The sequence below is a fragment of the Halichoerus grypus genome, chromosome 11 (genome assembly GCF_964656455.1).
Source record: "Halichoerus grypus chromosome 11, mHalGry1.hap1.1, whole genome shotgun sequence".
Classification (NCBI taxonomy): domain Eukaryota; kingdom Metazoa; phylum Chordata; class Mammalia; order Carnivora; family Phocidae; genus Halichoerus; species Halichoerus grypus.
In genome coordinates this window covers 54,946,273-55,232,723 of record NC_135722.1, presented here as the reverse complement: position 1 = coordinate 55,232,723, position 286,451 = coordinate 54,946,273, and the positions used below count along the sequence as shown (strand labels likewise).

Genomic DNA, 286,451 nt, shown 5'->3' with positions numbered 1-286,451 from the left:
TAATGTTTCACCTTTCCATGAACAACTTATAAGACTATCTTTTATGCATTTCCCTGCCAGAAATGCAGGTAATAGCTAAAGAGTGGTCTGGAGAGTGGTCACCCATTGTTACTTTAAGTCACATTTCCCTGTTGCTGGATCTGAGTAGCTTTTCCTTTGTTTGTTTGCCATTTGGATGGACTCTTCCATGAATCACCCATTTTTGTCCTTTGCCCATTTTTCTGTTATCTTTTCCTTGTCAATGTGTAAACCTCGTTGTACAATGTAGTTATTCAACTTTAGCACTTTTATAACAAATGTTTTCCAAAGTCTCATTTGTCTATTGACTCTGCTTATGTATCTGCCCCCCAATGTTTTGGGGCCTTGCTTTTCCTTTAGAGTTCTTGATTCGATTGTTTCACTCAGATTGCTCGTATAGTCTCCTAGTTTTTTTCCTTCTTTTATTTTTTACATTTAAATCTTTTAAGTAATCTGAAATGTATTTTTGATTATGGAGTTGGGTGGTTGGTCAAATTTTGTTTCCAGGTGAACAGTGATTGTGCCAGCATCATTTATTAAATAATTAAAAGTTCATTCTGTCAAATGTTAAATTCTGATATATGTTTGGTATCTATTTCTGGATTTCCTCCTCTGTATATTTCACTGATCTATGTCTATTCCTATACCAATACTCTAGTGATTGATTTTAGAGTTTGTTCTGATATGTATAAGGTAAGTCCTCTTGCATTGCTATTATCTTCCATAATTTTTTTTACTATTTTCAGGCATTTCTCCTTCCAAATAGACATTTCATGCTGTTTGGAATTGATCTGGGGGGTTTTGACATTTCTGTGATATCAGAGCCTCCCATCCAAGAGTATGGTATGTCTTTCCTTTTGTTCAGAACTTGTTTTCAATCCTTCTACAAGATTGTATAGCTTTCTTCATGTGGGCCCTATGCCTTTCTTGTTAAATTTATTCCTATTTTGTACTTCTTGTCAATATTATAAGTGGAATATTTTTTCCATTTCCGTTTGTATGTGCTTATTTTCAAAACAGAGAAAAGAGATTGGTTTTGTATATTTATCTTGCACCCAATAACCTTATCAATTTTTCTTCACTCAAATAAAGTTTTTTGTTTGTTTCTTTTGGTTTTGCATATGTTTTTGCTTTCTGTTTCTCTGCCAGAGACTCTTGGGTTTTCTAGGTATACAACAATTTAATGACCTCACTGTTCCCACAGCTCCCTTGATTACCCTCCCCACAGCAGCATCTGCCTCAGCCAGGCCTCTCCTTGCCTGGCCTGCAGCCAGGTTGCAGGGACCCCCCCCCCGCCCACCATAGAGCCTCTTCTTCCACATCCTCTCTTCCCAAGACTTGGGGCTCTCAACATCTGTCTCCCTGATTTGCAGGAGCAGAGTGGAGTTGTGGGTGGAGGGAGCTCAGAATCCCTGCTGCTTTGTTCCACCCTAACTGGAATTCTGTCCTCCTCCTAGAGCAAAGGTTGAAAACTGGTGACCTATGGGCCAGATTTAGCCTTTAGGCATGCTTTATTTGGCCCACACCGTGGTTTGTTAAAATCTGGTTTAGGGGCGCCTGGGTGGCTCAGATGGTTAAGCGTCTGCTTTAGGCTCAGGTCATGATCCCGGGGTCCTGGGATTGAGTCCCGCGTCGGGCTCCCTGCTCAGTGGGGAGCCTGCTTCTCCCTCTGCCTCTGCCTTTCTCTCTCTGTCTCTCATGAATAAATAAATAAAATCTTTAAAAAAAAATCTGGTTTAATTGCCAACATTTAAAAATTGGAAGAATTGTCTTATATGAGAACATATCAAATCTGGCTTTCTAATTTTTCTTAAAATCCTGGGAAATCTGAGAACCTGGACCCCAGCCAACATGGCAATGAGTGGCCCAAGCTGTGGAATGGTTTCTCCTACTTAGACTATGAGCTTCTCGAAAACAAGGTGTCATCCTATCCCCTCTATACTCTAGTACCTGACACAAAGCCTGGCTCCGGGGGGGTCATGAAAGTTCGATTTCTTTCATTCTGTATCATGCACACATTTCAAGAACACGTGAAGGTAGAGTCTCTTACAGTAAGCGTTCTGACATTTATTGTGCCATGGACCCCTTGGCAGTCCGTTGAAGCCTACGGACCCCTTCTCAGAATAAGGTGTTTTAATTTGTTAAAACAAAAAATACACATGATTACAAAGGAAATAAATTCTGTTGAATGTAGTTATCAAAATATGAAGAAAATAATTGTGACTGAGTAATACATGTTTTTTATTAACTTCAAATAATGAGATCTAGTGGTAGGTCTAATAACTACTGTAATTTCAAAGCACCAGTGGGTATGAACAATATTTTAAGAGATCTGCAACAACTGTAACAAAGTGTGAAAACATCTGTAATTTTTGTTGGCGAAGGGACTGCTAACGTAACAGGCACTGCTAATATTATGGGGGTTCGTACAAGGTCTGCACTCATGATGGAAAGAACTATTACATTTCAATTCAAGGCTAATGATGAAAATAAAAATGTAGCTTTTTTTCTCATCCAAGTTCCCAGACCTCAAGAATTCCACCCGTGGGTCCCCTGGATCTCAGTTCAAGGACTCTGCTTTGGGGAGAAGGAGCTGATGGCAGCTACAATGGAACCACACCCCACAGAAGCCACCCCAGTCTTGGGTGTTCTCATGCGGGGCGGGGGTGAGGTGTAAATTAGATCACTTTTTCTGGAGGGCTCTTAGGCAACATGTTCCAAGAATCTTAAAAATGTGCATCTGCTTTAACCTAGCAATTCTGCTTCTAGGAGTTTATCCTAAGGAAATAAAGATGTAGCCAAAGGAAAATTGAGTGTGAGGATGTTTATCGGAGCCAAGTACACATCCAGCTTTTGTGGGGCCTGAGTTTCTACAGTTGAGAGGGACCCTGCAGCTGAAGCTTCATCATCTTCACATAAATTGACCCAGTCATAGCATTAGCAGTCATAATCTAAAATTAGAAATAACCTAACACAGCCAACAACTGGAGTTTGATATAGTAAGTTAGAGTATATCTATACAAGGGAATACTGATCAGTCATTTAAAAAGATATGAGGGGCGCGGGCGCCTGGGTGGCTCAGTCGTTAAGCGTCTGCCTTCGGCTCAGGTCATGATCCCAGGGTCCTGGGATCGAGTCCCACATCGGGCTCCCTGCTCAGCAGGAAGCCTGCTTCTCCCTCTCCCACTCCCCCTGCTTGTGTTCCTGCTCTCGCTATCTCTCTCTCTGTCAAATAAATAAAAATAAAATCTTAAAAAAAAAAAAAACATTATTAAAAAAAAAAAAAGATATGAGGGGCGCCTGGGTGGCTCAGTTTGTTAAGCATCCGACTCTTGATTTCAGCTCAGGTCATGATCTCAGGGTTATGAGATCGAGCCCCTTGTTGGGCTCTGTGCTCCATGGGGAGTCTGCTTGAGAATCTCTCTCTCGCCCTCTGCCCTTCCCCCCACCCTGCTCTCTCGCGCTCTCAAATAAATAAATAAATCTTAAAAAAAAAAACAAACCTCTAAAATGATATGAATATAGAGGTGTATTTACTGACATGTAAAGATGCTCAAAACATAGTATGAAGTGAAAAAATAGGTTATAAAATATGTGTAAGATCGTTAAAATAACGTAATAGTTAGGCGTGATAGGATGTTAAATGGGACTTGTCCTGTCTCAGAATCGCTGCTGTCCCCCAGAGCCTCAAAAGTAGCACCAGACACAGCCAGGAGGACTAGAGCGGAGCTGGTGATGTCCTCGCCCCCTTCACGGGCCTCCGGCCTAGCAGCAGACACCGACCCTGGACAGGAGGATGGTTGCGGAGGCTTTCTATGCGGACAGTTGTCCAAGTGCCCGGCATCACCCCACATGGCTCAAGCCACGCAACCGGGGCTCCCTGGGAGCTTAGAGGACACAGAACCTGAGCCCATCTCTTGCATGGAAAGGTTTGAAGATGAGAGGAGGGTGGCAGCCACCCTGGTGGTAGCCTAAGGTGGGGATGGGGTCTGCTGTGCGAGCAGCTTGTGCTTCCAGAGCTTGCCAGCAAAAGAGAGGAATATTTCCTGTGGGATCTACTGGACCCAGTGCACAATGGCTGAGTGTGAGTCATTCTGAGAGACCTCTGCCTGAGATGTCTGCCCTGCCTCTGCGGAGGGATTCTTCAGCAGGTGTGGAGAGAACAGGCTCTGGGGGTCAGCCAGGTGCACGTCCCCTGAGTCCAGGGACTAGGGGGAAGAGGCCACAAAGGAGGTTCCGCACAGCCCAGAAAAGCATTAGTCTCATGAGAGCAAGGGCCAGAATGTGTGCATCTGCCACCCAGAGGGGTCTAACGCCAGTTTACAAAACCCCCTTCTGAGCAGATCTAGCACTTTCCTTTACCCTCCCCTGACCCCCACTCCACTCTGAGCCTTGATTCAAAGATACAGAACAGAAAGAGAGGCAAGAGATCCTTCCTTTCCTTACCGCAGCTGTCTGAACTCTGGCTGAGAGCAGGAGGGGAAGAGAGGAGCATTGAGAAACTCAGGTTGGTTCATTTGTTTGCTTGTGCAATTGAGGTATAATTTACAGATGGTAAAATCCACCCTTTGTGTAGAGTTCTAGGAGTTTTGATGAACACATACAGTTGTGAGGCCACCACCACAGCCAAGATATCAAACTGGCCATTGCCCTGGAAAGTTCCTTTGTGACCCTCTCTAGCCAACCTCCTTCTTCATCTCCAGCCCCTAGTAATCACCGATCTGTTTTCTGCCGTAGTTTTGCCTTTCCCAGAATGTCATATAAATGAAAGCACACAGTATGTAGCCTTTTGAGTCTGGGCTCTTTCACTTTGTACAATGCACTTGAGGTTCATCTACGTTGTTGAAAGGATTGAAGTTCCCTGCTAGTACTGAACGGTGCTCCATTAAACAGAGGTACCACTGGGTGTGTAACCAACCATTCACGTCTCGAAGGACATTTGAGCTGTTTACAGTTTGGGGCTGGAATTATAAATAAACCTGTTGTAAACATTCACATACAGGTTTTGGTTCAGACACACATTCTCATTTCTGTTGGGTAAAACCTGGGAATGAGACGGTTGGGTCCTAAGGCAAGTGTATGTTTAACTTTCAAAGCCAATGCCAGCCTGTTTTCCAAAAGTGATTGTTTAATGTTTAATTCCCGTCAGCATCGTGTAAGACTTCTAGTGGCTCTTCATCCTCACCAACACTTGGTACTGTTGTTTGTTGATCTATTTAACATGATCTATTTAATAGGAGTGTCCTGGGAGAATGAAGTTTCTTCTGTGTGTGTGTGTGTGTATTTAAGGCAGAAATGTTTTTAGAGCGGTCCTTTATCAGATAGGTCTTTAGCAAATACTTTCTCCCAGAGACCGAAGTTTCAGTTAAATTAGACTGGAGCTGTTTTTTTTTTTTTTTTAACTTTCAGTTTTGAAATAATTTCAAACTTGCAGAAGAATTACAGGAATAGTACAAAGAACGCCCATAGAGCTTTCGCCCAGATTCCCCAGCTGTTAGCAATTGTTAACATTTTGCTTTGTCACGTTCTCCGTATATCCGCATTTTCCCCCAAACCATCTGAGAGTAAATTGCATACATCACTACTCCAAATCTTTCAACATGTTATTTCCTAAGGGAAAAAGACACTCTCTTATGTAACTACAGGACAGTGATGGATTCAGGAAATGTAACCTTGCTATGAGACTACCATCTAGTCCTCGGGCCAGATCAAAATTCCACGAATTGCCCTAGTAATGTCCTCTTAACAATTTCCCCTCTGATCCAGGACCTAACCCAGGATCCTGCATTTATTTGGTGGCCACGTCTCTTTCATCTCATTTAGTCTGGAAAGCTCCTCGTCTTCCACAGTGTTTTATGACATTGGCACATTTGATGAGTCTGGGCCGATTATTCTGTAGACTGGTTTTCAATTCGGTTTTGTCTGACGTTTCCTCTGTCAGGTCCTGCCTTCTTGGCAACAAGGCCGCAAAAGCGATGTCTCTCATTCTCAGGTCACCACATCAGGAGGCCCCTCATGCTCCACAGAGTATGGCTTTTAATATGCGTTAGGGGAGAAAAGACTGGAAGGAGGATATTGGCCAAAAAATAAGAGCGGGAGGAGGATTTCAGATGATTTTTACTTTCTTTTTTGACTTACACGTTTATTGGACTTGCACCCAGCAAACACTGAATCCAGCCCCCTGCCCAACCTCCAAACACTAAAGCCAGCCCCCCACCCAACCTCCAAACACTGAATCCAGCCCCCCACCCAACGTCCAAACACTGAATCCAGCCCTCCCGCCCAACCTGCAAACCATGCCCTCTCACCTCCTGCACCTTGGCCTTTGGTGCTCTAGGGAAAAGGAAGTCACAGTCTAGAGGTAAAGAAAATGACACAGTGTCATCTTTGTCTTTCGAATTTCTAATATCTCAGGTCCTTCCACTGAAGGGATTACCCAGGGTCATTTTTACTGAATGCAATATTCACCGTATACTCCTAAGACCCAATGCCATTGTATTTTCAGATTTTTTTTATACAGTGAACTTACCTTACTCAGGAGCGATGAGAAAAAATGATATTTTAAAAAGGTGAAAAATGACTTGCTTCCATGAATTGACATTTTCCATGGGGGACCAGAAACCTTAGCAGCCTGGGCCGGGGGTGGCCCATTCCCTTGCTCCCTCACCAAGACTGCCAATAGTCAGAGTGGGGACCGGGGGTGGGGTGAGTTATATGTCACTGCCGACATCATGGAAAGTCTCAGTGTGGCATCTTCAGAAGAAGGAGGAGCTTGGAGGCAGGCACCTCAAAGGGGAAATATCTCCAAATCAGTCATCAGGCCCACATTGCATCCTCCTTAGTGTCTCTCATCTTCTCTCCGCCTGAGGTTTCAGGCCCTGGGCCGCACTGGGCCACTGCACTGTGGCCCCCCACCCCCCGACCTCCCCGGTCTCCAGTCTTCAGTCTGCTCACTCCTTCCCACATGGCCCTTTCCTGCTGCTCTCCCCTCTGGAATGCCTTCCCCTGCAGCTCTGCCTGCCCAAAGGGACCACGCTTCAAAGGCAAGCATCAAAGTTACCTCTTTCAAGCAGTCTTCAGAAAACTTTACTGGAGGGCTCCTGTGGGCCAGGGTCTGTCCTGGGCCCCTGAGCATACAGCAATGAGAGTGACACAAGCCCTGCCTCCAGGGGGTTCATGGTCCACCCAGAAACCCAGAAACACAGACACAAAGGGATTCGAAGGGAAGGATTGGAAAATGATATTTGTAGCAGAAAAATACGTTGCCCTTTGAGGGGGCATATGAGTTTCTAGGGGCTGCTAGAACAAAGTACCATGAACTGGATGGCTTCAAACAACGGAAACCCATGTTTCCCAGTCCTGGAGGCTGCACGTCCGAGGTCAAGGTGTGGGTGGTACCAGCTCTCTCTGAAGGCGCCAGTGAAGGATGCATTCCAGGCGCCTCTCCTGGCTTCTGGTCCGTTCCCTGGTTTGGGCAGCGCAATTCCAGGCTTCAGAGGGCATTCTTCCCGTGTGCTTGTGTCCGCCCCAAATTCCCAGGGCGTCAGTCAGACTGGGTCAAGGGCCCACCCTACTCCAGCAGGCTCTCTTCTTAATTAATTAACATCTGCAAAGACCCTATTTGCAAATAAGGTCACATTCTGAGGGATGGGGGGTTTCGGGCCTCAACATATGAATTTGGGGGGATGAAATTCAACCCATCACAGGTGAATAGAGGCCAGAGCCCAAAGGGATGAGGTGAGCATAGAGGAATAGAATGGGAGGTGCAAGCTCAGGCTAGAGTTGCCCATGTGAGAAAGGCAGGTGAGAAGAGGGATTTCGAGGAGGACAGAAACAGCTCATGGGGTTTTAAAAAAAAGTAAGTTATTGCTGTGTGGTATGCCCTGTCAACCCTTCTGTGCTTCCACAGAAGCTCCTTCTGCTCTGGACGTGGAGTAGGGGAGGGCATTGCACAGGTCCTGGCTGCAAAGCCGGGACAGGGCCAAACCGGTGCCGCCTCCTGGGGGCCAGGGCTCCTGGGTAAGGTCGGCTAAAGCCATGGCGTGGAGGACACAGGGTGCTCTCGACTGAGGGAGCGGAGTGAGGAAGGGTCCAGGGCGGCAGCCCCGTGAAGGAAGGAAAAACCAGACATTGCTGGTTGCATCTGGCATCAGACTCTGCCATAGACATTCATTTCTGAGGGTACATTTGGTTCGGCAGGTACCAGCTGGAACGGGGCTGGAACCCAGGAGGTTCGGCAGTGAAGCCCAATCTCCTTCCGGAGCTCCTCGGCGGCGCTCTGACCGCAGCCTCCTCTTCGGCGACTCGAGGCACCTCTGGTGCAGCTGAGCTCCGACAAGCCAGACGTATGGGCTGATGAAGCCGCGGCCCTGCTCAGCCGCCTCCGAAGCCGTGCTCACATCCCTTGGCTCACCTCTGATTTCAGCCGAAGCTCGCCTCCTGGCCGGCGTCCTCCCCCAGGCTCTTCACACCACAGGAGCTTGCCTGGGTGGGCGAGCACGGCCAAGAGGACTGAAGGGCCTTGCCCGAATGGGCGGGGGGCAGCAGATAGACTTCCGGCTGCCCATCCTGCAGGCGGCGGGTTCTGGGAGGCATTCTGCAGGTGTCACGGGGCCCTGGTGGAATGCAGCCCCGTCACCCACTGTGGAGGCAGACATAACACCCCCGAGCACGGGCTTTTCTTCCTTCCCTGTTCGCTCTCCCCACTTCCCTCCTCCTGCTTCCTCAATCACCACCCTGGCAAACGACTCACACCGAGACCTTGCGTCATACTCTGCTTTTAGAGGAATCCAAACTAAGACAGTGGTGCTGGCACTGGAGGAGTTGAGGAGGAACCCCTTCCAAGGGGCCATTCCAAGACGGACTCAGAGCCACACAGCAGGAAGCCAGGAAAGGCTGGTGGCTTATGGATCAGCAAATAGGGTTTCGCTTTAGAGGGAAAGTTGGAGAGGGAGGCCTGGCATGCATACAGGTTAAAGGGTCTAGGCTCGGGGCACCTGGGTGGCTCAGTGGGTTAAGTGTCCAACTCTTGGTTTTGGCTCAGGTCATGATCTCAGGGTCATGGGATAGAGCCTCGTGTCGGGCTCTGGGCTCAGAGCAGAGTCTGCTTGAGTTTCTCTCTCCCTCTCTCTCTGATCCTCCCCCTGCTTGCACGCATGTGTTCTTTCTCTGTTTAAAATAAATCTTAAAAAAAAAAAAAAAAAGAAAAAGGGTCTAGGCTCCACATAAGCATGGAAGAGACATGCTTAGATTTGTATTTCTGGACAACTACTTTGGCTGCTCTGTGGAGGACAGATTGGAGGGAGCAAGATGGGTTCAGGGAGACAAGTAAGGAGGCCATTGTGGCACCGAGTGTAGATAACGGGACCCAGATGATGGGACCCAGATCACGGGACCCAGATCACGGGACCCAGACAAGGGAGAGAGGAGGATAGGGTCAAGAGTAGTTGAAAAGATCAAACTTCTGCACTTGGTCAGAACTTGGAGGGGACATGGGACAGGAGTTGGGGAGGAGGAGGATATGTTGGGTGTGGGTTCTCATGGGTTACGAAGGTCTCTGGGGCGTGTGTGTGGCTCCCGGGAGGGAGGTGGGGCTTGAAGTAGGCGGTGTCTACCTAGGGACTTCTGTAGTGCCTGTCACTCCTGGGCCTGTTCCTGCTGCGGAACCAGGAGGGTTTACCTCGATGACTCCTAACGGTCTTGCAGCAACCCTGTCTCTGGTACCTTCCTCACCACCACCCTGAGGATGGACCAACTGGGTCTAGACCTCTACTCTCCCAAGATCCCCCAGCAGGACACTCTGCTTCTTCTCGGCCTAGAGCCGGGGAGATCCAGCCTGTCCCAGAAGGTGGGGGACACAGAGGGACTCGGTCCCAGCCCTTGGAAGCCTCCCTCTCATTGTTTCCCCAGCAGCACCAGCCCAGAAACAATTCAGGAGGCCCAGGGAGAAGCAGACTTTGCCAAGTCACTGCCCTGTCTCAGGTGGGTGTGGATGGGCTGGTGGGGGGCAGCCTAATGGAAACAGGAAGCAAGACGGGAAGGCGGGACAAGGGTCCAGCTCGGTCCTGGCTAGGATTCCAGCAGGTGGGATCCCAGCAGGAAAGGGGGCCACTCAAAGTGAGGGGCTGAGGAGCAATGAGTGAACGGATGGGCAGGGTGAAGGGAACCAACAGGGGGTGAGGGGCACCCGGCCCAGCAGCCTCAGGAAGCGGTTCCCCTCCACAGCCGACAGGGTCAGGAGGCGGCGACGGTGTGGTGGAGCCAGTCGTGCTTGGAGCTCTAGGAGGGGGCGCTGCCAGGGCTGTGGCCAGGCAGGGAGGAGCAGGGAGACGGCGGGCTTGGACCTCTTTGTCCTCTCTCGTGGCTCTCCTCCCACAGCCTCCTGGAGGCCGAACCTAATGGGGAGGTAAATCAGCCGCAGAAGTCAGCCCCCTAGGACACAGAGCAGGGCAGGGGATGGACCGGGGCACATGGAGAATGACCGGCACAGTGTGGACCGGGGTGAAGGTGCCCGCTGCATGGCTTTCCAGATGCTCGGGGAGATTTTCCACCTCATCACTTTCCACATCGGTGGAGCAGGTATGACCGCAGGTGGCTGGGTGCTGGTCACATACAAGCCCTCCCTGCCTCCCTCTGTCATCGGGACCCCCCGCATTGTATTCAGCAGCAAGCATCCTGCCGTGTACCCAGGGGCAGCCCCCAGCGTCTCCAGTCCTGTGAATCCTCAAATGAGATTGGAAGCTCTCTGAAGCATCTTGGGGTGCAAGGCTTAGAGTCTAAAGACCTGGGTCAAGGTCCTAGCTCCGTCCCCTCCTTAGCAACTCCCTTTACATATCTGCGTCTTGCTTTTCTCACCCATGAAAACAAGTCATTCTAAACATTTCATCTTTATTATTTTTACCCACACCCCTTATGACCCCTTCCCCATGTGCCCTGAGAGATTATTTCAGGAAGGAGCTGCATTCACTAATTCACACAAGCAGGTAAATGACTGACAGCCAACTCTGAGCTCTTGCACAGGCCAGGGAGGACAAGCAGACGAGTCAGTCAGCGAGTTTCTAGGGTGCATCTTATTCATGTCTGCATCACCGGGACCTTGTACAACGTCCTACTCCTCATGGGTAGGGGATAAATATTTGTAGAATTGTTCAACTCTCGCCCTTACGTATCTGTGTCCTGGGCATCCAGATGAAGCCTGGCAAGCAGAAGGTGCTCGTGTGTGTGTGATCGGTACGTGAAGGGATTACTGAATTCAGTGGGGCCCCTCCGAGTGTGGGGTTCCTGGCCGGGGGAGGCCAGCCTCTGACCCCGGGGGCCAGGATCTCCTCTTTCTGCAGGCCAGAAGTCAAGGCCTTGGCAACAGCTGCAGCCAGTTGGCACCAGGTCCCGGCAAAAGTCATTGTTTGGCCCAAACAGGAAGCCGCCCGAAGGGCAGTGTCGCCTCGCCTCAGTGAACCCTGAAGGTTGGTGCCCGAGAAACATGGGGACGTGCTGGTGAGCAGGGACGGTGTTGCAGCTGCAGCATCCCCACCCCGGGCTGGTGAGTGGGCCTCAGCCGGTGCTGGGGGCCTGGTGCAGGGAGGACAGGCCTGGGAGCCGGGGGGTCGGGGTTCTAGTCCTATGTGCCCTTACGTGGATTACTGCCCCTCTCTGGGCATATCTCCTCATCCATCAGATGACATCGAACTATGCATTTGTGGTTGAATGGATCCACATCTGGCTGTCTCAGGGGTCTCTCCGGCTGCCTGTCTCTTGGTGTCTTCCAGTGTAGATGACACCCTTGGAAGGACCCTTTTTCACCAGGAGACAGACCTGATGGCACCATAGCACTTTACAGTTAGTCATGTCATCTGACCCAACAGTTATGCCAAGAGGCATAGGTGGGGTTCATGGTCCCACTGCACGGAGGGAGACTCAGAAGTTCAAAGCCAGGATTTGAACCCACGCCCTTGGCCTTGGCTCCCGAAGCTCTTGGGAAGCCTGACGCCATGAGCGAGAGTGTGCATGCTCGGGCTAAAGAGGGAGGCAGCCCCCCGGCGCTGCATGAGCTCTGAGTCAGAGGGTGGCTGGTGGGCAGGCACCGCGGGAGCCTAGAGGAGGCCGCGGGCCCCGGGCTTGAGGGAACGGGGTCAGCAGCTTGACTCAAGGGCTGGCAGTTTGAGGCCTGCTTGGTTTGTCTGCTCTGCCTTTCTTTTTCTCAGTTTGGGCTCTGCCACTTACCCAGGGTGACCCAAGCGAGCCCTTTCACTTGTCTATACCTCAGTGACCCCAGGGCTCATCTGGAGATAAGGCTGTCCTGCCGAGCCCCGGGCTGAGTAGGGATCAGATGAGCTGATGGGTAGTGGAAGCTCGTCACCATGTGGACGTGTTGGTTGCCCATCCAGCACCGATTTCTCTCTTTCTTCCTCATAGGACCCCAATACCGCTCGTTGCCCCCACCCCTGGGTTTAACCCAAGATCCCAATGCATCTAAGCCAGTCCGCACATGGCAGGCCCCCAGAGACCATTACTGATTGCAAACATGACCCAGGTGTCCTATCCAAACCAAGGAGCAGGTCTTCTAGTCCAGGGTTGGGAGAGAAGGCTCTCGCCCTCTCCTGCCAGACACGTACACAGAAGCATGGAGCCCCCAGTGCCACTGGCAGCCACCTCCACCCCGAGGAGAGGGTCGGCTATCATGGGGCCACGGGGGAGCCAGCTAAGGACAAGAGAGAACTAGAAAAGCCTGTGCTCTTCATGAGCCCAGGAGCTGCCTCTGGCGCCAGGGCCTCCCACTCCGGACTTGCGGTGGGAGGAGATCGATGTGTCCGCGGCTTACTGGGATGTTGGACGCAGGCTGTCTCTTACTTGCAGCCAAAGGCATCTCCAGCGTCCCCTCCTCACCTTACAGTTTCTGATGCACAGAGGGGACACACATCGCCCTCCCCACGTTGGCTCACTCTGGATATTTAAGCCGGGAGGACAGTTGCGAAACCTCTGGGCTCCCGGCCAGGGCTGACGACTTGTTCGCGGCTTTTTGGAAGCTCTGCATTCTTTCCTCTCTGTTCCTTGAGCCAGAGACAATTCCTCCCTCTCGGCAGCTGGCCTCTGGCCTCAGCCCAGGCCAGCCCACTGACATTAACGCTGCAAGATTGATGGGGCGGGGAGGCAGAGAGCCTGGACCCCGAGACCCCAGCCCCAGCTTCTCCTTCTGCTCAGCCTCTGGTTTTTTTCCCTCTTCTCCTCTCCAGGGACCATGGCCACTTTGCAGTCTTCAGATCATAGAGTTTCCAGAACACGAGAGCCCTTAGACATGACCCAGTGCAAATTCCTTGGTGTACAAAAGCGGAAACTGAGAACCCAGATACAAGCAAGAAACTGTACATGATTACAGCCCAGGTACTTTGACTCTCAGTCCAGGAGTCTTTCCTATAGGCTATCGGAAGGTTTTAAGCTGACGTAGCTCTTTCTGTTTTGAGTATCAGCTGTATACCTGGTGTCTCTTGTCTCGATCCTCTTTCCATCCCTATGGCCACTGCTCTGGTTCCGGCTTCAGGCTCTCTTGCCTCAGTGTTGGCCTCATTCTAATGGTCTGTCCGGTTCCCACGTGCAATCCTGCTGTTCCCTTCCCCGGCAGCCAGAGGGATTGTCCTTAACACAGACCTGACTCCGTCATCCCCCTGCTTCACTGCCTATCGGACAAGATCCAGGATCTATAACCTAGCTCACAAGCCCCTCGGGATCGGCCACTGCCCAACCTCATCTGTCAGATAAGACCTACATTCCTTACCACTAAACTCAATTGATGCCTCTTCCGGGCAGCTTTCCCAGATCCCTCCATCTCTGAATGGTGCTGTGCTGGAGCCCTTCTCGGGGTGGGAGGGTCTGACTCTAGCTGCCTGCTCCCCCGGATGGTGAGTGCTTCCAAAACAGAGACACGTCCACTCAGCATCACAGGCTGCCTGCACCCTCCACCAGGTTCAACCCATCTGCTGATCTGGCTTGGGTGTGAGTATGTCTCTACTCAAGAGCACAGACACTGAGAACCAAGACAGGCTCAGGGCTCTGGGAAATTACAAGGGCAAATCTTAACAAACAGTCCTCTCTGAGCGCAGCCAAGAAAAGCCCTGAACTTGGAACTCAGTGCTGGGATTCTAGGAGCTCCACTTCCAGGAATTAATCCTAAGGGGGAAAATCTAGAATGTGAACAAAGATGAACACAGCAGAATTTATTCATAATAGGAAAAATCTGGAAACAATCTAGAAGTCTAGCAGTAACAGAAAGGTTAAATGCATTAACATATATTCAGATAGTGAAATATTGTACAGCCATTAAAATTATCTTTGCAAGTTGTTCTTAACACAAAAAAGCATTAAGTGAAAAAGAACAGAATACGAGACCATACATGTAGTATGATCATAACTGAAAAAAATGCACACAGATTGGGAGAAAATAGACTAAAATGCTAAAAATGGTTGACCTGGGGTGGGAAGATTAAAATTTTTCCTAGGTTTTTACTTCCCTGCACTTTCCAAAATTTCTACTATAAACTTGTCTTCATTCCATTGTCTGAAAACCTCTGCTGTAAATGTTTACTCATTTTATAGCTGGAAAAAAATTAACTAGAGGAAGGGGAAAAAAGAGATCAATTCTAGTCCCAACTCTGGTGATAATTGGACACATAACCTTGGGCAAGTCGACCACCTCTTCATGACTTGATTTCCTCATTGATTTGTTCATTCGCTCCTTCCTTCCTTCTAGAAATCTCTCCTAAGAGCCTCATCTGAGCCAGCCAGGCACTAGAGACCCAAAAGTGAATCGGAATCTAAACATATCAAAAAGATACTTAAACTTGTTCATATCAGAGAAATACCAATTAAAACCAAGTTACCAAATCTTATCTCTCAGATTGGCAAAAACACCCAAATTGGACAATGCCCTTTGTTGGCAGGACTGTGGGGAAACAAACATTCTTATAGATTACCTGGTAGGAATACAAAATTAGTGCAAGCCCTATTTGAAGGGAAATTTGGTGACTTCTAGCAAAACTACATGTGTGTTTACTCTTTGACCCAGCAAATATCCTTCTAGAAATCTATCCCAAAGATACACTGGCAAAGTTACACAAGAGTATGCATAAAGCAATTCCCTATTAGCACCATAGTTCTAATAGGAAAACTCTAGGAACCACCAAAATGCCCATCAGTAGGGATTAGCTAACCACACAATGGATGGCTCTGCATCTAAAAAGGGAACGCGGAAGATCTCAAAGAAGCTGTGATGATATCATCTCTAGGGTACAACGTTAAGTGAAAAAGCAAAGTGGAATAAAATGTGTATAGTACATTGTCATTTATCAAAGGAAGAGAAGGGAATAAACAAAAATGCATATTTTCTTTCATTAAAACAAGCAGCTAAAGTGTAAAAAATAAAATGTCAAACTTGTTCTTTAGTGGATGGGAGAGGAAATATGGTAAAGGGAATTGGGGCAGAAGCTAGACCTCTCTGAATATGCCTCATTTTGTAGATTCACTTTAGAACCCGGTATGTGCTTTACACAAAAATAGGACAGGATTAAATCAAAATAAAAGTCAAAACAATCCCCAAAATCAAAAGCCAAATGGAATAAATGACTCTGGGGGTGCCTGGGTGGCTCGGCTCAGTCTGTTAAGCATCTGACTCTGGCTCAGGTCATGGTCCCAGGCTCCTGGGATCGAGCCCTGCGTCAGGCTCCCCACTCAGCGGGGAGTCTGATTCTCCCTCTCCCTCTGCCTGCCGCTCCCCCTGCTTGTGTTGCCTCCACCATCTCAGTAAGCCACAGAGACATCAATCTCCTTCCACCGCAAGTCCAGAGTGGGAGGCCCTGACGCCAGAGGCAGCTCCTGGGCTCATGAAGAGCACAGGCTTTTCTAGTTCTCTCTTGTCCTTAGCTGACTCCCCCGTGGCCCCATGATAGCCGACCTTCTCCTCGGGGTGGAGGTGGCTGCCAGTGGCAATGGGGGCTCCATGCTTCTGTGTACGTGTCTGGCAGGAGAGGGCGAGAGCCTTCTCTCCCAACCCTGGACTAGAAGACCTGCTCCTTGGTTTGGATAGGACAACCTGGAATCCAAATCTAATCAAGTGGTTAGATCTAATTGCTAATTTGTGGGAAAGGGAGGGGATTGAAGAATATGGTAAACAACACCATGGGGGATGCAGTGGGGAAAGTCCAGGATTTGGAAAACAGAAGAGAATAGGGGACAGACAACCTGGTTTATTCAACAAATAAATGTGAGAAGAAATAAGAGAAGAAGGAGAAACCTATACATTAAAAGAGATTTAAGAGACCCGGCACCCAAGTGAAAAGTACGGACCTCGTTTGGATCCTGATTTTGAACAAACCAACTTTAAAAGACCATTTACGAGAAAGACAGGGGAAAATCATTTGATGTTTTGGATTTGCTCTAAATAATCCAGTAGGGGAGGAGCTGGGGGATATCAGAAAAACAAGAGTGGCCTTGAGGTGGTAAGGGTTGAAGCTGACTAAGGAATATGCATTTTTGGTGTGCATTTTTGTGTGTGCTTAGAGTTTTCCACAATAAAATGTCTTTGCTGCTCGTAGGGAAGTGGAGAGGAAGACTTGGGGTGTTCCCTCCAAGGTGGGGATGGGGGCAGAGCCGGAGTGAACTTAGGCAGGAATGTGCGTATAGGGGGAGGAGTGTGAGCGAGGACAGGAAGGCTCCACAATCTGGGCATGGCAAGTAATCTCTGCACTGAAGGAGCAAAGGGGCAGATCAGGGGAAGACGGGGGTGGGGAGGTGCAGGTGATTGAGAGCGCTCACCCCAGACAGACTTGGACCCAGCCTATGCGTGCATCCTTCTTGCCTGCAAGGGGGTCATGAGTTCTCATTTGGCCTCACTGAAAATCCAGTTGTGTGATGTCAATGGCATTTCCTTTCAGAAAAAGGAAATGAGGTTAGCGAGCGTGTTACCAGGAAAGGAAAGTCAGTTGGGCCCCACCCTTTGCAGCCCCACGCTCCTCCCCCACGGCCCCCCACAGCACACTAAGCCCTTCTGCCTGGAGCGGGGGACAGGACCCAGAAATGTCATGGTTCAGACAGTACGCGTGAGTGCTGACTGTTACAGTTTTGACTTCTGAGCAGGGCGAGGCCACCCCCAACAGACTCAGCACCCTCTCCAGCTCCTGGGCCTTGACCCAGGCCACACTGGGAGCTGGAGGTCACAGGGAGCTCCGGGGTCTCATTACATGTCAGCAAGGCCCTAAAGATGAGCTCTTTGAATGTGAGGCGGCTGAGAATCAGAGAGGAGAAGGGACATGGCCAGGATCACAGGGAAGTCAGATGAGAACCCAGGTACAGGTCACATGCATCTGGGGATCAGGGGTCAGTCCATGAGGCCCGCCATGCCACCCAGCTCCCAGAATGCCCTGCTTCAATTATAACAATTAAGTGCCTTTATTAAACCAAACCACTCCCTAAGTCTTAGCTTTTGAACATCCGAACATTCCTTAAAATGCCGTTACAAGACAAAATGAAAACAAATTTCAACGCATCAAATGAAATTGCTGTATATTTGTATACTTCGGAAGAGAAAGAAAAATAATATCAATTAATAGTAAATTGATAATTTGGTGTGTTCAGCAAACCAGTCTTTTGAAAGATTGATCACTTGGCAAATTGGCCATCAAGCGGATACATTTTAAGGGACTTGACCTAGAGCTCCCCCACCCCTCCTCCTGACTGTGAGCCCTGTGAGGAGGGCCCAGGCCCAGCTCTGCCCCAAGTGCTTGGCCCAGGGCCGGGCACACGGTGGGGTCAGTCATCGGTGAGTTCATTGCTGAGTAAACTAAAGATAGGGAATTCTGATGTTGGACCTGAACGGCCTTGAGGGTTGAGGGGATGATGGGAGGTGGGTTAGCCGTGGTGACCCTGGTCACCCCCGACGCAGTGAGGTAACAGGGTGGAAAAAACCCTCACCTTTGCTCTTATTGCAAAAGTCAACTTGGGTCATACTTTCCGTCGTGCCCCCTGCAGGGAGGGCGGTCTGGTTCACCCTCCCACACACCCAGGGGCTGGGGGTTTTCAGGTGAAGTGGAACTAGGTGTTTGTGTCTCTGCATCTTTGCAGGATGGCTCAGCAACAGAGCGTGTGGCACACCTGGCATGCGGCCTTGGGAACTTCCGCCTGTGCACGCAAGGGTGTGTGTGCGTGTGTGTGTGTGCAGGTGCGTGCAGGAGTGCTTGCACATGCGTGTGTGGACGGCTGGGATGTGTTGTTATGTAGATACAGAGCCTTATGTACCTGTGTTGACTGTTATTGTGTCTGAATATGTATAAATGCAGAACGTCTGCGTACTGATATTTGCACGGGCATGGGTGTGATTGTGTGAACTGCTTGTACACTAGTTCTCACGATGCAAGTGTGTTGAATATATGTATCTGTTTATCCATGGAAGTGTATGATGATCGGGTACGTGTGTGTGCATATATATATATGTGCATATTTGTGCTTTTTTGCACAAATACACACTGTGCATTGATGTTGATCCATGTGCGTGGTGTGGGTGCACGAACATGTATGTTCGTGCAGGGTGCGTATTACTCCGGAGGTGCACCTTAATGTGGGAGGATGGATAGGTGTGATGTGGGTGTACGGGTGCCTGTGGGCTAAGTGTTCTGTAGGTGCCTTTGTGAACACGTGCCTGCGTGGAGATCTACAGATGTGTGTGTGCAGGTGGATTTGCGTGTGATGCGCGCACATGCGCACGTGATGAGTGCATATAACTGCAGGTGCGCACAGGCGAACGTTCCCTCATTACCCTGTGCTTTGCTTTCCTCTTGGGCGATGACAGAACTTCTGAGTCTTAACCATGGCCGGTGGCTCTTCCAGGAACGTGGTTTCCTGGGCCTGAGAAATACGATTGTCAGAGGTCCCATGTGAGTGAGGAAGCAGGCTGCTGCGGACCAGGCTGCTGAGGGGGTTGGGACATGTGGGGCCTCAGGGGCCGCTGTGAGCCCGGGGGAGTGCTGCCTCCTTGGCGCCTCAGCCCCCACCCCTTGATGGTTTGCGGAGCCGGTTTCTTTCTTTCTTTTTCTTTCCTTTCCTCCTTTCTTCTTTCTTTCTTTTTCTTTCCTTTCCTCCGTTCTTCTTTCTTTCTTTCTTTCTTTCTTTCTTTCTTTCTTTCTTCTTTCTTTCTTTCTTTTTTTTTCTTTCTCTTTTCTCCTTCCTTCCTTCCTTCCTTCTTTCTTTCGTAGAGCCAACGTAACATCTTAGCAGGCCCCCCTCAGTGGAAGGCAGCTGGGTAAGTAGGAGGCCCGTGGCTGGGGGCTGGGGTTGAGGAGGCCGGGAGAGGCTCCAGGAGCACAGTTCTAGCTCCAAGCCTAGGTTGTCCCTGGGCCTGCTCCGTTTACATTCTGGATTACAGTTTCAAAACCATACCCACATCCATCCTCTCAGCTAGTCCTTGTACACTTCTTTTGGTCCTTTTGGGGAGGCTGGGAGCAGAGTGGTGTAAAGGACCGGCCTGGTTCTACTCCTGCCCCCTCTTCTATCTGGGCCACCTCTGCCTGCCAGCCTCCCTCACAGCGAGAGTCATGAAGTCATCAGAGCTGATGCCAGGAGGTGTCCCATCTGCATCAGGCCCACGGGAAGCAGCCCCCAAAGGCGGGCTCTTGTGGCTACAGTCATCCTCATTTTAGATGAGGAAACAGCCCTGGGGGGCTCTCCCACTTTGTTCGAATCGACCTGGAGATGATGGAAAGAGCCGAGGCCCCCTCCTGACTTCAGAGGCCCACCCTCTGTCATCAGATGTGTTTTCTTGTTCTTCCGGGCTCAACCAGGCCGTGGTAAACCCCACATGTGGTTCTGTGGTTGCCTGCCCAGGGCCACCCGGAGCCGGGGGCTCCCCCTCGGTGAGTGGCAGAATGCCCATCCCCCAGGCAGCCATAGCCCGCTCGGGCCCACAGACACGCAGGTCCTGTGTGAGGAGGGCTGGGTGTTCTGGGCACATGTATGACGTGCCAGAGGCTGCGCTGGGCTGGAAGCAGAGATTACATCATCTCCCTGGTTTATTTTTAAAGTCTGTGATATAGAGGTTATGACCCCACTGGACAGATGTGGAAATCGAGGCTCAGAGACATGACTTGCCTAAGGTCAAAGGTCTTCAGTGAAAACCCAAGTTGTTCTGATCGCAAAGCCCATGCTCTTAGTCCCTCACCCTCTCACCCCTTCCTCATCTGGAGCCTAGGGACAGCCGGTGCAGGGGCAAGAACAGGACATTTGGAGCCGCACAGGGGAGGAGGTCCCCGTGGCAGAGCATACTCTCCAAAACGTGGCCTCAGGAGTCTTTCCCAATTCCACATACTGGAGCCTTGTCATTCTCCAGCAAGAGATGGAGGTTATTGCCCCTCCCCTTCTAACTTTGTGACTGCCTCCGTGAGCAGACTAGGACATTACATAACTTCCCAGGCTAAATCTTAAAAGGTGATACAGCTTCTACCTGTCTGTCTGTCTGTGTCTCTCTCTGGAATCCAGCAGCCATGTTGTGAGGAAGCCCAGGCCACAGGGAGAGGCCTCCTGAGGTGCCCTGGCCAACAGCCTCAGTTAAGGCCTCAGCCAAGGCCAACTTCAGTGCTGGACATAGGCATGGACGACTCTCCAAATGGTTCCTGCTCCTGACTGCAACCATCCCAGGTAATGTCAGGTGCAGCAGAGATGAACTCTCCCCTGTCTGCCCTGCCCACATGCAGATTTGAGAACAAAATCAATGTCATTGTTTCCAGCACTTAAGTTTTGGATACATAGCACTGGGTAAGGAAAACAGCCTTCCCCGTCCCCTGCAGCCCTCTGAGTCACCCCAGCCAGGGGTAGGCAAGCCCCTCCCTTGTCCCACTCCCACCCCTGCAGGCAGAACCTGGAGTCAGTCCTCTGCCCCCTGCCGAGCCCAGCTCTGTCACTTGCACCACCCTCTGTGACGCTCAGTTTCCTCTGTGTCAGATGGGAATTATCACAGTACGTTCCAGGAGTCTGGGGGATGAATAACGAGGGCTCCTTAGGTGGGTGCAGGCCTGTGAGGCTGGGGAGGAAGGATGAGATGTGGCTCCAGTCCCTGACTTGGTCGAGGGAGAGGGGGAGGAGTATGGTTCAGGGAGGCTGAAAAACGGGTCAGTTCTGGTTGCAGTAAGTGTGAGAAGCCCCGCTCCCTGCAGGAATGGGTCCCCCGGAGGCACAGCCCTCAGGTTGCTCACAGATTAATGGAGATCCGGGAGGAAGAGGAGTGGGACTGGGCAGGTTTGGCAGGATCCGGTCAAGGGTGCTTGAGAGAGGGAACGGAGGGCACAGCAGGCAGGATCCAGAAGGATGGACAGGGAAACCCGGCCAGAGGCAAGTGGGCTCAGCCACACCTGTGAGTGGGCTTGGAGGCTGCTCTGAGAAAGGCCGCTCCTCCCCCAAGCCCGACGACCAGCTCTATCTAGGGAGATAAAGTCTCTGCGGAGGCTCCCAGACCAGAGACATCCTTATCAGTGGCTGCTGTCGTCTGGGGTACTTGGGAATGTAAACACGCCTGCCACGCAGCCCTGGATGAGCCAGCCCTGGGAAGACACAAAGCAGAGGCGAAGGGGGGCAGCCCCTGGCCCCCACACCCGTGCCCTGCCCCGGGGGTGGGGGTGGGGGCGTGGGGGGCTGGGATGGGGTGGGGAAGAAGGGAATCCCAGCGTCCCGAAGGGCCTGGGGGTCCTTTACTCTCTTGCTGAGTGATTGACTCCTATCAGCTCCTTGAAATCACACAGGGCTCTTAAAGTAACCTTGTTAACATTTCCTTTTCCAAGAAGAGGAAGCCTGGGGAACTGGGAGATGACAGCATTCGCCCAAGTTCCCAGAGCTGGGATTCAAGCCCCAGAGGCCTGGCTCTGGAGACAGTGTGGTGAGGGCCATGATCAGGGGCTCCGAGCATAAATAGCCCTTGCCGGCTGAGCTGGAGTGAGATGGAAAGGGGTCAGCCCGGAGTGCGTGCCCCACAAGGCTCAGGCCCCTTCCCCACCACCCACTCCCAGGCTCCTGCTGGCCCCATCGAGCTGGGACCTGTGGCCCGGGGCTCCCAGGTCAGTGAGGCCCCTTTGTGATGTGCTCCCAGGACCCAGAGGAGCCAACATCAGGCAGTGGGAGCAGGGAAACGGCATGGGGTTTGGGGTCAGAGAGATGGGAGTTTAAATTCTGGCTCTGCTCCAATCTGGCAGAATGACGCTCAGTGGGGCCTGCTCATGCCTGCGCCTCATTTTCCCCATCTACAGAACGCTCTCCAAGGCCTTGCGCTCTGACCTTCCAGACGGTGTGAACCTGAGTATCTGTGACCACACCAGCAGAACCGCGAGCAAGGGGCCATCTGCCTGTCTTCCTGGGGGAGGAGGCACTGAGCAGGAACCTGAAATAAATCCTTTCCTCTCCCTTCCCTCCCTGCCTGCCTCCCTTGCTTCCCTCTCCTCCCAGCCCAACAACACCTTGTCCCTGGGCTGAGGGGGTCCCAGGCTGGGTAGGGGGCTGTCAGCTTTGTGTCACAGGGGCTCAGATCAAGGTCAATACAGGGTACAATGGGAGAGGGCACAGAGTGAGGGAGGGGCCAAGACTCTTTACAGGGAAATCTCTGGGGACATGTTCCTCGAAGAATGGGTGGGTGTTTGCCAAGCAGACGGGGGAGAAGGAGAAAAAAAGCCTTGGGTGGAGGGAGCTGGGGGCCGAAGCCTGGAGGTGGGAGGCCGGGCGGGAGTCTGTCTCCAGCCAGGATGGATGGCTGGAGCACAGGGCTCAGCAGGTCTGCAGGAGGCAGCCACCAGCAGAACACGGAGAAGGGCCTTGAACACCAGGCTAGGGAGCTTGGGCTTTCCCCTGAGGGTGCTGGGGAGCCATGGAATGGTTTTGAGGAGAGGAGGAGTGTGATCAGAACAGTGTGTCCAAAATGTGTCTCTGGCTACGGTGAGGAGGTTGGACCAGAGTGGGAAGATGGGTGGGATGCTGGGCCGGTGGGGGCTGGGGATGCAGGCAAGAGAGGAGACCAGAACGCAGTCAAGGACGGGCTATTTCAGAGATGAAGGGAAGGTTGGGACTCGGGTGGTTGTCAGGGGAAGGTGGCCCCTGGTGCCTGGCTGGCTTAAGCCCTGCGCGGGTGATGGTGTCCATCACTGACAGAGACTAGAGGGTGGGAGTGGTACTGGGGCCCAGAAACAGGCTCTGTTTGGGACACACACAGCATTGATATATGGTGGCTGGATCCCGGGCTCAGGGCCTGACCCTAGGAACGCACGCTCCACATCAGGCACGGAAATGGACGTGGGGGTGGGGAGGGGGTGGGAAAGGCCGTTGCAGGGGGAGTGTAGGGTGGGGTGACTAGGACAAGGAATGGGCCATTGAGAAGATGCCCAGTGTATCTTCCTCCCCAGGCTCTGGAGAAGAGACCTCAGGGGTCGGGACAACAGGAACCGGTGGGCAGCACGGGTCCCTCGGCGCATCCTTCCATCCACAGGCTGACCTTGCCCTATAATCGTGGGTGAGCTGAGCTTTACGGGCTTCTGTCCTGTGTGTGCAGTGCTGGGCGTTAGACGAGAAGACCTCCACGCTCCTTCCCCTTCTGATTTTCTCCAGCTTCTTTGTTTCCCTCTGCCCCATTACTGACTGTGCGACATTATGCAAGGCGTCCCCGGCTCTGGGCCCCAGCTGCCTCTAATCCAGAGCCTGTATCAGACAGGAATGATCTCGAAGGTTGCACAGAGGGCCTCAGTGTTTGTTCAAAGAGCAAGCCAGCAGATTCCAGCTGCCAAAGCCCCAGACTTTGCTCCTCTCCGGGAGTCCACACTCAGCCCTGCCTCGCAGGACAGTTGGCCTGCCCCCTGCCCTCAATTAGTCAGCTCCTCGGACGTGGACACAGGCCGTCTGCTCCCAGCCCTCCCACTCCCTGCCCCCCGAGTGCTCTGCAGCTGGAAAGGCGCAGCCAGCAGGCCAAGGCTTTCCCTCCAACCTCAGGATTAGAGCCAGCTCCTTAGAAAAGCCCCATCGTCCCCAGAGCGGGGGTGCGGCAGCCCTGCTGACTCTCAGCAGACCCTAGAATTCAGAAAGCAGGCAGCTGACGGCAGATAGACAATGACCTTTGTCTGGATTTTTAAACTTTATTTGCAAAGCACCGGACGCCATCACCTGGACCCCCCTGGCCACAGCCCCCTCCCCAGGAAGATAGAACAGGAGAAGCCATTACTGTACAGATGCAGAAACTGGGGAACTAGCTTGCCCAAAGTCCCACAGCACTCGGAGAGCTGGGACTCAGACCTTGGCTCTGCCACAAAGCCCATCATCCGCAGAGACTTCTGACTCTGATGATCCCCACAGTTCCTCCAGAACTCACATCCTATCCCGGGGTCCCCCAGGCAGATGGGAGAGGTCAGGAAGAGGGAAGTGCAGGACAGCCTGCGCTTGGTGAGCTGCGTGCCGTAATGCCGTCTCCTGCACCACTGTGGGAGCCTCACCCTGCTCACTCTGCCTCCACATGGACCTGCGGCCGTGCCATAGCCCTCAGGGCCCTGGGCAGCCTAGCCCAGCAGGCCCTCTGGCTTCTTCTCTCGCCTCTTCCCCCTTTGCCCCATGAGCTCCTGCCACATGGTTGTCTTTGCTTTCTTAAACATACCAGGCCTCCAGCCACAGGGCCTTTGCACATGCAGTTCCCTTAGTTTAGAAAGCATTCTCCAAGCCCCAGCCCCTTCCATGTCCACAATTAATGCCTCTTCATCCCTTCATCTTTTTAAAATAACAGCTTTATTGATATACAATTCATATATCATACAATTGACCTATTTAAAATGTATAATTCAATGGTTTTTAGCATATCCACAGATCTGGGTAACTGTCACCACAATCAGTTCTAGGACATTTATATCACCTTCCAAAATGTGGTACTCATTAGGAGTCCCTGCCCTCCAATCCCCCCCCCCCACACACATACACCATTTGGCAACTTCTAATCTACTTTCTGTCTCTATAGATTTGCCTATTCTGGACATTTCATATAAATGGAATCTTACAATATGTGGTCTTTAGTGACTGGCTTCTTTCACCTGGCATAATGTTTTCAAGATTCATCCATGTTGTAGTAGATATCAGCCCCCCATCCCTTTTTATGGCTGAATAATATTCCATCACATGGCTGATAACACGTTTTATTTATACATTCATAAATTGAGGGACGTTTGGTTGTTTCCGCATTTTAGCCATTGTGAATAATGCTGCTATGAACATTCACGTGCAAATTTGTGTGTGGACATATGTTTTCGTTTCTCTTGTGGGTATCCCAGGAGTAGTATTGCTAGATCGTATAGCAACTCTATGTTCAATCTTTTGAGGAACAGCCAGATTGTTTTCCACAGAAGCTGCATCATTTTCCATTACAACTAGCAGGGTATTAGGGTTCCAATTTCTCCACATGTTCATCAATGCTTTTTATTATTTGTCTCTTTGTAAATATATATATAGCCATTGTAGTGAGTGTGAAGTGGTATCTCGCTGTGCCTGGCAAACACCCACCCATTCTTCGAGGATCATGTCCCCAGAGATTTCCCTATAAGACATTATCTGGTGGCTAATGATGTCGGAGCATCTTTTCATGTGCTTATTGGCCATGTGGATACCTTCTTCGGGGAAATGTCTATCCAGATCCTCTGCCAATTTTTAAATTTTTCTTCCTATTATTGAGTTATAAGAATTCCATATATATTTCAGATACAAGTCCCTTTTCAGATATATGATTTGCAAAAATGTTTTCCCATTCTTGATGGTGTTCTCCGAAGAATAAAAGTATGTCATTTTTTTAAAAAAATATTTATTTATTTATTTTGAGAGAGAGAGAGCACACAAGTGGGAGGGGCAGAGGGGGAGAGAGAATCTCAAGCAGACTCCACACTCAGTGTGAAGCCCAACACAGGGTTCTCTCTCATGTCCCGGAGATCATGACTTGAGCTGAAACCAAGAGTCAGATGCTTAACCAACTGTGTCACCCAGGCACCCCAAAAGTATTTAATCTTGATGATATCCAAGGTTTCTAATTTTCTTCTTGTTGCTTATGCTTTTGATGTCATATTCCAGAAATGATTGCCTAATCTAAGGTCACAAAGATTTACAACTATGTTTTCGTCTAAGAATTTTGTAGCTTTAGTCTTTACATTGAGGTCATTGATCCATTTTGAGGTAATTTTTGTGTATGGTGTGAGATAGGGGATCGATTTCATTCTTTTGCATGTGGATGTCCACTTGTCCAGGCACTGTTTGTTGAAAAGACCATCCTTTCTTTCATGGAATGGTCTTGGCATCATTGTCCAAAATCAATTGCCTATCAATGTCCTCCTTCCATCTTAACTCAAGCATCACTTCCTCAGGGAAGCTTTTGTTGCTTATGCTCAGCCTCAGCTTAGCCAGGTTCCCCTATATACATAAAACACACAGGTAGCACCGTAGGTTGTACACGACATTTATATACCTGTGTATACGAGCACACACTCTGGAAACAGACAGCTAAGGTTCAAATCCCAGCTCTGCCACTTCCTAGCTGCCTGCTCTATCATTTTGCCTCTCGTACCTCGATTTCCTCATCTGCAAATAGAGGATTTACTTATTTCATAAGGTTGTCATGAGAGTTGATATATTTAAGGTACCTGTAGGGAGTAATAAGGTGGAATGCATGAGCTCTTATTGATCACTCTCATCTCCTTCGACCTCAAACTCCTTGAGGGCAGGAAGCCCATCTGTTGTGGCTTCCACTGAATCTTCATGGTCAACACCATGCCTGGCACAGAGAGGGCATTCTGGCTATGTGACTTTTCTGGAACTCTAAACCAGACCACTAGATACACAGGTGGTTCATTTCCTTCCTCTATGGAGATGCAGAATTTTCCCTTCACTTGAAACAAGAGGAAGCCCACATATAACACAGATAAAGGGAACTGCAGACCCAAGGTCCCCCAGAGCCTACAGGACACACTGTGAAAATCACCATCCAGGATATGCTCCTACGTGCTTCCCAGGCTCAGCTTAGAACAGCCGTGATTCAGAGGCAGCTGATGTCTGAGGCTCTTAATTCAGCCCAAATGCTGGAGGTCTGTGTCTTGTGGCACGGGGGAGGTGGAGGCCCACATTCCAAAGGGGAAAGCTCTGTCTTCCTTCTCCCCACGGGAGGGGAGCCATGCTCCCTGAGGTTGCCCGAGCACCACCGATAAGCACATCCTTGCTCTCCTGCTTTTCTTCCCTCCCTCCTCAGTTTCCTGACCCAGACCTGGCATGACCTGGCCTCCTGGGCTGAGCCTTCTCCTGCCTGCCCCTCCACCCTGATCTCAGACCCAGCTCCCTTCCGGGGAGGCCTGCTATGCTCCTGCCCGAGTCACCTACACACCCTCATTTCACCCAGGAGACAATCCCTGGGAGGCCTAGGGAGGAGAGTTACTCATCCAAGGTCGGGGCAGAGCAAATAGGTGGCAGAGCCAAGACCGGAACCCCAGGTTCCTGACTTTGAGTTCGACTCTCCCTTCGATAGCTGCTTCCAATGCACTAATGGGGAGCCGCCGTCCATGTGACCATGGGGGCCGGACCAGACCGGGAGATGCTGGTGGGTAGCCAAGCTCTGTGGTCTTTGGGAGAAGGAAGAGGCCCAAGAGAAGCCCCTCCAAGGCAGGTCCCCCACCAAGAGGGCTAAGGCTTCTCCCAGGCAAAGGTCCCTGGCCACAGTGGGAGGGAAGGTCCCCACTTGGTAAGCTAGGAACACCAGCTGTGAGGTAGGAAGAGCTATTGGGGTTACCACCAACCTCTCTGGCGCACAGTCCCCCCACCCCATGACACGAGGGTAATGGTGCCCATGCGGCTGGGTTGCCGCGAGGGTGAAATGAGCAAGGACCTCAGCCCTCTGAGCCCCGCCGGAACGCAGCTATCACACTGTCCTTTGTGCGGGGCAGGCTGTCACCTCGGCTCCGCGGGGCTTGCCTAGTCCCTGTGAGGAGCAGATCCAGGCCCATAAGGAGGGGATCGCTGGCTTCCAGATTTCTCTCAGGTCTTTGAGTTCGCTGAGGGTGTTTGGTTTTAGGAATTATATTTCTACCAGAGAAACAAGGTTTATAATGCCAGCAGTTTGGAGGAATGAACTTGGAAGAGTCCCTGGTTAACTGGAGCGTCACTGTGGATTAATTTTTAATTTTGCTCAACTCCGATTTCCATTAGGACATTATCTTCAATTGTCTAGTTAAGACAAGGAGAGGACAGAAATGGGAGCGTGTGGGACGGGGGTGGTGGGAGCGGCCGAGAAAAGCACGGGGGCTTCTGTGTCCGCCTGCTTTGAATCCTAGCGCCGCAAGCTATCCAGGGCAAGTTATTCAACCCTTCTGAGCCTCAGTTTGCTCGTCTGTGAAGTAGAAGACGAGATGCTGCACAGGCAGGGCACTGCTCCCGCCCCGCACATGCGCACATGCGGAGTCTGGAGCCTTTAAGCCCCGCCTACAAGGGGCTGAGGAAAAGCTCCCCTCCAGTGGGGGAGCCTGGAGCACTTCCTGGAGGCAGGGGCTGGGCCCGGAAGGACCAAGAAGACGGAGGCAACGGCCTGACCAACAGCATGGCAGTAGCACAAGGAACAAAAGCAGAAAAAGGTAGGACTACAACCACCTAAAAAGCTTCTGCACAGCAAAGGCAACCACCCACAAAACGAAAGGGAAACCTACTGAATGGGAGAAAATATTTGCAAATCATATATCTGATAAAGGGCTAGCATCCAAAATATATAAAGAACTCCTTACCACTCAAGAGTAAAAAGACAAACAAACAATTCGATTTAAAAAATGGGCAGATATGAAGAGACATCTTCCAAAGAAGACACACAGATGGCAATCAAGTACGTGAAAAGCTGTTCTACATCACTAATCATCGGGGAAATGCAAATCAAAACCACCATGAACTACCACCTCACACCTGTCAGAATGACCAGAATCAAAAAGACAAAAAATAACAAGTGTTGGCGAGGATGTAGAGAAAAGGGAACTCGTGCGCTGTTGACGGGAATGTAAACTGGGGCAGCCACTGCAGAAAACAGTACGGAGATCCCTCAAAAACTTGAAAGGAACATTAAAAATAGAACCACTGCATGATCCAGCAATTCCACCTCTGGGTATTTACCCAAAGAAAATGAACACACTGACTCAAAAAGATACCTGCATCCTCAGGGTCACCGCAGCATTATTCACAATAGCCAAGATATGGAAACAACCAAAGTGCGTATCAATGGATAAAGAAGATGTGATCCGTATAGATATATATTGATATATCTATTTATATACACAATGCAGTATTACTGCGCCATAAAAAAAGAATGAAATCTTGCTATAATGACAACATGGATGGACCTAGAGGGCATTATGCTAAGTGAAATAAGACAGAGAAAGACAAATACTGTAGGATATCTTTCATTTGTGGAATCTTAAAAAAATAATAGAAAAACCCAAGCTCATAGATAAAGGAAACAGATTGCTGGTTGCCAGAGGCAGGGGGTGAGGGGTGGTAAAAATGGGTGAATTCTTTTTGTTTATTTACTTATTTAAAAGATTTTATTTATTTATTTATTTGAGAGAGAGCATGCGCGTGTGTGTGAGAGAGCACGGGGTGGGTGGGGACGCAGAGGGAGAGGGACAAGCAGACTCTGCACTGAGCGAGGAGCCCAGCGCAGGGCTTGATCCCAGGACCCTGAGATCATGACCTGAGCCGAAACCAAGAGTCAGATGCTTAACCGCTTAACCGACTGAGCCGCCCAGGCGCCCCTGAACTCTTTTGTCTAAATAAATTGAACTGAAAAAGAAAAAGAGTATGGCAGCAGGAAACCACAGGGTCTGCAGAGATGGAAGCCTTTGGGGTGGGGAGATTCATGGAGGGGAGTCCAGGAAGAAGGTGGGGGTGAGGATGCAGCTGGGGGTTGGGGAGAGCTCAGGTGACCTGCTCTGAGTCATCTGCAGAGGCAGGATTCTAACTGGGGCCTGTGTGCCTTGCCAGTGCTCTGGGCTGTTTCTGGGAAGGGCTCCTGGATCTATTCTCAGAGTTCCCAGGGGATGGGGAGGGCCTCATGATTCAGGTCTGCACTGCTGTTGACACAGCTTCCTGACGTGTAGAGGGACAGGTTCCTGGAGGGCGTGGCCTCCCACCCGCCACCCCCGCAGCTCCTCAGCCCACAGGAGGATCAAGGGAAGTGGGGTTTGACCCATGCCCAAATTATTCATCAAACAACCCAGAAAGGCCCCCAAGAGACGCCCACGTTAATAATAAAAATAATTCCTTAAATGTGATCAGAAGCCTGGGAGCGAACTCTGCCGTGTCACTTCTTCCTGTGAGGTCACTCTCGCTACCCTCTTCCACAGAGGAGGAAACTGAGACTCAGGGAGGGAAGTGGCTCCCCGGAGGCCAGTCATTTGGAGACTGTGCCCCTAGCAGCATCTGTGTGTGTTTTTGGGGGGTGGGGGCGGAGTTTGGGCACAGCGGGGAGGGGACCACAGCCTGGGGACATTAATCCAGTCTTAGGAGGGGTGGCCGGGCAGAGGGCCTCTCATTGCCTTGATCACAGGCCCTGTGGCAGGAACAGCAAACTGGAACAGTGTGTGCAGTGATGTGGGAGTGAGGCCCAGGTGGCACGGGCAAAGCGCGGTGTGGAGTGGGGGCTTGCAGGGGTCGGATGAGGGCGGGGGGCTCTGAGGGGGTGCTGGGGGCAGGTCTCCTGGGCAGCCTGCGGGCATACTACGGGGAGACTGAGGCCCAGGACAAAGGGGATCGTCTATTCCGGGTGAGACTAGAACGCAGCAGCCGGGATCCGAAGTGAGGAGCCTTCCGGCCGTGGCTCTGCAGCAGTCCCCGCGCAGAGTCCCGCACGCAGGCGGCCCGCTGTGCCCCCGCCGCCCGTGTAAGCGCAGCGCCCTCCCAGGGCGGCTTCGAGGGTGGCACCTATTTGGAGGGGCCTGTCCCAGCCGTTCTGGGCCACCTCTGAGAGAGCATCTCACGTGGCACCCTCGGACCCCTCCCCCACCGAGCGCAGGCCTGATTTGCCGGCTGGCTGAGCGCGGTTTGTGAAGGGCAGTGCACCGGCTTTTGCACCCTGATCCCTGCGGGACCCAGCTCTCCCCTCCGACCAGCTGCCCTTCTCCTGGCCTGGCAGCAAAGGCCGGACGATGGTCAGTCATTGCACCACTCCCAGGGGTGTCCAGGCCAGAGGCGACCTTCCTGTGTGGCTGACTAACAAGGCCCTGGCTCTGGGAAGCATCACAACAGAGTCTGTTGCCAGGGCGACCTCCAGACCCAGTGGCTTGGGACCCAGGGCTTTGGCCGCCCCATACTGGCTGCCGGCCTGAGCCCTTACGGCACAGCCCTCTTTGGCTCCGCCGGGCTGTGCAGGAGAATAAGGCAGGGGGAGGAGGTGTCTGGGCCTTTTGGGGCCGGCTCAGCCTGGAGGGACCCCACATGGCCAGCTCGTCACGCGGACCAGGGTGACGGGTAGCAGCATGGGCACCTCCCAAGCTCTCCGCCACCATCCTGTCACCACAGCCTGTGCTTCTGCCTTGTCCAGAACTTCTGGCCTCCTCTCCTCCCCGCTCCTCCCTGCCCTCAGCCCTGGGCCCAGTTCAGGCCCCCTCCTGAGTCAGTTTGCATCAAAGCTCAGCCTTCCCTCTAGACTCCAGGCCTCCGGACCCCAAAGTGGCCTCGAATGGATCCCATCCCTCCTTCCAGAATCCCTCCCTAGTGCCCCCGGATGAATCTCACCTCTACTACCACCCCCCCACCACACACACACACACATCAGGAAAAGCAACGTTCATGCAATCTAACCAATATAATAAGCATTCACTTATTTATAAATTATATACACATGCCACCATGCAAATATGTGGATAAATTATAAAATACATACCAAAAAATAGAAACTGATAAAAACCGCGAGTGAATAAATATTATTTTATGCTTTGTTTTCATTGTATTTAATGGTATTAAACAGAGCTTCTTGCTCTATGTTATTACCAAAAGTTGTGCTTGTTATTTACTTATTTATTTATTTTAAAATTTCATTTTTTAAAGTAATCTCTACACCCAACATGGGGCTGGAACTCAGAACCCCAAGATCAAGAGTCGCGGGCTCCACTGACTGAGCCAGCCAGGCGCCCCCAGTGTGTTTAATTTCTACATAAAACCTTGGTTTAATGGTGTGGTATACTCATTTGAGAATCTGGTACTGAACTCCACATTTTCCACTTGGCTTAATGCCTGTTGTAGGTGAAAACCACACCTCACGAGAGCAGAAGCGCCACGGGGAAGAAGTGTGTTGCTGGCCGGAATCCTAAGTGTGATTTTCAATTCTGCGCAGAGGTTTTTGCTGAAATTTGGTTTAACTGATATTGGTCGGTTATTGGAAACGAATCCAAAGGTGTTATTTTTTTCAATATTTTTGACAAATAAATTCAAAACCCACTGAAACTCTTTACTTAGAAGATTTTAAAATAGGTTATAAAATCCTATGTCCCTGTTTTTAAATGTACGATAGACAGGAGATACTCCGATAGCCATGTTAGCAACAAAATCATTCCAGAATACCTGTCTGCAGCAGGACGCTTCTTTCCAAAAGGGGTTACCTTCTTAGTCTCAAAACCACGTCTCTACCTGGGGTACTGTCTATTTGTTTTAGGAACTGCTGGATAACGTACCTCTGTTGTCACAGAAAGACCCAGCACATTTGAATCATTTGTCTTTTCGGAAAAGTGGAAGGCACAACTCATCTTTAAGGTGGTGATGATGTGGTTTGCTATGAAACAGCCAGCAGATTTCTATATAGTACAAAAGATTTTCATGGCCCCTGCCTTTGTCAGTAATAATTTTGGTAAAGATTCTACAACTTAAGGACTTTGTTTTTATAAAATTAACCGCCTGGATGACTCCTATGGCAGGTTAACTGGAAGCATCGCTGTTGGGGGGGTGGGGGGCACCGTTGTCAGGCAAGCCCACACGGTGGACCCCACACTGCTTTCCTCAGGACACCTGGGATATGGAACATGTGACCTACCGCAGTGTGGACAACATGAGGGCACCAATGTCAGGCTATTTATTAAATAATCATAGAACTTAAATTTTTCCTCCTTTTTAAAAAAAGGTAAAAATAAGTTTACATAAAAGTTATAGAATGTTCTTTCTACATGAATGGATCACCTTGTGCACCCCATTTTGGACCCCTCTGGCTGCACAATAGGGTCCTTGGCCATGTTCACAGTCCCTCAGGATCTGTGATAGTCTTCCTCACATCCTGGTTCCCATGCAAAGCTAGATCCAGTGTTCCTGAGTACATCACCTATTTTTGTCCTTCCAGTACAAGGTGTTTTGCCTGATATGCCCATTTCCAGGGGACTGGCTCAAAAGTCTATCCTTTCTTCGAGAGCCAGCCCCAGGCCACCGGTCCACAGAGTCCGATTCTCCAGCCAGAGCTGTTTATTCAACTATTCAACATTTGTTGAAATGTTTATTGAGCACCTACTATATGCCCTGCTCTAGAGGTTGCTGGGTCTACAGCAGTGAACCGAACAGACAAAATTCCCTCCTTCTGGGAGCTGGCATTCTAGTGGGGTACATGTTGATGTTCTAGGGTCAGTCCTCCTTCCATTTACCTATAGGTGGTTGGCTATTTACAAGTTTGTTCCTAAGAATAGAGACCTCTGAGCCTGAAATCCAAACCCAGGTCCTAGCCCAGATTAGGGGGCCAATAGATAAGGTTGGAATTAAAGAATAATACAGGGGTAACCCCATGCCATGACCCCAGCCATAGAGGAGGATCGGATGCCAAATCCAGACTGAGGCTCCCCGAGGTACCTGAGCCCGGCCCTGGGCCCGGCTCTCGGAGCTCCGATCCACAAACACCATTCCCAACAGCTTCATCCCTGCCCCTCTGAGAAGGAACTGGACAGCCCCCTGTGGCCAGCAGGAACCACTTCCACCTCCGAGTGTCCCTATATTTAGCGCTCTGCTGTGACCTTGGAGCCCTCTGCTGCCCGTGGCCAGAGGGAATTGCCCAAGCAGCTTTGATGGCCTGTTTTCCCAGGCCCTGCTCCCACTTCCCAGACCCTCGGAATCCCTGCAGGAGATGGGGCCCCAAACCCGGGGCCCCCCTCCACTGGCAGGTTCCGCATCCCAAAATAGCATCAACACTTGGCAAGAAGAGGTGGCCACCTGTAGGGACAGAGCTGCCTGGGGCAGGGGGGTGGGGGATGCCTGGAAAGAAACCTCCCAGCTAGCACACTCCTGTGTTCCCTGATCCTTTCTGAGCACGAAGTCCTCGGCCCCTAATTCTTCCACTGTGCATAAAGCTGACTACCGACTGCCAGAATAAGGCCATGCACCTCATCTCCCACCACGCCACCCCCATTCCAACCTAACACCAGCCACACTGTTCCGCTTTATGTCCTGAACAAGCTGCCCACCTCCCCCCACCCACACCCTAGGAATGTCTTTGTTCTCTGTTGAAATCCAGCTAGTTTGCAAAACATCAGTTCAAATGCTACCTGACCCACAGAGGCCCTCCTATCGTGGGCTCAGGGGACTGGGCTATGCTTCAGTGCTCTGTCCCTGGTCCTCCAGACCTGCCCTCTCTAGAGCTTCTGCTTGGTTCAAAAAGCCCAGACTGATGGTTGGAGGATGGAGGTTCCAGCCTCAGCTTACTGTGTGGCTTTGGGGGTGTTGTCCCCATGTCTGGCCCTCAGTTTCCCTGCCTGTGAAATGGGGAAGTTGTATTCCATGACCTCCATGGGCCCTCCCAGCAGTCTAAACCTGAGATTCACCATCTGGGGGAATAAGGTCATTCTGGAAGGCAGAACTCGCTCCGACCCTCCAGCTCCTGGAGGTGTGGTCCCCTCCTTTCCCTGTCCTGCCCCCACAAAGCCACTTGGCCCTGAGGCAGGTGTGGCCTCCTGAGGGGGAGGTCTCTGGCTGCTGCCCCTGGGATGGGGCACTGTGACGGGGCTGGCTGAGGCAGCCTCCCATGTGAGGAGGCCTCCCCCTCCCCAGCCATCTGGTTCAGGTTTCTCTGCTCTCTCTCAGCTGGGGCGCTCAGCCGACAAGTCTTGTCAACTGGAATGAGACAGCATGCTGTTTACTCCACCAGGGCACCACCGGGATCTATGCAGGATGATAAGAAACCCCAGCAGAGGTGCTCTGGAACTTGGAGAGGGAGCCAGGTCTCGCTGGACCCCAGGGAGGTAACAAAGCTTCCAGAGGATGGTCACGTCTCTCCAGGTCGGTGAAGCCCACCGAATTCTCGGGTGTGCTCCATTCTCCTTGCAGTAGAGGTCGGAGGCAGCTTCCAGGAGCTTTCCCATGTCGACCAGGCTGAATGTTCCATCAGGGCAAGGGCGGTAATCATTCACCGGTAATTTATTCAGGAAATGTCCCCCGTAGGCCAAGCACTGTTCTAGACACTGGGGTACAGCAGTGAGTAAGACTGGCACAGTCCTTGCCCTCCTGGGACTGACATTCTAGTGGAGGGAAGTGGACAAATAAATATATAATATCCCAGGGAGCCGTAAGTGCTCTGGAGGAAAATGAAGCGGGGCCAGGGGACTCCAGGAAGGCTGGGAGGGGCGCCTGTTGTAAGCAGGTCAGTCTGGAAGGTTGACGCCCCTCCGTCTGGGAATTGACATTTGGGTCAAGACCTGGAGACTGAGAGAGGGTGCCGTGGGGATATCGAGAGGAGGAGCGTTCCAGACCAAACAGCCGGTGTAAAGGCCCTGAGGCAGGAGTGCACCAGGAGTGGTGCAGGACCAGAAAGCGAGGCTGCGGCAGAGTGGGCGAGCAGGGGAGGAGGAAAAGTACGGGGGTAACGGAGGCTGGGGAGCAGGCCATGCTGAACAGCGTCTTTTAATTTTTTTTAATTTAAAAAAAAGACTTATTTATTTTGTAGACAGAGAGGGAGAGAGAAAGAGAGAGGGAACACGAAGAGCAAGGGGGAGGGGCAGAAGGAGCCGGAGAGAAGCAGACTCTACGCTGAGCACAGAGCCTGACACGGCCCCATGCAGGGCTTCATCTCATGACCCTGCGGTCATGACCTGAGCCGAAATCAGGAGTCCGACGCTCAACCGACTGAGCCACCCAGGCGCCCCCAGTGTCTTTTAATTTTTATTCATTACAACCCATAGTAAGACATAAATTTTCTATTACAATCCAGTATGAACATGCACATACAAAAATAACACAAAAGTGGGGGCGCTTGGTTGGCTCAGTCGGTTAAGCGTCTGCCTACGGCTCAGGTCATGATCCTGGAGTCCTGGGATTGAGCCCCGCGTCAGGGTCCCTGCTCAACGGGGAGCCTGCTTCTCCCTCTCCCACTCCCCCCTGCTTGTGTGCTGTCTCTCTCTCTCTGTCAAATAAATAAATAAAATCTTAAAAAAAACCCACCAAAGTAAACATTTCATAAAACATACCTTTACTAAATGTATGCCCTTGTATATATTTTATTTTATGTTATGTATTTTATTTTATATCATATTATGTATTTTATTTTATCTTATCTAATCTAAAAATAATGCTGGTTATGATCCTTCAGTTGATTTCCTGACCCACTAAAGGGTCATGGCCCCCAGTTTGAGAAACACTGGCATAGAGCCTTATAGACCATTGTAAAGAATGAGCTAGAAGCCATTGGACAGGTTTGTGCTGAAGAGTGATGTGGTCTCTTTGGCTTTTTGTTCCATTTTTAAAGTTAACATGTAATTTACATACAGTAAAATATACCCTTTCTAGCGTACACTTCTGTGGGTTTTGACAAATGTGTACAGCCATGGAAACCTCATGTTTTGCTTTTGAAAGGGGTCACACAAGCTGCTGAGTCGGGAAAGGCCTGGGAGGGGCAAAAGTGGCCGCAGAGGGACTGGGTAGAGGCTGTTGGAATGGCCCAGGTGACGGGTGGTGGTGGCCTGGAGTGGGGTGATGGCTCAGGCGGCTTCGGAGCGTATTTCTGAAGGCTGAGCGGAGGCATTTGCTGACGTTTGGGATGCGGGGTGTGAGAGGGACTCAAGAATGACGGTGAGATCGTGGGGAGGTGGAGGGACAGAGGAGGAAAAGGGTCTGGGGAGAAGATCGCAAGTTTGGTTTAGACAAGTCAAGTGTGAAGGTCAATGAGACACCAGTCCGGAACGGCCGAGGAGCCAGGGGAGAGGCCCAGCCTGCCGATGACCCCGCCAGCCACTGCCTGCCTGAGATAGCCGAGGGAGTGCGTGTGTGGAAAGAGCCCCGGGTACTGGCCTCGCTAAACGGGTGAACGGTGATGGTCAGGTGTCCCTGGCTGGAGAGGGACAATAAGCTGCCGGTGGGGTGGGCAGAGACCCAGGGCCGGGGAAGGAAATGCCTCTGTGTCTGAGCATCAGACTGCTAAGTTGAGCAAGATGAGGGCAGAAGACTGATGGCTGTGGCTCTCTTGGACTTTATTCCGTAGACACTGGGGGGGTGTGGCAGTTTCCTGAGCAAGCAGCGGCTTGGGTTGAGCTGTGCTTTAGGAAGATTAATCATAATTATTATTTATAATTAGATCATATTGTTTACTTATCATTTGATCGAACTCTCGATCTGACCAAGCCCTGTGCTTGTACTTTACACATCCTAACTCATAAAGCCTCCCTTGGGCCCTTTGCGGCAGGTACTACTGCTCTTTCTCGCTTACAGGAGGAGACACTGAGGGGCTCAGGAAGAGGTGGAGCTGGCCTGGAACTCAAGCAGTCTGGCTCCAGGGTCAGACTCGGCAAAGAGGAAACCATTCACTCCTGGGAGCAGAGCCTGCAAGTTTTTGGCCTATTGCCCAGGTGCTGGTGACCTTGAGAAGGTCACTGAAGGGATCTGGACTCCAACTTCCAGCCTGTGGGTTAGGGGCAGGACTACTTGGTTTCAAGCGGCCCTGCTCCCTTGCCTTCAGCTCCTCGGCCTTCTGGTGCCCATGCCCTGGGAGTCGGGCACTGCCCCCCGTGCCTCCTGGCCCGGCGGCCAGAGCAGCCGAAGAGGCTCCTGGGTGAGATTTGGCAGCCACAGGACTTGGGTCTTTGCTCTTTGGCTGGCTTGGCCTTCCCTGGGGCCCTGCTCCCCTGCCCGAAGTGGTTAGTTTCTTGAGGAGTCTGTCACCATCTGGTCCCCATGTGCTGCCTGTGGGTCTGTCTGGGGCACTGGAGGATTCCATTCCAGCCCAGAGTAATTGTTACCAGAGGTGGGCAAGAGTGGGGTGCAGGGAGAGGGGAAGGGGGGGCACCATCCGGAGCAGCCAGCAGGGCCTTTGGTGAGACAGAGACAGGGACAAAATCAGAGACAGAAGGTGACAGAGAGAGAGACATGGAGACAGAGCAGGGCAAGATGGGGGCTGAGGCTGAAGTGACCGTGGGGGGCAGTCGAATGGAGCGACAGGGACATAGCTCGGCAGGGAGGGAAAGGCATGGAGAGATGGACCCTCAGAGAGGAAGGAGAGGCAGAACAGAGAGGAGAATGGAGAGGAGGTGAAGGAGCAGGGCCGGGAACGCTCCCCAACAGCCGAGCGGGAAGTTTCAGAGCAGCTGGGAGCCCAGAGGTGCTGCCAGGGCAGCCTTGGTCCCTGGGCCGGGGCAGCGACAGTCCTGCTGCTGGCCTCTCAGAGCCCCGCCCACCGAGGATGCCCTCCCTCCTGCCTCCCTGCCAGACCCAGGGCCTTGGAGCCCCTGCGTTTCCTCCTCACCACCAAGGACCTGGCCCCCGGTTGCCTTCCCACTTGGCTCTAGGAAACCATTTCTCCAAGGGTGAGGGCAGTGTCGGGGGGATAGGAAGAGCATTGGGCAGTGAACCTTGGTCCTGTCCCAGCCTCTGTTCAGTGCAACCTCACGTATCGCCCCTCTCCTCCCTGCACCTCGATTTCTTCATCTGTAGAAGGGGCTGGCCTTGGCCTCCAGCTCTACCTTCTGAGGCAGCAGTACCACGGGCTCAGTGGACTGGTCAGGGCACACCTCAGTCACACGCGCCATCAGGAGTCCTCTCCCGCAGTCCCTCTGCTCTCCCTCTACCTTTCTCTCTCCCTTCCCAACTCACGGAGTGCTCCTTAGTGGCGCCCCGGGCTGGGCCCTGATGCCTCAGAGATGGATCCTACAGGGTCCCTGGGTCTGGTGAGCTCAGGAGGGCAGATCAGACTCCAGGCATAAATGCCCTTGCCCCAGGCCAGCTGGCCCCAGCTGATGCCACTCAGCCCAACCCCCACGTCCACACAGCCCTGTTCTGGGCAGTTCGATGCCGGGCACCAACCCAAGATGCACAGAAGCTAACCCTGGCATGTCGAACACTTTCCACGTGAGAGTGAAGAGTGGCCAGAGAAGGGCTCGCCCAAGATAACACAGCCAATCAAACCTGACTCATTTTCCACTTTGCCTTGGTCCATCCTGGGGGGCTGGAGTGTACAAATCCCACACCCAGGGTGAGGGCAGCCTCAAGGCAGACCGCTCCTAGGCCAGGGAAAGTCTAGTGACGGCCACTCAGAGTGAGGTCACTGATGGGATCCGCGTGTTAAGTCTTGTCCTCTACCACAGACCTCCCGGCCCAGCCCCAAGAGGCCCAGGAGATAAGGGGGGGGGGAGGCCTGTGCTCTGTCAGTCCAGGCCCAGAGCCCAGAGATGATGTATGCTGAGGCCAAGGCTGAGAAACAGAAGAGAAAATGATCCCACCCTGCCACCTTACATGGGGGCTGGGGGTGGGGGTGGAGTTCTGGAAGGATCTAGCCTCAGGCTAGAGCGGTGGCAGCTTGATGCCGCTGGATATCTGCAGGCTCCCTGGCCTCAGGAGAGCCCAGGCTGTGGTCCCCAAGGGAGTCCTGCAGGCTTGCCTAGCCAGCCCTCCTGCCTCCTGCTGGTTCTGCTTCCCTGCCAGAGCCCGGAGGATGCACCATCCATGGGGACACTGGGTGCACGTGCCAGTGTTTACCTAACATTCCTCCCCAGATACTTTTCATGTTGCAACTTAGTCTTCATTTGGGGCTACAGGATACTCGATCTTGCCGATGCACCATAATTTACTACGCCAATCCTACCATCATATATATTTTTAAAATTGTCACAAGCATCTCATTGTATAGTTTGGATGTTTTTCTCAAGAGGAATGTGCAGGCATGGGGCGCTCCGGCCACCCCCTGGACGCCGCGCCTCGTGCCAGCCTGACTGTGCTGTTTCCCCGCTCCTCTCTCTTTACCCAAGGGCTTCCTCCAGCACCAAAGGATCTTGTTCAGCCTGTGCAAGGAAGTGCTAGAAATTCCACACCCCCAGGGGCAACCCTCAATCATGAGAGGTGGAAGCAGGACAAACACCCCAGCCTTCAGCTCCTCAGTCTGGAAATTCCGGGGTGTGCTCTTACACCAGCTCACAGGGGGCCCTGCTCATCAAACACACTTTCTGGGGCTCTCTCCCTCCCCATCTCGCTTCTCCTTCCCTGTGTTTCCTGGGGTTACCTCCTGAACGCAGGACCTGCACCCAAGTCCTTGCTCCCAGGGCCTGCTTTGGGGGAACCCAATTTAGGAGCAGAGGGTCCCTTTCTTTCAAAGACTCAATGTCACCAGTGGGAAAGGGGCCATATTAGCTCAAGTTTCTTCTCAAACTATCTTGAGTCCACTTACCCCCCAGACCATGCTCAGACTTCACAGTACACTGGAGAGAGCTCAAGTTTTGGAGACAGGCAGCCCCCACGAGCAGCCCTACTGCCATCCTTGGGCAAGTCACCTCACCTCGATGAGCCTCAATTTCCTCAACTGAAAATGGGCTGGCCAGGCTACGAGTCGGGCTGCATCTAGCCCAAAGTCTAAAGGGAGCTCTAGTCCACTGCCTCCTTCCCACCCCCGGCCCCGCCCCCCTCGAACCTTCCTCCTGTGGCTGGATGAGGGAGGCTGTGGCCAAAAGCCACATCCCTAACTCTTTCCTGTCCCTCTTGCAATTACAGCGTGCTGTGAGCCAGGCACTGTGCCCGAGGCCGTGCATCAGCGGTGTCTCTGAGGCCCCCACAGCGCCACGAGGCAGGTGCAGTGACGATGCCCATGGCAGAAATAAGAAAGCTGAGGTGTAGAGAAGAGGGGACCTGTCCCAGCCACACAGCTGGGTGCACGGCTCTCTCTGGCTCCTGCAGGCATGCTCTCCAGCATCACGCGGTCTCATTATCCTCTTGAGAGGAGAGAGATTCCTTGGAGCCGACTCAGGGCCTGGGGCCAGGCAGCCACATCCCTGGGGTCTGTGGGGGGAGAAAGTGACATGGGGAGATTCCCACACAGCTCCGAGAGTCTGACCAGCTGGACAGCTGGGGTTTGAAGGAGGGGGTTGCAGGCTCTGTCGGCCATGCTTGTCCTGGGGGCACAAATTCATCGTTTGGGTCTCAGCCTCCTGGGAGGCCACGCGACGCTTGGGGAATCGGGGAGAAGTGAGTGAGGCCACCCAGAGTGGGCTCCAGAAGCCACAGTCTGGGAAGCAGACATTCCTCAGTGGCTGAGGTTGAGTGGAATTCAGTGGGAATTCCAAAGGCTGCTTCTTCTGGGAGCCACTAGGAAGATGCCCTGAAAATGGCCTTTCACGTTCTAGAGCAGCGTTATCCCATAAAATGTAAGGCAGGAAAAAAAAAAAAAATGTAAGGCAAGCCATATATTTAATTAAATTTCTCTCGTAGCCACATTATGAAAGTAAAAAGAAACAGGTGAACTTAATTTTAATATATTTTATCTAGCCCAGTATGTCAAAAATATTAATCGTTTCATCATGTAATTACTATTAGTATTGAAATCATTAATCACATTTTTAAAAATATTTTGTTTATTTATTTGAGAGACAGGGAACATGAGCAAGGAGAAGGGCAGGGGGAGAAGCAGGCTTCCCGCGGAGCAGGGAGCCCGATGCGGGGCTCGATCCCAGGACCCCGGGATCATGACCTGAGCCAAAGGCAGACGCTTAACTGACTGAGCCACCCAGTCGCCCCCATTAATTACGTATTTTAATTCCCTTTTTATATTAAGTGTTTGGAATCTGATGTGTATTGTATAGACAGCACACCTGCACTGAGACAAGGCACCACGTGGGGTGCTGAATGGCCACACGAGGCCAGCGGCTACTCACTGGGCGAGCAGTTACAGAGGCCCACGGGGGATCTGAGGACACTGGCTTTCCAAGTGACAGTGAAGAGGGTGAACGAACCACAGTGCCAGGAGCAGGCCAGGCGAGGGACCCAGAGGTGACAACAGGGATTTAGGTACGGGTCATGTATCATTTAATCTCCTCAACAGCCCCATGAGGTGAGTACTATTACCTTGTTAGCTAGATGAGGAAACCAACCCAGAGAAGTCAAGTGGCTCGCACAAGGTCACAAGCAGGACGGGAGTCTAGTCGTCCCCCCAGCACTGACAGGATGTTGCAGCCCACCCCACCCCAGGCGCACAGATGAGCAAAGGAGGACGCCCTGCCCCAGGATCGCTGAACTCACTGATCTCCGGGCCGGCAAGTGAGGGACAGGCAACACCCAGGGAGCCTCCCTCAGTCACCCTCCCTTCGTATGGAAGTGGCGAACGAGGAAGGGGTCAGGGAGCAACAGCTTTTTTCTTCTTCATTTTGCCCTATCAAAGGCTGGTATGGATGGTTGCCAGATGGGTCCAGCTAGGATGTGGCTTTTCTCCTTCCTTCCCCATTTTTCTACACAGGCGTGTGTGTGTGTGTGTGTGTGTGTGTGTGTGTGTATATATACAGCGCACACACAGAGCAGAGCAGGGGATGCCATTCGACTTGGATAGGGGACTAGCAGGCAGCTCTGTTCAGCAGATGGAGAAACTGAGTCACCTGCTAAGGGCATCACTCAAGATCAAAAGTCCCCTGACCACCCCACCTTAGATATAGAGTGTCCTCGTCTTGAGCATGCATTCCGTGTCAAGGCCTGCGGGACACCCAAATGTGGTAATCTGGCCAGAGTCTGCCATTTCTCTCCCATCCCCCGGGACCTGTGCTACTCTGGCCTGGGACTTCTCAGAGGCAAGAGAATAAGAAAGCTCAGTCCAATGTTGCAGTCTGAGGAACAGGTCTGGTTCTCCCTTTCTTCCCCCATAAAGCCGCCAGCATCCCGGGGAAGTCCATGAAAACTTTAAGATCCCAGAGTTCAGTCCATCCCATCCCATCTTATTATTCAGCTGAGGGCCCCCTGAACAGCGTGGCCTCGAGAGGCAGATGTCTGGGCCAGAGCCCTTCTGCAGAGGCCCGTAGAGAAACCAAGAGTAGGAGAGAGCACATTGTGAGGACTGGTTAGCCTGGATCACTCTGGACCTTCTGGCTGGTCCACATGGACACATATGGCATCCCCCCCATCCTCCCCTCCCCCAGCCCATCCACGTGTACCCGCTGTCCAGAGCAATGCCATTCACATCTGTGGACTCAGCCAGGATAACCTGAGAGGCTAGCCCCGCAGGGATTTGTTCCCATTATGCACATGGGGAGACTGAGGCCCAGAAAGGGTAGCGACGTGGTTCTCCTGCTGGCTTTCATTGGACAGGTCACGGAAGGCTGCCTGGAAGGGATACAGCATTTGGTCAGTACAGAAGAGGAGGCAGATTCACAGATCTCAGGGCCCAACTATGGCCTCTGAAGTTGGAGCCACCAATGGTGGCAGGAAGGTCTGGACCGGTGATTAGAATGGCGTTGGGTCCACCATTACAAGAAATACCCCTCCCTCCCAAGTTGGAGTCCTCTGCCCAAGCTGAGAGGGAGCTGAGCCAGCAACCCTAGCAGCTGTGGAGGGAACACTTCTCGCTCCCAGGGTCAGACGGGGTGAAGGGAAAGAGGGGGGGCAGATCTAATGGGCTTCCTGGTTTCTGGTTTAAGCAGCTGAGTGTGGATGGTGGCGCCATTTGCTGGGATGTGCACTGGGTGGGGGAGCACATGAAGGGGAAGGCTGAGTTCAGATTGGGCGGGGTGAGTCCCAGGGGAGATGCACCAAGGCGAGCATGAACGGGGGAGCTCTGGGAGGTGTGTCTCTGGAGGACATGCACCCGCTACCAGGAGCATCACCTCTGGGGGAGCCTTCCCAAACATCCTGTTCAAAATCCCATCCCCTCCACACTTCCTATGCCCCTTCCCTGCCCCAGGTCTCCGCATGGCACTGAGACCATGTAACATGCTATTGACCTGGATTTCATTTACTTTGCATATTATCTGTTCCCCCTTGTGGGGAGGGGCGGGCTGTGTCTGTTGTTTTTCTGCTGGGTCCCTGTGCTCAGAACGTTGTCTGCCTCAAAGGTGTATGGATGGATGAACACCTGGAGAGCCAAGGGCACAGGGTTGGGGGCGGAGGGGGGTGGCAGAGATCTGCATTTAAGAAGTGGCAGAGAAGTAAGCACCGAAGACGGTCACTGCACCCAGGTAACCTTGGGATAGTCACTTCATAATCTTGCCTTTGCTCTTTGTAAAAAGGAGATGGTTGATTTGCTGGGGCTGCTGTAAGAAAGCAGCACGAATTGAGTGGCTTAAAGGGAAGAAATGTATTGTTTCATAGTTTTGAAGGCTGGAAGTCCAAGATCAAGGTGTCAGCAGGGCTGTTCCTTCTGAGTGCCGTCGGGGAGAATCTGTTCCCGGGCTCTCCCCTGGCGTGTGGTGGTTGGCCGGCATCTTTGGCTTTCCTTGGCCTCTAGATGCGTCGCCCCAGTCTCTGCCTTCATCTTCACATGACATTTGCCCCATACGGGTCTATTTCCAAAGTTCCCCTTTATATGGAGATGCCCGTCATGCTGGGCTAAGGCCCACCGGATGACCTAATCCGCTTTGATTACCTCTGTAAAGACCCTATCTCCAAATAAGGTCGCATTCTGAGGGACTGGGAATTAGGACTTCATATGAATTTGAGGGGACAAAATTCACCCTATAACATGAGATCATATAAAACCTGTTGCAGGGGAGGTTTGAGGATCAATGCAAATTAGTGTCCAAGCTGGGCCCCCTGCTATGACCATTAGGACTGCATTATGGCCAACCCAGGCGGACCTGGCTGCACGTGGAATCTTGTAAGGAGCTTTCCTAAAATGCCGATGCCCAGGCCCCACCCAGAGATTCTGGTCTCATTGGTCTGGGGTGGGGGCCCGGCATGGGGATTTTCTGTAAGCTCCCAGGCGATTCTGCTGTGTAGGTGGGGACGAGAGCCCACGGACTAAATCTGTGGATGCGTGGACTCAGCTGCCTCATCGGCAAACTCATGCTTGGTTGGCACCGCTGCCCAGAGCCCTCCCCACATCCATGTGGCTCGGGGAGGGGCCCGGGGCCTGTGGGGGCAGATGAGAGAACAAAGAGGCTTTGTCCTCAGCTCCACACCCCAGGGTGGAGCCTGTGTACCTGGGCGGGACCTGAGCAGGAGGCTGTCCCCAGGCTGGGACTGTGGGCAAATGGGGAATGCGAAGGTCCTGCTTTCCTGAGGAACACAGCCAAGAAGTCCCTGCCTGAGGGTCTGTGACAGGGAAGGGGGAAGCTTTCTGGCCCTGCGGTTTTAAGGTGAAACCTGGAGGATGTCAGAGAATAGGATGATGAAAAGGGAAGGAGGGGAGGGCAGGTACCCACAAAGGGAGAGAGAAAGATTCTTTGACACAAGAGAGTGTGGTGTAGTGGCCTCGGGTGTCACACATACGAGCATTCAACTCCTGACCGTGGCACCTGCCTGCAGTGTGATCTTCAGCAAGTGGATGAGGTTTCTAAGCCTCAACGTCTACATCTGTAGAATGGGAATCCTAGATTTAATACCTAAACGGTATGCATGTGTGGGGTGGGGGTGGGGGGGTGGTATTATGAGAAGAAACATCAGAATTGGCCCCAAACAGTCCTTCACCTCAGTTTTGGTCCTGTCTTCCATCCACGAGTCGAATCAATCCCTCCCCGCAACACCCCACCCCCACCCGCACGGGAGGGGGGCAGGGCTCGGGGTCACACTCCCACCCCGCAAAGGGCAGGCCACGTGAAGTTTCACACCTGTCTCCTCCCCACAAGACCAAGGATCTAGAGGGAGGGGCTTAGGTCTTGCTCTTCTGTGTCCCTAGACCCAAGGTTTATGCTCAACCAACAGTAGATCCCTTCTAAGAACCACAGCTCGGTGCAGATAAGCATCTCTACGGGTTCTCAAGAAGTACCACACAGACCTGAGCAGCGCGCTTACGTGATGTATGCAGCGCAGCACCTGAGAAATGCTTTGTGGCAACAGGTGCCTGGAAGGGTTTGGCTGAGGGATGGACGGACACACACACACGCAGCGTTTCCCTGTGGGGTTCACCCCACCTGTGGGGTGTTCACACGAGCCCGAGTGTTTTCTGAGCAGCTGTGCTCAGTTCTTTACGAGCACCCCCTCGTTTGCTCCTCACGCAGACCTGACGGGGGGCTGCTTTGCCGATGAGGAGATAGAGCCTGAAGGAGCACTTGCCGCAGCCTGTCCACGCCGCAGGCCCCGCCCCGCCTCACCCCTCCTCAGGGCAGCCGACCCTGGGGATGTCATCTCAGCCCTGCAGGCCCGGCCACCCTCGTGCCTGGTTCTGACCTCCCGCCAGACTGGGAGCCCCTGGAGGGCAGGCACCGGGTGATGATACAGCCAGCCCAGCACAGGGCCTATGTGAGTGAATGAATGAGTGAATGTATGAATGAGACCAAGCCAGGACGCCCGTCCCTGAGAGGCTTGTGGCCTGGTGGGCGAGCACAAAAAATGTTCCACAATGGCTCCCCCTCCACGCACACAAGGAGCTGCTCCCCTGGCCTCCTGGCCCCGGCCGGGGTCAGATGAGGACTGAGGGTGAGGACTAAGGGAAAAGAACGGGCTTCGGGCACCGCGCGAGAGAGTGCCCCCTGGTGCCCCTGCTCTGCGTACAAGGACGAAGCTGCGGCCCAGGGGAGGCCGACCGGGCCAAAGCCGCACAGCCAGTGGGCAGCAAGGCAGGTTTGGGGTCCGGGTCTCCCAGCTGCCCGCCCACTGGAGTCTTCCCCTCAGTCCTTCGTCGTCAGGCTTGGGCCACCGTTACCGTTATCATCACGTGCAATCTCGCCCTTTGGGGAGCGCCCTTGCGGGGCTGGTCCATGCCAACGTGGGAACAATGCTAGCCACTCCTGGGTGCAGCCCGCTTGGCCCGGGAAGCACGGCCACATCCATGGGCTTCAGTCCCAGCACAAGGCGAGCGGCGCGGCGCGCTCCCCGGCGTGTGAAGGAGCACACTGAGGCTCGGGCGGGCGCTCACTGGCCTGAGGGCGCACGGGCCACAGACGCAGCCACGAGTTTGGCATGGTGACACAGTTCTGGGGATGGGTGGGGGTGACGGTTGCACAACACTGAATCATACACTCAAAAAGGATGAAAATGGCCAATTTTAAATTACATCTTTTACCACAGTTTGAAAAAAGATGGCCAAGGGTGGGAGCCACACCTGGGACTGTGAGTCACCACGCCGGATAGTCGATGTCCTTTCCCTTCTTCTGCGCTGTGGGGAAGTTTCATCCACTCAGGGCATTCAGGTATCCCGGGCACCCTCCGCCCCTTTCTTCTTTAGCAAGCAGTTTCCTGGTTCCTGTTCCATGCCAAGCCCTGGATGAGGAGGGATGGGCCCAGCCCTCCAGGCGCTCAGCCCAGAAACCACAGAGGGCCCAGCGGGGGGCAGGATGGGGGCCAGCAGGCACCTGCAGGGCTCCAGGCTGGGCTGAAAACAATGAATTGATCAAGGACGAAGAGGATGTTCAAGGCCGCAGCTCACATCCACAGCAGGGAAGACCCACTCATGACCCCAACGCAGGACTGTGAGAAAGGAGGTGAGGGCCAGGAAGCCCCTGACTTACGTGCAAGATAGGGACAGGAGCACAGGGCTCTTGTGCATCTGAATTTGAGCCCAGCTCTGCACTCACCTGTGGCGGCTCACTTCCTCTCCGAGCTTCAGTTTCCTCGGGGTGAGACATGCTCCACCTTAGGCTTGTGAGGATTTTATTCATGCACATGAGCTGCACAACTCAAAACTGAATGAATCTCCCCGTATCCCCCACCCCTGCACTTAATCCTATTGAACTCCAGCCCGTCCGCCTTTCCACCTTGGCCCTGTCTTAGCTTCGAGACCTCCCTGAGAGGAAGAGGACAGGAGGACTTAGAGCGGCTCTGGCCGCAACCCCAAGCTTCAGGGCTCCCCACCTCCCCTGGTCTCAGCTTGAGCCCCTCATATGTGCCAGGGTCCTTCCCTGGTGGGCGTTTATTTCCTCCGTTAGTGAGGTAGGGATTATTAACATCCACGCTGCAGAAAAGGAAAACGGGCTCAGAGAGCAACCTCCTTGGTGTGTCAGGGCTGCCTGACTCCCAGATCATGACCTGCCCACTTCACCATCTGTCTGGGGCATCTGTGGTGGATCCCGGCTGCTGAGGCCCATTGCCTTCCATCCTTCCACCACAGTTCATTCTGCAAGCTGGACTCAGACCTGCAGCTCAGCCTGCTGCCTGGGCTGTTGCCTGCACACGCTTCCCACCGCCCTCCTGTCCCATTACGGTGGGGCTATACCCACCATACGCCTGCAGATGCCCCAGCTCACGTGGACACCATTGGCGACTGGATGCTGCTGGGCCTCTGCTCCCTGCTCTGTGAGTAAGCCTCAAGAGGAAAGGGACCTTATCCGTCTTTGTCATGCTGTATCCCCAGTGCATGACACATACTCTGGGCTCTATGAAAGCTTGAGTAAATAAAGAATAAGGGCCCCAGTGAAATAACCCTGGCACTTCAGCCAACATTGCCCGTGCAGGACCATGCCGCCCCCAGAGCAGAGCCAGGACCCTGTTCCAAAGGAGTGACCAGGACAATGTTTGCACATGTGTGGAAGAAAGTAGAGGCTTGGAGCAGGTTCAGGAAGGGGCAGGAAGCAGAGGGTTCTAGAAACCACAACCAGGGAAGGTGGTTGGGGGAAGAAGGACGGCAGCATGTTATCCCGGAGAAGCTCCAGAAAGGCTGGCTTGTTCATACATTCTTTCTTTCGTTTGTTCAACAAGCTTTCCTGAGCCTTCCCATGTCCCACTCTGCTGGACGCTGGGGCACAGAGATGAATCCAACTTGTCCCTGGAGAACTCGCAGTGAGTGGGGGACAGCTGGGCCAGACAAGAGCCCTTCCCACACTGTTGTGAACTGAGTCTGGGCCAGGGCCGGGAAGCCCAGACCAAGGTGTCTGGCTGATGGGCCAGAGGGATTGGGCAGGGTGCGCAGTGATGCCCTTAGTTCTGATTAGCAGCTGGGTGGATGGTGATAACACCAGAGATGGGGAACAGGAAGAACACCCAGAAGAACACACGTGATGCAAGAGAAGACCCGTGTGGGACATGTGGGATCTGAGGTGCTGGTCAGACATCCAGGGAGACTTCCCAAAGAAATGGGAAGCAGATAGATGGGTCAGGTGATCCACAGAGGGCTCTAGACGGGGGACAGAGCCTTGGATACCATCAGGGTAGAGATGGTTCTGGTGCCACCAAGGAGCACGTGTGGGGGAGAAGAGCTAAGGAAACACCTCCCCCAGGGGAGCCCAGGCCACTTCCTCCCTCTGCTTGGCGCCTGGTGGTGGATACCTGCCGGCCTCAAGCCTTGAGGCGGTGGGGCCTTCCTGCTCAGCAGCAGAGCCTACGAAGGAAATAACTTTATTAGCTCGTGGATGAAAAACAGGAAATGTACGCTGTGACTCGGGCACCGGCCGAGTTTCACTCACATCTGGTTTCTAGGAAACAGTTATGTGGCCTCAGATTAGGCTGGGGTTTTCTCAGCCAAGTCTTTCTGGAAACGCCATGCTTTTCTCAGGAAAACCATGTCCTGTAGGCTCCCCCAACTAAGGGGTAGAGTGAGAAGAGGCCCCACTTCCCTTCCCAGTCCCGACCCCCAACAGCCCTCTAAGAGACCTGGGCTGGCAATGACTGATTTCCTGAGCACCTACTATGTGCTATATGGTCGAAACAAATTGCATACATCAGTAATCACAATAACAAGATGAAGACTGTGAAAGTAAGTAAAAAAAAAAAAAATTAGCTCTAAGAACACAGAAAAGTTGAAACTCAAAGGATGAAACAATATTACCGAAAGAAATCTGGTATAGCCATATTAGTATCAGATAAAACAGACTTGAAGACAGAAACATTACTAGTGATAGAGTGGGCCATCACAAAATGATCAAAGATTCAATTAACCAGGAAGATATAAAACTGTTGAATTCATATACACATAATAATATCACTTCAAAACATATATTCTGTATCTATTACTTTTAAGTAACACACACACACATACACACATATATATGACAAATAGTGGGAGATCTATCAGGATTTGATAGATCATTTAGAAAAAAGAAAAAAGAAATCATTAGGAAGACTTCAGCAACTGAATACATGCATACAGAACCGCACATCTAATGACTGGAGAATGAATCCGATTTTAAAGCATAGAAGACTACCTCTGCATCCTGATAAAAGACTAGGCTATAAAGCAAGCACCAGCAAATTCCAAAGAATCAGTTTCATACAATCCACAATCCATGTTCTCTGACCACAGGGTTCAACATTAGAGAAATCTATAGATAAACTGCTTTTTCTTAACAGATTAAAAGGCAAAAATTCAAATTATTTCAATAATTATATAGATCATCCATTCAATATCCATCCATGGTAAAAAATAAGACTCTTGGCGAATTAGTAATATAAACTTTCTAAACCTGCTATCTACCAAAACCAAAACACATGGGGCGCCTGGGTGGCTCAGTCGTTAAGCGTCTGCCTTCAGCTCAGGTCATGGTCCCAGGGTCCTGGGATCGAGCCCCACATCGGGCTCCCTGCTCCGCAGGAAGCCTGCTTCTCCCTCTCTCACTCCCACTGCTTGTGTTCCCTCTCTCACTGTCTGTCTCTGTCAAATAAATAAATAAAATCTTTAAAAAAAAAAAAAAAAACCAAAACACATTACAAATTCTGAAGCATTCAAAGCCTTCCCTTTAAAAACAGAACTAAGATAAGGTTGCCTATTATTGCTTCCAAAAACACAATAAGATAAAAAAGAAAAAAAAAATTATAAGGATGGAAAAGGAAGAAAGAGAACAAGGCTGTGATTGGTGTTATGGTTTAGTAGGAGTTTCCAAATAAAAAAGCAAACTAATCTATGGTTAAATGATTAGGACTTAATAAGAGAGTTTAGCAATTTGTCTGATGTAAAATCAATATATAAAAACCAGTTATTTTTCTGTTTTTCTTTTCAGTTAGAAATGTACTTTAGAAATACAATTTGTGGGCGCCTGGGTGGCTCAGTTGGTTAAGCGACTGCCTTCGGCTCAGGTCATGATCCTGGAGTCCCGGGATCGAGTCCCGCATCGGGCTCCCTGCTCTGCAGGGAGTCTGCTCCTCCCTCTGACCCTCCCCCCTCTCATGTGCTCTCTCTCTCGTTCTCTCTCTCTCAAATAAATAAATAAAATCTTTAAAAAAAAAAAAAAGAAATACAATTTGTACTAGCAATAAAAATATACACTATCTTGGAATAAATCTAACAAAAGATGTGCAAGATTGTTAATAAAATTTTATTAAAAGACATTAGAAAGAACCTAAACAGAGATGCACCCCACATTCATGACCAGGAAGGCCCACTATCTTGAAACTGTCAATTCTCCCCAAATTGACCTATAGATTCAATGCAATCCCAAACAAAATTCCCAAAATTTCAATGGAAGAAAAGTTGGCTTGGGTTTGTCTCCTATTTCCTCATGATTAGTTTCATCTGGAAGCGTAAAAGTCCAAGACAGGCTACCACTGATCAAAGATAGGATCATATGAACATCAATACCAATAATGAAAATAGATTGAAATGCATCAAAATTAATAAGTTCACAATAATACTTAAAAAAAAACCCTTATTGATCACCTTTGGAAGATGCTAAAAAACTAATTCATGGTTATGAAAACTGCAGTGTAAAAGGAAAGACTCCCAACATTTATCCTGACCGTATCTCAAGGAAATGAATCAGTATAACTGATGAAAAGGAAGTTTTTGTTTTTGTAATAAAAAAAAATTCTAGCTAATAAACAAAGAGAAAAATAGAATATCACCATTTTGCATTTCCTTGGAGAATGCCTGACTACAGGATAGGGACAGGAAAAGAACAAGATACACCTAGAACATCTTATGCCAGAAAGTAAGGAAGTATTCAAAGAATGATGGGGATTTTTCAAAAGGATACAGAAGCCCTCTTGAAGGGACTCCCACCGGCCAAACTGGGAACAATTTGAGCATCAAAATAAATAATGATAGTAACAGATTATAACCCATTGAATAAAACAGAAAACCATAAGTCCACCCTGATATAAACAAGTGAATAAATTAAAAGTTTGATGAGGAATGAGATATTTGCAGAGTTTCAAAGTATCTCTATAAACTCACAAAGGAGAAAAGAGTAACTTCACTGTGGAGAAGACTGGCAGACGTCACCTTAACCACTGTCAGTAATGGAACAGATCAAAATCCCATGCCACCCGAAGATGCAATGTGGAAAACCCAGGGTCATTTCCCTGATTATTATTTTTTTAATTTTTGTTTTATTATAATTACCATACAATACATCTTTATTTTTTGATGTAGTGTTCCATGATTCATTGTTTGCATATAACACCCAGTGCTCTATTCAATACGTGCCCTCCTTAATACCCATCACCAGGCTAACCCATCCCCCCACCCCACTTCCCTGATTATTATGTGAAAGATGCATAATCATGAGGAAACATCAAACAAACTCACACTGAGGGAGATCTACAAAGTAAATTCCAAAATGTCAAGGCCTTTTTTTTTTTTTGAGACATAATCAGAGGCAATGAGCAACATTTGGATCTTAGTTTGGATCCTTATTCAAGCAGACACATTACACACACACACATACACACACGTGTATATATACACACACACGTATGCATGTATGTAAAAAGATAACCAGGAAAATTTGATACATTGAATGCTTGATTATATTAGAAAATCATTAATTTTTAAGGTGTAAAAGTCTTTATTTTTTGGAGCGACTTGCTGAAGTATTAACAGGTGAAACTATACGACGTCTTTAAAATAATTGAGAGTTGGGAGTCTAGACGGAGCACGGTTAGCAACGAATTGATCATTGTTGAAGCTGGGTGAGGAGGTTCATTACGCCATCCACTCTACTTTTGTGTATGTGTGGAATTTCCTTAATTTTTTTTTATTTCCAAAGAAAATGCAAGAAAAAGCTAATGTAATAAATATGTGGCAATGGGGAGCCTGGGTGGCTCAGTTGGTTAAGCATCTGACTCTTGGTTTCAGCTCAGGTCATGATCTCAGGGTCGTGGGATCGAGCCCTGTTTCGGGCTCTGCATTCAGCGCATGGAGTCTGCTTGTCCCTCTCCCTCTGTTCCTCCCCCAGCTCACACACACATTCTCTCTCTCTAAAATAAATAAATCTTTATAAAAAAAATATGTGGCAAATACGAGTGGTGGATACACAGTGCCTACTATGTTCTTTGCTCTACTTTTACTGTATCTGTTTAATTATTTCCTTAAAAACAGTGTTGGTGACTGTGACCCACACCGTGATGCAGTGCTGGTGGGAGTATAAATCACTACAGTCTTCTTGGAGAGTAATTTGTTCATTGAGGTAGAATGATTTTGAAAAATGATCTTTTGGAAATACCAACATCTTTCAATAAGGAATTGGTTGACTATATTAGAGTCCCTATATTCTCTAAAATAGGATACTCTGTAGGTATTTTTTTTTAATGGGGCAGTTCTATTTTTCTGACATGAAAATATATTTGACATATTTCTTAGGTGAAAAGCCAAACGGCCCAACAGTATATGACGAATAATTTTACCATAACGTATACATAAATGTAGATATAATGTATACGTTGTGTGTGTTGGTATCTACACTGAAAACATTTTATAAAAATGTTTTTATACACCAAACCAAAAATGTGGTATATACCAAACTGTCAAACTCTCACTTTCTCTGTTCCACAAATTTTAAAGTAGATCATTCATACTAATATTATGTTAAGAGAAATGTTATATAAATGAACAGTGCTAAGAATTTTTGAATGACCTGTAAAAGACACAAAAAAATATAGCAAAGACATTACAGAAGAATAAGATGAGGATGGGGGAGTTTTGCTCTACCAGATATTAAGACTTAGTATAAAATTCTAGCAATGAATATTGTGAGGTGTTGCGGAGACAGAAGACAGAGGCAGCAAGCAATAAAGATTTATGCTGAGCAGTTGCTTATCTATATTTTAAAAACAAAACTAGCACCCTACTTCACACCCTACACACAAATCAATTCCAGATGAATTAAAGAGGTATGTGAAAAGAAGTATTTTAAATTTTTGGAAAAATATAGGAGCCTTACTCATAACCCGGACATAAAAGTGGGGTTTTTTTTCTTTAATTTTTTTATTATGTTAATCACCGTACATTACATTATTAGTTTTTGATGCAGTGTTCCATGATTCATTGTTTGTGCATAACACCCAGTGCTCCATGCAGTATGTGCCCTCTTTAATACCCACCACCAGGCTAACCCATCCTCCCACCCCCCTCCCCTCTAGAACCCTCAGTTTGTTTTTCAGAGTCCATCATCTCTCATGGTTCATCTCCCCCTAAAGGTGGGGGTTTTTTAAAAGATTTTATTTATTTATTTGACAGAGAGAGCACACAAGCAGGGGGAGTGGCAGGCAGAGGGAGAGGGAGAGGGAGAAGGACCCTAGAATCATGACCCGAGCTGAAGGCAGACATTCAACCGACTGAGCCACCCAGGCACCCCGAGATAAAAGTGTTTTTTAAAGCAGACAACAAAAGCACAGAACATAAAGAGAAAAGATGGGTAACTTTGACAACATTAAAATGAAGACCCTCTGTTCATTACAAGGCATCATATAGAATATGAAAATACAAGTCCCAACCTAGGGAACATAGTCACAAAATACGTAACAAATTTATTATCCAGTAGGCCAATCTATTTTTTGATCTCTATATACATTTATGAATTTCCATACTCAATAAGACATACCTCATGTTTCTATCAAATGGCCACCTGCTCCCTCATGTGTATGCCCAGTGATGTGGCCCTCACTCCCCAGAAGCAGACACCTCCTCCAAGGACTTGCTCTGACTTGGAGAAAGTCCTTCCCCTCTTGAGGCTGAGAATTAAGTTCTGTTCTGCCCCAGGTCTCAGTCTGTCTGTGTCCTGAGGAGGCCAAGGGGACAACCTCAGCTGTATGAGTTTCCCAGGGCTGCTGTAACAGAGGACTACATCTGGATGGCTTAAAACAACAGAAATGTTTTCTCTCACGGTTCTGGAGCCTAGAAGTACAAAATCTAGGAGTTGGTAGTCATGTTCTCTCCGAAGCTTCCAGGGGAGGATCCTTCCTTGACTCTTCCAGCCTCTGGTGCTCCAGGCATTCCTTGGTTAATGACAACATGGCCCCAGTCTCTGCCTTTGTCCTCACATGGCTGTCTTCCCTCATCTTATAAGGGCATCAGCCATCCTGGATTAGCGCCCACCCTAACGGCCGCATCTTAACTTGATCACACCTGTCAAGACCTTATTTCCAAATAAGGTCGCGTTCACAGGTGTGGGGCTAAGGACTTCAACATGTCTTTTGGGGGGACACAGTTCAACCCACAATACCAGCCTCCCTTCTGCCCTCCTGATTGGTTCTTGGTGTCTAAGGACCTGGGGCTACCACAGCCCATGGGAGAGGGGAACTCTGTGCACAAGTGAGTCCAGATCTCATTCAGTCCACCCACCAGCTTCCATGTGGGCCCTATGAGAGCCAATGTGATGCAAAACACAGTCTTGCAGCCAAGTAATATAAAATCCAGTCCTAGGTCTGCCATACACTGGTTGTGAAACCTTGAATGGATCATGCCCTTTCTGAGCCTCAGTTTCTTCATCTGTAAAATGGGAAATGATAATATATACCTCAAAGTCTTACTGGGAGGGTCGAAAAGAATGATGTTTGGTGGAAGTGCCTGATATAACCAGGCACATGGTTGGCTCTCCCTAAATATTAGTGCTCTCTCCCCCAGTTTCAAAGAGCGCTTCAGGGAGAGAGGAAGCCCAGCCCTGCCACCCCGCAGCTTGTAAACCCCTCGAGAACAGGGTTGTGTCATAGATTTCTTAGATCCCTCATGCGTCACCAAGTCTGAGATGAGTGACCCCTGGGAAAGGACAGCCTGACACCAAGAGAAAAGCCAGTTACCACTGGGAAAGCCGTGGGAGTCTCCACACTCATGTCATGAAGCAAAGTCTTGACCCTCAAGAAAGGAACTGAAAGGACAGACGCTGGACTTCTCAGTAGGCGGCAGGGCACGTTTTTTGTCCCCTTTCCCCCCTCTTTGGAGTCTGGCCCCATTGAGATTTGGGAATGTTTATTTTATTTATTTATTTATTTATTTTTGGTGGGAAAACAGAGTAGGATAAAATATTTCCTTGCGTCTGGAGAGTTATTTTGAGCCGGGCCAGGCGGGTGATGCTCCTGGTGATAGACGCTGGCTGACCCGGGCTGGGCCCCGGGCTTCCGGCCTCTCTCCCTCCTGGGCCCACCAGAGCCCTGGCGGCAACGCAGCCTATGGGAGCCTAGGTTCCAACCCCAGCCTTGTGACTCATCCCAGGGTAGGCTTGGGGAAACCTGTAGTGCTCCTGGACCTTGTCTCCCAAAGGGGAGACTGAGGCCTGTGCTGCCCCCTCCTGGGGATCTTGACAGGGAAGCTCAGCTCATGGCTATGACTGTGCTGTAGGAATGTGGAAGCCTGCGACAGGCCTGCCACACAGCTGGCTGAGCTCAAGATCCCAGAAGTGGAAGGGACCTCACTGGGGGCTCCTCAGACCCCCGCCGGCCTCCACACATCTGGCTGTGCCCCCTCCTGTTCATCTCCACTCAGTGGCCACGCTGTACGTCTGGAGAGCCGACCTGATTTGGCCCCAAACTTGCCTAATCCTCCAGCAGCTCCCACTGCTCCCAGACAGAAGTCCAACTCCATCTGACGTCTGCAGGCCCCATCCGAGCCGGACGCCCTCCCCCGCCCACTCCAGCCTCCTCTTTCTGGGCTCTGAAGCCAGGCTGGCCTCTGTGCACTTTTCAAACTGCTGACCAGTCACCCAGGAGGTTCACATGCTTCATCCTATTTCATCCTCACAATGACCTTCGAGGCAAACGGACCTTCCAGGGCCAAGGGGTCGGCGGAAGTGATGTTTGTGAATGTGCCCGCCACACAATAGGACCTTAATAAATGTTGGTTTTCTTCCTTCCTTATGAACACACACCCTCTTTTCTTTACAAAACCCCCCACGGCATCCACATAAATCTCACTGCAGCAGCTGCCGCTGTCGGGCCAATGGGTGTGGAATGGGGGCAGGAAAGGGCAGCGGTGGGAGCCAGGCCTCTGGGATGGGAAGCTCCTAGAAGCCTGCTCTCAGATGCTTCCCCGCCTTCACCGGGGAGCTGGGAAGCTGTGTAACAAGCTCCCCGCATCCCCAGGGCAGAGGGCGCTCTCTGTCCTACAAAAGGCTGGAGGACGGTCTTGGTGAGGCAGTCCCAGCAGGAGGAAGAAACTTGAGATTTTTGATCCTGAAGGGGAAGCAGGAGCAGATAGAGGGGAGAGTCCCCGCGAAGGGAGGACGTGCTCCCAAGGAGGAGTTGAGGTACCCTCTGACCAGCTCGAGGAGCTGGGAGTGCTGGGATGAAGGAAAAGGGGGCATTTCAGAGCCCTAGAAGCTTATAGAAGGCTAGACCTGGAGGCCCTAAGGGCTCCCCCAGACTCCTGCTCTCACAATGTGGTCAAGGGCCAGCAGCAACAACAGATTATGGAAGCTTGTTAGAAATGCAGACTCTCAGGCCCTGTTCCAGAGCTGCTGAATCAGAATCTATTAGCAAGATCCCAGTGATTCATAAGCATGTGCAAGAAGCACTGTTCATGGTGATGCCCTTATTTTACAATAAAGAAATGGAGGCCCCGAGAGGAGAAACCCTCCGTCCAGTTCCCCACAGCAAGTGGGTGGCAGTGCTAAGCCCAGAGCTGAACACTCCTGGCCCCATCCGGCGTCCCAGGACTAACCCCCTCCTCTTGGTTCCCCATGCAGAGGCCGTCTTCTCTCCCTGGGTGCATTCAAAAGGGAAAGGACTGAAACTGGAATGGAAGAGCCCTGGTTAAGGAGGCAGGGGGCCTGAAGTCCCGTCCCAGCTTTGTAACCAATTCGTGGTATAATCTGTGCTGTTGGGGCCTCAGTTTCCTCTGTGGTTCTCTGAGATGGGCTGGAGTAGGCATTACAATCAGGCGGTACATTTACTTTCTCACAGGTGCCTGGTGAGGCAGACAGGCCAAGCAATCTCATCCCTGTTCTACAGATGAGGAGACTGAGGCCTGCCAGGCAGTGGCTTCCCTGGGGCTGCCCGCTCTGGCTGCCTTACACTGCTCTGCACAGCCCAGGCGACTCTGAAATGTGCCCCATGACCAGGCTGTCCTCTGTAATGGCTCTTTCAGCTCCTGTCAGTTACCAGGGGCCCTGGCTCGGCTGACAGCCAGCGTGTCTGCTGCTGATGCTTGGATGCCCACATTCCTGGGCTGTGACGGGAGCACACCCAGAGCCCAGGCGAGGGGCACCCGGAGGGGTTCCACTTGGCTGCAAGCCCTGGGGCCTGGCTGTCTGGGGAGTGTCAGGAAGCAAAGAACTTTCTCTCCTTCTCACTGACAGGGCAACGGGAGATGTCTCTAGAGGTCGATATGGCAGGCGCTAGATAGGGTGCAGCCTCAGCCTGGCCCCGAGGCAAGGCCTAGCCCGGCAAAATGCAGGGCAGCAAGTGTGAGCGGGGTCAGGGGCTGATCGGGGAGAACTATCTGAGCAGCAAGACTGAAAGACCTCAGGCTGGAAGGCCAGACCTGGCTGGATTTTTGTCCAAGTTTTGACATCTTCTAGCTGTGTGACTGGCAGCATGGCATCCATCATCCCTGACCCTCAGTTTCCTCACCTGTAAAGTCCTCAACACAGCCTGGTGCCTACATACTAAGCCTGCAGTGTAACCCTTATGAGGCTAGAGATACTCATGGCTCAGCCTCAGGGTGGCATTGCATTTAAAAAGTGCTCCTAGGGGCTCCTGGGTGGCTCAGTTAAGCGGCAGACTCTTGATTTCGGCTCAGGTCATGACCTCAGGGTCAAGAGACAGCCCTGCATCGGGCTCTCTGCTAGGCGTGGAGGGTGCTTAAGATTTTCTCTCTCTCTCTCTCTCCCTCTGCCCCTCCCTCTCCCCCCTCTCTCTAGAGCTTTCTCTGTAAAAAAAAAAAAAAAAAAAGGCACTCCTAAACAGATAAAGCCTTTAGAATAATCTAAATAATTATACTATTAAGTAATAATCTAAAATAAGTCATTCTTTACTTGATTCGCTTACAGAGAAAATGAATCTAAATACAGTCCGTGCAATGCTCTCAGAATCCACTCTTCTCCTATTCATGTCTAACCTCTGCCTGGTTCAGCTCATCTCGCCTCAAATGCTCTGAAAACTTCAACCCTAAACTATCTAGCCCTTCCCTTTTTTCTCCTCCCTCGCCCCCAATACTTTATTATGTGGATCCCTTATCCAGTAATAGGGAAAATAATGCGGAAAACTGCAGGGTCCCTGGCAGGGCTCCCTTTGGCAGGATGGAGATCCTGCACAGGGACCTGAGGCCCATCCCAATTACTATTTACTTATTATTACTATTATTTAAAGCTGCGGCAGGACAAACATGATTGACACATGAATATCAAGGGCTATTCCTAAACCCTGCCCACTGACAAGCCTCTGCCTTTTCCCTCCGGTTCCTTCCCATCCTTGCCCTGTAAGGAGGGTCTTGCAACGCCAGATAGGGTCTTTTACTTTGGGAATGGAAATGGAGCTGGAGAGCAGCCCGCGAAGAGCCAGATCAGAGGGCAGCAGGGAGGGGGTAGGACTTGGCAAAAGAAATGCGGCCTGTTTACTTTACTAAGAATACAGGAGGGAGATTTCACTACTGCCCAAGATGTAGGAAGCTGGAAAGAGTTTGGCTCCCATTCTCTCTCTCTCTCTCTCTCTCTCTCTCTCTCTCTCTCGCGCGCGCGCGCGCGCGTGCGCGCACACACACACACACACACACGCCAAATAAACTACAAATCAGAACTTTTCTTGAACGCCTCAGAGATCTGAGGTCAGAGGACAATCAAGTAGTCAGACTCTTCTGGAGGGACAGGCCCCTCCAAGGAGAGATGGAACCGGGGACTGGCTCACCTGAGACAAAGCTAGACATTATATGGTCACCATACAGGCAGATAAGCAGAAAATAGCTATAAGTTTCATAACTGCTAATGGCCGAGTGTTAGCTAGCATGACAGTATTGAGCCCCAGACTCAAGGAGGGTTTTAACATATTTGGAGGCTCTTTCCCATGGACCTCTCCCAGGTACTTATAAGAAGTGTTGGAGGAAGCCTGTGAGACTGTAGAGAGCCACCTATGGAGTGCAGATGTGCAAGAGGAATACTAGAGGAAAGTACTGTCCCCTGCCAAAACCCTTCTCGCATATGGAACAAAGCCCTTAAGCTACTTCCACAGGGGCAGCAAATCTTGTTCCCAAGGGCCTGGGCAAAATCCCATTGCTGATGAGAGAAGGATACAGGAAAAATCCTCCACACTAGTAGAATGCAGAAAACTGTTCCACATCCAAAATCCTGAACTGATACCACTAGTCTATTACTGCTGGAACAAGGCAGGAAATCCTATCCAGTGCAAGACTCACCACAGATATAAGGCAGAGAGTGGCTTTCATGGGCACAAGGGGCAAGAATGCTCAGAAAACCCCACCTCTGAGGCCCAGGCACACAGGGCCAGCCTAAGACGGAGGCAGGGGCACAACAAGGAAAACACCTCCCTGGGCCCACAACAAGCTTCCTGTAAGAGTGAGTAACAAGCAAATCAGCCTACTACTGGGGAAGGAGAAAAATGTAGAGTGAGTCCTTTTGTGGTGAAGAAGTGCATGGATGGCTGAAGTCTGAGGAGGAGGGTCACTGAGAAAACTCCCCAGCACCTTAATTCTAATCCTAAACATGAGGCAATTCTAAGGAAATTTGAAAGCTGTGATACACTGAAGATAACCAGTTATAACAAAAACCCAAACCCAGCTGAACTCCCTACCAGATCGACTCAATCCCACACACTAATAGTTTGACAGAATAGGAGGTATAAAGACTTTTATCTCAGTCTCTACTATTCTACAAATAATGTCTGACATTCAATAAAAAATACCAGATACATCCAAAGAGCAAGAAACAAATGACTCATTGTCCAGAGACAAAGTAATCAGTAAAACCAGACTCAGAGATGATCCAGATGGTGGAACTATCCGAGGAGGACTTTAAAATAAGTAAAAGTAGTATGCTATAGAATATAGTGGGAAAAGTAGACACTACACAAGAACAGATGGAGAAGGTTCAGCAAAGAGATGGAAATAATTAGAAGATTGAGTCTAAAGAAAATTCTAGAAATAAAAATCACAGTACTAGGGATGAATTCCTTCAGTGGTTCATAATAGGCTGAAAATAGATGAGGAATGAACCAGCGAGGACAAGCCAATAGAAATTACCCAAACTAAAAACACAGAGGAAACAAAAGTGGCAAGAAACAAACAAAAACAGAGAATTTAAGGGCTGTGAGATAGGGACACCTGGGTGGCTCAGTCAGTTAAGCATCTGCTTTTGGCTCAGGTCATGATCCCAGAGTCCTGGGATCGAGTCCCACATCAGGCTCTTTGCTCAACGGGGAGCCTGCTTCTCTCTCTGCCTGCTGTTACCCCTGCTTGTGCTCTCTCTTTCTGACAAATAAATAAATAAAATCTTAAGGAAAAAAAAAGAGCTGTGAGACAATATCAAACAGTTTAAAGAGGAGGGTAAAGATACAAACTACCTTGGATTTTGGTAAATTCATGATGATTTTTTAACTTCTAAAGAAATCACTAGTAAGATAAAAACAGAATGCATATCTTTCAGACTAGTAGAGGGAAAAATGGAATGGCACCCAATAATCCAAATGAAGGGGAGAAGGGGGAGAGAAGGAAATAAAATGAATGGAATAAATGGAAAGCACAAATAAATGATATAAATCTAACATCAGCACTCAAATTAAATATGAATAGAGTAAATGTTGTAGCTCAATTACAGAGGTTTTCTGTTCATCAAGAGGCATTATAAAGAGTGAAAAGCAAGCCATAAAGTAAGGACAACGTGTACAATATATTTCCCCAGAAAAGAACTTATACCCAGAATACAAAAAGAAATATTAAGAAAAAGATAAGAATCAAATAGAAAAATGGGCAAAAACTTGAATAAGTCCTTCATAAAGAGAAAAATGGCCAATAAATATATGAAAACAAATTCAAGCTTAATAATCCTAAAAATTAAAATTAAAATGTGTGATTACTCTCAATCTCATTTGTCATTAGGGAAATAAAAAGTTAAGACAATGAGATTCTACTACACACTTATTGGGAATCCAAAAACCTGACAATATCAAATGCTGACAAGGATGTGAAGCAACATGAACTCTCATTCATTGCTAGTGGGAATGCAAAATGGTATAGCTACTTTGGAAGACAATCTGATAGGTTCTTATAGTTAAACATAGACTTACCACAGAACCCAGAAATCACACTCCTGGGTATTTACTCAAGCAAATTGAAAACTTAGGTAAATACAAAATCCTGTACATGAATGTTTATAGCAGCTTTATTCATAATTGCCCCAACAGGAAACAACTAAGAGGTCCTTCAAAAGGTGAATGGATAAACAAAACTGCATGTAACAGTCAGGGTTCTCTAGAAAAACAGAACAAATAGGATATATATAGTTATAGTTATATTTATATGACTATAACAAAAATCAGAAGAGTGGTTTTCTCTTGAGAAGAGAGAAGGAATGTGACCAAGAAAGGTCACACAGACTTGTGGTGATATCCTATTTCTTAACTTGTGGAGTGGTTACACGAATATTTGATTTATAGTTATTCTTTAAACTGCATGTATATGTTTTATATACTCTTCCGCATGTGTTTCTAAACTTAAAAATTATTAAAGAGTATAGAAATATCTATTCCTACAGCACTAGCCTCTTCCCAGGCACTTTAGCCTGCTAACCTCCAGAAAGCAGTCCACCTGTCCCCCTCCAGCCACACCACTGCTAGGGGCAAGGTTGGTGTCATTTGGGACACCTGAGTGGCTCGGTCAGTTGAGCATCTGCCTTTGGCTCAGGTCATGATCCCGGGGTCCTGGGATCGAGTCCCACATCAGGCTCCTTGTACAGCAAGGAGCCTGCTTCTCCCTCTGCTGCTGCTCCTCCTGTTTTGCTCACTCTTTCTCTCTCTCTGACAAATGAATAAATACAATCCTTTAAAAAGGGGGGGGGGCGCCTGGGTGGCTCAGTTGTTGAGCGTCTGCCTTCGGCTCGGGTCGTGGTCCCAGGGTCCTGGGATCGAGCCCCGCATGGGGCTCCCTGCTCAGCGGGAAGCCTGCTTCTCCCTCTCCCACTCCCCCTGCTCGTGTTCCCTCTCTCGCTGTGTCTCTCTCTGTCAAATAGGTAAGTAAAATCTTAAAAAAAAAAAAAAAAAGGTTGGTGTCACTTAGGCATAACCTTCACCCACTCTTGCATCCCTTCATGCCTTGCTTCCTAGTGCCACTATTTGCACCACCACTGCAGACTTCTGGCAGTTCTCTCTGGCCTGGATAGCTGATAGCTCTCATTCGGCCAACAAATATGTGCCAGCCATTATTCCATGAACAGTGGATACAGCAAGTAGTAAGACAAGAAACCTTTTCCTCAATGAGTTTACACTACATCCTAGTACAGGAAGCACATATGTCAATAAACAAAAGGTGGTTTCAGGCACTAAGTTCAATGAAATAGGTAAATTAGGGTAATGTGAAATAGGAAGTAGGCTTTTCCCAGGATAATCTGGAAAGACCTCTCTGATATGATACTTGAGACGAAACATAACTCATGAAAAGGAAGCAGTTTTGTTTGAAGAGTTGGTAGAAAAGCCTTCTAGGCCAGCCCTCTAGCCTTCTAAGAGTTGGTAGAAAAGCCAGTAAGTGTAAAGGTCCTGAGACAGGAATCAGCTTGCCATGTCCAAGAGCAGAGAGAAGGACACTGTGGCTGAAACATGGTGAATGAAGAGAATGGAGGAAGATGAGGTTGGAGAGGTGGGCGAGGGTCAATCACACCAGGGATGGGATTGGGCTGTTATGCTAAGTGCAATGAGAAGCCAGCAGCTGTTTGTTTGATACTTAACCCAAGAGGTATTTACAACATTTAGAACTACTTTTTAGTAGCAGCTGAATTGAGATATAACTCACAAACCACAAAATTCATCTAGGTGAAGTGTAAACTTGAATTATTTTCACAATTTAATATATATTCAGTTAGGCAATTACCTCCACAATCAATTTTACAACATTTGCATCACACCGAGAGAGAGAGGAGAGAGAGAGAGAGAGAGAGAAATACCCCCATACTCCTTAGCAGTCACTCCTTCCCACTCCTATCCCCACGCCCTAGGCAACCACTAATCTACTTTCTATATGGATTTGCCTATTCTGGACATTTCATATAAATGAAATTATACATCTTTTGTGACTGGCTTCTTCCATTTAGCATGTTTTCTTTTTGTTTGGGGTTGGGTTTTTTGGCGTTCTTAGTGTGAAAGTTTATTTATTTATTTTGTTTGTTCTATTAATAAGAAAGGAATGTTGAAGACCCTGGGCATAATTGTGAATTTGTCTATTTCTCCTTGCAATTCTATCAGTTTTCTCTAATACAGTTAGAAATTCTGTTACTAGGTGGATATGCTTTTAGGATTATGTCCTCTTGATGAATTGAGCCCTTTCTCATTAGGAACTGGTGTTCTTTATCTCTGACAATATTCTTTGCTCTGAAATCTACTTTATCTATTAATATAATCAATCCAGCTTTTTTGGTATTCTTTCTTTCTTGGCATATATTTTTCAATCCATTTACTTTTAACCTATTTTACTTTAAAAAAAAAAAAGATTTTATTTATTTGACAGAGAGAGACACAACACAGTGAGAGAGGGAACATAAGCAGGGGGAGTGGGAGAGGGAGAAGCAGGCTTCCCTCTGAGCAGGGAGCCCGATGCGGGGCTCTATCCCAGGACCCTGGGATCATGACCTGAGCCGAAGGCAGACGCTTAACGACTGAGCCACCCAGGCGCCCCTGACCTATTTTACTTTTAAAGCGTGTTTCTTGGAGGCAACATATAGTTGGGTCTTGATTTTATATTTAATCTAATGATCTATGCCTTTTAATTGGGGGTAGATCATTTACATTTAATGTGATTATTTATCTGGTTAGGTTTAAATCTATCATCTTGCTATTTGATCTATCTCTTCCTTGTTCCCATGTATACTCACCCAGCTTCACTTAATGACAGCATCCTACATAACCACAGTGTATTGTCAAAATCATCACCTTCATTTTTAAAACTTATTTTCAGCGGGTACAGAATTCTAGGGTGATAGTTATTTTCAGTACGTTAAAGGTGCTGTTCCATTCTCTTGCTTAAATTGTTTCCTGAAAAGGAAAATGTTACCATCCTTATCTTTGTTCCTTTGTATTGTAATGTGTCTTTTCGCCTCTGGTGCTTTTAAGGTTTTCTCTTTATCACTGGTTTTGAGCAACTGACTGTGAGCTGTCTTGGTATACTCTGTCATGCTTCCTGTACTTGGAGTTTTTTGAGCTTCCTGCATATGTGGGTTTATAGTTTTTATTGAATTTGGGAAAATGCTGGCCATTATTTTCAGGTATTTTTTTTGTCTTCCCCTCCTTTTTATTTCTCCAGGATACTAAATTATTCATGTTAGACCATTTGAAGTCATCTCACAGTTAACTGATGCTCTGCTCATTTTTAAAATGTTTCTTCTTTCTCTGTTTCATTTTGGATTATTTCTATCACTGCCATTAAGTACACTTTCTTCTGAAATGCCTAATCTGCTGTTAACCCCGTTCACTATATATATGTATATATATGATACATATATCAGATGTTGTAATTTTCACCTCTAGAAGTTTGACTTGGATTTTTTTATATCTTCTGTGTCTCCATTTAACATTGGAACACATTTATGCAGTTACAACTTTTTTAATGTCCTTGTCTGCTAATTTTTACATCTGTGGTGGTCCTGGGTCTGTTTTGATTGCTTGATTTTTCTCATTGTAGGTTGTATTTTCCTGCTTCTTTGCGTTTCTGATCATTTTTACTTGATGCTAGTAATAGTGAATATTACCTTGTGGAGTGCTGGATATTTTTGTATTTCTGTAAATATTTCATGAACTTTGTCCTGAGATGCAGTTATATTCGTTGGAAATTGTTTGATCCTTGAGAGTATTTCTTTTAAGATGTGTGGGCAGGATTAGAGCAGCATTCAGTCCAGGGCTTCTTATTCCTCCCTATTGAGGTGAGACTTTTCTGCGTGCTCTACGTGAAGCCTTGTGAAATACACAGTTTTTCAGACTGGCTGGTCAATATTATTCCTGGCCCTGTGTGAGTGTCAGCTACTGTTTCCTCTAATCTGTCCAGTTGGTTCTTTCCCTACTCCTGAATTGTTTCTTCACATGCATATACTCATCAGTACTCTGGTGAATACTCAAGTCCCTCCGCAGATGTCAGGAGTTCTCTGTGAAGCTCTCCCTTTTCCAGTACTTTGTCCTGCACATTTGATCTACCTTAGTCTCTCTGGGCTCTTAGTTCAGTCTTCTCGACTCAGGGAGTCCATCAGGCTCTGCCTGGGTTCTCCTCCCTGTGCTGGGGCCTGGAAACTCTCTCTTGTGTTTGTTTCCCACCTCTCAAGAATCACTGTCCTTTGATGCTTGATGTTCAGTGTCTTGAAAACCATTGTTTCATATATTTTGATTGTTATTGTTTCAGGCAGAAGAGAAAAACCTAGTTTTTGTTACTCCATATTGACCAGAAATCAGAAGAATGTGGCCTCAGGGGTCATACGGAGGCATGTTTGCAGGTTGGAATGATCCAGGAGAGAGAAACAGAAAGGGATGGTGCCAAAGAGAAAAGGGATAATTGCAGGAGAGAAATCCTTAAGAAGCAGGAGGGATGTAATCTAGGTCCCTGGTAGAGGGTGTGCGACCTTTTAAGGAACTGAAATACTTTCTCCATTATTACTACAGGAAAATCAGGTATGTGGATCCAGAGCTAAGTGGATCAGTAGGAAGAGTGGTTGAAAGGAGTGTCTTTAAAAAAAAAAAAAAATTATTTGCGAGAGAGAGAGCAAGCAGGGGGAGTGGTAGAGAGAGAGGGAGAAGCAGGCAACCTGCTGAGCAGGGAGCCCAACGTGGGGCTCAATCCCAGGACTCTGGGATCATGACCTGAGCCGAAGGCAGATGCTTAACCGACTGAGCCACCCAGGCGCCCTAAAAGAAGTGTCTTAATTGGGGTTCCCCCAGAAGACCCTGAGATTAGGGTGTCCGTCAGTCACTTAGAAGAGGATCCCAGGAAACACTATTACAGGAGTGGAGAAGCAAGGTGGGGAGAGGAAGGCAGCTGATAAAGGCAACATTATCAAACAAGTTACCACTATAGGTAACCGGGGCTTAATGTGGGGAAAGTGCCTCAGAGTTATCCCAAATTAAAAGGAGACAGAGTTGGCTAGTTTTTACAGCCCCTCCTACCAATCCTTAGCTGACTGAGGGGCATGAATTTCCCAGGACTTCAGTGCCTGCATGGCAGCCCCCACCCCCGTGGCCAGAGAAAGCCCTCAGGCAGAGAGGCCTATCGCTGGCAGAAGGAGTTGGCCAGTCTGTCCTGAAACGGCAAGGCTCAAAGGGGCAAAAAGTGGGGCACTGACAGCATCTCTGCACGTGCTACAGATGGTTACTGGGATTCCAGCATTTAGTCCACACAATACGAGACAAGGTCATCATGTGAAGATGGAGATTTGAGGGGAGAGGAAATGTGACTCTCGGTCTGGGTGCCCCACCTGAGACTGCATGGGTCCCATGTGCTACAGCTGTTGGTCAGTCTTTTAACACTGGCACACGTGTGCATGCACATGCACCGTTTTCCCCACAGCATTCCCACAGTGCTCAGTCCACAAGGCTGGGTAGGGCGCACAGCATAGATGTGGTGGATGCAGCAAGAAGTAGTGAAAAGAGCACTAAACATGGAGCCATGAGCCCTGGTTCTGCCAATTACTGAGCTGTGCAATGTCAGAAACTGCTTTCCCGGTTGGTAAAATGGTGCTAACTTACCCCCCAGGACTGCTGGGAGAATGTGAAGAGAAACAGGGAACATGAGACCACTCTATAAACCTTAGAGCACTGTGCACATGGAGGAATTATTACCACCAGAGGCCACCTGGTACTTGTAAGATGCCCCAGGAAAAGAATTGCTAAAGATAAGCTTCCCAATAAAACCCACTAAAGGTCACAAGAAAATCTCTGGGAGGTCAAATGAAGACTTGATACTGAAAGAGTGGTCTGTGGTCCAGCAGTACTGACATTGCCTGAAATCCTGTTTAAAATGCAGAATTCAGATTCCAGACTAGAACTGAATCCAAATCTACTGAATTAGAAACTGCATTTTATCAAGTTCCTCAGGGGGTTCAAATGCACACTAAGGCAGATTCACTTGTCCTATCATTGGGGTCAAGCTCTGCTTCTTTTCCCTCACTTACCCCTCTGATTTCTGGGGCAGATCAGCTGCCTCCACCTTAGATTTTGGACTCTAGTCTGAGTCTGCTCCAGGGAGAGATGGAACCCAAGTTACCCCTCTTCTTACTCCTTTAGTGAGGCTCTGTATTCTTGTAGCTGAGACGGAAAAATTATAACTATGTTCATGATAATGATTCTGATGAAATAAAGAGTGGGTAGTAGAATCATGTTCAGAAAAGTATGATAATGCATTTCTGAAGTTTACCATCTAAAATGGTTAAAATTAACAACAACAACAACAATGTCCTGTTGCTTAATTTATTTGAACTGTGGCAATCCGGAAAAGTCGTCAGTACAAAATGACTCATTCCCTGAGGGTTCTGAATAAGATTCTAAAATCACCACCCATGGTTTTCCTGCACTTTGAAGTGACAGAACAAATGACAACAGAGATGGGCACTGTACTCTGGGTCCAGAGTGGCTGATACACAAACATTTCACAACAATAACATCCTCATCCCCAAACAACCTGCAATAGGGATGTTATTTCTGGATTTGCTTGTGCATTTTAGTTAATGAGCATTTGTGCACCTGTGGGCAGAGCCCCAGGGCCAGTCTGGGAGTTTTCTATAAGCCAATCAACAAACTTGTGCCTCCTCCACACCGGGTACTTTTTCCTAAGGCCACGAAGATGAATCCAACTCTCAGAGCAAAACTTCCGGGGAACAAACATTAGGAGCCATAAAGGAGATGTAGAGCAGCCATAAAGGAGATACAGATGAGGCGAAGGAGAGAGTCAGGGGAAGCATCCCAGGTGACCTTGGAGACGCAGAGAGAAGGGATCTGGTCAATAATCAGAGGTCAGTGCATTGTGTGTGAGGAGGGGACAGCCTGTGCAAGGTACAGAGTGTGAAAGGACTGGACACGGTTCTTCTTCCAGCAGGACAACAACCTAATGCTAAGGAAGAAAAACTCAAAATAAATAGCTCTTTAAATCATGTTAAGAGCCTCCAGGTGACTGCTCTGAGTTCACTGCCATCTAGTCACCAGAAACCCCATCTTAGAGTCCTCTGCCTAGTTCCTTTTACTCCCTTGCCCATGGAAGAAGTCCACCCTTCTTCCAAGATCCTCAGCTCTGGGGTTGCCTTTTTGTTGAGGCCTCCATCCCAGCCCCAAACCTGACCTTTCCTCTTCTCGGCATGGATTGGGATGCCATGGACAGGTAGTAACACAGCAGGGAGCATGGATCAGATGGGAGTTGATCTACAACTCCTGACAACCTGAAGCTGAAGTGTTTGTAGGAAAACCAGTCAGGGATGTCTCAAGGCAGTGGGCTTTGGCTCAGGGAAGAGATAACAATTGTAGACAGGAATTTGGGACTCATAGAAAATTGAGGCAGGTGTAGCTACCCACCTACCCACTTCTGTCCCTGCATATCTTCTTTCTCTTCTGTTATAATGGATGAACCCAGAACCTCCACAAATCTCATCTCCTACTATTCAAGAAGAGTACACCAGCAATTTGCCTCTCTTCTGCATTATAAACACTTTCTCCTCTCCACTGGATCAATCTCATCAGGAATCCCATTTTCTTAAATTAAAAAACAACAGACCTCTTGGCCCCATTTGCCTTTCCAGCAACTAACTGCTCCATATCGCTGCTCTTTACAGCAACTCATTGAATCATCTGTATTCTGTCTCTAATTCCCTCTTCACATCCTCCTCTAGCCCCCAACTCCACCAAAATTGCTCTTTCCAAGGTCACCTATGACTTCACATGGTTCACTCCATGAGTCCTCATCTTACTTGATTTAACAGCTTTATCTGTTTCCAAGATAAACATCTTATGTTTCTAAGACACTAGAATCTCAATTTCTAGCTTTACCTCCCATCCTTCTGGCCACTCCTTCTCAGTCCTTTTTCTGGTCCTGCTTCATCTTCTTGACCCCTATGTACTGGAACACCCAGGGATCAGCCCTTGGAGCTCTTTCCTTTTCTACCTACCTACTTGACTTCTCCATTTGATGTCTAATAGGTGTCTTGAATTTAATTTATCCCCAACTGAGCATTTGGTATTCTCCTTCACAATTAGATCCTCCCAGAGTCTTTCCTATCAGTAAATGGTTAGTCTCCTCTTCCAAGTTGCTCAGGACAAAACCATAGTGTTGACAGTGATGTCAGCAAAATGGCAGAGTATATAGCTCCAAGCTCCTATACTACCCACACAAACTGAAGCATAAGCAGAAACTACCAGAACCAGTTTTGTCAGAACTCTGGAAAATAGTCAAAGTTTTATATAGCAACACCAAATGCTGAATCAAGAAAAAGGCGACTTTGAAAGTGTAGGGTGGTTAATAAGGGCTGGGGAAGGTGGGAAGGGGAATTATTATATAATGGCTACAGAGTTTCAGTTTGGGATGATGAAAAAGTTCTGGAAACGAACAGTGGTGACGGTTGTACAACAATATGAATGTACACAATGCCACTGAACTGTATGCTTAAAAATGGTTAAAATGGTTAAGTTTTATCTCATGTATATTTTACCACATAAAAAAAATGAGACAGAAACAAAACTATAGGAAAACTTTGTGGCATTTCTACTAGCCCTCACCCTACCCTCTCCCTGGCTCCGCAACGATCTTAAGGATGTCCATGTTGCCAGGGTGAGGCCCTGGTTCCTGCTTTTGAAAGGAACACAGCACGCTTTATTTGCAAATTATTGTGTACATTTATTCTAACCTGCCTCAGGGCTATTTGAAGGACTGAAGCAAGGCAGTCATCTGTTTCACCTAACTCAGAACTCAGTCAGGTTGGAAATGCAGAATACATTGTTTGTAAACACTGTAAGGCTGACAATCTGCAGACAGCTAAGGCAAAAGATTATGGTTGAGACATGAAGCCTGGGAGGAAAAGACAACGACAGTTTGAGAAATTAGGGCATTCAAAAGCACTTTATATAAAAGAGGAATTTAGAAAGCCACATACATGCTTAGAAAAGAACTGAGAAGATCTCAAGCTTTCACCTCAGGCTGGTCCCTAGGCTCAGTAGAAGTCTGGGTAAGTGTTGAAGAAGGACCATAGCACAAGGCCAATCTGCAAAGACCAAGAAGTGTGAGTGTGTTTGTATGTGTGTGTGTGTGTGTGTTTGCTTAGCTCCTGGGGTTCAAGGAAATCTCTGTCAAGACACTAGTTGAACATATGCTGAGGAACAGAGACTTCAGTGACCACACATGAGAAGAATACAGTCTCTGGGAAAAAAAACAGAAGACATCAGTAGACAAATGAACCACCACAGCCTTTAACAACAAAAAAAAAACAGAAAAGAAAACCCAGTAAATCCCGGGGGAAAGGGAAACTGATTTCTAGTTACCACACCATAATATTCAAATGTTCATTTTCAATAAAAAAAAATCACAAAGTATACACATAAACAGAAAAATATTCAAAGAAACAAAATTACTTGACTGACACAGTTCTCAAGAAAACCCAGACGTTGGACTTACTACACAAAGACTTTAAAATAACTGTCTTATATGTGTTCAAAGGGTCAAAGGATAACATGAACGAAGAACTAAAGGAAATACAGAAAGTGATTTGAGAACAAAATGAGAATTATCAATAAAGAGAAATTATAAAAGGAACCAAATGGAAATTCTGGACATTAAATGTACAATTATTGAAATGAAAACTCCACGGAAAACAGTATAGAGGTTCCTCAAAAAAATTATGAACTACCATGTGATCCAAAAATACCAATTCTGGATATATATTCACAGGAAATGAAATCAGTATCTCAAAGAGCTACCTGCACTCCCATGTTCACTGCAGCATTATTCACAATGGCCAAGATATAGAAACAACCTAAGTGTCCATCAGTGGATGAATGGATAAAGTAAATATGGTATGTGCGTGTGTATATATATATATGTGTGTATATATATGTGTGTGTGTGTGTGTGTGTATATATAGATATAGATATAATGGAATATTATTCAGCCTTAAAAAAGAAGAAAATCCTATCATTTGCAACAACATGGATGAACATGGAGGACATGACACTAAGTGAAATAAGTTAGACACAGAAGATAAATACTGCATGCTCTCACTTATATGTGAAATCTTAAAAAGTCAAACTCACAGAAGAGCGTAGATTGGTAGCTGCCAGGGGCTGGAGAAATGGGGAGATGTTGGTAAATTAAAAAAAAAAACTTTACTAGAGGGGTTCAATAGAAAATTTGAGCATGCTCCCTGCTCTGCGGGAAGCCTGCTTCTCCCTCTCCCACTCCCCCTGCTTGTGTTCCCTCTCTCGCTGTGTCTCTCTCTGTCAAATAAATAAAAAAAATCTTAAAAAAAAAAAAGAAAAAAGAAAATTTGAGCATGCAGAAGACAGAATGAGTAAACTTGAAGATAGGACAACTGAAATTATCCTGTTACAGAATTATCCAGGAACAGAAAGGGAAAAAAAGGGAAGAAAAATTAAAAGAACCTATGGGACCTGTGGGACACTATCAAAAGGCTCAATATATGCATTATGGGAGTACCAGGAGGAAAAGTGAGAAATGGGCAGAAAGAATATCTGAAGAAACAACTAAAAATTTACCAAGTTTGATGAAAGAAATGAATCTACACATTCAAGAAGTTCAATGAACTCCAAGTAGGATAAACTTACAGAGCTACACTAAGACATATTATAGTCAAACTGTCAAAAGACAAAAAGAAAATCTAGAAAGAAACAAGAGGGCAGCAACTTGTCAGGTACAAGGTCTCCTCAATAAGGTAAACAGCCTATTTCTCACCAGAAACCATGAAGCCTAGGAAGGCAGTGAGATGACATAAAGTGCCGAAAGGAAAAAAACTGCCAATCAAGAATTCAATATCCAGCAAAACTGTCATTCAAAAATGAGGGAAAAATTAAGACATTCCCAGATGAACAAAAGCTCAGGGAGTTCATTACCACTAGATCTTCCCATAAAGAAATACTAAAAGGAGTCCTTCAGGGGTGCCTGGGTGGCTCAGTCGGTTGAGTGTCTGACTTTTGATCTCAGCTCAGGTCTTGATCTCAGGGTCCTGAGTTCAAGTCCCATGTTTAATAAATAAAATGAGTCCTTCAGATTTAAACAAAAGGCCACTCGACAGTAAGCTGAAGCCATATGAAGAAATAAAGACCTCCAGTAAAGGTACCTACATAGGAAAATATAAGAGCCAATATTATTGCATTTTTATTTTGTAACTCCACTTTTTATTTCCTACATAATTGAAAAGACAAATGCATAAAAGTAATTATAAATCTGTTACTGGACACACAATGTATAAAGATGTAATTTGTGATGACAACAACGTAAAGGGGCAATGAAGCTATATAGGGGCAAAGTTTTGTATGCTATTGAAGTTAAATTAGTATCAATTCAAACTAGGCATAAATTTAAGATGTTAAATGTAATCCCCATCGTAACCACAAAGGAAATATCTAAATATCTAAAAAATGTACACAAAGGAAATGAGAAGGAAATAAAAACAGATCAATTAAAAAAAAATCAATTAAACACAAAAGAAGGCCATAATAGAGGAAATGAGGAATTTTAAAAAGTATTAGACATGGCAAACAAATATCAAATGGTATAAGTAAATCCTTCCTTACTACTAATTACATTAAAAGTAAATGGATTAAACTCTCCAATCAAAAGCTGAGAATGGCAGGTTAGATTAAAAAATGATCCAATATGCTGTCCATAAGAGACTCGTTTTAGATGCAAAGACGTAAATAGGTTGTAAATTAAAGGACAGAAAAATATATTTCATGCAAATGGTAACCAAAAGAGAGCTGAGGTGACTATACTAGTATCAGACAGGACAGACTTTAAGTCAAAAACTGTTACAAGACATAAAGAAGGACTATATACTGATAAAGGGGTTGATTCATCAAGAAATACAATTATAAATATACATGTACCAGAGTTCCAAAATATATGAGCCAAATATTAATAGAACTGAAGGAAAAAATAGCTCACAATAATGGAGACTTCTGGAGACTTCAGTATACCACTTTCAATCAAAGATAGAACATCCATAATGGAATGAAGATAGAAATCAGTAACAGGAAGAAAACTGGACATTTCACAAATATGTGGAAATTAAACAACAAATTCTTACAACCAGTGATTGAAGAAATCATAAGAGAAACTAGAAAATACCTTGAGATGAGTGAAAACAACAACAAAACATACCAAAATTTACAGAATGCAGCAAAAGCAGTGCTCAGAGAGAAATTTACAGCTGTAAATACCTACATCAAAAAAGGAAAGATCTCAAATCAATAACTTAACTTTACACCTTTAGGAACTAGAAAAAGGGGGGAAAACAAAACAAAACAAAAAACTAAGCCCAAAGCTAGCAAAAGGAAGAAAATAATAAAAGAATAGAATGGAGATAAATGAAATAGAGAATAGAAAAACAATAGAGAGAATCAATAAAACCAAAAGTCAGTTCTTGGGAAAGATCATCAAACTGACAACCCTTTAGGTACTGACAAAGAAAAAAGAGAGAAGACACAAATAACTAAAATTAGAAATGAAAATGGGGGACATTATTGCTGTCCTTGCAGAAATAAGAGGATTATAAGAATATTATGAACAATTGTACACCAACAAATGAGTACCTAAATGAAATGGACAAATTCCTGAAAACACACAAATTACCTAAACTGACTTAAGAAGAAAGAAATAGAAAATCTCAACAGATCTATATAACAAGAAAAGAGATTGAATCAATAATCAAAAACTTCTCAACAAAGAAAAGTCAAGGACTAGATGGCTTCACTGAATTCTACCAAACATTTAAAGAATTAAACCTAATCCTTCTCAATCTTTTTCAAAAAATTAGAGGGAACACTTCTTAACTCATTTTATGAGGCATTGCCCTAATACCAAAGGCAGCTAAAGACATCATAAGAAAATTATAGACCAATATTCCTCACGAACATAGATACAAGAATCCTTAACAAAATACTAGCACATTGAATGCAATAGCACATTAAAAGGATTATATATATAACCAAGTAGGATTTATAAAAGGAATGTAAGAGTGGTTCAACATAAGAAAGTCAATCAATTTACAGTTATAGAACAAAGGGAAAAACCCACACAATCACCTCAATTGATGCATAAAAAGCATTTCACAAAATCCAACACCCTTTCATAATAAAAAGACTCAGAAAAGTAGGAATAGCTTCCAGTTCTCTCTCTGACCTTATATCCTACTACTCCCTCTCTCCCCATTCACTCTGACCCTATTTTTTTTTTTTTTTTTTTACTGTTCTTTGAATATGTCAGGCACAGATCTGTATGCTATTGTTCTTGCTGTCCCCTCCATGTTGAACACTCTTTCTGCAGACATCAGCCTGGCTGACTCCCTCACTTCCTGCAGGTTTTTTCCAATTCACCTTTTCAGTGAGAACTTCCCTGTCTATTCCATCTGAGATTTAACACCCACAGATCCTAGAATTTCATATTCTCCTTCCCCACTTTTCTTGTTCTAATTATCATGATACCATTTATTTTTAATTTATATTTATAGTCCATTTAGAATGTAAGCTACATAGCACAGGTTGTTTTATTTTTCCACTATTTTGTTCACTGCTATATCCCTAGTGGCTAGAACAGTGCCTGGATCATAATAACTGCTCAATATTTATTCAATGATTTAACTAATTAATCCATATATGGTAGAGGTCAAAGTGATAGCATAGATGATAGACCCTGGTGAACTCTACCATGCAAGGAAATAGCAGTTGATCCTGTGGAGAACCAAATAGGATGCTACTGACTTGAATATGAGAGTGAATCCTAATCAAGATTATCAATGATGTCACTAAACTCTAACAAACTTGACTACGTTGATATTCAAGGGCATAAGAGAAAAAAAATCCAGAAAGCTCAGCATCTCTTACTTTAGGCTGAAAGAATTTAGAATGACTCCTTAGAATACTGCATTTTAAGGACTCTCCCAGAGGCACACTGTGAGAAATTGCAAATAATTCACAGTAGATAACCAATGGTAAGTGCTAAGTAAACATGTATTTCTCCCCAAATGCTAGAGGAACCCAGCAGGGGGGTGGGTAAGTTCCCCTTGAACACATCCAGGCAGTCTTGGTGAAGGATGTGGTTTTCAAGCTGGGCTTTGAGGAATGAGTGAGCCTTTCAAATGTAGAGCAAAAACTGTATGTGTGATGGGGGAGACAGGGAGTAGGTCGGGGTAGTGAAATAGGTTATGAATCTAGAGACGTAGATTGAAGCTTTGGCTAAGCCCTTGAATGCCACAGACTCATACTACAGTATTGGGGAACCAGCGAAGATGTTTGAGAAAAGGACATAAGGAGATGAGACTGGCATCAAAAAACAAAAGGTCAAATATATTTTTCTAATGAACCAACATTAACTCCAAATATTTTGTACATGTATTAACTCATTTTGCCAGGTTCAATGGCTTAAAACTTTGCAGTGACTTCTTGTTGTTCTAAGAATAAAACCTCAAACCTTTATCATAACCTGCAAGATCCACATAGAGGTCTGTCTCTACCTTCTGCTCCCACGCTTGCTGCCTTCACTCACTGTGTTGCTGCCACACTGGCCTACTCAAAGTTCCCTTCTCCCCAAGACCCTCCTACCACAGGGCTTCCATAGCTGCTATCCTTCTGCCTAGACAGCTGTCCCCTATCCTTTTTGCCTAGTTAAATCCTCTTCCTTCAGATCACTTTATAATTCCTTTCTGAGCAAAACTCCCCAACCTCAGTATTTATATACTTATTTTTCCATCATAGCACTTAGCAATGAATATATTTAGTTGCTATCTTTGACTCATATATCTCCTTTACTAAGCTGAAGTTCCATGAGGGTAGAGGCTTCTTTCCCTGGCTATTATATCCCCAATGTCTGCACAAAGAAAGTGCCCAGTAACTATCTGCTGGAAGGAAAAGAAAAAGGACATTTAAAAGTGGGAATTAGATAACATAGTAGTATAAACCATTCCATCTTGTGCTATCCAAAGCCTCTTAGAGCTTGTCCAAGCTCACATGGTTTGTGAGGATTCAAACCTGGGCTTGCTTTTTTCCTTAAGTAAGCGACATGTTTTCAGTTACAGTCTGTGTGAGCAAGGAAGAGGTAAGAAAGCAGAGCAAGACTTCTCACAAGTACAAATCTGATCATATGGTGTTTCAATCCTTTTTTCAATATATAGGTCATCAAGCCTCACTTACTTAGGCTTATAAATCAGTAAGCAGAGGCAGCAGACTGTTTTCTCACTCTTTTCTTGGAAAGGCCTTGCTTATATGGTGCTTTTTCACTCTACTTCCTCTTACCTGGGATTCGTGACACATAATTGAACTCAAAAAACAAACGTGTGTGAGCACCTCCGTGTAAAGGCACCTAAGACTGACAAAGAGATTACGTTATAGGCCAACATCAAGTTCCCCTGTCTTTCCAAAAGCCAATCCTGTGTTTGGTGGCACACACACACTCCTATATAGAAAGTAGCAACTTGGGGATCAGCAGGATGCCTATTAGCATATAATTTGTGCATTTTGGTACTTCATTTGTCTCTGAGCCCTCATTTTCTATTTATAAAGTGGGAGTGGTATAAATACTAGACTTAAAAAATAGAGCACCTAGCTCTGCGCCTGGCATTTTTACATGCACTATTTCATCCAGTCTTCACAATAATCCCAAGGGGGTCAGAAACACTCAACTTTGTATTAGGGGGACTGGGACTTGCTCAAGCTCATATGGTCCATTAACACAGGAACCTGGGACTCAAATCCAGACCACTTGGCCACTATTTCCTTTGTACTATGTCTCTTATCCTAGCAGGTCATTGAGAGAACCTCACAAAGAAATGTATTTAAAAGTGTTTTCAATTATAAAGCTCTATGCAGTTTTAAGAATGTTAAGCAATTTGTTACATTAGAGAGGAAGAAGTAAAATGTGATTAAGGTTTTAAGGGTGATGAATTAATTACCAGAGAACAGGTTACTTTTCTTTTAAGAGTGGTATTATTGCCTGTACTTCAAAAGTTCTCAATTTAAATAATAAAATAGAAAATCATTTAATTTAAAAATGGGCAAAGGACATTTCTCCAAAGATCTGTGAGTGGCCAATAAGCAGAGGAAAAGATTCTTATCATTAGCCATCAGGGAAATGTCAATCAGAACCACAATGAGGTACCACTTCACACACTAAGATGAATATAATTAAAAAAAAAAATAAAAACAAAAAACGAATAATAGCAAGCATTGGTGAGGATGTAGAAAAAGTGGAATTGTCCTATACTGCTGTAAAATGTGCAGTCACTGTAGAAAAGATTTTGGTAGTTTCTCAAATCATTAACCATAGTTACTGTAGGACCCAGCAATTACACTCCTAGATATATACCAAAGAGAACTGAAAACATATGTAAAAACTGTACACAACTGTTCACAGCAGGATTATTCAGAATAGCCAAAAAGCAGAAACAACCCCAATCTCCATCAACCAATGAATGGATAAATAAAATGTGGTATATCCATGCAATGGAATATTACTGAGCCATAAAAAGGACCTAAGGACTAAAACATGCTACAACCTTGAAAATACTATGCCAAATGAAAGAAGCCAGTCACAGAAGACCACATATTATATGATTCCATTTATATGAAATGTCCAGAATAGGCAAATCCATAGAGACAGAAAGTAGTTTAGTGGTTGCCTAGGGCTGGGTGATGGGGTGTTTCAGGGGTAACAGCTAAGGGGTACAGGGTTTCTTTTTAGGGTTATGCAAATGTTCTAAAACTGGCTGTAGTGATGGCTGCCCAACTCTGTAAATATAGTGAAAATCACTGAACTGTACACTTTAAATGGGTGAATTGTATGGCATGTGAATTAATTTCAATAAAACATTTTTTTTTAAGTTCTCTAAGTTCAGCATAAACTGCATTCTGCAATGCAAAGCATTTATCAAAGTTTAAACCAAATGGATTTTTCTTATCACTGCCTGTAACAGTTGTTGGGACTCTAAAAATTCTGTAGTATTTGCAGCATAATCTCTGAATGTCTTTTACAAGGACTGACTTAAAATTACATTTAATTTATGGACTTAAACATATGAAATACAAATAGATCTAATGCTAAGACTTTCAGTAAAAGGATACCTGGAGATCCATATACGGCATCACCATCCATCCACTTAATCAAGAAACCTAAGAGTCACTTGTGTTTCCTCCTTCCTTCGGCCCTGGCATCCATTCCATCAGCAGGAAGCTCTGTTTGTAAACTCCGTAAGGGTAGGATTTTCTGTTTATTTACTGTGGAATCCCTGGTGCTTAGAACAGTACCTGACACGTAGAAGATGTTTTAAATAATATTTGTTGAATAAACAAAAGAATTCATGCTCTCCTTGAAAGTAATACCTTTGAAAGAAAAAAAAATGTTAAATCCCTCACTTGATAGTTTGTTAATATATACACACTAATTTTTAAAAGTGTAGCTTGTGGAAGTTTCATCTGCCATTCCAGTTGCTGTAAACATATTAAGGCTAAATTCTTAAAGGGACACAGGTATGCTATGCTGCCAGAATATGTAGAAGTAGAACGTAATAACTTTATTCAAGTTTGCTCTTGTTACCTGACCCATGAATATTTAAAAGATATTTTATTTTATAAAAACTTACATCTGTAAGTAATGGACTGACCATAACAGAGGGCTTAACCTTGAATACATGGTTAGGCTTAGGGGTCCACAAACCCCTAAGATTGTATGTAAAATCTAACATGTCAGTTGGTATGCATGTCTTTTTGGGGAGAGTTCATAGTGTGATCAGATTTTCAAAGAAGCCTATGACTGGAGAGGTTAAAAAGTTACTTAACTAGAAACAATCACAAAGTCTTTAAACATGAATTTGTACAATAAAATTAAATCCAACAGCCCCATCTATGGGTAAGTCGTTACCGCTCAGGAGAAATGATGGCAACTACCAGAGGTCAGTGCATCTTATAAATGCTTGTGTTTAAATCTTCAGTGTCACTCTAGTGGGAATTTATTAACTATAGTATCACAGTATTTTTTCTAGATATAGATGCAAAAATTAGGAGACTGTTGATGAAATCTACTTACAGTACTTCAGCACCAAAAAATTGGGCAGTTATGCTGATATATGTATGTACAGTTCAACATTTGTCAGTCTTAAAATGCTTATTTATAGTGAAATCTATATAAAACCGTTAAAAACTTTTCTATTTACATTTTTTTTAAAAATGAAAAGAATTGCTTCCTTTGCCACAACTTGTCAAAACTGACCGTTAACCCTCCCACCCTCTTACCCCTCACTCTACTTGTGACAGACAGTGATCACAAGACCCAAACATATTGCTTAAACAAACTGTGTCCTAAAAAGGCAGAATGCTTAAAAACATTACATTTAGAACTGTAAATGAATTTTTATACATTTCAAATGGAGTTAAACAAAAGTATGTAAAAGTTATCTTCAAAGTCTCAGTCCAACATGAATGTGCAATTTCAATGTTAAGATAGCATCATATGAATAATTTTTCCTGAACATAGCTGAACGTTTCCTTTGGGCCAGAAAATGTTTCTTTTCCTCTCCTTCACAATGAAACATTTTCTCTTAAGTTTTCTTAAAGGAGCGGGGAGGGGTGGGAGGTGGAAAGGGCAGGCAATCCTGGTTTACAGAAAATCTGTCAGAAAGAATATGGCCTGCTTTGAAATGTTTACATTTAAATAAATAGAAGGCAAGTGTGCTGCCTAGAGCACAAAGGAACAACAACACAATAAATTAGCATACAATTGGTGAGAATGTACAAGCCACCCAAAAAGCACTTCCCACTGGTTAGGGATCTGATTTCCACCATCTAACAAGGATTCTTTAATGCCAGTATTTTTCTAGTTATTTCATAAACTATAAACTGAGCAAATGTAAAATGTTAACCAATTCAACACTTCCAGGGATTTTCAAAAACATACAAGGTTTTTTAAAAAACTGTTCCTGACACACCGTTTCAAAATACAAACTATTAACATTCTCCTTTTCTGATGGTGTTTTGCTCAGTAGAAACCAGTTGAGGAACATTCACAGGAAAAGTCTCTTTCCACTGCATGGCATACTTTTCCATCAGCCGTGGTCCAACAGAGAAAGAATATCAGGTCTTCTGTCACTGCAGATGTGCATCTTTTTCTTTTTTTCTTTCTTTCTTTTTTTTTTCTTTTTTTCCTTTTTTTTTTAAAAAAAAAAGTACAGTCCCCTGTGAGTTTTATCTTGTTTTAAAATGCTGCTCCTGCAGCAGTTCTTGTTGAAACACTGCAATTTTGGGGTCCACAGCCTAAGCATGGGCAAAGTGCTCTCTTTAGACATCAAAAATCAAGGGCTTCCCTGGACACTTGGTAACCAAGTAGGTTTTAAAGTGCACTCCTGTTTCCAAAACACTTAGGACCGTTCAGCAGAACTCTGAGAGGGGCTGGGCTCGGTTCCATCCTCTGTGCTACTGTCTATGTCTTGCTCCATTGCCGTCTCATCATCATCCAACTGCTGGCTAGTGAAGTTGTTTAGCTCAAGAAGCCCACTGGGCTCTACAACCACATTGGAGCTGGAGTGACAAGGAATAGCGTACTGGGGAATGGCCTGGAAGAGAAGACACAGGAGAGAGGCTTTATGGTAAGAAAAAGAAACAGGAGGATTTCCCCAACACTAAGGAAGGAAACAAGGAAACTGACATTTATTGGACAACTACTGCACGCCAGGCACTGTGCTAGGTGCTTTCACACATGATATTCTACTAAATCCCCATAGTAACACTATAAGAAAAATATTACTCCCATTTTACAAATGAGGAAACCAAGAGGGTAAGTGACTTAATCAAGGTCACACAGTTGGTCAAAGTTAAAGTGCCAGGATTAAAGTTCAAGTCTTCTAACAACTTAAAGTGATCTTTCCACTTCCTGATGGCACCTCTTCTAGTAAAGGAGGCTGAAGTCTGTGCCTAATTCAAGAGAGAGACTTTAAAGGACATTTTCATTTGATCATTAAGCAAATTTTAAATGTAAATGTAGTCAGATTTCACTCATTATTATCTGCAAGATATAGGATTAATTTGCTGACACCACAATATATTTTAAACCCTTCAGGAACCTTCAGTAACCCTTTGGTAGTTCAAAGGGGAAGTTATTTATTTGGGTCACATACTAATACTCTTTCTAAAGAGGACAAAACTGTCTTTTAAACAATAAAAATACCAGTAGACAAACACATATTATGGCCATATTGCCTTGTCAGGTTCTTCTTTCTCATCTTTATCAGATACCTTTTTAAAAGGTCTATCAGTTCACATTATACCCCTGCTTAAAGTTCTACAACTGTTTCCTATCATAATTGCTATAAAATCAAACTTCTTATCACGGTTCCAGGCTCATGCCAAACACACTCGTACTAGTTCTTCCCCTCTTCCTAGAATACTTTTTCTCCAAATCTCTGCATGGCTGGTTCCATCCTGTCATCTGCATCTTAGCTCAAATGCTTAGAATAAAACGCTTTGAGAAGTCTTCCTTCTATGACCATGAAACCAGATCACTGGGTAGGTCCCACCCCCATCACTATTACATTGTTACTTTTTCTTCGTTTGTTAAATTTTTTTCTCACCCTTAGAATGGAAGCTCCAGGAGAGTACAGATCTTGACTATCTTTTTTCATTGCCAGATGCCCAGAGCTCGGAAGAGGGCCTGTCACACACTGGATGCGCAATAAACACTTGCCAAATGAATTGACCTATCTTTAACATTAAAAGTCCCAGGGCAAAATTGAGTATCAGGAAATACACCTGACCAAAAGAATCTTCTACTGCCGGCGGGGGCGGGGAGGGGGGGGCGTAGGATGGGGAGAGGGATGTAAAAATAATTTTAACACTATAAAGAAAATATTGTAAGATGCCAAGGCACTGAATCTAGAGTAGTGGAGTTTTCTGTTATTTGTTTTCTCCCACTCTGTTCCATATAGCTGATCTGTGAAGAAGTCTTAGGTGGGGTCAGGAGGCCTGGACTGTAGTTCAACTCTGGCTCAGACTTGCTGTGGACCTCTGAACAAGTCACTTCACCCCATTGAGCTTTAACCTCGTGTAAAATAAGATAGAGAAGATATACTCTAAAGATCCTCAAGGTTCTAAAATTCTATGAGTTCCACATATATAGATTCCTTCAGAACAGAAGATATATTTGTCTTGTTTACTCCTCTAGTCTGCACCTAGCACAGCACCTAGAACATAGAGGTTAAATAATACATGTGGTATGAATGAATGAATGAATGAACAAATGAATGAAATACAGATTATCTGTCTACAAAGAACAATGCTTTTCATTCAAAGCACTTATTATTAAACACGTTGGATTCTTATAAAACATTTTTCAAGAATCAAAGCACTTCTGCAGACTGCTTTCATTCATCCCCATACTATTTTACTGAATCTGTAAAATCAGTACTTCCGGTCAAAGCTAAGTGTAACTAGTAAGATCTGAAAATATCCTAACAATATATTCATGATGATTATAGTAACAGGAGCTATAGTTATTGAGTGTTCCTCTGTGTCAGACACTTAACTAGCTGCATTCCATACAGTTTTCCATGAAATCCTCAAAACAACCCTGTGAGGCAACGGTTATGGTCTCCATTTCACAGGGAATGAAATGGAGGTACAGAGGTGAGCTCTGCTGCTCCAAACCACAATGCTGGGAAGCAGCAGTACAGGTGAGACTCAAATCCAGGTGTTTCTGACTCCAAAAGCTCGGTTCCTAACCAACACACTGTCCTTCCCTCTGACATGACCACCTAGCACATGGTATACACTGAAAGTTAGCTGTGTGTTCTGTAGAGAGCAGACTCATTTGATACTATCCTTGATAGACAAAGCAATTTTCAGCCCTGTTCATAAAGTGCAGAAAATAATTTCCAAATAAGCTGTCCCAAATTATTTCCAGTTTAGGGAGTATACCAATTTAAACTCTCCCATCCAAGTACTAACCAGGCCCGACCCTGCTTAGCTTCCGAGATCAGACGAGATCGGGCGTATTCAGGGTGGTATGGCCGCAGACTCTCAGGAGCCACAGTAAATTTTAGTAAAATAGTTAACAGCTACCATTTATTGGGCAATCACCAAGAGCCAGGTACTGTGCTAGGTGCTTCATCTCAATTTTGTGTAATCCTCCCATCAATCATGTAAAGTAGGCATTCCTTATTCCCATTTTTACCGATGAGGAAACTAAGGCAGAGTGAGGTTAAATAGCCCTGCCTAAAGTCACATAGTGAGTGGCAAAGCCAGGAACTCATTCCTTTTCTACCTCTTGGGGGGGGGGGGGGGGGCAAACGAATCCCTCCGTCAAGAATTACTTAATTTGCTAACAATTGTTTTTACAGAGGAACAAATCATTTAATTCAATGGCCAGTTCTATCTGCCTTTAGGCATTTTCCCCATACTTATTTATATCATATTGGGTGAATACTGGTCAATTTGCATTCTCTTATATAGCCTGGCATCATGGAAAAGGGAAAGTTTACCACAGAAACTCCAAGTCACACAACAGTGACTCTATGGTAAATCCTAGATTATCCACATTTCAATGAATCCAAATTCTCCATTAACTAAAATGTGCTGTTCTGATAAGTTCCAAGCCATCTATCAGCATAGCCAAAAAAATGACAAATGTCAAGAAAACAACCTGAAACCCTGCAAGGACAAAGGGAAGTAAAACACAACTTCTAAAGGCTAGTCTGAACTCAGTAATTCTTTAGTCTTGATCTATTATGCATGATGACAGATGAGTTTTAGAATGAAGGGAATGTGAGGCATAGAAGATCTACTGCCAATGAATAATTCATTATGTTCACTAGCCTGTACTTACCAAGGCAGGACAGTAACCATTAACAAGATTTTTCAACAATGATTAAAATAAAAAGCAAAGCTTTACGGTTAATCCCAAATTAAATATAAAATTAAATTATGTAGAAACATTTTCTTACAACATGTTTCTCCAGACACTGCAGTTAATTAAGGTTTAATTGTCCTGAAAACCATAAATTTAGATCAAGATAAAGAACTATGTTTTTCCAAGGAAAGGGTCCCTGAAATTAACTTGAAATAAAAGTGCAATCCAGTTATACCCCTTTTTTGAGCAAAGACCGGGGAGGAGTTTGACCCCATCAAGTTGCTGATTTTCTGGGCTGACTTACTGAGTTAACACTGGCAAGCATGTTTTTTATCTATAAATCAAGTTGACATACGGGCTCAGGGCCCTTGATTGCCTCTGAGGGGTGCTGTGTGATAACATCCACCAATTTTCTAGGATTCTCTTCCAGAAAATATAAATTTGTATATTTGCAACAGGTATTAAAGAAAATTTTTCAAATGCCATCTCAAAAATAATCACTATGTCTCTTGCCATCTTGGCTTGACTCTTCCTGCAACATCCCAATCACACCAAACCCACAACCCCCAAGATGCCCAATACTTCTCATGTTCCTTCCAGTTCTTACCTGGATGATAATTTCTGCTGGGCTCTCTTCAGCTTTCTTTTGGCCTACATTCTGAATACGCATGAACTGGCCTGTCGCAGGCACTCCTGGTGCATCGATTTTCCTTGTCGTTAAGGGAGGGCCAACAGCAGATGGACTTGAACAGGACTCTCTACATTTCTGTTGCTGGGGAGTGGAATTCGCCATCCCTGCCACCACCACGTGGGTGGAGGGTAATGATCCTGCTTCACCAGTGAGCATACTAGTGGCAAGAGCCTTCTTTGGGGGATCCACTACCATATGCTCTACATTTGTATCAATCTGAGCTTCCATCAAAGACATTTTCAAAATGTCTGACACTGCTGTCTTCTCAGAGGCCTGAATGGGAGATATGCTTGTAACTGGTGATGTCAGCTTAGGCACAGAACTGCCACCAGTTATCTTTGTAACTGTGGGAGGCTGGCGCCCCTCAAAAGTTATCTTTGTAACAGAGGATCCTTGGGTTATAATTGGCTGCTCCACCTGAAAACAAATTGGGGTTGTGTGTGTTACAGCTACATCTCTTTGAGAAAAACCTATCCAACACCCCAGATAATATGGCAAAAGAAACATTCGTGCGGTATACTAGGAAGACATTCTGAATGAAGCTTGGTGTTTTAAAAGAGGGCTGGATGGGAAAGTATCTGGTTACTTTTAAGAAACCTAGGGAAAGAGGAGGGGTAAAAAGAACCTTCGTCTAGCCAGCCAAGGTTCATAGCAGTAAACGAAAAAAAAGTCACAGCAGCCTTGTTTTTCTTTGGGATTTATATCCCCACACAGTATACCTTCAACCCATTCTCATATTATTTACATCATCTTCCGTTTTTAAAAATAAAAAGTAGGATTTTCAATTTTTTGCTTCAAAATACAGCTATACAAATATATTTTCTATATATGTATTTATAATACACATATATACATCACTCCAAAGCCACTGGTTTTCCCCTAATATAATTTTTCTTTTGAATATCCAGATAATTCCTCTGCAATCTAGAAGATAAATCTAGAAAGTAAATTTATTAACTAGATGATGATGATGTAAACTACAAAGGAAGATGGTTCAATGAAGCTCCTTAAAAGATTGTAGTTTACTTAGCATTACTATCACAGATATGAGAGTTTACAAGCGTGGGAAAAAAATATTTTATATCTAAAAAATACAAATAATTTAGGGATCTTGCTTCTATGCACCGCTGATCAATGCTGAAGTGATTTCGTTAAAAACTGCCTGGAAAATCAAGTTCTGCGTGCTATGCTTTTTTTTTTTTTTCCTTCCTATATTAATGCGTGCATTTCTTCCCTAATGTCAACCTTCTGATGGGGTAAAGTAATACCAGCATAAATGAGGCTTTTGAGTTTCCTCTTGCCAGGAGAAAGCACTGCTAATCACGATAGGGTCGTGATGTTCTCATTTTTTCCGTGAACAGAGAGGTTTAACTTTGCATGCTACCAATATTCCGTTACCTGGCTTGCCGGCTGTTTCTCTGATGCGGCTGGGAGCGGCATTTGGCTCTGGGGGGTTTGGGGTTGCACGTAGATTTTTGGTTGGTTCGGAGCCTGCTGCAGTTTAGGGAGCTGCTGCGTGGTTTTCACTGCGAGCACCTGTACTACAGTTTGTGGGGGCTGTGCCATTAAGGTAGGAAGCTGCCTGTCTTTGGCCACCATGGGATGCTGTGTGTGCTGTACATCTGGCTTGGGCTGTGCTTGTTCTTGCTGAAGAGGGGTGAGTTTTTGATGCCTGATGGAAAGCTGGGGCATTTGCGGGAGTTTGTGCTGGAGCTGGTCTGCCTGCAGGTGGATGGTCTGCTTCTGTTTAGTCTGGAAGCACTGCAGAGTTTTCACTTGCAGCTGAGTCTGTTCCAGCTGGGGCTGGCTAAGTTTCTGCTGCTTAGCTGACTGTGACTGAGTCAGGGCAGATCGGTAAAACAGACCTGTCTGAGGGTCTAAAGTGTCCATCTCTTCAACCTCGCCCTCCTCAGTTCCAAGTTCCTCGCTGTGTTTGGTAAAAGCAGTGTGACTGCTTAATGCCTAAGTAAAAAAGGCACAAAGTAAGAATGAAATAAGAAAAACACCTACATTGCTACATTTTCCTCAAACTGGAAAAGACTTGGTTATGAGATTCATTCAAAAATTTTCAGAAGAGCCTAAAAAGAAAACTGCAAAAACTGGTCTACTCACTTCTGTAAGAAAAGTCCTCGAGGGCCCAGAATCTATAGGTAGGAGGAATAAGGTTGCCCTGCAAGCACAGCTCAACACAGAAAAGGAAGAGGCTCCCTGGCTCAGGACACAGCTCTCTCGCCTGGTCATCAGAGATACCGACCCATCCAAAGAAAAGAACACTGCAACCCAGGAATGAGGTGTTCAGAGAAAAGCCAAGGTTCAGAGAAGCCCACGTGTGTATGTCCAATGCTGTCCAGAAGGGAAGAGTTACTGTCTGAGGATGCCCATTGGGTACCCACAGAGGGCCTCTCTGCTCAGAGTGGAAATGGTTCATCAGGCTTCACCAAGGCCTGTGAGAACAACCCTCTACACTAGTCATCCTCGTCCCTTTGGTCATATTCTGGGCCCACTGGGCAACAGTTTCCCAGAGACTTGGCTGCCAGGAGGGAAGGAGACTGGGGGAGGGGACGAGAGCACTCCTGTCTGTGGAAAGGGAGATTGTTCCGTGTCGGATATAACAGTGATGGGAGGAGGCATCGATCTTGAGGGACATGGTTAGGGTCAGCCTGTTCGACCTCTCTGGGGGTCCTGAGAAAGCTCAATGTCAGGACCGGCCAGCATCCAGGCTGAGATCTGATACTTAGCTAAACCTCTGGCCACCTGGCTTTCCTCAGTGACACAAAATCCACCCCAACCCCATCCTTCCCACTTCCTTATCATGCTATTCCTTCATTCTAAACTTTAAAACTCTGAGATTCAATTGAAACTCTCCCCTATCTCATAATGACCTTACACATATAGGTTTTTAATGCACCAATTTCTTTATTGCCATTCAGGTTAGTTTGCTTAAAATTAGGATCAACTACTACCAGCCAAATGATGGTGGATTTATGTGACAACTGATGATAAGTCACGCTTAAATCTGGCATCTATGACATCACTTTGTATAGAGGCAGGATGCTCTGAGTTTAAATCCTGGCTCTGCCACCCAGAATAAGTTACTTAACTTCTGTAAGCATGAGTTTCCTCATTTGTAAGAGGGATAATACACCCACCTTGCAGGATCATAGTTGAGAATTAAACAAATTAACGTATTTAAAGCTCAAAGCACAGTATCTGACACAAAATCAGCTGATCAGCATATTCTTTTCTTTTCCCCGTTACCCCTGGTACCCGATTTTCTGTTGTGTATTAACTCATTCTCCTTCCTCATTGAGTCTCCTCCTCCTTAACTGGTCACATATAGTGAAAGAAGTCAGATATTTATACCTACTTATAAATAACGTTTCCTATGAGAATTCATTTGAAAAGCAAAACACCTAGCAACAAACAGCTAAACAAGCCAACTTCTATTTCATTTAAAAATCTCACCTCAGTGATAAATGCTTCCATAACAATGGATATAGAAAGAGTGACCAATTCTGAAGTCATAGATTCATCTAGATAGTCCCACCCTTTTGAAATGTTCCAATTTTACAGAAGATCCATGAATACTGTTTCTTAATTACATTCCAAGTATTAAGACTCTCAATTCATTTCCTCTACTCAGTCCTCACAGATGAAAGAACTACACAAATGCTCTTCAATTCAGTTATTTCCTCTCCCATAATCGATGAGACTAAGCCTTATTTCAGGAAGGAGGCAGTTACAGAAGGCAGGAAGAGAAAGAAGAGATACAACCTGCTGCATAATGTGGGTGATTGCTCCAGGGGAAGATGCTGGGATGGACTTCACCACCACCGAAGTCTGTGTTGCGGTCTGTGACTGAGCCACATGCTGGAGCAGGGTCCGCTGGGGCTGGGAGGGCTGTTGGGGCTGGGAGCGATGGCTGACTGAAAATAGAGGAGGTGATGATATTTCTCCAGAAATCACCACAGCATCTGTAACCAGTAGTCATTTTAAACAAATGTCTGTGAGATTGCATCAGAGAATGTGTGGTACTGTGAACTAGGAGCAGAAGACCAGAGTCTGCCCATCTATGAGCTGTGTGACTCTGAGAAAGTCACTTATCTTCTCTGAGACTCTGTGTTCTCATCTGTAAAATGGGAATAACAGAGCTATTATAAGGATGAGATGAGAAATGCAGAAGCACTGTGAAAACTATTATCACAAAGGAGGAACAAACCCCTTAAAGTTATATCCTCCTGTGAGCTGTACTTAATGTCTCCAACAACCTTCACCCCATTAAGGTAACAAAACAATAATACATTTCTATAATCAAATCCTAGACTAATATCTTTAAGGATACTAAGATTATACTTAATTTACTAAGATAATAATTTCTTGGTCCCAGTTCCAAATGCAATACAAAACCCAGAAGCATTCATTCTTTTACATGAAGTGACACTGTCTTGCAGCCTTATAGTTGCTAAAGATGTAAGAGGTCAAGATGATACTGCACAAAGAACTGCACCAAGAGTCACACCTGGGTGGATTCTGTCCCACCCTGCCACCAACCAGCTATGTGAATTTGAAGAGGTCATTTAAATTCTATGAGTCTCTAAACTTAGAGGTTTTAGTTTTGTTTATTTTTGTTTTTTTAAATAGAATAAAAAATTTTCTCTACCTAGAAGAGGATCAAATGAAGTAAAAGATGGAAAATGGTCCTTAAATTGTTAAGTCTTATAAAGCAAACAAAAGAATAGAAAAATCCAAATTTTGTTCATCTGACATAAATGGGTGAGAATACAGTGTAACAGGAAAACAACCCCATTTCCTATTTTCTCGCTACAAAGGTCCAAAGGAATAAACTAGACATTTATATCGATGTAACAGATGTAAACCGATACTTCTACATTGATGCCAAACTATCTCTTACCAGCCTCAACTTCAACTTTTTAAACAGTAAAACATTCACCACTTCTTATTCTATAGAGCCTTAAAAATGCTTATGGTTACTGGGAAACAAGCTTTTTGAATTGAAAACAGAGTAAAACAAATCTGTAAGATTAGCTAAGGATTTTGAGAATATCAAAATTCTCTGAATAACCCATGATTCTAATGCTCAAATATCTTGATTTGCAATTTCAAGTAGTTCCATATTCAAGTGGTTCCATGTTTAGAAAAGTCATAGTGGAATGTCCAAGGAGAAGATGATCGCTACAGAAATCAATGTCAAAGTACTACCTAGGTATTATAAGTACAGAACTAAAACTATCCAGTGAAATATAAACAAGCTTTATTTATTTTTATAACTCATTCTGTCTATATTCACAGTTTTTCTATTGTCGCTTACACATATGCCTACATGTGATATAAGAGATTATAGGCAGCACCACTGGTATAAATGTACTGCAGTATCTTACTGCATTTCACAGTATGCTTTATATGCATATTTTAAATTATATGAGTTAATAAAATCTTCCATATGTGCTCAACCAAACTGAAAAAAAGTGTTGATATTAAAACAACTATGGAAATCATTTATAATGTGACTGAGGAGAAAAAACAAATCATACTAATATTAAAATTACACGAAGTTTTTTACTGATAGAAGCATCATCAGAAATGAATGACATTTGAAAAATAAACAATTTTTCATGAAATTATCAGATTATATGGAACATTTCTGCTGCCCATACTAATCTTAATTATAACATTAAATTTTTTATTAAGAAAGGAAATGGATTTAATAGAAGATCAACTAAAATCATTTAAGAATAATCCTCATTCAAGATACTGTAAATCTGTTCATAGTAATTCCCCAGTGTGCAGGAAAGTCAGAGAAAACTAACACCTACTGTAGGATAATACAAGAGATCAGGTCCAGGAAGCTGGATCTGAAGTCAAAGAAAATGCTTAATGTGGCTTAGGATATGATAGGGAGGAGATACTGGAAGGAAGTCAGAGAGTGAACATTTGGAAAACAGCTGAAGTGACCTTAACTGCGCCATATCAAGAGCACAAAACAGTCACTTATTTCTTTAAAAGCTCTTATTTTTTCCAATGTCAAACTGCTCATTCCTGAGAAAGAATCCCACTATCCTGCGAAAGGAAAGTCTCCTTTTCACTGAGCGGAGCTTACCTTTCCTCTACCAGATCAGAGTAGAGCGCATCCATTTAAGTGGTTCCCCCCCAAGCAATAATATTTAACCTTCAGTTATACTACAAATGGATGCACACCACTTACCTAGAAGGGGAAAAGCAACCTCTGTCCCCTCATCAGTGCGTTCTGAAAAGGATAAGTAAGGGAAGAAATCATAGGTCTTTTCCTCTGTTTACCATTTGACAATCTAGTCTATCCCCAGAGGTTAATACTGATTGCCCCAACATACTGCCCTCTGCTTTCTTTGGCTTTCTGCTAAAGATCTCTAAAGAAAGATGCTAGATGGCTTTCCATAGTCTCTAACTAGATTTTCCCCTCTGGCAATTTTAACCCATTAATCTTTTAAAAATATCTCTTAAAATGATACCAAAGAATTCCTTTTCTGCTTTGGTATTTTCTACATCCTTTAAATATTTGTAACTTCATATTCTCTTTTAATCACTGCTTAAGAAAACTTAAGACAGGTGTTCTTGACATACTGCCTCATAAGTCATTTCTCCTAACCCCTAATTATTCATATTACTATCCTCTGAACTATTTCAAATCTCAAGGTAATGAAGTGTCCAAACCAGAAAGCAGTATTCCAGGTGTGGTCTCACCAGAATATGAGAGGAAGAATCTATTATCCTTCCTGCTCCACTTTTCTATTTATGCCATCCAAAAATCTCATTAGTGTTTTACTGCCAGACCACATTTTAAACAAATACCTAATTTGCTTTCCACCAGAACTCCTAAGTATTTACATGGATTTCAAGTTTTCCACATTTTTTTCTTTATGTTAAAAAAGTATTGGGTTTTATACCTTCTTTCTCCCTTGACCCACCTCCCCTCCCCCAAAACTAAAAAAACTCAGATGCCTCAAAATACTTCTTCTTATATAAAAGGTATTTTATCCTCTCTACAACTGTCACCCTGTATTCACAGACATCATATATGGCCAACTTGCAATTCTTTATTATTTGCAATTTGCAATAACCAATTGATTTTTTCCCCCTCATCATTAAAGATAGGGTAAGTCCCAAGCACAATGTGAATTTGCTCTCAGAGCAAATTGGAAAAGATCTAGAAATATAAAACCTATATTCTCCCCCAAACAACCATCCCATCAAATCCAGAAAGGTAGCTCTCCTACCTTAATACTACTTTTTAAAGGACACCTACCAGTAGTGATGTATTCAGCAACTAGTTCTGACTCTACCACAGCAATGGATGGACTCTCAGGAGAATGTCTCTTTTCCTGGGTCATCTGAATAGGCACTGCCATCTGACTCAAGTCAATAGTGGGTTGTCTTGGTTTAGATTCCAATTTTTCCTTTACTGCATAAAAAAGTCAGGGGAAAAGTTAACTTTTATTACAAACAAGTATCAAAACCAGAGTTGTCCATGGGAATAATGAGCCAGACCTCTGTGGTGCCACACTGGCCATGACTAAGGAGACAGTGAATTGAAGAGAAAAAAGCAGACTGCTATGTATGGTTGTAGAATGCACAATTTGTGCAACCATACCGAGCAGCCTAGCAAGAAGAACTCATATGCATACAGACTAAAATTCCCCCCTACTATGACTAGGCCAAACAATCTGTTTCCCTTGTACACACTCCTCTTAGAACATTTCCTTTACCCTTCTTCAAGGTAGTCCCTGGTATCCTCGAGTTCAACCTGAAAACAAAGGGTGAATAAGCAGTATACACCATGATTTGCTCTAGGGCATATCTACCCAGAATAGTACAATACAATGACCGGTTTAATTTGATCTATTAAAAATTCAAGATAATCTCCAAAGAAATCTACCAAGTCTTCAACAACTCTTGAAGAATAAAAAATTTCAGTGTTAGGAAAAAACAACCTCTCTGTTCTACAAAAATGTTTTATGGAATGGTCTGAAAACAAGAATGGGTTCCATGGATAAATATACTTTCTATCTTATCATTTTTCTAAAAAATCTGCTCATTCGGTTTCCACCCTCTATAGGACATTAATGGAAATGGCTGAGTATGTCAAAGACAAGGAGCTGAGGAAGTGCCTAAGGGCAAAAACAACACCAATAGAAAGATTAACCGAAGATATTAAATGCTAGTATTCTTTGGCTAGAGTAAAGTGGATGTTACAACAAATAGTTACCAGTAATTAAGTCCACCGAAAGATCATTCAGATCATTCCTACGAAGTACAATATGACAAAATCAAGCTAATGATTTAAACAAAGAAAGCAAAACAAAACCAAAATAATATCACAGTCACCCCACAAGTAAAGAGGACACTGATTTAGGAATCAAAAGACATGGAGTCTCACTCTGCCACCAGCCAATTGGGTAAACTCTCTGGATCTCAGTTTATTTATGCATAAAATGAAAGGGCTGGATGAGATCATTGCTAAGGTCCCTTAAGTACCCTAACAATCTTTGACTTATTGTGTAACAGGAAAGTCAGTATAACTGACACAGGTTTTGCCTAGAGTTTACTGAAGATATTTAAGTAACCAGAAATACTGACAGGATCTTGTTAAATGAGGATGGCTTTGCACGGAAGCTCAAGTGGTTAAATTATACAATGAAATATAAAGAAAAAACAAATGAGAATGCTAGCAAGGGCCATTAATGGTGTTTCATGTCCACAAAACCGCCCACCAATATCAAGGAGGATGGCAGGGACCCTGCAATCTGCCTCCTACTATTCTTACATACAATTAGCAGCTATACTGCATCTATCCTTGTGCCTAGAAATGATAGAAACTACTGCCTTCTGGTGACACGAGGCTACAGGATTGCCCTTTTAAGCAGGAGACAGAAAAGAAAGAGTTCTGTCCTTTTTTCTCCCTGACTAGTCTATTCTTCAGTACTCCTGGGCACATCTTATTGAACTGACAAGTAAACAGACTGCGGCAACGATTATAGACCAGTCCAGAGGGGGGAAATGTGCTCAAATAATAACAAAGAAAATATAACAGTGGTAGTATTTTAGCACAACCCATCTCTAGAGAAAACATGCTTCATTCAATTGAGCATGTGAATTCATACCTGTTGTCTGTTGGAGTTCTAATAGAGCTTTGATTGTTGAAGTAGCTGATTGTGATTCACTGGATACATCCTGATAAATTATGGTGGGGCTAGTCTCCATTGCAATCTCATGTTCTGACCAATCCTGACGCCGGGAAGCAATTACATGAACTACAGGCTGGGAATCTGTTTTATATTAGTTAAAAAAAAAAAACCCTATAAACAAAGTTTCTCTTAAAAAAAAAACAATTTGTTTTTTTTTTTTAATCTTTGTATTTACTGTAAACTTCATGCTTTATCTCCCCAAGAAGACCGTAAGCCCCCAGAGGGCATAATATCTTTTGTGTCTGTATTTACTTACTCATTCACTCGTATACACTGATTCAACAAACTAGGCACCTATATGCAAGAGTCTGTATTGGCATTGAGGATATAAAGGAGCTTACGGAATAACAAAGGATGCTCAAGAAGCACACAATCTGGTTGGGGAGACAGACATGTAAAAAGACAAATTACAATTCAATGTGATAACTGCTATAATAAATAGGTGTGCATTTGTGTAAGTAGATGCATGCTTGTGTATAAGAAGAACAAAATGCTGTAGGAAGTCTTTTTTTCCCCAATGCACCTGAAAATGTGTTCTGTATTACAACCTGAGCATCTAGTCAACACTTACTGGATGGCTGAAATACTGAAAAGAAATCCTGTCCACCAACAACAAGAATGGATAGATGATCTAGAAGCAGGATGATAAAACAGGACACATATAACATTTGGAGTTCAAAGTCTTAGGTTGCAGCCCCAGCTCTATCAATTACTTGCAAGTTGAGTCTTTGAGTTTTAGTGTCATTATTTCTAAAATGACAATGATAAAATTACCTCTCTACCTCACAGATTTCTGAGGATATAATGAAATAATATATGTAAGAAAGCTCCAGAAACTATGAAGGACAGTAGAAATGTTATTGTTGTTGTGTCCTAAAAGTTCTTGATTCTGAGACTCTTCATTAGTTTCAAAATGAATTACAGCCCTAAATTAAGGCTAATTATATTTATGCTATGAAGTTAGGCATGTAAATACTAAATGTGCATCAAAACAAGCAACAAATTTTTGAGTTTTCCATCTACAGAATAGGCAGATTGGACTAGACTATTGTTAAGTTCCTAAACTCCTTTGTCAGGATACCACACAGGACAAAAATTATGTTGGATCCCCACTCCCAAGTTTCAATTACAATGGAGGAGACACAAAATAAACATACATATAGCTTTGTGTTCTTGGGTAAAATCAAATGACTAGGGCAAACAAGACAAATACATGGAAATTAAAAGACTGCTTTGATTTGGATTAGTCAGTGAAAGCATTACAGAAGAATCAAAGAATTCATGTAGCCCCCCAAAAAACAAGAATAAATTCAACATAAGTTCAACCTTCTTTGAACCTTATATTTTTGAAAACCACAAAGTTGTCCAAAAAGGTTGGGGAGGTGAAATGACTCTTTAAAACAAACAAACAAACAAACAAAAAAACAGCCTTGCCAAAGAAAACACAACTGATATACAATAGAATTCTACATTATTGTATATTCCATATACAATGGAATTTTTAAATTACCATTAACAAACTGTATCCCCTGTTCCCCAAACACTGGGTAGAATATATGCCACACCAGGGATGTATAATTTCCATTAAACTTCTCCCCAAATTCTAGAAGATTGTGGGACACTATACTGCAATACCAAATGTCATGTGATGCATATTGCAGTTATTCTTTACTTGTTATAAGCAGACAAATAGAACTTACACTTAAGAAAACTAATTTTATTAGGAAATAATTATTTTTATAAAACCTAAGTTCTCACATTTAAGAAATTCTCCCGGTGATGTAAGTACCCTTTTGGGTAGGTGAGAGGACCCATAGGCAAAGAATGACTGCAACCCAATTCTGTAATATTCATTGAATATCCAGAAGAAAACAAGGATTGCATTTGCAGAGAGATGAGGTAGAAAGAGACTAAAAAAAGAAAACAAATTTCCACATGGGAGCACCTATCAGACATCACCCCAAATAACATCATCCTGTAGGGCTAGAGATTCTTCGCTCTTTCTGCCCATACTCAGAGAGTGGCTGCTCATCACACGGTATCACTGCAGCAACCCCAAGAGCTGTGACAAAGAATGAGAATGTGAACCTACACGCAAAAACCAATCCTTGAGTGATTTTCCTCTTTACTTTGGCTTTTATGCTTAGACCAAATAAACCCATTGCCTATTAAGTCTGATACTGAGGTCAGGATGCAACGACTAAGACATCAGGAGCTTGATCTCACAGTACCATTTGATTATGAAGTGTATATGCCTCTAGACTTCCCTCATCTGTCTTGAGAATGGTGGCCTTCTAACCCTCAGATATCTTTCCCCACAGGTCACTTAACAAATATTTACTGGACGTCTACTACACGTTAGGTACCAGAAATACACACTGTACTGTTATAAGCAAAGGCAGATCAGGCATCTCTATGGAAGAATGTCTCCTGTGACTTTACCATAAAAGGCCCATATCACACTTTCATAGTACAGTTAAGACCTCTCAGCTAGCAGGGATCTAAAAGTTCATTTAATGCTATCACCAATCCTATGCTAAAATCTTCACAATATACCCACCAATCCAGGAACTGCAACACCAGAGAACTCACTACTTTGTAAGATAGTTTCCTTCCATTTCTGCAGTTATGACAATTAGAAAATTTTCTTATATGGAATGGAAACAGGGCTTCCTGTGACTTCTACCCAATGGTTCTAGCTTCCATCCACATTTCCACAAAGACTCACTCTTTTCCCTCTTCCATGTCACAGTCCTCAAGAAAACTGACAGCTCCCAATGTCCCCAACCCAATCCTCATCTTCTCTTCTCCATAAAAAATGTCCTGTTTCCACCAACCCTCTCTCACATAAAATGACTCCCAGATGCCTTACTCATCTAAACCACCCCTTCTAAACTAACCCCAAGATGTCTATGTCCCTTCTATGATGTAATATGTACGTTCCCTCTGAACTATTGTCATAAAGCCCAAGGCCTTCATGGTATTTAACTGCCTAGACAGCATCACTCAAAATATTTCAAAGAACATTAGTTCCTCAAGATGTTCTGCAAAAGAAAGGTTCTATGGTCAAAAAAGTTGGGGAGCATTTTACATTACATACTCCACTCTTCACCTTTCACAATATATGTTAACACATAATAGCTCTGAAAAGTTCTGCAATAAGTATGTTTTGCTTAACCTGGGTTCATTCCCCACCCTCACTATGATCTACCAAAATCATAAAGCTTCTGGAAAAATCATCCCAGAAACCAATTTGTGGCCTCCTTAAAGCAATGTCTTTACAGGATGCATTTTTGTATCTGCCTCATACCTTGTTCCATCTTAAATCCCTACCCTTGGTTTTGTCTCCTTGCTCTCTTCCATTTCACTTCACATAATCTTATATTCTACCTAATCCACCTTAAACCTACTGGAAATAAACTAAATATAAATAAAGAAATCCTTAATATTTCTCTCTTTTTTAAAAATCTTGGGGTGCCTGGCTGGCTCAGTTGGTGGAGCATGTGACTCTTGATCTTAGGGTTGTGAGTTTGAGCCCCATGTTGGGTGTAGAGATTACTTAAAAATAAAATCTTAAAAAAAAAATCACAGAGTTCTTTTTAACTCTTCTTGAAAGTTTTTTGTAAGTTTGAAATTACATTAAAAGAAAAAGTTACCAAAGGTGGGGGAGGGGCAAAAACTACAAAAGAAATATAAAGGAAAAATGAACTGCTATGTAGTGCTTACATTCCCAATAGGTATGACCCTCATATACTTTGAAAGCCAGCGTGATCTTAGATTGACCAAAATCTTTATCCCTTTCTCTTTAAATCATAGCATATAAATCACTAGTTATTGTGAGAATGCACTAAGGAGCTATATAAAGATATGGGGGGAGGGGGGAAAATGCAGATTATAGAAACTGGCTTTATAATCTAGATGTACATATTCTGAATTGTTATCTTTTTCTGTATTACAGAATCTTTTTTTTTTTTTAAGATTTTATTTATTTATTTATTTGACAGAGAGAGAGAGAGACACAGCGAGAGAGGGAACACAAGCAGGGGGAGTGGGAGAGGGAGAAGCAGGCTTCCTGCCGAGCAGGGAGCCCGATGCGGGGCTCGATCCCAGGACCCTGGGACCATGACCTGAGCCAAAGGCAGATGCTTAACGACTGAGCCACCCAGGCACCCCTGTATTACAGGATATTTTTAAAATAAATAATATGTAATGATACAGGACAAATAAATGAAAATAGATGAAGCCATGTATAATAAGAGGTTGAAAAGCAGAAAACCTTCCACTCAATCACTTCCAAAAATAGCCAAACTTTTGTCCCATTCTTAGAATGAATACTTAAGATTGCCTAATGAAATGGCATGTTTGGGAAGTAATGATTGGCTTATAGCTCCCTTAGGAAAAGACTAGCAATTTCAAAAGATAACCTGAGATTATGGATATAAAAACATACACTATTCATGTCTCCCTTTTAGCATCAACTCATAAGCTAAACATTTTACCTGTCCTCTATAAAAATATTTCTCAAGGGAAAAAATGGCATGTATTATTCAAGGAACCAGAGACTTAAAAATAAAAGAGGAAAATGCAGTTGATGTGCTGAAGTAAGAATGGAATCTTTAGGTATCAAATCATTAAGAAATAAAGATCATATGAAATAGAGAATAAGCATCACTCCACTATAAAGTACAAAGACTGATTCATAATCAATATAGAATGATAAACTGAATCTTCTCAGTAAACTGATCCAGAAAATATTACTATCATTGATAATATGCTGAAGAAAACTATACATTCTCTAAAATGAGTGTCATATTGTTTGTTAAAATCAACATTTTTGGGACACCTGAGTAGCTCAGTCAGTTGGGCATCTGCCTTCGGCTCGGGTCATGATCCCAGGATCCTGGGATCGAGTCCCGCGTCAGGCTCCTTGCTCAGCGGGGAGCTTGCTTCTCCCTGTGCCTCTGCCTGCCACTCCCCCTGCTTGTGCTTGCTCTCTGTCTCTCTCTGACAAATATATAAATAAAATCTTAAAAAAAAAAAATCAACATTTTTATTTACTTTTAATTGATAAGTTTTCAAAGACCACTTCAAATGCTATCTCCTTCATGAAGCTTTCTTATCCTCTCCTCACTGGAGTGTGAATTTTTAGCCTTTGGCATTTTTGTTTGTTACTAATAAACTTATTATACTCATACTGAAGTTGTACATGTATTTTTTAATCCCCTACTCTAGATTTTTACAAGAACTATATTTTACTCAACATTCATAGGGCCTAGCACAATACTTAATATATAGTATAAATAAGTAACTGTCAAATTCAATTAATGGGCTAATCAGCAATTTGAACCATATAAGCAATCTGAACTTCCCACTAATCTGGAAAGACTCTGTTAAACAATTAGAATAATAAAAGTGCACCAGATGAAGAATCTGTATTAGAAAAGTGAAGATGCTCAGAAAGCACTCCAGAGAAAATAATGGGGAGGTGAGGAGAGGGAATGGAGTGGGTGAGGAATGATTAGGGGAAGATAAACAGCTTTGCTTATTAGATGCATCAGAGCATATAAGCAAGCCTAGGCATAAATATACCTCCCACCTGACGATAAGGGCGGTCAAGGTAACTGACAGACATGAGTACTAGATTTGTAGGTCTCAAAGCTTATGATCAAGAATTTATTTCAAGAGACTTCCTAGATGAACACCATAATCAAAACAGCACTGAGGATAAAGAGCTTCCCTACTGTGGAGTCTGGCTTCAGAGTTCCTTCCTTATAATTAGGACAATCATATAATATCATCTAAATTGGGATACCTTTGAGATGAGAGTGAAAAGGAATGCTATTAATAATTATGCTAGAACAGACACAAACCAGGACTTGTCCTCTGCAAACTGCAATGTTTGGTCACTCTACTTATAGCCCACATATGGCCCACCTCTGGCCACCCTGATTCTTTCTCAAGGTTCAAAAGTAACCATTCAAAAGATACATTCACTCTGTTGCCCACTTCTCCTACTTACCGAAAAGGAAACAAGAAGAACCACAGCACTATTCAAGTTTGGTAATCCCTACCTGCCAAAATCACCATCTATAGTTTACCAATTATTTGATGAACATATGCCATGCAGGAAAGAATGGTAAAGTCTTACTAAAAACAAAACTTCAGCTCACCGATTACATATGAAACAAAGGAAAATAAAATCAAAAGAATTGACAAATCAAAGCATACATGTTTGTTTGAAACCCCTAGGTTCAACTATTTTGGAACTAGGGCACTATGTCAGAAGTAATTACATAAATCAGAAGTAAAATGGATCTTACCTTGGGAACTTTGGGAGGACTCTGTAGAAGAGGAACTACTATCGGTATAACTCTGTGGGTCTTCTTTTCCCTCTTGAATAGATGAATTACCAGCTTCTGCCACCCTAGATGCTTGCTGTAATGTTTCTGTGACCAGCTGCCTTGTTTGTTCACTAACAACTGTGGCTTGAAATGTCACTGGTTTGGGTTTAATAAGAACCTAGAAGAAAATCAGAAATATACCCAGTTTAAATTTTAGAGCACTATTTAAAATGCTAAACTTCTAGTCATGAATATCATCTTCCTGACATGGGAAGCTGCATTCTGCACATTTCTTATGCTTTGTGCACAACATTGTTCATTAAAGACTAATTCAATCTATGAACAAATCAGAATCAAGCAACATACAACATTTTAAGTGGTATGTGCCAGACTGCAACAGCCATAATTTTGACAAGAGGCTCTCCCCATTTTTTCTTGCCTATAATGACTTCAGAAGTCATTTTACAAGCTGTAGGCTATATAGTAGAATGACAGCCACACGCTATGGACTGCAGAACAGAAAGACACAAGAAGCCTGGATTCCCGATGCCACAAGAATAGTCCAGAATTTCCTCCCTCTGAACATTCATTAACATAATAAAATAATTAACTTATTATTATTAACATAATAAAAATAAAACCCTAATTTTTGTAAGCCACTGTTCTTCAGGTTTCTTTTCATTAGCAACCAAATGAAATTCCTAATTGAGACACCTGTACAAAGTAAACATGGTTGGGACCTAAGTCATCTTTGAAAAATCCCCAGAGAAACACTGACTTAGACAACTGTTATTAGAAGCAATATGAAACATGTGGTAGATCAACTCCTGGCAAAGGTCAAAACCACACACATTAAAATAAGTGAAATGGGAGAAAGATTTCAAACTGAACCATTCCACTTCAAGATTTGAACTCTAGGAGTTGACTTCAATTGGGTGCCTAGAATATAAAAATGTTAACTGCCCACATTTAGTTTTTATTTCTCCCATATGTAAGATTCAAAACCTTTTCAGACTCTATTAAGTCACCCATTTCCAAGAATTCAAGAATGAAAACATGGGTTATACTATGATGAAGATGATGGAGCAAAGGAGAATTGTTACCAGTTGAAACTTAAAGGCAATTTGGACTTATTTCTAATCACAAAACTTATTTGTTTGATGTGTAAACTATTTCGCTATGATTCTGTGGGAACTGATTCTAAAGGCAAATTATTAAAGGTAAATTAAAACCTTTTACAAGAATTCTAGGATAACATTTCTGAACCAAAGCTGACATTATTTCCTTTGATATTCTCACAAAAACAGTTAAAGTAGGTACTTTATAAAATAAATAGTAGTCTAGCAACGTAAGATTAAATCCTGGGCCTCAATTTTCTAGGCAAATTTCCAGAAAAATTCCCTTATCTTCTATTGCTTGAAAATGAACAGGTATCTAGCTTCTCCATCATTGAGGTTTCAAGTAAAACAAATTTTTTTAAGTATATAAAGTGCTTTCAAATGCCGTATTAGCTTATAAAAAATACTTTTTTCTGAGAGATTCTAAATAACTACCACTCTCCCTCAAGCATCTACTTCCCAAGTAACAATATATGCCTTCAGCAAATTTTATTCCAAGGGTTTGCTTCCCCAATCTTTGCTCATGACATGGTGCAAATATTTAGGTATCAAAAAAAAAAAAAAAGTACTGAAGAGAGAAACACAGGTTTTGAAAACAGATGATTATGCACATTTGGTCATAACTTTTAACAATCTGATTTTTTAAAGATTATTGATCTTCTCATTCAAATTTCCAACGTGGAATTTTAGGAATTTGAAATATACCAGAGCCAAGAAAAACCACCATATCTTACAGCATACCTGCGTTTTCCCTTGCTGCCCATAAACAATTTTTGTTGGGATGATTTTAGCTGCTGGCTGAACTGTGGAACCTATTCCTTTTGGTTGAGTTACAATCATTTTGGTGATGGGTCTTGTAGCAGTGATAATAGCTGGCTTTGCTCCTGTTGGCACCGTCTGAATAGTCTTTTCTCCCTAAATTAAAGTCAGTGAATATATGAGGTTTATATGTATTTCAATGCCAAAAACTGAAAAATCACAGCGAGGTTTTACAAGGATGATGCGGAAAGGACTGTAAATTAAATAGCAAAGTACAATGTTTCCAGGTGATCAAAAATCCTAGACTTAGTTGAGATAGTCCTAAAAGTCATCTGCCCAACTTTCTGTCCAAAGAAGGCATTATTTCCTGACAAGTGAATTTAAAAAATTATCTCACATAAGAATATTTACTACACCGTCACATTCATAGAATACATACATTAAAATAGTCAGGAAATTGTAAAAGAATATATACTAAAATGTTAACAATAGCTATCTCAAAAGAGTTGGGATTATAGGTCTCCCCCCAACATTACCTTTATTTTCTAATTTACCCAAAATAGAGATTTATGTAATAAAAAATTACTGTGCATTATACCAATAGCTAAATGTATACACATAAACTAAGCTCCCCAAATACAAAATTATAAGGACATACAGCAACGTCTATGCGAAAATGCATGCGCAAGAGATGAAATCAGCAGATATTAACAAACGTTCTGAGGTTATATGGGAAAATACAAAAAACAAACAGGGCATTTCCCACATTTTATTATTAGTATGTTACTAATATCACTTTAGTTTATTAACTAGATAGCTTAAGCTCATTAACTTTTCACCATTTTTATACTTTTGTCTGCTTTATTCTCAAGTACCTTGTCATTTATAGTCAATACTTGAGCTTACTTAAATTCAGAAACTGATTTTACTAAATTATTAATTTTTAAAAGTTAAAATCCATAAAACTGAAAAGAAAAATTTTCACCTTATTAGTTTTTAACTATTAGTCATCATCATCTAAATGTGTGGCTATCCAAACTTAGCAGACAGTAAAAACAAAGCACCCAGGTGAGCTGGGAGAAGGTAATCCCTCTATGAATTTAGAGCTAAACAGGTTACAAAAATCCCAAGTTTAACTATTTGCTGTAAGGGAGATTGTTATCTAAGGGAGATATGAAGTGCCTGTCACTCATGTCATTACTTATTTTAATACAAACACACCCTTCACAGCAGCAGCTTTGGAAGGAGCTCTAGCTCATTTGCCAAGAGCCACTAGTTTGCAAACAGGCATGCCTATCTATCAAATAGCTTAATGGGCCCTGTCCAAGTATAGTGACCCATTCAAAGCCTATCAAAACCAACTAGCAGGCTATTTTTTGAAGAAGCTCTTCTGATGTATGTGTGTAGACATGCCCAGGTAACCAAGCTGTTGAGTACAGATGCATATACATATGTGTAGTCTTACGCTCTGATCTGCTTGTTTTACTAGTACTTCCTGAGTCCAATTATTGCTGTTAGATATACCTAGCAGCTAGGATTCACACACGACTCTTCAATGTATGTGACCACAGGACTCTGGGTACATGGCATCCCCTCTTACATATCAAATTCTATGAAACTATAAACCAGACTATAAAAGCATTCTGAAAAGTGGAATTCTAATCCCAGGCTTTATTTTGGCTTACCATGTGAACTCAGGCTATGTTTTCCTACATGATGAAAAGATCTAATGCCAACATTATGAAGACTGCGATACCTAGGAAGCTACTAGAGATCTACTACAATGAAGTACGGCATTTTTTTTTCTAGCAAAGTAGGGACATTACCAAGCCTAAATAGTTAAGTACCAAGAGTAACAACAATAAGAGAAAAACTACTTATTGAGGACTTCCTATGCGTCAGACGCTGTTTTAAGCACTTTTAAAACAGCTACCAGTTACTGAACAAACTCACTGGTAAAGATCACCATCCCCAACTTATAAATGAGGAAACTAAGGATGACGGAAGTTGAGTAAATTTGCCAAGGTCAAACAACTATGATACTAAGAGACAAAATCCAGGTATGTCTAACTCCAAACTTCTGCACGACTGCCTTTACAACTATCAATGAAGCGGTTGATTTTTTTTTACTAGCTCAAAGAGGTAAAAATGAAAGTAAATCCCCATCAATTAATTTTCTTCATCCCAAATATTTCTCTTTGCCCAGCCTAGTCTCGTGTCTACTGGCCAGAGGCAGGAATAAAACTGTCCTCTAACAGAGGTCCCACTGTAGTTAAGCCAGTGGAATCCTCCATCTGGACTAAGCTAAGCATCTAAACCATGGTCATAAGCAACTTAGCTATGAGCAACATGTTTTAGAAATTACTGTGAAAAATGGCATCAGTTGGTGGTGTTTTAACAGTTATTACATCACAGTAGCGGTAAATCAAACCATACAGGCCATTGTGGGGTTCTGAAGTCCTTAGGCAAATATTTGTATAGCTGGTCTTTAAAATCCTCAGTGGATTCGCTGAATCTGCAGTATAAGCTCTTACTTACTCCAGCATTTAGCAATGTTGTGACAACGTTTTTGCCCGGGAGGCCTTGAATGGTCGTTCCTTTTCCTGTTGTCTTTTGCACAACAATCACATTGGGCTTGGAAGTCATTGGGATTGTAGTGATTTTGGTAGTCGTTCCTTAGAGAAGGGGGGAGAAAAGGAGGCCTGAGTTAAGGACTAGTGATATTTGGTTATTTCTGTTTATGCTGTATATAATTAATACGTGTAGTTAATGTCATCCCGAGATGACATGAAGGTTGTCATAAGGATGAAAATGAAGGCTTGGAACAGTAAGTAGAAGTTGTCCTAGAATGAGAGAATATTAAGAATTGACTTTTACAGCAGTCATCTTCTTGGAATTTGAAAACTTGCACACCAAAATCAGAATCTAAAAATATCACAATCAGTTTCCCCATCAATATTCCTCCCCTGACTAGTTAATTGAAACAAATAAAAATCTGCATTCCACAACAAATGCTTCCCCAAACCCAGTGTTATATTTATTTGACGAGTGTGGTGGGAAAATTCTTCAAAAAAGAACATTAAAAAGAGGTAAATACTTATCAAAATTGACATAACATTAGACTCTAGAGAAAATTTATGAAAATAAGCCATTTATGTTTATGTGATTAAAAAAAACAAACACTCATAGACCAAGGCACAGATTAAACACATGCTCTTGTAATCTGCAGCACTCTGAAGAGTCTGAGGATGAAACTCCAATTTATATATTTATATAAATAAATTTATATTTTCAACAATTAAGATCTACTCGGTAGATCTACATCTGCTGATCCAAACATACTATCGTGTTCTCTTCTCCACATCCTTCCACAACCTGCTTCTCTTATACCTATCAAATTTGTACCCTATATTCTTTTGACTGCCGCAGTTGGAAATCCTAGTGCAAATCTTGCCTTGTGAAAGCCCCTTGAGCTCCAAAGGATCTTTTTGCATCCCTAATTCCTCAGTGCTTAGCACATACTGTACGGCAATTACTCAGTAATAGTTGTTCAATGAATATGTGAACAAACTCCATTTGTCACCAACATATGTCTTCTTTCAAAATGTTATCAATGTCAACTCAATAGATAGACCCTCATCTCTTTTGGCTTCCCATATTTTCTCCCTATTTCAAGTTTCTCTATCATACAAATAGCTCTCATGCTCCCGTTATATCAAACATCTTTTAAAAACCAGTTTGACCCAGAAAGTGAAATTGGTCAAAAACCTTTCCAGGGTAACTGGTTGACTCAGTCGATAGAGCATGTGACTCTTGGGGTTGTAAATTTGAGCCCTATTCTGGATGTAGAGATTACTTTAAAATAAAACCAAAAAAAACCTTCCTAATCCCTATTTTATCTAGATAGTTCTAACTTTCCCTCTTAGGTGTCACAATCCTACATGACCTGACCCTTAATCTACCAATTTGATCTTATTTGTTCCTATTCCATAATATACACAACAAGCTCTAATAATAAGTAATAACTCTAATAATAAGTAATAAGTCTAATAAGTAACTTCTTCTAATAAGTAACTTCTTCACTATGGCTTCCTATTATCTGTCACATAGAGCCCAAATTCCTCTTAGGTTTCCAGGTTCTGCCAGACTTTAATTTTCAGGATTATCCAATATATACCTCTTCTTCAGTGTGTTGGTTTCCACATTGGTCCTTGAGCCTATGAGTCCCAATGCTACTTCTATGCCTGTGATTTCCTCTGCCCATGAAAACAGGCAAGTCATACATTTCTTCTCTAGACTTGCATATCATTTATCAAATTTAGACTAAGCACAGAACAGGTACTCATTTAAAAACATGACCAATTAATATGTTCCCAAGAAGAAAAATTAAACAAAATTTTATTCTTTTCTACTAGAGAAACAGCATTCCCTACTAGAGTTTTAGAAGTAAGGTTACACTAAGAATAAGAATATTCTATGGGCCCCTGGGTGGCTCAGTTGGTTAAGCGACTGCCTTCGGCTCAGGTCATGATCCTGGAGTTCTGGGATCGAGTCCCACATCGGGCTCCCGGCTCAGCGGGGAGCCTGCTTCTCCCTCTGACCCTCTCCCTTCTCATGCTGTTTCTCTCTTGCTCGCTCTCTAATAAATAAATAAAGTCTTTAAAAAAAAAAAAAAGAGTAAGAATATTCTAGTCAATTTTTGGCAATCTTATTACATTATATATCTTTATACTTGCCATCATCTAATGTCTTGTCAGTCCAAGGTAACACAGGTTACATAAAAATGCACTTTTATCCACACACCAGCTTCACAAATGTTTTTCCCTTTATCTGTAGTTTTTGAATAGTAAGCTGTTAAGAGCCACAAAGACCACACTGCCCATTATTCATATGTATCAACTTCAACTATTAATTAACTTTAATCCCTCATACATGATTGATTACGATGACTCCTTCAATAATACAGCCTCACTAAATACTTGGTTAATAAAAGTGTTTTTAGAAAGTAAGCATTAAGGGGCGCCTGGGTGGCTCAGTCGTTAAGCGTCTGCCTTCGGCTCAGGTCATGATCCCGGGGTCCTGGGATCCAGCCCCGCATAGGGCTCCTTGCTCAGCAGGAAGCCTGCTTCTCCCTCTCCCACTCCCCCTGCTTGTGTTCCCTCTCTCGCTGTGTCTCTCTGTCAAATAAATAAATAAAATCTTTAAAAAAAAAAAAGTAAGCATTAAAAAGTATCTCAAGGAAATGTTAACTAAGTTTTAACCAAAGTACAAGGACCACTTTTTTGAAAAACTTGCTTAACAAGTGAATTATATTTGTATCTAAGTCATTGTCTAATCCTTTCCATTACAGGGATCTGTCAATTTATTAAACAGTTGCAAATCAAGTTCACCATTTAACAAAATGAAGGGTGGGTGGGGAGAAGTTAGAAAACAGAAGAAGAAGGCATAACATAAGGAAAAGTACAGTGTCATATTAAAACAGAATAGTTTTTTTTTTTTTAAGATTTTATTTATTTATTTGACAGAGAGAGACACAGCGAGAGAAGGAATACAAGCAGTGGGAGTGGGAGAGGGAGAAGCAGGCCTCCCGCAGAGCAGGGAGCCCGATGCAGGGCTCGATCCCAGGACCTGGAATCATGACCTGAGCCGAAGGCAGACGCTTAACAACTGGGCCACCCAGGCGCCCCTAAAACAGAATAGTTTATGTCTAGAATTATCAAGCTATTAAAGTCTAAAATTCCAGTGAGCATGTTTCTTTCAGTTGATAACTATGTTGTATTGATGAAACAAGTGTTATTCATTTTTTAAAAAAAATCTTCCTCTAGGGGTGCCTAGGTGGCTCAGTTGTTTGAGCATCAGACTATTGGTTTCGGTTAGCTCATGATCTCAGGGTGGTGAGATCAAGCCCCCAGTTGAGCCCCGCCTCATTGGGCTTTGTGCTCTCTGCGGAGTCTGCTAGAGATTCTCTCTCCCTCCCTTTCCTTCTGCCCCACTGCCCACTTATGCGCATGCTCACTCTTTCTCTAAAATAAATGAATCTTTAAAAAAATAAAAATAAAAATAAAGGTCTTCCTCTACACTTTCACAATAGTCAGTCTACAGTTCTCATGCTATAACAGAATGTATAAAAGTTCATTTGTTTAGCATTCTTTAGGGCAGAGAATGCATCCATGTACATCCCTATGTATCACAGCACCCAGCTAAAGATCCGGCTCATAGGCTATCAGAAAACCCACTATATATACAGTCTTCAATTATAAAGAATTGACACAATGGGTGCAAATTAACTGTAAGTCACATTTGGATCATGGCCTATGATACTGGATGCATTCCAGGGATTTTTATTTAAAAATAAGATTCCTGTAAAAATGTGAGCATTATGGTAGGATGGCTTAAAGAAACTAATTTATTGGCCCAGATTTTACTATTCAGAGATTTTTTTACATCACCCTAACAATTTGGTCTCTTGGATAATGTTTTATGCTGCTTTGGTCAAAGAATGAGCAAATGAACGAACGAATGGAAAAGATATATAAACACTAGCTCCTTGCCTGAACATTGTACTAAGGGTCAAGAAAATCAAAATCAAGTCTTGCCACTGTCACAGGTTCTCATAATGTCCTTCGAGTGAAGATAATGAGTTCATCTCTGAAGGATCCAATCTTCTGCATAAAATAGGCATGGTTCCTTAACCAACCCTCAACAAAGTTCACAAAAAAACTTATGTATCTGATAGGCTCTCTATATATACACATATAAGTAAATATCTGATTCTAAGGAGTTAAATAACTGCAAAAATAGTCATGCCTTCCATTTAGTTGCTTATTCTAATGAAAAGAAAAAGCTGACCTTTCTAAAAAGCACTTTGGAAGCATGACTTTGCTTCTAGAGAAAAGGAAGTAAGAACTTCACATAATAATTTATGTATAATGGGATGCCTGAGTGGCTCAGTCAGTTAAGTGGCTGCCTTTGGCTCAGGTCATGATCCTGGAGTCCTGGGATTGAGCCCTGCATCAGGCTCCCTGCTCAGTGGAGAGCCTGCTTCTCCCTCTGCCTGCCGCTCGCCCTGCTTGTGTGCTCTTTCTCTCTCTCTCTCTCACTCTCGCTCTAGCTCAAGTAAATAAATAAAATCTTTAAGAAAATAATTCATGTATAATGATGTTTATCACGGGATTATTTATAATGACAAAAAAAATTGGAAGCAACCTAAAAACATTCAACAATGAGAAAATGGCTAAATTATGGTGCATCATATAAGAAAATATTGTGTAACCATTAACTGGGGGCAGAGGAGGTGTCAAGATACATTTAAAAGAATAGGAAAATAAGGGCGCCTGGGTGGCTCAGTTGGTTAAGCGACTGCCTTCGGCTCAGGTCATGATCCTGGAGTCCCGGGATCGAGTCCCGCATCGGGCTCCCTGCTCAGCGGGGAGTCTGCTTCTCCCTCTGACCCTCCTCCCTCTCATGCTCTCTGTCTCTCATTCTCTCTCAAATAAATAAATAAATAAATCTTTAAAAGAATAGGAAAATAAGATTATTCTGTGAAAAAAGGGGAAAAGCTGATTATATTAGATCTCAATGTAATTAAAAAAATACACACACATACACTTATAACCAAAAAATTGAACAGAAAAAGAAATGAACAGAAATACATACACTTAAATCTTAACATATTTCTCTGGATGGTAAAAATTATATGTTTTTAATTTTCTTTGTATCTTTCTGTATTTTCCAAATTACCCACAATAAGGGGGAAAGTATCATTTTTCTTTTTAAAGCCTTCTATTCTTACAGCTAGACGTCTGGGTATCTTTTAAGAAAAGCATTTCATTTTTGTTCGTGGGATAGGGGAGTCGGGTAGACACAAACTCTAGAATCCAGCATCTAATTATGGATTATCCAAATTCATCCAACTAGGCTTACCAGTTCACTGTGAATAGATAACCAGGGACTGAAAACTGCTAATAAACTAACCTGTAATCCCACTATCACGAAATAAAAAAAAATTATAAAATAAGAAGACTGTCTTTATAAAGAATATTGATATGTAACATAAGGATCAGTTTAGAGCAGTCAGAAATGAGAGATTCCTTAAAATAAAAGTGTCAGTGAAGCAGAAGTAGACACAAAACAAGCTCCATGCAATGAACAGCACTGTTTCAACTTTGTGCCAAGTACATCCTATCGTGCTGGAAAAGTTTAAGAACTCTTCTCATGTATACCCAATATACTTGAAAAAGCAGCTAACCATTGAGTTGTTTTGTATTTACATACAAAAGTGGATAAAATGTATACATGTAGAGGGTATATATCTCTGCTTCTAGGAAAATATGCTTGCTTACTATACTGCTCTAACCCGATACAAAGCAGCTAAATCATAAAGAAGGCCTGAAAACAGTGGCCTCACGACATCTAGACATTCCTTCAAGCTATAAGGTTATTATGAATTCATATATAAGTAAAGAAAAACCATTATGGTGATAAAAAGCTACATACCAATGAAGAATGACCACTTTTTGAAAAATGTTTGAGAATGTGCTCTATACCATTAAGATACTGTCAGGTAATAAATCAAAATTTGAGTTTTCACGGAGTTATTTAAAAAATCCTCTTAAAGCTAGAGTATGATGATTCTTTCCTTACTGGTTTCACCCTCCTCAGTTTGGCAAACATTGGATTTTCTCACTTACACTTAAAAATAGAGCCAATATTAGCAGCTTTAAATACAGTGCTTTATGCCAATACCATGCCCTGCTTTGTTTTTTTTATTCCCTGAGTTATCAGCAACATCATATATTGCCAGGAACTTCAATCCCTTCACTTTAAAATGTCAGAACAACTCACCTGGGGCATACAAAATATGGCTAGTCTACAAAAATGGTACACAGTTAAAGTCCACAGGGCTTGCTTGATGAGAGATTATTTACATAATTTTAATTAAAAACCAATAACGAAAACAGATGCTATGTTAACATTCCACTTCGGAGTCCACAGTCCAAATACTGCAGGAATTAATGAGCTGATAAAAACCAGGTATAAAGTCCCAAAATACCAATAAATATTAGCTTTCACTGAGTAAAATATTTCTTAAAAGTAAACAATCAATATAATGGTGAAAAGAAAATAAAGATACTCAAATTTTTTTTTTTAATAAGCTAAAGTGACATTAATAAATGAAATTATAAGATATGGTCCCTCAAAGATGAATAAATCCTAGTTCTTTCTTCCTCTATCTAGCTTGTGTGATCTTGGATAGGTCAATTTCAACTCTCTAAACTTAAATCTGTCTGTACCTGTCAACTGTGGGTGATACCAACTATTCAGATTTATCCATTCTGAAAGGACTGACAAATGGGAGAATACTCAGTAAATGAAAAATCTCTATACAAATATAAATCATAGTAATTCCATTCTGATTAAAAACAACTAATGTTCTATTTTAAAACTGTCAAAAACTTAATGTGTGAAAATTTAATACTAGAAATAAAAAACTAGACTTAATCACTAAATATCAGGACTAAAAACAAAGCTCCAGATTTCTAAGCAGAAAACAGATCTAACAGAATCCTTCAACAGTGAGATGTTTTTTCCTCTTACTGGCTACCTATAGCTTAAACGTATTTCAGATATACCTACCAGAAACTATATTACTGCTAATTATCTTGCCCCCCAAGGTAGCTAATGACTTGGGTACTACTGTGATGATGCTACCACTGGTAGTTTTCACATAGGTTGCAGCTCCAGGGGTTGCAGCCATTCGACCTATGGACGGGCTCACTGTTGGCCGGGTATAGGTTGCCTGTGTGCCTATAAAAAGGGAAAAGCCAAAAGAAAAACTTGTCATTACTTATAGAAGAATGACAATTTATACAGTTTAGCTATAATTCAATGTAATCTACATTGCTTTAACTTGAAAATGGAATTTCAAGGTGTCAAGACATTAAGTAACAATTTATAGACAGTTTTCAATGCACATAGCAAGAACTACAGCCAAGTCAATTTGGATTAATTTTACACATAAAATTTTGTGATGTGTTGCATCAAATTACCAACCTCAAGAAAAAGTATAACTATGTTCCTTTCTTCCACTACCCTTCTTCCACTAGTTCTATGCCAAAAGAAACTTAAATTTAATCATCTTTCCTGCCAGAGCATTTTAGGTATTTCTGTTACAGATTTTAAGGTCTCTACATCTGTTTTATGCTGTCACAGTGCCAAACCCAATGTCAGCATTCAGCAAATAAGGCAGTATTGTTCGCTTAAAATTTTAGAAACTTACACTATTTTGTACTCTGCTACTCTCTAAATATATTTCTATCTTTTAAAGAATTATTCCATCATTTTACTAGAGATTAAAGTTGAAGCTGCCAAGAGTTGCCAGGAATATTTCTTTGGGCCGAAAAAGTTCACTATTTACATATTTCCTCAACTCTAACTGACCTGTTTGAAAATTTTTCTTCATGTCTCTCAAAGGATTTTGCACTCTTCCCCACTATTCCAAAGACGTTTTTCTTTTCCCAAACAAGAATTAAAAACTAACCAGATGAGCCTGTTATAGTTTCCTACAAGTCCAGTAACTCAGAAATACTATTCCTACACTAAGAACTATTAGTCTGGGGAAGAAAGAAGATGACTAAGATAATACCTTCTTTGACAGGAAAGCATTTTTTCATAATAATTAGAATGGTCATCGTGATAACTGTTTTCAACAACTCCCTCCCTGCAAAAATGCTTTTATCAAGATACTTAAAAATTTTTAAATACAATCACAACCCAAAAAAAGGAGGAGGGGAAGAACATTAAGTAGAATTAATTTAAGTCAGTTACAAACATACATTTGAATCCCCCTCAAAAAATCTAGTGCAAAGGGGGCACCTGGGTGGCTGAGATGATTAAACGTCTGCTTTCGGCTAAGGTCATGATCCCAGGGTCCTGGGATCGAGCCCCACATCGGGCTCCTGACTCAGCGGGGAGCCTGCTTCTCCCTCTCCCACTGCCTCTCCCCCTGCTCATGCTTGCTCTCTCTCTCTCTCTCTCTCTCTCTGTATCTCTGTGTCTCAAATGAATAAATAAAATCTTAAAAAAAAAATCTAGTGCAAAGTAAACATGCTACAAACATAATGTGAACCAGCTAAATTTTAACAAAAAATTTTCCACTTAAGCTTTTGTTTTAAAAATAGAAACACCTTTTCTAACAGAGATACACAGGCACAGACAGACACATTATTATTTTTTACTATCTTTCCCTAAGGTAAAGAATCATATATAAATAACACTATTATCTTTGTACCAAATGGAAAAAAGTTTGGGGCGGGGGGGAGGGGTGGGGAGGGTGGAGTATGATAAATTTAATGCAAGAACAGCGTGTTTTTAAAGCACAGGTTTTGCAGAGACAGCAAGTAGAATGGTGGTTGGCAGGGACTGTGGGAAGGTGGTAATGGAGAGTTATTGTTTAATGTGTAGAGTTTCAGTTTGGGAAGATGAAAAGGTTCTGAAGCCTGATGGTGATGATGGTTATAAAATAACATGAATGCACTGAATGTCAATGAAGTATACACTTAAAATGGTAAATTTCATGTTCTATTTTACCACAATTAAAAAGAAAAAAAGAGAGTCAAACAGATGGGGGTTCAAATCCCAGATCTTCCTTTTATTTGCTGCATGACTTTGGGCAAGTTGCTTAACATCAGTCTCTGTTTTGCTGCGAAAAGTGGAGATATTAAAGCCTAAGGAAGATTAAGTGTAATGTCTGTATAGACCTTTACATCCTGGCCAATAAATGATAGCTTTATAAACTTGAGACAGGTATCATTTTACACTATTTACATTCTATCATCTAAGTACTGGCCCTTCTCAAAAAATCTGGTAAGAGTTATACAAATTTAAAATAGTAGTAATAGCTAATTCTTACATTAATTAATAATAATAGCTATTGAGCACTCTGCTGGGGACTGAACATACCTGATTTCCTCTAATACTTATAATACCCTTATGGTACAGGTATTGTTATCCCATTTAAACAGACAAGGGAAAAGACTTACAGGGATTAGTAACCTGCTCAAGGACACAAAGGGTGGTACTATTTAAAATGTTCTACACTGTCACTTCCTTGGGCATAGCCTGGTTGTTCTCATATATGGGCAAAATGGCATCCTGTGCTTCTCTCAGTCTGAGTAATGCTTACTACACTGCAATGTAATACAGACTTTCAACCTCCTAAGAGTGCAATCCTTCTGGGCTGGGAGAGTGTGTTTTCGGTTCCTCAACAAATCCTGACTAAACACCTACTTGCAGACCAGCTCTACATATATATGGTGAATAAAACAAAGATGGTCCCTTATCATGGAGCTTATGGTCTAGTAAGGTGAACTACATTAAATCAACAAACAAGTAGTGAAGAAATCAGAAACTGTAGTTATGTGCTATAAAGTAAAAGAACAGAAGACCATGACAATAATAAAAGAAAGCTAATTTTAGTTGGGGGGGAAAGGCTCTTAAAGAACTGTCTCATTAATCTCTATATCCCCAGTATCAAGCACTATGTTGATACAAAGAAATTACTCAATGACTATATGATGAATGAATGGACTGATGCTCAAGAAAACTTACCAGTAGGAGTGGTTACCAGTTTAGTTGTCATAATTGCACCATTACTGCTAACCACCATAATAGGGGAATTGCTACTGGTGGGCAGAGTTGCTGTCACTGGTTTGGGTAAGATTTTACTTGGTTGAACTTGTTGTGTGATGATTTTAACACCTTTGAAAGAAGAAAGAGAAATCTCAATACAGATTATTTTGAAAAACATTTTCCTTATACCAACCCAAGAGGGCAGTAGTTACACATATTTGCTCAGTCTTGCCTAAAGAGGAGCTTTTTTCAAAATGATGAAACTCTCAATTTTTATTCCTTAAATTCCTATCTTTCCTGATTCCTCTCATTCAAGAATATAATTAAGATATTACAGAAACTATTAACAATTTCTTTAAAAAAACATTTTTTCCTTTTGTCTATGATCATGTCAAATAAGAGCTTTCAAACCAAATTAGTGTAATGATGTGGATTTTTTTACATTTTTCAAAATTTTTATTTAAATGTTAATTGTTACATTGACTTTCCAAGTGTAAAATATCCATTTAAAAGAAATCTCTCAAAAAAAGTAAAATAAAAAATAAAATGAATCTCTCATGCTAACTATAAATTTAAGTACTAGTAATTGTTAATTGAGGAAGGAAATTTTTGGTAACACTTTTCCCCCTAACTTCACTGAAAAAAATCCGTGGGATGGAGTATATTGTCATAGACAACTAAAAATTATATTACTTTTTAGATAGTGATTTAGGTTGAGATATTAGGAAGCAAATACATCTATTTATTTAACAACCTTAAATAATTTTAAATTTCTTGTAGGCCAACTAAGAAGTTAAAATTATGATCATCACCTAGGCATAACTGGGCAAATTATTATCTCTATAACTCAGTTTTCTCATCCATAAAATATACTATCAGTATATACATTCTTGGGTTGTTATAAAGATTAAATAAATCAAAATTGTAAAGTACCTAATGCATAGCAAGAATTCAATAAAGTATTATTACTGTAGAGATAAAGAAACTCTGATTATAATAAATCATAACCAGTGAAGTTGTAGGGAAAAAATTTTTTCCAGTATTATCTCATTAGTGAATTACAATAATGCTTAAGACACATAAAAAGAAGTACACCTCCCCCAATAACCACAGACAGAAAAAACTTAATGGAATCATAAAAGATTACTTTGCTCAGTCCTATGCAAATAGACTGAAAATTTAGATCAAATAGATTATTATCTAGAAAAATATTAGTTATCCAAATGGACTTCAGAAAAGACAGGTATCTAATTAGACAAATTTCCTTAAGATAAATTTTAAGGAACTCCTCCCCCTTCATCAATAAATAGCAGGCCCAGATAGTTTCACAGAACAATTCTATAGTCTGTAAAAAGAAGATAATTACAATGTATTTAAAACCATTCCTCTTTAAAGTTCTCATTATCAGAAAAAAAAAAAAATTTGTAACTGTGTGGTGATAAATGTTAACTAAACTTGTTGGGGTGATTATTTCATAATATATACATATATCAATCAAATCATTATGTTATACACCTAAAAATAATACAATGTTATATGTCAATTATACCTCAATTAAAAATGAAAACCATTCAGAGACCAATTTCTGACAAGAGAGCATGAGGAGCTCTGCTAATCTGCTAACCCAATGGAACTAGTAAAATGATAACCAATGAGAAGCTCTGGAAATAGTCCCAAGGACAAATGAAGAAACATCTATTCAAGAGTATGTAGAAAAATCCAGTAAGAAAGGAGAGATCTGTGGTATTTAAACTAAGACCTGTCCCTCCTTACCCACTAAGAGGGAGGGAAAGACTCCTCCCCAGACTGCTGTAGTCAAGAACAAAAGGTTTCCTCTTATTCCAGCTCCCTGTTAGAGGGCTTTCTTCTGAGGAGCAGCAGGACTTCAGTTTACCTCATCCTGCCCCCAGGTAGGTATTGCTAAGCCCCAGGCAAGTGATGTCAAGAAGTGTGCATTCCCTTCTTCTGCCAAGCCCCCAACTGATGGAACAAAGGCTATACTTTGGGCACAACGTTACTGAGAAACTGGAGTCCTGATCACCATTACCCTGGCTTGTGAGGTGGTGACTCTACCACCAGAAGCAAGCCAAGAGGATATCAGGCTGTTGCCCACACTCCTACCCTTGCCTTCACTGAGGGCTCAGCTTCTAGAGCAGGAGTGTCATTCAGAGAAGAGCTCCAGAGCTGCCTGAGGGTAAAAACAGATAATAAAATAGATAGTTTGCAATCTCTTCCCAAAGGAACTGGCTTCGTTTGTAATAGAGCATGGAGAAGTTCAAGCTCTCAAGAACAGTTGAGGACGTGATGAAAGGCGACTGGAAGAAGATTTATGGATTTAAGAAAAAACAGTCGGGGCGCCTGGGCAGCTCAGTTGGTTAAGCGTCTGCCTTTGGCTCAGGTCATGATCTCAGGGTCCTGGGGTTGAGCCCTGAGTCGGGCTCCCTGCTCAGAGGGGAATCTGCTTGTCCTTCTCCCTCTGCCCCTCAACCCTGCTCATGCTCTCTCTCAAATAAATAAAATCTTAAAAACAAACAAACAAAAAACCCCAACATTCAAGACAATAGGCCAGACAGCTTGCAGAAGAGAACTGAGGTATAAGGAAGCTAAGAGGAACCCTCTGTGGTCAGAACAAATACACCTCTGAAACTATTCCAACAATTTAGACTAGTTTGTAAAGCAACTTAAGACTCCAAGACACTGCTGAAAACAAAAGAGTAGTTTAACAGTTGGGTGTGGTCAGAGAAAGAGCAGGAGAGAGTCACACTGATTCCACTGTCATCTCAGAACAACTGTGAGCATACCCAGAGCTGTAACTCCCTGAGCAACAGCATCAGAAGCTTACTTCACTAAAATAATTGATCTAGTTACAAAACAACAAATAGTGAGGTAAATAACAAAAAAAATCACAGACTGGGAAGGTACAAGAAGACCAGTATCTAGCTACAATATATAATGCCTAATATCTAAAATATCAAGGGGTGCCTGGCTGGCTTAGTTGTAGAGCATGTGAGTGTCAATCTCAGGGTTCTGAGTTGAAGCCCCACGTTGGGCATGGAGTCTACTTTTTCAAAAATAATTAAGTAAACTAAATAAAATATCAATATAAATATCTAAAATGTCCAGTTCCAACAAAATACAAGGAGGCATACAAAGAAACAGGAAAATATGACCCATACACTGGGAAAAAAAGCAGGCAACAGAAATTCCCTATGAGAGCAAACACATGTCAGATTTAACAACAACAAAAGACTTCAAAGTAGCCATTATAAATATGTTCACAGAAGTACAGGAAAGCATGATTATAGAAGTAAAAGCGGGTATGATAACAAAGTTGCATCAAATAGAGTATTAATAAAGCAACAGGAATTACAAAAAAAGAACCAAAGGGAAAATTTGGGGTTAAAAAGTATAATAACTGAAATAAAAAATTCGCTAGAGGGGCTCAAGAGTAGATTTGAACTGGCAGGAAAAAATAAAAGAGCAAATGTGAAAATAGAGCAATTAGATTATGCAAGCTGAAAAAAATGTCAGAGAAAAAAGAATGAAGAAAAATGAACAGAACCTCAGAGAAATGTAGAACAGCATCAAGTGCCCCAAACATATATGTAACAGAACTACCAAAAGAAAAGAACAGCAAGAAAAGAGAAGAAGAAATATTCAAAGAAATTGCTGAAAATGTCCTAAATTTATTTGAAAAGCAGTAACTTATACATTCAGGAAGCTCCATAAACTCCAAACAGAATAAACACAAAGAGATCTACAAACAGACACATCATACTAAAAATGCTAAAAGTCAAAAGCAACAGAAGAAATCTTGAAAGTAACAAGAAAAAACCAACTTATCACTTATAAAGGAACTGCATTAAGGTTAATAACTGACTTCTCAGCAGAAACTGTGGAGTTTAACAGGCACTAAGACAACTATTCCAAGTGTTCAAAGAAAAAAACTGCCAACCAAGAATCCAATATCCAGCAAAGCTATCTTTCAGAAATGAAGGCAAAATAAAGACTTTACCAGATAAACAAAAATAGAGGGAATCTGTTGCTAGTAACAATGTGTTGCCTTACAACAGACACTAAAGGAAGTTCTATGAAAAGAAGGAACAAGGAACAAAACTTTGATGTTCACTCTTGACAGTTATACTCAACATTTTACTAGAGACTCTAGTCAGGGAAATTAGGCAAGAAAAAGAAATACAAGGCATCCAGACTGTAACAGCAGAAATCATCTCTATTTGTAGATGACATGATCTTTTATATAGGAAATCCTAAGAAATTCACCTGTAACTATTAGAGCTAAAAAATGAGTTCAGCAAAGGTACAGGGTATTAAATCAACACAAAAATCAGTTGCATTTGTATAAATTAGCAATGAATAATCCAAAAAAATGAAATTAACAATTTCATTTACAGTAGCTTCAAAAAAATACTTAGGAATAAATTTAACAAAAGAAGTGTAAAATTTATACTCCAGAAACCATACAACATTGTTGAAATAAATTAAAGAAGATCTAAATAAATGGGAAAACATCTCATGTTCATCGATCAAAAAATTTAACATTATTAAGATGGTAATACTCCTAAACTGACCTACAGATTCAATGCGATCCCTATCGGAATCTCAGTTGACTTCTTTATAGAAATTGATAAGCTGATTCCAAAATTCATATGGAATTGCAAGGGATCCAAATAGTCAAAACGATCCTTAAAAACAGAACAAGATAATAGCAATTACACTTCCTGGTTTCAAAACGTACTACAAATGAGTGGTAACCAAAACAATGCGGCACTGGCATATGGATACACATACACATTAATGGAACAGAATTGAGAGTACAGAAACAAACCCACACATGTGGTTGACTGATTTTCAATAAGTTCAGCAGTGGGGGCGGGAGGGGGGGAGATAGTCTTTTCAATAAATGGTACTGGAACAAATGGATAGCCATATGCAAAAGAATGAAATGGGAGGCTTACTTCACATCATAACAAAATTAACTCAAAATGGCTCAAAGACCTAAATTTAAGAAGTAAAACTATCAAACACTTAGAAAAAGACAAAGAGATAAATCTTTATGATCAGGGATTTGGTAAAAGATTCTTAAATATGATACCAAAAGCATAAGCAACATTAGAAAAAATAAACTGGACATCACCAAAATGAAAAACTTTTGTAATAGGACATCATCAAGAAAGTGAAAAGACAACCAACAGAATGGCAGGAAATATCTGTAAATCACATATCTAATAAGGGTTTAATATCTAAAATATATAAACTAAAAAAAACTACTACAACTCAGTGATAAAAAGACAACCCAATTTAAAAATGGACTAAGGATATAAATAAATATTTCTCCAAGGAGGATATAAAAAGGGCCAATAAGCACAGGAAAAGGTGTTTGACATCATTAGTCATCAGAAAAATGCAAATCAAAACCACAATGAAATACCACTTCACACAAACCAGGAGGGCTAGAATCGAAAAGTCAGAGAATAACAGGTGTTGGAAAGGAGGACGAGAAATTGGAACCCTCATACACTAATGGAGATGTAAAATGGTACAGTCATTTTGGAAAACAGTCCAGTAGTTTCTCAAACAATTATACATAGTTACCATACAGCTGAGCAATTCCACTCCAAGGTATATACACAAGAGAACTGAATACCCAAAAACTTACACACGAATGCTTTCCACAGAATATACTCATAACAGCCAACAGGTGGAAAAAATCCAAATGTATATCAATGGACAAATGGATAAACGAAATGTGAAATAGTATTTGGCCATAAAAAGGAATGAAGTACCAATACATGTATGTACCTTGAAAACACTGTTAGGTGAAAGAAACCAGTCACGAAAGACCACATATTACATGAGTCCATTCATATGAAAATCCAGAGACAGAAAGTAGATTAGTGGTTGCTTAGGGCTGGAGAGGCTGTCATAGGGAGCAGAGAATGATAACTAATGGTTACAGGGTTTTTTTTCGAAGTGATGAAAATGTTCTAAAATCAACGTGGCGATGGTCACACATATCTGTGAATATACTAAATACTACTGAACTGTACACTTTGAATAGTTATTTGAATGGTAAATTATATCTTAATAAAGCTTTTTTTAAAAAAAAATTCCAAGCATTTTTAAAAAGGAAAACATTACAATTCTTTCTTGAAAGCACACATAACATTAAACTAAAGCCTGACAAAGACTGTACACAAAAAGAAAACTACAGACCAACTTCCCAAGACTAGCAATACACAATCAATTTCTCATACTGGGATAAATTGCAAAATATTTAAATGTAAAAAATGTGAACTGTAACTATAAATCTAGAAGCATTAAAGACTACACTGATAAATTCAACTATATAAAAACAAAAAAAGATCTACACAGCAGAAGTCCCCATAAATAAAGTCAACAACAGACAGACAAACGGGGAGGAAAATCTCTGCAAATCATGAAACACACACAAGGCTTGCTAATTATCCTGATATAATAAAATTCCCAGAAATTGAGAGAAAAATACCACAGTAGAAGTATGGACAATGAATACAGACTGCACACAAAAAATAAAATACAAAGGGCTCTCAAACATAAAGAGTGTTCACAAACTCACTCTAGATATGAGAAATGAAAATAAAACAACACAGAGAAAATGAAATACTTAAGTATAAATGTAACAAAACATGTACAGGATTTGTACACTGAGAACTGTGAAACACTGATGAAAGTGAAAGAAGACCTAAATGAATGGAGTGCCACACTCTGTTCATGAACTGGGTAACTCAACACAATGTCAATTCTTCCTAAACTCATCTAGAAGCTTAATGCAATTCCTAGGAAAATCCCAGTAAAGTTTTACTACACACAGATACATTTAATCTTAAATTTATATAGAAAGGCAACAAAACTAGAAAAGCTAAAATAATTTTGAAATAGAAAAATAAAGTGGAAGGAATCACTCTATCTACATTAGAGCTTCCTATATAGCTATTATAATCAAGATAGTATGGTACTAACAGAGAGACAGACACAAAGATCAATGGAACAAATGGAGTACCTAAAAATAAACCCACACAAATATGCCCAACTGATTTCTGACAAAGATGCCAAAGCAATTCAATAGAGTTTGATAGCCTTTTCAACAAAGGGTGCAAAAGCAATTACATCCACAGGCAAAAAAAAATTAACCTTGACCTAAACCTCACACTTAATTATATAAAAATTCACTCAAAATAGATTATGACTTAGATAAAACTATAAAACTTTTAGAGAAAAAAATAGGAGAAAAATGTTAAAACCTAGAGCTATGCAAAGTTCTTTGAATTGATACCAAAGACATGATCCATAAGAGGAAAAACTGATGATAAACTAGACTGAATCAAAATCTAGTATGAGTGAACAATCCAGAGCTACTAGTGGGACTTTACTACTAACATATTCCTCCTATAACTATGATGGTTAGACTTCTTAAGCAGTCATGGCATAAGACTCTATAATTGAGGAACTTAAGACAGATGGGGAAAATAGCGTTAGAAGACTGAGGTTTTTGAGTCAATCTAGAAAAGCTTTTATAAGCATTTTCACATGGAATAAAAGAGAATCCAGACAACATAATAAATATATAATATCATATAGCCACACTAGATTTTGCATAATTAACTATACCTTGTGCTCACTAGAAATTTTTTAGTATCTCCTACCCCTGCTGTTCAAAAGAGATGATTAAAAATTCATTTTTGGAATAAGACAAGCATTACCCTGATACCAAAACCAGATAAAGACACCAGGAAAAAAAAAAAAAAAAAGAACTATAGGCCAATATTTCTGATGAACATAGATGCAAAAATCCTCAACAAAATACTAGCAAACTGCATCCAACAATACATTAAAAAAATCATTCACCACCATCAAGTGGGATTTATTCCTGTTGCAAGAGTGATTCAAGATTTGCAAATCAATCAATGTGATACATCACGTTAATAAGAGAAAGGATAAGAACTATACAATCATTTCAGTAGACGTAGAAAAGGCACTTGACAAAGTATAACATCCATTCATGGTAAAAGCCTTCAACAAAGGTTTAGAGGGAACATACGTCAACATATTAAAGACCATATATGAAAAACCCACAGCAAACATCATACTCAATGGGGAAAAACTGAGAGCTTTCCCCCTAAGGTCAGGAACAAGACAAGGATGTCTACTCTCACCACTTTTATCCAACATAGAACTGGAAATCCTAGCCACAGCAATCAGACAACAAAAAGAAACAAAAGGCACCTAAATCAGTAAGGAAGAAGTCAAACTTTCATTATTTGCAGATGACATGACACTCTATATAGAAAACCTGAAAGACTCCAAAAAAACCTGCTAGAACTAATATATGAAGTCAGTAAATTCACAGGATACAAAAAGAGAAATCTGTTGCATTTCTATACACCAATAATGAAGCTGCAAAAAAGAAATTAAGAAACAATCCCATTTATAATTGCACCCAAAACAACAAGATACCCAGGAATAAAACTAAGCAAAGAGGTAAAAGAGCTATACTCTGAAAACTGTAAAACACTGATGAAATTGAAGATGACACAAAGAAATGGAAAGACATTCCATGTTCATGGATTGAAAGACCAAATATTGTTAAAATGTCTATACTACTCAAAGCAATCTACGCATTTAATCCAATCCCTATCAAAATACCACCAGCATTTTTCACAGAGCTAGAACAATCCTAAAATTTGTATGGAACCACAAAAGACCCTGAATAGCCAAAGCAATCGTGAAAAAGAAAAGCAAAGCTGGAGGCATCACAATTCCAGATTTCAAGTTATATTACAAAGCTGTAGATATCAAAACAGTATGGTACTGGCTCAAAAATAGAAACACAAATCAATGGAACAGAAGAGAAAACTCAGAAATATACCCACAAATCAATTAATCTTTGACAAAGCAGGAAAGAATATCCAATGGGAAAAATAAAGTCTCTTGAACAAATGGTATGGGGAAAACTGGGCAGCAATATGCAAAAGAATGAAACTGGACCACTTTCGGGGTGCCTGGGTGGCTCAGTTGGTTAAACATCTGCCTTCAGCTCAGGTCATGATCCTGGATCCTGGGATTGAGCCCTGCATCAGGTTCCCTGCTCAGTGGGGAGCCTGGTTCTCCCTCTGTTTCCCCACTGGTGCTCTCTCTCTCGCTCTTTATCTCAAATAAATAAATAAAATCTTAAAAAAAAAAAAAAAAGAAAGAAAAAGAAACCGGACCACTTTCTTACACCATACACAAAAATAAATTCAAATGGATTACAGACCTAAATGTGAGACGTGAAACCATAAAAATCCTAGAAGGGAACACAGGTAGTAACTTCTCTGACATTGGTTGTAACAATTTTTTTCTAGATATGTCTCCTGAAGCAAGGGAAACAAAAGCAAAAATAAACTTGGGGACTACATCAAAATAACAGGCTTCTACATAGTGACAGTGAAGGAAACATCAACAAAACTAAAAGCTATGGAATGGGAGAAGATATTTGCAAATGACATATCTGATAAAGGGTTAATATCCAAAATATATAAAGAACTTATAAAACTCAACACCTAAAAAACAAATAATCCAATTAAAAAAAGGACACAAGACACGAACAGACATTTCTCCAAAAAAAGACATTCAGATGGCCAACAGACACATGAAAAGATGCTCATCATCACTTATTCTCAAGGAAATGCAAATCCAAACTACAATGAGGTATCACCTCACACCTGTCAGAATGGCTAAAATCAAAAACAAGAAAGAATTGTTGGCAAGGACCCTCATGCACTGTTGGTTGGGAATGCAAACTGGTGTAGCCACTGTGGAAGACAGTATGGAGGTTTCTCAGAAAGTTAAAAATAGAACTACCCTATGATGTAACAATCGCACTATTGGGTATATTTACCCAGAGAATATAAAAACACTAATTTGAAGGGATACATGCACCTCTATGTTTACTGCAGCATTATTTTCAATAGCTAAACTATGGAAGCAGCCAAAGCGTCCATTGATAGATGAATGGAGAAGGAAGATGTTCTTCCTTGTGTGTGTGTGTGTGTGTGTGTGTTTGTGTGTGTGTATACACACAATGGAATATTATTCAGCCATAAAGAAGAATGAAATCTGGCCATTTACAACAACATGAATGGAGCTAAAGAATATAATGCAAAATAAGTCAGTTGGAGAAAGACAAATAATGTAGGGTTTCACTGAAATGTGGAATTTAAGAAACAAAACAAATGAGCAAAGGGAAAGAGAGAGACAGAGGGGGAGAGAGAGAGAGAAACTTAGAAAGAGACTCTTAACTATAGAGAACTGATGGTTACCAGAAGGGAGGTGGGTGGGGGGGATGGGTTAAATAGGTGATGGGGATTAAGGGGTGCACTTATTGTGATGAGCACCAGGTGATAAGTGGAACTGTAGAACCACTATATTGTACACCTGAAACTAATACAACACTGTTTGTTAACTAACGAATTAAAATAAAAACTAAAAAGAAAGAAAGAAATCCTGTCATTTGCAACAATGTGGATGGACCCTGAGGGTATTATGTTAAGTGAAATAAGACAGAGAAAGACACATACTGAATGATCTCACTTACATGTAGAATCTTAAAAAAAACAAACAAAAAAAGGACTCACAGATACAAAGAATACTGATGTTTGCCAGAGGCAGGTGGTGGAGGGCTGGCCAAAATGGGTAAAGGTGGTCAGAAGGTATAAACTTCCAGTTATAAGATAAATAAATCCTGAGCATGTAACCTACAGTATGGTGACTATAGTTAACAATACTGTACTATATTTGAAAGTTGCTTAGAGAATAAATCTTAAAAGTTCTCATCACAGGAAATGAAATGTTACTATGTGTAATAATGGATGTTAACTAAATTTATTGTAATCATTTTGAAATATATAAAGAAATCATTATGTTGTACACCTATAAGTAATACAATGTTTGAGATATGTCAGTCATATCTCAAAACTAGTAATAAAATGTTCCTATCGAAAAACAAATCTGAAAATGTCAGCATCTTCAAATGCTTCTTTTACCACCAAATAAAGTCCAGACTCATTGGAGGAAGAAAAAAAGCCATTTCCATTTCTTAAAGATATTAAGTATATTGAGAGTCTTTTTAATTTCCCTGTGTTCGAACCCCCATCTTACTTGCTTTTCTATTCAATACTTTTATGATTCAGTAACTTACACTAATTGACTCCTACTTCTGAGTTCCCACTGTGCTAGAGATGCTTTCAATAAACTCCTAAATTATTATTCCACAAACTTCTTCATTGTACACAATGTCTTACAATCTTAGCACCTCTGCTCATACAATTTTATGCCAAATTCATAATATAGCATTCTAACATAAAACTCTCCAGACTAATTTTTCGACTGCCTACTTTCTATAACCCCAATGCATCCAGAGTATAATTTTAAAATCTGGGTTTGCTTCCTCAGCTTCCTTATCTCCCTGGAGAGTTCATTGAAAATAACTGTTCCTGCTGAGCAAATTGCTTTTTTTCTCATTTCTATTCCCAAGCTCCAGTTCTTTATATAAGTATTTCCAACAGGAGACTCTCAAAACGTATTTTGGAATTAAAACTCTGGTGCTTGAGGGAACTGTATATCCATATATACTCACAGTCTTCAGAGAAGTAGTGACTAAGGAAGAATTACATCTTATAAACATTTTCCAGTTACCTGACTCCTGTTTGATTTGAATGGTAGGCTTGATACCAGGTGGCAAAGGAGATTGCTGAGGCTGTTGCTGATGAGATACTGGAGCAGGCTGGGCCACCTGTTGCTGGGTCTGTTGCTGCACTTGATGTAACTGCTGCTTAGGAGACTGTTGATGCTGTTTAGGAAACTGTGCAAGAATCTGAGTTGGGGCACCTACTAAACTTTTGGGGGAAGGAAGTCTGGTTGATGCCATTTTGATCGCTGATGTAGATACGCCTGTAGAAGAGTAGGGGGAAAGAATTTAATAGTAAAGCACAGTTAAAGCTACTTCTTGTAGTAGATGATAAAGACTAGGTAAATCAATAAAAACAATGATTAAGCACCTGTTAAATGTCATACATAATATGTGGTATTTACATATTTGACATACAGTCCTCAAACTTTGAAGGAAGGTATCATTGCTCTCACACTCAAAAAAATTGATTTTCCCTTGGTGAAAGTTAAGAGTGAAAGATAAAATAACAGGAAGGATACTCACTTGTCTCTCAATAAATTTTCTGTTGGAAAAGACAGGTTCTAAATGTGAATAATATAAGAACACAGCAAACTAAGTTTTGAATCTTATTTGTAATACATTTTTGAAATGAATTGAACTTTTCAGGTTCCAATAAGTCAATTTAAATAAGGCAAGAGAAAATATTTCACACTGAAACATTCATCTTTTGAACTATTCAGCATGGCAAAGTAGCTTTTCTAAATCTCATTTCTGATGATCTATAAATTAAAGTCATTTCTTGAGAACTCTAACTGGGTCATTAAGTAACCTGTGAAAAATTACAAGTGGGCATACTCAATACATCCATAGCAAAACAATTCTAATGACATATGGAATTAAGACATTGCTTCTCAGGGCAATGCTAATATTAGCAGCATGCATAGGTAAGGAGTATCAGTAACTTCCACTAAAGATGTACGAGTTTGAGAGAAATTCTTCCCTCTCCCAGATATTTCCTCAGTAATTTTCTTATAATTCTTCAATAACAAAACAGGACTATTATCTATAAATGATTTAATTTTCCTAACCTGGAATATAACTCATCAACTTTTTGAGCACTGCTGAAATGAAATGAAACTCATAAATTAATAGCGCAATTGTCAAATTCTTAGACTATTTCATACCTTCTTCTTCCCTACCCTTCATTATGAACAATTACATTGCATTATAGAAAAAATTTTAAACAATATCACATTCCTATCTAAAATGTTCTGGAGAATGATAAAGATGGAAAAGAAACCTTGAGAAGTCATTCTGATTCCCAGGGGCCTCAGCTCCCCCATCTGTTGAATTTTCCTTGCCCTATAGGTCTCTAAGGGTTGCTGTGTGGATCAGGTAAAATCATAGACTGAGGACTACTTTGAGAGACAAAAGGTGTAATCAGAATCACCGGGAGGGCTTACCCACATTACCTACACATTCTCTCACCTCACCCAAACCCAACCCTCTCCAAATACTAGTATTTGACATGTCTGTGTTATACTGCTTAGTTGTGCTGAACAAGATTATCTCTGGAGCCCCGTTTGGCACCAACATTTTATGACTCAATGAATATAAAGTTTTATACAAGTGAAAGATATTATTTTTAAACTATTTAAAAGCTCTAACCTTTATACTAAATTTATAATGAATTCCTGCATTGAGATAAACTCTGTACATGGTAAACCCCCTCTGTTCTCCAAATAGTTCTTTATAGTAAAAGTATGTGATGTAAAAGCAGTCAGGATAACTTTAGAATCTGAGAAGTATGTCCAAATCATGCCTTCAACATATAAACACATTAACAGCTGTATGATCTGACTGAAGTATTTAATCTGAGTATTTGTTCATTCAGTAAAAATTTACTGAGCACAAACTTTATGCTAGATCCTTGGGAAACTATATTGTATCCATGAAACTGTCCTTACCCTCAGAAAGGTTACAAGAGAATATAATCAAATGATTATACAAATCTATTATTACAAACTGTAATGAAAGCTATTTCTGTTTTAACAAGTGAAAGGTCCTCTTCCTTTTGCCCTTTGTTTCCCAAACAATTCAGCACTAAAGTTGTCAGCTGGTGCAAAGCAAGATGAACAACTAGGCAGCTAAACAGAAGAGTGGCTTAGCATGAAATGTCAGAGCCCACTGCAGAAACAGGGCTAGCATGGAAATCAGAGTAAGATGAGGAGGGTGTCCATGCTGGGAAACTCAGGAGACAGCACGCATGTAGAGTTACAGCCCAAGTAAGACAGAGAGGAGTTCCCTGAGTGTGAGCTACCTAACAAAGAGTCTCAAAGCTTGAGCAGAATGTCCACTGGAAGGGGTGGCTAAGGTAGTATCAGAATCCAAAAGAAAGGAAAAGACCTTCTGGGTGGGAGGGCAGCCTGTCATAGGTGTTAGAGCTGAGAAGGGTGAGACTGGCATCCATGCAGAAGGGTGATGTGGGGAGAGTGTCAGAAACAGGTGGGGTGAATATGATCCAGCAATTGCACTACTGGGTATTTACCCCAAAGATACAAAAGTAGGGACCCGAAAGGGTACGTGCACCCCGATGTTTATAGCAGCAATGTCCACAATAGCCAAACTGTGGAAAGAGCCAAGATGTCCATCAACAGATGAATGGATAAAGAAGATGTGGTATATATATACAATGGAATATTATGCAGCCATCAAAAGGAATGAGATCTTGCCATTTGCAACGACGTGGATGGAACTGGAGGGTATTATGCTGAGCGAAATAAGTCAAACAGAGGAAGACATGTATCATATGACCTCACTGATATGAGGAATTCTTAATCTCAGGAAACAAACTGAGGGTTGCTGGAGTGGGGGGTGGGGTGGGAGGGATGGGGTGACTGGGTGATGGACACTGGGGAGGGTATGTGCTCTGGTAAGCGCTGTGAATTGTGCAAGACTGTTGAATCTCAGATCTGTACCTCTGAAACAAATAATGCAATATATGTTAAGAAAGAAAAAAAGAAGAAGAATGTAGCAGGAGGGGAAGAATGAAGGGGGGGAAATCGGAGGGGGAGAAGAACCATGAGAGACAATGGACTCTGAAAAACAAACTGAGGGTTCTAGAGGGGAGGGGGGTGGGAGGATGGGTTAGCCTGGTGATGGGTATTGAGGAGGGCATGTTCTGCATGGAGCACTGGGTGTTATGCACAAACAATGAATCATGGAACACTATATCTAAAACTAATGATGTAATGTATGGGGATTAACATAACAATAAAAAAATTAAAAAAAAAAAAAAAGAAAGAAACAGGTGGGGTGACGCAGGAGTCCGCAGGATGTCAGAGCTGAGTGGAGTGAGAAAGGCATCTGCATGGAGATGGGGGCACGAGCAACAACAACAGACTGGTTGCATACCGGGGAACTGATAAAATAAGTAAATAAATGAAAGATAATGGAAGTTAGGTTTTTCACTATCAAAGAAGGGAAAGGAGAAAACTAGAGTTGTCTGATTGAAATTAGATATATGAGTATGAACCCACAGTTTTCATTATATAGAAATAAACATAGATATAAATATATGTGCGTATAAATGTACACACATAACATAGCAGTAGCATATCTAGTACCCAGATTCTAGCTAATTATTACTTTCCACTAAAAGGAATCAGGGTTCCTTGGGAAAATGGCTGATCCCAGGGCTAGAGTAGGAAGAGTACAAGATGAGCTTGGTAAATATAAAAGAATTTTTACTCCTCTTTTGTTATGTCTTTAACAGGAAATTGACTGTTTAAAGCAAAAATAATAGCAGTGCAATGTGGGGTTTGTAACGTATCGAATTAAAATGAAGGACAACCATAGCACAGGATGAGAGAGAGAAAACAGAAGAGTACTATTGGAAGATTCTAACACAATATGGGAAGTGGTATATTACTTCAAGACAGACTGTTACAAATTAAAAACGTATAATGTAAGCTCTAGAGCTGAGTTCTCAACCAAGGGCAGCTTGCCCCTCCCTACTTCCAGCGGTGGCAATCACTGGAGACGTTTTTCATTGTCACGACAGGGGCTATGGCTACCAGTATCTAGTAGTAGGCAGAGGTGAGAAATGCTATTAAATGTCCTATAATATGCAGGTTAGCCCCTCATAGCAAATAATTATCTGGCCCAAAATGTCCATATGTGAAGGTTGAGACCCAACTCTAGAACTATTTCAAAAGTATAAAAAAAAAGTATACACACACACACAGACACACACACACACACAGCTAAGAAGCCTGTAAGAAGCCAATGGAAGAGATAAAATGAAATCCCTTTTTTGAAAAAATCAATAAATCCAAGAGATGAGAAAAGAGGGAAAAGGAAACAAAGAACAGAGAGGATGAATAAAAAACAATTATCAAGATAGTAGAACTTGAATTCAATCATACTGATAATTACATTAAATGTAAATAGACTCAGTAATTCAATTAAAAGGCAGAGATGGTCACGGATTTAAAAAAAGTAAGCTTTAACTAGATAATGTTCATAAGAGATACATTTTATTTATTTATTTTTTTAAAGATTTTATTTTTAAGTAACCTCTATACCCAACGTGGGGCTCAAACTTACAACTCCAAGATCGAGTCGCATGCTCTACTGACTGAGCCAGCCAGGTGCCCCAAGAGATGCATCTTAAACACAAAGGACAGATGGGTTAAAAGTAAAAGGATGAAAAAAGATGTATCATGCAAACACTAATTATAAGAAAGCTGGATGGGGCGCCTGGGTGGCTCAGTCATTAAATGTCTGCCTTCGGCTCAGGTCATGATCCCAGGATCCTGGGATCGAGCCCCGCATCGGGCTCCCTGCTCAGCCAGGAGCCTGCTTCTCCCTCTCCCACTCCCCTTGCTTGTGTTCCCTCTCTAGCTGTCTCTCTCTCTCTGTCAAATAAATAAATAAAATTAAATAAAATCTTTAAAAAAAAAGAAAGAAAGTTGGATGGCTACATTAATATCAGAAAAGGTAGACATTAAAACAAGAAGTATTACCAGAGGAAAAAAGTAATGCTTTATAAAAAGGACGTGACTTCATCAAGAAGAAACAAAAGTCAACTATACTTCACTAATAAAAAAATTTTTTTAAAAAGACAACAATCCTAAATGTGCATGCACCCAATAAGAGATCAAAATACATGAGACAAAAACTGACAGTGTTGAAAAGAGAAATGCACAAGGCCGCAGTTATAGTTGAAGATTTTTACACTCCTCTCTCAGTAACTGATATTACAAGTAGACCAAAAAAAAAAGATTAAAAAAAGGTATTTGAACAATTCTATTAACCAATTTAACCTCATTGATAGGTACAAGACCAAATAAAAAAATCAATTCTTCTAAAACCATTTACTAAATAATCTAATGCAGTATATACTCTTAGTTGCTTGGTTAATTTTCTTTCTCCTCTGCCTTTTGTCCTTTCTAACAAAAACCCATTTTCTCCCCTCAAAAGGATCGACCTTCCTGGGTACTGCCATTTATTTTTTGGAGAGCCCCAAATCAGCCCTAGAGGGCAATTTCCAACTGATCTAAGCCAGTCATGATGGCTCCATTCCTCTTACCAGGGACTAATTTAGGTTGGGTTTATGACACAGTTGTGGCCAACAAGACATAAGATCCTTTTCCTGGGAACTTCTGGGAAAGGTATTCTCTTTCCTAAGAGAGACTCACAAAAGGGGACTGTCTCTTCTTCCTGTGCCCGTTGTCATATCTGGATGCAATACATGAAACTGTTGCACTCATCCTGCAACCATGATGTGAGCTACCTCAGAAAAAAGCTGACACACCAAGGAAAGCCTAGAAGAAACTTCTTGATGGCTCCAGTGAGCTACTATTTAACTTAATTGAACTTCTCTGCTTCCGGACTTTTGGTTTTATGAGATAATAAATTTTCTTATTAAAAACAAATTGCTCAGTCAGATTTATGTAAAGTTATTCAATTACTTATTGAATTTGCAATTCAAGTTATATATTAATAACCCAGGGCTAAACATCTGAATGCCAAAAGAATATAGGCTACAGTGAATACCACTGAAGCAAACATAATAGGCCATATTTGGAGAAATTAAATACAGTTCAGGCTACATTGGTAATTCTGAATAAACATGAACTACTTGGAGTTTTAACATGAGCCCCAAGGAAAGAATGAAGCCCAAAACACACTAAAAAAAAAAAAAAGTCATATAAATGAAGGGGAAAGATCTGTAACTGTAAGAATATTACCTGTGTTTTGTCTTATAGAGATTAAAGGAAAAAACCAGGTATTAAACAACTGACTGGTTAAACAGTATGCTATTCAAAAATTTTCTTAATCCTAGAAATTATACTCCCTCCCCCCAATTTTTGTAAACAGGAGGAACAAAGACTTAATAGTGGACACATACTAGTAAAATATTCTAAGATGATATAGTTCAGGGAACTAAAATACAACTTTTAGCAACCTCTACTAAAAAAACTCCATCCCTCGGGGTGCCTGGGTGGCTCAGTTGGTTAAGTGTCTGCCTCTGGCTCAGGTCATGATCCCAGGGGTCTTGGGATCAAGCCCCACATGGGGCTCCCTGCTCAGTGGGGAGTCTGCTTCTCCCTCTCATTCTCCCTCTGTGCTCTCTGTCAAATAAATAAATAAAATCTTAAAAAAAAAAAAAAATTCATGGAGTACTTATAAAAAAAAAAAAATTCCAACCCTCTGATTTGGTAATCCTGCTCCTGAAAGCCAGTCCTAAGAAAAGAGAGGGCTCAATTAAATTCACAAAGATGTTTGCTATAGGTAAATCTATAATATCAAAATTGAGAAATACTCTAAATACCCAACTTTGAGAGAATTTAATAAGCTGCAATAGTAATAGAAATATTAAATAGCATTGCAGATAATTAGGGTAATTTAGAAAAATAGAATGTTTTATGAAAAAGTATGATACCAAACGGAATATGGGTTTTTTATTCCAAATACATAAAAAGGCATTAATACATAAAATGGAAAGTGCTATTGTGATACAGTGGTGGGATTACTGATGGGCTTTTGTTCTCTACAATTATTTAATACTTTAAGGTTTTAAAAAAATTTAGGTGCTAAATGAGGACCACATTTGAATTGACAGGGTTGGGGGATTTAATAAGGGAAGGATTTCATGAAACAGAAATGGAAAATGGGAACTGCATTCAGGGAGAGCCTAAAGAAAATCAATATAGTGAAGAGAACAGGAGTATTTAGTGGATACAATTGAAAGCAATATGTTACTCAGGTTGAAGTAGGGTCAAGGAGGGAAAATAAAAGGTCAGTGGAAGACAGACTCAGTATTGGGTAAATAATTTATGACATCCACAAAAGAATATAAGGAGAAGAATGACATGAAAGATTTCTCTCACCAAAATATGAGAAAAGACAATGGCAACAGGATTTATCTGAGAAATAGGTAGAATAAAAAGTAGAAAGGTCACGGTAATCAACCTCTGTAATGAACAATAGCCTATTATCTGGCTTATGCGGAACAGGAAGAGTCACACAGATTTAAGAGATAACAAAAAAAGCTACGCTATCTACAGGGGGAAAAAGGGGAGGAATCAAATATGAAGCAGTCATCTTTTTTTTTTTTTTTAAGATTTTATTTATTTATTTGACAGAGACAGCGAGAGAGGGAACACAAGCTGGGGGAGCAGCGGAAGCAGGCTTCCCATGGAGCAGGGAGCCTGATGCGGGGGCTCGATCCCAGGACCCTGGGCTCGCTACCCGAGCTGAAGGCAGACACTTAACGACTGAGCCACCCAGGCACCCCATGAAGCAGTCATCTAATAAACAATTTCCTTCTATGCACATAAAGCACATTTCAACTACCAACTTCCTTTTGTATTACCAGCACCAGACCTACAACCACCAAATTAAAAATGATCTCTTCCAAACACTAAAGTGCACAGTGTGTATGTGTATGTTACTTTTCATCAAACAAAAAAAGAAAACATATGTACATATGTACTTACATATTTAAAAAACATAAGGATAAATAAAAAACTAGTTAAAGGAAAAAAAAAGGTTACCAATCAGGGAAAGACAAAAGAGGGTATAAGAATTGCAAATCAAAGATAGACTTCTCAGAACACACCTTGTTTGGTGGATTTGACTTTGGAAAATGAACTTTTATGCAATTATAAATTAAATTAAGTAAAAAAACTTTAAATTGCCATCAGTAAAAACAAAACATAATGACGTAAAGTAACCTAACTGTATACCAAAAGAGCTTAACTACAGGGAAAAAAGTTTATTTCAAGTAACTTTAAAATACAGTAATTTGACTATATATCCTTAGTGAGAATACCCTGAGAGCCAAAAGAACCATAATAAAATCTTAAATTCTGTTCAATAATCATACTGTTAGTCATCATATTGATTCTGTTATTCTGAAACTATTATATGTTACAGGATAAATCAATATATAACTTTATTAATTGTTAGAAACCAGGATTTTCAGCATAAGGAGAATAAAGATACAATTATATAAACAGAAAAACAAAGAAGTAAAAACCCATAATTCTAAATGGGAATTGATAATATAAGTATGAACTGATGATGTATTTCCTCCTCAAAAAAAGGGGGACTCTAGTTCTGTCCAGAGAAAAGATTTAGAAACAATGACCAATCCAATAGCAATGACCATCCCCACAGTGCCCAGACTGTGATATCTAAACACCATTTCTCCCTAAGAAATCAGGGCTCCTTGAAAAAATGTCTAACTCCAAATCTGGGGCAGAAAATGTATGAACCTAGAACATCTTGTCATATCACAAAATAAGGACTATTAAGGACTAATGTGGTTGTGTCAAAAGAATTTAGGAGCCAACTTCAAGAATTTAGGAGTCTCTTCAGAGACTCCCACTGGAATGTACGGGAAAATCTGAGCACCAAAGGAATATCTGCAATAAATTAAACAGATATCAAAAATCTTAATAATATGGAGAATAAAATTTTACTGGTCACTGAACTCATTAACTGAAAACATATAAATAGAGGGAAATACTCAGGCATTTATCCTGCTTTTTCTATATGAACTATACCTCAGAGTAACCAATGGTAATAAGGGAAAATTCTTCTTTAAGAATTCCACCTAATAAATGAAGAAAATAAAGATAAAATTCATTTTGCAACTACCAATGAAATAATGACCTAGGCAAAGACTATCAATAGCTATTAAAACAGTTGGTAATACTTGCACCTATTGATCAATGTTAATATCATTAAAGAGATAAATCAGACATTATGTGCCTCCTAAAGAGATGCAACAGCAAGTACACAATACCACTTAAAAAATATTCAATCCCAGGGAGCCTGGGTGGCTCAGTCAGTTAAGTGTCTGACTTCAGCTCAGGTCATGATCTCAGGGTCCTGGGATCGAGCCCCACTCAGGGGGGAGTCTGCTTGTCCCTCTCCTTCTCCCTCTGCCCCTCCCCCCGACTTGTGCGCGCTCTCTCTCTCTCTCTCAAAAATAAATAAATCTTTGAAGAAAAAAATGTTCAATCCCCCATCTCCAAAAACAATCAGACTTAAATCTGATCAAGCTTCTTGATTTAACTACCAGTTTTATGGAAATACATGGAACAGGATAACTTGTAAAACCACACCATGGGGATAAAAATCAGTAAAAACTAGACTACGGGAAAATCTCATGAAAAATGATGGATTTCTTCAACAAATAAATTGCAAAGGAAAAAAAAAGAAAAGGAAGAGAGACTTCTTAAGTTAAAAAAGACATAACCCTATCAATCAATGTGTGGACTTTGGATCCCAATTAAAAAAAATTTTTTTTATGCATGATCAAGGAAACTTTGATAGGAACTGAATATTTTATTATATCAAGAAATTATTGTTAAAAGTTCTAGGTGATAGTGGCATTGTGAGTTGCGATTTTTTTTTTAGGGATACATACTGAAGTATTTATAGCTGAAATTATGTAATATCTGGGATCTGCTTCCAAACATTCCAGGTCAAAGGTGTGTGGAAGGAAATAGTAGGTATAGATAAAACAAGACTGATCATATATTGCCCATCCCTGAAGCTGGGCAATGGGCTCATGGGGGTTCATTTTACTGGTCTCTCTACTTACATATGACTGGAATTTTCCATAATAAAAAATGTTTTAAATCATCCTTCAAACTTTTATTTTTTAAAGATTTTATTCATTTATTTGAGAGAGAGAGAAGTGCAAGCAAGAGAGCATAAGCAGGGGGAGCAGCAGAGGGAGGAGAAGTAGACTCTCCCCTGAGCAGGAAGCCTGATATGAGGCTCGATCCCAGGACCCCGAGACCACAACCTGAGCTGAAGGCAGCCGTTTAACTGACTGAGCCACCCAGGCGCCCCTAAATCATCTTTTAAACTTTCAGATGACAAACTCAGAATAACCATTCTAATCGGTAGAATTTTAAGAATTCCCATATTCGACATATTAAGGGGTTCCTTTTCCTTCCCACAGCATGAGCCAACCATACACCCCTCCTTTACCTTTGGAACCATCTCTATATTTATAAACATGGAATCACCTACCAAGTTACTGCCATTAAGACTCTTCCCCCTCTAACACCAGCTGCCCCTACAAGAATAACCAGAGACAGATACATCAACTCTTAAATAGCCTGTCTCTAGTCCCAACAAAGCCCACACTGAATGCCCTTCTCCCCCAGTTAGCCACACAGAAGCTGCTACAGGAGCCCTATAGTCAGAATGACAACTCTGGTCTGTATATTACTGCTTCCACTAACATTTATCTTTTTTTAAAAGGAATTGCCTTAATTTTTTTTAGGACTAATATAATAGCTAAATTAAATATCTCAAACAAAGACTCAAAAAGAATCATATAGTTTCCCTGAGTTTCTGCATTCATGAGTTTATTATTATAGCTCTCATGCTCTATTGAATTCCAGTGAATTTCCAAGAAATCTCTGCGATATCTTGTTCAGTGCCCCTATAACTACTTGAAGCTCAAAAAGATACAGGATACTAAGAAGCAAAGGAGAAAATAGGGAAGTCCTAAATTCCCAACAGTTTCAGAGAATACCTAGAAAAAATAGTGTGAAAAACAGAAGAATGGAATATTCATTTTGCCTAAAGATATTTCATTAATAGTGGGGCGCATGGGTGACTCAGTCCGTTAAGCATCTGCCTTAAGCTCAGGTCACTGCATTGGGCTCCCTGCTCAGCGGGGAGTCTGCTTCTCCTTGTGACCCTACCTCTGCTCATGCTCTCTCTCTCTCTCAAATAAATTTAAAAAAAAAAAAAAAAAAGATATTTCATTAGTAGCCAAGAGAAATACCCCTTTTACCTCAAGTAATAACATCTTCCGTTGGAAGAACAGTAATCTTTCTTTCTTTCTTTTTTTTTTTTTTAAGATTTTATTTTATTTATTTGAGAGAGAGAGCACAAGAGGGGGTAGGGTCAGAGGGAGAAGCAGACTCCCCACTGAGCAGGGAGCCCGATGCGGGACTTGATCCTGGTACTCCGGGATCATGACCTGAGCCGAAGGCAGTCGCTTAATCAACTGAGCCACCCAGGTGCCCAGAACAGTAATCGTTCTAATAGTTCAATAAACTTCAACAAACTGTGTGATGGGTACTGAAAGGGAAAAATAATTATCACTGGATGATAGTTTTTTTTTTTTTTTTTTTAAGATTTTATTTATTTGACAGAGACACAGCTAGAGAGGGAACACAAGCAGGGGGAGTGGGAGAGGGAGAGAAGCAGGCTTCCTGCCAAGCAGTGAGCCGGACGCGGGGCTCGATCCCAGGACTCCGGGATCATGACCTGAGCCGAAGGCAGACGCTTAACGACTGAGCCACCCAGGCGCCCCTGGATGATAGTTTTGATACAGGGGTCACTCAGGTAAGGAGAGAGGTGGCCTTTCCTTCTCTCACCTTCAAATTTTAAAATGGTGAATTTGGATCATGTTTGCAACCAACATTTTCAACAGACTTTCTGTATAAAAATTATTTCTATTTTTACTAATACTGTATTAGTTTACTGCTGTGCAAATAGAAAAGTTAGAATGTTTTTTTTAAAAAATTACTTAAAGTAACAAATAAAATTTCAAGCCTGCTATTTTCCTGTCCTTGATTGAGACATTAAATAGGTATTAGAGCCAGAAAATGACAAATGCTTTCACATCCCAGCATTAGGGCTGTAGAGTAAAGGAATACTGACGGCGTCGCATCTACGTAGCCTCTTCTTTGCCTACAGTTACACAGAACACACTAAACATTATTAAAACAATGGTGAAAAATACTTGTGTTTTCCTGTTCTAGTGCTTGTGTTCACTACTAGTTCCTAAACTAGGATACTTTCAAGTTCCACTCTATCTTTAGCTATGTAAAATTCAATGAAAACTAATACTAAGTCATGTTCTATTGTCTCTATGCTCCCTTTGATAGACTACAACCATGAGTATGATTTCTGTACAGTACATACTTCTCTCCCATCCTCATCTTAAGGCTCACCAACACTGGGAAGAAGATTTCTGACAGTGTGCTATCTGCCTTTCACAGGGAGGAACATAAAGATATGGAAGAGAGCTAAACTTATTTAGGCTAACATGGAACTGAGATTTCCACATTTCCTTTCCTCTGGAATTACTAAGCAGTGATTGTTCTTCAGTTCAGCCTTAGTTCTCTTAATATCTCCCATCATCCACCAATACAGAAAAACTTAGGGAGACTGAAGAAAAGGTGAATGACATGTCCTTGAAATCATCCTCTTCCTCCTGCTTATCATTGGGTAACTTACTCTGAAGAGGTTGTATACTTAATGTTTCCCCTAAGAACCTTGAGTAAAATATGGTTGACTCGAACAACACAGCTTTGAACTGCATGGGTCCATTCATACACAGATTTATTCAATAAATACAGTACAGTATGAGAAATGTATTTTCTCTTCCTTACAATTTAGGTAACCTTTTCCGTTCTCTAGCTTACTTGATTATAAGAATATGGTATACGATGGATACAACATACAAAATATATCGATTGTTACTGGTAATGCTTCCGGTCAAAGTAGGCTATTAGTAGTTAAGTTCTGGGGGAGTCAAAAGTTATATGTGGATTTTCAACTGTGCCAGGAGTCAGTGCCCCTAACCCCTATGTTGCTCAAAAGTCAATTGTAATTTCAAGTTCCTCATTTAAGAATTTCATTAGGGGGGCCTGGCTGGCTCAGTCAGTAGAGTATGTGACTCTTGTGACTCTTGATCTCAGGGCTATAAGTTCAAGCACCATGTTTGGTGTAGATTACTTAAAAATTTTTAAATAAATAAATAAATATATTTCATTATATTCAAGATATTTGCATATGCCTTTGAAATCTGTTGCTAACAGGGTTAATGTACATTTTGTAAATATTAATTGCCTACTAGGTGATTAGGTACTATGCATTTGGAAAAGAAAAATCTTGGAGTAAGCCTGTTAAAGTGGGAAAAACTGAGTAACCCACTATCTTGACATTCTCAGACTGGGGGAAAGGGAGTGGTAATTTCTGACATAAAAAGCAGGGATCTTCATACCCAAAGCCGAAAAATACACCCAGATGGTCTTCTTCAAAATCCCCATCTACCACAGGTACAGAATTACATGGCGGATCACCACTCACCTTGTGCTACTGTTGACATGACCACGGATGGTGTGGAAGATACCACAGCTGTCACCGCAACTGTACTGGGAATAGGTGACGGTGCAGAACTGCTGCTGCCACTGCTGCTACTACTGACCAGGGAGGACTGTGAAGCAGTTATAACCACTGGTGGCTTCTGGGTTGTGGAAGCAATGACTGATGTTGGTACAAGCTTAGTGACTGCTGCATAGTTATGGGATTTGGAGAGAATGTTGGGCACGAAGGTTGAACTTGGTGATGTGGTCACTATAATAACCTAAGGAAGGAAAAATAAGTTATTTTCATGAACCCACTACACTACTAATGTATCTAGACTCAGGTACATATAATCCAAAAATAGCTTAAGAAATATGAAGAAACAATTCATCAAAGAGAAATACACAACTAAAAATATGCGTAAGCTTTCCTTTACTAGTAATCATCAGAATTGTTTAAAAGAAACAACTTTTACCAACCAAATATTTTTTAAAAACAATGTTCAATGCTGTATAAGATACACTGAAATAAGCATTTCAATATACTGCTTAGGGAGTATAATGGGCACAATCTTTCTAGAAAGTAATTTGGATAATCATTCATTTATAAATATTTGTTGAGCATCTACTATGTGCCAGGCATGGTTCTAGATGCTGGGGATAGTGGAATGAACAAAGCAGACAAAGTTCATACTTCCATGGAGCTAAATTCTAATAGGTGGGGAGGGAAACAATAAACAAATTAGAAAAGTAAATATATGTCACATAGAGATAAATGGAAGAGACAATAAAGCAGGGTAGGAAATAAAGAATATTGGGAGTACTGTGTTATTTTTTTATATAGTATTCAATGAAAATCTTTCTGATAAGGTAACATTTGAGCAGAAACTAGAAGCAGGGGTGTGAACCATATTGCCACCTTGAGGAAGTGCATCCAATGGCACAGAGAGCAGCAAATAAAAAGGCCCTCAGGCAGAAGCAAGCTTGGTATCTTCAATAAACTTCAAGGACCTAATAAATGGGATCGGAATTTAGGAAATAGTATTAGGAGACAGAATCGGGGAAGTAATGGGGGACTAGATGATATAAGATCATGTTGATACTATATACCCTTGATATGATATGATGAAAATGGCACTTTATCAATGTGGTCTTCCTTTTAAAAACCCCAAACCTAGTTTAATCATGAGAAAAACATCAGACAAATTCCAATAGTGGAGCAGCCTACAAAATATCTGACCAGTATTCTTTAAAACTGCCAAACACAAGAGAAGTCTTGAGAAACTTTCACAGCCAAGAGGAACCTAAGAAAACATGACAAGTAAATGTAATGTGGTATCCCAGAACAGAGAAAGACAATGGGTAAAGAAATCTGAATAAGCCACAGACTTTACTTAATCTTAATGCATCAATACTAGTTCATTAATTACAGCAAAGTACCATAGTAATATAAAATGTTAAGAACAGTGGAAACTGAGTGTAGGGTATATGAGAACTTTCTGTACTATCTTCTCAATTTTTCTGTAAATCTAAAACTATTCTAAAAAGTATTTTTTAAAAAGCATCACTCTGTCTGCTAGATGAAAAGTACAGTAGGGCAGAGGTAGTAAAAACAGGGAGACAAATTAGGATGCTCCTGGAATAAAGCAAGCAGAAATGATCGTGTTCAAAGTGTTTATAGCAGAAGTGGTGAAAAGTAAACAGATTCTGAATATACTTAAAGGTAAAACCAACAGGATTTGCTCATAGCTTGATACAGGGAAGGGAGGGGAAAAAAGAAGCAGGAAAGAGACTTCAAAGTTAGCCTGTATGGCTAGAAAAGTGTAGAAGATATAGGGAGGCAAAGAATTTCAAATGAGAAAGAACAGGACAGAGCAAAGGACCTACAGTTGGAATCAGCCTGATGTATTTAAAAACAGAAAGCAAGCTGGTGTAGCAAAAAGCATATAGAGCAAGGAGGGGCTGGCAAAGTAAGGAGAGGCCAGATCATATTTATAAGCCAGAGTAAAGGATTTAAATTTTATACTAAGTGCAATAGGAAGCCATAGGAGGATTTTAAGTGGGGAAACAACAAAATTTGATTTATATTTTAAAAGATCATTCTAGCTGCTATGTGGTGAGTGGCAAGAATGGGAGCAGTGAGACTAGTAAAGAAACTATTGCAGTAGAGCAGGCAAGAAATGATAGAGGCTGCTTGGACTGGGGTGTTAGTAGTAGAAATAAAGAGAAGTGATCACATGCAGATTCTTTTAAGAGGTAGAGTCAATAGGACTTGTTGATGTAGGGAAATGGTAGGCCTAAGGAAAATAACATAATCAAGATGAACACCTAGAGCTAATGTGCATTGGATAAATTTAGATCTCCCCAAAATTCTATGACATAGACACAATTATTATCCCCATTTTACAGCTGAGAACACAAAAATCATTTACAAACCTATAGTATCAGTTTTATTCCAGGTGGGTATAATGGTGGTATGGTGATACCCAAAACAGAGCAGAATTTCTTTTTCTTCTTTCACCAAAATTACCTCTACCTATCTAGGGCAGAAAATTGTTTTGAAAAATCCAAAGAAATTAAGGGAGAAATTCTCTTTCATTTTCACATTAGTCCTAAAGAAGGCCTGATGTTAAATCAGTTGGTCAAAATTTACTGATTATGTCCAGACTCAGTACCAACATCTCAAGGATGACTATATCATCATTATTTTGACTATATCATCATTATTATATATTTGCAGTGTCATGGAGAATTATAAGATGTAACTACATATCCACTACTTTAAGCAGTTTGTTAATTATTTGACGAGTCAAGAGAGATATCTAAGTCTTGACCAGCAAACATCTATATAGAGTTGACCAGCATACTTCTAGATAGACTCGATCAGCAAATACCTATATAGCATTATTACAAAAACAATCATAAGCCGTCATATAAACTGAGAAGTAGCAGATCAATATGGTAAAAAGACCAGAAGTTTAAGAGTCGAACCTGAGCTTAATTCTGCTTGGGCCACTGACAAATGGCAGGCCCCTGGACAGGTTAAAATCTCTAGACTCCAATTTTCATCTATAAAATAGGGATAATAATACCTACCTTCCAAATCACTACAAGGATTGAATGAGATGATGATGTGAAGCATCTAACATAGTGCTAGGCACATAGCAGGTGGTCAATATTTGGCAGTCAACAAACAGTAGTTATTAGATTACTATTACTATTCAGTAAAGGTGTTATAGATCAATTCAATCTGGAAATATATTTTATGTATTCTTTTTTTGTTTCATTAAAAAATGTTATATATCTTTTTCCCAAATTCTGATACCCCTGAGAATCCAAAGAACTCATAGCTACTACCACAGTCAAACCAATTATAGTGATAATGGCAATTAGGTTTCACATTTGCCAATTTTGAACTCATAGTAGCAGCTTCCTGGAGCAGTATTTATAAGGACTCTGTGACACAGATAAGGATTCACCAAGGCTTGGCAGGAAAGTATGCCACAGTCAATTAACAATGTCTGTCATGGGCAAGAGAAGGGGAAGCATTCACACTTGTGTCAATTATTTCCAATATTAAAACTAGAGTATCCATGTAGGCTTCTAACATTAAGACAAAATTTCAGCAAAATAAATCTAGAAGTCTTTAAGAGCATGTTTTAGGCTATAGATACAAATGATAAGATTTCAGTCTGCACGTTGATTTCTGATCTGAAAAGGGGTTATCCAAAATTAGAGATCCACCTTAAAGAAAATTTACTTGTACTTTAAAGTTATGAATTACAACAGGGGAAATAAAGGTATTTTGAAACCAAGTGAACCAAACAGTGTTTATTCAGGCCATAATTCAAATTACTGACCTTCTAGCACTCACAAAAACTCCTTAAGAGTGCTGGGACTTGCACCCTAAGGATAAAATGAAAAATATCAATCAAGCACGTGAAAGCATAAAGCTGTATTTTGTTGCTTTGTTCATATAAGTGCTGTACCAATGTTATACTTAAAATGAAGGCACCACATTAACATAGGTGGAAATTTGTCTACCCTGAAAATATATGACCTATTTGAATTTGAATCAAGTCCATAAATTCATAAATAATTATACTTAATGTAAATGTAAAAGTCATTTACCTAAAATAATTCCTAAGTTGACTTACATAGGATTTGTGAGAAATCCAAGGTGAATGCAATAAGGAAAACACCCTTACAGAGATTTCAAAGAAGTCCAATTACCCAGCAGAAGGAAAACAAAAAACAAACAAAAAATCCCAAAGAATATCTATTAGTGCTACCATACTCAGCTTGTCCAAGAAGTAACAAAACCAATGGCATTGGGTACACATGAAATAAAGGAGTATAGTTTTGCCTCTGGAACATAGTAGATACTCAGTAAATATTTGTGGAATGAATGAGTCTTATTTCTAATTTAATTTGTTTTAAATGTTAATTTTTTCTGTACAGTAGGACAAATCTAAGGTTCTGAGCTTGGAATCTCCTGGTGTGGTTCATATGACCTTGGAGACAAATATGCCCTCTTATAAGCATCATATGTCTGACAACCTCGACTATCCATTCTCAATTGGCAATTCCGAAGAAAAAATAAAAATAAAGATATGATAAAGTCATTGAATCAAAACAAAACAAAAAATGCCAACTTCACTTACAGGTGAACCTTCGATCTTTTACAAGTATTTTTATATATGTATACCAAAGAAGATTCTAAAGTTAATAATGTTAGGTGACATTTACTAAGCATTCATCATATGCACTATGTTAAGTACTCTCCATGAATCATCTCATGTAATTATCCTGATAACTCTGGGAAGTAAGTACTATGATCTTTGTTTTATAAGGAAACTGAGGCTCAAGAGAAGTGTCAGAGTCAGAACTGGAATCAGATCTATTTATTCATTTTTTTCATTCATTCATTCAACAAACATTAATTAACACCTTCTATGTGTCATGAACTATTCTAAATACTAGGGAATACAGTGATGAATAAGATAAAGTCTTTACCCTCAGCAACATATATACTCTACAGGAGAAACAGGAAATGAATAAATATATAATATGATGTTAACCAGTTATAAGTATAATAAATAAAAATAAAACGAGTAAGGGAAGAAAAAGACATGGATGGGAGATGGGTGCTCTTTTAGCTATAACTTTGCTACACTATTTCTCAAATACCAAATTAAAAGAGTAGATGAGAAGGGGGAAGACAGAAGAATTACAGATAAATAAGTCCCAGCAAAAAAAAAGGCAGTAAAAAATTACAGTAAGTAGACTTATAAACTCAAAGAGTATAGCAGGCTGGTAACACTTAATATAGGGCTAGTCTAGAAAGCAATAACGATATCATAATATTATATGACAAGTGATATTCAGAAGGGTTACCTTGGAGTCATCAAGTACAGATGCAAAAATCATGTTCAGTGTAACATTTAAAAAGTCATCAAAAATAGTTAATTTCTATATATTAAGGAGTAAGCTTCAGTTAACTGATGAATTCATTTTGGAAGAGCTCATTCTCAACAGTGCAAATAAATAAAACACCGTCTTACATAAAATACCAGCAAGGAAAGGGAGCTAACATTTTTTTGAGTATATACCTATTGCTGTACTTTAAAATACCCAGTCTCATTTAATCCTCACAGTAACTTTTTAAGATTCGCATTATTCTCATCTCACTGATGGGAAAACAGATTTAGAGAGACTAATTTATCTCAGGTCATACTGGAAGAGCCAGGGTTCCAACCCAGGCCTCTTTGACTACAAATATTCTTGCTTGATTTTAACACGATACCATAATGCTTCATCCTAAAACTGAAAATAGAATTATATTCCACAGATCACCTCATTATCACTTACGATTTACTAAGAAAATAATTTCTCATGTATTATGTAATGACATCTTTCCAGGAGACTCAAGGAGGTTCTTTAAATGAACGTTATTGTGTATCTGAGGGTTCAAAGGTGGGAAAGATCACCGGCTAAAGATAAGAAGGTACCTCCAATCCTTCCCCCAAATCCCTCTAAAATGACATGAAGGGATTTTTTTTTTAAAGGGGAAGAGGCATGTAAACCCCTAAGGTCAAAATGAAAAGAAGGTAACAGCTGTAAAGTTTTGTAAACTAGAAAACAGATAAGAAGTAATCAATCAAGCATAGCCTCAGAAGTGGAAACCAGAGAACCCCAGAAAGACTCAGGAATTGAGAGCTCGAGATATGTCTTAAGTGGGAGTAAAGGTGGCACTAGAGAGAGGAAAATTAGTTGAAAATCTATTTAAGCAGCATTTATATCTACAGCTATCCTCCCCCACCCTAAAGGAAGACTAGGAATTTATTCTCTTGAGGGAGAGGTTGAATCCAAGGGAATTTGCTAACACTGGGCCGAGGGAGCTGAGTGCTGTGCTACAGAGGGGTTAAGTGAAGTATATACTGAATGGTGAGACTATCCAGCCTGTTCTCTCCATTTATTCCCCAAATACTGGCAGACTGGCTAAATACTCTAAGCAGGAGACTGGAAAATTCTTCTCTGAGGAAATCTGACCAGTCCATGATAAAGCCCTAATGAGATGGTAACTGATAGAGGTAAAGGGGTAGTGGGTTTTTCTCAACGAAACAGCCCAGCTAGGTCAACCTACAATGAAAGTCACCAGCCAACATGCCCCACTCTACACATACAGCTTTCTGTCAGCTTTTAGTGCCCATATTCAAATATAAGCAGCCAGCCAGCCAGCATTCAAGAAAACTAAAATGAAACAGATCAAAACAAATAGATAAAAGGAACTTACAGGTAGGAGAGAAAACATGAAAGAATAAAACATCAAAAAAAGTCATGAATATCATCAGAATATAGTGATTTTATGAAAGAACAGGATGCTGTTTTTTTTTTTTAAAAAAAAAAGGGGAACTTTCAGAGATCAAGAAAGAATTACCCGAAATTTAAAGTATGATAGCAAAAATGACAAATCCAGAAAAGTAGTGAAGGATAACATGAAAGGATAGAGAAAATAATACTTACAGAGCATTTACTATGTGCTAGGCTCTATTCTAACAGTTTTATATTTATTATCTCATTTATTTATACCCCAAAACCTTATAGATTGTTTTCCATTTTTCAAATGAGAAAACTTAATTCCAGAATTTAGGTTCCCCAAAGTCACGAAACTAATAAGTTGCAAAAACTGAGATTCAAATTCAGAAGTCTAGTTCCAAAAACCCAGGCTTTTAACCACTGTATTACAGCAGAAAGAAAAAGCAAACAAATGGAAAATGGGAGTGAGAAAAGACAAGCAAAAGGATCAATCCAGGCGGTTCAACATCCTAAATAGTTGATCCAAAAAGAGAGAACAGAGAAAAATCTAGGAAATAATTCAAGAAATTTCCTAGAACTGAAGGACATGAGTGTCTAGAGTGAAAGGGACCACTGAGTGTGCACCAATGGATAAAATAAAGACCCACACCAAGAAAAATTACCTTGAAATTTCAGAACTCTGAAAGTTACCAAGAGTTTTCAAAGAGAAAAGGAGGAAATTAAAATGGCATTGGGCTTCTCAAAAGCAATACTGAAGGCAACAGCCAATGGAGCAATATCTTCAAAATTCTCAGGGAAAATTACATCCAACCTAAAAAATACTTTACCTAAACCATCAAGAAAGTGGGAGAGTAAAATAAAGGCATTTTCAGTCCACTACACAAGGTATCAAAAAATTCACCTTCCATCCACACCTACATCAAGAAGCTACCAGAGGATGTTCCAGCAAATGAGTAAATAAATGAAAGAGGAATACCAGCATGCTGGTGAAGGGAGACCCCAGAAATACAAGTGTGCAACAAGCCTAGGGTGCCAACAGCATCCATATTAGTGTGGAAAGTTAGAGGGTTCTAATAACATACAACTGACAGAATATTGATGATTTGAACATACTGAGAAAAGTTTAGGAAAGAACTAATGATAGCATACAAAAAATAAAAAAAGAAGGCAACAGTAATTATTCACTTAATCATATCCTTCCTGTCTTCTATAAAACACCCACTTCTGACAACTTTGTTACTCTGGCAAAGTAAAAACTGAGTTCCTAAAGGTAAAGTTATCCATATATAGGTCAAAAAAAATTTTATATTTTAGTTTTTTCCCAAATGGCATTACAATAATAAAATAGAACAAAAGTCTTAGAAGTATGAGATCTGCTGGCTGCGTGACATTAGGCAAGTCATTTGGCATCTCTGAGCCTCATCTACAAAAAGTGAATTAATAATACCTATCCCAAGGGTGACAGGTATTATTCTGTGCAGAATTAAAGTAAGAGACCTGATCATTCCCAGCATAATGCCAAGCACATAGTAAGCACTCAGTGCATGTTTGTTAAATCTGAATCATATTGACTGAAAGAAATGGAAACAGCAATCGGCAGAGACTCCCTCCTTCACATACCTTCTGTGTTGTTGTGTTTGTCGTCTGTGTTGATGGTTTGGTGAAGGTTATTTTCACAGGAGACATGTGGGGTGGTAAGGAGTTGGCAATGCTCTGCATGATGTTGCTCATCTTGGGACTGCCACTCACAGGCACAGTGATCGTCTTTGAGACCGGAACAACAGCCTTTGGAACTTCCTTTAGGACAACGGGGGAGGAGCTAGAAGAATTTGTTCGCCTTCGTTTTCTGGGTTTTTCATCTTCATCTGAACAGCTAACACCTGAAAGGCAATGACAGTTTTGTTGTATTTATCACAATCTAACCCTGCATTTTATACTTCATTTTAAATCTTTGTGTCATCAGCCACCCTTGACCTCTCCCTTTGCCTCATGCCCAATCAAACAGTAAGTCCTATCAATCCTCCCTCAGAAGTTTTCTCTGAATGCCTTTCCTCCTTTCTTTAACCCTGTGGCTATGTCAGGCCTTCTTATCTCCTGCCTGTATTTTAGCAACCTCCTAAAAGATGTCCATGCTTCGAATCACTCCACTTCTACCCTCCATCCTACTGCCAGTTACAGAATCTCATACCTAATTATGTCAATGCCTTGCCTTAAATCCTTAAGTAGTTTTTATCTCCCTACAAGATGAGGCACTTAAATCATTACTACATCATTCAAGGTTCTACAGCTTTCCAAGAACACAATACAGCTGACCTTCAAACACAAGTTTGAACTGCGCAGGTCCACTAATATGTGTATTTTTTTTGATAAATACAGTATATTACTATAAATGTTTCTCTTTCCTCTTATGATTTTCTTAGTAACATTTTCTTTTTTCTAGCTTACTTTATTGTACGAATACAGTATATAATACATATACAAAATATGTGTTAGTCGTCTGCTTATGTTATCAGCAAGACTTCTGGTCCACTATAGACTATTAGTAGTTAAGTTTTTGGGGAGTCAAGTTATATGCAGATTTTCGACTGCACAGGGAGTTAGCAACCCTAAGCCCCACATTGCTCAAGGGTCAACTATACCCTACTCTACCCAACCCTGTGCACCCTTATAATCCCAGTACACTGAAGTGCTCACGATTCCCCAAAGCCAGCTTAACATATTCTATACAACCAGAGTCTCCAAACACTATTGTTCTTTGGGGAATACTACCTACCAACAATGAACTCTTCATCATCCTGCAAACCATCTCCTCAGTGAAGCTCTCCTTACTCCTCTAAGCAAAACTAATCCACATCTCTGAGCTTAAGCACTTTGTATATTCTCTTCTGTATCACTTACCCCATGGCAATGTGGCTGCTGGTCTGCACATCTCCCATTATTAAGGGGCTCCCAGAGGGCGATGACTAAGACTTATTGGTTTGTTTCCCCAGTACAGTGCCTTGCACATATGAAGCTAGATTAATGAATGATTATATCTCAAACTAATGTTGCCTGTGTGACTTCTGAGAATAAAGCAATAAACTTCCTATTATTTTATTTTATTATTTTTTTTTTTTAAAGATTTTATTTATTTATTTGAGACAGAGAGAATGAGAGAGAGAGAGCACATGAGAGGGGAGAGGGTCAGAGGGAGAAGCAGGCTCCTTGCTGAGCGGGGAGCCCGATGTGGGACTCGATCCAGGGACTCCAGGATCATGACCTGAGCCGAAGGCAGTCGCTTAACCAACTGAGCCACCCAGGCGCCCCAAAACAATCTTTTTTTTTTTTTTTAAAGATTTTATTTATGTATTTGACAGAGAGAGAGACAGTGAGAGAGGGAACACAAGAAGGGGGAGTGGGAGAGGGAGAAGCAGGCTTCCCGATGAGCAGGGAGCCCAATGCGGGGCTCGATCCCAGGACCCTGGGATCATGACCTGAGCGGAAGGCAGACGCTTAACGACTGAGCCACCCAGGCGCCCTTAAACTTCCTATTATTTTAAACTACATTTTATGTTTAAAGGTTTCCTCGGGTTTGGGATTCACTTTCAGTGTTTTAAAAAATTATCAAAAAAAAAAAAGGGGGCGCCTGGGTGGCTCAGATGGTTGAGCGTCTGCCTTCGGCTCGGGTCGTGATCCTGGGGTCCTGGGATCGAGCCCCGCATCGGGCTCCCTGCTTGGCGGGGAGCCTGCTTCTCCCTCACTCTCCTATTGTTCCCCCAGCTTGTGCTCTCTTGCTCTCTCTGTCAAATAAATAAATAAGATCTTAAAAAAAAAAAAAAATAGATCGCGGGGCGCCTGACTGGCTCAGACAGAAGAACACACGACTCTCAATCTTAGGGTCATGAGTTCAAGCCCCATGTTGGGTGTTGAGATTACTAAAAGAAAAAAAAAAGAATTTAAAAAAATAGATCTCTTACAGTCACCTTGGCTAAATCTACAGAAATCACTTGATCTTAGCCAAAAGGCCGAGAAGTGATTAAATCTACAGAAATCAGATATGAACTTAATAGTTCCAGATTCTTAGTTTTTTCTTTATGAACTAAAGCCTCAACTATTTTTGTAGACTTTTTTTTTAAATCAAGTGAGAAACATAAATCTTTCCAACATTCATAGGAAATCTCTACAAAGCAGACAAAAAAAAAGTATACAGCATGACTCATGGAATTAATAAAATATAACTCCTTATACCACCTTCAGTTTTTAGACTTTAATTTAAATAAGGCTGACAATGACCTAAAATCATTCCTAAAACAGCAAACTCTACCTCTAAAAGTTACAAAGAAATCAAGTTTATAACTATATTGAGAAAAATGAAAATCAAGTACTAATAATCTCCAGCTGATAACAAAAGCAAAACAATATTGACATAACAGACACTAATACCAAAAAATGACCTGGACATTAAACTGTTTCACAGGATAGAATCAAGGGGCTAAAAACTGCAAATAAACTTCAAAAGCTTATAGTTAACTAGAAATATAAAAGATGGACTCTCTAGATATATCACTGAAAGTAACAGTTGGATGATATACTATATAAATAATTTTTTAAAAAACATTAAAAATTACACTTATAGGAGTAAACACTGCATACATCACATAAGCACATTTCTTCAGTTTCCATTCACATTTCTAGTCCATGACAATCAAAACAAGTGAATACTTGGAAGATAGCACTGTTCAAGGCAGATTTCCCACAGAGAACAAAAAAGAAGTAATTTCTCAACCCCCAGAACTGATTAAAAAGCAATATATACCCAGTCACGTGTAAAGAAAGGAATTTACAACCTTCAAAAACTAACCACTGCTAATAGCCAGTGGACCGATGATTTAATCCAGGAAGGCAGATCTAATCAGAGCCTATGTTGCAGCATTTAGCCAAGATGGCCCTGATAACACTGAGAATATCACTTACTTTTGACATAAACAGTACTTCCACTTGGCAAGACAACTACATTGGAGGCAGGACTGGCAGGTCTTGGAGACTTAACCGTTGCTATGCTGCCACTTGGAACAGGGGTAGAGGTTGGGGTTGACGTGGTACTTGTGTAGGAATAGCAAACCACTACTGAAGGAACGATAAAAAAGTTTGCTGTTAACTTTCACCAAAACTGTCCACGCGTATACATAAAAATAATTTTTTTACTGCAGGCCAATTTTAACATTTTCATGTGATCAGAAGTTAGAGGCCATTACTAGGTCCATTAAGTTAAAAGGTATTAATAACCCTTCCAGAAAATCATCACTTCACTGGGTTTTTCTCAAGTATTTAACAGCTGGTCTACAGGTGACATTGCCAATGGAGAAGAGCACAATTACAAAGAAATCAAGTTTAAAACTACACAAAGAAAAATAAAAATAATTTTTCATTCATGGCAGGAGTTAGACAAAAGGCACGTACTTGTATTCCCTTTTAATACTGATAGCAGCACCAATGATGGAGTGATGCCTAATTTTTCCCTAACCATGGCAATTTCCAACTTGGCTACTGGGGGGGGGAACCACAGCAAGGTTACTTTATTATAAAACAACTTACTAGTCACTTGCCATCCAAGCAGTGCAACAATAACTCAACTAAAGTAATGACAACATTATATGTCAATTTCTTGAATAACAACAAGAAGCAAGAATAGTTCATAATGCACCATTTACTGAGTACCATGCACTATGCTAAATGCTTTCCATATATTAGAACTAACTCTCACAGCACCACATCCTCCTTTTAAAGATGAGGAACCTAGGGTTCACAGAAGCTAAGAGTTGCTGGAGGTCACATAGCTAGGAAATGGCTAACTAGGACTCAAACACAGATTTGGCTATTGGCAATCCTATATTCTTTTCCCTCTACCAGATAGTTGGTGGACAGAAAAGGTAAAAGTGGGAAGAAAAGAAAGATACCTCTCCTACAACAAAGAAAACAGGAACTGAGTGGAGGCCAAATTTGTACATTGGTACCTGTCTCTCTCTAAATATAGCTTCCTTCAGCCTAAAACAGAGCCTGGCATGCATAAAGAGCGTCTCATTCTGCTCCGCGACCCACTGATAATCAAGAAATGACAATTCCCCAAAGTAATCTGACAACTTCATTATTTTCAGGGTTATTTTCAAGCAACACCAAACTAAGCTACTAGAATCAACCCAAATATGCACTCTCAAATTTAACATTACTCTTGGCAGCCTCAAGAGAATTCAAGAATTTTTAAAGCACGTGTCAATTACTAGATTAAATAACAGTAAGAAAGCCTTCTCTTCTGCCAGGTAATCCCTAATGGATTCAGAACACTGACTAGAACAGAGAAGCACCATATACCATAGATTCCAGAAGATAAAACAGAGTTTTATTGTCTAATCAGTTAGGCATCTTTCTCCTGCAGGTAAATGACTTCCATCATTTATTTTCCATGTCACCCATTAAGGCCTTTTATCCACTTCTAACAAGATACACTGATATCAAAAATTCACTCCAAGAAAGCTTTTTCCAATTTTGTGATTAACAGAACTCACACTTTGAAAAGGGAGATTTGGTTTCGGCTGAGACTAAAAACTTGGCAGTTTCTAGTTTCAAAATAAGAGTTGCTCACTGTGTTTTGTAACCTTCATACACTGGGATTAAAACAGATGAAACAGATGAAAACAGGACACCTTTCCTTGAAGAATCTGAGAAAAGTCGTCTCTACACACAGAAGTGGTTTTCTACTCACCTTCCTTGCTTCCTGTTTCTGCAGGCACTGGAAGAGATGCATTGTGCTGGATAGCTGCATTGGCAACAGCGTTAGCTGTTACAGTGAAGGCAGTTTGGGGAACCAACCGGGGCATCAGTGGAACCAAGCGACGACCCTCAATGGACCATTCTGAAGAGCTATTAGGTCCAGACATACTAAACAAAAAAGAAAATGCTGCTACAAGGGTTCTCAATCACTAAAAATGAGTCAACTATTTTCTCAAACAAATAAAACTTTTTAAATTATAAAAAGTATCCTGAGTGAATAGGAGAGGCTTTATTTTAAGCAAGCAAAATGAAAATTATGAGTAATTATCAGAATTTAAGGGATTTCACAAACACTTAAGTTCTTACACATTTTATTCTATAATATAAATCTTATAATTAACACAACTGAAACTATGAAAAATTTTCCTATGCCTTCTAAATATTGACATTATTTTCATTAGTTTAAATCTGGCATTGCTAATGAAAACTAGTACATCTACTAACTTTTAGAACTTAATTTTGTAATTCAACTAAAAAGGTAAAAAGTACTCGTAATTTTTAAATTAGATTTTCTTTAATAATTGAGGATAGAATTCACTGAACCTTTGCAAAAATGATCTAACTGCCTGCATGGCCAGAGGTTCTAAGGCTTTCAAACAAGGGAAACTGAGGCAGTAAACGAGGGAGACTAAGTATGGAGGGAGAGAAGAGGGTTGTATATATCACTGCATGTGTCACTGATGATGTGTTCCATTAGTATCCTTCCTGTTAAAAAATAGACTAGGTCTGAGGTCACTGGAAGAAACCTGCCACTACTACTTTAATTTTACTTATATCACTCTTCATTCTAAGAAATATTTGAGGCCATGGAACTATCCCCCTAAGCAGACACTATTCTGTTTCTCTATCTAAACCTGAGTAAATATTATCCCAGGAATCCAACTGAAATATGGTTGAAATATGAAAAGACAATTTTGTCACTTCTCTTGATTTGGCTCCACAAAAGGCAGTTACATCACTTCTCCTGATGATTAGTGTCAAGGTTTAAAATTTACCCAGAATCAATTAATCAATCTTTTTACTAAATCAGAAATATTTCTGCACCTTTTCCAAACTGAAGATTCTATAACCAAATCTAGGGCTTAAGACTCGAAATGTCCACTGATTCTTCATATTTAGATAGCATACACAAAAGCCCTTGTTAGTGGATAATGGAATAATGATGATGATGATGATGGTGATGGTAGTTAACATCAACTAAACACTTTTTCTATGTCAGGCACTGTTTTAAACATTTTCTATGTATTAACTCATAATTCTCTCAATAATCCTATGAAATTGGTAATATTATTATCTCCATTTTGTGGATAGAGAAACTGAGTCATTGAGAGGTTAAATAACTTCCCTAAGGTCACACAGCCACTAAATGTTTCCTTCAACAAGCATACATCATACTACTGACATGTGCCACACCATAAGTAGAAAGTATAAAACTTTTCAAAAGGGTTTTATGTCTAATATTTGCCTTTGATTTATACTAATTGGGCACCGTTGTCTAATTACTACCAACTTTCACTGAATGGAACAAATAAATTACTTTACAACTTGAGAAGGATTTACATTCAGTTCAGAAAGGAATTTCTAGGAGCTGATGAATCTAGTTGGGTTACTATGAGAAATTTGCAAACTGTTTAACCAGTCCTACCTAAAACAAGGGAAAGAAGAGTTCCTAAAACCCCAATTAACTTCATAAATTTGTTATCACATCATCTCCAATTTGACACTAGTTCTGAAACAGAGAATGGTATAAACAAGAAAAGAGAAACAGAAGTGGGCTACGGCTAATTGTCAAAGGAAAAAATTCTAAAAGCTATTTAGCGTTTTCTTGGCTTACTCCTACTTTGCTATCATTTTATTAGAACATCACCAGTAAATTTGCTAGGTGATTGTTTACACACAAATAAAGTGATGTCTACACTTACCTGGTGCATTGTTTAAATGGTGGCAGAAATTATGGAAGATCAATAATTTGAAACACATGAATATTTGCTATTGAAAAGACAGAATTTGCAGTGCAAAAGATACAACTGCAACTTTTAAAAAGATCTGTAAATCTTCCAAATTTCTACTCATGCAAACATGCTCAAACTTTTTTTAAGTGAGTGAAAAATTATGTTAGAATTAGATCAAAAATTCCTATTTGCTTAGTAATGAAGGTGTAAATATGCATTAGTTGCACAAATCATCTAAACTGAATTTTACAGATTTTTGTAAACATCTTACTCCAGGGCTTCCCTGGAGTACCTAAGTTTCAATGTAAGGATCGCTTCTCTATTTAGATTAAAGATGGCAAGGGAGGGTAGAAACCTTGCTCCAGCCCCTTTCCTGAGAAATCTAACATGATACTAATTAAACTACCTTGGCCCTCACATCCTTTGGTATGCAGGGCACCGGAAAAAAAATCTTTACCCTCACATAGAAACTCACACAGTATCTTATAAATATCTGGCTTATGGGGAAGGAGTTTAAGAGAACAGTAATTCCAGATAGCCACTTTCTTTGAATACTAGAGACAATGCTGGCAAGAGTGGCACAATTAAAAACTCTGAAGCCCCTTGACATTCCAGGCTTTAATATTATAATATTCTGACATGTTTCAAAACTGAATTCGAGTATCAAACTTAATAAATGGTCTGGTGCCAAATAATAAACATGTGTTCTGCTTCAGGCCATAAGCAAGGCTTTTCTTTGATCCCAGACACCCTGCTCCTTTTGTTTCCAGCTCCTTTGTGCTCAATCTTCTCGGCTTTCTCTTCACCTTTCAACCACATTCCTTCAGGCCTAAGCTGCGATTTTGAGTGGGGGAGGGAAGGGAGAGGAGAAAGGGAATGCAGTCAGTTCAGATGCATTCCTCCTTGGCTCCAGTTGCTTTTTTCAGGCTCAGAGTATGAAGCCATCCTATAGATAATCTTTGGATTTAGGTTCTGTTGCTACTTCTGAGGGAAACAGGGCAGAGGAGATGTAGAGAATAAGGGATCTATGCCTTCCTCACCATTCCACACTCACCGACCCCTGGGCTCAACAAGTAAAATACGACACCTAGTCAAACTAAAACCACAGCATAAAATATTAAAACAAGAGTATAGAAAGACCTAAGAAGCTTTTAAAATTATATGCTGAAGTAAACTCTTCAGAAAATTAAACTCATGTATTAAAGAAATCAGAAAGGAGAGAAAAAAGGAAACACAGGCAGATAGAAGCCAACTCTCAATTATCCATGCTAATAGAGAGAGGAGGGAAAGGGAGAGGTCAAACAGATTAAAGAAATCCACATATTATCCAAAAATACTTTGGCAAATACTTGTAAATTCTTCCACCAAGCCATTTCCAGGAAAACTAACAAGCAGTAAAATGACTAATTAAAATTTTCACCTCCTCTCCCTTCCCACCCTCTGACTAGAGGTACTCCCAAGCAGCAAAATGGCTAAAGGGTGGGCAATATTAGGAGGGGGAGGAGGGGAAGAGAAGGAAAAGCAGAGGGCACGGTTAATTCATAAATGGGAATATGTGCCCCTGAATAATTGAGAGCTTCAATTTTGAAATAATACAAGAAAAAGCCTGAAATAATAATAACCTATTTGCATACCTGTAACTTGGTCTTTCACCCAAATATAAGGATAAATTCATTCTTTAAAGGGGAAAAAAGGAAAAGGAGACTAAATAAATGTTATCCTTTAAGTATGAAACTGATGCATCAACTTACAACTAATTGACCCACAATATTTTTCCAATGCTTTTAAGGTACTAACTTTGTCTCTAAGTGCCTCTGAATGTAAGCTATTGTTTACTACTTTATTATCTAGCACATAAGTTTCCTATTACCATCTCAAATTAGAATCTAGGTTCAGTTATTATTTTTAGAGCATCCCAATTCAAAAGTTTAGAGCAAATTAAAGAAGGAACACATTAATATTTGAATGTTTCAACCATGTTGGCCTGACAACTAAATACTTAATGTCTCTAGTGGAAAAATTCCAAACTTCTACAGTGCATACATACCTACCATTGAAAAATCTCAAAATCCAGATACCTAAACTTTCAAACTACGCAGCTAAAAAGGTAGCACCCCATTTTATAAGTTAAGTAAAATGAGGAATAGCAAAGCACAACATGAAGCTAATGGATCTACAAGGTCAATTCAAATACTGCCAGTTGGTTTAAACACACTATTTATCACACTATGGAAATGCACTGAATTTTTTCCTTTAGTTTTATTTCACATTAAAACATAAAAATAAAAAATAAATGAGTAATACTGTAATATATCTTATTTTTAATGAAATGCTCCTGTCATCTTGCATTAACATTTAAGGATAATTTCTGTTCCTTTCTATTCTTCAGGAGGCACTATCTCCATTCGTATTCTACTAATGTTTGATCCCTGCCCTTAGTCCTCCACCACCCTCCACCCCATCTGTCACACAGTTATAATGATCTGAAAACAATTTGATAAGAATCCTTTATAATTTTATTTTGTTGGCTTTTTTAAAGTAAATTAAGATATATTCATATTTCTTAAAAGCAGAATATATATTCTTACAATCTTTTTTCTGAATCTCAAAATACATGAAATATTAGTCAGGTAGAAAGAAAATTTATAATGCCTATTTATAAAGCAATATATATACCACATACCATTACAAAGAACCTCTAAGGGGTGTCAAATTAGGGGAGCATACCACTTTATTACTGAACTTTGCTTTAAGTAAGTGAATCATCTGCTAAACTGTGGTGGCCTTTTATGCAGAGATCACATTGTAACTGGATTTGACCTGAGTACTTAAAGCTTGCCTAACCAAATGCAAAAACATAACCAACTGAATAAACAGTTAATACCTCTATGGTCAGGATCCCTGAGCACAGAAATATTACTATTAAGATAAAAGACTCAGGAATCTGCTATACAATAGGAAGACTGTTTCAAAATTATGTTATACTACGTCATAAAAAAATCAGGGGTTGTATGACTAATGGCTTACTTATGTGCAATTGTTGTTAACCGTTCATCGTTTACTGCTCTCCGAACTTCAGCACGGTGGCGCTCTGTTGAGATGCTATGAAAAAAAATAGCCATTATAGAACTCTGCCAAGCAGGCAGCTCTTTTCTATACTTTTATTCATGTTTAAGTCAACATTTTGCTTGGGGAAGAGAGGGGACAAGATTGATTTGTGAAAAGATATAGACGGGGCCTAAAATATATCTTCAGATGCTTTCATTAAAATCATAGAAAAGGGTTCATAGTGATTCTGTGTAACTGCAGAGAGAATTAGTTGCAAATTAAAAATCACAGGAAGACAAATCAGCTTGATATCAAGTCATTACTTCCAAAACTCAGAAACGTCAGACCATGTTCAAGATTAGCAGAGGTTCCTGTTATCTAAATGTGCAAACAGCCACTGAATGACCCCTAATCGTGGTTACTAAGAGGATTTTGGCACCTAGAAGAAAGTCTTCTAAAGTCTTTTTTTTTTTCTAAAAAAATAAAAAATAAAGTCCTTTCTAAAGCTTAAGAGTCTATAATTTTATGTTCAGTGAATTTAATAAAGAAACAAAAGTGGCAAGATAATCTGTTTCTTGTGGCTATATGCTATGAAATTTGACACCAGGACATTACTCCCTTATTTCTCAACATTTCAGCTATATGTCTTCTACATTACACTATATTACCATTACAGTAAAAATGTGCTTATATTGATCCTGATTAAATACATATAAAGTTAATACTAAACAACTGAAAAAAGGCTACACCCATTCCATTCGTAAATATTCAATAAAATGAGTAACCACTCTTCAGATTGTAATCTTTACTGCTTAAGCTAAATCTATATCATGGACTAAAATACGTAAGGGGCTGGAAAGAAGATTTATGAGGAAATAGAAACAACAAACAAAAAATATATAAGTTGTTAAATATGAAGACAATAAGATTAAGGATTTGACTTAATAATATCCCTGTATTAATGTCAACCAAATACAGGAAAAGACTCTTCCCTATTTTCATTTAAAAAAAAAGAATAGGACAAAATGGTTTTATATATAGAAAGGAAACTTCAGTTAAAACAGAATATTTTCTGAGAAAGCTCAAGATGTCAGAATGGATCAAGACAAGGTATCAAAGAATTCCATTCAGTAGAATTTTTAATGGCTTCAAGGCCACTCTAGCAGGACACTGAGGGGGTAAACTATCCACAGGGCTATGACTATATAAAAACCACTTATTTCTATAAATTAAAACAACAACTTCCTAGTATCTCCTTCTCCCCTCCCAACAAACGCCACGGGCCACTCCAAGTCTTCAGATCTTGTTGCTACCAACTCTTCTTTCCTTCACCCATGTCAAAAATACTTCCCCTTCCCAGGTGCCCCAAACCTAAAATAACCTGCCTTAAACCCTTTCTGATTACAGAATAAATGATAAATTACATAACTTTCTGCAACAAAGCACACAACTGGGATGAGATATCTAAGCACCAACAACTGGAAAACCTCTGTCTTCAACTTGAGAATGAAAAGTATTAAAACTCCTCAAAATGAAATTTCTAGAGTCATATCTCACAAACTTTTATAATTTACCTAAGAACTTTTGAGAGTTCTCCGAGAAGATCTTTCTTTTCCTTGGTGAGATCCCCCTGTGCCCGAAGTGCACTGATAACTCCAGCATATGCCTCCAATTCTAGAAGAAGAAAATTATTTTATCAAGATAGGCCTTCAATATTTTAATACTGTGGCTATATATAGTGAAACTACAGGGCAAAAAAACCTAGAAATCAATAAAAAAAATCAATACACAAAATTTTAGAAGTTCCTCTGAAAAATTTTATCTAAGAGCATTGATTAAAATGTAGCTTTCATAATTGTATATCTTTTTATTATTGCCTCACAGAAGTCATGTGTACAAAGTGTTTAGGTAGAAAAATCTAATGGTAAATATTTTATCTCACACATTATCAATGAAGAACATTTAACTCAGATGCTACCAACAACTGGGAACAGGCTCCAAGTGATACAAGGCTGATAAGAGAAATTTTTAGCTTTACTGACAGGTACCTACCATCACCAATCCTTGAAATAATTCCTTAGCCCTGCCTTGAATCAAACTACATTCTCCTGGGGTTGAGAATACCATGAGTACTGCACAATAGAAAAACTCCTAGAACAAGAGTCAAATGACCAGATTCTGGCTCCAGCACTCCCACTTACTAGTTGTGTGACCTTGGGCAAGTTCTTTCTCACCCTTGAGCCTCAATTTCTTTATCTAGAAGAGACATCTAAGGTATCTTCCAGATCTAAGATCCTCTGCATCTACCATGGAAATGACTGAGACCGGTTAGGAAACATGAGTTGCTCTTATAGCAACCAGGATATAATATACTGAACCCTAGTGCCAGACAGTTTCATTTCACTATCTTTCCACAGCAACAACCATTATGAAATGAAACTGTCAGTCTCCAATACTGGTTAAAATATAAAAGCAAAAAGTCCTCACTGGCTCCCAATGAACCATGCCTGCCTCCCAGCGCACTCCTTGGGAACTGTACTACTTTTGTATAGTCCCTTCCCACACTGACTCTGGGCTTGGCATGTGACTTGCTTTGGCCAGTGGAACATGAACATACATGATACAAACAGAAGCTCACTACCATTTGCCTCCAGGGCCTTGCTCTCTTGGAACCTTGAGATAACCAAGCTGTGAAGAAGCCCAGGATGAAAGGCCACATGGAGAGAGGCCCAGCCATCTGAGCTAAGCCCAGTAAACCAACTAAGCTACTAGCGGAATACAGCCACATGAGAGAGCTCAGGCAAAACCAGCAACCACAGAATCAAAAAAATAAATTAAATAAAATAGTTGTTTTAAGCCATTAACACTATGAGACAGGCATATCTAAACAAAACAGAATGATGGGAAATAAGTGTCCAAACTACAGTTATCTTCTTAGTCAATTCAAGTTGCTACTAGTATTTGGTATATCCCAAGGCCTGACACACAAATAATGAAGGTATACATATCTGCATCCTAGGTACTACACCAATAATAAACTAGTAGCCTTGTTTAGTTCTTGTTATTCACAGTTCTGAGAATATAAAAAAAAAAGAGTGAGCTGACTATATTAAACAGAAATATCTGATCCATGGGGCGCCTGGGTGGCTCAGTCAGTTGGGCGTCTGCCTTCGGCTCAGGTTGTGATCGCAGAGTCCTGGGATCGAGGCCCCATTATCGCATCCCTGCATCGCACAGGGCTCCCTGCTCAATAGGGAGTCTTGCTTCTCCCTTTCCCTCTGCTCCTCCTCCCTGCTCGCTAGAAAGAAATGCCTGATCCAAATGAATTATCCCATGTGTAAACATCTTGCATATTCAATCTATGCTGAATACTATGTAGATGTTTCATGGGGTCTCTCTGGAAGGAGAAAGCTTTCCTGCTCTGAATAGTAAAGGAAATACTTAGTACCATGAAACATATATTTCAGCTTTTATCAGGCCCCAAAGTAGAGTTCAGAAAGGCACTGGGGATAACCAACTAAGAAATCACTATACTAAAAGTTTATGCCTCATTTATGGAATATTTTATTCAATAGATCAGTATTGAGTCCTATTATATATACCAGATAGTATGTTAAATCCTGCCTTCTAGGAGTTTACTCTAGAATAAAGCTACAGTGAAACAAGTCATCAGACAATGATGATACAGTTTATAATACAGTGGTAAAAGCAAAGAGAAGAAACACATCATCCAGTCTAGAAGCATAAGCTTTAATCAGAAAGAGAAGTGTGCTCTAAGCAAGCAGGAGGAAAAAAAACACAAATATGCAAAAGGAATACAGTAAAAGAGCAAATAATGTCTCATATAGACATCAAACTTCCAGTAACAGTCGGTGACTATTTTCGGAGTTTTACTTTAGGGAAAGTAAAAATATGTATTTGGATATGTCACTAACTCAAACCAAACTTAACTGCACATTACTACTACTACTACAAGGTACCATGGAGAATATTTATATGAATAAAACAAAGTCCCTATCCTCAGGTATTTAAATTCCAAGAAGAGACGCATATACAGGAATAAAGAAGGATAAAAATGGAAAAGTAGTTTGGGGCCAGACTAAGCCTCTAATTTCAGGCTAAAAAGTTCTTATTTGATAGAGGACTCAGTAGTTGACTGAATGTGGAAAGAACAGCAGAGGAAAGGAACCAGATTTTGTAGTTTGCAAGATATTTAGAAGGGCAATACCATAAAAAGAAATGGAGAGGTCAGAGAGAGGAAATGGTACGAGGAAAAAGAAAAAGAAGTTCACTTTTGGCCTATGCAATTTATGGTGATCAAGATACTACTTCAAAAAGATTGAAATTAACCAAAGAAATGCGGCAAAGGTTTTTGACATTTCAAGTCTCATTCCAAGTCTAACTAAAAAGTCATGGACAAAAGTAAGAGGTGGTAACCTCACACAAAACTGGGACTCAGACCACAGTTATCATAGTCACACAATCCGAGGCACTTCCTCCATTCTCCAGAAATTCACTCACAGTAAAGAACCTTTACTGGCTTCCCAACCTCCTTGACATTTGATTTCCATTTTGATGGGTATCCTCAGATCCTGACAAATATCAAACTTAGCTGAATTTCTGGTATTTTTGGTGCCGTTCTATTGTAGTGTTCACTCTAATGGCACATAAATATAATAAAAGATACATGCAAACACCACGGAAAACAAAAAGATTTCCCAAACCACTCTATAAAGTCCTCAACATTCCATTTAAACAAATCAGCCATTCAATTATAATATAGTCTGTGAAGCCCCATGTTGGAATGGTTTTTAAAAAATAAGGCAGGGGAAAGGCAGGATAGAAGGAGGGAAGCATTTATCCATCACTGGTATGTTCAGTATATTATTAAAAAAATTCTCGACCCGAGTTTTTATATTTAAGTAAAATTTAAATGTTTAGCATTTTATGTTAAATGATTTATAACTATTTTTAAAAGAACAAAGCTAATTCTTAAAATATTTTAAGTTAATTCTTAAATACAGTACTTTCTCTAAACTTTGGACCTAGAGCTAAGTGTTTGAAGGCAATTCAAAAGTTTCATTGTTATGATAATGAGCCAACGGGTGGGGAGGAAGTCTTTCTGCAAATCACTATCAAGGCTCACCTCCCAAAGTGAAGGGTCATTGAAGATGACATTACCCTGTAGGAAGGCTGTTTCCTTTTGTATAGAAACAGCTCTCTAGCAACATTACCCACACAGCTCTGGCTAAAGCTAAGGATAAATTTAGACTTAAAGGTTACCATTTTTATATTTAAACATAATCTCTTGACTCAAGGCCCCAAAAGCCCAGAAACTCTAATCCAATCTACTGTAGTTGGGATCTGTTCATCTGCAATTATTCTAGCTATGGAGTAAATACCAGTACAACTTTATAAATGGTAGCTAGCAAGCTACAGCAATTGCATGCAAGTGTGTAGAAAATCATCCTCAAATTAGTACTAAAAGTTTGGATATAAGGTTAAAGGAAAAAAATGATAATGGATGATTGCCCAAAAAAGCTCTCTAAACATGCTAAAATACAATGCTAAGAAATAGTTTAAAATCAGAGAATCCTCCCAGCGGCCTGACGGGAAATAAAAAGGGTAAATGTTACTAGCAGACAGGACCAGGGCAGCTATAATTCAGATTTACACAAAAGAATTCCCAACAAAGATTTCCTTTGAAGATTCACCTGCAAATAAGTATGTCTGAAAGCAACCGCTCTAAAACACTATACCCTCAGATGTCAAGCACCGTGGTAGGACGCTTTTATATACAATTAATCCACATAACAAACTTATGAGGCAGATATTATTATGCTTCTTTTACAAAAGTGTCAACAGATTTAAGGAGATTAAATAAACTGTCCTTGATCTTGTGGGTCATTAGTGACAAGACCAAGACCCCAGGTCCCTCTGAATTCAAGGCCCACACTTTCCCCTTCAAAATCATAAACAAATAATTCATATCCACTTCCAAAACATTTAATGTTCCTTTTCAAATTATTTTTTCATTTACTGAGCACCCACTATGTGCTAGCTTGGGACTATAGTGGTAAAGAAGACAACAAGGTCGTTCTTGGACCTTTTGGTCTAAAGCAGTAGTTCTCAACCAAGGATCCTCATTTGAACCACAGAATATAAAAAATGACTTGAGTAACTCTCTCAATTTTCCCAAGAATGGTACAAAACTATTACCATTCGAAATGCATAAAAAGAAGTTAGTTCATTACATCCAATGGATTAGGCTTTGGATTAGTGCTAATTCTCTCCCTAAAATGCTAGTTGAGAAAGGCTGCTCTAAAGGAAAAGAAGCTCAAAATAATGAATTATAAACATAAAGGGTGTTTTATTACTGATAGTAAACATAATTTAGGAAAGTCAGCATAATTAACATTTACTTAGAATTCAGAAACAGTTTATAATTCACACGTACATTCATGAAGGTTAAAAGTATGCTAAAGTAAGACTGGAATCATATTCCCTGGGTTACAGTCCTGACTCCATGACTTACTATCAGCATCACCTTGGGTTCTAAGCTTCAGTTTTGTCATCTGTAATATGGAAACACACACACAAAAATACCTACCTTTCCCATTTGAGTGAGGATTAAATAAGATAGCGAATGTAAATAACTCAGAATAGCCCAGTACCCCTCAAGAACTCTTAGCTACTATTTTTATTATTATGGTCCATAATAATCCTACTAAGTACAAAGCACTATGCTAGGCACTGGGGAAATAACAATGAGTAAGATGAAAAGTACACCTCTAAAGAATTTCTAATGCAACATGAGATATCACATCCAGGCAAACAGTCATGACAAAAACAGAAAGGGAAAAGTATCACAGAAAGGCATAAACATCAAAAATGAAAATCATACCCAATTTTCTAAGAATCCTTTTGCATTCATCCCTGCTGAGATCCAAAAGGGTTGGCCACACAACAGGCATTGCTGCTTCTTTTTGGTAGCCCCAAAGAGCTTGTCTTCCCTACCAAAACAAATGAAACAAAAATCAAATTACCAAAGTACATTCAAAGGCCACTTACCTGGAAATCCACCCACTAAAAAGTAAAACCAGTAAGAACATCTCACAATCCTATTTCACCACCACACTTTTCAACTTCTGATAAATGAAGAACTAAATATTCCGCAGCTCATTATTCCAGCACAGGATAGTGGAAAGAGCACAGGTTTTAGAGTCAGACACCTCTGTTTCTAGTTCCAGCTTTCAACTCACTGGCTGGGTGATCCTGGGTAAAGTGGACTATCTGAGCAAAAGTTTTCTACATCTGTAAAACAGAGGTACTATCATCCAATTTGTCCTAAGGATTAAAGAACAGTATGTGAAATTCTTATGATAGTGGCTGGCATGTTGTTTAATAAATAGGTGCTACGACCTGTGTAACCTTGCGCAAGTTACCTGATTTGTGTCGGCTTTCTCACTTGTGAGTTACAAGAGATAAAATATATAAACCTCCTAGCACGTTACCTGGGCTAATGGAACTTAACAAAAAACTTTCTTCTCAAGTCTTAACAATGAACGATAAATTTACACCCTGTAATCATTAAACAATCATTTACCAAAAGTTTAAATGTCAGGAACTTACTTCATACTGGGAATTGCCTGGTCTAGAGGATAAAAAGACAACAGCGCTGGGCACTTGCACAATACCTGCTTAGCACACAGTAGATCCACTGTAAATATTTGTTAAGTAGATGAATGAAGATAGAGAAGAGTGGGTAAAATGAATGAATGAGTGAGTGAGTGAGTGAGTGAGTGAGTGAGTGAGTGAATGAATGAGCGAGCTCAATGTCTAGTCGAGAAGTCAGGCACCGAACCGTAATAACTGCTATGTCTCGTTCCAGGCACTGGGGCTGCTAACTCCAACTCTGCGCCCGGAGTTGATCCCCCCTCCTCCGACTTCCCATAGTCCTCTCAGCTACGAACCAACACAGAGCAAGGAGAACTGGACTGCGCGCCCCAGCCGGCAGGATGACATAAAGAAAAGGGGTGGGGAGGAGGAAGAAGGGGCAGAGCCAAAGGAATCCGCTCCCTCCACAAGCCAGTCCCCGCCCCCCGACAGGATCTTGGAGGCGGCCGGCGACCGCCCGAATCAAGCACCACGTCACGGCATCCCGACGCGTCCCCGCCAGCGCACCCCACCGCGGGGCCGCAGCGCCCTGGAAATCTGGGCAGCAGTTGCGGGAGCCCGCTCCGGAGCCGGGATCTCGTGTAATCCTTCCCCTCCTCAAGTGTCAAGGAGGCAAGCCCGCCCCGCCCCCTCCCCAAACACGCACTCTCTCGCAGCACCACAACAAGAGCAGCCCGCCCACCCTCCTCACCGGTGCCGCTCAGCGCCAACCCCAATGTCAAGCCCACTACCCAAGCCCTTCAAGACCAGTAGCCGGTGTCAGGGGCCCCGGCCGGCATCAGCGCCTCGCTCCCTCCTCAGCGGAGAAGACAACGGAGAGAGAGTAGGCTCGCGGACAGCCAGGCAGACGACCGAGACTCACCGGAAGGCTCCCAGAGCTGGACCCCCAGGATCCCAGCACCAGGCCTGCCAAAGTCGCCCTCAGCCCATCTCGGGGAGCCCCCACGATCCCGTTAGGAGACAACGGAGGATGGGGCTGGGCGCCCCAAGCCGGGGACCAAATGGTTGGCCCGGCGCTCCTCCAGCCTGGCTAACCTGCCAGCTCTTCCCAGCACCCTGTCTGAGAGTCACCCACCTGCCCGGCCTTTCGGGGCTCATCTAAAAGGCTCCTCCGCCAAGACTAGGGAACACCAGGAATTGGGTTTGTTTGCGGTGCCTCAGAAGGGGCAAGATGGCGACAGGCATCAGGGCGCAGGCGCACTCGCGCGCTGCCAATCGGGAGGTGTAGTTCGCCTTTCCCGCCTTTCGGAGAACCGACTCCAGAAGGCCTCCATTCTCCCAGTCCCTCTTTTCCTCCGCGTTTTGAAAGGAAAGAGGAGACATCGCGGGAGGTGCTGGGAGTTGTGGTCCGGACCCAAGCTCCCTTCTCTTTCGCTCTCGGTATGCTGTCGCAGGCGCAAGGAAGGCCGGGATTGTAGTTTCCTTGGCTTCTCCTCCATACTCCTCTCTGGCTTCGCGCGCCTCTCCTCTGGCTGCCGTCTCCCAACCAATCGGCTGCGCTCTCTGCTACGTGTGGCGTCACACGTAGAGGCCAAAATGGCGTCGGTAGCTGGAGCTGAGGCTTTGCCGCGACCTTTACTTTAGGCGAGGTTAGGGACGATAGGAAAGCAGCTTTGTCCCTGAAGCGCCGTTGAGGATTAGGATCGGATTCCTCAGAGTCATGGGAGCAATTATCAGCGGCCTCCAGCCCCCACCAGGCGCAACTCAAGGAGAGAATCCACGCTACAAGAACCGACGTAGCGGACGTCGCAATTGCCCGAACCAAATCTGGGGGTTGCGGAGTTGCCAGTGGAGAAGGGGAACGTGAGCGTTCTCCGCTTCGAGTTTCTCCACGTGTGAAGTGGGAATGATAGTGATATCTCGTGCTTTAGCTGTCAAGGGAAGAAGGAGAAGGTATTTATTAGAGGCCCTACGACGTGGTAGGTTCATCCTTCAGCCTTTGTTCTTATTTAATCACAGAACAATTGTGTGAAGAAGGTATTGTTGCCCTTATTTTACATATGAGAAAAGGGGCCCAGTGTGTAGTTACTCGCGGCCATAAAATCGAAGCCAGTGCTTGGTATTGTGGAAGAGTCAATCCAAGTTTTGTGATTGTCCTTCCTCTTAAGTTGTGTCCTTTTGGAAATGTAGGATCTGGTAAAAATGCCAAGTCAGAGGGGGCTCTTAATATGCTTTCTGATATTAACAAAGTTTTCATGTAAAATGGGGTTAATCGCACCCTATGGGGATGTTGTGATACACAACGTAGAAAACAGTTATTTGTAAATTGTGGACCACTGTGCAAAAGTGTGAGACTGGTCATATTCTTGAATGGACCTATAGATTAAAAAGAGAAAATAACAGCATTTAAGTTTCTTACTACTATTTACCCATTAGCTAAAAAATACTCTGTGAGGTCCCAGAAAATTGTTATTGTTGAAACCCAAGCCTGCTCCTCCAGAAAGTCATGAAGTGGGACAGATAATACCCAGGCCCTTCTCTCCCTCCTTGATCTTACAATGCATTCTCTTCCATCTATTTCCCACCTGTTTTCAGGTCAATTATTTAACTTTTGGAAAGATGGGAAAAGAAACTTTAATAGGTTTTGTAGTTTAACATACATTCTTTGAGCCTCACAGCATCTCAGAGAGGTAGGTATAATTTAGATCCTCCCCCCACCCCCACAAACACTCCTGAATGAGGAAAACACAGAAGTTGAAGAACTCACCCAGTTTCACAAAGCTAGGAATTGAAGGGAGCTGGACTTTATAACCCTCGGTCTTCTGACTACCAAGTGTCTTCCTCTACAACAAATGTCAAGGTGACAGTAATGGAGTAGAAATGGAAAGACAAGCTGCTTATAAAACTGACTCTGACCATAATAAGTAGCATATAAGTCAAGAATTATAGCTTACTCTTGTGCTTACCTGGTGCCAAGTATTTTTATAAGCATCTCACGTATAATTCATTTAGACCTTAAAATTTTATGAGGTAGAAACTATTATGTCTAATTACAAATGAGAAAACCGAGGCACAGGAAGGAGGTTAAATAGCTTGCCTAGAGTCATACATTATAAGTAAATGGTAAAGCCAGGACTTAAACCCAAGCAGCTTGACTCCAGTGTCTGCTCTAGACCAGTGGTTCTCAAACTTTTCATGTTCAGTAGGAATCACCTGAGGATCTTGTTAAAAATGCAAATTTTGACTGAGTTATGTCTGGGTAGGGCCTAAGATTGTATATTTCTTTTTTTTTTTTTTTTTTTATTTTTTTAAGTTTTCTTTTTTTTTTTTTAAGATTTTATTTATTTATTTGACAGAGAGAGGGATAGCGAGAGCAGGAACACAAGCAGGGGGAGTGGGAGAGGGAGAAGCAGGCTTCCCGCCGAGCAGGGAGCCCGATGTGGGACTCGATCCCAGGACCCTGGGATCATGACCTGAGCCGAAGGCAGACGCTTAACGACTGAGCCACTCAGGCGCCCCAGATTGTATATTTCTAACAAGCTCTCAACCTACCACATATCTTCTCTTTTCTCCTAACTATATATATTTGTATTTGTGGCCAGAATCTGCCTTCTCCATTCTGCCTCTGATTGCTCCATGTTCCCAAATATTCCCAATATTAAATTCTCTTCCTTAAGGGTCAGAGTCAAACTTTACTCTCAAGAAACTTATCCTGCCCCTGACTTTCCCTCTAGGGTAAGACAGGCATTCCTGCCTCTGCTTCTATACATTTTTTTTTTTTTTAAACATTTTATTTATTTATTTGACAGAGAGAGGCACAGCGAGAGAGGGAACACAAGCAAGGGGAGTGGGAGAGGGAGAAGCAGGCTTCCCGCTGAGCAGGGAGCCCGATGTAGCGCTCAATCCCAGGACCCTGAGATCATGACCTGAGCCGAAGGCAGACGCTTAACGACTGAGCCACCCAGGCGCCTCTGCTTCTATACATCTTATTACAGAATTCAGAACACTTAAGTTATGGTCATTTGTTCAAAAATCTTCCTGACTAGACAGTGAGCTCTTCAAGGAGAGGGCTTTTACTCCATTGTCTAGCACATAAAAATAATAGCTAATACTTATCTAGGGCTTTCTCTGTTCCAGATGCTGCTTTATACATTAATGTGTTTAATCTCCACAATAGCCTTATGAGATATACTATTCCCATTTTATGAATGAAGCAACTGAGGCACAGAGAGATTAAGTAGTTTACCTAAGGTAACAAGCTAGTAAGTAGCAGAGCCATGATTTCAAGTTAAGGCACTTTAAGTCCAGGAAATTTGTGATAAATGAGAGCCATCTTCCACTTCCAAAAAGGAATAGCCAAGACTTACTGTCCTATTAGACATGAGTATAACTACCTCTAGCCTGGGAAAATGTATTGGAGTACAATATTTGTCTCAAACTTTATTCCTCTACTGACAACAGGTTAAGCAGTTTTCTTGAAACAGACTTCTTCAAGAGGCCTACCATGCACTATTATAATTTTGTAGTGCTATATTGGAGAAGGTGGATTTCACAGTTATGAAAATATCTGTTAAGTTCCCTGTAATACTGTACAGGTAGGCAAGTCGAAATGGATAAGACTTTAGAGATTCATTTTCAAAATGAAAAAACAAGTTCAAAGACAGCAAATGAGTTGACCAGAGTCATACAGGAACTTCATGGCAGGAGGACTGGAAACCAGCCCTTTTGACTTACAGGCTGCTTGTCTTTTCACTGTACCACACTGCCCTTAGAGTCTTACCTTTGGAAAGATTTATTACCACAATGGTATAGCCAAGGTGTATACTAAAAATGAGAATAGCAAAACCAAAAAAATAAATTAGTAATATTTAAAAATAAATTAGTAATAAATTATATTAGTAGAATATAAAATAGTAGATCAAGATAAGTAGATTTGGGGGACAGAAAAAGAAAAAGTAAATGGGAAATGGCAATTACATACCTCGGTTTCATGGAAGATAAAAATGCTTTGAACAATCTAGAACAGCTTCAGAAACGAGGTGAAAGATCTGGACCCTGCCTTGTCAACTGCCTTAACTCCTCTCCCTTACTGCCCGCTAAATTCTGTAGTCTCTACTTCGTAAATAGCTGGCCCCATTGTTTCAGTGGGCTGATGATGAGGCCTCATCACCTGTGTGGAGTGGGCCTTTTTCCCAACCCTCTTCCTCCAAAAGAACCTCTCTACACTCCTTGCCTACTACATCTACCATACTGCCACTGCTGTCAGGGTGACCTTTCTAAAATTCAAAGCTCACCGTGTCAGTCACTTGTATAAAACTTTCCAGTGGTTTCTAGTTGCCAAAAGAATAAAGCTCCAGCTTTTTTACAAGCAAACCCATGTCAATGCAAAGAAATTTCCTTGCATATCTAACGTTTTCATAGAGCACTGCCATCACTTATTTTATTTTGCCTAAAATCTGATACTGTCCTAAAGTTAACTCCTTCTCTTAAAGCCCTTTCAAATGGAACTCTCCTGGGGCGCCTGGGTGGCTCAGTCGTTAAGTGTCTGCCTTCGGCTCAGGTCATAATCCCAGGGTCCTGGGATCAAGCCCCGCATCGGGCTCCCTGCTCAGCAGGGAGCCTGCTTCTCCCTCTCCCACTCCCCCTGCTTGTGTTCCCTCTCTCGCTGTATCTCTCTCTGTCAAAAAAAAAAAAAAAAAAAATCTCAAATGGAGCTCTCCTGTCCCCATCTTTAGTATCTTGAACAAGAAGTAAATGCTGGCATTCTCACCTTGTAACTACAACTTCCAGACCAGCTACCCCTGCTTTGAGGCTTTTACTGTCAAGCCATGCAAACTCCATCTTCATTCCATCTCTCTAGGGATGATGGGATCTTAGAAACTTTTTAACAGCCTGCTATCATCAGTTTATGTTGCCCGGTTGTCCCCTCTGCCCTTGTCCTCACCAGAAAGATTAAAAAAAAAACAAAAAAACAAAAAAACAACACCTCCCAGCACCACCCTTCAACCACCCATTTCTTTGATCATATCCTGTACTTTGTTCTCTAGAACTGTTCCACCTCTGAAATCAGTAACCAAGGGATTCCACCTTCTAAACAAGACCTTCTTTTATTCCAGATTTTTTTATTCCTTTACCCTCACCAAACCTGTTCTTCAACTTCCGTGAAATCTGTAGTTGACAGTCTACGGGTTCCAAGTTTGTTCCCCTCCTCCAGCTTTACTTTCTTCCCTTTCTAAACTGGGACCTGTGATCATTTATTTCAAACTTGGTCTCATTGGCACTTTCAAGTTCATTCAGCCATTCTGTCCTTCCACATAAACCCTAAAACAGCCCTCAACCTTGGATCAGTTCCTCCCCTACATCCCTTCCCATGTTGATGTAGTTATTAGTTAACTATTGGTGCATAATAAATTATCCCAAACCTTGACTTAAAACAACAATAAGATTTTTTTTGGGTTTTCAGTTTTTTTCATTTCATACAGGTTTTGCAGTTTCTATGGGAATTAAGTTAGCTGAGTGATTCTGGCTTGGAATCTCTAAGTGGTTGCAGTCATGATGTCAGCTGGGGCAGCTGTCATCTGAAGACTGACTCTGGGGCTAAAGAAAGAATCACCTTCCCAGGTAGCTCCTTCACGTGGTTGGCACTTTAACAAGGGAAAAGGTCTGTTTCTCTGTGGACCTCCCTATAAGGCTGCTTGAGCATCCTCACAGTATGGTGGCTGGCTCCCCCTAGAGCAAGTGAGGGGTTAGAGCAGTGTGGAAGCTATAAGGTTGCAATGTGCCTGCCCATCTGTGTGTGGACAAAATCAGATTTTAGGAATTTGTACAAAGCAGCAAATCTAGAACAACTTGATGGAAGTAAATTGAAATAATATTAAGTAGCATTTATTGAGGTCCAATTATAGAAAGAGCACCCATGTGCATTACTTCATTTAAACCTCACAACATTCCCATGACATAGTAATCATTGTCCATTTCATAGCTGAGGAAACCAGGACCTAGAGAGAAAAGTAATTTGTGCAATGTCAGATATCACCAGAAGACTCTTCCCAAGAACACACAAGAATTCTGGTTATCTGTGGTTGCATATCAAACCATTGCTGTAGCTTAAACAATTTATTTCGCTCACAAATCTTCATTTTGGTAGGGCTTAGTGGAGACAGTTCATCTCTCCTCCTCTGGTGTCCACTGAGGCAGCTTGGCACCTAAGATCTAGAATCATCTGAGGTCTCATTCATTCATATGACCAGCAATTGATGTTGCCTGGAATTTTTGTTGGGATTATCAGCAGAGACATCCATATGTAGCATCTCCATGTGGCCTAGGCTTCCTTGCAACATGTGGCAAAATTCCAAGGGGAAGTGACTGGAGAGAAAGAGACAAAACTATGGAAGTTTTTATGGTCAAACTATGGAAGTCATGTCACTATTTGTGCCATACTCTTGATTGGAATAGTCAAGCCCACCCAGGTTCAAGGGGAAGGGAATTAGATTCCATTTCCTAATAGAAGAGTGGTGGAGTTCTGAAAGAACACATGGAACCAGAAATACTGCTGTGGCCATTTTTGAAAAACATCATCTGCCATAGTCAACCCTCTGTTCACAACATATCTTCATATGCAAGACATACTTATTCCTTCGCCCCACCATCCCCAGCCCCCAAGTCTTCCCATTGTGACAGCAGGATTGGACTGTTAAGAGGCTAAGAGGTTGCAGTCATACTGTGAGATTCCATTTATATAAAGTTCAAAAGCAGCAAAAATAATTTTTGTGGAAGAAGCCTGAATAGTAAATAACTTCAGAGGAGCAACTACTTGGATGGAGCACGTAGGAACCATGGAACTATGAATGTTCTAGATCTTGATCTGGGTAAGGGTTATATGAATAGATATGCCTAGGTAAAAGCTTATCAAGCTGTACATGTAAGATTATATCCTTTATGTAGTTTATACTTAAATAAAAAGTCAAATCACTGTAATGGTGGATACATGTCATTACACATCTGTCAAAACCTGTAGAATGTACACCACCAGGAGTGAACACTTAGGTAACCTGTGGACTTTGGGTGGTAATGACACCTCAGTGTAGGTTCATCGATTGTAACAAATGTACTACTCTGGCGTGGGATATTGATAGGGAGAGTATATGGGGGGTGGGCAGGTGGAGGGGCTGGGTAGGACTGGAGGTATGTGGGAACTTTTTACACAGTTTAACTGTGAACCTAAAAGTGCTCTAAAAAATAAAGTTTATTACTTAAAAAAAAAATAAGTAAAAAGGATTTAAAAAAAAAAAAAAAAACCCTGTTCGTACCAGTTAGGAGCGTGGCTGTGTGTCCGATGGATGGATGGATGGATGGATGGATAGGTGAAATGGTTTAAGGAACGATGAAAATTTTTGGTTTACTTTACTTAAAAGTAAGTCCTAGAATAGTTCTGGCGACAGGCATTACTGAATCTAGAGTATCTCCATCCCTCAGCTCTGTCCTACTGTGTTGGCTTCATTCTCAGGTTCCATGTGTTGACCCCCAGCAGTTCCAGGCTTCTAACATCCTCCCTGCTTATAGCCTCAGCAGAAAAGCACATGCCATCTCTTCCAACAATCTTATTAAAAGTCTTGCTCTGTTGTTGTTGGCTCCATCTGGGTCTCATGCCCATCCCTAAACTGTGGCCAGGGGAATGTAATACCCTGATTTGTCAGGCCTTATCCACATGTTACTCTTTGGAAAGGAAGAAGCTGAGTGGCAAAATCAGTTATTCCAAAGTACGTGGAGTAGGGTAGGGGTGGGCTTGGCTCCCTTAGGAAAAATAGGGTACTACACAGCAAAATCCCAGATGCTTATTAAAATAAGGCAGGGCACTGTGTGAGTCATAAAAATGTCCATACCCTTTCATACAGGATTCCCATTTGTGGGAATAATCCAAAATGTGGATTATTATTATCCAAGATTATCCAAAAAGTTATATTTATAGAGATTTTAATTTCAATGCTATCAAAAAATTAGATAACATAATTATCTTGCAATAAGAGTATTTGCATATCCCACGTATCTACTCAGTATGTAGTCATTTAAAATGAAAATTACAAATAGTTAACATCAAGGAATATGCTTAAGATAAGTGGAAAAGCATGTACTTATATGTATACACATATACATATATAAAAGGACACATGTTAAATATGAGAAAAATGGAAGAAAACATGCCAACCTAGGTGGGCTTGACTGTTCCAACCAAGAGTATGGCACAAAACATGCCAAAACAACTTACTAGAGTGGTAGCACTTGGTTTTTTTTCCTAATATTTATTTTTCCTTTATTTTTTAAGTTTCCTCTTAGGTATATATGTCATTATTATGATTTAATAATGCATTTTGTAAAACTCCTTAGCATCTTAATAAGAATAGTCCATTCTCCTAAGTACTATGGTATAGAATCAAAATAAACTGCTAGGTCAGTTTACTAACTTGGATGGAGCACGTAGGAACCATGGAACTATGAATGTTCTAGATCTTGATCTGGGTAAGGGTTATATGAATAGATATGCCTAGGTAAAAGCTTATCAAGCTGTACATAGGTTGACCTGGTTAAGGTCATAGAATCCAGAGTTAGCAGAAACCTCAGAGGTATTCAGTTTAATGCCCCATTTTACAGAAGAGGTATCTGAGACCCCAAGAGAAGAAGTAACTTACACCATCACACAGGAACCAAGGGCAGGTCTCATGATTTTCAGGCTAACATTTCCTACACTGCACCAATCAGTTAAGATTTAGATTTTTCTGCGATTGTCTGTTTTCCTTTGAAAACAAATCCTCAAGTTCAAGTTGATATCCAGCCTTTCATTACTAATTTAAATTAAAGGAGCTATTATCACTTTAGTTGGGAAAGTGATGTTTTTAAAAGGATAGTAAAAACTAATATAGGGGTGCCTGGGTGGCTCAGTCGATAAGCATCTGCCTTCGGCTCAGCTCATGATCCCAGGGTCCTGGGATCAAGCCTCGCATCAGGCTCCCTGCTCAGCCAGGAGCCTGCTTCTCCCTCTCCCGCTCCCCCTGCTTGTGTTCCCTCTCTCACTGTCTGTCTCTCTCTGTCAAATAAATAAATAAAATATTTAAAAGAAAAACTAATATCATGGCCCTTTAAAAGGTCCTTGCCTTGCACATCCTTGCACATCTTTTTTTGTAAGCAACTCAGTCAAGAAATACCGAGGAAGCCCAGATCTGACTAAATGGGCCAATGTACGGTCTACTTTTGGGTATCCACGTCCTCATTCATTCATTGAATGAGAGTTAGGCCCCATGCCATGCCTTGGAGATACGAAGATGAATAAGGTACCACCGTTATTCTGGAGCTCACAGTTGAGTGGGGAGGTTAGACATACACAGATAGCTCTATGTACCATAGGAGAACATGATAACAGAATGTTCATAAAGGTGTTTAAGAAGCGCTATAGGATCAGGGAGAAAAAGATTTTCTTCACAGAAGGCTTCATAGCAGAGGTAGCATTTGGGTTGGGCCTCTTGAGTGAACAGGATTTTACCAGGCAGAGAAGTGGGGGAGGGGGTATCCAGGGTATCACAGCAGAGGAAATAAGAAGCAAAGGTTGGAAATATAAAGGGACACATAGAATGGCAACATCAAGGGTGAAATGAAGGATGTTGGACTCTTAGTGGTCCTCAACTGGGAGTACTTGTTGGACTAACTTAGGGAGCTCTATCAAATTTCAGAAGATTGTAATGTACACCTTTGACTAAAAACCTTAGATGGCTGCTGAGATCTTATGAATACCCTCAAGGTTTTTTGGGTCCGTGATTACCACAATCATGAGAGAGCACCAGACTGAGTAACACAAGTTATTGCCATTTAATCCACATTGAAAGCCAAGTGGCAAAAATACTGTCTGTGCTCTGGATGGTGATTTGACACTGATTAATGACTTGATCATTAGAAAACCAAAGGGAATTGCAAATGAAAATAGAAATAAAGACATAATCTCACACATTGAGTTTTCCCTAATACATATTTTTGAAAAAATATATATATTTTTCAGGTTCACCCAAATGCTAAAGTGCCTCAGGTGAGGAGCTGATGATAATCAGTAATTATCCAAGGTGAGATCCAAGACATTTCATAAAGATGGAAATAATAACCCTGTCGGAAATGGAAATCAGCTATCATGGGGGAGGGGGCTATAAATCCAAACATAATATCCAACTTGTCTTCACCTCAGAGAGTTTCCAGCTGTTTATGATGTTTTGCTGTGATTTACCAGAGATGAAATGCATTTTTTTAAACTGTGCTCCAGCCAGCTGAGCGAAAGCCTTGGGAACCATATTCTCTTTCAAGAAGTGTTGAACACTTGTGAAGTCTGCAGAGAAATGGTACAAGGTGTCTGCTTTCTTGTCAGTTCCAATGAAGATCTTTTCCTTGCAACCCTAGGATTGATCATTATTTTCTAAGTGAGCTCGTGGAAGACCAGATCAGGTCTCTCTTGGATTGAAAGGGCACTTGCTGAGATGCTATGAGCTTTAAACTTACCACGTCAAGGCCAGCAGTTCAAATCCAAGCCTTGCTAAAGGAGGTAATAAAGGAACGCTTGCTTATGGAGAGCCTGGGGAATGTATTTGCTGAGAAATGATTGTGGGAAGGAAATGTCCTAATAATGCTTGTATGAGTATGTGCCCCCCCCCCCCCCACAGACACACACACCCTGAGCTGAAGCGTACAAGGCAGTCTGTGGTAATAGCAGTTAATCTCACCAGACTGATTAGAGACTTTGAAGAACAGAGGTTGAGTTCTGAATGCCCAGCACTGTTGAGTAAATTACTGAATGACATGTAGAACCCGAGAAGACAGTGGTATGGCATGTGGCAGTGTCTTCCCACAGTCACTCCAGACTGCCTAAGCTTCTCGAAACAAACCTTGCACCTTCATGTCATGCCCTGGGGCTGTTCTCCCATCTTTCCTCTGGAATGCTTTTATGCCATCGCTTCTTGCACCCTCTGGCCTTTTGAAGCCTATTAAAATCTTCATTCTTTACAGTCCATCTCAAAGATCTTTTGAAAATAATTCTCCATGCACAAATGGGAACAGGGAATGTTCTTGGAAGTCAAACAGATCTGGGTTTGAATCCCAATTCTACCTCTTTCAAGTTCTTGAGCAAGTTACTTCAGTTCTTTGTGCCTCAGTTTCCTCCAGATGGGTTTTGGAAAAGGTTAATGTGATAACATAAGTACAGTCTTAGCTCAGTGAGCAGCACGAAGTAGATAATCAGTGACTGTTAGCCCTCTCCCCTTGTTCACCTTCCTCCATAAAACCCAGGTCCATGCTTAAAAAATGTTGCCTCCCAGGGCACCAGGGTGGCTCAGTCGGTTGGGCAGCTGACTTGGTTTTGGCTCAAGTCATGATCTCAGGGTCGTGGGATCCAGCACCACATCAGGAGCGCTGAGCATGGAGTCTGCTTATCCTTCTCTCTCCCCCTCTGCCCCTCTCCAAGCTCCCTCTCTCTCACTCTCTCTTTCTCTTTCTAAAATAAATAAAATCTTAAAAAAAAAACGTTGCCTCCCTCTGCCTATACATTCTTTAGCACTTTTTCCCCCTCCCCACTGCCAATTATATCCTCAGATATAATTGCTCCCTCCTCTGTACCATGGTGCTTTGCTTATGCCTCTTTTCTAGCACTTATTATAGGCTGACTTGAGCTATAACTCACCGTGTTTCCCTCCCACTTTGGCTGAAAACACCTCAAGAGCAGTATCTCCAACAAATAGCATAGGGACTAGTTTAGGACAGACATTCCATAAATGGTTGTCTAATTGGAACAACATTTAACCCAGCTTTCCAGGAGGCAACGTGAACGTGTAACATGTCTTCTCCCTACAAGTGCTGAATGGTCTAAGTAGCAAGAAGGAAATTCCTGCAATTAAGTGGTTCAAAGTTGATTGCTGTCTGTCCTCCACTTCCAGATGTCTTTGTTTCTCCCACTTCCAACTCAGCCAGGCCAGAAGAGCATTCCCATGAGGGTAACCTAATATATCTTTTTTGGCTGATTTGATTAGAGTGTGAAATACTTTCTTTGGAGAAAATACACAAGAGTGAGGTTTTTCTCTGTTTTTGCAAGGGACAGAAGGTGAGGGAGAGAGAGGGAAATTGAAGCCAGAGGAAAATCTATTGTACCCCAGGAGATGAAGAACACATGTAGCCAACACAAAAGATACTGTCCTGGGTCAGAATTTCAGAGCCTGAGCCATAAATGACTCCAAACCTTCTCATTGATCTTAGGGAAAGAATTAAAAGAAGGAAAAACAAAATAATTTCAAAAATCTCTTCCCTGTACAATGATTCTGTACAATGATATTTGTACAAATGAACCAGAAGCAAGCTAAAAATTCAATTCAACAAATACTTACTGAACTATGAAGTTCAGGGGCATTGGAGTTATGGAGATATTGGTGAAGCTAGACTTCTAAACTTAGTCTGTTCTTCCCTCTGCTCAATTATTTTCATCTTTGGGGAAAGCACAGTATTTCAGTCAGCATTCAGCTAAGGAAGTAGAATTACTATGAGTTGTGGGATAAGGGATTTGTTAAAGAAATTAGAACTTAAACAATTGCGAGAGGGGCTGGGGCAGTGTGGCTCTGAAAGGGGGGCGATCAGGGGAGTCACCAACCAGTCAATCCCAGAAGTCAAGCACATCCAGCTGACAGGGGTCTGTGAAGGGGGAACTGATAGAGAAGTCTACAGGAGAAGGCTGTGGGTCCATTCCCAGGGGTCTGGTGGTGGGCTTGGAGCTTCTATTGACCAAGAGTCAGCAGTTAGGAAGAGCTGGGTATAGAGTGGAGGAGAGTGAAGACAAGCTGGAACCTTCTGGCACCTCCACATCTGTCCATGACTTCAGTGATCAATGGCTGCTGATTCACTTCTGCTTCCCAAATCTCAAACAACTATCTTTAAAAAAAAAAAAAAAAATTTATTTATTTATTTGAGAGAGCGAGAGAGAGAGCACGAGCAGTGGGGAGAGGCAGAGGGAGAGGCCTACTCCCCACCAAGCAGGGGCTCAATCTCAGGACTGAGATCATGACCTGAGCTGAAGGCAGCCACTTAACCAAGTGAGCCACCCAGGTACCCCTCAAACAACTATTTTTGTAAACCAACTTTAACCTAGAACCATGCAGTTTGCCACTTAACTAAGCCGGCACACATAAATTTCCCCCCATCGCCATAAAGCCATTTGTCTTCTCCCAATTTCTACGATGAAAAAGAGTGGGCTTTTAAGTCTGACAGGCCTGGGTTCTAATCCTGGGTCTGCGCACTCCCCCGCCCCACCCCCAGTTGTATGACCTCAGGTAAATTACCATTTCCAGACCTTAATGGAGCAGGAATCCCTCCTCTGTGCTACTGTAGCCCCCTGGGCTTCTCTCAGTTGTAGCATTTACTTCATTTTCTTGTCATTATCTATTTATGTGTCCACTTCCTGCACCAGACCACAAGCTTGAGCACAGGGATCATATCTGATTCTACTCTATAGTTAAGGTGCCTAACGGTGCCTGACACAGAATGCTCAGTAACTGCTGGCTGAGGCTGAATCCTTGAAATGGAGACGAGAACTCACCAGACTATCAAGCTAACAACAGTGGAGCCCAATACTAAGACATTAAGGCAGTGAGACCCACCTGTGTCCCTATCACATTCAGTACCCTCTGTAAAAATAGGCTCCAGACACCCCTACCTCATCCACAGCTTCTATGTTAAACCATTCCACTCCCCAACCTGTTCTAATCATCCTGATTCCGGGCTCTTGGGCTTGTTTTCTGTTTATCACCTGCTATCACCTCTTGGACCTATTACCTTAAATGTTCAAGCCCCCAGCTCTCTAACTTGCTTGAATTTTTCTTTTCCCCTTTGAGTAAACTATTTTCCCTTTCTTGGCATGTTTCCCACCGTCCTACCCGAGGTTCTCAGGTCAGAGACAATGAAAGTCCCTGCCCTCGGGGAGTTCTCAGTCTGGTGAAAAACAGACAGGGAAATCAGCAATTCCAGGACAGTGTGGTAAGAGGTCTGTTGAGGGATGTTCAGGGTACGATGGGAGCATAGAAAGAATGAAGAGCACCTAATCTTACAAGGAGAAGGAAGTATACATTGATCTGAGTCTTGAGAAATTGTTTAAGAGATTCCCAGGCAGAGAAAGGGAGGACGTGTGTTGCAGACAGAGCCCACATTGCAGTGGTGTGAAGACAGGAGGGACAGGGCCTGGGAGGCTGCAGGTGTACTGGTATGGTGGGAAGAGCATGCAAGCGCAGTTGGGAAGTGGAAGGAAATGAGCCAACATTGTAAAATTGGGAGATATCACATGAAATTCTGGATCTCCAGTTTCTGTTGAAAAATCAGAAGATCTGGCCATACTGGGCTCTCACTCTCATATGAGCTGAGAGTTGTGTATCCTTGTTAGATGCCATACATGCCTTTGTTTTTTGTTGTTGCTGTTTTTTATTTATTTATTTTATTTATTTATTTTTTTAAAGATTTTATTTATTTGACAGAAAGAGACACAGTGAGAGAGGGAGCACAAGCAGGGCGAGTGGGAGAGGGAGAAGCAGGCCTCCCGCTGAGCAGGGAGCCCGATGTGGGGCTCGATCCCAGGACCCGGGGATCATGACCTGAGCCGAAGGCAGACGCTCAACGACTGAGCCACCCAGGTGCCCCGTTGTTCCTGTTTTTTAAAGAGTGGATCTTTTAGGGGCACCTGGTTGGCTCAGTTGGTGGAGCATGTGACTTTTGATCTTGGGGTTGTAGGTTTGAGCCCCATGTTGGGTGTAGAGATTGCTTAAAAAAAATAAAATCTTAAAAAAAGAACGAGTGGATCTTTTATTTTTATTTATTTATTTATTTTTAAGGTAAGCTCTTGGCCCAATGTGGGGCTTGAACTCTCAACATTAAGATCAAGAGTCGCATGCGCTACCAGCTGAGCCAGCTGGGGGGGCCCCACCATATGTGCTTTGTAACTCACTTGTCTCCACCACACTTTTGTCATCATACTTGCACTCTTGTTTTTCTTTAAGGAGAGAAATATTTCTTAATACCTGGCTCTCTGTGAAAAGTGGGGAAGTGGAGTACCCAAGAGCCAGGCATTCCGAAAACTGGGAATGGTGTGTTTCTTGTGGAAGTGAAGAAACAAATGTATCTGCTGGAGGACTGCAATTTTCACCTAAACTCAGTCCTCTTCACTCATTTATGTTACCTGCAGGGTTTGTGACATAGAGTGATGACCTCATGGGGCTGCTTGACTTTTCATAAAACCTTGCAGTGTTCACAGACCATCAAGGAGGAATGTGCCGAGTGTTAGTCTTAAAGGTGTAGGAGACATGTACATGTCTGCCTAGTGCTTGTCAAAGAGACGCCCGTGCTGACTCTCAGAGCCTCAAATGGTGATGAATCGAGTAGAAAGAAATCGAGGGGACTCAGAAAAGGGCTTGTCCGTGGCCCACAAACAGCTAATGGCAGGAATTCTCCACAGCCAGTGACAACACAGAGGAAATGCTGTGCCCTCACTTCCAGATTCAGAGCCAGAAGACCAAGGTGCTCCCAGTAATCATGCAGAACTGGCCCAGCTTCTTAGTAACAGGGTGACTTTAGAACTCCCCCTTGGTCCTCACATCCTATGTAGCTGCAGTGCACTCCCAGGCAGCTAGGGCCTCCAGCCTTCCGAGAGCCTGGAACTCCTGCTCTGAGCTCTGAGCTCCTTGCAGCTGGCTGAGTGAGAAGAGACCGCCTTGGGCTCCTCGGGGGCCTCTTGTTTTCAGTGATGATTCTCTGCAGCTCGGCTCTGGCAGTCTTACCTCCTCTCCCCGTCTAACTGATCCCGGTCCTCTGGCTCTGTCAGCACCTCTGCTGTGTACACCATGACATGTGTGAGTCTTGAGCCAGGCAGGAACCCTCAGAGTGAGGTGTGAGTTTCTTCGCAAGCCATTGAAGCTGCCTTTCCGCGGTATGCCAGACATCTGGGCTCTGCTAATCGGCAAGCAGTGCCTTCGTGAGGTGGTCAGGGGGAAGGGACCCCCAGCGTCTTTAAATTGAACTCCCCACTCCCCACCTTTTCCCACATCAGTTCTGCTTGTACCTGCTGAATTAACGCACATTAAAGCGTAATGCTAAATATGTTACACTTCTGATGAAAAGCTTTCACTGGCGCCTCATTTTCCACCAAATTCAAACCAAGTCACCTGCCCTGGCATTTGGCCCTCTCCCAGGAAGATCCCAAATGCTTTTTCTAGGCCTGTCTCCCACTATAAACACCAAATACTCCAGCCAGAATGATACGCTCCTAGGCCGGCTTTCCCTGTGATCATAAGATGACTGCCACAGTTCCAGGCATCACATCCAAACACTACAATGTGCAACAGAAGAGGGTCATCTCTTTCTTTTGTGTTTGTTTTTTTGTTTTTTAAGTAGGCTCCACGCCTAGTGTGGAGCCCAACGCAGAGCCTGAACTCACAACCCTGAGATCGAGACCTGAGCTGAGATCAAGAGTTGGTCATTTAACCGACTGAGCCACCCAGGCGTCCCTCTTTTGTGTTTTTTAAGACTGAGAAAACATTTCCCTGTCTCTCCCCTCCAAGTCTTTACATATGCTACTTCCTCACTGATGGCCCTCGCCTATCTTTGGCTGGATTTGGGTCTCGAGTGATTTAATCCAATCGCAGACAAAAGGGAATAGATCACAATGACTGGCTTGGGCAGTCATATTGGAGATAGAGTCCCTTTTCCTGAGGGATGGATATCTGAGCAAAATTAGGATTCTGTGAGCGTGAAGATGGGATGATTGTTGGGTGGGTAACCAACAGAGTCTGCTGCAACTTGGAATCTGGCAGATGGTAAGTGTTAAATATACGTTACCTATTGTTATTAACTCTTACTAGCTGTGTGAACTTACTCAAATGACATATCTCCTAGAGCCCCAATTTCCTCATCTGTGAAATGGGAATAGGAGTATCTAATTTGCTGGATGGTTATACAATTAAATGAGATGACATCTGTAAAGTCTTAGGTGCTTAGTAAATGATGACTGTTTATTATAATTGTATATAATTATTGCCAGAGTACTGGGCAGCAGGCTGAGGTCTCCCAACAAAGACCAGAGGTTCCTAGGGTTAACCTCAGCCTGAAAAAGTCAAAAGCATGAGTACTAGAAGCAGTTCATACTCAATGTTCTATAGTTGAGGTTGTGAGTATCAATTTGCCAGACCCTAATCTGTCAGGAATGGTTGCCCCTGCCCAACAGTTCCTTGGTTTCAGGAGACCCAGTAAGACAAGGATTCCTGCTAGAGGGCCCACTCTCCTGGTGCTCTTGCCCCTAGAGGGCACTAGACGCAATCCTGCCTCCCCTCCAGCAGGGATTTGTTGGCCTATGACCAACAACTCATCCTAAAGTAGATGTCACTTCTTGGCCTTCGAGTACTCAACTTAGGATGAGAGATTGATGGGCAAGAACCATCCATAGTCTCCTTCACATCTCCACAGCACCTAGGACTATAGCTTTGTCAGACCCAGGTTCCCATCCCAGCTCTACCATTTACTAGCATTGTGACCTTAGGCAAAGCTCTTTCTCTCTCTTTGAATATCATTTTCCTTACCTATAAAATAGGGATGATAATATCTTATCTGTTTCGTAGAGCTTTGGTAAGGATTACCAAATGCTTACACTTTTACAAATTAAGTTTTCCCAGTAGAGGTAGAAATTAGCTTATCCTAATTTTTACACATGAGGATACTGAGGTTCAGAGAATAAGAACTTGGTCCAATTCACACAGCAAGTTAGTGACAGAGTAGGGATTTGAACCCAGGTATCTCTCCATGCTCTTCTCCTGGCCCATCTTTCTCTCTTAATCTACTCATTAATCTCCTCTCTGAAGTCAGAGGCCCTCACAGATCACACCTCCCACATTCCTTCCCACAGTGGTCTCTCTATCCTCTGAGCTCCTAAAGCACTTGCTTGAACCTCCCATTGGTTCACACTTAGAGGGGTACATCCAGCTAGCCAGGCCATAAACCTGAGCTCACCCTTGACTCTGCCCTCTCCCTCACTCCTCATATCTAATAGGTTAATAAGATCTGTCAATTCTACCTTCTAAATAATCCTGAAATTCCCCTGCTTGTGTTTCTGCTCTCGCTGTCTCTCTCTCAAATAAATGGATAAAATCTTTGAAAAAAAAAAGGGGGGGGTGCCTGGGTGGCTCAGTCGTTGGGCATCTGCCTTCAGCCAGGTCGTTATCCCAGGGTCCTGGGATCGAGCCCCACATTGGGCTCCCTGCTCCGCGGGAAGCCTGCTTCTCCCTCTTCCACTCCCCCTGCTTGTGTTCCTTCTCTCGCTGTCTCTCTGTCTCTCAAATAAATGGATAAAATCTTTGGAAAAAAAAAAACAACCTGAAATTGTTATATACTCCTCTCTTCCTACTACCACAACCCTGTTTTAGAACCCCAACATCTCTTGGAGTAATGCAGCAGCCTCCTGACTAGTCTCTGTGTCCCAAGGTCACCCTCCAGAATGACATTTCTGGTAGAGAAAGCTGACCATGTCACTCGTGCACTTACAACTTTCAGAACAGGTGGCCCTGCTCTCTTATGCAGCCTCGCCTTTCATCACTTTCCCTTCAAATTCTGTTCACTGGTCACTTGGAATGACCTGCTGTTCCTGGAAAGACCACACTGTCTGTCCTCCCCAAGCCTTTGCTCTTGCTACTTCCTCTGCCAGGATCAATACCAGCCCCACTCCCATCCTTGCCTAGAAACCCCTCCTCATCCTTCAGGATGGGGTTCAGGAAAACATCTCCTCTTTCTCTACCTCCTACCCACAGCTCAAATGATCTTGAAACATTTGGTACTTATTTCTTCCATTGCATTTCTATCCCGGCTGGATTGTAACTGTCTTTTACTTTATCTTTACCACTAGATTATAAGACCATGAGTGGAGGGCAGGGTCCCCCAATTTAGTCATTACTCTACCTTCAGATGAGTCGAGTGTTAAAGTGTTATCACTACACTGAAGTCTTATCAATGAAGGGGAGTTCTGCAATTTCCAGTGAAGTTGCCATTGATGTTGTGTGGAGCCCTAACGGCACCACAGAATCATTCACCCTCCCTCCCTCTGCGCCCCCAGAATCCCAATCACAACAAAATAGCATGATGACTTACTTCCTTGGGCGACTTCCAGCAAGTGGAGCATTTCAATAAACAAACAATAAAAGTGTGGGACAAATGGGAGAGGGAAATGTAGGCTCCCAAGAGGAAGATTGGAATTGGGCTTGGCAAGAGGCTATGAATGCTCCTAAAGCTGACAGATTTATTATTGGGAGTTTTGTGTTTACACATGGACCTTCCCTGCCTTTAGTATACTAACAGGGAGGGCTGGACATAGAGTCAAAGTGATTTGGAGGACAGAGGAGCCCTAGATTCATTTGACTTGGAAAGACCTTTGAATTTTTATATTCCATCTTCAAACACAGGGGTGCTGAATGGGCTTAGTGGGGTATAGGTGCCTTTATGCACAAGTGTGCTCTCTGCTATCCCTCTCTTTCTCTCTCACCACACACACACTCATATACACACTCACACACGTACTTCTGTATGTAAGGATTTTTCTAAAAAACTTGATCATACTTCCATGCTTCCCCAAGAAATTAGATAGATAGAAAAAAGACCCATAAACTTCTTTTCTATTTCTCTGGATCTCAAGGATTTAGATATTCAAATTCTCCTATTTGTTTGCATCAAAGCAAATGTCTCCATTCCAAGTCCCAGGGTCCCATTCCTCCCCATTCATGCCTTAACTTTCATCTAAGAAACTTAGGAACTTGTGAATTCTAACATTATAAATCTACAGCCACAGTATCAAAGCTTGGGTGTGATTTTCAATTATATTAATTCTGAAGCTATAATATATAAAAAAATTATCTTAGAGCCATAATAGAAGCTCTTAGGTTCTCAAATTTGCATAGAACTGAGTCCATAACAGTCCATTTCAGCAGCAACTTGATCTACCAAAGACTTGCTTTTCCATAGGCATATCATCCCAGGAATTCACAGGTAGTTTCTAAGTAACTCTTGTGCCATTGCATGCCATCAATTACTAGTTATTGAAGGAGGCAGTCCACCAGGGATCCCAAGTGTCCCTGTACATCCTTGTTGAGTGTGCCAAACTGTAAGACCTAACCATGCTCTGTCCCTGAGTCATTTCTGTAACTACTCTCAAAGGCAATTAAGTAGGTCAAGGTGATCACAACATGACTACTGTACAACTCTTCACTCCGCAGGGGAAGGAGACTGGCTTATTGGCTGCTTGTTATAAAAGGTTCTGAGCCCTTGGCCAAGGGTTCCTCAGCTATGGTGGAACTGCATTGTATGGGTAGCTGCCATCTGGACCCATTGCATTGTCCCATGGGACTCAAGGGCAAGGAGACCAGCCATGCTGTTGTTGCCCCTGCTGTTCGCAGTGCTGGGAAATAAACTTTCTCCAATCTGCTGCATCTTGTTTTCTTACCTTCAGCACCTATAGAGTGTGGCAAGCCAACCTAGAGTTCTGTTACTCCTTGCCATCTTCCATGAGGTGGCGGCTCTTCCCTGACACAGTATCCTGTTTTCTTTTTTTTTTTTTTAAGATTTTATTTATTTATTTGAGAGAGAGAGAGATCACAAGTAGGCAGAGCGGCAGGCAGAGGCAGAGGGAAAAGCAGACTCTCCGCTGAGCAGAGAGCCCTATACAGGGCTTGATCCCAGGACTCTGGGATCATGACCTGAGCCAAAGGCAGATGCTTAACTGACTGAGCCACCCAGGTGCCCCAGTATCCTGTTTTCTACTGCCAATGAGGTCATTGCTGAATTCACGCTCAATCAGGTCATATAACAATCCCAGAGTTCTCTCTTTGAAGGTCAGTTTCCCACAACCACTTTCCGTATCAACTACTATATTAGTTAGTGTCCCATGAAATGAAAAACAAATCATCCTAGATCTGTGCTGTCCAGTATGGTAGCCATTAACCATATGTGGCTATTTACATTAAATTATTAAAATGAAATATAATTAAAAAGTCAGTTCCTCAGTCACACTAGCCACATTTCAAGAGCTCAGTACCCCTATATGGTTAGTAGATACTGTATTGGCCAGCACATTAGGCCATTTCTGTCATCACAGAAATTCCATAGGACAGTACCACTCTAGATTACGTGAAACAGAAAGGGATTTAAAGCAGGCAATTGTTTACAGAGATGTTGGGCACATGGGAATAGTCCAAGGAAGGAAGGGCTTAGAAGAGTTAGAAGAGAAAAAAGGAGATTACGAAGATGCTGCCACCCTGGGTAAAGGCTGGCCCACAGTAGGTACTGTCTGTTAGGGGTGCTGCTCTGAGAAGGAACCCAAGAGCCTGTGCTTGGTGCTGCTGCTGCTGCTGGAGACACCATAAAAAAGCGGGACAAAACAATGGCTTCTTCCTTCTACACACCCTTCAGTCTCCTGCCAACACCTTCCAACTGGCAAGAGAGTCTAAAAAAAAATGTAATTTGCAGTGTCCATATGTCTTAAAATACTACAGAGAGCAAAGAGGGTGGGAATGTATCTTAAGACCGACAAATAACTGCATAGAAGGGATTTTTATCAGTGCTGCTATTATTAAGGGTGGCAGGGCTCCCGCCCTATACTTTACATCCATTCTCTTATCTCTAGCAACTTCCCCCTGCCCTGTATGTCCCAGCCATATGGAACTTTCAATTCTGTTCCGAAACCTTATGTTCTTGCTCCTCCTCCAATCTTGCAGATACTGTTCCCTCTGCCTGGAACATGCCTTTCCTTACTCTTCGCATAGTTGGCTATTCTCATCCTTCAAATATCAGGTCAGATGTGACCTCCTCAGAAAGACTTTCCATGACCTTGCCATTCGGCCTAAAATAGCTTAATCTTCCTGATGTCCCGCCATAGTCGTTCCCCATCAAGCCACCCTGTTTATTTTATAGTCCTTGTTTTTTATTGAAAATTATCTTCTGTGTTTATTATCTGTCTTGTCTCATAGAATGTAAGCTCAACAAAGGCAGGGGCCTTGTCTGTGTTGTTTCGGGCTGTGCTCTCAGCATTTAGAACACATCCTGGCATGTAAGAGAAATTCAGTAAATGTATGCTGTCTGAATGAATAGTTTCCATCCATTTTTCTGCTATGTGTTCCCATAGAACCCATTCTTCTCCCATTGTGACACTTAAAGAAACAAGTATAATTACTTATATCTGATCCCTTGCTAGACTATAAGCTCAGTGAAAGTAGGGACCATGTATGTCTTATTCCCAGTTGAATCCCCAGTGCTTAGCACAGTGCCTGGGATAAAGCTGGAAGCAAGAAATTACTTGATGGATTTGGTCATCATATTATTCTATCAAAAAGTTTGAGAGATGATTTAGTAATGAGTATAGTGAAACTAAGCAAATGAAAACAACGAGGCAATTATTAACTCTAGGAAAAAATAAACAAAAATGGAAATATAATCATAAAGCCCCACATGGCTTGGCTATGAATAATATTTACATAGTCATAATCAGGACCAACAGGACGTATTAGCTTTTTTAGACTTTATGAGTTGACATTTTTCTATACTGGTTAGTAAATAATAACTATCTCAAGCTCCCTGAGTACCCCACTGCTATAGCTCCAATTGCCCTAGCTCCCTGTCTTAGAATTCCCTGAACCTTCCCAGGATCCAGCAACTAAAGAGACAATACCTGGCACAGTCAGGGGCTCCAGAAACCTACTGGAAAGGCCAGCATCTCTTTGGATCAGTCAGTGCTTGTGCCAATAAGTAGCCTCCAGCCCATCCTGGGCACTCCTTTTGTTTCCCCTCAACCCTGCTTGCTATACCTCCCTGGGCCCAGGGAGCCAGTCCTACATGGGAACCATCCAGAGACATCAGGCTGCCAGCCAATGGCTGGCCTGCCCCACCTCCCACACATCAGCCCCTGTCCCCGAGTGTTCTACCTTCCCCCAAGAGGTTCTGCCCTCACTAGGAGAGACAACAGTCCTGGAGGGAATGCTGGCATCTCAGAGGGCAAATATTTTTAATGATACTTCTGGTCATAATATGTAAGCACCATATGATGATTTAACCAAAAATTGTGATACAATTATATCAGAAGATGCGGCAGGGAAGTGGTGTTAAAGAAATCTTCCATTGCTCAAAGTCAGTGGGTAATGTCTGAACTTAAAAATCACAAAGCAGCAGTATAGGTATATTATTTAGAGAATGGAAGTAAATACAAAAAGCTGGAAGAAGTAAAACTGGCTAGTTGACTGTGAGGTGCAGGGCTTGGTGTGGGGATGCATGGGACGGGAATCTACTGTTTTTTATTATAAGCCTTAGAGAAAATTTGAGTTTTGAACCATGTACATATTACTCTTTTTTTTTTTTTTTTTTTTTTAGGAGACTGCTGCAGGAATCCTGATCAGCGGTGATGGCAATGAGAGATAAGTGGATCCAACATTATGATTAGGCGATGAATTGGCATAACTTGGTAATTGCTAGTGAAAAGAGTGAGAGGGGGGGAGTGAGAGGAGAATCACACAGAATTGGCTTTCCTAGATGGCGCAGAGGTATCTGGGAAGGCCCCTCCCCTCAGAAACGTCTCTCCCTCCCGCCCAGCACCGTCCTAGGGTTAGAGAAGGACTGTTTCTTGGTGAGCACTTGGATGCCAAAAGTCTCCCCAGGCACCACATATTGCAAGAGTGACTAACTCTGCTTGGGAGAATTGAAACTAGTTCAGAGAGAAAGGGGTATTTAAGCTGGGTCTTGCAGATAGTATAAAAGCTTCCAGTTCCATAAAGGGTGAGCTCTATGGTGAGAAGGCATGTTAAGGGAAGGATATTCTCGGGCAAGGGTGATGGAGGATAATAGGAAGTACAAAGGCACAAAAGCATGGGAGAATAATTTGGGGGGGGGGGGTGTGAGTCATTCCATGTGGCTGCAATATGGGAGGCATGTTGTGGGAGAAAATAGTGGGAAATAAAGCAGGACCAACAGTTTGTGAAGAGCCCAAGGGCCTATAATGTAGTCCAACTGGTCTTCTCCCTCGAGCTGGTGGCAGAGTAAAAGGCACAAACCTTCTGAACAGTAATGTGGAAATATATATCAGGAGCCATTAAAATGATTCTAATCTCTGTCCTAGTGATCCTGATTCCTGGAGATTGTTCCTAAGGGACTACTTTTTAAAGGATGAAGGATAAAGGATAAAGTGAGCAATATTCATTAAGCTATTTATTGCATCATTATTGGAAATAGTGAAAAATTGGAAAACAACCAATGTTTCCCTCAAAGGAAAATGCTCAAGTAAAAAATGGTGCATTCACCCAATGAATAAGCAATAGGCCGACTTGGTGTGTCTGTCAGAATTTAGATGGGCTAACTCAGGAAGCCTGCTGGGCCCAGGGGAGGGGAAAAGTTCTGTTGTGGGCAAGAGAGGAAGGGTGGAAGCAGAGTGGACCCTAGGTCAGCCCCAGCAAGGGGAAGGGGAGGGGAGCTACCATTCACTGGGCATTTCCCTTTCGGTATCTCATTATATCCTCATAGCAATCCTATGAGGTGGTACTAAATACCATCCCCGTTTTGCAGACAAGGACCGGAGGCTCCCAGAGAGGCAGTGATCTGCTCAGTCCATCTGGCTTTGAGGTAAGAGGCTGAGATTCCAATCTATATCTATGTGATGACAGAGGAGTCAATGTTTTTCCTCTGCCCATGATGCCAGTTGTCAATGATGACAATGTTATCTATGGGGCATTCCTTCTACATGCCCTGGGCATCTTTCTTTAGTCTTGGGGAAACCAGACCAAGCCTGTGTAGACACCAGGGGTTGGCAATAAGTAGCAAAATGGAAAAAGCTGTATGATACAATGCTGAGCAATAAAAATAGAATATGTAATTGTATCAGTGATGAAAGCAGCCAAAAAAAAAAAAAAAAAAAATTACACTACCGACAATGGCAGGAAAGGGCAAGGAGAAATGGAAACAGATAACGTGTGAGTGGGTGCTCTTTCCTCTTTCTCTTAATTTTCTGTTGTTATCATTGTATTATTTGCACAATAAAACCCACTTTACAATGAAAGAAGGAGAGACCGAGAAAATGTGAGCCCCTGGGGTAGGCCCACGGCCATGCCTTTAAGTCCAGCTGCAGCTCCAAGCCTTCCAAGCCATTCTGCCAGCAGCACTCCTAAAAGGAGCTGGCTTCTTCTGGACAAAGGAGGGAAGGAGAGCAACTTCGCGTGTGACTCACGCCAAGGGGCTTCGAGTCTTTGCCATCGCGCTCTAGATGTTGGTGTCACTGCTACATCCCAGGGGGAGCTTTCCCCTTAGCTGGGAAGGGTGGCTGTGACCAGTGCTCTCCAGCCCCAGCCTCTTTGCCTCTGATGGTTGTTGCGGTTCCCGGTTCCTTCGCAGTGGGCTCTCCTGGCTGGGGGTTAGGTTCCGCCTTGCTGGAGGAAGGGCTAGCATGAGATTCTCTCTGATTCAGGGACAGAGGCCAAAGTGACCCTAGCCAGCAAAAAGAGCAGTGAGATAGCAACATCCATGACTGGGTGTCAGAGCTGAGGCCCAGTGATTTTTCTTTTGTTCATGCTCAACACCCCCTACCTCACTTGACTTCACTGTGACCTCTAGACCACCAATCCTTTGACAATTTCATGCATTTGCCTGTGCTGTTCTCTCAGTCTGGAGTGCCCTTGCTTATGCTTCCTGACAGAGCTAAACCCTGCCCATCCTTTCATACCACTTCCTTGATGAAACTCCCCAATTTCCTTTTGGGGAATGAATCATTCCCTCCTCTGGCTCCCACAGCACTTGATTTGTATCTTTCCCGTGGCAATTGTATTTTTCTGTAGCGTGTTATAGTTAATCATGTCCACGTCTGTTTCTCCCACTAAATGGGGAGCCTCTCAAGGTGGCCAAGGAACCTGTCTTATCCAACTCTGACTCCTCACAGAGTGTGGCCAACCTCTGGCATATGGTAGGTGCTCAGTCAATGTGCGGAATGACATTAAATTCAATGGGTGAGTTCTTCTACTTTCTATGTCATAGACTCTGGGAAAGCTGTTGAGATGGTAGACAGATGACCAGTTGGTTTTATATCTATTTCTTTCCTGTGCATTTTGAAAGAGGCAGGAAGAGGAAGAGAGTTAAAGCTATCTATGGATCCATATTCCAGAGATTTCAGCCAGGGATCCTGAGAGGGGGTAATAATATATATAATAGCTAACATGTGCAGAGACTCTTATTTATACTTTCACACCCATTAACTCTGCTGGGTCTCACCAGGACTCTAGGAAATAGGCTGAGTGGCAGCATTTGGCTTGTCCTAATGTTAACGGTCAAGAAAACCAAGGCTCAGAAAAACGAAGTAATTTGCTCATGAATCCATCAACTCAAAGTATTGAGCTGGGACTCAAACCCAGATCTGTTGACTCCAAATCCCATGCTCTTGATATTGTAGAGGTGACAAGGACGAAGGCTCTCCTCCTCCTGATAAACATTTGCAGAAGGAAACCCATAGCTTAAGCCTTGGTAAGGTGCATTGGCATCAGGCCCAGTTGTCCCCCTCGTGCATGTTTATCTGCTGATCTAGGGGTTTAGCTCCTCAAGGGTAAGGACCACACCTGTTCCTTTATTTCTTTTCCCCCAAAGCCTCAGGCCTTTGGCAAACCCCACACTTCTGCTGGGTCTTGGTTTCCCTGTCTGTAAAATGAGGGGGCTGAGCTAGAAGTTTAAATTGGGTCACATTCCCACCAGTGCCCAGCGCAGAGCCTCGCCCCGCAGCGCCCACCGCCTTCCCCCTGGACGACTCCCCAGCTCCAACGCTAGAGGCCTCCCGGACTCCAGCTGACATGATGGAGTGTATACCCTGCACGTTGCAGCCTCTTCCCAGGCTGGCTGCAGAAACCCTGCCTCCTCCAGACAGCTGGGCCGCTCCGCTCACACGGACCAAGTTGGGAGCCTCATTAGTCATGTCAGATGACACAGTTAACACTTGGGGCCGGCACAGCCAGTTCATCAAAAGCTCCTATGTGCCTGGCTCCGTCACTGCAGCTGAGGAACTACTGTATGTGGGGCAGGCAGCACATCAGAGGGGCAGTGCCAGAGGGCCTCCAAATTGGTTTTGATTAATTGCATAGACATGTCTTTAATTGGTGCCAGGGTAGCAGCCAGAGAACTTATGGGAAAGCAGGATGTTATGCTTTCATTCCCTGAAGTCCCATAAAGCAGTGAAAGATGAGGAACAGAATCACTGCTCGTTGAAAATTTATTGACCGTGCAGACCCAGAAAACACAAATAACTATCTGAATTGAAACCTAACCTCATTTTCCCAACTCACTGGAAGCCAGGCATGTTCCTCTCTGCACCCCGGCCTGCCTGCTGAGATGTATAACTGTGCAAAAGGTGTGATTTCTAAGAAATGAGGGCTTGAGTACAGAGACAGCATACTCGGCTTTCCCAGATGGGCGCAGAGGTATCTGGGAAGGGCCCTCCCCTCAGAAATGTCTCTCCCTCCAGCCCAGCACTGTCCTATGAATTGATATTAGAGGCTGATTCACTTTGGGTAAAACCTTCATTCATACTTTCTTTTCTACCTCTTGGAGATTTAAGACCCATGGACTGAGTAGGTACTAAATACGAAACACTGTTCTGGTGTCAGGAGGAATATAGAAGGAAGTGAAGTACAGACCCTTCTGTCAAGGAGATGGTTATCTAGAAGAAAAGAGAGGCCAGGTCCACAGATGAACTAACACATGGTGAGCGCATCACATAGAAGGTGAAGCTTTGGGATCTGGCACCAAGAGGACTTGGGTTTAACTCCTAGCTCTGATTCTTATTACTGAGCCACCTCAGAAGTCACTTTGGGGGGCGCCTGGGTGGCTCCGTCGGTTAAGCGTCTGCCTTTGACTCAGGTCGTGATCTTGGGGTCCTGGGATCGAGCCCTACGCCGGCTCCCTGCTTTGCGGGGAGCCTGCTTCTCCCTCTCCCTCTGCCTGCAGTTCCCCCTGCTTATGCTCGCTCTCTCTCTCAAATAAACAAATAAAATCTTAAAAAAAAAAAAAGAGTCACTTTGATACTCTGAGTTTTAACTACAAAATAGGATAATTACCACTTACTACACATGGCAGTCATGAGGCTTGTAAGAGCAGAGTTGAAAGTCCCCAGCACAGGGCCTGGCACTGATCAATAAGTGGTTGCTAATTCTGATTGTTACCAGAGAGGTTCTGATAGAGGACTGTGTGAGAGCTCATTTATTCGAGGAACAAATAAATGTTTCCTGATCACAGAGTCTGTGCCAGGCTCCGTGCCGGGCATTAGGAGTTTAGGAGTTTAGGTAGGAAGCTCTGCCCTTGATGAGACTGGGGTCCACGGGGGGAGTAGCAACGCTACAGTATGGGAGGAATGGCAAATTGTTACGGGTATGCTGACAGAAGTGTACTCAGTGACAATGGGGAGGAAAGGAGACAGTCACTTCAACCTGGGGAAGGCAGGATACATTTGCCTAAACAGGTGATGCTTGAGCCAAGTCCTAAAAGAAAAAAGATTTTCATTTGCAGATAAAGCAAGAGAAAGCATCTTATACACAATGCCAGTTTCTCTCTTTTTGTTCCTAGAGCAAGCAAAGGTTTTCCCCTTGGATCTTAGAATCAGCTGCTTTCTTTGTACGGAAAGTTCTTCCCTTAGATATTCCCAAAGCTGCCTCCTTGTTGACCTGATATTTTCTTATGTGTTCCTTTGTTTATTATATGTCTCCCCCACTAGAATGACAGGCCCATGAGAACGTGAGATCTTGGCTATCTTTTTCTCCACTCTGTTACAACATCTAGAACATTGCCTGGCACAGTGTAGGTGTTGAATATATGTTAGTTGCATGAATAAACAAACAAAAGGAAACACAGGAGGGAATACTGCAATCAAGGAACTATAAGCTCAGTGTGTGGTGCACAGCGGGTGCGGACTTTCTCTCTCCTAAAGTTGAACAATGAGTTACGCCTGAAGCATAGCCCAGAGGAACTGAGGTGGGAGGTCCTCAGTGGAAGAGGTGGCCTCTGAGCTGTGCCCTGAAGCCAGATAAGGATGACAATGGGATGGGAATGTCGGGAAAGGGATCGGCAAGATTAAATGAGATAATTTACAAATCCTTTCCAACCTTGAGCTTCTAAGGATTTCTCACAAACAAATCATCTCTTGCCACCTTTCCTGGTCCCCTCACCCACATCCCTCCTTTCCACTCCGCCCTGTCTGGAGGCTATAAAGGGCATCTGACACACCATTTCCCGCCCATGTAAGTCACGGGCTGCTGTGTGATGCTCATTCTCGGTTTTTACCATGCCCTAGGTGGAGATGGTCCCATAACTCAGGGTTGAGGCCCCAAGCAAAGCCAGCCTTTCCACAGGGTGGCAAATAAGGGGGAACTGTTTACCCACCAGCACCTTCCTGGCCCTGCTCCCGGATAATTTTATGTCCTCTGGTCCTGGATCTGCTCCTTAGTTGGATGCACCTCAGTTCACTTGCTGGAGCACGGATGTGTGACTGTTTAACTGCTGCTGCTTCCTGTCCCAGGGATCCTGGGCTTCAGGGAGCATGGGAAAGAGACAAGAAAGAGAGCTTTATATGAGGTAAGCTTTGACAGTACTAATAACGGCCAAAAACTAACTTACACTTACACAGTGCTTAACAATTTACAAAGCCCTAGAGAACTCCTATTCATCCTTCAAGACCCTGTACAAATGTTACCTCTTTTCACCAACCTTCAACTTTCCCAGGCAGAGCTAATCCTTCCCTCCACACTTTGTAAAACCTCCATTACATCCCTAACTACCTTGTAATAAGTTTATTTGTGTACATGTCTCATTTCCTCCATTAAACCATCAGCTCCTCAGGGGCAGATCTCTTCTCTCCTAGTAAAACCCATTTCTTTCTTTCTTAAAAAGGAATTTTCATTATACATATTTTTCTGATTATAAAATTAATAGTTAGAGTTACAATGATCAAAAATTGTATATATAAAAGTATAATGAAGAAAATTTAAGGGCACCTGGGTGGCCCAGTTGGTTGGGTGTCCGAACCTGATCTTGGGTCATGAGTTCAAGCCCCATGCTGGGCTCCACAGTGAGTGTGGAACCTACTTTTAAAAAAATGTTATCAGGGCACCTGGGTGGCTCAGCCCGTTGGGAGTCTGCCTTTGGCTCAGGTCATGATCCTGGAGTCTTGGGATCGAGCCCCGCATCAGGGCTCCCTGCTCGGCGGGGAGTCTGCTTCTCCCTCTCATGCTCTCTCTCTCATTCTCTTTCTCTCAAATAAATAAATAAATAAATAATCTTTTAAAAAAAATGTTATCAGTGCTTTTAGCTGGGTGATGAAATTATAGGTGACTTTAAATTTTTTTTTTTAAGATTTTTATTTATTTATTTGACAGAGAGAGACACAGTGAGAAAGGGAACACAAGAAGGGGGAGTGGGAGAGGGAGAAGCAGGCTTCCCGCTGAGCAGGGAGCCCGATGCGGGGTTTGATCCCAGGACCCTGGGGTCATGACCTGAGCTGAAGGCAGACGCTTAACAACTGAGCCACCCAGGCACCCCTCTTTTTTTTTTTTTTAAAGGAGGCTCCACACCCAGAGTGGACCCCAATGTGGGGCTTGAGCTCACAATCCTGAGATCAAGACCTGAGCTGAGATTAAGAGTCGGACACCCAACAGACTGAGCCACGCAGGTGCTCCAGCCCTGATAACATTTTGAGTATAACTTGAGTCTATCTTGAGCCCTTTTTTAGCATATAAAAAGTAAAAATGGGTCTATATAATGCATGTAGTTTTAGTCTTATCATCTATTCTATTGTGAACATCTTTAAACATCATTGATGATTCTTCAAAATCATCATTTTAAATGACTGCATTAGGGGCGCCTGAGTGGCTCAGTCGTTGGGCGTCTGCCTTCGGCTCAGGTCATGATCCCAGAGTCCTGGGATCGAGCCCCGCATTGGGCTCCCTGCTCGGCCAGGAGCCTGCTTCTCCCTCTGCCTGCTGCTCTGCCTGCTTGTGCATGCTCTCTCTGTGTCAAATAAATAAAATCTTAAAAAATAAATAAATAAATGACTGCATTATTTCATTTAATGAATATACCACAATTTACCTGACAATTTCCCTGTTGTGGGACATTTGGGTTAGTTGTTTCTTTTTACTATTTTGCAAATAAAATGAATAGCTATATACATAAACCTTTGTCTGCATCTTTGACTTATTTCCCTAAGAAAGATTCCTAGAAAGGGAATTTCTAGGTCAGCTGGTTTCAACTCTTTAAAGGTTCTCGATGCTTCATGCCAAATTGCTCTGAGAAAGTGATGCCATTTACAGTTTCACCAATACATGAGTGGGCCCACGTCCCAGTGCCGCGACCTGCATTAAGTATTATCCCACTGGTATCTTTACAAAGTCCAGTGGTCTTCTCACAATGCCTTTCAAAGTGAGTACTTTTTCTTAAACACAACAGAAATTATACAGCGAAACTCAGAGTTGTCTTCTTCCAAGATATCAACCTGGAAGGGTATATTTATTGCAACAGTGCTTCAGCTACTTTAAACATTTCTGTAATTCGATTTGAAAATTGCCTGGGAAGCAGACAACCTGGGCTTTTGTATCTAAATTGTACAATGCTGTCTTTGGAGAATGATTTCCTTTTTGGCAATGGTCATAAGTCATTTGGAACTCCTGGTAAATGAGACGAGGAGCTGCAGCTGGAGTCAGGGTCGGAAATGAGGTATAATTGGCCAGTAACGATTGAGGGCTTGTCATGACTTGCAAAGGGGCGTCCCACTGGAGCACTGGGCATCATCGGCACAGTGCTGAGCCTCCCAGTGTGACTGTTCCGAAGTGGCTGCACTTGGGCGGAGGCTTGGGGCTAGCACGTAGACTTAGGGAACCTCTTCTCGTGACTTCATGGTTACTCCGTGTGCAGCCCCAGAGTTAGGCGCCAACTCATTTTAGAGCTGATCCCTTTCCACCTTCTCTCTTCGTCAGGCCCACTTGGGCCTGATATGTCTCCAAGACCAAGAGCTTCAGGGCCAGGTTAGTGGAGAGGGAGCGCAGGGCGTGGCAATGGACTGAGCCCTCAGAATGCGGTCAGAAAGAACTGGGTCTGAGGCCTGGCTCTGCCTATTACCGGCCGTGTTAGGTCTCATTTGTAAAAGAGCTTACTTCACAGGATTGTTAGGAGAAATGGAGAACACATACAACCACACACAGACACAGACACAGACAGGCAGACAGACAGATGGACAGACAGACATACACACACCCACACAGAGGCGTGTAAAACATGTATTGAGCACGTCTCCTCTGCCAAGTCCTGCCAAGTACCGTGTTTTATTTTTTAAAGATTTTATTTTATTTATTTGAGAGAGAGAGAAGGAGCAGGGGGAGGGGCAGAAAGAGAGGGTGAAACGGACTCCCCACTGAGCAGGAAGCCTGATGGCGGAGTTAGATCCCAGGACTCCAGAATCATGACCCGAGTGGAAGGCAGAAGTTTGCTTAAGCCACCCAGGCACCCAAGTACCGTGTTTTATACGCATGCAGCTCACCCTGTCGTTGACCATCCAGAAACCATTTCTCCTATACTACCTCCTACCACCTCTCCCTTGTTGTTAGGGGTGGTCGTGCGGCCCAGTTCTGGCCAATGAGATTTAGGTAGCACTCCGCTGGGAATCACTGGGGGAGCTTTTGTTTTCCTGATGAAACAGGACGGCTGAGTCTGAACTGTCCTCTCACCCCCACCGCTTCCTGCCTTGAACTTGGAGGTGAAGGCTGAGCACTGCAGCGATCTTGTATTCAAGATGGAAAGGACAAAGGAACACCTCTCTGGAATTCTTGGTATGTACCTATTTGTTGAAATCATTGCTCATCATCATGACTTGCAACTGGAAATATTCCAATGCACATCCACAAAAAGTGTCCATACATAATAGATGCTCAATAAAGGGTTCCTATTTACACTCTTATTTACATACAATTCCTCCCCCTAAAGAACTAATGATATTAATGATGGTTATCTCATATTTATGCAGTACTTGGCAATGTTCGTAAGATTTTCACATCCATTTTTTTCATTTGATCCTCACAACTCTGCAAGGAAGGCAACTTTTTATCCTAAAGATTCTTTTCAATTACAAGAGGATATATAAAAAGTATTCTAGTATGCTTATATGTTACATATCGACTTGTTTTCTCTCCTCTTCTTTTCTTCTTCCTTCCTTCCTTCTTTCCCTCCCTCCCTCCTTCATGCCAGTCTCGGGTCTGTTTTTCTCAGACCTACTTCCTAGCCCTCTGCGCTCTGTTCTGTTCTGTAACACAGGGAGGTAGATCCATTTAGCCTGTGAATCCAGGCTCCAAGACATCTGGCTTCCAGCTGTTTGGCCAAAGGGAGGTACTAGCCAGAGACTGGGAGTAGGTGTATGGGAGTGTTTCTTCTCCTCGCCATCTGCCCTAGGTAGCATCTCTGGCTACTCATCATCCATGGCTCCTGCTGTCACAAACAGGCCTGCTAGCGTTAAAGTTTCTTATCACCTGGCTCCTGGGCCCTGGTGACACTGGCCCCCCACTCTGCCCCTTTGCCTTATGGGTGGCAGTGGTTTCCTGCTCTTGCTAAGTTCCGGGATGCCTCTCTGTCTCCTATCCCATCACCTGTGTAACCAGTCAATCTCTTTAAGGCCCCTCTACTCTACAAACTCAAAGTATCTTCTTTGTCCTCAGACCTGAACTGATCTCCATCAATCTACCACACCTTTGCAGGGCACCCACTCCAAGGCCTCCGTGCAAGATTCACAGGGAAGGAGCTGCTCCCAGGTTAGGGGGCTAAGTGAAAAGCCTCACAGTATGCCGGCCTCTGCTGGGACATCCCCAAACCCAGCAGAACTTACAGGGAAGTCCTGCCATGACCTGGGCTTCCTCCTGCTTCCAGAGGCAAGCCAAAAACAATGTGCAGGATCCTTGCATGTCCCCTTCACTGTCTACTGCACAAGTATGCTTGAGGATGCTTCTGGACGGTAGGGGAGATGCCTCTTGGCTTTCACATCCTCCCAGCCAAATGCTCCTACCAGTGGCTCTCAGGTTTAAGACAGTCTAGCTTCCACGGCTTGCTTTCTACTTCCTCCTCTTCTCTCCCAAACAGCCTTACCTAGGAAGCAGGAGGAATCTTATCCAGAGTGTTTGCTTCAGCAAAATGCCATGGCAGAATTGCCCAGAAAGGCTAACAGCGGAGAGACGGCAGAGGTACCAAGCGACCTTTGAGATGCCTGGATGTCTTGCACGGGATTTGTGGGCAGACTGGACACACAACCTATTTCCCCACTTAAAATTTTATGGCTTTGGCAATTTAGACAATCATTCTGAGCTTCACTTTTCTTATCTATACAATGGAAACAATGTCTTCCTCACAGAATTATTGTTTCTGATCTGGCAACTTCCAGAAACATCCCACCCCCTGCTACAGACACAGAGAAATTCTGGGTGAACTATAACAGAAATGTTTTATTTTGGGGCCCCTGAGTGGCTCAGTCGTTAAGTGTCTGCCTTCGGCTCAGGTCATGATCCCCGGGTCCTGGGATCGAGCCCCACATCGGGCTCCCTGCTCGGCGGGAGGCCTGCTTCTCCCTCTCCCACTCCCCCTGCTTGTGTTCCTTCCCTTGCTCTGTCTCTCTCTGTCAAATAAATGAATAAAATCTTTAAAAAAATGTTTTATTTTTACCACCAAATTTGAAAAACGTTGAGAGAAATCCTCAGATGTCAGAAATGAAAAAGAAATGAAAATGCACAGCCAGAACAGGGTCCAGGTGACGTGCCTTAGCAGCACACAGGGATTTCACACTTAGCTATCGATTCTGAGAGCTGCAGGCTAGGGTTCCATTGCACACCAAGGAGTAGGAGATGGGGCTTCAGTCCCAGCCAGGTGAGAAAGCTGGAACGGAGCCCCCTGCATAGAGCCCTGATATGGGAAGCTCCGCCCCTGTCCACGAAAAGGAGACTGGGAAAACTACCCCAGCATTAGTGAAGTTGCAAGGAAGCTTGATATCTGAAGAGGCCTTAGGTGGGGAAAAATGACACTCATGAGAAATTAAAACCCTAACCTCTGCGAAAAGCATATGGGGTCTAAATTTACTTTGCCTATATGCACAGGCACCTACTGAGATAAATTAACATAAAAATTGGTCCAGACCATTAAAATTCTTAGGTTAGGGCTGAAGTAAGACCTATTAAAATTCTTAGGTCACAGCTGACGGTGTATTCAAAAGAGCCCTGTAGGGATGCTTAACAATCCAGGGCTTGAGGAATCCACTAGGAAAAACAACTCCTGTTGAAGATGCTCACAAAATGTAACAAACCACATGTGGAAAGAAATTACCAAAATGGAGCGCCAACACACACAACTAACTAGGTGGAAAAAGGGTAAAAACAGAACCATCTGAAAGAGACTATGAATTTGGATGATTAAAATAGAGATAAGAGAAGGAATAGAGGCATAATAAAAAACCAGGATAGTGTGAGAGAAAGAGTTGGGAGATATGAAAAAGATGCATACAGAACTTCCAGAAATGAAAAACAGCCCCTGAAATTAAAAACTCAAAGGATGAGTTAAACTACATATTAGATCTAGCTGAAGAGGGAATTAGAAGAGAGATTTGAGGACATCACCCAAAATGGAGTAAAGACAGAAAGGGATAGAAGACCTGAATAAGAGTTTAAGAGATATGAAGGATAAAAAGAGAAAGTCAAGCATATGCCTCACAGGAGTTCCAGAAAGATTTAATAGAGGGAATGGTAGAAAATCATTATTAAAAATATTATAGCTGTGGGGCGCCTGGGTAGCTCAGTTGTTAAGCGTCTTGTCTTCGGCTCAGGTCATGATCCCAGGGTCCTGGGATCGAGCCCCACATCGGGCTCCCTGCTCAGCGGGAGGCCTGCTTCTCCCTCTGCCTGAGACTCCCTCTGCTTGTGCTCACTCTCTCTCTGTCAAATAAATAATAAAATCTTAAAAGAAAAAAATATTATAGCTATATTAGTTAAGGGTTCTCCAGAGAAACGGAATATATGTGTGTGTATGGATACATATACGGATATGTGTATATGCGCAACGCACACACGCATACACACACAAAGAAATTCATTCTAAGGAATTGGCTTACACAACTATGGCAGCTGACAAGTCCCAAGCCTTGCAGTCGGCAAGCTGGAGACCCATGAGACCCAATGGTATAGTTCCAGTCTAGGAGTTTGAAGGCCCAGAACCAGGAGAGCCAGTGATCTAAGTGCCAGTCTGGAAGCCAGCAGGCTTAAGACCCAAGAGAAGCTGATGTTTCAGTTTGAATCTGGAGGCCAGAAAGGGCCAATGTCTCAACACAAACAGCTAGGCAGGAAGAGTTTTTTCCTACCTCTTCAGGGCAGGGGTGGGGATGTCAGCCTTTTTGTTCTAGTCAGACTTGATTGGATGAGGGCCACCCACTTAGGAGGAGGCATTCTGCTATGTGTCATCCCCAAACACCCTCAGAGACACACCCAGGAAAAGGTCTGACCAAATATCTGGGTGCCCCCTAGCCCATTCATACCTCAGTGAAATTGCAAAACCACAAGAAAAAAAATAATGAAAGCTCTCAGTGAAAAGGGACCGATTACCAAAAGGGGTGTTAACTGCAATGACGGCAGCCTTCTCATCAGCAACAATGGAAACCAAAAGACAGGAGGATAATATTTTCAAAGTGTAGAAAGAGAATAAATCTCAACACAGAATTCTATACACAGTGAAATGCATAAATGAGAGCCAGATTTTCAGACATTTTCAGACAAGCAAAGCCAATGAGTTTACCTCACACAAACTCTTGCTGAAAAGAGCGCTAGTGGATATACTTCAGTAAGAAAATTCAGTCCAGAAAGAAGTTACAAGGAGCGTGATACAAGTGAGGTCGGGGCCACAGCCAGCTCCCATCAGCCCAAAGAGCTGACTGCTAGAATTTCAGCAATTCCGAAAACTGGTTGTTAAACAGGGTCATTATTCAGCATTAAATTATATAAACTTACAATTAAATGAATTATTTTCTTTAAAAAAAGGTAAAAAAAAAATCCTCACAATCCATCACTTCTTAATTATTTTACTACAGTGTTGCTATTATCTGTGCTCTTGAGGTAATTCATATCTCCTATATCTATATGGTAGAAGTAATACAGAATGGTGTGCCACTGTGCATTTCTTCCCATCTTCAGTGATGTCACATCGGCAATTTGAGCATTTACACCCCAGAGATCAACAAATGCTACAGATCAGGGCTCCCCTTACCCCCTACCAAATAAGAGCTGGCTGTTAAATATCAGCACACCACTGAATACAAGAAATAACAGTTTCCACTCCTACCTATATATCCAAGGGAACTGAAAACATATCCACAAAAATACTTTACACAAAAGTTCACGGTGGCATTATACATAATAGCTTAAGCGTAGAAACAATTTAAATGTCCATCAACTAATGACTAGTAAATAAAATGTGGTTTATCCATACAATGGAATAGTATTCAGGCATAAAAGAGAATGAAGTACTGATACATGCCCCAATACGGATGAACTTTGAAAACATCATGCTACTTGAAAGATACCAGACATGAAAAGCCATATATTACATGATTCAATTTATAAGAAATTTCTATAGAATAGGCAAATCCATAGAGACAGAAAGTAGTTTAATGGTTGCTAGGGGCTAGGGATAGGAGGGAATGGGAAGTGACTGGTAATGGATATGGGATTGCTTTTGGGAATGATGAAAATGTTCTAAAATCAGGGATGCCTGGGCGGCTCAGTAGGTTAAGTGTCTGCCTTTGGCTCGGGTCATGATCCCAGGGTCCTGGGACTGAGTCCTGCATCGGGTGCCTTGCTCAGTGGGGAATCTGCTTCTCCCTCTGCCTGCCGCTCCCCTTGCTTGTGCTCTCTCTCTCTCTCTGACAAATAAATAAATAAAACCTTTAAGAAAGAAAATGTTCTAAAATCAGATAATGGTGATGGTTGCACAGTTTTGTGAATATACTAAAAACTATAGAATTGTACACTTAAAGAGGGGGAATTTCATTGTATGTGAATTATATATACATATATTTTAAGATTTATTTTTTAAAAACTTTTTTTTTTTTAAAGATTTGATTTATTTGAGAGAGAGACATCCTAGGACCCTGGGATCACGACCTGAACCAAAGGTAGATGCTTAATCAACCGAGCCACCTAGGCACCCCTAAGATTTATTTATTTTAGAGAGATGGGGGGCAGGGTAGGGACAGAGGGAGAAGAGAGAAACTCAAGCAGACTGTGCTGAGCATGGAGCTGGACGTGGAGCTCGATCTCAGATGCTTAACCGACTGCACCACTCAGGCGCCCCACGAATTATATTTCAATAAAGAAAAGGGACTGAAGAAAGGTAGGCAAATAAATTAATATGCAGGCTTGTAAATCTAAAATACTGGCTGTTAAATTATCTAATGGGGGGCGGTTAAAAGTTGGAACCAAAAAACTAAAACCCAAATTACTTGGAAGATAGAAGGGGGTGGAGATCAGAACTGAAGAATTCTAAGGATCCTGAAATCTTCACAATGAGCTAGAGATAGTTATTAACTTAACAATGTTAAGTCAAGTATGCACATTAATAATGTAAGAATATCCACCGAAGGAACAGAATTAGAATGTATAACTTCCAAACCACTCCTAAGAATAAAAAGGGAGTAAAGAAAACAACTAAACCAAAGACAGGACAAAAGAATAAAGCAAACACATGGTAAACAGACAAAACAAAACAATGGAAAAATTCCCAATATATCATCATAATAAGAAACAGAAACATGACTAAGAAAAGATTCTCATATTTTTTTAAAACCTAGCTGTATGTTGATTACAAGAATACATTCACGAGGTAATGACCCAGAAATGTTAAAAGGCTGGGGGAAAATACACTGGGTAAACACTAAGTGAAGTAATGCAATAATAATAAATTTTAAGATAAAAAGCATTATTAGAGATATAGTCATATACTTTTTTTTTTTTTTAGATTTTATTTATTTGACAGAGAGAGACACAGCAAGAGAGGGAACATAAGCAGGGCGAGTGGGAGAGGAAGAAGCAGGCTTCCCGTGGAGCAGGGAGCCCGATGCGGGGCTTGATCCCAGGACCCTGGGATCATGACCTGAACCAAAGGCAGATGCTTAACGACTGAGCCACCCAGGCGCCCCATAGTCATACGCTTTTTAAAAATTTACTATTATTATTTTTTAAGATTTTGTTTATTTATTTGAGAAAGAGAGAGAGAGAGAGCACACAGAGGAAGAGGGAGAAGCATACATCCCGCTGAGCAGGGAGCCGGATGCGGCGCTTGATCCCAGGACCCTGAGATCATGACCTGAGCCGAAGGCAGATGCCTAACTGACTGAGCCACCCAGGCGCCCCACAGTCATATACTTTAGTGACAAAAGGGACAGTTCATCAGGAAGATATGACCCAGAACCTCTCTGTACCAACTGGAAATACTGCCTCCAAATATATAAGATATGACGAGAAATGGACAAATCCACATAGTGAGAATTTTTAACACATCTCCCTCAGTAGCTGATTTGAGTAAGCTGATGAAATATTTGTAAGGTTATAGAAGATTTGAAGAACACAACAGTCAAGCTTTTTCTTTCCATCTTTCCATACATACACTCTTGGCCTCAAAAGTTCTTCCTCCCTATTGCTACACACTGAGTCAATTGCCAAAATTTGTGGATTCTCACAGTACAGTGGGTTGGTTCTGTGCCAACCCCTTTCATCTTTAGCTAGTTCTTGGCTCAGGCTTTACTTGCCTCTTCCCTTAACCACTGTAACTGTCTCCTAATTGACCCCCCCATATTTATGGAGAATCGCCCAAATGACATGTGGTTCAGTAGTTTCATTTTGATGCTATAAATTTTATTTTTGGATTAAGCCAGACTAAAGGTATTGCGATATTTCAGTCACAGTGGAAGTACTTTTACTATACTGAGCTCTAGTGTGAAGTTATTGGCTATTTGGAGGGATGGTAAAGACAAAATCCTAGGAAACTCTCTCTGGCTGGTATATTATTCCAGGTACATACAGTATTCTCTTTATGAGGAATCTTGGGGGGTAATATTCAGAAATATGTACTTCTCCTGTCCAACCAATTTGCATATATTTTATGGGCACTGAATCATGTATCTGATATTTCCACTTTGCTAAGGTTACTAGGAAACTCACAGTCAAATTTGCTGGCCACTTTTAACAGGTATATAAATAACTAATATTTATTGAATACTTGTTTTGAACCAAGCACTGCTCCAAACGCTTCATATGTTTTAATCTATTTAACCCCCATCTCAGGCCAATGAAATATGACCATTATGGGCCCCATTTTAAGATGAGAAGATTGAGGCCCAGAAAGGTTATATAATTGGCCCAGGATATACAGGTAGTAAGATGCTGAGCCAGAATTTGTACCCAGGCAGTCTGGTTCCAGAGTCTATACTCTTAACCACAATATAACATTTTTTTTTTTTAAGATTTTTTAAAGAATTTATTTATTTGACAGAGAGAGAGACAGCGAGAGAGGGAACACAAGCAGGGGGAGTGGGAGAGGGAGAAGCAGGCTTCCAGCGGAGCAGGGAGCCTGATGCGGGGCTCGATCCCAGGACCCTGGGATCATGACCTGAGCCGAAGGCAGACGCTTAACGACTGAGCCACCCAGGTTGCCCCATGACATTACCTTTTTAAGTCTTATGATATGCATGCCTGTGTGCCAATCATAGCCCCTGGCTCTATTAATTTCCTATGCATATACTGTGACTTCTGGCCAAGGTACAGTAATAGGGACTATCCTTACCTCCCTACTCGAAGCAGCTACAAATCTGGACAAAACATATGAAACAGTGATTTTTAAGACATTGGATATCAAGCAACTAAAACCAGTAATCCCTGGGAAACAGAAAACAAGTGAGGTGAACCCTATGATTGCCCCTGCTTACCTCCCAGAAAGGGTTTCTAGGCCATAGTGCTGACAGAATAAACCCAAGTGGAACTCAGTGGTTTTTCTGAGTTGAAGAGATGGAGCTACAAGTCTGGGGAGGTCAAGGTAGCAAGAGTTCACAGGGAAGAGTGCCAAAGAGAAGAAATCTGCACCAAAAGAAAGTTCTGGCTATCTGGTAAGGTTCCCCCTTGAGTCTTCAGCATACATGTGCGGAAAATACTTGAGACCCGAGAAAACCATCCAAAGGAACTAGAAGGAACAATTCCCAAAGAACACACAGGTCCAGTTTCTGTTCCCAACATTCAGAGTGGCAGGCATATTTCACAAGGCATCAGGTGGGCTTCGCCACAATAGTGGGGTAAAATTAGCCCTACACTAATTCTGCTCTGGTCCCATCTAACAACGTTTAAAGGTAATAGCCAAAAGCTATTTCTGATAATTCAAAATCCCTCAATTGAAACTGACCAAGATAGGTAGAATGGATAAAAACATGGATAAAATGAATAAAAAACAGTTACAACTGTATTTCATGTGATCAAGAAACCAGAAAAAACCCTAAGCTTGTTAGAGACATAGAAGATGCCAAAAAGGTCCAAGTCACAGTAGCAACAAACACACTCAATGCCCATCTCTTGGTTTCTAAATACCATTCTCCAATAAAAGGAACCAGAGTTCTTTAGAGAAATGTTTGATTGCAGATCTAGAACAGGGAAAATACAAGATGATTCTGGAGCATGCTGTAGTACTAGAACGTAAGGAAGTGTTCAAAAACAAAAGAATGAGAAGATGTTGAAGAGACACAGAAGCGAACCTGAAAGAGCATCCAATGGCCCAAACTGGAACAATCTGAGCAATAAAATAAATAACATAGCACTGGATTATAATGTAAAATATCAAATAAATATACATGAGTCCAAAATGATATAAATAAGTGACTGAATAAACTGGGAAGAAAGATAATTATTCTTTTTTTTTTTTAATTTATTTGACAGAGAGAGACACAGCGAGAGAAGGAACACAAGTGAGGGAGAGGGAGAAGCAGGCTTCCCGCTGAGCAGGGAGCCCGATGTGGGGCTCGATCCCAGGACCCCGGGATCATGACCTTAGCCGAAGGCAGACGCTTAACGACTGAGCCACCCAGGCGCCCCAGAAAGATAATTATTCTATACAGAATTCCAAATAACAGATGCATATACTCCCCCTTTGCAGGAGGTGGAACTTAATCATTCCCCTTCCCTTGAGTGTGGGCTGAACTGGGTGACTTGCTTCCAAAGAACAGAGTATGGAAAGGAGAAAACAGTGTCTTCACAGTAGGAAAATCTATCAAAACTACCTTAATCAAGTGATTAAAGTGAAGGTCACCAGTGATGTCATGTGGCTATCATGTGCCCTCTAATTTGATGTAATAAAAGAACACTTTACCTGCTATTCTTTCTCAAAACCCAAAACCCAGCTAATCATGAGAAAAACATCAGACAAACCCAAATTAAGGGATATTCTATAACATACATGACCAGGTGTTCTTTAAAACATTCCAGGTCATGAAAAACAAGATAAGACTGAGAAACTGTCATGGGTCAGGAGAGACTAACAAGACATAACAAGTAAATGAGATCTGATATCTTATTGATTCCTGGGACAGAAAAAAAGACATTATTGGAAAAGCTGTTGAAACCTGTATAAAGTGTGGGGTTTCGTTAATAGTCATGCACAAACGTTGGTATCTTAGTTTGGGGATAAGTGCACCACAGTAAGATAATAACATTGGGAGAAACTAAAACTGGATGAGGGGCATTTGGGAACACCCCGTACCATCTTTGCAAATTTTCTGTAAATCTAAAATTATTCCAAGATAAAAAATATATTCAAAAAACCCAAGTCAAATTTCTTGAGATGGAAACCACTGTATTTGAGATGAAGAATCCACAAAATAACATTAAAATAGAGTAGACATTTCAGAAGAAAGCATTAATAAATTTGGGGACACAGCAGTAGAAACTAAAAGAGGAAAAAATTGAACAGAGTATCAGTGAGCTGTGGGACAACTTCAAGTGGCCTACTATATATGTAATCGGAGCCCCTAAAGGAGGGAGGGGCAGAGAAAATGTTTGAAGAAATAATGTCCATAATTTTCCAAATTTGGTGAGAAGAAATCTAAGAAGCTCAATGAACCCCAAGCATAAGAAACACGAAAAATACTATACCAGTGCATATAAAATCAAATTGCTAAAGTCAGTAATACAGAAGAGGTCTTAAGAGCAACAAGAGGAAACAGTACATATAGAGGAACAAAGATAAGAATTACAACAGAAATAATGTAAGCCAGAAGACACTGGAGCAAAACCTTCAAGGTACAGAAAAAAACTGTCAACTTATAATTTGAAAGTATCTTTCAATAACAGATGTGACAATGGGAACAGAAGAGTCTTTTCAATAAATGGTGCAGGAATAACTAACTGGAGATTAACATGTAAAAGAATGAAGTTGGACACTTACTTCACGCCATATACAAAAACAAACTCAAAATGGATCAAAGACCTAAATATAATAGCTAAAACTATAAAATTCTTGGGAGAAAACATAGGGATAAATCTTCATGATTCTGGATTTGGCAATGGTTTCTTAGCACAAAGCAACCAAAAAAACATATAATAAATTGGACTTCCTCAAAATTAAAACTCTTCTCTACCAAAGGACACTATCAAGAAAGTGAAAAGACAATCCATAGAATGGCAGAAGATATTTATAAATCATATATCAGATAATGGTCTAGTAACCAGAATATATAAAGAACTCTTTCAACTCGACAACAAAAAGACAACTCAAATAAAAAGCTTATATAATAGACATTTCTCCAGAGATACACACATGGCCAGAAAGCTCACCAAAATGCTTGACATCATTAGTTATTAGGGAAATGCAAATCAAAACCACAATGAGATTCCACTTCACATTCACTAGGATGGAGATATATAGACATATATCTCTCTACATATATAGGGAAAATAATAATTGTTGACGAAAACATGGGGAAATTGGAACCCTCAGTTCTTACACTGCTGCTGAGAATGTAAAATGGGCGACTGCTATGGAAAACAGTCTGGTGGTTCCTCAATAAGTTAAACATAGACTTACCATATAACCAAACATTTCCATTCTTAGGTATGTACCCAGAATTAAAAATAGGTGTTCAAACAAAAATCTGTACATACACACATTCATAGCACCACTATTCACAACAGTCAAAAGGGAGAAACACAAATGTATATCAGTGGATGAATGGATAAAGAAAATGTGGTATATCAATGCAATAGAATATTATTCAGCCATAAAAATGTATGAAATACTGATACATGCTACAGCATGGATGAGTCTTGAAAACATTATGCTAAATGAAAGAAGCCAGACACAAAAGGCCACATATTGCATGATTACATTTATATGAAAATTTCAGACTAAGCAAATCCACAGAGACAGGAAGTTGATCAGTGGTTGGTTACAAGGGGCTTGGGGTAGTGGGTGAATGGGGAGTGTCTGCTTAATGGATACAAGATTTCCTTTTGGAGTGGTGAAAATGTTCTGGAACTAGATAGTGGTAGTGATTGTACAACACTGTGAATATACTAAATGTCACTGAAATGTGCACTTTAAAATGGTTAAAATGGTGAATTTTGTTATATGAACTTTGCCACAATAAAAAAAAGCAATTCCCATAAAAGTCTATTCTTTTATTCATCTATCAAACATTTATTGAACAATTCCAGACAAGCTTTATTCTGGATGCAGGGAATACAGAGAACATTCAGATGTGGTCTTGGCTTTTGAGGAGGTCATGGGCTGGTAAGGGAGGAAAAACATTCTGCAAACAATTAAGTTCAATTAAGTGTTAACGTTTCTTTGACATGAGAGTGTGTATGTACACTGGGGGTGGCTGCTTTACCACTGCAGAGAACAGCAATGGTAAGGTTAAGGCTCGAGTGCTGAGTAGGAGCTTGCTGGGTGGATGGCACCAGCAAGGGAGTCCAGGCAGAGGGCGTGACTTGTGGAAGCTCAAAAAACTGGGGTCCAAAAGCCACCGGTTTTCAATAAACTCTAAACCATACAGCACATGTGCAGCAGTGGGGACAATGGGCTTCAGGACAGTGAGGTGACAGGTGGGTAACCACCTCAGTCTGGTCACAGTAGGTGATACTAAGAAATGTTAGGGTAATGACATGGACCTCACTGAATGTGAGGGTCTAAGAAAGTGTGATGCCACAATTAGGCCACTTGGTGGGTGGTGGACATTGCCTGTCCCTAAGGTGGGTCTGCAGAACACTCTGTTCTCAGGGCACATCAAACCAGAATTTACACCCTTCTTCCCCATCTTATGTATTCTACTTTTAATGATTTTTTTTTTCATTTGAAGCCTACTTCCCTTTTCCTTGGGCTTCCTCTGTTTTCCTGTTTGAAATATGTGTTACTATGGAAATGTCATGGCACAGTATATAGTGGCATTTACAAGTGAAGTGTAAAGAATTTTCAGAACATCTAGAAACACAAGTCTATGGTTTAGGAATATAAACCCTAATGATGTGATAGCATTTACGCCTTTAGACCCTGTGTCATAAATATAAACACACCCGGAAATTTGAGATAGCATGGAGGAGATAGTTAAGAACTTTATTAGGATTTATGTGCCCAGATTTTAAAAATATATATGAGAAATATTAAAAACATAAAGCCTAACACACTCGGGAAGGACATGTGGAAAAAATGAATGACAGAATACCAGCATTTACTTATGAATACACACCTCTGGAAGGACCAGAGGGCCTGGACACCCCAAGGAAACTTGGAAAAACCTCTGTCCTACTTTGATGCTATAAATATGTTCCCTAAAAATTGCATGTAAATCAACTGTTGGTAAATCATATCAAATGTGAGGCTGACTGCTATTTTAAAGACATCTTAACAATGTACACATTAGTAAAGGCAATTATTACCAGTGGAGTAATGGAAAAAAACTCACTTGGCTGAGTGAAATTCAAGGTCCTTCATTATTATCCTGGCTCAGCCACCAGCTAGATGTGTGATTCAAGAAAAGTGACTCAACCTCCCTGGGCCAATTTCCTCATCTAAGCTGAGTTGTAATTCTGAATTTTCACTTATTTGGTTCTTAAGGCAAGGTACAGGGGGACTGGCCCACAGCCCGACATCCAGTTTCCTCTGAGAGGTACAACTTCACACCGAATCCTGGGGATAGCCAGCAGGCCAGTTAACCATTGTTCTGTGTGTTTTCTCATTCCCACCATCACCCTATGTGTGATCCTTCTAACTTTCTGTCCCAAATTCTTTATAAAAGCTTGTTCCTTACAACTGTCCTCCGGACAGTCTAAGGTGGGAGCTCATTCTCAGTGGTCTCTCCACCTCTGGCCCCTTCCCCATGCCACGAGGCTGGGCAGCCTGAGGGAAAGGGCCCAACCCCTGTGCCTCACGCAGGCCCAGACCTGAAGGAATTCACTAAATGAATGCTCACTGGATGTTCCCGGAGGAAGATGAGACAGTGAAATGGGTCTGGTGAAATACCTGAACCCTAGGGGTGAACTTTTGGCTGCTGTTTTCTAGCATTCCTAAACCTTCCAAAATTTCCACAATGGGGCAGAAAGATAAACATACCAGAAGCATTAAACCCTCCTTTTCCTGGCTGTCAATGCCCTGGCCTCCCACAAATAATGCAAGCTTTGCCCAGTTCACCAGCATTGGGAATAGGACATGAGCACACATCTTGAACAGAAAGAGCCATTACAGTCTCTGCATCTGTTCTGCTTAAACAGCAATGACACCATGCATTTGTCTTTGTGGACCTAACACCTGCCATCTAGCCCCAGGCTGAGACCCCTGCCAACTGGCTTCAGAAAAGGCCATCTATCAACAGTGTTTAGTCGCCACCTTGATAAATCTGCCATACAGGAAGGACAAAACACAACTGTAATTTGTCTTCTTAAGCAAAAACAGGTTTAGGCTTTATTAACTGGCAAGAGCCAGAAGGCAATGGGTCAGGCTTTTTGCCGATTATTGCCATTTTGTAGAGTAATTCAACAGCCGTTGGGAAGACTAAAGAAGCAAAGGAAATAGCTATCTATTGAGTCCTTTACTGCATGCCAGGTCTTGCGCTGGGTGCCACTGACGTTATTTAAAGTAAGCCTCATATCTAATAATCACTATCTAACATGCTATATTCTTGCTCTTGCCTGTCTCCTCCACTTAAATGTATGCTCAGGAGGAGGAACACTCTCTTGTCTCATTTATTGCTCTATCTTCAGTGTTTAGAACAGTGTCAGATACACATAAGCAGTCAATAAATATTTGCTGAACCAGCAAAACGAGATAAGTGTTACTATTCTCCTTTTACAGATGAGTAAACTGGAGTGCCCCAAGGGTGCAAAGTGGACGGCCCCAAGGCACATGATTTGTTAAGGAGCCAGTACTAACACCTGTTCTTCCTACAGACCAATCAGCTTGACAAATCTATGTACGCCTATAAAAGATGTACATATTCATTTGGAAGTTTGAAATTTTACCAAAGAGGTATATTTGGCATTTTAATAATAAACATTTTGCTAAAGCAACAACAAAGGACATATTTTCCCAAGATAACAACCATTTCATCTATGGATAGGCATTATCTACACCATTTCTCACTTTAAAATCCCATAACATGATTACTCTTCAGACATAAACAAAAAGCACAGCAATTCCAGATTCCATCAAAATAACATTTGCAAACTTTAGTTTTGTAAGTTACAATATTAAGATGACTAATGATATGTTGCAGAATTCTCAGTGTGGGATACCAAATATTCCCATGTACATCCATGTTGCTTGAGTGTTCCAGTATGGGAGGAGGTAGGCTTGGCACATCACAAGCCCTTCCTATCCTAACAAAATTATATGGAAGGCTCAAGGATTCTTCAGAGAATCAGCTGTAATAAAATCCATCTTGAGAATACTCACTTGGTATGAAAGAATGCAAGAATGAGATTAATTTTGCTTGGGAGAGTATTTCCACATTCTTTCCCATTGTCAGAACATACTTGATCCATACGTGCTCTTTTATTTACCTAGGATTACATGCCACTCACTGTAACTTCTCATATCACTTTGGCTTTTTTTGTAGGGATTCTGGTCCCTTGCCTTCTCCTCTGTGGCAGGCCCTTTTCCCTTCTGTCCCACACTCTTGCTACCAACACAGTATCACACAGCCTCCATGTCCACCAGCCAGTTAATTGTTCACGGACCAAATGAGCAGTTTGGCCTTTCTCCATTGCCACCTTTTGGTGCTACTGTTTTATTCCGATGATAAAAGTAGTAACATTTTGGAGAAATTTTTAAAAGAGAAGAAACAGAGAAATTAAGAAAACACTTATAACCGAACCACCTAGACTTAGCACACCCGTTCCAGTCATTTAAAAAAACATTTTTGGATTTATATATATTATTTTGTGTACCAGTCTTTTCACTTAACATTATAAGCATTTTGCCATGCTGTTTTAACAGTTCATAAACATTAATTATAATGACTGTATAATAAGTCTATTGTACGGTCATACAGTAATTTATTTAACCAACTTTCTACTGTTGGACTTCTGGATTGTTAAGTATAAATTCTGCCCACATTTTAGACTATTTCTTTAGGACAGAGTCCCAGAAGCGGAATTAGAGGATCAGAAGATATAAACATTTTTAAAGCTCCTGATAGATACTGCCAAATTGCTTTTCAGAAAGCAGTTGCCAATTTACACTTTCAACATTGCCAGAGTGTTTTTCTACCAATACAGATCTGTCTAAAGGATAGTAAAATTTAAGTGGAACACACAGTCCTCAAGTTATTCATGCAGTTGGAGAGGCTTTATGACCACAGCACAGAGGCCAATGGCAGAGGTCATACCTATTGCCGGGTATGCAAATAACAATGAGTTAGTGTGAGCACATGGAAGAGGAGTTCTACCAAAGTGAAGAGTAATATAATTAGATTTCAGACTGTCAGATGGAAGGCCTGTGTCGGTTTCGTCCACTGCTGCACCCCAGCACACAGGACAGTGCCTAGAACATACAGTCGCCCGACAGAAATGTATTCAATTAACACAGACTCGTCTTTCAGATGCATTTTTTTTTTCAGCAGCTGTAGGAGTTAGTCACTCCTGGATTCAAGGGAAACTTGACTGGCTGGATTAGAAATACCCTCGTAAACATCTGTCCAATCCTGAGATTCTATTTCAATTTCAGAAAATCAGTTTAACTGAAGGTGACACGATACGGCTCTCTTGAGGGGAAGAACAAGTAAACACATGTGAAAGGGTACACCCTGGGCACCAGCATGCAAAGAAGTGTATGATTCAGGGAGTGTTGTCACCTCCATAGTAGTCACTTCCACAGGTAAAAACGTAAACTCATTCAAGTGCTGCCCGTAGCCATGGAAACTTTGGACCCACCTTCAGTTCATTCTGTTACCCCACTGGCTGCAACTTTGAACTGTCTGCAGTATTGCCCAAACTGTTTCTGAGATATTATAAGGGCATGATACAAGTAGTAGTTTGTGTAATATTATTCTTAGTCAATATGCTTGAGATGAACTAGTCACTCATTCAGTTCTAGTTCACTCTCCTGGCACTGTAAAGATTCCCTCCAATAGTCCACAATTTCTGTATAATAAACTATCAGACACTGCTGAATCAATACAGCATTAACAACGTTACTGATGGAAAAGGATCAATCATCTGTCATCTTACATACACACTTCATATACCTTAGACCAGGGGTAGGCAAACTATGGTCCATGGGCCAAACCTGGCCCACCATCCGTTTTTCTCTGGTGTATAAACTAAGAAGTCTAAGAATGGCTTTTTTACATTTTTAAACAGTTGAACAAAATCAAAATAGTATTTTGTAACATGTGAAAATTATATGAAATTCAAATTCTAGTATCCATAGATAAAAGTTTTATTAGGACACAGCCATGTTCATCTGTTTCTGTATGAGCTAGGTCTGCTTTTGCAATAAAATGCTGAGCAGTTACTACATAGACTGTATGGCCCACAAATCCCAAGACATTTCCCTTATAGAGAAAATGTGTTGACCCCTTCACTAGATCCAAGGGTCCTTGGAGGTATTGAAGTTTCCCACTACAGATTTTTTATTTCTCGATATTCATACTGGGAGAAGGGTGATGCAACTGGGACAGTATTTGCAAGGATCTGAAAAGGCAGCCACTAGAGAAGATAAATACATGGAGGTTGCCTTGGATAGTGTAAAGGCCGGTAAAATCTGAGGGGTCTGATCCAACCAGGAAGCAGCTGGAGAACGCAGGGTTGCATATACAGTTCCAGCAGCAAATTGAGCCACATGGGACCCTGGTGAGACCCAATCCCGAGAAGCCTAGTGAGCCTTGCTGACAAGGTGTTCTGCAAATAGCAGGCTGGCTGAGCAGCTGTATGTGATGCAGAAACAGAGAGTTCCCCAATAGTAGCCCCCTCCTTTACTAGATGTCCTCAAGTCAGTTGGTACCCAGATTGATCCAGGCATCTCCACTGGCAAATCTGAACTCTAAGAAATGGATCTGAAAGGAAGGCTCTGGAAAGCAGGTCCCAGGTACACATTCTTCCCAAACAACATTTCAATGAGGATTCAGAGCCAGGGGCAGAATTCAGAAGACTGAAGAACTATCCATGTTTTTTGAAATCAAACATTGGTGAATATTTTATTCTCTCTGTTTTTGCTCATTACCGTGGGGCAGGTGGAAATAAGGTAGGGAGGAGTGATGGGTGGAGGAAGAATTAGATAAAATCACTGATGGGATGACCTTCCCCAGAAGGTGTCTATTCTCCTGGACTTCCAGCTGTGGAATATAACGTTCCATGTGGATTTTGAACCAGAATGGGATAGAAAGGGAGATCAGTCTGAAAGCCAAAGAGATTCATTAACTGACTGTGTGCTGAGCTTGAGAATTACAGTCAAGGTTTGCAGATGGCCATTTCTCCTCCTGATGTCCTACAGAGAGCCAGGCTTCACCTTCTACCTTTAGGTGGAGCTTACCCTGAGAGAATGGGATTTGGATGTTCTATTTCTGAAAAACTTTCATGACTCCTGAATACCAGAGATAACCAAATTGCCTCCTTAAGAAACTTGTAACACTGGTTGCCTCTGGGGAGTGGAACCACTGGTGGCTAAGGGTGGGAGGGAGCTTCTTCTTCTTCCCAGTATGTCTCTTAGATAAAACAAAAACAAGAACACATCCGTTCACGTTGTCCCACCCTGCTTCTTGAGGATAGGAAAGCAACTTGGGGCCAATTTCCCTACTCAAGACTATAGGGCTGAAGTGGGGAGTTGGAAAAGGGATCAAAAGTTAGAGAGTTGTAAGTTGAATAGAAAAGCCTCACCAAAAGGGAGGGAGGTATGATCCTGAACCAGAAAACAAAGCACCAGTATAACAGAGGAGAAAGAGCAAACTGATAGAGAATAAACAGAGGTGTGTAAGAAAAGCCAAGGACAAAAGCCTGGGGCATGACGATAGGTGGATTCTTGAGACTCAAGAAACCTGTGGGGCAGGTGGAAGTCCAAGATGTAGTTCAGGGTAAATTTTGTATCAGCGATAAAACAGACTTGGTGGGTGGGCACATAAGGGGTACTGTTTTGAGAACTCTCCTGTCTGGGGATAGTCCTAGATCATGCTCTGGCCTGGGGCTTAGTGATTCTGAGCACATATGGATAGTTTGCTGTGGGATAAGTGTTAGGGCAGAAATTTTACTTCCCCAAATCTGAGCCATCTTAGGGTCTATTATCATTTTTTTTTCTTTTAAGATTTTATTTATTTTTTGGGGAGAGACAGAGAGAAAGCGAGAGAGAGAGAGAGCCCAGAGCTGGGGGGAGGGGCAGAAGGAGAGGGACAAGCAGACTCCCCACTGAGCAGGGAGCCCGATGCAGGGGCTTGATCCCACTGAGCCACCCAGGTGCCCCGGGTCTATTATCATTTCATTGAATATTTTCTGTGAAGCCTTGCAAATGGGCAATTGGTTTAGGTAGAGCCATAGTTCGACCCAACTAGTACTCAGCACATGATCTAAAGTAAAAAATTAAGTCCTTTTCATTATAGCTACTAGTAACAATTTGAATTCACATTCTTGATTACCTGCTTCCGGTTGCTGTGTCCAAACCCTGTCTGGGCCAACAATGCTTCTGGTACCCTATGCTCCAGCATGGTCTTAGTCCAGCATCTTTGGAAGGCTCACTCCAGCCCTGTTCACAGGACAGGAATAAGTCCAGAAATGTTCTCTCAGGTTGGAGATAAGGCCTAGAGATCCTGTTGTAGAATCCTGGCCCTGGCCAAGGAGCATACAGTTTTCCACCAATTACCACTGAGCCTAGCAAGGATTAATATGAGGTTCAGCCACAAAGTTGCAATAGCCAGCTATGGGGGCTTTGTTCCAGAAGTGCAGTGTCTCTGAAGGCAAGTGCTTGTGGGGAACCAGGGCCTCATCTGATGTAGATGTAATGGTCCTGAAACGGAATGTCTACAAATGTCTAAGTAGGTAGAAGTCTATAAGCTGTTGTTTGGTTTATGAGTTCTTTTGCACAAGATCTTTTATTCGTGGGATAAGGTCTAGGTTTCAGTGCACTTCAAAACTAACAGCTATTAGTAGGGAACTTGTCATTTTTTGAAGGGGATAGAGACAGTGAAAGAACAGAACTAAACATAACTGTGTTGAACAGTGTTGGGCTTCTATCAACCAAAATGGTTTACTAACTTACTAGTTAAATAATAGGGACTGTTACATGTAAAAATCCTTGGGTAAAACACAGACATTGGCTAATCCTGTGAAATGCTGTTTCTAACCATTCCTCCACTGCACCTCCATCAGGCATTTCTGAGATGTTTCCAGTCTATGTGGTATTACTTGGAATCCACCTGGGAAAAGTTCCATTCCATAAATCCTGGCGGAGAGGCAGAAAGAGATAAAGGAGTCTAAACTTGCAGAACTTTTTTTTGGGGGGGGTTGATGGGAAAACTAGATCATCAAATAAGTGAGTTATTATAAACCTATCCACAGATTCGGGGAAAGCAATTTATAAACTAATGGCAAAGTTAGGGCAGAGAAGAGGAAGCAAATTATCCCAAATTGTTCATCTTCTGCAACAAACACCATTATCTTCCTCCCAACTTTGCTATTTCAGCCAACAGTGCCATCACTTTCATACCGATGCAGGTTCAAAGCCTCATGCTATTCCACCTGCTTGGGAAGCTTTCTCTAATTTCCTAGCCTCCTGTCTCACCTTTCTTTATGGATCCAGCCAGGAATCATCTCATCTGGATGTCCACCCAGCCAGCCCTTGGTGATCTTGTTTTATACCTTCACACGGTCAATGCCCAGCAGTGTTCTAAAAACTGCAGGTGCTCAAAAACCACCTGACGGGGTTGGCATTAGTTACTAAAAACAGGCCGCTGTATGGGAATCAGCACATAAGCAGCAGACTCCCTCAATTCAAGGTCTAGAGTATCACCTCGTCTTCCTCCTCACACATCGTGGCCTGGGCCTGAGTCCCCTGGCTTATATTTTCTAGGACCAAATCCTCCTCTTCCAGCAGAGGGGATACCCAAATGAGTGGGGGTCCAGAGCACAGGACTCATGAAACAAATCCAGCTCCTCTGTAAAAGACAGGTCTGTGAGAAGGTGAGTATAGGTGGCCAACCCCTGTGTACTGAGGGGTTCCCACTGAGTCATTTGGGCTGGATACGCCCTTAGCAATGCTCACTAGGTCAGCACGCCACTGCCTTCTGTACCATACCTCAGGTCCTGCCTGTGAAGCAGGCTGAACTGTAGGCCTTCTTTTGGGGTCCTCCCAGAATATGCCTTCATGGGCACAGAAGGACTCCGGGAGGTCCTGTTCCCACCTTTCAGCGGTATGATCCCCTGAGGCAGAATGTTGAGAACACAAGAACAGGACAGCCACAACAAGCTAAGGTTTGGGCAGCAAGGAGATCCAAACTTTAACAAGCAAAAGAAATCAAGAAACAAGTAAGTACCAGAAGTCAACAGGCAAAAGTTCCTCAAAATTGGAAGACGGCCCAGGAGTCCAGCAAGGGTAACTAGGAGGGTGGTAAGGTGGGAAGGAGCGGGTGAAGACCGACAATGGATGAGCAGCAAATGAAGGTGCCTGTGAGGCAGCTTTCTAACTCAGGCTCAGCTACCTCACATTCCTTTCACCACGGGGTGAACCAATCCTGAGCTGCCCTGGAGGGAAGGCTTGTTGATGATGAAGCCTGCAGAAGCTGGCTGGCAGGGTAGTGGTTTTGGGGATGGGATACAGGCAGAGGTATTTCCCCACCAGCTTCACACTGGAGATGAGTCCATGTTTCAGAACTTGTTATCTTTTTCCTTACACACGAGCTATTTTTCCTAGTTTCCTTTGAAAGATCAGACTGAAAGTCAAATCTCCGAGGTTTAGGTTCATCCTTCAAAATACCTGATAGAACTTTTGCAGAAACTTTCCTCATATTCAAGTTTTCTTTCAAAATGAGTCTAACCGTTTCTTTATCTAAATTTAACTCTTCGGCCATCATCCTCACAGTCAACCGCCTGTTTGAACAAACCAAGTCCTTGACCTTCTGGATATTTTCATCTGTCCGGTGGGTGACTGGACGACCACTTCGGGCGTCATCTCGAACGTCTTCCCGCCCCTCTTTAAATCTTTTGTGCCAGTCGAAAACTCGGGCCCTTGACATGACTTCATTCCCATAAGCTTCTTTCAAAAGGTGGTGGGTCTCACTTGCAGACTTGTTCAATTTCACGCAAAACTTGATACTAATCCTTTGTTCTAGATAGCGGTCACTCATTCTGGCACTTAAACAGCATAGGAAAGTGAAAAGACAACTGTTAAGGGCAAGAGAGTGGAACCAATCTCTATAGGGCTGCAAGTGGAATCATGTCGCTATTAATGATCCTCCAGAAGCCTCACCAGGGAAGAGTAATTGCTTTTCTGAGTTTTCGCCCGACCTTCCGGTCGAGGCTGGGGAAGCCCGTCCCGAGAAGCTAACAGGGCCGAAGAGTAGCTGCAAAACTGGGGAAAATGAAATCTCCTACACGTCTCCGTTCAACTGTGCACGCAGGTCTGCGGAGAGTGTGTAAATCAGTCAGCAAGGTCTTCCCGATTCCGCGGCCCTTCAGAGTCTATGGCGATTTCTGCAATAGAGGCCTAAGTGGTGGCAACGTAAGCAAGCAAGGAGCGATACACCGGTGATATAATGTGCAAGCTCGCCCCAGATCTGCGGAATCCCGCGCACGCCAAACCTACCGAAGGTGCCGGGGGCTCCCTGCTCTAGAGTCCCGGGAGACACGCCCGCATGCGCAATGGCCTCTCTTCGCGGGGTAGGTTATGCGCAGGCGCACTGCGGCAGCTCGCGCCAGGCCTCGCTTACACTTCGCCACGCCCGGGCCGGCGCGCTTCTTTGCGCGTGCCCGCTTGGGGAGAAGTCGGCGGAAAGGAGGGGGCGGGGAAGGAAGGCTGAGGGAAGAGAGGGCACCCCCGGGCGCCAGGGTGCATTGTGGGAAGGAGGCGGCAGCGTCCCGGGCGGGCGGGAGGTGCACCAGCGGCAGCGGCGGCGGCGGCGGTAAATCCTCCCGGCCGCTCACAGCACTGTGGAGCCGCGTCCCCAGCCCGGCCTCGGACCGCGGCGCCCCTCCTGCCCCTCGCGGCTTCTCGCCCGCCGCCCCTCCCCCCGGCGCGCCGGCCTTGCCGAGCCGGCCGGCCGGCCTGGCTCCCCTCCCCGGCCCCGACGGGCGGGCGGGCTGCCCTGAGGAGGCGGGGAGGGGAGGGCTGGGCCGGCCGGCGGGTGGGCGACGATGCCGAACTTCTGCGCTGCCCCCAACTGCACGAGGAAGAGTACGCAGTCGGACCTGGCCTTCTTCAGGTTCCCGCGGGATCCGGCCAGGTAAGCGGCGGGCGCGGAGCCGGCAGCCCGGGCCCGTCTCCGCGGTGCGCGCTGCCAACCGCCGGCTCCGGGGCTGCGTGGGGAGTGGGTCACGGTCTTCGACCCCAGCCTCGGCCGCAGGTGGGGAACGGGCCTTGAGCAGCGGGCCGGCGGGCGCCCGGGGACCTCGGAGCACGTGCGCCAGCGGGGGCTCGGCGCGGCGGGCACCACCCGAAGGAAGAGGCAACTGGGGCGGCGCGCAGGCGGGATGAGCTGGGTTCTCGCCTTGGTTAGCTTGCTGGGTGACCTCGGGCAGGTCGCTTTCCCCTCTAGGCTTTAGTTTCCTTAGCTGTCAAAAGAGGGACTTGGATTCTATGGTTGGGGTCACCAGGGCCCTTCCCTCTCCTTGCCACCACCCCCGGGGCAGTGTTTCTTTTTGGAGTCCGGTCACCTTCTTTGATCTCGTCGAGTCACAGTTAATTCCTCCAGCGGATTTGTTCATGGTTCAAATTCTGGCTCTGACCGTTACTCATTGTCTCACTTGGTTATCGTGGGGATAACGGAGGGTAAGGTGGCGGGGGTATACGCCTGTGGGCGTGGGAATTGGTATTGAAATCTCTTCCTTGAGGTAACCCACACGCTCTGACTTATATTTAAAGAGTGACAGAGTAGGGACTGTGAAAGTCTGAGGAATTTTCCTTGGCTTCTCTTGTTGATGCGTTCATTTCAAACCAACACTCACTGTGTGCCGAGCGCTAGTGTTTGGTGCTGGAAATTCAGATGTGAGTGAGACAGTGTTGCTGCCTGCAGAAAGCTCACAGTCTGTTAAGAAGACAGATACAGAAGAAGGCGAATATAATATAGCGTCCTATTTATTAGGTCCACAAATATTTATTGAAGGCCTACTATGTGCTAGGCATTGCTCTGAGCACTGGGAGTGTACAGGTGACCAAATCAAAGCCCCTGCTCTCTTGAAGTTTACATTCTAGTGGAGGAAAATAGACAAGTATGTATATACAGTATGTCACATGGTGATAAATACTATGGAGAAAAGGCAAATGTTGGGGGGTATAATTAGGAGTAGCAGGGGAGGCACAATTGCTATTTTAAATAGGGTGATCAGAGAAGGTCTCACTGAGAAAGTGAATTTGAGCAAAGACCAGAAGTAGGTGAGTGGGCCAACCATGGAGATATCTAGAGGAAGAGCATTCTGGTCTGTGGAAACAGTAAATGCAGTCAGGGCACGCATGTTACAGGTACAGCCAGAAGTCCATGGACAGTAGAGCTGGTTTAAGGAAGGAGAGAGAGGGGAAAAATGAGAAAAGTGTGTGTGTTTGTATGCTAGGGGCGAATTGTGTAGGACATTTTAGCCCATGTAAAGCATTATGGCCTTTATTCTGAGCGAGACAGGAAGTCATCCAAGGGTTTAGAGAAGAGAGACTATAGTTTAAACAGGATCACTGGCTGCTTGTTAGATTGTAGGGAAGCAAAGGTGAGAGCAGGAAGACCAGTTAAAGGCTTAATTGCAGTAATCCAGGTTAGTAGAGGAGGAGGTGGTAAACTGTTGGCATTTGAGAAACGTTTTGAAGGTGGAGCCAACAGAATCTGTTAATGGTTTAGATGTAGGATGGTAAGAGAAAAAGGGAAGTCAAGAATAACTCTTAAGGTTTTTTTAACCTGAGTATTTACTGAGCTATGGAAGACTGGGAGGAGCAGGTTTGGTGGAGACATAGTAAAAGTTTGGTTTGGGACATGTGAAGTTTGAAGAGTTTAATAAATGTTCAGGAATATCCAGAAATGAACTCAAAATGGCCCATATTTAGATCAGTAACCTAAATATTTTAGAGCTAAAACCATAAAGAGATAGTCTGGAATTTAGAGACTTTCAGACTAGAGATTTTAAATATGGGTGTTCTCAGTTTATAGAGGGTATTTAAAGTCATGCTCTGGGGTAAGTAAAGTGGAGTAGATCTGAGGATTGAGCCCTGGGTCATTCCTGGTGTTTAAAGTTCAGGGAGGTGAGGATGAACTAGCTCGGAAGAGTGAGGAGTAGCTGTTGGGTTCTATGGGAGCAGGGAAGGGGAACATCTGAATCTGACTGGGCCTTATCCCATTACGCCTTATCTTCCTTTTACCCAAATTTTAGCCCAAGGGCAATCTTGAGAGTATATTTCACTTGCATAATAAGGGCAACATTAGTTGATTCTGGACCACAAGTCATTTGTGTCTGTATACTGTAGTGAATGCTCTTTTCGTTACACTCCTTAGAGGGGAGGAAGTATGACCTATAGGGGTGTACAGTCTCAAATTTGGAAGAAATTTTTAGATCTAGTGCAATCTGTCCCCTTTGAGAATCTAACACAAGGACCTTACTTGAGAAAAGACAGACAAAATTTTGCATTCCATTTTCAAGGTATTTATGGACCCTTTAGGGCCCTGTGCATTCCTGACAGGTGGGCCTTTGCTAAAGACTGTTCTCTGCTTTGTGAAGGGACACTTCAAGATTTTGGACAGCTTTGGCTGTTGTTTCTTTCTTGTATTGAGTGGGAATATGCCTCCCTATAATTTATGCTTTGGAGGTCCTAGTTATGTTCTTACAGTCACACCGAGCAAATCTGTGCCATTTTCTATGTCAGAATCCTTTGAATATTTCAAGACCAAATTATGAACTTTCGTTTTAAACATTTTTATTGAGATATAATTCACACACCATACAATTCACCCATTTAAAATGTGTATTAAGTGCACTTTAATATACATTATACAGTATTAATGTATATTCAGTATATATTACATTATTAATTTTTAAACATTTTGGTTAAGATATAAAATTTGCCATTTTAACCATTTTTAAGTGTATAATTCAGTGGCATTAATTACATTCACAGTGTTGTGCAGCCAGTCCCTTTCAAAAGCTTTTTCATTACCCCGAGCAAAAACTGTTAACCATTAAGCAGTAACTCCTTCCCTCCCCCCTACTCCGCCCCACCTGCTTTCAGTCTCCATGAATTTGTGTGTTCTGTATACTTGATGTAAATGGAATCATACAGTTGTTTTATATCTGGTTTATTTTAGTTAACATAATATCTTCAAGTTCCTAACTTTTTATCCAAACCAAATCTCCTCATACTAAGGATTTCAAATTCTTCTGTATTTGACAGTTTCTTCTTTACCGTGCCGAGAATTAATTATAATAAAGAAGTAGTTTTCAGAAGTATGTATTGAATTAATAACAGTATTTTTAGGGTTATTAATTATAATATTTTTTTTCTGTAAATGAGTTGTAGGGAAGGTTGATAAAAGGTGACATTGCCAACCTATCCTTGAAAAGTTAACTAATACTGTTAACTAAAAATAAAGATAGTATATTTAATGCTATTAAATAGTACATTTCCTTTTTGTTATATTTGTAAATTCCATGGACACTTTTATAAACAGCTATTTGAAGTAATTTAAAATTCAAAAGTGTAGTTAATAAAGGGCACAGTGCAGAATTTCAAAATATAGTACCTTTTATTGGTTCAGAAAAAGTGGCATTAATGTGCTTTTTATTTCATTTATTAATTTTAATTTTAGTTTTTTTAATTGAAATATAGTTGACAAAGTTCAACATTAGTTTCAGGTGTACAACGTAGTGATTCAATAAGTCTATACATTATGCCATGCTCACCACAAGTGTAGCTACCATCTTTCACCATATAGTGCTGTTATAATACCATCAACTATATTCCCTATGCTGTGCCTTTTATCCCATTACTTATTCTTTCTTTTTTTTAACTATAAAATAATTGAATCAACTCACTTTAGGGCAGTGGTAGGGAGGTCATAGATTACCTAAAATTAAAGTTTAAAGAAAAAAAAAACCTGCCTAAATCTGGATCGCCCCAGGATGGCTTGACTAATGCCAAGGCTTGGCAGGAACCTGGGGGCAGCTCATCCCCAGATGAGGTGAAGGTACAAGTAGAGCTAATGAATTGCTCCTATTAGAGTGAGGTGGGCAATTGAAGCCCTCTTCTTCCTTCTCAGGCAGTTAGTTCTAACTCACCCCTCAGGTGGTGAGGTCTTCCAAGGTTCTTTTGGCAATTTAATCAAAGTTAATTGAGAATTGATGTACTCTGCCTTGTAAAATGTAAAACAATGTTTTTTGGGGCACTCATGAAGGTCCCCCAAGACCCTTTCAAGGAGTCCACAAGGTAAAAACTATTTCCTAATAACACTGACGTTATTTGCCTTTTTCACACTCGTTCTTTCAGGAGTGTGCACTGGAGTTTCTGAGGAGCTCCATAACATGGTAACATCATTGCTCTGATAAGTTGTCTGTTAATATTTTCTCAAATTTTCTAAGTATGATTATACAGATGGCGGTGTTTGGTAGACATTTTCTCAGAAATGAACGAAAGCCTGCCACTTCAAGGGAAACAATTGACGTTCAAGCAAAAGTTAGAATTTTGGAAAATTTATATGCACCACTTCAAGCTTGACAACTCTGTAAGACTTTTCTGTTGAGATTGATGGTGATATTGATAAATGTGACTTTTTAAATAAATTGTATAATGGTGGTTTGCATAACTGACTGAACTGATATTTTCCAGATTGACCAATTCCTGATTTTACAAAGACATGCACAGATAAAAGCCCTATTCAAAGTATAGGATACACCAGCAGATTTCAATGTAATAGAGTGAAAAAGCTCATTGATCTGGTTTCAGATTCCACATCGCAACTCATCTTTAAGAAACCACCACTTGTGGAGTTTTGGTGTAGTATTAAAGAATATCCATAGTAATGTGGGTAAGGGAGGAATATTTTAATTACCTTTTTTAACTGCATAGCAGTGTGAGGCCGGATTTTCTTCATATACTTTAACCAAAACCACATATGGCAGCAGATTAAATACAAAAACAGATGTGAGAATCTAGCATTAAAGAGATTTGCAAAGATGGAAAACAGTGCCATTCTTTTCACTAAATGTTTTTTGTTTTGGAAAATGCAGTTATTTTTCATTAAAATATTACCTATATTAACATAATGGGATTGTGAGTTTTAATGAATTAGTAAATATGTTTTAAATGTATTTGGTTTTAATTTCTATAATTATAAATATTGATAAACAAAAGCTCTTTGGGTCCTCACTAAGAGTGTAAAAAGACTGTGAAGTTTGAGAATCACATCTATAAAATATTATCTTAAAGTGCTTTCATATCTTATTTAATCCTCCAACCAATGCTGTGAGTTGTAATGATAATACTTTTTATAGAATACTTCATATTCTCTGTGCCAGGCAGTGGTCTATGTGTTTTATGTACATTATTTCATTTAACCCTCGCAGTAGGTTTTGAGATAGTCCCTGCTTTCAGATGAACAAAGCAGGCACAGAGAAATTAACTCATGTCCTCAAAGTCCCATAGAAACATGATATAGGATAAAATATATAATATTACCAAAACTTATTTGACCATGAAACTTTTTTTATTTTAATGGAACAGTTGATTAGTGTGCCTTGAAATATGTTTTTGAAAATGCTGCAAGTAGGAGACCATCAAAGGGAAAAATAAATAAAAAGGCTAAATAATACTGAAAGGGTGATTAAAATGATAGAAAATGACAACTGGATTTGGCAGGATTGAAATCATTCATAATCTTGAGCAGTTTCATTGGAAAAGAGATAAAGCAGAAGCCTCCTTGGAATTGATGGAGGAAAGAATGTGAGATAAAGTGGAGACAGGGAAAATGGACTCTAGTTTTGCTATGCAGAGGGTCCAGGTAAATGGAATTTTTTAGAAGGGAGATACTAGGGCATGTTTATACTAATGGTAATAATACAGTAGGATAAATAAGGGGTGTTGAGAGACCATATACAGAGAGGAAGGGGAGTCTTTCCTATGTGTGTGTGTGTATACATAGTCATACACATATGTATACACATCTGAATCAGGAAAAGTTTCCTTCAAGAAATGACGTTTGAGGGGCAACTGGGTGACTCAGTCTGTTAAGTGTCTGCCTTCGGCTCAGGTCATCGATCCCAGGGTCCTGGGATCGAGCCCCATGAGCCCCATGTCAGGCTCCCTGCTCACTGGGGAGTCTGCTTCTCCCTCTCCCCGCACTGTGCTCTCTCATGTGTGCTGTCTCTCTCGAATAAATAAATAAAATCGTAAAAAACAAAAAAACAAAAACATTTACTCTGCAGCATGGAGAAGGGGTTAGGGAAAGGCAAAAGACCAGTTGAACCTGGATGGATTCGGAGAATCATTTCACTCTGCTAAGGGAAAAGGCTACAGAGTCTGGAGTACAGGGCACAGAACAATGACAGGGAGAGCTAGGAAAGGGGAGACAGTGGTCAATTTGAGAGATAATTATGTATATCCTTAAAAGCATTTAAGTATATATACATATATATATATACACATGTACATGTACACACATGTATGTAAAAAGCTTGTAGTCATATATAACTTTTATGACTTTATTGATATAAAATGTATATACACAGGCAATCACAACTCATTAAGTGTTGTGTGGCTTGTTGGATTTTTAGGGTGACCTGTCCATGAAACTTTTGCCCAGATTTAAAAAAAAAAAAAAAGAATATTACTAAGATCCCAAACTCCCTCCCCTTGAGGCCCTCCCAGTCATTATGCCACTATCCCTAGTGAGAGCCACTGTCCTACTTGATACAATTAGATTAGTTGGTTATTGAGAATGAGGGACACAGTGAGGGAATCTTTTATTGATATATGACATACATAGAAAAGAGTGTAAAATTAGTAGTCTAGACTTGATGAATTTTTATGAAATGAATACCCAGGTAACGTTTGAGGTATAGAACATCTTTCTACCCAGAGAAGCCCATTAGAGATCCAGTGCCCAAAGTGTTTATTGCGATGTAGTCACATAGACACTCTCTGCCAAGCGTATGTTAAAATTCTAGACTCCCAGAAGGAAGGCAGATGTTCAGTATAAATCATATTGTTAAAAAAAATAAATCATGTTGTTTGCACAGTCTAAGTACAATGAGCCACCTTATCAGGGAAAGTTTTATGTCAATATAGGGAACTGTTAACCAAGTTTCTTCCAGGCACCAGGCAAAAGGCCATCCTTAGAAGCAGGCCTTTCTAACAATAGCAGTCTCAGGCCTCCTGTATTAACTTTTTTTCTGCATAATCACCGTAGATTAGTTTTGCCTATTTTTTTAATGGCATCTGATTTCTTTTTTTTTTAAAGTTTATTTATTTAAGTAATCTCTACACCCAACATGGGGTTCGAACTCATAACCCCGAAATCAAGAGTTGCATGCTCTTCCAGGTGAGCCAGCCGGGTGCCCCAAGTTTTGTCTATTCTTGAACTTCTTATAAAAGGAATCATAGATGTACTCCTGGCTGATTTTACTCAGCATTATGTTTGTGGGATCTAGCTAGTTCATTCATTCCCATTGCCAAAGAGTGCCACTTTCTCCTCAGCATTTGGTATTATCTCTTTTACATTGTGGTCATTCTTGAAGGTATGTAGTAATATTTTATTATGGTTTTAATGAGTATGTCCCTGATGATTAATGAGATTGAGCCCTTTTTTTTCCATGAACGTTTTTTTCATGTGTATTGGCCATCTGGATAACCTTTTCATTGTAAGTTACTTGTTCAGATCTCTGGCCCATTTTTATATTGGGTTGTCTGGTTTATCTGTGGGAGTTCTAAATACATATTTTGGATAGAATCTATTGTTGGATATATGTATTGCAAATACCTTCTTCCATTTTATACGTTGTCTTTTCACACTTCAGTGGGTTCTTTTAATGAAGAAAAGTTATTAACTTTAAAGTAGCCAAATTAATTCATCTTTTGCTCTAGAGCTTGTGCTTTCTTTTGCCTTCTTTAAGATATCTTTGTCTATGCCAAGGTAATGGAGATAGTCTCCTGTGTTACCTTTTAGAAGCTTATTGTTTTACCTTCCATATTTAGCTCTATAGTGCACTTGGTACTTATTTTTGTGCACATGGTGTGAAAGTAGGAGTCAAGATTAATTTTTTTCATATGGCCATCGAATTGACTCAGCACCATGTATTGAAAAAAACTTTGTCCATAGCTCTCCGTTTTGTTTCATTGTTTTATCCTGTGCCAGTACCACACACTCTTACTAAGCTTTATAATAAGTTTTAATATCTGATAGTGTAAGTCAACTTATTTTTTTCAAGATTATTTTGATATTGGTCCTTTGAATTTCTATATAAAAAGTTTTAGAATTATCTTGTCATTTCTCCCTTTCTCTCTCTCCTTTTCACACATACACACAAAGAGACACGCACAAAAGAACTTTTTGGGATTTTGATTATATTGAATCAGTAAATCAATTTGAGGAGAATTAATATCATGAACTTGTATATCCCTCCATTTATTAAAGTTATTTTAAATCTTTTTCAATTAGAGGGTCTTGCACATCTTTCACTAGATTTACTTCTAGGTATTGATATGGTAGACATAGATGTAGTTATTTGGGCTATCTGCCCAATCTATTCTTGATTGAATCTGAATGCTTGTGGTATCAGAAAGCTGTCTCAACTTAGTTCAGAGATAATACAGGTAGTAGTATTCTGTACGGAAGGTCTGAGATCTAAGAATTAAAAAACAAACAGCTGTAGCAGTATGGCAAATTATTTTTTAGTGAGACAGTTTCTGTACTAAATATTTGGATGTTGAAACATGAAATGTTTATGAAATCATAGTGCACAACTGTGTAAAAATATTAAAATATGGACATCTTAGGTATCATTACTGTGCAGTAATACTTCTTGGTTGAATGAAATGCTGTACAATTTAGGTGTGGTTTTAGTTTCAGTTAGATAATCAACATTTCACCATGGTTTTACATATTGAGAGTAGAGAGAATTAAGTGTCAGCGTGTGTGTGTGTGTGTGTGTGTGTGGAGGGGTGAACTGTAATATTAAGACAGAATATACTATGATGCGATTGTAGAGTGAATTATGTTTTCAAATTTGTGGCTGTGACAGCATTTTTATTCCTAGAAACTTGAGGAATGAAGGAAAGAAAGATCTAGTTGTAGGCTTTAGCAAATTACTTAACATTTCTGTGCCTTCATTTCTTCATCTGCATACGGGGGATAACGTACCCTTTTGTAAAGGACTTAGAACAGTGTCTGGCTCATAGTAAGTGATTAGTATGCATCATCATCATTGTTGTCATTATTATTATTTATTTTCTGCAGATTTGTAAACACCAAGAGGGCATGGACTTTGTCTTGTTCATTATCTTCCACACCTTCTGTGTACTAGATTGTGTAGGTACAATCCCTGCAGTCATGGAGCTTGCAGTCTAGTCTGTACATATTGTAGATAATAAATAATGTTTATAATAAGGCAAATGAACACAGGCATCATGCTCCTGTAAGAAACTCTAATGATTTATAGAACATCTGTTTACTGATTTTTTGCAATGTTGTTTTATATCCTTGTTTAAGTTGAAATCCTGAGGGGAATGTTAGGCCGTGGTCTCATGGTTGTGCAACTTTTTGCTTGAACTACTGATAATTAAGTCCTCTCTGGTGCTAGGATGTCCTGGGAATTGAAAGACTCAGATTTAAATTCTAGTTTTACTGCAGATTTTGTGCATGACTCTGAGCGAGTTACTTCTTAACCTTGTCTGTAATTGAATGTACTAAATGATATATAAGATTTCTTCTAGCTCTCATTTTGTTATCAGTCAGCTTTTCCGAATTACATTCTGCAGGGAGAGGAGAGCAGGAATCCATTGTCTATAATATATATTTGCCTTATAGCTGAATGCTGAAATAAAAATGTTGAGCTCATATTTCATAATTGTATTTTGGTTTTATTTATAGATGCCAGAAGTGGGTGGAGAATTGTAGGAGAGCGGACTTAGAAGATAAAACACCTGATCAACTAAATAAACATTATCGATTATGTGCCAAACACTTTGAGACCTCTATGATCTGTAGAACTGTAAGTAATAGAAGGGCTTGAGTTGTTGTTTTCTCTCTCACTCAGTATCTGGTTGGAAATGTAAATATTTAATAATGCTGGAGCGTATCCTTGGACCCCACCACTTTTTTCAAAGTTGAAGACAAATTCGGAGCTAATTGGTATCTCTTTTGTTCTTAAAAACCCTGGATTTTTTTTAACCCCCCCTGTTTCTGATGCCCCAGTCCTATTCACCAGAGGTTGCCACTTTTACGTTGCTTAATGCAGCCTTCAGAAAATTTTGGATATTAAAGTGTTTGTTTAAGGTAGAGGTTGTGTTTTTATTTGGAGCAACTTCTCCAGTGCTTTTTTTATGAGTGAAATCTTCATTGGGAAATGGAGCTCTTTGTTTTCATATTTCCATATGTACTGTTAGAACCAACCCTTAATTTTTATGTGCAAGTTACAAGAAGCAAATCATATATTTAATGTGAAAAAAAATTTCCATCAGTAATTTTCAATTTCATATCAAGACCTGGGTCTCTCACCCTTACTACTGTTAACTGTGTGAATTTGGCCATGTCACTTTCCCTTTCTGGGCCCCAAATTCTAATAAGGAGATTAAACCACATAATTCCTGAGATCTTAAGATTTTTAACCCTCTGTGATTCTGTTGTTGCTGTGACTTATAAGAGACACAAATAGGGCAGATTTGATCGAAATGAAGCAGACTTGAAACACTTTAAAAATTAGTTAGGAAGACAGTTTTGTAAATAATATATTCTTGTTTAGGTATAACTAATGTATCATCTCAGATATTGGGATAGACATAAACTTGATTTGAAGATACACTATATATTGTTATGCAGCAATTTATTTTGATATTTTTTTCAGATACATTTTGCAGAGGCATCAGAAAACTAAAGAATGATTGGGTTATTTTATTTCTCAAAATTAATTGAAGCAGATACTTGTGAAGTCATTGGGAGGTGAGCCAATTCCGGTTCAACAGTTTAATCACAAATATTTGAGGGATATTTTTGCCTTGCTTTGTTAAGAGGGTAATAATGATCAACCAAAATAAGGGATTTCATATGTTTAAAAGGCAAACTATTTTTATGTTCTTGACATTAAGTAAAAATATCCCAAATTATTTTAAATATACAAGCCATATGCATTTTTATTTTAGTAATAAATATGGTCTATTTATTAGACAATTCCAGTAAGATTAATATGAGAAATGTAAAATTATAGTTCACTCATATTCTTGTTTAGTCAGAGCATAGGACAGAAAGATGAGCTATTTTTGCTTTTTAAATTTCCACATGATTCTTCAGTCTTGAATAAGTTAATGCAAATACGAGAAGATGTTCTTTCTACACATGTAGAAGAAGATACTGCTATTAAAAACCGGCTTATATGATATCTATATCCAAATGTTTGAGAGTTTTGACTTTATTAGTTTGGCATTGAAGGTTTCATCAGTAAACATTCATGGCTACTTCAACCAAAGCCAAATATTATCTTTGATGCTAGAGTAAAATCACTGCTTTATGCTCAAACCTTAGTTCAGCAGTTAAAGATTAAATCTTGATACTGAGTTAAAACTGTCATGCACGTAAATTGAATATAGCTCTTTCTTGCATGTGAACTTATAAATCAGTATTTATAAAAAGTAACATGTTTTTAATTCATGTTGTGTTTTTTGGTCTATAATATCTTTATAGCAAATTAATTTGATTCGAATTTAAGAAATGCATTAAGAATGTTTTATCCCTCCTCTCCTTATTTAATGATTGGTAAGATATCAAGAGTTGACTGTGTATGTTGTGACATGTTTGTTTGCTAAGCAGGAAAGATGCGGTGTTTGGGGTACAGTATCGTTTTTGCTCCCTTCAGTGATTGTGTCCCTAATCAATCTCTGATTGAAAATTCCTAGTAGACTCAGGATAATTGGCCCAGCACTAGAAGCTGAATGTCATTAAGAAATAGATTAAAAAAAAAAAAGTTTTCTTCTTTGTGTTTTCTATGAGGCATGGGGTTGAACTGGAAAATATTGAATCTGAATAGAAATACTTCCCAAATGTGTTTAACAACTCTTGAGATAAAACCCAAGATAGTGTGTTCCCTTTAGTTACATATTGTTTTCTTCATATCATCCTAACCTTCCTTCCCTGGGTGAAAAAAATATAGTTGTTATTTTTGTTTGGCATATACTTTGAACATGCTTTAATAGTCAGCTTTGAAACAATCACTGCTCCCGAGAAAGCTTTTTAAAAAGAAGAGTGTTTGTCTTAATCAGTGCAGACCTGTGAAGAAATTAAAGGCACTGTTTCTTTGGACTAGCTGAGGGGAATGTATGCAGTTATTCATCTGTTACTCTTCCTGTTAATAAACTTCTTGTCCCTACTTGACCTCTGGGTTGGCTATTGAAGACTGTCAACATCTAAGTATGCATCCAGCTTCTAGCCAGGTTGGATTAGGTTAACAGGAATTAGAATAGAGAATAGTCATCCTTCAGTGATAAGAACATTAGAATTAGAAATTTAGAAATACCTAGTTCAGTGTTTGCAGAAGTCCAATTAGGTATATCACGGTTATGAATGAATTCAAGTGGCACATGAGTCAATTTTTATTTTAGGAGTTTCAACAGTATGTGTTAAAAAATATAACTAGCTAGGGGCGCCTGGGTTGCCCAGTCATTAAGCATCTGCCTTCGGCTCAGGTCGTGATCCCGGGGTCCTGGGATCGAGCCCCACATTGGGCTCCCTGCTCCGCGGGAAGCCTGCTTCTCCCTCTCCCACTCCCCCTGCTTGTGCTCCCTCTCTCACTGTCACTCTGTCAAATAAATAAGTAAAATCTTTAAAAAGATACACATATATATATATATATATATATATATATATATATAACTAGCTCATCAAAATCATTATTTTATAGTTTGTATTGCCTAAGACAATTCTAACTCATTAAAAATGAGTGGATTATATAAAAGTGCAGATAATGGTATACAAGCATTATCATTAGTATATGAATAATTTCATTTTGGGAAATATTGGTCTAGTTCAATACTTGAATTTTATTCAGAAGAGGAAACTGAGGTCCAAAGAGGGAAAATATTTGGCTAGGATCTCATAGTGAGTAACTGGTAGAGTTTGGACTAGTTCCTAGGTCTCCTGGGTCCCACGCAGTCCAATATTATTTCACTATACCTGATGCTTCTCAGTAATAGTAGTGAAAGTGGAGTGAACAACAGGTAAAGAAGGGAAGAATTATTAAGAACATACAAAGCGATAGATGGAGAAACTTTTGTGCCTACTGTAGATTTGGTGGGCTCATGGAAGGGCAGAACAGACAAAGTCGCTGGGAGGATGAATTAGAAGTATATATGCAAGATGCAAATACATTTTATTTTTTATGCCTACCATCAGTTCTGTTCCTTTTTGAAAATAGATTGCCAGAAGGGCAAAGACAAAAATTGAGTTGGAAATAATAAGCTAATCTGGATTGACATCATCATTCTGCAAGTCTCTACACTTTAGAGCTGGAGTTGAAGGAGTACTGGGGAAGTCATTAACATAGCATTTTCTTTATGTGTAATAATACATTCTTACAGACTGTCTGAATTAACACATTTTTCTTTTTCAGAGTCCTTATAGGACAGTTCTTCGAGATAATGCAATACCAACAATATTTGATCTTACCAGTCATTTGAACAATCCACATAGTAGACACAGAAAACGAATAAAAGAATTGGTATGTCAGTGTGCTTTTGGCTTTCCCACCCCCCCGTAATACTGTGACATCAAATATAGATGCATTCATGTTAAAATTGAGCCCAAGTTACTCTCTATTTCAAAGGTAGCATGGGAAGTGAATGCTGTGGTTATTGAAGTAGCATGGATGTGAGATGATTAGTACTTAAATTGGAAAGTCTTTCTCAAATTTAGCCCGTTGATACTCATTGACTTGGGGCAAAATATGCTGTCAGTTATAGACCACTAGCACATTCCCTTCCTGGGAAGAAAAAAAAACAAAAAACACTACCTTTTCTTTTATAGTAAGGAAAGTGGAGCTGAGGGATATTTCCAGAATTCAGCACAAAGGGATAAAGAAAGGGAAAGTATAAAAGTTAAGACATGGATACTTTTACTTAGAAGTAATGGTTCTATCACTATTAAGTACTGACAGGGTTAGAAAAAACTTTTAAATCTCTGTATATGGCATCATTTATACATGTTTTTATATTCCTTTGATACCCTTTAGTTCTAATGATTGAAACCTACCTGTTTTTTTGTTGACATTAGGTGAACAGCATTAAATTGCTGAGACTCCTCAGTCCATGACTTTCTGTCATTGTTGCCACCAGCAAGACCTTTATTTTATTTTTCTTCCTCCTTCCACTATTACCATTCCCATTTCCTCTCCTCCTTTTGGTATCCATGCTAGTGTATTTAATATTTCTCATTTCATTCTGCCTACTGTGTGCTTTTTAAAGCAACATTTATCTAATTTTCTTCATTTTTTCTGTTTCTGTGTTTACCTTTCATATTTACATCTTTGATCAGTTTGGAGTTTGTATGTCTTTATTACCATAGCTTTATAATATATCTTACTTTCAAATACAGGGATTTCTTAACTCTTCTTTTTCAAAATTGTCTTAGCTATTTGTGGACCTTTATCCCACCAGATGAATTTGAGAATTCTTTTGTCTTATATAAATTGTATGGGGATTTTCATCATGAATGTTTTGAATTACCATCTTTGCAATATTAATTAGACCTATCCATAAACAGAAAAAAACGGCTATCAAGTAATAGCAATCATTGACAAAACTAAATACTAGTTCTTTGAAAACACTATTAAAATACTTTTAGGGGCACCTGGGTGGTTCAGTTGGTTAAGCGTCTGCCTTTGGCTCAGGTCATGATCTCAGGGTCCTGGGATCGAGCCCCTAGTCAGGCTCCCTGCTCAGTGGGGAGTCTGCTTCTCCCTCTGCCCCCGCCCCGGCTCGTGCTCTCTCAGATAAATAAATAGAATCTTTAAAATAAATTAAAAATTAAAAAAAATACTTTTAGGAATGCATAAAGTAAAAAATTTGAAATAACTTCAGGGTTTTTGCTGCAGTTCTTTAAAAGAGAACAGTATGTATACTCTTCCTTAAATTACTTCCTAAATACACTGTGGTTATTGTTGGTATAGATTATGTATTCTGGTTGGGATTGTTTCTAGCAATTTTGAAGACCCCTTTTTATTAATCCTAATAGTCCACCAAGTTTTCTATGTAGTTGATTGTATCATCCTCCAAATTTGCCTCTTCTTCCAATCCTTATAATTTAAAATTTTTCTGTTGCCTGTGTTACTGGTTAGTAACTACAGTTACTACACCCCTAAGAGTGCTGTGTTGAACAGTCTCAGGAATGTCACAGCTGGTACATTTGTCTTGTTGCATTAAGTGTGACATTTGTTGTTGATATTGTTAGATAATTTTTATCAAGTTAAGGAAATTCCTTTTATTCTCTTTTAGTCCTCATATTCAAAATTTTTATCATAACTTGTTGAACTTATCAGAAGATTTCACTGCATCTGTTGAGTAGAAAAGTTCACGATTTTTTTTAAGGCAGTGAATGACATTGATGGGTTTTCTGATGTTGAACCGTCTTTGCATTCCTGTGATGAACCCTAATTGATTGCAGTATATCTTCATTTGTTTGATTTAGTTGGTTAATATTTTATTTACGATTGTGCATTTATCATTTTAAGTGTTGTCCTGTAATTTTCTTTTTTCGTGTACTCCTATTATCCAGTTACGGTATCAAGGTTCTATTAGCCTTATAAAATTAGTTGGATAGCTTTCCTTTTTTTCTCTCTTAATTTTTCTAGAGAAACTTGTATAAGGTGTATACTATCTGCCCTTGAAAGTTAAACCATGAAACAATCAGAGGGCTTGGGGTGGGTGAGGGAATATTTTAATTGCCATTTTGATTTATTTATTGGTTTCCTCTTCTTGTGTTTCATTTGTTTTCAAGAGTTCATGAACTGCATCTAGGATTTTGGAATGCTTGTTTTTTTCTGAACCTAAGATTATTTTAATAGTCTTTGCAAAGAAATAGTAGTTACTTTTATTAACGATTGCTGTACTTGTGAGCTATTTTACTGGTTTCTTCTTGATTTGAGGGATTTACTTTTTAGCTCTTTTTCTGGCTTCTTGAATGTTTAGCTCATATTTATGTATATTCGAAGCTGTAAATGTCTTAAGTGTGTTTTAGCTGTATCCCACAATTTTAGACATGTAATGCTTTCATTGATTAGCTAGAAGTGTTTTGTAATCCCCTATTTCTTTAACATAGGATTATTTTTGTTTTTAGTTTCCAGGCATGGGTTTATTTTTTACAACGATATTGTAGTTTTTATTTGGAGTGTTATTATTAAGTGATACATAGAGGGTATATACAGTCTGTGTGATACTGATTCTGTCTAGTTTTTGCATCTGTTATTGCTATTGAAGTATGCTAGCCTGATTCTTGCTTCTTTTTAGATGATCTGCTTTTCTCACTCAAAGTCTTTAGTTTTTTTCCTTTATATTTGACATTTTAAATTTTGCTAAACTGGGTCTAGATGGTTTTTTTAATTATCTGGATTTACATCTTTAAGTTCTGCGAAATCGTCAGTTTTTATTTCTTCATGCATTTCTTTCCCTCTATTTATTTATTTGTTTTTCTGGGACTTCTCATAGATGAATGCTGACACTCCACAACAGTCCTCCACATCAGCGTTCTTCTTAGTAATATGTACCAGGGCTGAGGCGCTCGGCCACTTCCCACCCTGTAGCTTATCATTTCCCTGTATTCCACCCCTTGGGAACCTCAGATACCTTACTGCAGACATACTCTTCCAGATCTGCCATCCTTGCAACTGCAGCTCACAGGATAAGGAGGGAATGTTCCAGATTGGCCAGCCTGTTGACATTTCTTGTTAGCAGTATCATGTTCCCATGCTGCCTAGTGGGTACCCTGCTAACTCCAGCTGTCACTGGTACTGCCGCTTGCCTGCCCCAGAATAGTGATGGGGTGGCTTGTGATTTAAGCATTGTGGGGGGTTAGAGGGAGAGAAAAGGATACAACTGGGAAGTCCTTCCTCGGTCTAACCCTGTATGTGTGTGCCACTTGGCCCTCTATGCTGTGTGCATCCATTTCTCTCTTTTCCATACTGGTACTGCGTTACTCTCTGCTTCCCAGGGATTTTTTCATAGCTTTTATGTTAGGTTCTGGGATCCAACAACTCTCTCTTACATGGCATCCCCCAGGATTGGATTGAGGGGGACATGATTTGTGACCCCTTGGAATGCCCATCCTATACTTTCATGCCTTTTATTAGCCAGCAAACACTTGTAACCCGAAGTTATGATGATTTAAGTATAAAGTAAGTTAAACAATGTATTCTTTCCTCTCCAGTATTTTATTATGAGCTTGGAGTCATTAGTAAATTATACTTCTGGTTTTTCTGGTCATCTCTATGTTTGAAGAATGTTTTCCTTATAAGGAATTTATGCTCTTGAAGGAATTAAATTTGAGTCAAGATATGCTTTTTACTTATGAGTCTACAGTGATGTGCTAGAGTTCAGTTTTCTTAAAGATGTTTTTTTCTTTTTTGTCATTTAGAGTGAAGATGAAATCAGGACACTGAAACAGAAAAAAAGTAAGTGATAGTATTAATGACTCAACTTCTGAATGCCTTTTTAAAAGGCCTTGACCTGGTAAGGACAAGTAATTATGTTTTATGTCCAAAACCTGCCGTGAGAATGATGTAAGCATGTGGTAGGCATTGTCCCGTGGTCTGGAATTGTCTGTGAGACTAAAGTGTTAGTTTAGGTTCTTGATTGAGTGCTACTGTGCCATACACTTTGCCTTCTCCCCACTAGGGCTGTGCTCTTGGTGTGGTAGGAGTGGCAGGCACACAGACAGTGTCCCAGGGTAGGGAAGGAGAGGCAGCGGGAAGGACAAGAGCAGAATCTTCGTCCACCCAATGTGTGGTGCATAATAAGTTCTTGATACATTTTTAAGGAATAAATGCTGTGGGAACCTTAGCCTAATAGAGAGTAGGAGTCAGAAGCCTTTCTGCAGGTACTGATAGCTGACCTCTGTCACCAAAGAATGAGGACGAGAAGTTGTTTTGTTTTGTTTTGTTTTGTTTTTGGCAAAACATTCATTTAACCGTGAAATGTAGACAATCAGAAATAGATGGATGTAATGGTATGAAGGAAAAGAGCATATCAAGACTCTTCCACTTTTATTAAAGGTTTTGGCGATGAGAACTTCATAAAATCTCATGAAATTCTATTTGCTATATAATAAACATCTACTTCTGAGCAGGAGACATATGCCATATTATAGCAACCATTTTAACGTGTAAAATAATTCTGAATTCTTACTATAAAAATATTTGGCTAAAATATGAAACATCTTTGCAGTAAAACTGACAATGCAACCTAAGTTCAGGTTTCAGAAATGTCTCCTGGAAAAAATGGGCATGTTTTCTTTTGCCAGATAAACTCTCAACAGTGAAAGTTAAGGGGCCATAAATTAGACAGAGCTGGAAAGCAACATCATCTTCTTAGAACAGTATGCAACATGGACTTCCTCCTTGTCAAACAGACAACCACTTAACGACAATGACTTACTAAGTTGTTTTTGTTCTTGACAGTGATTGCTGTTATTCCTCCTTTCTCTGTCCCTTCCTACTACTGTGTTGCTATTATTGTTAATATAAGTCTTTATGTCTGCTCTGTGCCAAGTCTTTATTCTAAGTGCTTTTCTTAATTGATTTAATTCTCACAGTAGTCCTGAGGTAAGTACTATTATTTTCCCTCTCTGTAGATGAGGAGACCTGGAGTCAGGCAAAGGAGGAAAGAGTATTCTGTACAGAAGTAGAGTGGCTTGAAGCAGGGTGCTGGATTTGGGAAATTATACTCATTTTGTTGTTGGAGCTTCTACTGTTCCATGATGATTAGAAAATGAGCCTAGAGGGGACCACAGGGTCCAGGACTTGCAACATTGTGTGTATGACAGCGGGCAGGGCACCAACCTCAGAGCCTCGGTTTTCCTATCCAAATACAAAGAGATCAGGCTGATATGTCTAGTAGTCTACTATTAGCCTTAAAAATTGCCTGAATATACTCTACATTTTATTGGCTTGTAGAACTCTCCTCTTCCATATAAAAGTGTAGCTTAATTTCACAGAAACTGCATCAGCATGGACCTTGGAGCCAGGCAGGCTTGGATTTGAATTTTAGGTCCATCCTTCTAACCACATCTATGACCTTGGGCAATTATTTACTTTTCCTCAATTTGTCAAATGGGGTTGATAGCACCTGCCTGTAGAGGGAGTAATGTGATACATATAAAATGCCAACACAGTGATTCAATAAATATTAGTTCTCTTCCTTTTCTTTTTTCTGAGGGCACAGACTGTTACTGCTCTATGTATGTTTTATGTGACGTGCCTTGTTAAGTTTATAAGAAATCATTTGTCTCTTACAACATTTACGTGTAGGATTAAAATATATCTGTATATGGTTTTTGTCTCCTCCTCTAGAGTGTGTCTTATTGTAATCTCTGTATCCTAGTCTGTGGTCCAGTAGGTGCCTGGTGAATGTTGAATGGATGAGTTTGTGAATTTTAAATATTTAACCAGTCAAAAATATAAATTTTTGTTGTTTGTATGGTTCCTCATGAGCCTGTTTATAAAATTAATTCTTTGTTTTCCAGTTGATGAAACTTCTGAACAGGAACCAAAACATAAAGAAATAAATAACAGCAATGCTCAGAATCCCAGTGCAGAAGAAGGGGGTGAAGAACAGGATGAAGACATTTTACCTTTAACCCTTGAAGAGAAAGAAAACAAAGAATACTTAAAATCTTTATTTGAAATTTTGATTCTTATGGGAAAACAAAACATACCTCTGGATGGGCATGAAACTGATGAAATCCCAGAGGGTCTGTTTACTCCGGATAACTTCCAAGCACTGCTGGAGTGCCGGATAAATTCTGGCGAAGAGGTTCTGAGAAAGCGCTTTGAGACAACAGCAGTTAACACATTGTTCTGCTCAAAAACACAGCAGAAACAGATGCTAGACATCTGTGAGAGCTGCATTCGGGAGGAGACCCTCAGGGAAGTGAGAGACTCCCACTTCTTTTCCATCATCACTGATGACGTAGTGGACATAGCAGGGGAAGAACACTTGCCTGTGTTGGTGAGGTTTGTTGATGAATCTCATAACCTGAGAGAGGAATTTGTGGGCTTCTTGCCTTATGAAGCTGATGCAGAAATTTTGGCTGTAAAATTTCACACTACGATAACTGAGAAGTGGGGGTTAAACATGGAGTATTGTCGTGGCCAGGCTTACATTGTGTCCAGTGGATTTTCTTCCAAAATGAAAGTCGTTGCTTCTAGACTTTTAGAGAAATATCCCCAAGCTGTCTACACACTTTGCTCTTCCTGTGCCTTAAATATGTGGTTGGCAAAATCAGTGCCTGTTGTGGGAGTATCTGTTGCGTTAGGAACAATTGAGGAAGTTTGTTCTTTCTTCCATCGATCTCCACAGTTGCTTTTGGAGCTTGACAATGTAATTTCTGTCCTCTTTCAGAACAATGAGGAAAAGGGTAAAGAACTGAAGGAAATCTGCCATTCTCAGTGGACAGGCAGGCATGATGCTTTTGAAATTTTAGTGGACCTCCTACAAGCACTTGTTTTATGTTTAGATGGTATAAATAGTGATACAAATATTAGATGGAATAACTATATAGCTGGTCGAGCTTTTGTACTCTGTAGTGCAGTAACAGATTTTGATTTCATCGTTACCATTGTTGTTCTTAAAAATGTTCTATCTTTTACAAGAGCCTTTGGGAAGAACCTTCAAGGGCAAACCTCTGATGTCTTCTTTGCAGCCAGTAGCTTGACTGCAGTGCTGCATTCACTAAATGAAGTGATGGAAAATATTGAAGTTTATCATGAATTTTGGTTCGAAGAAGCCACAAATTTGGCAACTAAGCTTGATGTTCAGATGAAACTCCCTGGGAAATTCCGCAGAGCCCAGCAAGGTAACCTGGAATCTCAGCTCACTTCTGAGAGTTACTATAAAGAAACTCTAAGTGTTCCAACAGTGGAACACATTATTCAGGAACTGAAAGATATATTCTCAGAACAGCACCTCAAAGCTCTTAAATGCTTATCTCTTGTACCCTCTGTCATGGGACAGCTCAAATTTAATACATCGGAGGAGCACCATGCTGACATGTACAGAAGTGACTTGCCCAATCCCGACACACTCTCAGCTGAGCTGCATTGCTGGAGAATCAAGTGGAAACACAGAGGGAAAGATATAGAGCTTCCATCCACCATTTATGAAGCCCTGCATCTACCAGACATCAAGTTTTTTCCTAATGTTTATGCATTGCTAAAAGTCCTATGTATTCTTCCTGTGATGAAGGTTGAGAATGAACGCTATGAAAATGGGCGAAAGCGTCTCAAAGCATACCTGAGGAACACTTTGACAGACCAAAGGTCAAGTAACTTGGCTTTGCTTAACATAAATTTTGATATAAAACATGATCTGGATTTAATGGTGGACACGTATATCAAACTCTATACAACTAAGTCAGAGCTTCCTACAGATAACTCAGAAACCATTGAAAATACCTAAAAGACTTTTAAAGTAGGCTTTCTCTTATGTTTGATATTTGGAAAAATCTGTAAGAAATTTGAAAACATCTTACAGAAAAGCTGTCAGGTGTATGTAGGCCACTTAATCACTGAATATCTTGACCTGTCGACCTCTCATTGAGTACATTAGCCATTGATAATCTGCCAATTTAAATGGCCCCTGTTTAAACTCTCATGGTTTGGAGACATACCTGTTCCAGAAGATAGCATTGAAAGTGCCACATTACACTTCTGTGGGATCTCTACTAATGGCACTTGGGAATTGTTTTGGTTAAGTCATTTTAGATAAAACATTTATTGTCACTGGATCCAATTGTCTGGTATTGAGTTATCAGTTCTTAGAAGATAAAGATTTTGAAGAGGTATGGGAGGAAGGAGTACATTTTATAAAATGTTACAATGAAGCTCAGAGTGACCTTTGAATAGTAGGAGTGTTAGTATGTTAAAAATCTGTAATGGACAGTTAAAGGAGTTACCAGACAGAGAGAGAAGCACGTGAGCTTGCCAGGCAAGGATTGCAGTAGAGATTTTGTCTTTATCAAATAAACTTAAAGGAACAAGTTACAATTAAAGTTTGAATGGGAGAGCCTGCCATTGTTGTTCCACATTGGATTGTTGCTGTTTACATTCCTTTGTTGAGCCTACATCTTCATAAGCTCTTTAGCAAGTGTATGTAGAACACCTACGTCTTCATAAGCTTTTTAGCAGGTATATGTTGAACACCTCTGTTCATGGTCAAGACAGGATCAGAGGCCATGGATACTGACAACTGATTTGTCTGTTTTCCTCTTTTTCCATGACTATATCTACTGCCTCGTCTTGATTTATAAACAAAACCTGGAAAACCTACAAAAATAAGTGTTTTGTGGTTTATCTAGGAATAATACAGAAAATATTGCTGTTATTTTTGGTGAAGAAAATCAATTTTGTATAGTTTATTTCAACCTAAATAAAATGTGAATTTTGTTTAAAGTTCAGGTACATTATTTTTGGTGGGGGACAAAATGGATTCTTGTGGTAAATTCTTTTTTCAAAAATATCACCTTCACAATTGAAGATGGCTTTTTGGGGTTTTTTTTTTGGGGGGGGTGGTGGCATATGTTTTACTACTTGGGGTATATAAAAGACATTTTAATTAAGAAATTTCTAAATAAGGTTTATCTAACTGATGTGTTTTAATATTATGTGCTGTATGACCCCGTTACAAATTTTCAAGGTTTGTGTAATTGTTGATAGCTAAAATGTAAACGAATTAATATAATTGCCGAGATGTCATTGAATTATTTTATGTTGGGATATGTTAGTGTTACTTGAGTTTCAGAAAACAGGATGGGGTGCATTTATAGAGTGCAGGTCTTAATGATAGCTGGCAGTGCATTTCCCTGTCAGGGACAAGGCTGGCCGATGTGTCAAATCAGGACACATTACTCATTCATGTTATGAAAAAGATAACAGAGTTTATCTTATAGCCAGAGCTCTAAGAGGTTCCTCTGTCTTTGGCAGAAAGAACTGATCAGGTTCATGGTGACAGGATGACAATAAAGGAGACAGGGCTGGCCTTTTAATACCTGCTTCTAGTTTTTAGGACACTTAAGAGTGGTGTGATCTTGGGCCCCTGGGTGGGGCTCAGTCGGCTGGGCGATCTGAATTGGGCATCGGACTCTTGATCTCAGCTCAGGTCTTGATCTCAGGGGCATGAATTCAAGGCCTGCATTGAGGCGGGGTGGGGAAGTGGTGTGATGTTGGTAGAATATTTGACCTGGGTGTGTTTCCTCAGCTATTAAAAAAAACAGGTTGCGCTATGAAGAGTAGATACTTTATCATCAATTACCTATGACTGCTTAACAACATCCCAGAACTTAGTGGCTTAAAAAAACAGTTTATCATTTCTCAGTTTTTTGGCTTGGTTGAATGGTTCTTTTGCTAGTGTCATGTGGGCACTCTGCATTCAGCTGGCCGACTGGCTGGGGGCGGAGTGGAACAGCTGGGCCTCTCCATGTGGTCTTTTTGTCTTGGGCTTAGGGCATAATGCTCTCGGAGTACCAAGAAGGCAGAGGCAGTAGCTTCAAAGCCTGAGCTCAAGAACTCACAGACCATCACTTTCACCACATTGTTTTGGTCAAAGCAAGTCATAAGGCTGGCCCAGATACAAGGGATGAGGAAACAGAATCCTCGTCTTGATGAGAGGAGCTGCAGAATACAGCCCTGTTTGCTGTTCACCATAATGTATGCAAAACAGTCCTGCAACTAGCATTGGGTAAGCTTTTAAGATGCCCATCATTTGTTTTTATAATCTGTGTATGTTCTCTAAATTGGTAATTTATTGAAAACCCCCAAACCTTAACTTATTAAGGCATTTTCACAAACTGATGTTTGAAGATAGATTGAGTCGTTGGTGGTCTCCCCACACATAAAACAAATTGTCGCTTTTGCAAGATTAGATAGAAAGTAGTAGGCGTTGTGACTGTTTATTCCACAAATATTAGATGAACGCCTACTGTGTGCCAGGTTTAAGTGCTGGCACTAGCAGATGCACTTTCTTACTAGAGCTTAAAGTCTTGAGTTGGCCCTTGGACTACAATTGTACTTACTTGTAACTACACATACACACACTTGGTAGAGTTAAGTGAATCAAATTTACTAAAATTAAAAAGACATATAGGGTATCTATAAAAGCCTGTGCAGTTTAAAAAAAAATTCTATATTAAATCTAAACAGTTTGTGAAATATACTAGAAAATAGATTTAAGACTTAGCATTTCTTAACTGGAGAAAGGTTTGCTTTTGACATATCCACTCTCATTTTTGGGAAAGGAAAGTTACACAGTTGAAGCCTAACATAGGATTTGTTACCTGAAAAATAAATGAGAACAAATGCTTATAAGTAATTTTGTGTAATTTTTATTTAATTCCTAACAAAAACCCTGAGGTAAATAGTAATTGATTGAGTTGAAAGAGACCCCTCTTGAGGCGAGTTCTTCTGCAGTAACTTAATTGGATCTGGTTTTTATTTCATTTTAGGGACAGCGACTTTTAAAGTGCTATTTAAAGTGAGTGATTCAGGGTGGGAGGATGGGTTAGCCTGGTGATGGGTATTAAAGAGGGCACGTTCTGCATGGAGCACTGGGTGTTATACGCAAACAACGAATCATGGAACACTACATCAAAAACTAGTGATGTAATGTATGGTGATTAACATAACATAAAAAAAATAAAGTGAGTGATTCATAAAACAGGAAAATTGTACTTGCAGTGTTTATTAATATTTATATGTTACTTTAGAGTTTACAGAGCACTTTGAATATATCATTCAAGTTCTCTGAAAAACTCAAGCCACTATTATCCCCATTTTTCAGTTGAGAATCGAGCTCACAGAGGTAAATGAATTGCTCCAAATTATATAGCTAGTAAGTGCCAGAGCCAGGTACTTCAGTCCTTCGATCTTAAAATTGATTATGAAAGCCACTTCATTCTTATGGTTTGTAAAAGAAATATTTGCTTTAAGAATAGGCTCCTTTTATGTTCCTGCTTTATCCATTGCCAGCTTTCAGCACAGCATCTCTAGAATGTGCTCATTATAGTCGACGTGGATTCTTTGGGAAAAAAAAAAAAAAAGCCTGAAACTTCTGAGACTTCACAAACTGGGTGTAGAAATGCTGCCACCTTGTTTGGCTGCCAAGACACTACCACAAAGGACTGTAGATCCAGGTCCATTTATTTCACGAGAGTGGGTGCAGCTGTCTTCTTGCTGTAATCAAATGCTTCCTCTGTAGCCAGCTTTTTGTGGCCAGAAAAAGCAAAGTAATTTTTAGTACAGATTAGCATAAAAATCTCTACTAGATCGGTTTCAGGAAACAATTACTAGCTTAGAAACAATAAGTGTGATCTATAGGTTGGTTAAAATGGCAGTTAATTTCCAGAGTTTAAAATGCCCTTTATTTCTAGCTGTGAATACTATATAAATAGAATACACTACCTGCCACTGTATTTGGGTTCATAAATTATTTGGACAGGGTGAACAACAGACTTCAAAACTAAGTAGAGGTAGTAAATCTGCCCTTTTTAATGAGTTTGAATTTATAGTAGTAGTTTAAACATCTGGAAGTTTAAAGTCCTAATTCATTCCAAATGTTCAACAAGGATATATTGCAAAGAGGATATTGTAATTGGAGGATCAAGAAAACTATTGACTCAATCTGAAGCCTTCCTGATTTTCTGTATATACATTAATCACTTAAAACTTGAGAGGCTGACAGTTCAAAAACAGTAGAGATGGACCCAGATATCTAAGTTGGCATGCTTATAGAAGAGTAACTTTTTAAAAGAGGGCATAGTTAAAACAAGGGTAAGGTTTAAGTGCTGTTAACATAGCTAAGATACAGCCAGATAGGGCTGCTATGTTCTGTGCTTATGGGTATGTGGTGGGTTTTTTATAATTGTTCTTAAAACTGGACTGAGGGGAGTCAAACCTTGTGACTTAGAAACTGTAATTTTGATTAATGGATCTTGTAGTCCAAGAATCTGGTCTGCAGCCAGCACCCAGCATGAGACCAAGCATTCATTTAGTGCACACTTACTGAGTCCCTACTGGATGTTTGTTAGGTGTTGGTTTGATTTTCCTACAGCAAAAACAGTTGTGGTAGCAGGAGGAGTGCTCATCACTGTTTGTGGTAGCTGCTGCAAATAATGCTCACTGCATGCGAGGTGCTGTGCTAAAGCACTTTACCTGGATTGTCTTGTTTAAAATTACCCACCCTGTGAAAAAGATAATATCTCCCCTTTTTTTCAAGTGAAAACCTAAGAATTAGAAGGTCATCAGCTAGTGAAAGTTGGAACCAGGATTTTAGCATGAGGTAAAGATGTATGAATCTAATTTGTTGTCCCTTGTATTTGCTTTTCATGCTAATTTCAAATACCGTCTTGAATGCCTGTAGTGGTCAATCTGTTTAGCCCCAGGCATGAGGCTAGGTGTCATGGATTTAAAGATGAATGAGGTGGAGCCCATGCCATGGATGCCAGGGTAAATAATGTTGAGCCCATACTTTAGTGAGCTGAGTCACATGGGGAAGCCAGACCTGCAAGTCGGGATCTGCCAGGAACTGGGCTAGAGGTAGAGTATCGGTATAAGATCCTCCCAACCAGGGCACTTTTGAGAGTATAAGGAAGTCCTTTTAATAGTTATGCCAGAATGGGGCACCTGGGTGGCTCAGTAGGTTAAGCGTCTGTCTTTGGCTCAGGTCATGATCCCTGGGTCCTGGGATCGAGTACCGCATCGGACTCCCTGCTCAGCGGGAGCCTGCTTCTCCCTCTGCCTCTCTCTCTCTGTCTCTTATGAATAAATAAAATCTTAAAAAAAAAATAGTTACGCCAGAGTAACATAAACCGGGACTATCCAGAGCAAACCAGGACTTTTGGTCACCCTCGCTAGAGGAAAACCCATGGTGTGAATGGGGCAGACTCAAGGAGGTGACGCCCCAGGTACACTTGTCTCCGATCACCCTTCCACCCTCGTCGCTGTTTGCCTTCCAGACCTCAGCTTGGTTGTCACTTTTCTGGAGGTTCTCCGTCCTTGAAATCTGAGTCAAGTGGCCCTTACAAATGTGCTCCTTGCCTGGCTCTTCATTAGATGTAAGCCCTGTGAGAATCTGTGTGGTTTCTACATGTCTCCCTGTTTGTAGCTAAGAATAGAGAGTAGGCAACAAACAGCCTTTGCAGAAACCTATAAAAACAATATTTCTTTTCCCATGTATTGCCTCATTTAATTGATAATGGTATATAGAACTAAGCCAGATTCACCAACAATTGCCAGTAAGTCCAATTGGAATAGGTTTGAAGCCACTGAGAAATTGACATTTGCTAAGAGTAGATTCACCTTTGAAAATTGTGTGTATGTGGGACTTCATGACCCTAAATGTTTTTAAGCTAGTCTCTTGCTTCTCAGTGAAAATATTAGAAATGTATCTATGTACAGTTGGCCCATAAACAATGCAGGGTTTAGGGGCACTGACTCCCCTGCACAATTGAAAATTGTGTGTAACTTTTGACTTTTCAAAAACTTAACCAGTGGCCTCCTGTTGACCGGAAGCCTTACTGATAGCATAAAGAGTCGATTAACACATATTTTATATATGTTATTATATACTTTATTCTTACAATAATACCTGTTTATCTTAATTTTTTGGTATTTCTAGGTTATGCAGTTCATCTATGAATTTTTTCAAATTGTCACAAATCTTCAAAAAATTTTCCAACATATTTATTGAAAAAAATTCACATGTAGGTGGACCCATGCAGTTCAAACCTGTGTTGTTCAAGGGTCAACCGTAATGTTACTCATTTCCCTCCAAAACAGTAGATCATTGTGATATTCAGTATCCTATTTAAAGTTTTCAAGATAAGCTAAGATAGGATATTTCTTCCTCTAACCACTATTACACATATTAAACTGTAAAATCTACATGACAGGAGAGTTTTAGAGTCGGAAGAAGTTTTGGAAACTCTGTAGACAACCCCTCATTTCACAGAGGACTGGACAGGACATCTTGCTCAGGATGATGCCACTTGGTGCTGCCAGAGGCCAAGGGAGAACGGAAGGGTCCCGACACTGTTGTGCTCTGTTGTACTACAGAGACATAACCGAAGATGGAAAGCCCGAAGGAATCATTTCTTGGCAGGTGAGCAGTGTCCACCCTTTAAACTGTTACTGATGTAAACGGTAATCCCATAAGTATGTCAGCCTTATAGGAGAGATTTATTAAGCAGACCAAGCCTTGGGTTAGTTCTTGGTGCATTTCTGTTTTGTGTTACTGTAAAATTTTGGTTTTAGAAATGTTTGGTATTGCTTACATCTTATTTGGCAAATTCCTATTCTTGGTATAATTATTTATCTTTAGAAGAGGACATGTGGTTAGATTATGGATTTGCAAAGCCTTTTTCCTAAAAATATGAAATGTTCAAAGCTTTCCTTATAATTGCATCTTGTGGGGTTTGGACTTCCTTTTAGTAATAGCAGCTGCTGTATGTTGAGCACTTACTATATACTATGTCCTATTAGGTACTTCGTATGCATCAGTTACTTAGGTTCACCATAACCTGGTGCAGTAGCTCTTGCTATCCTTGTTTCATGGATCCAAAAGTGACTTGTCCAGGGCCATTCAGTGGTGGAGTGGGATTCAAACCTGGACCAACTGATTTGGGTCGACCAGTTTGCTCTTCAGAGTAGAAATATCCATCTTTTTAAAAATATGTATGAAAAGACTTGGAGGAAAGTACATCAAAATACTAATGATTAGCTCCAGGTGGTGGGAGTATGAGGATTTATAAATTTTTCTTCTTTGACATTTCTATTTTCCATGTTTTCTATAATATGTATATTTTTCCTATCTTGGAAGAGATTAAATAGCATTCTGAAATAGAAAATTCAAATTTCAAGATCAGTTACATGAGAACGTTTTTCTTCCGGAAGATTTGTTACTACTTTTCCAGTTCCATTTAACACACATCATGCCAGACATTACGCCACGTGTTTTTGCTACAGAGATAAGATGTTGACACTGGTGGCAAGTGGTTAGGCTGGGAATTCTTAAGACCTAGGTTGTGTCTGTCACTAGTGCACCCCCACCTCTTGCCCCCAGTTCCTTTTTAACCACCTCTGCTGTTACCACTGCAGTTCAAACCACTGCCATATCTCTTTATCTTTCCCTCCGAGTTTATTTTCCAACTAATAGCCAGAGTGATCATGGACCTCCTCTTCTCAGACCTTTCCAGTCGTCTTAGACCAGAATCCAGCTCTGACTATGACTTTACGGACCTCCATGATCTGGTCCATGCCAGCCTCTGGCATCTCCTAGTCTGATTCCTGTTCACCCTGCCCAGCTTTTATGGTTTCCTTCTGGTTTCTCCCACTCACCAAGCTGATTCAGAGAAGCTTGTTCAAGATCTTCATACTTGCTAACCCAGTTAGCTGCTAATTCACTTTTACATCATTTCGATCTTTGCTTAAATATTATCTCCACAGAAAAGCTTTCTCTGCCTCCCCTTTTAAAACTAGCCTTCCTTTACTAGAAATGATTGGTCTTTGCATACTCATATGTAAGTTCTCTAAGGGCTGAGACCTTGTGTTCACTGACGTTGTATCCCACTGCCTGAAACAGTGCCTGGCATGTAATAGGTGCTTCGCCTTTATTGAGGGAATGTCCAAATGATGTGTTTTAGGACCATTGGGAAATTCAGAGGGGCTGCAGTGTTGAGGGGAGGGGAAAGCAACTGGAGATGAGGATGGAAAGGCATTTGGAGCCGTCCCATCTCTGAAAACTGTTGAAATTCCTGCTCAGGAATTAACCCTCACCCCCTGGTCAGGGCATACTCCAAGAGACGCTAAGCCTAGACCTCTTGCCTGTGTGAACTGCCATAGGAGCAGAGTCCTTCATAGGCGCATAGATGTGTATGGTAGACTCCAGCCTGCAGTTTCTGGGCATGTTTAGAAAATGAGAGAACACATTTGAACTAAAAAGCAACTCCACATTGGTCACTGTTAATCATAATTAATAACGTCTGTGATTTGTATAGTCTTCCGAAGCGTTCCAAGTCTTGAGACATGATCCTTTGGTCCCCCCAGGCCCTGCCACAATAATGACCTTGGCATGTGACTCACCACCCTCCCCTGCCATATAATACTCTCTTATTTATCACCCGTCTTACCCTTTCCTTTCCAAGTCAAGTAATTTCTGCCTTGTTTTTTCTTCTCTTCCTTCCCTTCTCAAACCACAACCCGTATAATTTTCATTGCCCTCTTTAGAACCTGTTTGCGTCTCGGCTCCAGCCTTTTCGTAGAGAAGGGGTAGCAGACCTGGAACAGTATGGAGGGAGAGATGTGCACTTTTAAATTACCTCCATTATATAGTGGCATTTTCCTCCGGGCTGCAATTCCTTGTCCAGCTTTGCAGTCTCCCTGGGTGATAGATGGCTAAACACAAAGGTGGCTGCTGGTACTTTAAAATCATTAACGATCTCAGTGCTCATTCAAGGTTTAAGTCTCTACGCATAGTATGAGATTGATCAGCTTGCTTAAATAATAGAATTAAGGTACCGGTTTCTGCTATGCTTCATATAATGACACTGAGGAAGGAATTTAATACTTACAGAGTGCCTCCTGTACGCCAGGCACCGCGTGAGATCCTTTATGTGTATAATCTCATTTAAGACCCACATTTGATGAGGTTGATACGTTATCCCCATGAGAGAACTGAATTTCAAGGAAATTATTTGCCCGCAGTCACATGGTCCATGTCTGTCCAGAGCCAGAGCCCGTGTCTTTGCAAAACACTATGCAGCTAGCCTCAACTCCACCACAGCACTTGAGAGTGTACCAAAGGTCTTCACAGACATTATGTCATTTCAGTCTTCATGACAACCTGTGAGAATGGTGGTGTCATCCCCAACTGACTTGCCAAAATGCAGCACCACTGGAACTCAACATGTCTCCTCTAGCTCTGTGGCTTTCTGACTTGGAGTCTGGTATTTGGGGAAGAGTCCCATGCACATCACTCTGCTAAATGAGGGATTTGAGGCCAGCTCTAGAAGAGTTCAAGCATTGGTGGGCTATGCCAGGGGGACCAGACCACAACCCCTGTGACATCACATCAATGAGAGCAGGGATGTAGGTGTTCATTGGGGAGGTCTGGATGAGACTGCCGTCCCTTTCCTGCTGGTGAGAGTGGAGGCAGGCCTGTCTGGGACCTGAAAGCGTCAGAATGAGAGAAGGGGGCAGGGCTGGACAGACCAGAATTTAGAAGCAGATGTTTGGTGTGAGGACAACCAGTCAGTGCTGCTGCTTGGGAACTGTGTGGCATTGGGTGAACCATTTCACCTCCCTGACTTCAGATGTCACTCTGTTGGCTGTGCAGTCACAGGCAAACCTCAACACAGCCTGGAATGCCACTTTGTCCAAGGGAAGGCTTGGCTAACCTGACTGCTGGTTATGGGAAACTATCCCAGAGCAAGCAGGAAGGACTGATGACGTGAAGAACCTGGAGACTCACTTCTCTTCCATGCCCTTAAGAGAGAGGTTAGGCAAGTTGCTGCCCCTCTCTGGGCCTCAGTCTTGTCATCTGTAAAGCAAGGATGCTAATATCTCCATAATTAAGGAGAAAATGTTTAGTCAGTTATATATGCTTATCCTGTCACTGAAATGCTCTGATAGGAAAAAGCTCTTTGATGAAATTAGGAAAGGATGAGCTTCACGCCAAAGGACCTAGAAAGACTTCTTGGAGGAGTGTGGTATGAGGTTATTTGAATCTGAGTGTTGACTCATTTTAGAAAGAGGTCTGTAGAATATATTTTGTCTAAAATTAGGGGTTGCCATAGTTTAAAAAAAAAAAACCCTATATATTGTCATGTTAGGATAGTATAACACAAAGCAGCGGTTCTCAACTGGGGGGAATTTTAACCCTCAAGTGACATTTGGCAACATTTGGAGGCATTTTGGTTGTCACAACTGTGGGGGGCAAGCTACTGGCATCTAGCGTGTAGAGGCTGGGGGTGCTGCTGAACGTCCTTCAGGCGTAGGACGACCAGAACAAGGGGCTTTCTGGCCCCGAATGTCCATAGCATGAGGTCAAGAAACCCTGACATAGAAATTCAGAATGTTGATTGTGGAGCCCAACTATCTGGATTGGAACCCTGGCTCTGCCACCTACCAGCTATGTATCCTTGGGTCAGTTACTTGATCTCTGTCATCTGGGGGAGAAGAAGAACAGTTGGTGCCACATGGGGTGGTTGTGAGGATTTCTAGGACTGACTGTGGGTAGAGAACTTCCAGCGGAGACTGGCTTCTAGGAGACACCCAGTGAGCGTCAGATGTTAAGGAACTGAATCAGCATTCGACGGTGAGTATACCTGGTGACCAGTACTAGGACCTCAGATAAGCGAGTTAACTCCTTGTGCCGCAGTTTCTCCATCTGTTAAAAAAAATGTGGAGATCAAATGAAATCAAGACTATGAGAGCACACTGGGAACAGTGGAAAATTTTACAAATACATTTGTGTCATTATTATTACCTCAAACTCCAGTAAGACAATGTCCTGGGGTGAAGCGGTGAGCTCTCCTGGGCCAGGCTGTAACAAGAAAGGAGAGGAGGTGCCCAGAGCAGTACGTTGCAGGCCCAGCAATGGACTGCACCTTAAGTACATCCTCAGCTATGAGTCCAGGAAGTTGCCTTTATGGCATAGTTACGTGCAAACTGAGCCCCGGCCCCACATACCACTTTCCCCGGAGGAGTGCTTGGCGAATCAGCATGCATGCCTGCCCGGCAGGCCCCAAACTCAGGGAAAACAACAGCTCAGATGGAAAGAAAGTCCTGCAAACCCTTGGCCAGGGATCTGTTCCTGCTCTGCCTGTGTCTTCTCTGGCACTTAGATGAAGGAACTGGATTGCTGACCTGGACTCCAAGGTCTGCCGGCACTCTAACTCCAACCATACAGGACTGAGTGAGGATTACTGTCTTTAACAATTATATCAGCAAATGATTATTTAGCAGAATTGTGTCAAGCAATTTGTATAAATAAACTCATGTAATTCTCAAAACAACCTTGTGAAACATTGAGTATAATGTCCATATTACTGATGATACATCACTGAGGCTCAGAGACATGAAGTAACTTGCCCAAGAATGCATAGAGCCAGGTCCGCACCACTGTTAACTAACATACTGCAGTACCCCAAGCCAGAACGTGCAAAGGGCCTGGAAAACATGAGGCACTTAATTCATTGAGTTTAATGAATGAGTGCCCAAAGGCAAATCACAAAGTGGCTTGTCCTTTCTCCAGCTCTATCCATCCCTGCCTCTTGTCACCTCATCCCCTCTCCTTGCCCTGCTCACTCTGGCTAAGAGCTTGGCACCCTCTGGGCAGTAAGTAAAATTGTTCTTTCAGGGAACTTCACTGGCAGCGGCAGAAACTAGCCTTTCCCACTATTCCATCTGGTGAGCCCACTCTGTGCCAAGCCTGGAGGGCTTGGAAACAGAGCTGAGTCATCTTTAGCACCTGATCTGAGGGGGGGCCCACATGTGTGGGAGGTCAGTGGGGCCAGAGGGAGACCAATGAGAATACCAGCTAGTTACAAGCAGAAAGATAAAAGCAACCCTTGAAGGGGAAAGGCTCAGGGAAGCCTTCCCTGGAGGTGAGGCTGCTTTGAAATTTGCATTCCTATATTTGGCATAGATTGGGCCACAGCTGCCTTGCCATCCATCCCAGTTTATCCTCCGTTCAGTGTCCCGGCACCATACAATTGAAAACTAAGTAATAGTCTCTCTAGCAGTTCAGAATCCGCACTGGGGAAGGAGGGAGAAAGAAACTGCTGCTAAGTACCTCCTCTGCCAGTGGCCTTCATCTACTCTACTTTATACTCTTAAGTAGCCACTGAGGTAGACGCACCTATTGTAGAGGTGGGGAAAACGAACTTCAAAGAGGTTAGGTAATTTGCTGAAGGTTCCAGAGGAAATTGCTTATAGGGATAAACAAGTCAACTGGCCTCTTCCCATTTTGGGATCCCTGTGCAGGTCCACCCTCATATAGCCTCTGAGAGGGGCAGCATTGAGGTGTCCAGTGGGCTGCAGAGTCTGGGTGGGGAGGGAGGATAGCTCAATTTATGCAGACCCCCACAAGGTTCTTTGGTCAAAACAACTCAAGGGAGTGCCCACCTTCCCTGGAGTGCCTGTGGGGACAGTCTAAAAGGCAAGGGCACACAATGTGCCAAGATACCTGAAGATCCATATCCAGAGGTGGGCATTTTTCTCAGTGGGGCTTGGGACAGGGATAAGAGCCTGAGGAAGAGGCTTAGGAGAGAGGGACGTCTCCCTCATCCCTGGGACTGTCCAAGATTGGGCCAGTAAGCTGCTTTGGGACCCTCAGTCAGACCTACATGGGGGGAGTTCTGCCTGCACCACCCATAATGAATAGAACTGTGGACACAGGTGGCACCATCTACTGCATCGCTCACTATGAACCCAAGCACAATCACCCCCATTAATGTAATCTTCCAGCCTCTATCCCTCCCTTAGACATTCCTCTATTGCACTCAGTAATTCCTTTCCTTCAATAATGGTCTGGGGACACTTGTCAGGCATCTTTAGAATTTTGCCAGGATCCAAGAAGCCTTCATCATGGTGTAGAAAGCGTTAAGACCCAAGTCTTGATGGATGAGTTGGAACTTTGGCTGGTAGAAATGGGTTAAAACAAAAAGCAGTCAGATGGAAGGCATGGTGTGAGCAAAGACAGAGAAGTAGTAAAATCTGGGAGGAGTGTGAGCAATAATTTGTCATCCACTTAGGCAGACAGTGTTTCCCAAGAATATTTGACCACGGAGCATTTCACAAGATGAGTGACCTGAGGAGTGCACTTCAAGAAAGGCTGCAGCAGAGAGAGAGAGAGAGAGAGAGTGTGTGTGTGTGTGTGTGAGAGCATGCACGCGCATATGGCAGAGAATAGAACAGTGAGTGCAGTGGCATCTGTGCTTGCTTCTGGAGGTGGTGATTCTCAGCATCTCTTCTGCAGAATACTGGCCCGCAGAGGTTCTCTGTGGTCCTGCAATAAGCATGGGAAGTGCCACATACAGTGTCCTCCTCGGGGTTCATGGATTCGTGGATTCTTGAGGCACAGTATCATTTTGAAGGCCACTCCGCCACCCCAACCAGTCCTGCAGCAAAAACACTTTAACTTTGCTTAACCCTGCATGGACCAAACTTACTTCACCATGAATCCCTTTGTTTCAGGGAACATCTTTCTTTGGGGGACTAGGTAGCTAATTTTTTTTTTTAATGTTAACATGTACTTATGGTATGAATACCTTTCAAACAGAGAAATGGGGTATGCCTTGAAAAGTTTTCTTTTCAGCCTTGGCTCCCTTAGACTCCTAGTTTTCTTCTTCCACAGGGTAGCTCTTCTGTATCTTTCCAGAGAATCCTCAGGTACACAGGATGGATATGTATATTTTCTTTTCAAAATGCACATGGAGGAAACTGATAAGCACATCCCCTCTGCAGGCGTATTCCATCCTAGGGCTATGAGATATGTGTTTAGGCATTCCTTTGGTGATGGCATCAAAGTCATTTCTAGTCTTTTGTTCATCTGAACTAGGGGTTGGTAAACTATGGCTTGCTGGCTAAATCCATCGCACTAGTTCCTTTCTTTTTTAGCAGTGAACCCTTATGGTCCTCAAGCTAAAGTTGTCACTGTCTGGTCCTTAATATCTCCAAACAATGCTGTCATGAATATCCTTACCCATTATTGCAAACACGTGCAAGCAGATCTCTCATAAATATATCCTATTTGGTCTAAGCCAATCTGAGGGGCATAGCTCACTGTTTAGTTGATTTTTCTTTTGTTTTGAGTGAGGTTAAGTATCTTTTTGCAGACATAAAAATGTTTATTTTTCTCCTTTTTGTAAATTTTATTTCTACCTACTTGGATAAAGAACATGAACAAAGGTATTTTTCTTATTGCTTTATAAAAATATTAAAGGAATTAGTATTTTGTCTGTCTTGTGTATAAATTTTCCTCCATTTGTCATTTGTCTGACTTTGGTTTTTTTTAAGATTTATTTACTTATTTTAGAGAGAGAGCATGAGCAGTGGGGAGAGGGCAGAGGGAGAGGGAGAGGGAGAGAAATCCTCAAGCAGACTCACCGCTGAGCACAGAGCCTGAGGTTGGGCTCGATCTCATGACCATGATCTGAGCTGAAATCAAGAGTCTGATGCTTAACCAACTGAGCTACCCAAGTGCCCCTATGGCTTTTGTTTTGTTTGTTTGTTTGTTTTTTTCCATGCAGAAATGTTCTCAGTGAAGTGAAGGTGAGTTCAGGTGCTGACAGCATAGGGGGTGGGAGGACCTCACCCAAGCAGGCAGTTCTTGTTCGCGGAGCCCCTGTTTTGTTCCAGGTTCTGGCCAGGCACTGGGAATCCAATGGTGAACAAGATAGGCAGAGGCTCTGCATGGTGGTGATGATGGGAGAGTAGGACAGTGCTCAGCGAGAATGTCACAGGGATACCTCCCTCAGTTGGACTAAGGAATGAGGGGGACTACCCAGGGGTCCAGGAGGCAGGAGGAGTTCTGAGCAATGATTCATATAAGGCTAGACCTCAGAGAGATGGCAGTTTCAGAGTTCAGGTTCCTGGAGCCCAAGCCGTTCTGGATGGTGATGAGGCACCTCGCTGTTGGGGGGCAAGGCAAGGACGAGAGTCCAGGGAGTCTCCTCAAATTCCTGAGTGGACAGAAAATTGCCCTATCAGGGCCTGTCCAAAGTAGGAGTTTTGTCTCTTCGTATAGAGGAGGAAAGTTACTCTCAGGGCTAAGCCACAGCCAGTAAAGACTAAACCAAAGTCTGAGTGCTTAGGACTGGTTGGAGCAGTGGGGAAATGTTGCTCTAGGAGCAGCAGAGGATGGGAGGAAAATGGGGACCTCTCCTGGAATGAAGTCCTCTCCCTGCTCATCCACAGTCCTGGCCTTGTTCACACCTCTGCAGAAGAATCAAAGGGACAGTGAACCACATGTGCAAGACAGGGTGGCAGCTAGATAGGGCAAGATGAGGCAGGAGGGAGAAGAGATGAGAGGGGCTGACTCTCAGGCCTTGAATGCCAGGCTAAAGTGGTTAGAGGCTGATGGAGGTGATGAGGACCAGGAAGCCTGGGAGCTGCTTTCCTGCCTGGAGCCCCACTCCCCGGGCTCCTTGTAGGCAATGACAAGGAAGAGGGGGGGAGCTGTGGGGAGAGCCAAGAGCTCACAAAGGTTCCGCTGTGCTTGGCCAGGGCTTCCACCCGAGCCTGCTTGCCTGTTTGCTTGCTCTGAGGGAAGGGTCTGATTCAGAAAGGTGGTTGTCCAGGGCTCAGGCCAGGCCTGCCGGCTGCCAGCCCAGCACAACACCCCCACTCCAAGCTCCCCATCCTGGGGCCTCCTCATTCCTCTTTCCTTTGGTTCTCCCTGTCAGACCCCAGTAAAATTCCACAGCCTTGAACTGAAAATGTACTCAATGCTGGGGCCCAGTGCTCACCGAGGACCTGGGGGAGGGGATGCACATGCACAGGATGATCCAGTGGGCACCTCATAGAGAGAGAGACACATGAGAGCTGCCCTGCACTGAGCACCTACTATATGCCAAGCACTGGGCATTTGTAGGGTTCCTATTTAATCCTCCCAACCACCCAGCAAGGTAGGTATCATTATTTCCATTTTACAGATAAGAAAGTCCCAGAAAGGCTAAGTGATGATTGTGAGTTAATAACAGGGCTAGAATTCTAACTCAGATCAGCCCTGCCTGTGCATCTAATCTCTACTTAAACCCTGCAGTGCTTTGTGCAGGAAATGGCCGTGTCTTGCATGTGTCTGGCGCAGAGTAGGTTTCCATGAAAGTTGCCTTTATCATGTACTTTCTCTGCTGGACCTTGTGAACCTCATGGCAATTCTTTAGGTCAATAACCTTCCTCTAAATTTAATGATGGAAGCTCAGAGAAGCTGAGCAACTGCTCAAGGTCACATAGCTTGCAGCAGAGGATGAGAGAAGTTGGGGGACATTAGAAGGAAGTAAGTGGGGTGGAGGAAGCTAGCCCAAGTAATGACAGGGATTTTCAAGATGCTCAGGGTGCCAACTGAAGTTGGGGAGTATCCCTGGGAGCTGAGCAGTAGTGCTGCTCATGGGGTATTCAGCCCTGACTCTCAGTGGGCTCTCACTCATCAGAAGAGCAGTGCTCAGGCGCACCTGGGTGGCTCAGTCGGTTGAGCATCCAACTCTTGGTTTCAGCTCAGGTCATGATCTCAGGGTCGTAAAATTGAGCCCTGCATCAGGCTCCATGCTCAGCAGGAGTCTGCTTGAAATTCTTCCTCTTCCTCTGCCCTCCCCACCACCAAAATAAATAAATAAATAAATCTTTAATAAAAAAAACAGTGCTCAAATGGCTGGGCTCAGGACACCCATCCGGCCCCATGTGTTTCCCATGATACTTGCAGCAAGAAAGGGCCTTAACTGGGCCTATTTCCTTTTCTGTCAGATAAGGGCAGCTGGACTAGGTCTTTGATTTTTCTTTTTTAAGCAGTGGCCTTTTCTTTAAAATAATCTTAAACTGAACCTCAATATTCTTTCATCCTTTAAACAAATATTTATTGAGACCATCCAAGTGCCTGGAACGTATGGTTAACTGGATTTTCTTCCTACTTTGAGGCACTCTGACATATGGTAGAGAAATTAAGGGTCCCCACCCCTCTGCTCAGGATTAGAATCAGCCACCTGGGCTACCAGGGGTCCACATCCTCATCTGGGAGCCTACCCATCAGAGTTGACCTGAGAGGCTCACTGTCTGTGCTGACAGGAACTTTAGAGATAGTCACATACTCACAACCAACCACATCACAGATTAGATGACAAAGGCCCAAAGAGTAGACCAGGCTATGGTCCTTTGAAGCAGTCGCTTCATGGCATCATTAATCAAAGAGTCTTTGCAGAGTTGTTAGAGACCGGGCATGTCTGTGAGGAGAGAGAAGCAGGAGGATGAATGGCCTGGACAAAGCCCTCGAGGTGGGAAAGAAGCTGTCTTGCAGAGGCCAAGCACCCCACCTTCTCCTGCCTGGCAGAGCCTTCTGAACAACCTCCCCCTCCTCTACCCACCCCCGCCATCCTCTGCCCAGAGCCAGGGTGCCAACTTGGGTTTGGTGACAGCAGCCCCAAGGAGGTGTTGGATGGCTGAAGCCCTCCTTTGTAGAAGCTCTGGCATCTTCCATAAGCCCCGCTCGCCCAGTTGTCCTCCTGCCAAGCTGGAGAGCGGCTGGCTCCTGAAGGGGACCCTCTCCAAGCAGGTAACTTGATCTTCTGCAGCCCAGCCCTGGCCCATGTCTGGCTACCAGAGCTGGAGCCCTGGACAGTTTATGGCAACATGGCAGGACCTGGGAGCAGTTTTCAGGGTCAAGAGAAGCAGCTACCAGGAGCCCCAGAGCCAGGGTGAGTGGGGGAAGAGAAGGGACTGACAGGCAGGAGACCCGGGTTCTAGCCCCACTAGCTTCACTAACTTACTGTGTGACTTTGGGTAAATCACCTCCTGTCTCTAGGTCTCAGTTTTCTCATAAGGGAGTCTGATAGAGGCATGGTGCCCACAAACTTGTGGGTGGACTGCCTGGGGCTCCCACACAGTTTCAGGTAAAGGTCTGATTGCTCTGCACCGGGTGATCAGGCGCCTGCTGGCTCTGTGTCCCACGGTCCTCAGCATCTCTCAGCTCTCATGGAATATTCTAAAATCAGTGGGACTCTGTTGGGTATGGTTTCCATTTCCTTCCAGATAACCAAGTAAAACAGGGTTTTCCTCAACAACAGCAATAAAGCTTAAGAATGAGCTGGATATAGAACTCTTCCTGTCTGAATCCCTAAATTGACAAAACCAGTGTGTGAATAATATTGTGAAATAAAGCTTTGATTGTTTTCTCCCCTGGAAATTTTTTTCTACTATCATATTTTTTACTATCGTATCATATTTATTTTTCTACTATCATATTTTTTACTATCTTTTTTAACATGTCATTTTTTCACTATCATCATATAAAGTATGCTATTGTAAACTCATGACTATCCTTCACTGAGATTATGCCTTTCCCATTTTATATGCCATTTACAGCACTGAAATGTCTTTTTTTTTTTTTCCAGATGAAATGATGGTATGATAGTACATGGTAGTTCTCTGAGTAAATTTTTTACAAAGTCAGATACATAGAATAGTCATGCTCACATGTGTCTAGCTTGATGTGTTTCCACTAAGTGAACACACTGGGTAACCACCACCCAGATCAAGAAACAGAACATAGTGATAGTTCTTTTTTGAATGTTCCTTCCCAAGCAAAATGAGAAGTTGGCAACTTTGTTCTCCCACTATTTATTTAAAATGTACCCATCTGTAAAACCTAACATTTGGGGACCTTCCGGGCTAGATGATCTAATGTCCCCATGCAGCATGAGCACTCTGCCATTTGTCTGAGCCCTTGGAGCTGGTGTCTTTGGAGCTGCACCAACCAGAGGGAAGGAGGCTTGGCCTGGAACTCTGCCTAACCAATGCCAGGGGATAAGGAGAATCTGGCCAAATATCCCTCCAGACGTGGAACTCAGCACCGCTGGCTGCCGAGAGCCAGGGCCAAGGGACAGTGAAGAGGAGTGGCTTTGGGCAAGAGATTCCAGGAGATGAATCATTTCTCCCACTCAGACCTCTCTCCAGCCGCTTTTCATTAGCCATTTCTCGGCCCTTCCACCCACTCGCCTTCCTGGACACCTAAGAATCCCTAGGGGCTCTTTTGTCCACCAACGTGGCCATCCCTTCTACCCCAACCAATTCGTAGGTCATGCTTCCCAGACCCAGGAGATCATTCTCGACCTCTTTTATCTTTTTATTGATATAGGAGGAAATCCTGGCACCTTTCTGAAAGGTTAAGAAATTCGTTCAAAATCACACAGCAGGCTGGGAGTCCAGGAGGCCACATCTGCTCCACCAAGGTAATGCACATTTATCAAGGACGTGCTTTGTGCCAAAAACATAGGGAAGGGTGATTGTAAGGAAAAAGAGCCTTTCTGTTCAATAAGTATTAAGTATTATTCCGTTCAATAAGCATGTACCCAGCCCTCACTGCATACTGACCATTCACGCATTCAGCAAATATTTATTGAGCAGCTTCTCTGTGCCACTTGGCTGCAGTCACTGTCCTTGGAGAGTTCACAGCCTGGTTGGACAGGTAAGGCCAGAAAAAATATCTACAGATGAAGCTAGACAGTGATCACAGTAATGGGAGTGGGATAAGGGATGGGGGAAAGGAAGTGTCACTGAGGTGGCAGGGACCATGGAAGGCTTCTGGAAGGCATGGTATTTGAATTTGCTCTCAATGGATGAACTACATTCCATCCACTCAGCTCCCCAGAGTCCCCCAGAATGTTCCTCTCCTGCTAGCATTTCAGTATTGGTCACTGTTGGGCTAAGCCTTCTGCTGAAAACGACTGCCCTCCTGCCACTAGTGGCCTTGGCTTAGGGGCTTGCTGTCACTCAATTAAAAAAAAAAGTTCGTTGCACACACATGTAGTTTAGTTTAGAAAGCCTACAAGGCTTGCAACGGAAAGCAGCCGTCCCTCGGCTTAAAACACACACGCCCGCACATGCATTTTCTGCTCTACAGAGGTAACTGCTTTCAACTCCATTTACTTACACTGCTACTTCTTGATGTTTTAGTTTTAGACTTCTTTCTCCTTGCTCTCTCTATACCCACATGTCCCTTTTGTGTCCCCCACCATCTGTCGTGTCCCGTATAATTACATCACAAGTTTGGTTGGAAGAGTACTCACTGTTTGCATTATTAGGCCATATAAATGCTGCTGACAAGTGAGCCGTGTAATATTCTGTGATTACTTTTCCTTTCCTGCATAACAATTACAGTTATGTAATCTCTCAATATGCTTAAATGTGTTGGATCGTCTACCAATTTCATTTCTTGAAGAAATCTCTTCCAGAGTCTTCCGTCCTTGTTCCAGTCGGGATTTGTTGCTTTCTATTGCACAACCATTGGCCTGGGGACCTCTGCCCCACCCACCCCCTGGCATCTTCTCTTCCTTAGATACCATGTGCTTCTCTTTCTCAGTTTACTCACTTGCTCATTTCTGCTGAAGCACATCCTCCAGCAGCTTCCTGAGAAAGCGGGCAAAGAGACCTCACATGACTAAAAATGTCTTTATTCTATCTTCACTCTTTCTCATCATTTGGCTAGGCATAGAATTCTGGGATGGAAATAATTCCCGTCAGAATTTTCAAGGCACCTTGCCATTGGCTCCCAGATCCCATCTTGCTATTAAGAAATCAAATGCCAGTATGATTTTTAATCCTTTGCATGAAGCCTGCTTCTTTTTTTCTTCTATCTATCTGGAAATTTTTGTAATCTTCTTTGTTCTCAGAGTTCTGAAATTTTGATGTCATGGTATCAATCAATGTTCATCCACAGTGCTGGGTCCTCAGTGGGTCATTTCAGTCCGAAACTCGTGTATTTCAGTTCTAGGACATTTTCTCTACTGCTTCTTCCTAGAATTCCTGTTGAAAAACATCTGAATAGATGCTGAGTTCCCTTAAACTAGTCCTCTAATTATCTTGTCTTTTCTGCTTTCCATTGCTTAGCCTTTTTGCTCTATTTTCTCAAATTTATATCTAATAGTTCATTTGAGTTTTTCATTTTCTGCAATCATATTTTTAATTTCCAAGAGTTCTTTTTTTTTTTTAAAGATTTTATTTATTTGAGAGAGAGAGAATGAGAGAGAGAGAGAACACATGAGAGGATAGGGTCAGAGGACGAAGCAGACTCCCTGCCAAGCAGTGAGCCCGATGCAGGACTCGATCCAGGGACTCCAGGATCATGACCTGAGCCGAAGGCAGTCGCTTAACCAACTGAGCCACCCAGGCGCCCTTCTAAGAGTTCTTTTTTTTTTTTTGTAGCCTCCCATTCTTGCTCATTGATGCAATACCTCATCTCTTAGGATATTAATGACGGTTTTCTCTTTCAAGTCTTCTGTTTTTTGCATGGTTGCTATCTTCCAAGATTTTTTCCCCCTGATGTGTGTTCTAACTTCTTTCTTACTAGAGGCTTTCCTCAAATGTTTACTCATCCTTTGCAGTCAGCTTATATTTAAAACTGGGACTCTAAAACACAGACTTGATACCATGTGGTCATGACTGGGGCTGAATACATAGAGCTGGTTGGGCCACTCCTTGTCTTTTCTGCTGAGCTGGTCAAGAAAAAACTCCTTCAATCTCCTGTCTGGGGGGTACTATCCTGGCAGCCAGAGTTTGGATAGCTGAATAGAGAAAAAAGACTGGAGACCACAATATTGAATACATAAGTCATTACTTGATTCCCATTGTCAGAGTGCCCCCAGAATAGAGATCCTCTGCTACTCTCTTCTGAGAATGGGCCTTTAGTATTCTGCCAGGTAAGGAGGGTGTCTGGGAGCCTAACTGCTGCTTCTTTTTTTTTTAAGATTTTATGTGTTTGTTTGAGAGAGAGAGAGAATGTGTGTGTGTGTGAGAGAGAGAGAGAGAGAGAGAGCACGAGCTGGGGAGGGGGCAAAGAGAGAGGGCAAGGGAGAAGCAGACTTCCCACCGAGCAGGTTGCCCCATATGGGGCCAAAGGCAGATGCTTAACTGACTGAGCTACCAGGCACCCCAGTCTAATTGCTTCTTGAATAGATTTTCAAGCAATCTTCCTATTTTTAAGCCTCCCCACCCACCCAATTTCCAGAAGTACCTGGTACAGCCAACTCCTGAGCCATCTGGAGGTTTCACAGTGTAAATTGGGCTGCTTTTCAACTTTCTTTGTTGCCTGTTTAGGATTCAATCAGTTACTATTCTTTATTGACTGTGTCTGGTTTCTAATATTTTGATAAATCCCTTTACTGTTGTTTTAGTTGGTTTTAGGAAAGACTACAGTGTGTGTTCAACTTTCTATCCTTATCCTATTTCAATTTTTAAATGAATAGAAACAATGCATTTTAGAGCAGGAATTCTCTGCTGCCAATTTATAGAAGTAAACAGTGTAACCGGCATATGGAAGAGAGCCTTCCCCACTAGTTCTTTACCTGATAAGACCTTTCCTGGCTCTCAAAGCCCAGGCCAAAAGCCATCCTTTGTGATGCTTTCCTCAGTCTCCCAAGCTTCTATCTTGTTTTACCCAAGTTGGGTCTACTGAGTGATAGACATTATATAGAACCTTACAGACATTATCCCATTTAACCTTTACACTTTACACCTATAGAGATTCAGGGGGTGTCCACAGATCAAGATTCCACAGCTAGTGAGTGAAAGGATTGAGATTTGAACTCAGGTCTTTCTCCACCACCGAACCCCTTTTGACATTATTGTTAATTCTGAAGAGCCCCAAAGGAGGAGCTCACATTCTGGTGGGGGGACCATAAGGCACATATACTGCACAGTCAGCCCCAGGCACAGGAAAGGAGTACCAAATAGGAGTAAAGATATTGAGTGGTGTGCAATTCAGAGGAAGGATGGCTTCATCCCAAGTGACTGAATCAGGGTGGGCTTTACGGAGGAGGTGGCCTCTGAGCTCATCACCACATCAGACAGGCTTCTCTCCTTGCCTAGAGGATTGGCAGTGACAGCAAATAATAAAGATGGTAGTGGTTTAGTTGCAAAGCACTTTTCTGCAAATCTCTTTGATATTACAGAAACTTGTGGGCTGAATGTTATCCCCACGTTTGGCAAGAGAAAATCAAGGCACAGAGAGGTTAATCACCAACTCCTGGTTACCCAGCGGACAATCAGAATTCAAACCCATCTCTTCTAAGTTCAGGCTCTCTGCTTCCCCTACCCCGTTCCTGCTTGCTTTATCCTGGCCATCAGTTGAGGGAAGCCTTCCTATTCTAAAATCTCTCTTTCCCAGGATTTCACAATATGTGGTGTATGGCCTGCCTGTTTGTTTTGGGTCCCACTCTAGGCCTACCTAATTTGTGGGAGATGGGGTCCAAAAAATCTGCATTTTAACAGCTGTCCCCGTGATCCTTGTGCTCACCTAAGAGTGAGTTGCCCTCGGCCTACAGTGATGCCAAATGGCACAGTGGTCAGAGCACGGACCCAGGAGTCAGCACCACCCTTCCTGGCTCTGTCTCAGGACTGCCTCGGTTTTCCGCCTGTGAAATGGGCCAAGTCACGCGTGGTCTGCTCACCCCGGTAGCACGGAGAGCTCCACACCTGCCTCCCTCCCCAGGCTCCTTCCCACCTCCATCCGGCCCCTCCGTCCCGCCCCGTCCCGCCGGAGTGGAAGGAAACAGCTGCGGACTCTCCGATTCCAGGCTGCGGTTGCCTCCTAATCGGCTGCGGACAGGCCCTGAGGTTGGGGGCCCTGGGCCGCTTTCCACACGCGCCGACCCCCCACCGGGGACCGCAGGGAACCCGAGTGCGCGGCGCATCCCGCCTGCCAGGCAGTCGTGCCCCCGCCTCCTTCCCCGCCTGCCCTCCGGCAGCCCATAAATATTTCCTGGGCCTGGAGGGGAGGGGGTGGAAACGGACTTTCCAGCGCGCCTTCTGGCGCTGGCCCACTCCCCACCGCCCCCGTCCCCGCCCCGCCCCGCCGCGGAACCTTGCACGCAGAAGCCTGGGCGGGAGTCCGCCCCGCTCCACCGCGCTGCCCCGCCGAGGGCCGCATGTGCGCGCGGATACCGGGCAAGGGACCTGGGAGCCTAGTGCGCAGGCTGCAGTGGGCGCGGGCAGCGGAAGCAACCAGACCCACCACGGGAATCTGCAGGAGGGTTCCCCACTCGACCCAGGGGTCAGGGAAGTCTTCCTGGAGATATTTAAGCTAAGCTCTGAAACATGAAAGAATACAACGGGCAGAGGGAACAGAGTATGCAACGGCCAAGAGGGTAGCATTTGGAGGAAATTACCATTATTGTATGTCACAGAAGTACTGAGTTCAAGGAAAAGTGTCAGGGGCTGGAAGGACCATCAAGGGCCAACGAAGCAGGGTCTTATAAATTATGCTAGGCAGGTACTGTAGGGTTCTTAGCAGAACGTGTGACTTGGCCAGATTATTTATTTGCTTTTAAGAAAGACCACTCTGGCTTGGTGTGGGAGGTGGAATTGAGAGGTTGCAGGGACATGGGTGAGAAGTATGTAGGCAGAGGTCATGGTAGCTGGGCCAAGGTAGCTGCAGTGGAAATGGAGAAAAAGGGATGGACTGGAGAATTTCTTAGTAGAATTGGTAGGGCTCTGTGATATGATAGACTGGATGTGGGGATCAGGAAGTGAGTGATGGGTGGATAACAAGTAGGGAGCAAGAAGGAAGATGGTGCCTCCTCCCACAATGAGTCCCTCCTGGAAAATCCTCCTCCTTCCCTATCCATCCAGCTTGGATTTAGGACCTCACTCAATGTCTTACCTCACCACCTCCAGGAAGCTTTCCCTGGTCCCTTATGGATCTCAGAACATCAAAGCTTATATTTGGTTATTTCTGTTTTGATTAGTTCTAGAATTAATTTGTGTGCACCAGTCTTCAAGGGAGCCCTGCATGGTAGTTAGGATCACATTAGAATCTTAGCTCTCCTGCAGACTTTACTCTATGACCTGGGAAAGTTAATCATTACTCGGAGCCTCGTTTTCATCTGTACAATGGGGATAATAATCCTGCCTTGAAGGATTAGGATTCTATATGACTGGCATATGGTATGTGCTTAGTGAGTGAGCTTTTTTTTTTCCTCCACTAGAGTTGGTCACCCTGGAAAACAAACAAGGTCCTTCTACAGTGTCTCCTGAAACTTCTTGTCTTGGGGCTTTGGGATAGAAGTTAGTAACAGAGTGAGATAACAGAAAGATTTTAAGGCCAGGGATGGGAAGGCATGAGTTGCTGCTGAGGACTTCCTATTTAAGCAAGTCAGGACCCCTTTGTCTACCTTGGACAAGAGGGAATAGGCTGGATGGCCCCTGAGATGCCACTGCTGCCCTTGGTCAGTTTCTGGTGGAGTTCCCTAGCTCCCAGAAGGCACTGAGCCCTGGGGGATAGCAGTCCTGCAATCCACGGGGAGTTATTTAGGTCAGAGCCAGGCCCCCGGGGCTGATGGCCTCTCTTCCCAGGTGGGCAGTAGGTGGCGCTGAAGCTCTGTTTATCCAGCCTCAGGGGCGGGGCTACCTGCACCTCACCTAGGCGGCTGAGACCCCTTCTCCAGGTGCTTTTGGACCCCATCGTCTGCTGATGAGGCTCTGAGAAGGGCTGGGCTAGGCTGGGCTGGGCTTTGTTCTCCCTCCTCCAGAAGCTGGGAAAGCCACTTGCTTTGCTCTACAGAGCCGCAGGATGTGTGAGCCGGGAGAGCCTCCGGGGCTCTTCTGGCCCATTTCATGGAGGCCCGGAGAGGGAGGGGTTGCCTGAGTGGGTTAATAGCTGAGGGGTGCTTCCAGCGTGCTAGATTGGCAGGTCATCCTGTCCTTTCCTCCTCCTAAGCCCATCGCCAGTTCACCGCCTCCTTGCCATCCCCACCACACTTCCCCATCCCACTCAGTCCTCAACCACCTGCCTGGCCAGGACCATTATCCTAGCCTCCTCACAGGTTCCTGCCCTCCTGCCCTGTGGGTTTCTTCTACGGCTGCCTGTGCCTCTCCCCCAACGCTCAGCACACACGTCCACCCACTCCAGTCCAAGGATTTTTCTTACACATAGTTCCAACCATCACCCTCCCCTGCGGAAGCCCTTCCCTGCCCCACCACCCTGGAGGTGCCTTAGTCCAGCAGTCCAGGCCTTGGGAGCAAGGCCCTCTCCCTCTCCCTCTCCCAGGCCTCAGCCATGCAAGTCTGCTCTGAGCCCCTCACACCTTTGCCCATGCTGATCCTCCCTTCCCTGTCGTAGGGTCAAACTCCTGCTCATCCTCTACCACTCAGTGGGCCCTCTGAGATGTGGGGGCTCAGGTGCTCCTCCTAGGCTTCCATGGCTGTGATTGCAGTGTGTGACTAGGTGCCCCTGTGCCCGTCTCCTCTGCTGGGTGGGGACCCTGGCACAGGGTTTGGCCTCCTGTTGGAGCTCAGTCTTTTTGGGTGAATGACAGAGGAGAGGTACACTGGGAGGAACATTAGCAGACGATTGCACACTGCTGTGGGCCAGGCACTGTGTGCACACACAGCCTCACCATCACCACAACGTGGACGGGTCAGAGACTGCAATTATCATCTCCATCTTACAGAAGAGGCGATGGAAGTGCAGAAGGTCACATGGCCAATGAATGAGTGAGTGAAACCTAGCTCAGCAGGCTGTGGGCACAGTAAGGCCTCAGGCCACAGTCGAAGGGGGCTGCAGGCCGGTGGGAGCCACATGTCCCCGAGGGTATGAGTAAGGCTACTCTGGGGCCATCAGGAGGCCACGTGGGGTGCCTGGGGCAGAGAGCCCTCAAGAAATAAGGCTTCCACCCTGTCTTAGAGCATGGGGAGCCCCCAGCTGTTCTGAGCCAGGCAGGGACCAGAAGTGTTCATGTGGCAGCTCTGAGGCAGAGACCAGTGGCTGGAAGCCAAGGAAGAGGTTGACCTGGTGATCCAGGGAAAGGCGGGTGGCTCATGGTCTGGGATCAAGCCGGGCCAAAATAACAAGACTTTCCAAGGAGCCCTGTGGTCAGCAGGCTAGAAGCCGGGAAGCCAGAGGTAAGGCTGCCCGCAGAAGGCAGGACGTGGTAACAAGCTGCAAATGTTTGCTGCAGAGAAGCCCAGGGGCTGGGGCTGGGCAAAAGGAAGGGGCTGTAGAAGTTCTCAGGTTTCTGGGTCCCAGTGTCGACAATGGAACTGTCTTCAACATGCTGCACAATGTTGGTGTGGTCTAGGCACCAACAAGGGAAATTCCAGCCTGGAGTCCCCCAGGGCCCCTGTGTCTGCATGCCCAGTCTTGAAGTTTCACAGAAGTCAGAAACAGAAGGGCCCTGGGGCTTAAGCCTGAGCCCTTCATTATCTGAAGGAGAAACTGAGGCTCAAAGAGGGACTGTGTCTGCCCAGTCCCACAATAAGCCAGGCGCAGAATCCAGGTCTCCTGATTCCCAGTCTGATTTGGTGGCGACTCAAAGCACATTCCCTCTTGTTGTTCCGAGACTTGACTCAGATTCTTTGGGGGAACCCTTGGGAGGTCATTTGGTACAACCCCCACAGCTGAGCAGCCCTGACTTAACCCGCACCCTCTAGGAAGGAGTGTTCAAAATGTCTTACTGGTTTAAATTCATTCCTGGTAGTGCTGGAGAACTTCCCCCTAGCTGCAGTCATCTGCTTGGGGATGTGTTTGGGGCAGGGCAGTGTGAGGAGTTGCTGGCTAGGAGTGGGGTGTCTGCCTCGTGGCAACACCCAGCTCAGCCCGACGCCTCCCCGCCCGCTGCCATCATACCAGTTGATGAGGTCATCCTCTCTCTGGGAGGCTTGCTCCCAGGGGCTCCCATGGGGTCCTCGTCAGGTCTTCTCCCTGACTCAGCCAAGGGGTCCAGCCACTTCTGGAAGGTAACTCTTCTCCTGGGTCATCAACGTCAAGATGGATCACCTCTTCTAGACACCCCATTCTGGATCCTGGGGCCTCTGGTCACTGCTCCCCATGTGCCACCAGCTTGCCTCAGGGCTCATGAGGGGCAAAGCATCATCCCACCCCAAGTAGGGAAATCAGGCAAGTCTTAACATGCTGCAGAGTCTCTGTTCCTGGCCTCCTGGCTCTTCCTCAGGCTCTGCCTCATCCCTGAAACATCCTCTCCCTTCCCAGGGAAGGGCACACTGAGGGTGCTCACCCCACTGGTCAGGGGGAGAGGGGACAAACATTTACTGAGCTCCTGCTGGTACCTGGTGTGAATGCCTTCTCTGGCAGTCCACATAGCTACTCTATGTGGTGTGGGTGTCACCATCCCTGATAACCAGCTGAGACCCCAAACTGCCAAGCTACCAAGTGGGGGAACCAGAACTTGAATGCCCCTATTTGTGTTTGGGGAAAGATAGTTATTGTTTTTTCTTCAAGTGATTGTAGCTGGTGAAAATAATCACATATTTCAACTAACACATAGTAGGGGCTCAATAAATATTTGTTGAAGGAATGAGTGAGTAAATGAACTAGTTCTCGGTGGCTAGGGTGCTGGATGAGGACCTGCACTTATTGGCATTCAGGCCCCTGCCCAGAGAAGAGGTGCCCCTGGGGGACCTGAGAGCAGAGCCACCCTTGTCCCTCACAACTAGCTGGGGTGTCATTTTTTTTTTTTTTTTAAGATTTTATTTATTTATTTGAGAGAGAGAGCATGAGAGGGGGGAGGGCCAGAGGGAGAAGCAGACTCCCTGCTGAGCAGGGGGCCCGATGCGGGACTCGATCCCGGGACTCCGGGATCATGACCTGAGCCGAAGGCAGGCACTTAACCAACTGAGCCACCCAGGTGGCCTGGGGTGTCATTTCCTCTCCCTTTGTCCCCCACCATTGAAGGGTAGGCATGACAAGTCTAAGGAGGGGAAGAGGGCCAGGATTTGGATAGAGGCTGAATTAACAGCGGGGTGTCCCCTCCATGGGCTCCTGTGTCTTGCTCTCCTACCTCTGTCCTCCCTGCTCAGCTGGGAATACACCCCTAGGAGCCCCTCTTCTCCTACAGACTCCACCTTGTACCAGAGCCTGGAGTGGGCCTCTCTCTGGGCTCCCCCCGCCTTGTGAATTGTCACACAAGCTCCATGTTGTCATTGACTAGTTATGTGGTTGTTTCCCCATCAGACCAGGAGTTCCCTGAGGGCAGGGCTTGTCTGCAGCTCCCATGACAAGGCCAGGAAGGAAGGTTGTTGAACCAGTGAAGGAATGAACGAACGAACGAAGAAATGAATGAATGAAGAGACAGGCAGCACAAATATTCCCAATTGGCAAGCCTGGGGCCTCAGTTCTGCACCAGCTGGCTGGCTGACACTGGTCAAAGCCGTGTTCCACTTTGGTTTCAAACATCCCATCTGTCCACTGGAGTAATGGGACCTCCCAGCTGTCCCTCAGAAACCAGCAGTGAGGGCAGGGCTGAGTGCACCCGCAGATGCTCAGCACAAATCTGCCCTGCTGTCCCTGTCCACTTAGCCCTAAGCGCCACTGGGGGAGAGTAGGGGAAGGATCCATCAAGTTGCTTTAGCCCCACGCTGCTGCATATCCCCTCACCCCAGAAATGCTCCACCTCAGCTCTGCTCTCTCTGCCCTGAGCAGCACTGCTCAGCCAGCAGACCCATTGACATCAGCCGGGGCTTGCTGGGGACAGGCTCCATAATCCGGCCCCAGGGTCAGACAGGTCTGCAACGCTCTGCAGGTTACCAAGCCTGCGCTGCTCCCCAGCCGCTCTCCCCACAGCCCAGGGCGCCAGCCTCTCAGTCTTCATCTGGTCACCCAGGAAAGTGGGATCTGCAGAGGGAGGGGCTGGACTGGCCCTGAGTGCTCAGTGCCCGGTGGCCTCGCCGGGAGTCTGAAATCAAGTTGTAAACTCCAGACTGGTTTATTTTAATCCCCAGTGCCGCCTGAAGTTGTGAATTTGGGCAAGTGGGTAATTTCCTCTGGGTCTCATTTCTTTATCTGTTTTGGGAAGATAACTTGCCCAGTAGCCCTGAGGATGCCGGGAGCGATGGAGGGGCCACTGTGGACAGTGTGCCAGCCTAGGAGCCCCCCCGGCTCTGCCTGTCTCTGAGCCTCTGCACAAATGGGGCCCGGGCTATCACCTGCTCCTCACTCCCCCCACCGGCCTCATAGCCCGGCTGGTGGCCGCGGTAGCATCCTGTGTACCTGCCACTTTTCAGGCCTGAGCTGCGGGCATCACAACCTGAGAGAGCCCAGGGTTCTCTCATTTACCCAGCAGGCTGACTATCCCAGGCCTCGGCTACGCTGTGATCGTAGAGCAGACCCCCACAGGGCCCCTGCCCTGGAGGACTCATACTCCATCTCCAAGCTGCCCCCCCATCTCTGTCCCCATCCTGGACATTCCTCCCCAGATCCAGATTCTTCTGTTTCACAGGCGCCTGGACTTCCGCACCGGGGTGTCTCATAGGCTCCTCAAACAGGAACACTTGAGCACCACCACAGCCGGCCTCTTTCTCTTCCAGCTTTCCCCAGCCAGTGAATGACGCCTGCCCTCTCAGCATCTTTCCAGACTCCCTTCTCCCTCTCCCTCACCTGTGACACCTCAACAAACAAGCGGTCAACTCTGAGGATACTACCTCCAAATAAGTGTCCATTCTTTCCAGTTTTCTTCCATCACTACCCTCATTGAACCCTCATCACTAAAGTTTTCCTGGTATTAGGACAGTTGCCCAGCTGGTCCCTCTCACCCATCTTCCACGTGGCAGTGGGACATCTTTCCAAAATGCAGAGCTGACCATGTCTGCTTGAAACTCTTCCGGGCTCCGCATTGCGCACAGACGAACACCATGTTCTGTGGGTCGGTGTCCGGCTCTGCCACCTTTCCAGCCTTATATTGCCTTTACACCTGGCCTTCTTCCTGCTCCTCAGACTCCTGCCTCAGAGCCCCCTCCACCCTCACCTCATGGCATCCACTAGGGGCCAATTTCCTCCTTCCATTGCCTTCTTGGAGCTGTCTTACCTGACCTCCTGAATCTAGTTAGGTTCCTCTATGTACTCTCTGACTGCCTCCCTCCCTCAAGGCTGTGATCTAGTCTCACGAAGGCCTCTGCTGACCCCATGGGGGCTCTAGAACTAGGAGGAGCCTCTGAATTGTCCCAATCTGGGGTAACAGGGGCTGGGCAAATTGATCGGTTGTTAATAAAGCCTGGCCCTAGGAGGGGATGTGACCTCCTAGGAGGGGGTGAGACAGTTGTCTTCAGCAGAGCTAGTCTCCCAAAGGGCTGACAGCTGAGGCAGCCCTCCTGGCCCTTCGGTCCTAAAGAGGGACCTGGCCAACCCAGCACAGCCCATGACACGTGGGGAAACGAGCTCACAGAGGTTCCGAGATTTGCCTCTGATTGCTCTGTGGTTGCATGGTTTCTCAGCCTCAGATTATGTCTACTCCCAAATGTCCTATCTACCCTTGGCATCAGCTTTTCCCTTGGGGCACTGTGGAGGCAGTCCAGCCCCAGTGGGTCTTAGGAGTACTTAAGTAATCCAATGATCCAGTGCAGGGGCAGGGAGGGACCAGGTCCCTCCGCCACATGGTTTCACCTGGTGCTCAGAGAGGTGTTGCCGAAGTCACCTCTGGGGCACAGAGGGAAAGGGGAGATCTCAGGCCTCCTGCTGGTGGTTCACAGCCTCATACTGTCCTCACTTGGGGCCTCAGTGCCGTCCCTGGCCTCCCATACCCTTCAGAGGCATGGCCTGGGTACTGGCTGAGAGCCAGCAGGTGATGTAAGGAATATGTTTTAAGAGAAAGATAGGCAAGCCACAGCTGGGCCCTGCCATTCCCAAGCTCATGGGTTAGACAGGCTAAACAACAAAACAAAACAAAGCACCCAACTCCCCAGCCATCTGGAAGGATTTATCAAGCGCTTCACCTGTGCTCTATGTACATTAGCAGGTAGTTCTCACAACTCTGGGAAGAGGTACAGTTTATTAGCCCATTCTAAAGATGAAGAGACTGAGGCTGGGATTGCTGAGTTGTGGTGACTTGCACAGTGGTGTCTAGAAAATAAATGGTGGGTGGTAGGCACCTAGTCAGGAGAAGAGAATTCCAAGTGAAAGGTAGGAGTGGGAGCCGGGAGGGGGTCCCTGACCTGAGCCACTGCCACTTTTCCAGAGCTCTGGCAGCCATCCAGGAGGGTGGAGAGAAAATCCCCTGAGCCCAGGACCAGCCAGGTCAGCTAGAACCTGCACTTGGAGGTGTGTTGGAAGTAAGACAGGTTAAAGTTGCCGCAGCCACCAAGCCTTACATGAATCTTGTCTGACCCTTTGTGCCTGGCTTCTGCTGAGCCCTGGGGGTTGAGGGAAGGGAAGAAAGGGGGAACAGAGCCACTTCCCCCAGGATGGCCACTGGCTACAAAACAAGAAAAGTTCCCTCTTGGGTAACAACGGGGTGGGGGGGCTGATTTCCAACCACCCTGCTCCTTGTGGAGATTCTTCTTTCAGGGATAGATGTAGGGGACAAGGATTTATTATCAAGAAGACTCTTCCTACCAGAGGTTGGGGCTTGTCAGGAGCTACTTGAGTGTTGTCCTGGCTCAGCAGCTGTGGGGCTGAGCTTAGAGGCTGCCTTATCCTCGTGCACCTCACGTGGGCTGAGCTCTGTCGGTGGCCTCATCCAGTTCACACAGGAGCCCAGTGGGAGAGAGGCCGTCACCTCCATTGCTCTGATGGGGAGACTGAGGTACAGAGAGGTGAAGGAACTCACCCAGATCTCCTAACTCCCAGCTCAGGGTTCTCTCAATTTTCCCGAGCGACATCCCCAGAAGACAACACCTGTCTCTTACAATCCCTGAATTTGGGAGCAGATTCTAGTGGGTGGGAGCCTTTGGTTTGAGTTTCATGCCTGTTGGGGAGAGGTTTTGGTTGGACCTGCCAACTCTCGCTTTCCCCATTTATTAAATGGGTATTAATACTAGGACTAGTGTGAATAAATCAAATGCCTTTCAGGATGCCATGTGGTTCAGGAGTGAGCACAGGCAGGGGTCCTGGAGCACAGGAGGGCCTTACAAAGTGTGGTTGGTATTTCGGGGTAGGTAAGGGAGGAAGTAGGCAGACCAGTAAATATTTAGCCTCCCCACCCCCTTTAGGGCCTGTGTCCCTTGCCTCTTTTTGACAAGGTCCTCAGCAGGACCTGGGCCCCCCGTGGGTGTGTGGTGCGCACACTTGCATTCATGCATGAGTGTGCTGCTTCTGCCCTCAGACCAGGGCCCCAAGGGCCCCCAAGGCCATGTCTCCCCTCCAGATTGGGGCTCAACCCAGAGGGTTCTGTTCATGGTGCCTGACTGCTTAATGAGCTTGGCATCAAGGTTTGAATAATTGCACCATAAAGTATGTAAATCTAATCATAACAACACCACGCTGGGCAACCTGCATTCTCTCAGCTCTCAGGTGCACTAATCCTGGGACAAAAGTTCCGTGGGAACCACACCGCCCAGCTCCCTCCCACTTTTCTGAAATTATAACTACGGTGTGTGTACCTAGGCCTCAGCAATTACAGTTGCACAAAGGGCTCCCTGCCCCCACATCACCCGAGTCTCACAATAACAATGAGCGAGTGCTTGTGATATGGAAGGCATAGTTATACCTATTAACTCATTTAATCCTCCTAATAACCCTGGGAGATAACCGTTCTTGGATTCCCTGTTTTGCAGATAAGGAAACGGAGTCTCAGAGGGGCCGAATAACTTGCCTAAGGTCACACAGCTACTAAAGTGAGAAGCCAGGAAATTCTGCAGGAAGGGAAAGAAACTGAGGCACAGAAAGAAGAAATGGACTTAACCAATGACTCATAGTAAATCAGGGTTGACCCAGGCCTCCTGGGACCCCTTCAGCCATCTCTGGGGCCTGTGAGGGCTGCAATGTCACCGTGATGTGCGACTGTGTAGTTGGAGCGCGTAGGTATTGGAGGTGTGGACCGGGGCCTCATTCTGGGAAAGTCAGGGGATACAGCCAAAGTAAAGAGCTATTTTAAGGCCTCCCTTGCCTTCCCTGCTCCCCACATAGCCCCTCTGCCGAGCCAGGCTGCAGTGGCCGGGGGCCTGGGCCAAGCGAGGAGCGTTTGTTCCGAGAGCAGAGGGAAGTCTTGGCTCCAGGACATTCACACCCAATGAATTACTTCAGCGCTAGATTAGACTTGCAGGCTTGGAGCAAAGTGATAATAGGGCTCAATTAAATTAATTTATACGGACTCTATGCTCCGGACCCCTCCCTCAGTGCCGGGGCAGGCCTGACCCACCGCACCTTGGCCCTCAGGCCCAGCCCACGCTGGGAGTTTTGGATAGCGGTTGGCGTTGGGTGCGGGGGCCGCTCCCCTCTACGGTGGGAAAAGCAGCGCTGGAGCTGGGGGGGGGGGAGAAGAAGCCAGGAGTGTTGTTTTGTGTTTGTTTTCAGTCTGATGTGCAGGTTGGGAGAAAATGACCCTAATGAAACCAAGGTAAGGACTGGCAGGTCTGGCTGAGCCCTGATTCCCAAGGTCCTAGGGAGGGACCTTGAAGAGATCATTTGGGGAGGCCCTTGGCCCGTGACCTGGCATGTGTCTCTCACTATCCCAGGCAAGGGGACATGTGGCTCTTTGTGGTGAGTGGCTGGGTACAGGGAGGGCCAGGCCCCTGGGACACAGGCTGGGCTCGGCTGGCAACTTGCTGTGTGAAGGAATCACAGAGCCCTCCCAATCCAGCCCCTGACTGTCTCTCCTGCTTCATCTCCTGGCTCTCTTCCTTCTGTGCAACCTGCCGGCCCCCCTCCTCTCTAGATGCTCTGAATCCACCTGCTGTTCTCTGGCTGGCACACTTTCCCATTCTGCAGCCTCCCCTCCCCAGGGCCTTTGCACTTGCTGTTCTGTCCAGGATGGCCTATCTCCCCATTTTTCCTAGAGAGTGCCTGATTCTTTCCCTATCCCCGCACTTAACACTCCGAATGTGGGGGTCTGTCTCAGGATCTGTCTCTCCGGGAAATGGCCTTCTGGAGGGCAGGGGCAGATCTGATCACCCCCGTGGCCCCAGGGCCAGGACAGGGCCTGGCACAGAGGTGGCACTGGGGGAGGTGAGATAATCTCGAGTGTCCCCTGCAGCACTAATGTCGTGACTCTATCATGGTCTCTAGCCCAGGCTGGGGCGATCGTTCAACTGCGTGGGCTGCCCTGGATAAAGAACCAGGTGCCTCGTTTGTGACCCGTCTGTCTCATTCACTGGCCTGAGATGAGTTACTCACTTCTCCTCAGTTTCAGTTTCCCATTCTGCAAAAAGTGGGACATGCCGGCCTGCGTCTGGGACTCCGGCAGGTTTTCATGCAGGTCTTGCTGCACCAAGGAGAGGCCGGTGCTGATGCCGTGTGTGGAGGGGCGCAAAGGTGGGCCCTCTGAACTGAGTCTCAACCTACAGACTGCTCGAGGGCTTGTCCAGGAGCTGGGCCTCTCTTGCTGTCTTTTCTCTGGCAGACAGGCTCATTCCACAAGTATTTATCAAGGGCCCCTTGTGCTGGTCCCGCCTCCACCTCTGCCACGGAGCCTCCACTTTGGGGCCCTGGCTGCCATCTGCAGGACTGGGAGCTTCTGCCAGCCCCGCATGGCTCTGAGCCCCAGAGAGCCCCAAAGAGTCTGGGGGTAAGGACTCAATCTCCCCTCTTTGCTGACCTGACCCCCTATTTTTTGAATCCAGATCGAGGAGTTTGAACTTCACCTAAGAAATGTGGGAGTCTGGGCAGAGCAGGAGATGGCCTGGTCGGCTGGGGGCTTGGGTGGTAAGCCTGTCCTGAGCGGCCTCCACGGGGGGTCCCTGTGGACAGGCTCTGCAGCCCCCAGGGCAGGCCCATCTCTTTCTCTGGCATGGACGAGCTATTTTGTCTTCCTCAGACTTTCCAACAAGACATTTTCAGCCACGGAAAAACCCACCCCACCAGCTTTCCCCAACTCCACCCCCACCCCCCAAGGATGCCAGGCCTTTTTGGGGTTGTAAATTTATGGCGGAAGCTGAGGGCCAGGCCTGCTGCAGGCTGACTTTGAACCTCAGCCTCACACTCAGCACCCACCAGGGGCCCTTCCTCCAGCCAGCAGGAGCAGCAGGCCTTTGGCCTGGAAAATGAAAGGCCTCTGTGGGGAAGCAGGAGCCTGCATAACTCCCCCTGACCCCCGGCTCACCCCTCCAGGGCCCCAGAGGCAGGCCTTGCTAGCTGAGCTGCAGGGGGGGGGCTGGCTTGAAAGCCCAGAGCCAGCTTGGGCCCTCCACCTCCACAGGCCTCCTCTGCATCTTTCTTTGGTCAGGATAGCTCATGGGATGGAGACTTAGAGCTTAGAGTCCCAACCTTCCAACTCCGTCTTCTCTGGGCCTCAGTTTCCTCTTCTGTGACAACAGGGGATTAGATAAAGTCATCTGTAAGTTTCACTGCGGGTCTAATGTTCCACCGCATTCCACATTCCTTTCTGAGCCCCTCTTTTGTGCCAATGCCAGGGTCAAGGGACATGCCAGGGCCTGCTGGTATGTGGGAGTGGGGAGGGGGACAGGGAGTGGGGCTGAGGGAGTCCAGAAGCAGCTTGTTCGCTCTGGAGGCAGGAGGAAGGAGGCCAGCAAGACTGCCCGCCGTGGGTGAGATCTGAGTAGAGGACTGGAATTACTGATGCATTCATGTATTGATCAGACAAACATGGAGGGCCTACTGTATGTCATAAAGTATGCTAAGTATGGCCGCTCCTGCCACTGTGTGTGTGTGTGTGTGTGTGTGTGTGTGTGTGTAAAACAATGACCAAGAAACACATAACCCTGAGAACAAAAGTTTTCAAGTGGACATGGAGGGAGGGCGTTCCAGGCAGAAGGGGCACTAGGCAAAGGCAGTGACTCATGAAAGAGCATCATGGGTTTGGAGAAGGACACGAGGTTGTGTGTGGCTGAAGCAGGAAAGAGGTGAATGCTTTCTGTTGTAAACGAAGCTGGAACCAGAGAGACACGAGATAAAATCCCCGCTCTGCCCTTATTAACTGTGGGACTTTGGGGGTTGCTTGATTGGTCTGAGGCTCAGAGTTTGTAGAGAATAGGCTATCATTCTTACTTCTCAGATTTGTGAGAATTACATGAAAGGAGGTAGGGAAAGTACCAGCCCAGCATCTGGCAGAGGTCAGTGCAGATATAACCAGTGTGGGCACAGCCAATAAGGTTTTCTCTCAGTCAGAGTCTTCTTACTGTGGAAGAAGCTGCCAGGTGGGGAGTAAGCTCCCTGTCACGGGAGGTATGTGAGCTGGACTAGGGTTTATGTCAGGGAGGCAATGGGAAGAGATCTTGAACCAGAAATCTCTAAGGTCTTCTAGCTCTCAGGTCTATAATTCCACCAAACACATATAGCCATCTATCCCAAGACAGCCTTCTAGAGGTCTGAAACTAGCACCTTTGTCCCAAGTTTGCCGTTCTCCAGGCTGACCTGGCCCAGAAACCTCAGCATTCTCCACATGTTCTGGGTTCCAAAACTCCCACCTCCCTGGTTACCTCCTCTGACCACACAATTCCACTCCCACACAGGTCACCACTCTCTAGGAATCCAGTCAGTATGGAATAGATTGAGAAAATCACCTCCCTGGATTTGGGCACAGTCTCTACTGATGTGACCAAAAAAGTCAGTGGTTGTTTGGCAGCTTGCCTTTCACTCAGCTGCAGCAGGGAGACCCCACCCACTTCGGCTAAATGGTCTCAGACATCTCAAGATTTGTAGAAGCACAGAGCATTCCAGGGAAGTGATAAATCCTTGTGGGATGAATGAATGAAGTGTCTGACTTTGGCTCAGGCCAGCCCTGAGGAAGGAAATCCAGAGAATTAGGGGGCGCAGAAGGATCCTCAGCTGGGGGCCATGTTGCGGTTTTTCCTTGGGAGCTCAGAATGCTTCCTGTCTCCCCATTCATCATCACCCCATCCTGCTGGTTGCTTTCTGTCTTCACAATGCCCCTCTTTGGGGGATGGAGTGGCAGGCTAATAGACTCATAGAATCACAGGTTGTCAGTTCCGAGGGACCTCCACAGAGGGTCCAGTTGGACCTCCTCATCTATAGAGGGTGAAACCAAGGCCAGAGTGGAGGCCCAGCGGCTGGCGAGGTCTCCCAGAATCACCCAGTGAGTTCTTGATGGAAGACGGTGCGGGCAGGTGGTGAGGACCACGTGGATGATGTAAGTGTGGGTGGCCCCTGACCCAGGGGGATAGCTGGTTCATCCTATCGGTGAGGTCTCTAGGTTACCCCCATCTACCACCATCACCAAGAACTCTTCAGAAACTGAAAAAATCTCTCAGCTCAGTGACCCTGGCAGTGTCCCAGACCCCAGACCCCAGACCCCACTGGAGGAGCCTGGCAGGGGATCGTGGGAAAGCATCCATCCTAGGGTGTGATCACAGGATCGGTACAGGGAGAGAGCCTTCAGTTCAGGTTCTGGTTCTGGCTTTGCCCCTGCTCTCTATGTGATTCTGGGCAGGAGCTACCCCTCGCTGGGCCTCAGTTTCCCAACTGTGAAAGGATGGTGCCAAACTGGACTCCGGGGCCTTTGAGCTCTCACCGGCTGTTTATCTGAATGCTTTAGCAGGGAGGAATCTGAATTCAGCATTTCCTGCCTTGGCACACACCAAGCCCCCTATCTAATCCTGGGGTCCCAGGCCTGCCCTCCAGGGGGAAATTGCTGTGATTTAAGGTTCCAGATTTCCTGGACCATTAGTGTCATGATACCTTATAGCTGGGCCTCAACTGCTTTTTAATTAAAAACGAATCCCTCCCAACCCCTGGTTTTCCGTGCATCTCTGGGAGCCTGCGGAGACTCCATTCTGCCTGATGCTTCGTGTAGCCCTGCTTTCTGCTCTTCTGTTTCCTCCCTTGTTTTAGGAAGAGAAGGGTCTGGTACCATTTATGGACACCTTCTTTGTGTTAGGTGCTGAGGCCCCAAATTGTATACTGCAGACACCTAGCACCCCACATTTGAAGGCATCTATGCAAAAATGGAGAAAGGGATGGCCCCAAACCAAGTCTGTGATGGGCGTTCACTTGCAGCCTAAGTATGAGATGAAGCAGGGGCTGGAAGGACAGGCTTGGTGTGCAAGGAGACTGTCCCCTCCTCATGGCAAGTCCTGGAGTTTGGGGGCAGAGAGATGTGTGTCTGATTCTCACCTAAAACACCATCTGAAGCCTTGAGGCTGGAGGGAGAGGAGAGGGGGCTTCGTGGTCAACCCTGCTTTGCCAGAGTTTGGCAGGCAAAGAAAGAAGTTTCCCGTGGGCCAGAGTGGACACCCTGGAATGGAGTGGGGCACAAACCATTTAGCAAGGACCAGTCCAGGGGTCTGCTGCCTGCCAGGAACAGGTGACTGCCACAGAAAGTGTCTGTCTGGGGTTGAGGGAAGGGTGGAAGACATCGGCTGGGAGAGCGGGCATCACCCGTGTCAACAAATTGTTTCTTAGCAAGGAGGGAAGTCACTGAAAACTCCACAATACACCCCAAAGAGAGAAAGTTAGGTTTTGGACATTGCCACCGGGAGAGGACCCCCAGGCCAGATTCTAGCAGTTCCGGGTAAGCCCTACTGTTGTCGTATTATGTCCACTCCCCCCACCCCCCCAATCTAAACCTGAC

The 286,451-nt window shown here is 42.9% G+C and overlaps 4 protein-coding genes and 1 long non-coding RNA gene across 24 annotated transcripts; 3 read left to right on the top strand and 2 right to left on the bottom strand.

Annotated features, from left to right (window-relative positions):
- The first annotated feature begins 11,361 nt into the window (after positions 1-11,361).
- On the top strand, positions 11,362-22,485 carry LOC118529854 (uncharacterized). Its single transcript, XR_004914341.2, has 3 exons — positions 11,362-11,557; positions 20,530-20,688; positions 22,287-22,485. It is a non-coding gene; the product is annotated as an uncharacterized LOC118529854 (long non-coding RNA).
- Positions 22,486-69,070: 46,585 nt separating this feature from the next.
- EMSY (EMSY transcriptional repressor, BRCA2 interacting) lies at positions 69,071-169,346 on the bottom strand. 11 transcript variants are annotated; one of them, XM_036082839.2, is made up of 22 exons: positions 169,215-169,346; positions 167,367-167,475; positions 162,037-162,136; positions 160,442-160,516; positions 159,049-159,090; positions 155,395-155,570; positions 153,609-153,761; positions 150,276-150,535; positions 141,841-142,117; positions 128,223-128,477; positions 116,469-116,618; positions 113,496-113,666; positions 106,398-106,534; positions 103,842-104,015; positions 101,962-102,160; positions 95,558-95,722; positions 93,703-93,858; positions 92,626-92,667; positions 90,177-90,328; positions 87,801-88,364; positions 86,319-86,819; positions 69,071-82,424 (listed from the first exon to the last, which is right to left on the bottom strand). In XM_036082839.2, exons 2-22 carry the CDS (start codon positions 167,434-167,436, stop codon positions 82,230-82,232), a joined length of 4,014 nt encoding a protein of 1,337 aa, XP_035938732.1. In that variant the 5' UTR covers positions 167,437-167,475; positions 169,215-169,346; the 3' UTR covers positions 69,071-82,229. The 11 variants fall into 11 exon arrangements, with proteins under 11 accessions (XP_035938732.1, XP_035938733.1, XP_077914692.1 ...); XM_036082840.2 differs by having other exon boundaries at positions 153,609-153,758; XM_078058566.1 differs by lacking the exon at positions 169,215-169,346 and adding an exon at positions 169,002-169,078.
- A 26-nt stretch (positions 169,347-169,372) lies between these two features.
- Positions 169,373-203,813, top strand: LOC118529853 (uncharacterized). 4 transcript variants are annotated; one of them, XR_013442476.1, is made up of 5 exons: positions 169,373-170,058; positions 192,521-192,611; positions 193,664-193,762; positions 201,852-201,981; positions 202,861-203,813. XR_013442476.1 is itself a non-coding variant. In XM_078058571.1 (5 exons), exons 2-5 carry the CDS (start codon positions 192,594-192,596, stop codon positions 203,395-203,397), a joined length of 267 nt encoding a protein of 88 aa, XP_077914697.1. In that variant the 5' UTR covers positions 169,373-170,058; positions 192,521-192,593; the 3' UTR covers positions 203,398-203,813. The 4 variants fall into 4 exon arrangements, 2 of the variants coding, with proteins under 2 accessions (XP_077914697.1, XP_077914696.1); XM_078058571.1 differs by having other exon boundaries at positions 193,706-193,762; positions 201,909-201,981; positions 203,279-203,813; XM_078058570.1 differs by having other exon boundaries at positions 201,909-201,981; positions 203,279-203,813.
- On the bottom strand, positions 174,943-224,569 carry GVQW3 (GVQW motif containing 3). Of its 6 annotated transcripts, none has more exons than XM_036082856.2 (2): positions 221,319-224,566; positions 174,943-175,444 (listed from the first exon to the last, which is right to left on the bottom strand). In XM_036082856.2, the coding sequence occupies exon 1, from the start codon at positions 224,019-224,021 to the stop codon at positions 223,389-223,391; it is 633 nt and encodes a 210-aa protein (XP_035938749.1). In that variant the 5' UTR covers positions 224,022-224,566; the 3' UTR covers positions 174,943-175,444; positions 221,319-223,388. The 6 variants fall into 6 exon arrangements, with proteins under 6 accessions (XP_035938749.1, XP_035938750.1, XP_077914694.1 ...); XM_036082857.2 differs by lacking the exon at positions 174,943-175,444 and adding an exon at positions 195,824-196,416 and having other exon boundaries at positions 223,550-224,569; XM_078058568.1 differs by lacking the exon at positions 174,943-175,444 and adding an exon at positions 198,640-198,690.
- A 314-nt stretch (positions 224,570-224,883) lies between these two features.
- On the top strand, positions 224,884-249,984 carry THAP12 (THAP domain containing 12). 2 transcript variants are annotated; one of them, XM_036082848.2, is made up of 5 exons: positions 224,884-225,116; positions 234,945-235,065; positions 238,672-238,779; positions 242,685-242,721; positions 244,791-249,984. In XM_036082848.2, exons 1-5 carry the CDS (start codon positions 225,028-225,030, stop codon positions 246,722-246,724), a joined length of 2,289 nt encoding a protein of 762 aa, XP_035938741.1. In that variant the 5' UTR covers positions 224,884-225,027; the 3' UTR covers positions 246,725-249,984. The 2 variants fall into 2 exon arrangements, with proteins under 2 accessions (XP_035938741.1, XP_035938742.1); XM_036082849.2 differs by lacking the exon at positions 238,672-238,779 and having other exon boundaries at positions 224,885-225,116.
- Positions 249,985-286,451: the final 36,467 nt, after the last annotated feature.

Bases quoted from the DNA above. Each gene is read 5' to 3' on its own strand.
- GVQW3 (XM_036082857.2), bottom strand. From the start codon at position 224,021: ATGAGTGACCGCTATCTAGAACAAAGGATTAGTATCAAGTTTTGCGTG. The intron at 196,417-223,549 runs GTTCTGAAACAT...CAATTCAGATAG, and splicing joins TGTAAGGAAAAAGATAACAA to TTATTTGTGTTTTCTGGGTC.
- LOC118529853 (XM_078058570.1), top strand. The intron at 193,763-201,908 runs GTAAGAGGCTGA...TTGAACTTGGAG, and splicing joins TCAGTCCATCTGGCTTTGAG to GTGAAGGCTGAGCACTGCAG. The intron at 201,982-203,278 runs GTATGTACCTAT...TCTCCCAAACAG, and splicing joins ACACCTCTCTGGAATTCTTG to CCTTACCTAGGAAGCAGGAG.
- THAP12 (XM_036082848.2), top strand. From the start codon at position 225,028: ATGCCGAACTTCTGCGCTGCCCCCAACTGCACGAGGAAGAGTACGCAG. The intron at 235,066-238,671 runs GTAAGTAATAGA...TTTCTTTTTCAG, and splicing joins CCTCTATGATCTGTAGAACT to AGTCCTTATAGGACAGTTCT. The intron at 242,722-244,790 runs GTAAGTGATAGT...TTTGTTTTCCAG, and splicing joins GACACTGAAACAGAAAAAAA to TTGATGAAACTTCTGAACAG.
- EMSY (XM_036082839.2), bottom strand. From the start codon at position 167,436: ATGCCTGTTGTGTGGCCAACCCTTTTGGATCTCAGCAGGGATGAATGC. The intron at 88,365-90,176 runs GTTGTATCTCTT...TTTTTTACTTAG, and splicing joins TCACCCACATTATGCAGCAG to GCATTAAGCAGTCACACTGC. The intron at 82,425-86,318 runs GTAAGAACTGGA...CTTCTCTTCCAG, and splicing joins CAGCAGAAATTATCATCCAG to GCCATTCCCCAGTACGCTAT.